General features: G+C 44.2%; 8 protein-coding genes across 17 annotated transcripts; 4 read left to right on the top strand and 4 right to left on the bottom strand.

Annotated features, from left to right (window-relative positions):
• Window positions 1-47,931: 47,931 nt before the first annotated feature.
• Window positions 47,932-67,428, bottom strand: LOC100114468 (slowmo). 3 transcript variants are annotated; one of them, XM_032600587.1, is made up of 6 exons: window positions 67,336-67,428; window positions 66,983-67,281; window positions 66,651-66,816; window positions 63,348-63,434; window positions 50,080-50,253; window positions 47,932-49,812 (listed from the first exon to the last, which is right to left on the bottom strand). In XM_032600587.1, the coding sequence occupies exons 2-6, from the start codon at window positions 67,012-67,014 to the stop codon at window positions 49,576-49,578; spliced, it is 696 nt and encodes a 231-aa protein (XP_032456478.1). In that variant the 5' UTR covers window positions 67,015-67,281; window positions 67,336-67,428; the 3' UTR covers window positions 47,932-49,575. The 3 variants fall into 3 exon arrangements, with proteins under 3 accessions (XP_032456478.1, XP_032456479.1, XP_016841865.1); XM_032600588.1 differs by having other exon boundaries at window positions 66,983-67,251; window positions 67,336-67,355; XM_016986376.3 differs by having other exon boundaries at window positions 66,983-67,358.
• An 830-nt stretch (window positions 67,429-68,258) lies between these two features.
• LOC100114542 (ATPase WRNIP1) lies at window positions 68,259-71,208 on the bottom strand. Of its 4 annotated transcripts, none has more exons than XM_031932950.2 (5): window positions 70,874-71,208; window positions 70,172-70,539; window positions 69,267-70,071; window positions 68,770-68,997; window positions 68,259-68,521 (listed from the first exon to the last, which is right to left on the bottom strand). In XM_031932950.2, the coding sequence occupies exons 2-5, from the start codon at window positions 70,517-70,519 to the stop codon at window positions 68,427-68,429; spliced, it is 1,476 nt and encodes a 491-aa protein (XP_031788810.1). In that variant the 5' UTR covers window positions 70,520-70,539; window positions 70,874-71,208; the 3' UTR covers window positions 68,259-68,426. The 4 variants fall into 4 exon arrangements, with proteins under 4 accessions (XP_031788810.1, XP_031788811.1, XP_031788812.1 ...); XM_031932951.2 differs by having other exon boundaries at window positions 71,012-71,208; XM_031932952.1 differs by lacking the exon at window positions 70,874-71,208 and adding an exon at window positions 70,731-70,839.
• LOC100114838 (cytochrome P450 4C1) lies at window positions 68,376-257,865 on the top strand. 2 transcript variants are annotated; one of them, XM_031932947.1, is made up of 14 exons: window positions 68,376-68,467; window positions 176,250-176,325; window positions 255,454-255,538; window positions 255,602-255,711; window positions 255,793-255,883; window positions 255,962-256,147; window positions 256,226-256,322; window positions 256,403-256,505; window positions 256,602-256,704; window positions 256,786-256,892; window positions 256,959-257,027; window positions 257,102-257,270; window positions 257,357-257,536; window positions 257,619-257,865. In XM_031932947.1, the coding sequence occupies exons 3-14, from the start codon at window positions 255,520-255,522 to the stop codon at window positions 257,786-257,788; spliced, it is 1,404 nt and encodes a 467-aa protein (XP_031788807.1). In that variant the 5' UTR covers window positions 68,376-68,467; window positions 176,250-176,325; window positions 255,454-255,519; the 3' UTR covers window positions 257,789-257,865. The 2 variants fall into 2 exon arrangements, with proteins under 2 accessions (XP_031788807.1, XP_001599734.2); XM_001599684.5 differs by lacking the exons at window positions 68,376-68,467; window positions 176,250-176,325 and having other exon boundaries at window positions 250,425-255,538.
• LOC100114576 (uncharacterized protein At4g17910) lies at window positions 70,934-73,275 on the top strand. The gene is made up of 2 exons (XM_031932949.2): window positions 70,934-71,058; window positions 71,148-73,275. Exon 2 carries the CDS (start codon window positions 71,179-71,181, stop codon window positions 72,706-72,708), a length of 1,530 nt encoding a protein of 509 aa, XP_031788809.1. The 5' UTR covers window positions 70,934-71,058; window positions 71,148-71,178; the 3' UTR covers window positions 72,709-73,275.
• Window positions 72,813-76,016, bottom strand: LOC100114611 (EGF domain-specific O-linked N-acetylglucosamine transferase). The gene is made up of 11 exons (XM_001599518.5): window positions 75,873-76,016; window positions 75,280-75,473; window positions 74,862-75,068; window positions 74,637-74,785; window positions 74,402-74,565; window positions 74,204-74,324; window positions 73,976-74,129; window positions 73,695-73,895; window positions 73,502-73,635; window positions 73,307-73,409; window positions 72,813-73,222 (listed from the first exon to the last, which is right to left on the bottom strand). Exons 1-11 carry the CDS (start codon window positions 75,874-75,876, stop codon window positions 73,040-73,042), a joined length of 1,614 nt encoding a protein of 537 aa, XP_001599568.2. The 5' UTR covers window positions 75,877-76,016; the 3' UTR covers window positions 72,813-73,039.
• LOC103315924 (carbonic anhydrase 1) lies at window positions 110,987-112,860 on the top strand. Its single transcript, XM_008207051.3, has 6 exons — window positions 110,987-111,050; window positions 111,127-111,318; window positions 111,389-111,533; window positions 111,629-111,740; window positions 111,805-112,029; window positions 112,113-112,860. The coding sequence occupies exons 1-6, from the start codon at window positions 110,987-110,989 to the stop codon at window positions 112,215-112,217; spliced, it is 843 nt and encodes a 280-aa protein (XP_008205273.1). The 3' UTR covers window positions 112,218-112,860.
• On the top strand, window positions 192,009-192,982 carry LOC100114502. Its single transcript, XM_016986377.3, has 5 exons — window positions 192,009-192,155; window positions 192,240-192,284; window positions 192,373-192,405; window positions 192,480-192,572; window positions 192,656-192,982. The coding sequence occupies exons 1-5, from the start codon at window positions 192,102-192,104 to the stop codon at window positions 192,848-192,850; spliced, it is 420 nt and encodes a 139-aa protein (XP_016841866.1). The 5' UTR covers window positions 192,009-192,101; the 3' UTR covers window positions 192,851-192,982.
• LOC100679699 lies at window positions 229,820-231,712 on the bottom strand. 4 transcript variants are annotated; one of them, XM_031932956.1, is made up of 4 exons: window positions 231,113-231,712; window positions 230,791-231,025; window positions 230,578-230,709; window positions 229,820-230,503 (listed from the first exon to the last, which is right to left on the bottom strand). In XM_031932956.1, exons 2-4 carry the CDS (start codon window positions 230,999-231,001, stop codon window positions 230,235-230,237), a joined length of 612 nt encoding a protein of 203 aa, XP_031788816.1. In that variant the 5' UTR covers window positions 231,002-231,025; window positions 231,113-231,712; the 3' UTR covers window positions 229,820-230,234. The 4 variants fall into 4 exon arrangements, 3 of the variants coding, with proteins under 3 accessions (XP_031788816.1, XP_031788814.1, XP_031788817.1); XM_031932954.1 differs by having other exon boundaries at window positions 230,791-231,015; XM_031932957.2 differs by having other exon boundaries at window positions 229,820-230,479; window positions 230,791-231,013; window positions 231,113-231,711.
• Window positions 257,866-288,358: the final 30,493 nt, after the last annotated feature.

Genomic DNA, 288,358 nt, shown 5'->3' with positions numbered 1-288,358 from the left:
CAATTACTCTATTTTCAGTGATCGAATATTCTAATATAAAGTGTGATTTAAATAGATACTCGCGAACCAAGCGTTTCCGTCCGTCAATATACTTTGTTCATCTAATATCAAATTACAACGTAATGACTCCTGCAGCAAGCCCTATAAAAAGTTTGCCACCTGGTGAAATAACGTTATAGTGTTGGCAAGGCCACCGTGTTCCAAGCATCCACAAAGGTTTTTTCGAATGTATTTCAACCCCCTGAATCCGAATCCGCAAGGTGTTCTGCGCTAAAGTGGTTAAATTACGAAAATCATCCGTGTGACTATCGTTGAGGAAGGGTGTTGGAATTCAACGATATCCACGCAGTATCTGCTATGTGCAGTATTGGCTATACGCCCCCACCACCGTCATCTACCCTCAAGAAGGATAAACTGACCTGGGGAAATTGTATTTTTATAAATTAGAATTTTGTATTCATACAAGCGATTTGATTTAATTTAAAAAAGCAATATGTAATTCAAGTAGACAATTATTAAAATAATGCATAAAACCTTGATATATTGGATTTTGAAAGATATTTACTTAAACGTATCTTGTAATGCGCAATAAAAATGAATGTTTGCTGGTATAAATAATATAAATTCTGTGGAAATATTTGTATTTGAATCTAGGAAATTTTATTTCGGTAACACACGTATTCGTATTCGAAATCGCAGACGTAGAATCTTAAGCTGGTTCAAAATATTCTAAGTACTATTGTATCTCGAAATTTATGACAAAGGTGTATCCAAACTATTGTTCAAGTAGACTCAGCGCGTCTAGACTTATGTCGGGGAAAGCCTAAATTTGTGTCCGTCGCGACTTTATTGTAGTACTTTCTCAGAAGCGTCGCCAGCTTTAGGAGAAAAACCCTTTGTTATACGGTCGTAACCGTTCACTGAAGGTCAAACCACTCCGCCCACAGCCATTAGCATCTCTTATGCAGGTATGCTGATCCCAGGTGTGTGTATACCGTTATGATTTTAGAACAACGCGACTGATCGTAATTTTATTTAACATGCATATAGGTTTTCTGATTCTCACAGAAAAGTTTTTTTGCATTCTCCTCGAGGAAGCTTTGTAATAGTAAAATGTTGAGATTCGTCAAAACTTCTAGGAAATACATTTTAGTGCGTTAGAAGTTAAAATCAAGTGTCTTTAGAAAATGTCCGTATGGATGCATGTGTGTGTGTGTGTATACCGTAATATTTCTGGAACTACGTCCTCAATATCAATAAAATTTGACATGCATATATATTTTTGGATTCTACATTCGGGAAAAACAGTTATTTTTTATTCTCTCAACTATTTTTTTTATGGCCATTTTTTGATTTTTGACAAACACTATTTTGCGTTTTTTCAATGATCCTATTGTTACAAACAATTCAGCTATGAAATATTTGAAAGAAAATAAAATGATCTATTTTTCCTCGTTTGGTACTCGGGATCGACTGCTTTGTTGGCAGATAAAATGAAAAAGGTGATTTTTTTTTAATTCATTTCTCTGAAACTAAACATCATAACCTTGCGAAAAAATTAGGTTGATGAGTCCCGTGTCAAACTATATTCCTTTAAAATTTTAAGTGATCAGCTACTTATTTTTTCAGTAATAAATCGAAACTAAAAAAATGAGTTTTTTTGTGCCCTGATTATGGGCGCAAAAAGACCTTATTGTACTTGAGATTATGGAATAAGTAGATATTTCATGTGTTTTGGCCAAGTTCATTGCACAGCTTTCAAACCCCTATGGTTCGTAAAATATCAAGATTTCAATTTTTTTAACTTTCTGATTTTTTATATCTCTACAACAATGTAGTCAAATGCTTCAAATTTTCAATTAGTGATTCATCATAAAAAAGCTATCTGCTGCTAAAATTTTAAACAATTTCGTCAAGCGGTATTCAACTGAAGATCTAAAACGTAGAAATTGTTTTCTCGAGTATGGCGCGAGCGACCTATCTAATGATTAGCCTATTGTTTTGATGGTGGTTGGTTAGGAACACATGTAAACATGCGTGAATTCCTGTGAGAAAAAATTGACGACAGTGTTTGTATTCTACAATAAAAAAAAACAGAGGGGACCGCAAACTTTTGGACAATGAACCGTCTAAAACTTATATATTTAATTATGTATTAAAAACCACCTCATACATTAGCAGGCAGCTATACTGTATATTAGCACAATATTTTTATTTGTTGGACCTATAAATTGAGTTAGAGAAAGCTACGTGCCAATAAATTGGCAGCGGTTTTTATGATTCTGAACATATTACGGCCAGAAAATAGTCATTTATTGATTTTTAAATAAATATTCTTGCTTTTTTTTTAATAATATGATCTATATAATATATAGTCAACTATAGCGTACCTAGAAGAGAATTAATGTGCCTACTTTTTCCCGCAAGATTTTCCAGATTTACCGATCTGTTTAATTTTTACGATAACAAAGGTAATTTTTAAAAAAAAATTAATATTTCCAAAACTAAATCGTCAAACGTTTCGAAAAATAATATAACAATAAAAGACGATTATAGCTATTTGCTGTAATAATTTTAAACCATTTTGATAACTAGTTTTCAAGCTGAAAATCGAAAACAAAAAAATGGGTTTTCTGTGTCGTACAATTACAGGAGTAAAAAGGCATTTAATTCAGTTAAAATTTGGGAAAATGTCGATCTTTTGATCACCTCAGAATTGTCATTTTTGCTGCCTATGATATCGTATAGTTTAAAAGATTGAAGGATTTTAATTTGTTGTCTCTCACCCTATATACCCTGTATGACTGAACATTATTATTTTTGTTAATTTTTATTAACTAATAGTTAATTTGTATAACTAGTTTTCAAGCTGAAAATCGAAAACTAAAAAAAATGGGTTTTCTGTGTCGTACGATTATAGGAGTAAAATGGCATTTAATTGTTCTTTTTATAAAACCGTTGAGTTACCCGTATACCCTGTATAACTGAAAATTACTATTTCTTTTAAACTTTATGATTCGCTAAGTAAAGTAAAAAATATTTTAAGACATGTTATGATTTTATAAAGTAATGAGGACCCTATGGTATTTAAAATATTGAGGTTCAAATCTTTTTATAAAAATTATACGATTTGATATTGTGACGGGTGCTCCTTGTGTAAAATAATTGAGATTGAAAGTATTTTAAAAAATCAGTAATATACTGTATATTCGAACAATATTTTATCTATTTGAACTAAATTTTGTTGGAGGAAGCTACGTGTTTTTTTTTGTCAGGTGCACAAATTTAAATATTTTTTATTAGTTTATAAATATGTTTGTAACTAATTATTTCATCACTTTAGTGCAGATTACCTTACGGATTCGGATTCGGGGGGTCGAAATACTTTTAAAAAACTTTGGTGAATCCTTAGAGCTCGGTGGCTTACTGCAAGATTCATTACGTTGTAATTCGACGTTAAATGAACGAAATATATTGACAAACGGGAACACTCAGTTCTCGAGTATCTATTCAACGCACAATTGATATTAGAATATTTGAGCACTAATAATACACTAATTAAAATTTGAAGCAATCTTAAAAAAAACACATTTTCTGTGTTGTTTTCTTCTACTTGAGACTGGATTGCTACTTGTAAAAAAAAAAATAAAAAAATGCTAATTTCCTAAAATTTTTTTTAAAAAAATTCGATCAGACTCCTATACTGAGCATTAGAACGCCGTGTTCTATTTGCCAGTAAAGATTTAGCTAGTTCTAGTTGAGAAGATTGTATTAAACCTAAATGTTTTAAGAACTCGATTTGTTTTTGATCAAGTTCCAAAGATTGAATAATTACCTCTCACCTTGATGGTTATTATTAGTTCTTTCCTCCTCAGCTCCAGGATTTTGTCGAACTTCTTCGATCTCTTGGACGTTGGAGTTTGACGGAGTTGGACGGCGTCGTTTAGGTTGGGGCTTCTCACTTGTATTGTCTTTCTCTCTTGTTCTCTTCTGTGATGGTTTTCTCTGCTTCTGGATGTTCGAGAGCCACCCGCGTAGGGTTGACTCTCGAACATTTAAAAGTCGCGTTATCTCCACGTTTTCGCATTCCTTCAAGGCAATAGTTAACTGCTAATGCCTTGGTTTCCTGCGAATGTTGCGGTTAATTTTTCTCTCCTGCTTTTGTTGGTGAGCCATTTTCACGTCTTAGCAACAAAAGTTAATAGAGTTGTCGAAGCGGTTAATACTCGAATGTCGGTTTGGCGGCTCAAGCGCGCATTTTATACTGAAAATAGAAGGCGGGGCAACATGGTTTCCATAGTGATCAGGTATAGGAGTGGGGAGGGTGATGGTGGGGGAACGTACGGCGAACGTTCCGAAGCCCCCTGAACGAACGGCGGTGTCAGCGTCCTAACCAACCCAAGCCCGTAGCGGCGCTGGAAGGTAGGACAGCCGTCGGCCGAGATCTTGGGCCTGTAAAAGGGCATGACTGCCGCATACTCATGTGGCTTTCGTAGAGAGTGTCGAGAAGGATCAGCATTTAAAGTAACATGATTTTTCGTAGGATCGCTTCAAATTTCAATTACTCTATTTTCAGTGATCGAATATTCTAATATAAAGTGTGATTTAAATAGATACTCGCGAACCAAGCGTTTCCGTCCGTCAATATACTTTGTTCATCTAATATCAAATTACAACGTAATGACTCCTGCAGCAAGCCCTATAAAAAGTTTGCCACCTGGTGAAATAACGTTATAGTGTTGGCAAGGCCACCGTGTTCCAAGCATCCACAAAGGTTTTTTCGAATGTATTTCAACCCCCTGAATCCGAATCCGCAAGGTGTTCTGCGCTAAAGTGGTTAAATTACGAAAATCATCCGTGTGACTATCGTTGAGGAAGGGTGTTGGAATTCAACGATATCCACGCAGTATCTGCTATGTGCAGTATTGGCTATACGCCCCCACCACCGTCATCTACCCTCAAGAAGGATAAACTGACCTGGGGAAATTGTATTTTTAAATTAGAATTTTGTATTCATACAAGCGATTTGATTTAATTTAAAAAAGCAATATGTAATTCAAGTAGACAATTATTTAAAAAATGCATAAAACCTTGATATATTGGATTTTGAAAGATATTTACTTAAACGTATCTTGTAATGCGCAATAAAAATGAATGTTTGCTGGTATAAATAATATAAATTCTGTGGAAATATTTGTATTTGAATCTAGGAAATTTTATTTCGGTAACACACGTATTCGTATTCGAAATCGCAGACGTAGAATCTTAAGCTGGTTCAAAATATTCTAAGTACTATTGTATCTCGAAATTTATGACAAAGGTGTATCCAAACTATTGTTCAAGTAGACTCAGCGCGTCTAGACTTATGTCGGGGAAAGCCTAAATTTGTGTCCGTCGCGACTTTATTGTAGTACTTTCTCAGAAGCGTCGCCAGCTTTAGGAGAAAACCCTTTGTTATACGGTCGTAACCGTTCACTGAAGGTCAAACCACTCCGCCCACAGCCATTAGCATCTCTTATGCAGGTATGCTGATCCCAGGTGTGTGTATACCGTTATGATTTTAGAACAACGCGACTGATCGTAATTTTATTTAACATGCATATAGGTTTTCTGATTCTCACAGAAAAGTTTTTTTGCATTCTCCTCGAGGAAGCTTTGTAATAGTAAAATGTTGAGATTCGTCAAAACTTCTAGGAAATACATTTTAGTGCGTTAGAAGTTAAAATCAAGTGTCTTTAGAAAATGTCCGTATGGATGCATGTGTGTGTGTGTGTGTATACCGTAATATTTCTGGAACTACGTCCTCAATATCAATAAAATTTGACATGCATATATATTTTTGGATTCTACATTCGGGAAAAACAGTTATTTTTTATTCTCTCAACTATTTTTTTTATGGCCATTTTTTGATTTTTGACAAACACTATTTTGCGTTTTTTCAATGATCCTATTGTTACAAACAATTCAGCTATGAAATATTTGAAAGAAAATAAAATGATCTATTTTCCTCGTTTGGTACTCGGGATCGACTGCTTTGTTCGGCAGATAAAATGAAAAAGGTGATTTTTTTTTAAATTCATTTCTCTGAAACTAAACATCATAACCTTGCGAAAAAAATTAGGTTGATGAGTCCCGTGTCAAACATATTCCTTTAAAATTTTAAGTGATCTCAGCTACTTATTTTTTCAGTAATAAATCGAAAAACTAAAAAAATGAGTTTTTTGTGCCCTGATTATGGGCGCAAAAAGACCTTATTGTACTTGAGATTATGGGAATAAGTAGATATTCATGTGTTTTGGCCAAGTTCATTGCACAGCTTTCAAACCCCTATGGTTCGTAAAATATCAAGATTTCAATTTTTTAACTTCTGATTTTTATATCTCTACAACAATGTAGTCAAATGCTTCAAATTTTCAATTAGTGATTCATCATAAAAAAGCTATCTGCTGCTAAAATTTTAAACAATTTCGTCAAGCGGTATTCAACTGAAGATCTAAAACGTAGAAATTGTTTTCTCGAGTATGGCGGAGCGACCTATCTAATGATAGCCTATTGTTTGATGGTTAGTTGGTTAGGAACACATGTAACATGCGTGATTCCTGTGAGAAAAAATGACGACAGTTGATCACAGAGGGACCGCAAACTTTTGGACAATATTCTACAATAAATAATTAAACTAGAAACCGGCAAATTTGGACTAAATTGGTTGAGAAACCGTCTAAATTCGGTAGATCTTCGGCCAGAAAATAGTCATTTATTGATTTTTAAATAAATATTCTTGCTTTTTTTTAATAATATGATCTATATAATATATAGTCAACTATAGCGTACCTAGAAGAGAATTAATGTGCCTACTTTTTCCCGCAAGATTTTCCAGATTTACCGATCTGTTTAATTTTTACGATAACAAAGGTAATTTTTAAAAAAAAATTAATATTTCCAAAACTAAATCGTCAAACGTTTCGAAAAATAATATAACAATAAAAGACGATTATAGCTATTTGCTGTAATAATTTTAAACCATTTTGATAACTAGTTTTCAAGCTGAAAATCGAAAACAAAAAAATGGGTTTTCTGTGTCGTACAATTACAGGAGTAAAAAGCATTTAATTCAGTTAAAATTTGGGAAAATGTCGATCTTTTGATCACCTCAGAATTGTCATTTTTGCTGCCTATGATATATAGTTTAAAAGATTGAAGGATTTTAATTTGTTGTCTCTCACCCTATATACCCTGTATGACTGAACATTATTATTTTTGTTAATTTTTATTAACTAATAGTTAATTTGTATAACTAGTTTTCAAGCTGAAAATCGAAAACTAAAAAAAATGGGTTTTCTGTGTCGTACGATTATAGGAGTAAAATGGCATTTAATTGTTCTTTTTATAAAACCGTTGAGTTACCCGTATACCCTGTATAACTGAAAATTACTATTTCTTTTAAACTTTATGATTCGCTAAGTAAAGTAAAAAATATTTTAAGACATGTTATGATTTTAAAAGTAATGAGGACCCTATGGTATTTAAAATATTGAGGTTCAAATCTTTTTATAAAAATTATACGATTTGATATTGTGACGGGTGCTCCTTGTGTAAAATAATTGAGATTGAAAGTATTTTAAAAATCAGTAATATACTGTATATTCGAACAATATTTTATCTATTTGAACTAAATTTTGTTGGAGGAAGCTACGTGTCTTTTTTTGTCAGGTGCACAAATTTAAATATTTTTTATTAGTTTATAAATATGTTTGTAACTAATTATTTCATCACTTTAGTGCAGATTACCTTACGGATTCGGATTCGGGGGGTCGAAATACTTTTAAAAAACTTTGGTGAATCCTTAGACTCGGTGGCTTACTGCAAGATTCATTACGTTGTAATTCGACGTTAAATGAACGAAATATATTGACAAACGGGAACACTCAGTTCTCGAGTATCTATTCAACGCACAATTGATATTAGAATATTTGAGCACTAATAATACACTAATTAAAATTTGAAGCAATCTTTCAAAAAACACACATTTTCTCTCTGTGTTTACACGGGCTTGAGACCGTCTTGATACCTATCTTGTAGGTACAAGGCCACATTAAAAATGTGTTGCTATTTTTCAGGTTTCCGTATAGCAACAGTAACCTTATATTATGCTAATTTACTTCTACTTACCTGGATTTCTACTTGAATCAGTCGAATTTAGATTCGATCAGACTCCTATACTGAGCATTAGAACGCCGTGTTCTATTTGCCAGTAAAGATTTAGCTAGTTCTAGTTGAGAAGATTGTATTAAACCTAAATGTTTTAAGAACTCGATTTGTTTTTGATCAAGTTCCAAAGATTGAATAATTACCTCACCTTGATGGTTATTATTAGTTCTTTCCTCCTCAGCTCCAGGATTTTGTCGAACTTCTTCGATCTCTTGGACGTTGGAGTTTGACGGAGTTGGATGGCGTCGTTTAGGTTGGGGCTTCTCACTTGTATTGTCTTTCTCTCTTGTTCTCTTCTGTGATGGTTTTCTCTGCTTCTGGATGTTCGAGAGCCACCCGCGTAGGGTTGACTCTCGAACATTTAAAAGTCGCGTTATCTCCACGTTTCGCATTCCTTCAAGAAGAAATAGTTAACTGCTATGGCGCGAGCGACCTATCTAATGATTAGCCTATTTTTTTTGGTTAGGTTGGTTAGGAACACATGTAAACATGCGTGAATTCCTGTGAGAAAAAATTGACGACAGTGTTTGTATTCTACAATAAAAAAAAAAACAGAGGGGACCGCAAACTTTTGGACAATGAACCGTCTAAAACTTATATATTTAATTATGTATTAAAAACCACTTCATACATTAGCAGGCAGCTATACTGTATATTAGCACAATATTTTATTTGTTGGACCTATAAATTGAGTTAGAGAAAGCTACGTGCCAATAAATTGGCAGCGGTTTTTATGATTCTGAACATATTACGGCCAGAAAATAGTCATTTATTGATTTTTAAATAAATATTCTTGCCCTATATGATCTATATAAATATAGTCAACTATAGCGTACCTAGAAGAGAATTAATGTGCCTACTTTTTCCCGCAAGATTTTCCAGATTTACGATCTGTTTAATTTTTACGATAAAGGTAATTTTAAAAAAAAATTAATATTTAAACTAAATCGTCAAATATTTTCGTAATATTTTAAAAGACAATTATAGCTATTTGCTGTAATAATTTTTTTTTTTAAACTAGTTTTCAAATGAAAATCGCAAAAAAAATGGGTTTTCTGTGTCGTACAATACAGGAGTAAAAAGGCATTTAATTCATAAAATTTGGGAAATTGTCGATCTTTTGATCACCTGCCATGATATCGTATAGTTTAAAAGATTGAAGGATTTTAATTTGTTGTCTCTCACCCTATATACCCTGTATGACTGAACATTATTATTTTTGTTAATTTTTATTAACTAATAGTTAATTTGTATAACTAGTTTTCAAGCTGAAAATCGAAAACTAAAAAAAATGGGTTTTCTGTGTCGTACGATTATAGGAGTAAAATGGCATTTAATTGTTCTTTTTATAAAACCGTTGAGTTACCCGTATACCCTGTATAACTGAAAATTACTATTTCTTTTAAACTTTATGATTCGCTAAGTAAAGTAAAAAATATTTTAAGACATGTTATGATTTTATAAAGTAATGAGGACCCTATGGTATTTAAAATATTGAGGTTCAAATCTTTTTATAAAAATTATACGATTTGATATTGTGACGGGTGCTCCTTGTGTAAAATAATTGAGATTGAAAGTATTTTAAAAATCAGTAATATACTGTATATTCGAACAATATTTTATCTATTTGAACTAAATTTTGTTGGAGGAAGCTACGTGTTTTTTTTTGTCAGGTGCACAAATTTAAATATTTTTTATTAGTTTATAAATATGTTTGTAACTAATTATTTCATCACTTTAGTGCAGATTACCTTACGGATTCGGATTCGGGGGGTCGAAATACTTTTAAAAAACTTTGGTGAATCCTTAGAGCTCGGTGGCTTACTGCAAGATCATTACGTTGTAATTCGACGTTAAATGAACGAAATATATTGACAAACGGGAACACTCAGTTCTCGAGTATCTATTCAACGCACAATTGATATTAGAATATTTGAGCACTAATAATACACTAATTAAAATTTGAAGCAATCTTTCAAAAAACACACATTTCCTCTCTGTGTTTACACGGGCTTGAGACCGTCTTGATACCTATCTTGTAGGTACAAGGCCACATTAAAAATGTGTTGCTATTTTTCAGGTTTCCGTATAGCAACAGTAACCTTATATTATGCTAATTTACTTCTACTTACCTGGATTTCTACTTGAATCAGTCGAATTTAGATTCGATCAGACTCCTATACTGAGCATTAGAACGCCGTGTTCTATTTGCCAGTAAAGATTTAGCTAGTTCTAGTTGAGAAGATTGTATTAAACCTAAATGTTTTAAGAACTCGATTTGTTTTTGATCAAGTTCCAAAGATTGAATAATTACCTCACCTTGATGGTTATTATTAGTTCTTTCCTCCTCAGCTCCAGGATTTTGTCGAACTTCTTCGATCTCTTGGACGTTGGAGTTTGACGGAGTTGGATGGCGTCGTTTTAGGTTGGGGCTTCTCACTTGTATTGTCTTTCTCTCTTGTTCTCTTCTGTGATGGTTTTCTCTGCTTCTGGATGTTCGAGAGCCACCCGCGTAGGGTTGACTCTCGAACATTTAAAAGTCGCGTTATCTCCACGTTTCGCATTCCTTCAAGGCAATAGTTAACTGCTAATGCCTTGGTTTCCTGCGAATGTTGCGTAATTTTTCTCTCCTGCTTTTGTTGGTGAGCCATTTTCACGTCTTAGCAACAAAAGTTAATAGAGTTGTCGAAGCGGTTAATACTCGAATGTCGGTTTGGCGGCTCAAGCGCGCATTTTATACTGAAAATAGAAGGCGGGCAACATGGTTTCCATAGTGATCAGGTATAGGAGTGGGGAGGGTGATGGTGGGGGAACGTACGGCGAACGTTCCGAAGCCCCCTGAACGAACGGCGGTGTCAGCGTCCTAACCAACCCAAGCCCGTAGCGGCGCTGGAAGGTAGGACAGCCGTCGGCCGAGATCTTGGGCCTGTAAAAGGGCATGACTGCCGCATACTCATGTGGCTTTCGTAGAGAGTGTCGAGGAGGATCAACATTTAAAGTAACATGATTTTTCGTAGGATCGCTTCAAATTTCAATTACTCTATTTTCAGTGCTCGAATATTCTAATATAAAGTGTGATTTAAATAGATACTCGCGAACCAAGCGTTTCCGTCCGTCAATATACTTTGTTCATCTAATATCAAATTACAACGTAATGACTCCTGCAGCAAGCCCTATAAAAAGTTTGCCACCTGGTGAAATAACGTTATAGTGTTGGCAAGGCCACCGTGTTCCAAGCATCCACAAAGGTTTTTTCGAATGTATTTCAACCCCCTGAATCCGAATCCGCAAGGTGTTCTGCGCTAAAGTGGTTAAATTACGAAAATCATCCGTGTGACTATCGTTGAGGAAGGGTGTTGGAATTCAACGATATCCACGCAGTATCTGCTATGTGCAGTATTGGCTATACGCCCCCACCACCGTCATCTACCCTCAAGAAGGATAAACTGACCTGGGGAAATTGTATTTTTATAAATTAGAATTTTGTATTCATACAAGCGATTTGATTTAATTTAAAAAAGCAATATGTAATTCAAGTAGACAATTATTTAAATAATGCATAAAACCTTGATATATTGGATTTTGAAAGATATTTACTTAAACGTATCTTGTAATGCGCAATAAAAATGAATGTTTGCTGGTATAAATAATATAAATTCTGTGGAAATATTTGTATTTGAATCTAGGAAATTTTATTTCGGTAACACACGTATTCGTATTCGAAATCGCAGACGTAGAATCTTAAGCTGGTTCAAATATTCTAAGTACTATTGTATCTCGAAATTTATGACAAAGGTGTATCCAAACTATTGTTCAAGTAGACTCAGCGCGTCTAGACTTATGTCGGGGAAAGCCTAAATTTGTGTCCGTCGCGACTTTATTGTAGTACTTTCTCAGAAGCGTCGCCAGCTTTAGGAGAAAACCCTTTGTTATACGGTCGTAACCGTTCACTGAAGGTCAAACCACTCCGCCCACAGCCATTAGCATCTCTTATGCAGGTATGCTGATCCCAGGTGTGTGTATACCGTTATGATTTTAGAACAACGCGACTGATCGTAATTTTATTTAACATGCATATAGGTTTTCTGATTCTCACAGAAAAGTTTTTTTGCATTCTCCTCGAGGAAGCTTTGTAATAGTAAAATGTTGAGATTCGTCAAAACTTCTAGGAAATACATTTTAGTGCGTTAGAAGTTAAAATCAAGTGTCTTTAGAAAATGTCCGTATGGATGCATGTGTGTGTGTGTGTATACCGTAATATTTCTGGAACTATGTCCTCAATATCAATAAAATTTGACATGCATATATATTTTTGGATTCTACATTCGGGAAAAACAGTTATTTTTTATTCTCTCAACTATTTTTTTTATAGCCATTTTTTGATTTTTGACAAACACTATTTTGCGTTTTTTCAATGATCCTATTGTTACAAACAATTCAGCTATGAAATATTTGAAAGAAAATAAAATGATCTATTTTTCCTCGTTTGGTACTCGGGATCGACTGCTTTGTTGGCAGATAAAATGAAAAAGGTGATTTTTTTTAAATTCATTTCTCTGAAACTAAACATCATAACCTTGCGAAAAAAATTAGGTTGATGAGTCCCGTGTCAAACTATATTCCTTTAAAATTTTAAGTGATTCAGCTACTTATTTTTTCAGTAATAAATCGAAAACTAAAAAAATGAGTTTTTTTGTGCCCTGATTATGGGCGCAAAAAGACCTTATTGTACTTGAGATTATGGGAATAAGTAGATATTTCATGTGTTTTGGCCAAGTTCATTGCACAGCTTTCAAACCCCTATGGTTCGTAAAATATCAAGATTTCAATTTTTTAACTTTCTGATTTTTTATATCTCTACAACAATGTAGTCAAATGCTTCAAATTTTCAATTAGTGATTCATCATAAAAAAGCTATCTGCTGCTAAAATTTTAAACAATTTCGTCAAGCGGTATTCAACTGAAGATCTAAAACGTAGAAATTGTTTTCTCGAGTATGGCGCGAGCGACCTATCTAATGATTAGCCTATTGTTTTGATGGTTAGGTTGGTTAGGAACACATGTAAACATGCGTGAATTCCTGTGAGAAAAAATTGACGACAGTGTTTGTATTCTACAATAAAAAAAAAACAGAGGGGACCGCAAACTTTTGGACAATGAACCGTCTAAAACTTATATATTTAATTATGTATTAAAAACCACCTCATACATTAGCAGGCAGCTATACTGTATATTAGCACAATATTTTATTTGTTGGACCTATAAATTGAGTTAGAGAAAGCTACGTGCCAATAAATTGGCAGCGGTTTTTATGATTCTGAACATATTACGGCCAGAAAATAGTCATTTATTGATTTTTAAATAAATATTCTTGCTTTTTTTTAATAATATGATCTATATAATATATAGTCAACTATAGCGTACCTAGAAGAGAATTAATGTGCCTACTTTTTCCCGCAAGATTTTCCAGATTTACCGATCTGTTTAATTTTTACGATAACAAAGGTAATTTTAAAAAAAAAATTAATATTTCCAAAACTAAATCGTCAAACGTTTCGAAAAATAATATAACAATAAAAGACGATTATAGCTATTTGCTGTAATAATTTTAAACCATTTTGATAACTAGTTTTCAAGCTGAAAATCGAAAACAAAAAAAATGGGTTTTCTGTGTCGTACAATTACAGGAGTAAAAAGGCATTTAATTCAGTTAAAATTTGGGAAATTGTCGATCTTTTGATCACCTCAGAATTGTCATTTTTGCTGCCTATGATATCGTATAGTTTAAAAGATTGAAGGATTTTAATTTGTTGTCTCTCACCCTATATACCCTGTATGACTGAACATTATTATTTTTGTTAATTTTTATTAACTAATAGTTAATTTGTATAACTAGTTTTCAAGCTGAAAATCGAAAACTAAAAAAAATGGGTTTTCTGTGTCGTACGATTATAGGAGTAAAATGGCATTTAATTGTTCTTTTTATAAAACCGTTGAGTTACCCGTATACCCTGTATAACTGAAAATTACTATTTCTTTTAAACTTTATGATTCGCTAAGTAAAGTAAAAAATATTTTAAGACATGTTATGATTTTATAAAGTAATGAGGACCCTATGGTATTTAAAATATTGAGGTTCAAATCTTTTTATAAAAATTATACGATTTGATATTGTGACGGGTGCTCCTTGTGTAAAATAATTGAGATTGAAAGTATTTTAAAAATCAGTAATATACTGTATATTCGAACAATATTTTATCTATTTGAACTAAATTTTGTTGGAGGAAGCTACGTGTTTTTTTTTGTCAGGTGCACAAATTTAAATATTTTTTATTAGTTTATAAATATGTTTGTAACTAATTATTTCATCACTTTAGTGCAGATTACCTTACGGATTCGGATTCGGGGGGTCGAAATACTTTTAAAAAACTTTGGTGAATCCTTAGAGCTCGGTGGCTTACTGCAAGATTCATTACGTTGTAATTCGACGTTAAATGAACGAAATATATTGACAAACGGGAACACTCAGTTCTCGAGTATCTATTCAACGCACAATTGATATTAGAATATTTGAGCACTAATAATACACTAATTAAAATTTGAAGCAATCTTTCAAAAAACACACATTTCCTCTCTGTGTTTACACGGGCTTGAGACCGTCTTGATACCTATCTTGTAGGTACAAGGCCACATTAAAATGTGTTGCTATTTTTCAGGTTTCCGTATAGCAACAGTAACCTTATATTATGCTAATTTACTTCTACTTACCTGGATTTCTACTTGAATCAGTCGAATTTAGATTCGATCAGACTCCTATACTGAGCATTAGAACGCCGTGTTCTATTTGCCAGTAAAGATTTAGCTAGTTCTAGTTGAGAAGATTGTATTAAACCTAAATGTTTTAAGAACTCGATTTGTTTTTGATCAAGTTCCAAAGATTGAATAATTACCTCACCTTGATGGTTATTATTAGTTCTTTCCTCCTCAGCTCCAGGATTTTGTCGAACTTCTTCGATCTCTTGGACGTTGGAGTTTGACGGAGTTGGATGGCGTCGTTTAGGTTGGGGCTTCTCACTTGTATTGTCTTTCTCTCTTGTTCTCTTCTGTGATGGTTTTCTCTGCTTCTGGATGTTCGAGAGCCACCCGCGTAGGGTTGACTCTCGAACATTTAAAAGTCGCGTTATCTCCACGTTTCGCATTCCTTCAAGGCAATAGTTAACTGCTAATGCCTTGGTTTCCTGCGAATGTTGCGTAATTTTTCTCTCCTGCTTTTGTTGGTGAGCCATTTTCACGTCTTAGCAACAAAAGTTAATAGAGTTGTCGAAGCGGTTAATACTCGAATGTCGGTTTGGCGGCTCAAGCGCGCATTTTATACTGAAAATAGAAGGCGGGGCAACATGGTTTCCATAGTGATCAGGTATAGGAGTGGGGAGGGTGATGGTGGGGGAACGTACGGCGAACGTTCCGAAGCCCCCTGAACGAACGGCGGTGTCAGCGTCCTAACCAACCCAAGCCCGTAGCGGCGCTGGAAGGTAGGACAGCCGTCGGCCGAGATCTTGGGCCTGTAAAAGGGCATGACTGCCGCATACTCATGTGGCTTTCGTAGAGAGTGTCGAGAAGGATCAGCATTTAAAGTAACATGATTTTTCGTAGGATCGCTTCAAATTTCAATTACTCTATTTTCAGTGATCGAATATTCTAATATAAAGTGTGATTTAAATAGATACTCGCGAACCAAGCGTTTCCGTCCGTCAATATACTTTGTTCATCTAATATCAAATTACAACGTAATGACTCCTGCAGCAAGCCCTATAAAAAGTTTGCCACCTGGTGAAATAACGTTATAGTGTTGGCAAGGCCACCGTGTTCCAAGCATCCACAAAGGTTTTTTCGAATGTATTTCAACCCCCTGAATCCGAATCCGCAAGGTGTTCTGCGCTAAAGTGGTTAAATTACGAAAATCATCCGTGTGACTATCGTTGAGGAAGGGTGTTGGAATTCAACGATATCCACGCAGTATCTGCTATGTGCAGTATTGGCTATACGCCCCCACCACCGTCATCTACCCTCAAGAAGGATAAACTGACCTGGGGAAATTGTATTTTTATAAATTAGAATTTTGTATTCATACAAGCGATTTGATTTAATTTAAAAAAGCAATATGTAATTCAAGTAGACAATTATTTAAATAATGCATAAAACCTTGATATATTGGATTTTGAAAGATATTTACTTAAACGTATCTTGTAATGCGCAATAAAAATGAATGTTTGCTGGTATAAATAATATAAATTCTGTGGAAATATTTGTATTTGAATCTAGGAAATTTTATTTCGGTAACACACGTATTCGTATTCGAAATCGCAGACGTAGAATCTTAAGCTGGTTCAAAATATTCTAAGTACTATTGTATCTCGAAATTTATGACAAAGGTGTATCCAAACTATTGTTCAAGTAGACTCAGCGCGTCTAGACTTATGTCGGGGAAAGCCTAAATTTGTGTCCGTCGCGACTTTATTGTAGTACTTTCTCAGAAGCGTCGCCAGCTTTAGGAGAAAACCCTTTGTTATACGGTCGTAACCGTTCACTGAAGGTCAAACCACTCCGCCCACAGCCATTAGCATCTCTTATGCAGGTATGCTGATCCCAGGTGTGTGTATACCGTTATGATTTTAGAACAACGCGACTGATCGTAATTTTATTTAACATGCATATAGGTTTTCTGATTCTCACAGAAAAGTTTTTTTGCATTCTCCTCGAGGAAGCTTTGTAATAGTAAAATGTTGAGATTCGTCAAAACTTCTAGGAAATACATTTTAGTGCGTTAGAAGTTAAAATCAAGTGTCTTTAGAAAATGTCCGTATGGATGCATGTGTGTGTGTGTGTATACCGTAATATTTCTGGAACTATGTCCTCAATATCAATAAAATTTGACATGCATATATATTTTTGGATTCTACATTCGGGAAAAACAGTTATTTTTTATTCTCTCAACTATTTTTTTTATAGCCATTTTTTGATTTTTGACAAACACTATTTTGCGTTTTTTCAATGATCCTATTGTTACAAACAATTCAGCTATGAAATATTTGAAAGAAAATAAAATGATCTATTTTTCCTCGTTTGGTACTCGGGATCGACTGCTTTGTTGGCAGATAAAATGAAAAAGGTGATTTTTTTTAAATTCATTTCTCTGAAACTAAACATCATAACCTTGCGAAAAAAATTAGGTTGATGAGTCCCGTGTCAAACTATATTCCTTTAAAATTTTAAGTGATTCAGCTACTTATTTTTTCAGTAATAAATCGAAAACTAAAAAAATGAGTTTTTTTGTGCCCTGATTATGGGCGCAAAAAGACCTTATTGTACTTGAGATTATGGGAATAAGTAGATATTTCATGTGTTTTGGCCAAGTTCATTGCACAGCTTTCAAACCCCTATGGTTCGTAAAATATCAAGATTTCAATTTTTTAACTTTCTGATTTTTTATATCTCTACAACAATGTAGTCAAATGCTTCAAATTTTCAATTAGTGATTCATCATAAAAAAGCTATCTGCTGCTAAAATTTTAAACAATTTCGTCAAGCGGTATTCAACTGAAGATCTAAAACGTAGAAATTGTTTTCTCGAGTATGGCGCGAGCGACCTATCTAATGATTAGCCTATTGTTTTGATGGTTAGGTTGGTTAGGAACACATGTAAACATGCGTGAATTCCTGTGAGAAAAAATTGACGACAGTGTTTGTATTCTACAATAAAAAAAAAACAGAGGGGACCGCAAACTTTTGGACAATGAACCGTCTAAAACTTATATATTTAATTATGTATTAAAAACCACCTCATACATTAGCAGGCAGCTATACTGTATATTAGCACAATATTTTATTTGTTGGACCTATAAATTGAGTTAGAGAAAGCTACGTGCCAATAAATTGGCAGCGGTTTTTATGATTCTGAACATATTACGGCCAGAAAATAGTCATTTATTGATTTTTAAATAAATATTCTTGCTTTTTTTTAATAATATGATCTATATAATATATAGTCAACTATAGCGTACCTAGAAGAGAATTAATGTGCCTACTTTTTCCCGCAAGATTTTCCAGATTTACCGATCTGTTTAATTTTTACGATAACAAAGGTAATTTTAAAAAAAAAATTAATATTTCCAAAACTAAATCGTCAAACGTTTCGAAAAATAATATAACAATAAAAGACGATTATAGCTATTTGCTGTAATAATTTTAAACCATTTTGATAACTAGTTTTCAAGCTGAAAATCGAAAACAAAAAAAATGGGTTTTCTGTGTCGTACAATTACAGGAGTAAAAAGGCATTTAATTCAGTTAAAATTTGGGAAATTGTCGATCTTTTGATCACCTCAGAATTGTCATTTTTGCTGCCTATGATATCGTATAGTTTAAAAGATTGAAGGATTTTAATTTGTTGTCTCTCACCCTATATACCCTGTATGACTGAACATTATTATTTTTGTTAATTTTTATTAACTAATAGTTAATTTGTATAACTAGTTTTCAAGCTGAAAATCGAAAACTAAAAAAAATGGGTTTTCTGTGTCGTACGATTATAGGAGTAAAATGGCATTTAATTGTTCTTTTTATAAAACCGTTGAGTTACCCGTATACCCTGTATAACTGAAAATTACTATTTCTTTTAAACTTTATGATTCGCTAAGTAAAGTAAAAAATATTTTAAGACATGTTATGATTTTATAAAGTAATGAGGACCCTATGGTATTTAAAATATTGAGGTTCAAATCTTTTTATAAAAATTATACGATTTGATATTGTGACGGGTGCTCCTTGTGTAAAATAATTGAGATTGAAAGTATTTTAAAAATCAGTAATATACTGTATATTCGAACAATATTTTATCTATTTGAACTAAATTTTGTTGGAGGAAGCTACGTGTTTTTTTTTGTCAGGTGCACAAATTTAAATATTTTTTATTAGTTTATAAATATGTTTGTAACTAATTATTTCATCACTTTAGTGCAGATTACCTTACGGATTCGGATTCGGGGGGTCGAAATACTTTTAAAAAACTTTGGTGAATCCTTAGAGCTCGGTGGCTTACTGCAAGATTCATTACGTTGTAATTCGACGTTAAATGAACGAAATATATTGACAAACGGGAACACTCAGTTCTCGAGTATCTATTCAACGCACAATTGATATTAGAATATTTGAGCACTAATAATACACTAATTAAAATTTGAAGCAATCTTTCAAAAAACACACATTTCCTCTCTGTGTTTACACGGGCTTGAGACCGTCTTGATACCTATCTTGTAGGTACAAGGCCACATTAAAAATGTGTTGCTATTTTTCAGGTTTCCGTATAGCAACAGTAACCTTATATTATGCTAATTTACTTCTACTTACCTGGATTTCTACTTGAATCAGTCGAATTTAGATTCGATCAGACTCCTATACTGAGCATTAGAACGCCGTGTTCTATTTGCCAGTAAAGATTTAGCTAGTTCTAGTTGAGAAGATTGTATTAAACCTAAATGTTTTAAGAACTCGATTTGTTTTTGATCAAGTTCCAAAGATTGAATAATTACCTCACCTTGATGGTTATTATTAGTTCTTTCCTCCTCAGCTCCAGGATTTTGTCGAACTTCTTCGATCTCTTGGACGTTGGAGTTTGACGGAGTTGGATGGCGTCGTTTAGGTTGGGGCTTCTCACTTGTATTGTCTTTCTCTCTTGTTCTCTTCTGTGATGGTTTTCTCTGCTTCTGGATGTTCGAGAGCCACCCGCGTAGGGTTGACTCTCGAACATTTAAAAGTCGCGTTATCTCCACGTTTCGCATTCCTTCAAGGCAATAGTTAACTGCTAATGCCTTGGTTTCCTGCGAATGTTGCGTAATTTTTCTCTCCTGCTTTTGTTGGTGAGCCATTTTCACGTCTTAGCAACAAAAGTTAATAGAGTTGTCGAAGCGGTTAATACTCGAATGTCGGTTTGGCGGCTCAAGCGCGCATTTTATACTGAAAATAGAAGGCGGGGCAACATGGTTTCCATAGTGATCAGGTATAGGAGTGGGGAGGGTGATGGTGGGGGAACGTACGGCGAACGTTCCGAAGCCCCCTGAACGAACGGCGGTGTCAGCGTCCTAACCAACCCAAGCCCGTAGCGGCGCTGGAAGGTAGGACAGCCGTCGGCCGAGATCTTGGGCCTGTAAAAGGGCATGACTGCCGCATACTCATGTGGCTTTCGTAGAGAGTGTCGAGAAGGATCAGCATTTAAAGTAACATGATTTTTCGTAGGATCGCTTCAAATTTCAATTACTCTATTTTCAGTGATCGAATATTCTAATATAAAGTGTGATTTAAATAGATACTCGCGAACCAAGCGTTTCCGTCCGTCAATATACTTTGTTCATCTAATATCAAATTACAACGTAATGACTCCTGCAGCAAGCCCTATAAAAAGTTTGCCACCTGGTGAAATAACGTTATAGTGTTGGCAAGGCCACCGTGTTCCAAGCATCCACAAAGGTTTTTTCGAATGTATTTCAACCCCCTGAATCCGAATCCGCAAGGTGTTCTGCGCTAAAGTGGTTAAATTACGAAAATCATCCGTGTGACTATCGTTGAGGAAGGGTGTTGGAATTCAACGATATCCACGCAGTATCTGCTATGTGCAGTATTGGCTATACGCCCCCACCACCGTCATCTACCCTCAAGAAGGATAAACTGACCTGGGGAAATTGTATTTTTATAAATTAGAATTTTGTATTCATACAAGCGATTTGATTTAATTTAAAAAAGCAATATGTAATTCAAGTAGACAATTATTTAAATAATGCATAAAACCTTGATATATTGGATTTTGAAAGATATTTACTTAAACGTATCTTGTAATGCGCAATAAAAATGAATGTTTGCTGGTATAAATAATATAAATTCTGTGGAAATATTTGTATTTGAATCTAGGAAATTTTATTTCGGTAACACACGTATTCGTATTCGAAATCGCAGACGTAGAATCTTAAGCTGGTTCAAAATATTCTAAGTACTATTGTATCTCGAAATTTATGACAAAGGTGTATCCAAACTATTGTTCAAGTAGACTCAGCGCGTCTAGACTTATGTCGGGGAAAGCCTAAATTTGTGTCCGTCGCGACTTTATTGTAGTACTTTCTCAGAAGCGTCGCCAGCTTTAGGAGAAAACCCTTTGTTATACGGTCGTAACCGTTCACTGAAGGTCAAACCACTCCGCCCACAGCCATTAGCATCTCTTATGCAGGTATGCTGATCCCAGGTGTGTGTATACCGTTATGATTTTAGAACAACGCGACTGATCGTAATTTTATTTAACATGCATATAGGTTTTCTGATTCTCACAGAAAAGTTTTTTTGCATTCTCCTCGAGGAAGCTTTGTAATAGTAAAATGTTGAGATTCGTCAAAACTTCTAGGAAATACATTTTAGTGCGTTAGAAGTTAAAATCAAGTGTCTTTAGAAAATGTCCGTATGGATGCATGTGTGTGTGTGTGTATACCGTAATATTTCTGGAACTACGTCCTCAATATCAATAAAATTTGACATGCATATATATTTTTGGATTCTACATTCGGGAAAAACAGTTATTTTTTATTCTCTCAACTATTTTTTTTATGGCCATTTTTTGATTTTTGACAAACACTATTTTGCGTTTTTTCAATGATCCTATTGTTACAAACAATTCAGCTATGAAATATTTGAAAGAAAATAAAATGATCTATTTTTCCTCGTTTGGTACTCGGGATCGACTGCTTTGTTCGGCAGATAAAATGAAAAAGGTGATTTTTTTTTAAATTCATTTCTCTGAAACTAAACATCATAACCTTGCGAAAAAAATTAGGTTGATGAGTCCCGTGTCAAACTATATTCCTTTAAAATTTTAAGTGATTCAGCTACTTATTTTTTCAGTAATAAATCGAAAACTAAAAAAATGAGTTTTTTTGTGCCCTGATTATGGGCGCAAAAAGACCTTATTGTACTTGAGATTATGGGAATAAGTAGATATTTCATGTGTTTTGGCCAAGTTCATTGCACAGCTTTCAAACCCCTATGGTTCGTAAAATATCAAGATTTCAATTTTTTAACTTTCTGATTTTTTATATCTCTACAACAATGTAGTCAAATGCTTCAAATTTTCAATTAATGATTCATCATAAAAAAGCTATCTGCTGCTAAAATTTTAAACAATTTCGTCAAGCGGTATTCAACTGAAGATCTAAAACGTAGAAATTGTTTTCTCGAGTATGGCGCGAGCGACCTATCTAATGATTAGCCTATTGTTTTGATGGTTAGATTGGTTAGGAACACATGTAAACATGCGTGAATTCCTGTGAGAAAAAATTGACGACAGTGTTTGTATTCTACAATAAAAAAAAACAGAGGGGACCGCAAACTTTTGGACAATGAACCGTCTAAAACTTATATATTTAATTATGTATTAAAAACCACCTCATACATTAGCAGGCAGCTATACTGTATATTAGCACAATATTTTATTTGTTGGACCTATAAATTGAGTTAGAGAAAGCTACGTGCCAATAAATTGGCAGCGGTTTTTATGATTCTGAACATATTACGGCCAGAAAATAGTCATTTATTGATTTTTAAATAAATATTCTTGACTTTTTTTAATAATATGATCTATATAATATATAGTCAACTATAGCGTACCTAGAAGAGAATTAATGTGCCTACTTTTTCCCGCAAGATTTTCCAGATTTACCGATCTGTTTAATTTTTACGATAACAAAGGTAATTTTAAAAAAAAATTAATATTTCCAAAACTAAATCGTCAAACGTTTCGAAAAATAATATAACAATAAAAGACGATTATAGCTATTTGCTGTAATAATTTTAAACCATTTTGATAACTAGTTTTCAAGCTGAAAATCGAAAACAAAAAAAAATGGGTTTTCTGTGTCGTACAATTACAGGAGTAAAAAGGCATTTAATTCAGTTAAAATTTGGGAAATTGTCGATCTTTTGATCACCTCAGAATTGTCATTTTTGCTGCCTATGATATCGTATAGTTTAAAAGATTGAAGGATTTTAATTTGTTGTCTCTCACCCTATATACCCTGTATGACTGAACATTATTATTTTTGTTAATTTTTATTAACTAATAGTTAATTTGTATAACTAGTTTTCAAGCTGAAAATCGAAAACTAAAAAAAATGGGTTTTCTGTGTCGTACGATTATAGGAGTAAAATGGCATTTAATTGTTCTTTTTATAAAACCGTTGAGTTACCCGTATACCCTGTATAACTGAAAATTACTATTTCTTTTAAACTTTATGATTCGCTAAGTAAAGTAAAAAATATTTTAAGACATGTTATGATTTTATAAAGTAATGAGGACCCTATGGTATTTAAAATATTGAGGTTCAAATCTTTTTATAAAAATTATACGATTTGATATTGTGACGGGTGCTCCTTGTGTAAAATAATTGAGATTGAAAGTATTTTAAAAATCAGTAATATACTGTATATTCGAACAATATTTTATCTATTTGAACTAAATTTTGTTGGAGGAAGCTACGTGTTTTTTTTTGTCAGGTGCACAAATTTAAATATTTTTTATTAGTTTATAAATATGTTTGTAACTAATTATTTCATCACTTTAGTGCAGATTACCTTACGGATTCGGATTCGGGGGGTCGAAATACTTTTAAAAAACTTTGGTGAATCCTTAGAGCTCGGTGGCTTACTGCAAGATTCATTACGTTGTAATTCGACGTTAAATGAACGAAATATATTGACAAACGGGAACACTCAGTTCTCGAGTATCTATTCAACGCACAATTGATATTAGAATATTTGAGCACTAATAATACACTAATTAAAATTTGAAGCAATCTTTCAAAAAACACACATTTCCTCTCTGTGTTTACACGGGCTTGAGACCGTCTTGATACCTATCTTGTAGGTACAAGGCCACATTAAAAATGTGTTGCTATTTTTCAGGTTTCCGTATAGCAACAGTAACCTTATATTATGCTAATTTACTTCTACTTACCTGGATTTCTACTTGAATCAGTCGAATTTAGATTCGATCAGACTCCTATACTGAGCATTAGAACGCCGTGTTCTATTTGCCAGTAAAGATTTAGCTAGTTCTAGTTGAGAAGATTGTATTAAACCTAAATGTTTTAAGAACTCGATTTGTTTTTGATCAAGTTCCAAAGATTGAATAATTACCTCACCTTGATGGTTATTATTAGTTCTTTCCTCCTCAGCTCCAGGATTTTGTCGAACTTCTTCGATCTCTTGGACGTTGGAGTTTGACGGAGTTGGATGGCGTCGTTTAGGTTGGGGCTTCTCACTTGTATTGTCTTTCTCTCTTGTTCTCTTCTGTGATGGTTTTCTCTGCTTCTGGATGTTCGAGAGCCACCCGCGTAGGGTTGACTCTCGAACATTTAAAAGTCGCGTTATCTCCACGTTTCGCATTCCTTCAAGGCAATAGTTAACTGCTAATGCCTTGGTTTCCTGCGAATGTTGCGTAATTTTTCTCTCCTGCTTTTGTTGGTGAGCCATTTTCACGTCTTAGCAACAAAAGTTAATAGAGTTGTCGAAGCGGTTAATACTCGAATGTCGGTTTGGCGGCTCAAGCGCGCATTTTATACTGAAAATAGAAGGCGGGGCAACATGGTTTCCATAGTGATCAGGTATAGGAGTGGGGAGGGTGATGGTGGGGGAACGTACGGCGAACGTTCCGAAGCCCCCTGAACGAACGGCGGTGTCAGCGTCCTAACCAACCCAAGCCCGTAGCGGCGCTGGAAGGTAGGACAGCCGTCGGCCGAGATCTTGGGCCTGTAAAAGGGCATGACTGCCGCATACTCATGTGGCTTTCGTAGAGAGTGTCGAGAAGGATCAGCATTTAAAGTAACATGATTTTTCGTAGGATCGCTTCAAATTTCAATTACTCTATTTTCAGTGATCGAATATTCTAATATAAAGTGTGATTTAAATAGATACTCGCGAACCAAGCGTTTCCGTCCGTCAATATACTTTGTTCATCTAATATCAAATTACAACGTAATGACTCCTGCAGCAAGCCCTATAAAAAGTTTGCCACCTGGTGAAATAACGTTATAGTGTTGGCAAGGCCACCGTGTTCCAAGCATCCACAAAGGTTTTTTCGAATGTATTTCAACCCCCTGAATCCGAATCCGCAAGGTGTTCTGCGCTAAAGTGGTTAAATTACGAAAATCATCCGTGTGACTATCGTTGAGGAAGGGTGTTGGAATTCAACGATATCCACGCAGTATCTGCTATGTGCAGTATTGGCTATACGCCCCCACCACCGTCATCTACCCTCAAGAAGGATAAACTGACCTGGGGAAATTGTATTTTTATAAATTAGAATTTTGTATTCATACAAGCGATTTGATTTAATTTAAAAAAGCAATATGTAATTCAAGTAGACAATTATTTAAATAATGCATAAAACCTTGATATATTGGATTTTGAAAGATATTTACTTAAACGTATCTTGTAATGCGCAATAAAAATGAATGTTTGCTGGTATAAATAATATAAATTCTGTGGAAATATTTGTATTTGAATCTAGGAAATTTTATTTCGGTAACACACGTATTCGTATTCGAAATCGCAGACGTAGAATCTTAAGCTGGTTCAAAATATTCTAAGTACTATTGTATCTCGAAATTTATGACAAAGGTGTATCCAAACTATTGTTCAAGTAGACTCAGCGCGTCTAGACTTATGTCGGGGAAAGCCTAAATTTGTGTCCGTCGCGACTTTATTGTAGTACTTTCTCAGAAGCGTCGCCAGCTTTAGGAGAAAACCCTTTGTTATACGGTCGTAACCGTTCACTGAAGGTCAAACCACTCCGCCCACAGCCATTAGCATCTCTTATGCAGGTATGCTGATCCCAGGTGTGTGTATACCGTTATGATTTTAGAACAACGCGACTGATCGTAATTTTATTTAACATGCATATAGGTTTTCTGATTCTCACAGAAAAGTTTTTTTGCATTCTCCTCGAGGAAGCTTTGTAATAGTAAAATGTTGAGATTCGTCAAAACTTCTAGGAAATACATTTTAGTGCGTTAGAAGTTAAAATCAAGTGTCTTTAGAAAATGTCCGTATGGATGCATGTGTGTGTGTGTGTATACCGTAATATTTCTGGAACTAGTCCTCAATATCAATAAAATTTGACATGCATATATATTTTTGGATTCTACATTCGGGAAAAACAGTTATTTTTTATTCTCTCAACTATTTTTTTTATGCCATTTTTTGATTTTTGACAAACACTATTTTGCGTTTTTTCAATGATCCTATTGTTACAAACAATTCAGCTATGAAATATTTGAAAGAAAATAAAATGATCTATTTTTCCTCGTTTGGTACTCGGGATCGACTGCTTTGTTGGCAGATAAAATGAAAAAGGTGATTTTTTTTAAATTCATTTCTCTGAACTAAACATCATAACCTTGCGAAAAAAATTAGGTTGATGAGTCCCGTGTCAAACTATATTCCTTTAAAATTTTAAGTGATTCAGCTACTTATTTTTTCAGTAATAAATCGAAAACTAAAAAAATGAGTTTTTTTGTGCCCTGATTATGGGCGCAAAAAGACCTTATTGTACTTGAGATTATGGGAATAAGTAGATATTTCATGTGTTTTGGCCAAGTTCATTGCACAGCTTTCAAACCCCTATGGTTCGTAAAATATCAAGATTTCAATTTTTTAACTTTCTGATTTTTTATATCTCTACAACAATGTAGTCAAATGCTTCAAATTTTCAATTATGATTCATCATAAAAAAGCTATCTGCTGCTAAAATTTTAAACAATTTCGTCAAGCGGTATTCAACTGAAGATCTAAAACGTAGAAATTGTTTTCTCGAGTATGGCGCGAGCGACCTATCTAATGATTAGCCTATTGTTTTGATGGTTAGGTTGGTTAGGAACACATGTAAACATGCGTGAATTCCTGTGAGAAAAAATTGACGACAGTGTTTGTATTCTACAATAAAAAAAAAACAGAGGGGACCGCAAACTTTTGGACAATGAACCGTCTAAAACTTATATATTTAATTATGTATTAAAAACCACCTCATACATTAGCAGGCAGCTATACTGTATATTAGCACAATATTTTATTTGTTGGACCTATAAATTGAGTTAGAGAAAGCTACGTGCCAATAAATTGGCAGCGGTTTTTATGATTCTGAACATATTACGGCCAGAAAATAGTCATTTATTGATTTTTAAATAAATATTCTTGACTTTTTTTAATAATATGATCTATATAATATATAGTCAACTATAGCGTACCTAGAAGAGAATTAATGTGCCTACTTTTTCCCGCAAGATTTTCCAGATTTACCGATCTGTTTAATTTTTACGATAACAAAGGTAATTTTTAAAAAAAAATTAATATTTCCAAAACTAAAGCGTCAAACGTTTCGAAAAATAATATAACAATAAAAGACGATTATAGCTATTTGCTGTAATAATTTTAAACCATTTTGATAACTAGTTTTCAAGCTGAAAATCGAAAACAAAAAAAAATGGGTTTTCTGTGTCGTACAATTACAGGAGTAAAAAGGCATTTAATTCAGTTAAAATTTGGGAAATTGTCGATCTTTTGATCACCTCAGAATTGTCATTTTTGCTGCCTATGATATCGTATAGTTTAAAAGATTGAAGGATTTTAATTTGTTGTCTCTCACCCTATATACCCTGTATGACTGAACATTATTATTTTTGTTAATTTTTATTAACTAATAGTTAATTTGTATAACTAGTTTTCAAGCTGAAAATCGAAAACTAAAAAAAATGGGTTTTCTGTGTCGTACGATTATAGGAGTAAAATGGCATTTAATTGTTCTTTTTATAAAACCGTTGAGTTACCCGTATACCCTGTATAACTGAAAATTACTATTTCTTTTAAACTTTATGATTCGCTAAGTAAAGTAAAAAATATTTTAAGACATGTTATGATTTTATAAAGTAATGAGGACCCTATGGTATTTAAAATATTGAGGTTCAAATCTTTTTATAAAAATTATACGATTTGATATTGTGACGGGTGCTCCTTGTGTAAAATAATTGAGATTGAAAGTATTTTAAAAATCAGTAATATACTGTATATTCGAACAATATTTTATCTATTTGAACTAAATTTTGTTGGAGGAAGCTACGTGTTTTTTTTTGTCAGGTGCACAAATTTAAATATTTTTTATTAGTTTATAAATATGTTTGTAACTAATTATTTCATCACTTTAGTGCAGATTACCTTACGGATTCGGATTCGGGGGGTCGAAATACTTTTAAAAAACTTTGGTGAATCCTTAGAGCTCGGTGGCTTACTGCAAGATTCATTACGTTGTAATTCGACGTTAAATGAACGAAATATATTGACAAACGGGAACACTCAGTTCTCGAGTATCTATTCAACGCACAATTGATATTAGAATATTTGAGCACTAATAATACACTAATTAAAATTTGAAGCAATCTTTCAAAAAACACACATTTCCTCTCTGTGTTTACACGGGCTTGAGACCGTCTTGATACCTATCTTGTAGGTACAAGGCCACATTAAAAATGTGTTGCTATTTTTCAGGTTTCCGTATAGCAACAGTAACCTTATATTATGCTAATTTACTTCTACTTACCTGGATTTCTACTTGAATCAGTCGAATTTAGATTCGATCAGACTCCTATACTGAGCATTAGAACGCCGTGTTCTATTTGCCAGTAAAGATTTAGCTAGTTCTAGTTGAGAAGATTGTATTAAACCTAAATGTTTTAAGAACTCGATTTGTTTTTGATCAAGTTCCAAAGATTGAATAATTACCTCACCTTGATGGTTATTATTAGTTCTTTCCTCCTCAGCTCCAGGATTTTGTCGAACTTCTTCGATCTCTTGGACGTTGGAGTTTGACGGAGTTGGATGGCGTCGTTTAGGTTGGGGCTTCTCACTTGTATTGTCTTTCTCTCTTGTTCTCTTCTGTGATGGTTTTCTCTGCTTCTGGATGTTCGAGAGCCACCCGCGTAGGGTTGACTCTCGAACATTTAAAAGTCGCGTTATCTCCACGTTTCGCATTCCTTCAAGGCAATAGTTAACTGCTAATGCCTTGGTTTCCTGCGAATGTTGCGTAATTTTTCTCTCCTGCTTTTGTTGGTGAGCCATTTTCACGTCTTAGCAACAAAAGTTAATAGAGTTGTCGAAGCGGTTAATACTCGAATGTCGGTTTGGCGGCTCAAGCGCGCATTTTATACTGAAAATAGAAGGCGGGGCAACATGGTTTCCATAGTGATCAGGTATAGGAGTGGGGAGGGTGATGGTGGGGGAACGTACGGCGAACGTTCCGAAGCCCCCTGAACGAACGGCGGTGTCAGCGTCCTAACCAACCCAAGCCCGTAGCGGCGCTGGAAGGTAGGACAGCCGTCGGCCGAGATCTTGGGCCTGTAAAAGGGCATGACTGCCGCATACTCATGTGGCTTTCGTAGAGAGTGTCGAGAAGGATCAGCATTTAAAGTAACATGATTTTTCGTAGGATCGCTTCAAATTTCAATTACTCTATTTTCAGTGATCGAATATTCTAATATAAAGTGTGATTTAAATAGATACTCGCGAACCAAGCGTTTCCGTCCGTCAATATACTTTGTTCATCTAATATCAAATTACAACGTAATGACTCCTGCAGCAAGCCCTATAAAAAGTTTGCCACCTGGTGAAATAACGTTATAGTGTTGGCAAGGCCACCGTGTTCCAAGCATCCACAAAGGTTTTTTCGAATGTATTTCAACCCCCTGAATCCGAATCCGCAAGGTGTTCTGCGCTAAAGTGGTTAAATTACGAAAATCATCCGTGTGACTATCGTTGAGGAAGGGTGTTGGAATTCAACGATATCCACGCAGTATCTGCTATGTGCAGTATTGGCTATACGCCCCCACCACCGTCATCTACCCTCAAGAAGGATAAACTGACCTGGGGAAATTGTATTTTTATAAATTAGAATTTTGTATTCATACAAGCGATTTGATTTAATTTAAAAAAGCAATATGTAATTCAAGTAGACAATTATTTAAATAATGCATAAAACCTTGATATATTGGATTTTGAAAGATATTTACTTAAACGTATCTTGTAATGCGCAATAAAAATGAATGTTTGCTGGTATAAATAATATAAATTCTGTGGAAATATTTGTATTTGAATCTAGGAAATTTTATTTCGGTAACACACGTATTCGTATTCGAAATCGCAGACGTAGAATCTTAAGCTGGTTCAAAATATTCTAAGTACTATTGTATCTCGAAATTTATGACAAAGGTGTATCCAAACTATTGTTCAAGTAGACTCAGCGCGTCTAGACTTATGTCGGGGAAAGCCTAAATTTGTGTCCGTCGCGACTTTATTGTAGTACTTTCTCAGAAGCGTCGCCAGCTTTAGGAGAAAACCCTTTGTTATACGGTCGTAACCGTTCACTGAAGGTCAAACCACTCCGCCCACAGCCATTAGCATCTCTTATGCAGGTATGCTGATCCCAGGTGTGTGTATACCGTTATGATTTTAGAACAACGCGACTGATCGTAATTTTATTTAACATGCATATAGGTTTTCTGATTCTCACAGAAAAGTTTTTTTGCATTCTCCTCGAGGAAGCTTTGTAATAGTAAAATGTTGAGATTCGTCAAAACTTCTAGGAAATACATTTTAGTGCGTTAGAAGTTAAAATCAAGTGTCTTTAGAAAATGTCCGTATGGATGCATGTGTGTGTGTGTGTATACCGTAATATTTCTGGAACTACGTCCTCAATATCAATAAAATTTGACATGCATATATATTTTTGGATTCTACATTCGGGAAAAACAGTTATTTTTTATTCTCTCAACTATTTTTTTTATGGCCATTTTTTGATTTTTGACAAACACTATTTTGCGTTTTTTCAATGATCCTATTGTTACAAACAATTCAGCTATGAAATATTTGAAAGAAAATAAAATGATCTATTTTTCCTCGTTTGGTACTCGGGATCGACTGCTTTGTTCGGCAGATAAAATGAAAAAGGTGATTTTTTTTTAAATTCATTTCTCTGAATCTAAACATCATAACCTTGCGAAAAAAATTAGGTTGATGAGTCCCGTGTCAAACTATATTCCTTTAAAATTTTAAGTGATTCAGCTACTTATTTTTTCAGTAATAAATCGAAAACTAAAAAAATGAGTTTTTTTGTGCCCTGATTATGGGCGCAAAAAGACCTTATTGTACTTGAGATTATGGGAATAAGTAGATATTTCATGTGTTTTGGCCAAGTTCATTGCACAGCTTTCAAACCCCTATGGTTCGTAAAATATCAAGATTTCAATTTTTTAACTTTCTGATTTTTTATATCTCTACAACAATGTAGTCAAATGCTTCAAATTTTCAATTAATGATTCATCATAAAAAAGCTATCTGCTGCTAAAATTTTAAACAATTTCGTCAAGCGGTATTCAACTGAAGATCTAAAACGTAGAAATTGTTTTCTCGAGTATGGCGCGAGCGACCTATCTAATGATTAGCCTATTGTTTTGATGGTTAGATTGGTTAGGAACACATGTAAACATGCGTGAATTCCTGTGAGAAAAAATTGACGACAGTGTTTGTATTCTACAATAAAAAAAAACAGAGGGGACCGCAAACTTTTGGACAATGAACCGTCTAAAACTTATATATTTAATTATGTATTAAAAACCACCTCATACATTAGCAGGCAGCTATACTGTATATTAGCACAATATTTTATTTGTTGGACCTATAAATTGAGTTAGAGAAAGCTACGTGCCAATAAATTGGCAGCGGTTTTTATGATTCTGAACATATTACGGCCAGAAAATAGTCATTTATTGATTTTTAAATAAATATTCTTGACTTTTTTTAATAATATGATCTATATAATATATAGTCAACTATAGCGTACCTAGAAGAGAATTAATGTGCCTACTTTTTCCCGCAAGATTTTCCAGATTTACCGATCTGTTTAATTTTTACGATAACAAAGGTAATTTTTTAAAAAAAAATTAATATTTCCAAAACTAAAGCGTCAAACGTTTCGAAAAATAATATAACAATAAAAGACGATTATAGCTAGTTGCTGTAATAATTTTAAACCATTTTGATAACTAGTTTTCAAGCTGAAAATCGAAAACAAAAAAATGGGTTTTCTGTGTCGTACAATTACAGGAGTAAAAAGGCATTTAATTCAGTTAAAATTTGGGAAAATGTCGATCTTTTGATCACCTCAGAATTGTCATTTTTGCTGCCTATGATATCGTATAGTTTAAAAGATTGAAGGATTTTAATTTGTTGTCTCTCACCCTATATACACTGTATGACTAACATTATTATTTTTGTTAATTTTTATTAACTAATAGTTAATTTGTATAACTAGTTTTCAAGCTGAAAATCGAAAACTAAAAAAAATGGGTTATCTGTATCGTACGATTATAGGAGTAAAATGGCATTTAATTGTTCTTTTTATAAAACCGTTGAGTTACCCGTATACCCTGTATAACTGAAAATTACTATTTCTTTTAAACTTTATGATTCGCTAAGTAAAGTAAAAAATATTTTAAGACATGTTATGATTTTATAAAGTAATGAGGACCCTATGGTATTTAAAATAGTGAGGTTCAAATCTTTTTATAAAAATTATACGATTTGATATTGTGACGGGTGCTCCTTGTGTAAAATAATTGAGATTGAAAGTATTTTAAAAATCAGTAATATACTGTATATTCGAACAATATTTTATCTATTTGTACTAAATTTTGTTGGAGGAAGCTACGTCTTTTTTTGTCAGGTGCACAAATTAAATATTTTTTATTAGTTTATAAATATGTTTGTAACTAATTATTTCATCACTTTAGTGCAGATTACCTTACGGATTCGGATTCGGGGGGTCGAAATACTTTTAAAAAACTTTGGTGAATCCTTAGACTCGGTGGCTTACTGCAAGATTCATTACGTTGTAATTCGACGTTAAATGAACGAAATATATTGACAAACGGGAACACTCAGTTCTCGAGTATCTATTCAACGCACAATTGATATTAGAATATTTGAGCACTAATAATACACTAATTAAAATTTGAAGCAATCTTACAAAAAACACACATTTCTCTCTGTGTTTACACGGGCTTGAGACCGTCTTGATACCTATCTTGTAGGTACAAGGCCACATTAAAAATGTGTTGCTATTTTTCAGGTTTCCGTATAGCAACAGTAACCTTATATTATGCTAATTTACTTCTACTTACCTGGATTTCTACTTGAATCAGTCGAATTTAGATTCGATCAGACTCCTATACTGAGCATTAGAACGCCGTGTTCTATTTGCCAGTAAAGATTTAGCTAGTTCTAGTTGAGAAGATTGTATTAAACCTAAATGTTTTAAGAACTCGATTTGTTTTTGATCAAGTTCCAAAGATTGAATAATTACCTCACCTTGATGGTTATTATTAGTTCTTTCCTCCTCAGCTCCAGGATTTTGTCGAACTTCTTCGATCTCTTGGACGTTGGAGTTTGACGGAGTTGGACGGCGTCGTTTAGGTTGGGGCTTCTCACTTGTATTGTCTTTCTCTCTTGTTCTCTTCTGTGATGGTTTTCTCTGCTTCTGGATGTTCGAGAGCCACCCGCGTAGGGTTGACTCTCGAACATTTAAAAGTCGCGTTATCTCCACGTTTCGCATTCCTTCAAGGCAATAGTTAACTGCTAATGCCTTGGTTTCCTGCGAATGTTGCGTAATTTTTCTCTCCTGCTTTTGTTGGTGAGCCATTTTCACGTCTTAGCAACAAAAGTTAATAGAGTTGTCGAAGCGGTTAATACTCGAATGTCGGTTTGGCGGCTCAAGCGCGCATTTTATACTGAAAATAGAAGGCGGGGCAACATGGTTTCCATAGTGATCAGGTATAGGAGTGGGGAGGGTGATGGTGGGGGAACGTACGGCGAACGTTCCGAAGCCCCCTGAACGAACGGCGGTGTCAGCGTCCTAACCAACCCAAGCCCGTAGCGGCGCTGGAAGGTAGGACAGCCGTCGGCCGAGATCTTGGGCCTGTAAAAGGGCATGACTGCCGCATACTCATATGGCTTTCGTAGAGAGTGTCGAGGAGGATCAGCATTTAAAGTAACATGATTTTTCGTAGGATCGCTTCAAATTTCAATTACTCTATTTTCAGTGATCGAATATTCTAATATAAAGTGTGATTTAAATAGATACTCGCGAACCAAGCGTTTCCGTCCGTCAATATACTTTGTTCATCTAATATCAAATTACAACGTAATGACTCCTGCAGCAAGCCCTATAAAAAGTTTGCCACCTGGTGAAATAACGTTATAGTGTTGGCAAGGCCACCGTGTTCCAAGCATCCACAAAGGTTTTTTCGAATGTATTTCAACCCCCTGAATCCGAATCCGCAAGGTGTTCTGCGCTAAAGTGGTTAAATTACGAAAATCATCCGTGTGACTATCGTTGAGGAAGGGTGTTGGAATTCAACGATATCCACGCAGTATCTGCTATGTGCAGTATTGGCTATACGCCCCCACCACCGTCATCTACCCTCAAGAAGGATAAACTGACCTGGGGAAATTGTATTTTTATAAATTAGAATTTTGTATTCATACAAGCGATTTGATTTAATTTAAAAAAGCAATATGTAATTCAAGTAGACAATTATTTAAATAATGCATAAAACCTTGATATATTGGATTTTGAAAGATATTTACTTAAACGTATCTTGTAATGCGCAATAAAAATGAATGTTTGCTGGTATAAATAATATAAATTCTGTGGAAATATTTGTATTTGAATCTAGGAAATTTTATTTCGGTAACACACGTATTCGTATTCGAAATCGCAGACGTAGAATCTTAAGCTGGTTCAAAATATTCTAAGTACTATTGTATCTCGAAATTTATGACAAAGGTGTATCCAAACTATTGTTCAAGTAGACTCAGCGCGTCTAGACTTATGTCGGGGAAAGCCTAAATTTGTGTCCGTCGCGACTTTATTGTAGTACTTTCTCAGAAGCGTCGCCAGCTTGAGGAGAAAACCCTTTGTTATACGGTCGTAACCGTTCACTGAAGGTCAAACCACTCCGCCCACAGCCATTAGCATCTCTTATGCAGGTATGCTGATCCCAGGTGTGTGTATACCGTTATGATTTTAGAACAACGCGACTGATCGTAATTTTATTTAACATGCATATAGGTTTTCTGATTCTCACAGAAAAGTTTTTTTGCATTCTCCTCGAGGAAGCTTTGTAATAGTAAAATGTTGAGATTCGTCAAAACTTCTAGGAAATACATTTTAGTGCGTTAGAAGTTAAAATCAAGTGTCTTTAGAAAATGTCCGTATGGATGCATGTGTGTGTGTGTGTGTATACCGTAATATTTCTGGAACTACGTCCTCAATATCAATAAAATTTGACATGCATATATATTTTTGGATTCTACATTCGGGAAAAACAGTTATTTTTTATTCTCTCAACTATTTTTTTTATGGCCATTTTTTGATTTTTGACAAAAACTATTTTGCGTTTTTTCAATGATCCTATTGTTACAAACAATTCAGCTATGAAATATTTGAAAGAAAATAAAATGATCTATTTTTCCTCGTTTGGTACTCGGGATCGACTGCTTTGTTCGGCAGATAAAATGAAAAAGGTGATTTTTTTTTAAATTCATTTCTCTGAATCTAAACATCATAACCTTGCGAAAAAAATTAGGTTGATGAGTCCCGTGTCAAACTATATTCCTTTAAAATTTTAAGTGATTCAGCTACTTATTTTTTCAGTAATAAATCGAAAACTAAAAAAATGAGTTTTTTTGTGCCCTGATTATGGGCGCAAAAAGACCTTATTGTACTTGAGATTATGGGAATAAGTAGATATTTCATGTGTTTTGGCCAAGTTCATTGCACAGCTTTCAAACCCCTATGGTTCGTAAAATATCAAGATTTCAATTTTTTAACTTTCTGATTTTTTATATCTCTACAACAATGTAGTCAAATGCTTCAAATTTTCAATTAATGATTCATCATAAAAAAGCTATCTGCTGCTAAAATTTTAAACAATTTCGTCAAGCGGTATTCAACTGAAGATCTAAAACGTAGAAATTGTTTTCTCGAGTATGGCGCGAGCGACCTATCTAATGATTAGCCTATTGTTTTGATGGTTAGATTGGTTAGGAACACATGTAAACATGCGTGAATTCCTGTGAGAAAAAATTGACGACAGTGTTTGTATTCTACAATAAAAAAAAAACAGAGGGGACCGCAAACTTTTGGACAATGAACCGTCTAAAACTTATATATTTAATTATGTATTAAAAACCACCTCATACATTAGCAGGCAGCTATACTGTATATTAGCACAATATTTTATTTGTTGGACCTATAAATTGAGTTAGAGAAAGCTACGTGCCAATAAATTGGCAGCGGTTTTTATGATTCTGAACATATTACGGCAGAAAATAGTCATTTATTGATTTTTAAATAAATATTCTTGCTTTTTTTTAATAATATGATCTATATAATATATAGTCAACTATAGCGTACCTAGAAGAGAATTAATGTGCCTACTTTTTCCCGCAAGATTTTCCAGATTTACCGATCTGTTTAATTTTTACGATAACAAAGGTAATTTTTAAAAAAAAATTAATATTTCCAAAACTAAATCGTCAAACGTTTCGAAAAATAATATAACAATAAAAGACGATTATAGCTATTTGCTGTAATAATTTTAAACCATTTTGATAACTAGTTTTCAAGCTGAAAATCGAAAACAAAAAAATGGGTTTTCTGTGTCGTACAATTACAGGAGTAAAAAGGCATTTAATTCAGTTAAAATTTGGGAAAATGTCGATCTTTTGATCACCTCAGAATTGTCATTTTTGCTGCCTATGATATCGTATAGTTTAAAAGATTGAAGGATTTTAATTTGTTGTCTCTCACCCTATATACACTGTATGACTAAACATTATTATTTTTGTTAATTTTTATTAACTAATAGTTAATTTGTATAACTAGTTTTCAAGCTGAAAATCGAAAACTAAAAAAAATGGGTTATCTGTATCGTACGATTATAGGAGTAAAATGGCATTTAATTGTTCTTTTTATAAAACCGTTGAGTTACCCGTATACCCTGTATAACTGAAAATTACTATTTCTTTTAAACTTTATGATTCGCTAAGTAAAGTAAAAAATATTTTAAGACATGTTATGATTTTATAAAGTAATGAGGACCCTATGGTATTTAAAATATTGAGGTTCAAATCTTTTTATAAAAATTATACGATTTGATATTGTGACGGGTGCTCCTTGTGTAAAATAATTGAGATTGAAAGTATTTTAAAAATCAGTAATATACTGTATATTCGAACAATATTTTATCTATTTGTACTAAATTTTGTTGGAGGAAGCTACGTCTTTTTTTGTCAGGTGCACAAATTAAATATTTTTTATTAGTTTATAAATATGTTTGTAACTAATTATTTCATCACTTTAGTGCAGATTACCTTACGGATTCGGATTCGGGGGGTCGAAATACTTTTAAAAAACTTTGGTGAATCCTTAGACCTCGGTGGCTTACTGCAAGATTCATTACGTTGTAATTCGACGTTAAATGAACGAAATATATTGACAAACGGGAACACTCAGTTCTCGAGTATCTATTCAACGCACAATTGATATTAGAATATTTGAGCACTAATAATACACTAATTAAAATTTGAAGCAATCTTACAAAAAACACACATTTTCTCTCTGTGTTTACACGGGCTTGAGACCGTCTTGATACCTATCTTGTAGGTACAAGGCCACATTAAAAATGTGTTGCTATTTTTCAGGTTTCCGTATAGCAACAGTAACCTTATATTATGCTAATTTACTTCTACTTACCTGGATTTCTACTTGAATCAGTCGAATTTAGATTCGATCAGACTCCTATACTGAGCATTAGAACGCCGTGTTCTATTTGCCAGTAAAGATTTAGCTAGTTCTAGTTGAGAAGATTGTATTAAACCTAAATGTTTTAAGAACTCGATTTGTTTTTGATCAAGTTCCAAAGATTGAATAATTACCTCACCTTGATGGTTATTATTAGTTCTTTCCTCCTCAGCTCCAGGATTTTGTCGAACTTCTTCGATCTCTTGGACGTTGGAGTTTGACGGAGTTGGACGGCGTCGTTTAGGTTGGGGCTTCTCACTTGTATTGTCTTTCTCTCTTGTTCTCTTCTGTGATGGTTTTCTCTGCTTCTGGATGTTCGAGAGCCACCCGCGTAGGGTTGACTCTCGAACATTTAAAAGTCGTGAAATAACGTTATAGTGTTGGCAAGGCCACCGTGTTCCAAGCATCCACAAAGGTTTTTTCGAATGTATTTCAACCCCCTGAATCCCGCAAGGTGTTCTGCGCTAAAGTGGTTAAATTACGAAAATCATCCGTGTGACTATCGTTGAGGAAGGGTGTTGGAATTCAACGATATCCACGCAGTATCTGCTATGTGCAGTATTGGCTATACGCCCCCACCACCGTCATCTACCCTCAAGAAGGATAAACTGACCTGGGGAAATTGTATTTTTATAAATTAGAATTTTGTATTCATACAAGCGATTTGATTTAATTTAAAAAAGCAATATGTAATTCAAGTAGACAATTATTTAAATAATGCATAAAACCTTGATATATTGGATTTTGAAAGATATTTACTTAAACGTATCTTGTAATGCGCAATAAAAATGAATGTTTGCTGGTATAAATAATATAAATTCTGTGGAAATATTTGTATTTGAATCTAGGAAATTTTATTTCGGTAACACACGTATTCGTATTCGAAATCGCAGACGTAGAATCTTAAGCTGGTTCAAAATATTCTAAGTACTATTGTATCTCGAAATTTATGACAAAGGTGTATCCAAACTATTGTTCAAGTAGACTCAGCGCGTCTAGACTTATGTCGGGGAAAGCCTAAATTTGTGTCCGTCGCGACTTTATTGTAGTACTTTCTCAGAAGCGTCGCCAGCTTGAGGAGAAAACCCTTTGTTATACGGTCGTAACCGTTCACTGAAGGTCAAACCACTCCGCCCACAGCCATTAGCATCTCTTATGCAGGTATGCTGATCCCAGGTGTGTGTATACCGTTATGATTTTAGAACAACGCGACTGATCGTAATTTTATTTAACATGCATATAGGTTTTCTGATTCTCACAGAAAAGTTTTTTTGCATTCTCCTCGAGGAAGCTTTGTAATAGTAAAATGTTGAGATTCGTCAAAACTTCTAGGAAATACATTTTAGTGCGTTAGAAGTTAAAATCAAGTGTCTTTAGAAAATGTCCGTATGGATGCATGTGTGTGTGTGTGTGTATACCGTAATATTTCTGGAACTACGTCCTCAATATCAATAAAATTTGACATGCATATATATTTTTGGATTCTACATTCGGAAAAACAGTTATTTTTTATTCTCTCAACTATTTTTTTTTATGGCCATTTTTTGATTTTTGACAAAAACTATTTTCGTTTTTCTCAAATGATCTCTATTGTTACAAAAATTACTTATGAAATATTTAAAAGTATAAAAAAATGATTTTTTTCCTCGTTTGGTACTCAATAGATGCATTTAATTCGGCAATAAAATGAAAAAGGTGATTTTATTTTAAATTCATTTTTCTGAATCTAAATATCATTACATTGCGAAAAAAATTAGGTTGTCGTCCCGTGTCAAACGATTCCTTTAAAATTTTAAGTGATCGCTCTTATTTTTTCAGTAATAAACGCGTCCTAAAAATGAGGTTTTTTGAGCCCTGAAATTGCAAAAAGAAATTGACAGAGATAGGAATAGTAGATAGGCATGTGTTTTGGCCACATTCATCGAACACATTTCAAAACCCTACGCAAGCACCGCAACAAAAAAACACTTCACATTATCTCTTATATCTTAATCTATCTCTTTCATCACACATTACAAAAATAAGCAAAAATCCTGCGGCCGAGGAGGATGCGGGAGCGATGACAACTGCCCCGGAAGGGGATGTGTAGAATGATTCGTCACCTGGTCTTACGCGGTAACGATGCCAGCGAAGGCGCGCTGCCTTGCAGAGGGGCGTTAGGATGCGAGAGTGAAACCGTAGTGTGTCTGACGACGAGTTGACACTCTCCTCGTCAAAGTCGGAAAGCTCTCATACTTAGTTCTAGAGATCTATGGGGGTTATCACCTCTAGAACGGTGGACTCACCTGCGATCGGAAAAGGATCCAAAGCGCGCGGGTTTAACATACTATCATGGCTCAAAAAAATCAAAACCAAACCAAAAGGGACTTAAGGGTCGAAACCTGGAATGTTCGCAGTCTATACAGAGCAAGCACGTTTAAAGAACTCATAAAGGAAGCTGATAGGTACAATCTAGATTTGGTAGCAATACAGGAATCGCGGTGGCCAGATGGCGGAGTACTGGCATCGGGTAACTTCACGTACCTGTATGGGGCAGGGAGCGGGGGATCCCTAGGCACCGGATTTCTCGTAAGCAAAAGCATCAGACATTTGGTTAAAATTTTGAAATCCGTCAATAATAGGCTCTTGTACATCATCATCGAAGGTCAATGGTATAGATATGTATTTTTTAATGTACACTGTCCTACGGAGGACAAAGAAGAAGAAGCTTAGGATCTCTATTACGAAACTTTAGAGCAGGTAATTGATCAGTTCGCGTCTTACGACACAAGAATAATATTAGGCGATTTCAATGCTAAAATAGGTAGGAAAATGTTTAGGCCTACTATAGGGAAGGAAAGCTTGTACGAAGCCAGCAACGATAACGGTATTAGAGTCATACATTTCGCGGCAACAAAAGATCTTATAATCAAAACTACGTGTTTTAAGCACAAGGACATACACAAAGCAACGTGGACATCGCCGGATGGGGCCACACAGAACCAAATTGATCATTTTCTCATTGAAAAAAGACGTCATACTAACGTTCTTGACGTAAGGGCTCATAGAGGGGCAGATAGCGACTCGGACCACTTCCTAGTAGTAGCCAAATTAAGAGCTAGATTAGGAGCGAATCAAAATAGTAAGCGAACAAACAAGGTAGAAAGCTTCAATATTGAAAAGCCGTGCTACGAGATAGAACAGAGAAAATTAGGTACCTGATAGAAATTAATAACAGGTTACACAATAGAAGCGATAGGACCGTAGAAGAGTATTCTAACGTAAGGAAACAGGCGGGTGCGATCTACAGAAATAAGAAGTGGGAGTATCAAAAGAATCTTATTAGGAGAATAGAAACAAATAGTAAGGAAAATAACCCCCGCGAAATGTACAGAGGGATTAACGCCATCAGAAAGGGTTTTAGGAATAGAGCGCAATTGATGAAGGACGAAAACAGAGACCTCGTAACAAATGACAACGAATTATTGGCGCTGTGGAAAAACTATTTCGATAAATTATTAAACTTGCAAGAAAATAGCGAAGAATTAGGGGCCGAAATTCACACTGCTGAACTCCACGTGGAGGAACCGAGCTACCAAGAAGTAAAGGCCGTGTTTAAAAAACTAAAAAACAACAAAGCAGCGGGAAATGACTTTATAACAGCTGAGTTACTCAAATATGGAGATGGCGTGCTTACTTTTAAAATCTATAAACTAGTATGTGCCATCTGGAAAAATGAAACAATACCCGAAAATTGGAAGGAATCTATCATTATACCGATTTTTAAAAAGGGGGATAAGACAGACTGCAATAACTATAGGGGTATCTCACTTTTAGCAACGTGCTATAAAGTTCTGTCAAACGTAATATAAGCTAGACTCACTCCATTCGCGGAAGATATAGTAAGAGATTATCAGTGCGGATTTCGGCGCAACAGATCGACGAGCAATCAAATGTTTACCATAAGACAGTTTTTAGAGAAAAAGTGGGAATTTTGCGAAACCATACACCAACTATTTATAGATTTTAAAAAAGCGTACGATTCTATGAAGCGAAGCAAAATGTATCAAATTCTAGTACTTCTCGGTGTACCAAAAAAACTCGTGAGATTGATTCAAATATGTCTGAACGGAAGCACGGGAAAGGTCCGAGTAGGCGGTAATGTATCAGAACCCTTCACGATACGGCGCGATGGTTTAAAACAAGGGGATGGGCTCTCTACGGTTCTGTTCAACTTAACGTTAGAGTATGTCGTTAGAAAAATGCAGGTAGCAAGAAACGCGGAAATCCTCATAAAAGCGGCAGAGTATACAGGGTTAGAAGTGAGTGAATTAAAAACAAAGTACATGATTGTGGATAAACTAGGCATCTGCAGAAGGGAGGGAGATCTCAGAGTTGGGAATTTCACTTTTGAAAAGGTTAGCGAATTCAGGTATCTGGGTACGACCATAAATGATATAAACGAGATTAATGTCGAAATAAACAAGAGACTCCATTCGGGTAATGCTTGCTTCTACGCCGTGAATAATTTAATTAAGTCGAGGCTGTTGTCTAAAAACGTTAAAATAAGAATATACAGGACAATAATACTGCCGGTGGTTCTGTACGGGTGCGAAACGTGGGCTCTCACTAAGCAGGCGGACAACCGTTTTAGGGTATTTAAAAATAAAGTCTTGCGAAAAATATACGGGCCGAAGAAAGATGAAAAAACTGGCGAATAAAGGAAACTACACAATGATGAGTTACACAATCTGTACTCGTAACCAAATATTAACAGAATAATAAAATCACGCAGATTGGGATGGGCAGGGCCCGCACGAGCGAGAATGGGAGACGACCGTACGGCAGCGCGTGTCATGAAGGGCAGGCCGATGGTAACGCGACCTCTAGGTAGACCTAGACGCAGATGGGAGGACAACGTAAAAGTGGATCTAGTAGAAATAGGACGGGTGGGTGTCTATCGGAGAGGTGCATCTTGGGTGGGATTGACACAAGACAGGGCAGCGTGGAAGGCTTGCGTAGATGAGGCGATGAACTTTCGAGTTCCAAATGCCACTTAAAAAAAAAATCGAACCTTATTTCCTGATATAGGGGGCGGAAAATGTGCTTCAACGCACGCGGAGCGTGCGTAATAGTGCATTTTACACACACTATATCGTAATATATTTTAAATACTGTCTTATTTAATAATTTAGATAAGTATTAAATAAAATAATAACAAAATGAATGTATCTTTATATGAGGACATAAAATATGATTCTATATAAAATTACATAATTTTCCATTCTTATATTGATCCTTAGTGGAACAAAAATTCTGCACATAACAGTTTCCATCTGAAGGTTTCAGACTAAAACAGAAGATAACTGAACAAAACAGAAATGTTTAGCAAAAGAATGTCGGAATTGAGACAAAGTCAACAGTTATTTACAGGTATTATTAGTTTTTTTTCAGTTTTTTTTTTAGTTTACTGCGGATGGTACCAGATTTAAACAGTTTCGTTAATTAGATTCTCTTATCAAGTAGCGCGGTAGCGCCACGAAGGCAAGTTTGAGAAGCAGACGATGCCGCGGTGGCCGCGCTACTATTCACTTCTATGTTGAGGTTCGCATTTTGCATTACAAAGAAATAAATGCATTTGTTTCTTGTCTTTTATATGTTTTGACTTATATCATGTTTTATTATGCCTAACTACCTTTGATATAATACACGAGTGTGTCATTCACAAAATGCTCAAATCAAATCAAATAATGTTAGGACCGTTAAGTTAGCTGCAACAAGTGTTAGGACCGCGAAGTTGGCCGCACAGCTATACACAGATGGATATTGCTTTCTCATCGGTTTTCTGCATGCTCGCTCACATGTAGTTTTTAGTGTCTAGGTGTAGAAATCATTCGAAGACGGTGTCTAGGTGTACCGGGTGGCCGATGACGAGGTCTAGGTGGTGCGTTCGTGATTTTTTATGTCTAGATAAATACATCATACGAAAACGGTGTCTAGGTGTACAGGGCGGCTGATGGCGAGGTCTAGGTGGTGCGCTCCGTGGTATTTGGTGTCTAGGTAAATAAATCATACGGGAACGGCGTCTACGTGTACAGGGTAGCCGATGACAAAGTCAAGGTGGTGCGCTCCGTGGTTTTTTTATTTCTAGGTACATACATCATACGAGGGCGGCGTCTATGTGTACTGGGTGGCCGATGACGTGATCTAGGTAGTTCGCACTTGGGTTTGGTGTCTAGGTGTAGAAATCATTCGAGGGTATAAGTGTATCAGAACGATCAGTGATTTCATGTTAGTGATAAAAATGTTACAAAAAACCATGGTCAAAAGGTGCTAAAGATGCTTATATTTTATTTTTAGGAGAAATATGAAATACTTAAAAAAAAATTACTAAAAATGACTGAAGTCTCAAAAAATTAACTTTTAAAAAAGTAAAAGGTTAGGCGAGTTTGATATGTTCCGCAACGAAATAACAGATAAAAAAGAACTGAGATCAATCAACCAAAGTCCAGTTTATTATATAATCATGATAAAGCAACAACATATTTTTATCAATAAAGGGCTTACTTAACTTAAAGTTAATTTATATACTGATCAATTAGAAAAACTCTCAAGATACTTACTACGTAACTTACCATGACCGTTTCATTTCGTTTATTGGTGAACAACTAAAATTTTCTATTTTTATATTAGAACGTCATAAAAACACCATAAGTACAATCAGTAAGCCCTTTATTGACCAAAAAAAATTTCGTTGCTTCATTATGATTAAATATAATAAACTTGACTTTGGTTGATTGATCTCAGTTCTTTTTAGGCACGACTGCGACACGGAAGTGCCTTATAGTTTTGTCATCGAAAAATGTGTGAGATGCGATATCTCACGCAATTTTCGACCGATCGGGCTGAAATTTTGGGAGGAGTCTCCTCTTGCACAAACCTAAAAACTAATTTTTTTGTTATCCCGATCGTCTACGTTTTTTTAAAATGCGGGCACAATTTGTTCAATTTTTGCGTGTTTTTTGAATAAAAATGTTGGTGTTACACGATTATCTCTAAGAGACTTTTATAAATCGGGCTAAAAATTTGTGTGCGATTAAAAATAAAGAAGCTAACTAGCAAGATAAAAGAAAAATTGGATGAAAATTATTCTCCCCTGATCGATATCAGAGATAAGGATCGTGTAATAATAACCGGCGAAGAAAGCGGTTTTGAGAAAAGTGCGGACAACCCCTCGAGTCGAAATAGCCGAGGCGTATAAGGAGAACGAGCGAGAGAGACGAATCGAGAGGATGGCTTTCACGGGGTCGAGAGAGCGCCGGGGATATTCTTGACCAGTGGTCTCGTTCCCTCTCTTTCTCTCGAGAGTCGAGGAGAAGCCCGCAGAGAGAGAGAGAGAGAGAGAGAGAGAGAGAGAGAGAGAGAGAGAGAGAGCAAGAGGGAGAGAGAGAGAGAGAGAGAGAGAGAGAGAGAGAGAGAGCAAGAGGGAGAGAGAGAGAGAGAGAGAGAGAGCAAGAGGGAGAGAGAGAGAGAGAGAGAGAGCAAGAGGGAGAGAGAGAGAGAGAGAGAGTAAGGATCAGCATCGGTGCTTTTATACGGGGTGACGAACACCGTCGCGATGTGTAAACCATGAGCCATCGAACGTGACTCTGAAAGTCCAAAGAGGGGTGAGCGCTCTTTTACGAGCTCGCCCCAAGATAGCGAGAGTCTCGCCTTTGTGTGCAGCCGAATCGGAAATTCGAGTAGCGCTGGCCCGGCGCTCTGATTTTCACTCTTATGCACATGCCGAGCACTAAGTTTCGCGCCTGATTTCACCTGCCCCAACTGAATTTAATTCCGTGACGACGACGCGCGGCGACTGACGTGTACGGATCGCGGGAATAGGAGCTTTTTAAAATTCTCCCCCTCGCAAGGATTTCAGTTATCGAGTAAACGTCTCGGGCAACGGTCGCTCGAGTAGCCCAATAAACACTTTGCATTCATGAGCCATCTTACCTCGGGAGGGAGTAGCTAGTGCCTCGGTCTACGTAGCCTCGTGATGCAAAACCCCTCGGGTTTATTAACAAGAGCGCGCGTAAATACAGGCGCGCAAGGGACGAGAATTGACGACGTCGAGAGCTATATGCCCAGTCTCTCTCTCTCTCACTCTCTCTCTCTCTCTCTCTCTCTCTCTCCTTTCGATCCGAAGACGTCAGACGGACAGTGACCGCGGTGTCAGGAAGCCTAATTCGATTTGCCTCGACGGCCAGTAGGTCAATCAGCGAGCGGCGCAGATTCGAGCTTCCGAGGGATAATCCAATTTCCCCTTGAAACTTGTTACAAGCGTCCGCTCGTCGCGTCAGCGCGCGGCAAGATCGGAAGGAGGCAAAAGTGCCGGGCGAAGATGCGCCCCTGTATGCGCGCAGTTATATGTATATAGTTGCATTCTGCGAGCGACAAACTCTCTCGAAACAAGCGGCCGAGTTAAGCTGCCAGACCGGGAGAGAGACTGGACGGCGCTAATAGCCTCGTGGCTTATCAATATCCCGAGGATTTCGATAGAGCTGCGGTGAAATATTTACTCCTCTCTCGCGCCCGAGCTGCGCATTATCGGCTGTCGAGGTCTAATTGCGCTGCGATATTCGACTTATATATACCTAATTCCCTTTCTCTCTGCGTATAATAATATAATACCCGAGAGTCGATTTAACCGACTTTCGCCGAGACTATGCTAACGGCGAGCTTAATTGCCTCTACCGCGCACACAGCAGAAAAACACGATGAATAAAACAGAGGCAATTCCATTGATTCAAGCCTCACGCGACGTATAATCGTCCCGGCAGTTATTCTGCCTCGCTTTGCACGACGAAAGCCGGCAGAGTTTCCAATTGAGCCGCCGCCAACAACACGGCCCGGCGTGCAACGAGCGCGACGTTCGAAAAGTGCCTAAGAACCATTCACGTGCAGCCTGGGCGCAGTTGCAGCGGATTGGCACAAAGACCGGCCTCTGTGATCACAATCAAGACTGCGCGTCAATATTTGACCGAGACCGCGCGATGAACCTGGGCCACTCGCATCAATTATCTCTAGCCGACGGGGCTACGACTCCTCCTCATAACGCGTCGTTGACATTTATACCTGCGTACTATTCTGCTGCTGCTGCCGCCGCAGCGAAATCGTCTCTCGAGCGAACTGCTATTCGGTAATGACCAGACGTTCGGCGGAGCGCACTTGGAAACTGCAGGCAAGTGTGTACGCAATTGCGCGGCCGGAATTTCGAGAGATCGATTCACCGCTGCACGCGTGGATGCACACTTGAGGGCCAAGTGCGGTCCGCACTCAAGTTGAGTGCCGGCTGTGTTTCGGCGATAGAGCGAAATGCACGCAGTCGTTGGAAATAGAGGGAGAGAGAGAGAGAGAGAGAGAGAGAGAGAGAGAGAGAGAGAGAGTGAGAGAGAGAGAGTGAGAGAGAGAGAGTGAGAGAGAGAGAGAGAGCGTTGCAGCAGTCTGGAAATGCGTTGACAACGAGTGCTTTCGCCACTGTTTGCTTGCGAGCAGAGGCTTTTTACCGTGCGCGAGCTTGCCGCGATAGTATTGCTTTTCCTATAATATCTGAGTCGCTTATTTTACGGAGAATTTGCTAACGGGTATTTCAACGCGAATCTTTTGCGGGGCTTTGAAACGATCGATAGAGCGAAAGCAGATTCTGAACAATTATTCACGCTTTTGGTTGTGTTAAAATCAATATGACGAACACCGCTTTATTCATTTTCGAATAGCGTATAGTTTATTCTAACAAATATTAACAGACACATTTGTATTATAATCAAATATTGTTTCAGCTACTTTTTAGAAATAAATACGCGCATATATCATTTCCATAAAATCAACATAATATATTGTACAATCGTTTGTATGTACAGAACTGCATTTACAGCGCATACGTTTGATGATCGCATTTCGAAGAACAAATTAATATTTGAACATCGGTGTTTATCAAGTTTATTTCAGTTTTGCACACCTTCTTTATCGCCGGATATATAGTCAAGTTAATATCGCAGCTTCAAATGCATTTGCGTGTGTGTCTCAGTGCAATTCGACATTCATGAACATAATCATGCTTATGTTGAAATACAGCGTACTTTTGTCTACTGTTAAAATAGGAAATTTATGCCATTTACAAAGTCGTGTATATACTTTCTATAAACTAGAATTAGGGATAAATAGATTTAGGGATATCGACGTAACAGTGTGGGTCTTGAAAAAAAATCAAGCCTTTTTTTATATACTCGTTATAAAGAGTTTTAATGTTTACATTTGTTCTTTACTATTGAGTTACTCTCATAGCTCAATTATTCGCTAAGTAAAAGTCTACAGTTCAAGAGAGATTTAAAAATCTTCCTTGCCTTGAAATTATCTATGAAGAAGGCACCTAAAACAGTAGCATCTCATTTATCTTCTCCTATTTCAGGAGATCATTACAACTTTCGCTTTAAACATAAAAATACTACTCTCTTTAGGGTCGGATTTATCAAAAATTAAGATAATACAAGTTATATACAAATTTGGCTTGAGAAAACTACGATTCCCTATTACAATTCGTTTGCTTAATATTTTGATTGATGAGAATTCCCAGCTCATCGTTCATTGCATTGTAAAATAATCGCTCAGTAGCTCAGTCGTCAAAAATGACTCGTTCATAGCATGTATATTTTTCAATTTTTCTGTTTTTTTTTTCTTTTTTCCACTTAAGGTTCACATTTTACGAATCGACGTTGACAATATTTCATCAATTTAATGCAAAATTTGCTCGGTAGAAAACAGCTTTTACATTATAAAAATTCCAAGATATACAACGAAGATTAACACTTAATAACTCTCTTGTTCATGTTACTTGCCTTGTATGTTCTAGAAAAAAGAGGACCGATTTCGCGCTTATGAAGAGTCGTCGAATCGGTTACACATTCCAGATATACCTGTAGGCAATCGCCCTTTCCACGACGGAAAACAATGTACAATAAGAGCAGCGACAACAACAACGAGCGGTGAAAAAGGTCGATGGATTTTTCAAGAACAAAAAGGAAACGGCAGAGCGGGTAGCCCCGCTTGGAATCTCGAATTTCGACTATATACGTATACGTGCGCGCACTGACACGAGAAAGACGTTCGCTCGCGGCAGACAGCCGTGAAAGCGGATTCGGTCACCAAAATTGACGTTTGCCATTAAGCTCGCGCGCCCGCTCGGCCTCTCGGCTCGGGAGAAAATTGCGTCGCAGAGAGTAATTCTCCGGAATTCCCCGAGCCAATCGGAAAAATGGGCGGGAGCGCGAGTTCTTCTTTCTCTTTCTCTCTTTCTCCCGGCGCGCACGCGAGGATTAATTGAAAAGATTGAAGCTAGTGCGGAACCTCAGCTATAATTTCGGCATCGAGGAGTGGGACGGGGGCGTCGTGAGATTGTGCACCTCCTCGAATGACTTCTTGGCCGCGCTCTGGATCTCGTCCATGCTGCGCTTGGTAATGTTGGTAAGGTCGTCGATCTGCCGGCGCGTTGTGTTCAGCAGCTCGTCGGTCGTCTTGGCGGCGCTGTTGGCCAGGTCCTTAACTTCCGCGTCGATTTTGTCGATCACCCACTCGATCGCTTGACGGCCCTGAGGAGTAAATTTTGCGCATCGTCAGTCGTTTATTTTTACATAAATACGCTTTAGTTAGTTTCGAACGTATAAATCAATATTATCGCAGATGCTCTCTCTATCTATGTTATTGTTACCGAGCCAATGGCATAGCTCGATCGCGATAATCAAGGCATATTGATTATGCGAGATAATCAATTAGTAACGATAATCGCGCGCTCTTGGTTTATCCAGATATTAAAGCTCGCAATGAATGGAGCCATCGAAAGAAAAGAGTGTACCCACCTTGCCGGCATTGAAGGAGATCTTGGACGTGAGGAGATCCTCCATGTAATGAGTGAGCGGGACGCCGTGTACTTTAACGACGGCCTCCTGCGTCAGAAGCGTCTTGCTGGTATCCTGGGGATGGGGCGTGTACGTGACAGTTTCGTCGACCGTGATGTAATTGTAGAAAGTCAGCTGCAACAGAGAAACAATAAAAGGCTCGTTAAATTAAATCTTCCGCAGTCGTTAATTTTTTAATGGCTCGCGCGGAGCTCGGCGATCGCGCAGATTGACTTTATGCTGGAACTTTTATCAAATCTCCGCGGGTATGGGGAGAGAAAGAAGAGGACAGCGATAAAAGGAACGAGGCTTTTTATACGCCGCGCTAGCCCTCTCTCTGTACTCCATTCAGGCCGTCTCTCCATCTCTATCCTCGCGAAGTGAAGAGACAGGAAGACGGCCTTAAAAATGTAATATTAATGAACAATCGTCGCGCAACGAACGCAATAAGGCCCGAAGCTTAACGGCGCGTCAGTCTTCGGTGGAATTGATTTTTAAACTTTTATTCAGCGTGCGCTGTCTCCCTCTCCGCGCTCTTCTCTCACTCTCTCCAGGTGCGAGCTTGCAAGGAAAACGACTGCTGTAGACTGCGGGTAATGCATATTCAATGAACATGAAATTTGAATTAAGAAAAGTGTGTTTTGATTAATGCCCACTCCTCCCACCCTCGCGAAACTCGATAAAACTCTCTCCGTGCGAATACATTAATAACAAGTCCCGCGGATCGGCTGCTGCACGGAAATCACGAATTAATTACGAGAGCTCGCTGCGCTGAGGTATGTGTTTTACTCTTTCGTATAGAACACGCACAAGCTGGCAACATTTCATTAGTCGGGATCGATCCGACAAAATACCCCTGCAAACGATCTCCCTTTGGCTCTCACGCGTAAGAGCCTGCATATACCAGTCGTCGAGAAATCGAGACCAGCTGCAAAGCTCGCGTACGCGTTAGTTATAAAGCCATATGTATAGGGGGGGGGGGGGGGAGCTTTTACACGCCACTTTTGTGCGGTCCGGAATCGAACGCCGAGTACAGTAGGAATCGTAATGCGGCGGGGGCCGATTCTGCATTCTATTGTATACTCGAGGAGAATTTCGTCAAACATTTTTCGCGGGAAAAAATACATTCGCTTCGTTTATATCGGTGAGTTTTATACAGCCCGGTGACAAAGAAAAGGCGGTACAGGCTCGAGCTCGCCCGAGCAGTAAAAAAAGATCATTACAAAAAAAAAAAGATTTTCAATAAAACACGGAATCAGCGGAAAGCTCCGGAGCTTTTCGATTAAGGTCCCAACCCCCGCAGGTACACCTCAGGAGCGCCGGCTGAATCCGTAGCCAGAAAAATGGGGAACGTGCTGTTATATACCGTACAGTACAAGTGCGGCTGGTCCCTCTACCTCTCTCCCTCTAACAAGTGTGGAATATAAGGGAACGACGTACGAGCTAGGCGGCAGCGGCATTATTATGAGGCCCGCGCACGCGTCGGGGGAAAATATAACTCCCACACACACACAGCCATATACACATACACAGGCAGAGACACAGAGCGCGCGCGCGCGAGAGAGAGAGAGAGGGAGAGAGAGAGAGAGAGAGGGAGAGAGAGAGAGAGAGAGAGGGAGAGAGAGAGAGAGAGAGAGAACAATTGAATCGCGAGGGTGCAATACGTTTCGTGGGGAAATTAACGCCCGCGGCGGCATTGTGGATCGCGAGGATTGCTGCGCCAGCCTATACGTTACTCTCCCCCCCCCCCACCCCGAGCCTGTTTTCCAAGCTCGCGCGCCATATTGGCAATCAAGGAAGCCGCGCTGTGTTGCTAACCCCTCGGCGTCTACTCCACTCTTCTCACTCTCAGCTGCAGCCCCGGTATCAGCAGCGTCTTTTCCGATCGCGCCGGGAGAGGGACGATAACTGCACCGCTAATTGCCTGCACGAGCAGCATTGTCGCGCGAGCGCCCGTGGATATTGCCGCTCTCTCTCTCTCTCTCTCTCTCTCTCTCTCTCTCTCTCTCTCTCTCTCTCTCTCTCTCTCTCTCTCTCTCTCTCTCTCTCTCTCTCTCTCTCTCTCTCTCTCTCTCTCTCTCTCTCTCTCTCTCTCTCTCTCTCTCTCTCTCTCTGAAGATGTAACGCTGCACGCTGCCGGCGCTGTTTGCGCTGCGGGGCCGTCGCTAATGCATGATAATGAGTTTTTAGTTTGATGACGCTGCGATGAGCTGCTGCGCAGGAGAAAATTAATCCGGACTGTGCCTCGCCACCGAGAGACGACGAGCTTCTTTTTTCCCCTCTCCAGCACAGCGTCGTTCGACGACTCTCTTGCTATTATTATTATTGGCTCTCGCGGGCTCGACGGACTATCGGCGGGCGATATCGATTCCGGCGTCATTATCTTTTCATTTACGCGCTCTCCGAGAGCGGCTGATTGAATGCCGGCGCGAGCGAATGCGGTTTGTATCGACGCGGTGCATAAGCCGAGCGAAAAATTGTATAGGGCGAAAATACACAACGAAATTCCCGGGGCGCATTGTGCGTGGCTGAAAACAGCCCGGAAAGGAGCAAGTCGTTCCGCTTTCAGCCCGGGTCTGTAATCCAAAAGCGCATAAAATATTATTATTCGTACGGCGGCGTCATTGTTGTATACACGCGGTGCGGGAGACAACGCACTCTCTCGTATACGCGGGACGAAGGATGCGGTTTAATTAAGGACGTGCTAGCGCGGCTTTTCGATCCGCGCCAAGTTTTGCGGAAAAACCAAGGAGGCTCGCGCGAGAGGCAGAGCTAGATTTTTTCCGGCGCGTCGCTCTCGCTATACTTTTGTTCTAATTCAGCTATAATTCTCCCTTTTCTCCGCGACCAAGAGCCGGGGAATATTACACTTTACCGCGGAAAATGACTTGCGCTCGCACAAGGCCAAACTAATTTAAACTTTAATTTTCATCTCGTTTGTCATCCAATGTTCCACCGTGCGCCGGCTCTCGCGAGTTTCCGCTCTTCTCCGCGCGGCAGAGCGGAGCTTCTGCAGAATCGGGCGCGCTGAAAAATTCATGTAAGTGGCAGAAAACAGTAGCGCCCGCAAGCGGGAGAGCTGAAACTTTGAGTCTTAATTGGCTTAATTAGCTCGTCCCATTGTCAGCTCTCCGCCTAACGAGGGAACGTGCGAGAGCGCAGCCGGCGCCATTGCTATAGGCAAGAATAAAGCAGTTCTTGCTTTTTACTTCTCGCGCTGAGTGCGAAAACATTTCTCCTCCCTTTTTTTCGACCACCCCCCCCCCTCCCTCTACTTCCGCTCCGAGGAGTCGCGGCAACTGCTCGCGAGCGCACAATCGAGAGTCAAAGCGAAGTTTACGCTATAAGGGACGCGGCGGAGGAACTTAGGCGACAAAAAAAGCGCCGCTGCTGCTTTTTTTCAACACTTCTCGCAGACAAATAATGTACACGGCGCGAATCGCGAACTACTCCCTTGTTTACGGCTGCGAAATAAGCACCGCCGCTTGGAATCGATCGAAAACTACTCGACGCGAGGCAAAGTGCATAAGTAGTTGTTGTATCGAGCGGCCAAAGTCTCGCATCGAGGCGTTCAAAGACCTTTGTTCATCGAGCAACGCTGCGCGGCTATTGAAACAGCCCAATCGCGATCAGTCGATGTTTCGCTGTCTCCCGGTGATTCGCCGACGCAACATAATGTCTGACAGGTACGTGCGTGTGTCACGAGACTCGGGCTGGCTACATGCAGCGGCTTATGCGGCTCGGGGATCGATGTCGAGGCCGCGTTTAACAGCAGCTCACGCGCGCGTTATGCGCAATTTACTCGCGAGATGCACGCCGCCGCAGAGCCCCGGGCGGGTAATGGCCGCGGCAGTGATTAATTCGACGTTTTTCCGCACACGCGGCCGTCGTTCGGCAACGCGCTGCGCGTGACGTCGTCGTTGCGTACTTCACTTCCAGCCGTGTAATAATTTTTTACGCCGAGTTTTACGCGCCGATCGAAAACAATTATTTCGGCGTATTTTTCCGACGAGCCGAGCGCGGCAATATGAAAAATCAACAGAGGCGCGCGCATGATAAAAAACGAGGAAAAATTCGGTAGTAGTTGGCGCACGATTGGGGGCTGCAACGCGTGTAAACGCATCGCGAAAAGGTTAATTGAAAAATTTTGCCGAAACGAATGTTTGCCGATCGCTCGTGTCGTCTCGATCGGGAGCAGTTTGCTTTTCATTTAGTGTACGATAAGCCTTCTCTGCGAAGCTCGCCGGAGAGAGATTCCCAGTCTACGCGCGAGATGCACTAGAGTCCGGCCGCAAAACGCAATAAACATGGACGCAGGCGATGATGGTTTTTTTTCTGTGTGGTGTGTATGATTTAGATGCTTTTTAGGCTAGAAACGTAATGTAGATAGTGTTACAAGATTAACATGTGATACTGAGATTCACTAACGTAACTTTGCCGGTAGTTGCTGTATATAGTGTTTTCGAAATCGGTTAAGACGATAATATCGTTTATTGGTAAGAAAAGATGTGAAAACTTATTCGGGATGGTACAACAGTCGATAAGAACAACTTTTTTTCTCCACACCTGCACCGAAAGTACCACATTCCCTCCCGGGCGCCTGGAGAGGCATGTGCATTTCTGGTGCTGGTGTTAAGAAAAATATAGTATACGCACCACGGGAGGAAAATTGAACTGCTCATGGCTCGGGTGACAATTTACACGAGATATGGACTGTCCAATTTTTTTCCTCCCACGTAATATACTATTTTTATAAAATCATCACTTATTCAGGTAGAAAATTGCTGAGATCAGTATTGCTTTCACTGACATTTCGTATACATGCTATTTTGCTACAGTTAAAATACAAACCTTATTGAGAGAAAATTTTCATTTGTGAAGACAAGTCGGTCAATCACACAGGTCAATTAGGAGTCGAAGATTATATTAATTGTCTCATATTTTACAGGTATATATCTGTTCGATATTTGCAAACGACGTGATAACAACATAACAGACTAAGAAACTTTGTTCAAACGAACGATAAGACGACCTGGTTTGGTGACCGCGTTGGGTAAACATTTTTAACGATAAATTTTTTATCAAGATTGTACGAACAACTGAAAAAGACATTTCCAAAAATTGTCCCTTTTTGAGCCGGCTTTCATGGGATTTATTTATGCAGACACAGAATTTAACTTGCTGTTTACCAATATAGAAATTAACCGACCAGAAACTCGGACAGCTTCGACTTCTACAAGCCACTGGAAGATCGATATTGGAGTATCCTGATGGGCAGCAGCGAGTTCGGCGAACATTGAACCAGTTTCCCGCATTGTTTCGGAAAACAAACACCGCACTATTTATAAACTCGCAATCTCGCAAGCGTACATGCACGGCTCTGGCCAGTGAAATAACAACGCAATCACGTTATAAAATGGCAATCGCTTTTTCATTCCGACGTCCAACCTTGAAGTCCATTCAGCCGCCGGCAGCGCTGCGCACGCAGAGGAATATCGGAAGAATGAAGCACTAATTACTAATTATTCGAGTCCAATAATTTTTCGATTACACGTACGACCAGCTGCAGGCAGCGGCAACCGAGTTTATTTTATTAAGTCGCAGTGTGCGGCGGCGGCGTAAAAAACAACAGAGCGTGCAAATCGCGAACAAGGCGAAGAGGGAGAGGGAGAAAGGGAAAACAGTCGAAAAAAAGCGCGGAGCGATTCGCGGTCCAGGCTCGCATTGTCAAGTTCTAATGGCGCTCCAATTAGCAATAATAAGGAAAAGAACAATGGGTCGAGGGCGAGAGTTTCGGCGCTAGAGAGCATAGACTCGGATAGAGGTGGAAAAGCCGGCAGCCGCTCTCATGAAGAGCTTTCGATTGTGAGTAATTAGCATCGCCGCATAATTGAGGCCTTTGCGGATTGCGCCCAGGCCCTGCGTTCGGGGACCGCATTGTTGGTCGGCCGGCCAGTATTTTCAGCTACTGCTGCTCTGCCCAGCCGTTCAGTCAATCTAACTTGCCCCCCCGCGTTCGGTTACCAGCGCTCCCGCACTCCTACTCTCATAGGCGCATTATTCGAGCTCGCATTCCTGCACCAAGTGTGCGCCGGCGAAACTCGGGACGCTCACGGCGTGTGCGCGCGCGAGCACTGGGAAACGGATGAAACTTTAATCGCGGCCCGCTTAAATTTTCCCTTTGGCCGGGATTAGTTGTCGGGGGAGAGCCGACGCGATTCTCGGCCGGATATAGAAAAGCTTCTGCCAGTGAATTTAGCTCCGCGCCGAGATTTCGGCATATGCGGGCAGTGCAAACTGGGAACTGATATTTCACAGGGTTGCGTATTCTAAATCTTGGAGAGTGGAAATTCGGTATCTCGGAGTAAATGAAAATGAGTCAGCACTTAGCTATTATTGGAAAGGTACAGTCAAAAGAGGTTCATTTTGGAAAAGTATTTGGTTCAAGTATACAGGGAATGAGCTAAAATTTATTCACAAGCGTCAACACTGAAAATCTGCAATTCAACCGAAAGTTGTAAAAAAAGGGAAGATTTCATTCCGTAAAACTTAGCGCGCAGCGCGTAGAAAGATTAATTATTTGCTTAGCCGAGCAACGGATGTTTAATCCACGAGGTGAAAGTGCCTAACGTACAAGAGGTGGAAAGTTGCAACTGCGGAATTGAAGGTATGTAAACACGACTGAGGTCGGTTTTCTCGCCGGGATCTCAGGCAATAACAAGTTTCTGACGCTCGGGCTCGATGTTTGCGCGCATCAGCACCGGCAGGTGTGGGAAATTACACTGAACTTGCGGGAAAATAAAACAAACGGAATTTCAATTGATTACAGAACTCTGCAGGCTTCGAACAAACGAATGCCGATAAATTTTAATATTCATGCCGCGCAAGGTGATGGAATATCGAGCAATTTTTCAGAAGCGCGCATATCCGTCAAATTTATCGATGGACGTTTTTATTAAATAATTCTCCGGCTTCTGCTAGATTTCGAATCGCTCGACTAATTACACCTCCGGGTTCGGAATACAAACGAACTGTTTTTTTTCCTTCCTCTCTTGCCAATGAATAAATTTCCTTGTTTGCATCGAATGCGAGCAATGTTTTACAAAGCGTAGTTGCAATCGAACGCACGATGGAATTCAAAAAGCATTCTACGACAGTAGTAACACACGTGCTTGGTCAGACAGGAGAGGAGAAAAATTCGATTATGATTTTTTAATTGAAAAAAATAGATACCAGTTTCAATCGCGATGAATAATTACAGCGACCGGGCAGCTCCGTTACAAGCGATCGACAGGGAATTTCATCGTCGTCCACGCCCGAGGCGCGTGACTCTTCTGCACCGTAGAAGTATGAGCAGCAGCAGCAGCAGCGCGAGAGGGGGTGATGTCAGGCTGCAAGCCTCTCGCTTACAGCACAGCCGCTGCGTGTTACCATTTTTCATTAAGCCTGGCGCCTCTCCACTCCATATTTCAATCGGTTCAAAAACTCCTGGCACCGCTGCCTGCTCCCGCCCCCCTTTTTCGCGCGCGCACGCGCGAGCGAAGAGTATAAGCTCTAGCTTGCTCCCCTTCTCTTTCGAGCGCAATTTGTTGTTTTTATGATTTAGGGCTCGGCCGGCACAATAATTCAGTCAGGCTTCCGTGTAGATACACAGGGCCTTCCGCCGCGCCGTGGTTGTTGCTAAAGTCCGTGGGGAGTCGATGTGCACTGCACATACACCCGCATACGCCGGCGTTCAATGCGTTCCCCTGTGCGTGTGCACTTCACCTGGCGCTGCTGTCTACGGTCGCCATGGAAATTCAATTGGAGGAACGAAATTCCTCTCGCCGCGGCCCAAAGCTGCTCTTCCAGCTGCGTTACACATTGACCCGGCGGCGGTGACGCTAGAACACTCGAAATCCGATTACGCAAATGCAGTCTGCGTTTTTTCTCTCGCGGAAATTTCAGACCGAGCGCGCGTGTATATGCATTAGACTCAAGGCCGATTTTCTCGACGACTGACTTTGTAGCGTCGCGACCTCTCGTCGTCTCCTCTCTCCCCCTCGTTCGGAGATTGGTTAATGATTCCGTAAACGAGGTCGTCGTTTCCGACGGCTTCCTCCTCCTTTCTTACTTCGTTTTTTTATCTCGCTCCCGTTTTCTTTCCATATGCCGCGCGCAGAAGAGATTGGCCCGAGAGGAAATGGCCTGTTGCAGTAGGCTCCTTTGCATAATCTATTACGCGATTTCGCCAAATTGCCTTACGGCGTCGCTGATGGCAGTGTCTTTACTCTCCCTAAATTACACTCGACGAAATTCGCTCCGACAACCATCGGTTTTACAATCAGTACAACGATTTCACAGCGTAATACCGTAAATTTTCCTCCCCGAGTTTACGCGGCGCTGGCATTAGCGAAGCGTATAACGTGAAGGCTCAACGCGCACCAACTCGCCGTACGGCGCTTAATATTTAGCAAGCTATTATCGGCGCACAACGTGCGGATGGAGAATCCGAACGCATGGCTGCTAATGCGCGGCTACCCATCCAAGCACACATAATCGCGTACGCGCGAAACTCCGCGGCGCGTTTCCGAGCAAAAATAAGCTTCGGTTTTTCACGCGCTCAAAGTTTCATACTCCTCGTGCCCCGGCGAGAAGTAATGCACCCTGAGAGTGAAAATTTCGCAAAAAACCTCTCTCGACCGTACAATATGAACTCGTGTTGCCCCGCGAGAACGAATTCGCCGGCGGCGCTCGAAAGTTCGTCGAGCTCTCAAAAGTTGGCGGGAGTGACCGTAAGGGATAAAAGAAAAAAGCTGCAGCGTACGCGCGGCGCAAGAAAGAAGAAAGAGCGAGCGCGCGTGTACGTTTCTCAAGCGCACCTGTTGCGTCAGCGTAGTATCGCGTTTTGCATAGATCGCCGGGCCTCTCGCGCTCGCGCGTAACGTATGCAGCGGCTCCGGCAAATTGCTAAAAGATATTTCCCCCAGGGGAAAAAGTCGGCTCTCCTTCCCCGGCCGGACTCGGAATACATACGCGCTCTCCCGTCGTCCTTCTTCTACCTCCTTGCGGAGCTGCTGGGTATACACGCGTACGCCGCTCGCGTGCACGCCGGGGAATTGTTCAATTTTAGCTTAAGCTAGCGGAAACGCGGACTCGCGCAGCGGTATAAAGAATAACCTGCGCCGCTCTCATCTATCCGTCGACATAGCTCGTCGTCTTCTTCGTTCTTCTACGCTGCTGATGCGGGATACACACGACGGTATCGCGTACGTGCGTTCGAGATTCTCCTCCTGTCTGCCTTTGCATACCGGGCTCTCATCCCTGGCTCGACCTCCCCGGAGACTCTGCGAGCGGCGTAAGTACAGAGCAGAGTTACTCGCGGAATTGAAAAATGATGGCGAATGTTTACATCGGAGAATCCTGCGATTCCTGCGAGGAGGAAAAAAGGACGTTAACCTTATGGTTCCCTCTGCACTTGGCTTCGTCTTTTTCGCATCGAGCAGTCTGCACTTGCCGGTCGTTCATCATGCGCTCTCCGTCTCGGTAATGCTGCATCGCTCCTCGCGCGGGCCTCCAGATTTTTCTCCCGCTCCTCCTTTTTCCATAGGGGTATAAACTGCTGCTGCTGCTGCTGCTGCTGATCCTTGACGCGCCGGGCTGTATTGCGAGGCGTAATGCGAGCATCGATAACCGATCGTTTATGTAGCAGCTTTGCTCGCGCGTCGCTCTTGAGCGCTGCGCCGCGAGGAGGTCGAACTTTTTCCGGGCCGCTTTTTGCCAAGCCAGGGGATGATCCAACGCTGCGCGGCGCTGACTCTTGAGGGGAAAACACATTAGCGCGGTGTAACGATTTGGAAGTGCGGCTTATGCCCGCGAGGGATTTCTTATAATCGATTTTCTTGCGCCTTCGATAGTTCCGCTACTCTGGGCTTGACTTTCCCCCGTTGATCTGCCTTGATCGATGCTCTCTACATTTTGATGTCTGCCCTTTCAGGACGACTCTTGAAGAAAGTATAAGCTATTTAGAATGCGATACTGCATTCGAGGCAAAATCGATCGATATTCATACCTATACGATACTATTATATCTTCGCAACGATAGAACGCGAAATACGAGCCTGATGCACAACAAGAATACCTTTTTGTCCGCACGCACAAAGGACCGTCTTTGTGTGCTCGATTCCGACATTCTGTATTCGAATCTCCTCGACTTTCTCGAAATACTAAAAATCAATACTTCGAAATCTGGGTCTTTTTCGATTCGAATTTCCGACATAGCCTGAATTCAAAATTATACAATCAGCTGCGCAAAGTTTGCCTTGCCAACCACCTAACTTCAACGTCGATCGGACAAGGTATATACATGACCGGCGGGACGGAATCATAGCCGAATATTGGCCGCGTTGTCGTGGCCGGCGGCGTCGGCGGGAAACTAGCGGAGCTTATACGCGCGCAAACAGCGCACGCAGTCGGATAATCCATCAAAACTATTCCATCGGAGCTAGAGTCGGTCGAACTTTCGCGCTCATAGATAGGAGAGCCGTCACTATCAGTGAAGAGCCCGGCCGAGGAGCACACAGTAGCGAGTCAGTGTTGATTCGCGTCACTCGATTCGGTAAAACCATTCGGGAGCCGAGGATCGACGGAGCGAGAGCGCGAGAGGCAGCGAGAAATCGTAGGTATATTTCCCTCTCGGTCTCACTCCACTTTTCCGAGCCCGCTCGGTTCGACGAATCGACGTTCACCGGGCCCGAGTGATACTCGAGAGGTAGGAAGAACGACTCGATATTCGTCGGGAACTTAACCGGGGAAAAGCGTCTTCTTGTTCTGCTCTGATTGGACTAGCGGATTGCGCGGCGGCCGAAGGGAAGAGCAGAGGAAATGACTCAGCGAATATTGGATGAGACGCGGGAGGAAAGAGACAAGTGATACTTCACCGCGCTCCACCGGCCTCTGCGACTGACTGTATATACATCCCGCGCGCCGGGGAGGACAATCGTTCTCTCGATGTGCATGGATCGAATCTCGTTATCCCTCTCATTCTTTATCCGGCTGAGACAAAAAAATCCGCTACATAATTGTCGCGAGATTATTCGCCGCGGATGGAGGAGGATAGCGCAAATGAGACTGTAATGAGACGTCGATCGGTTTTCCCGGCCAAACAATGCCGAGACGAGAGACTGCGCCGCGCGATACCCGAGCCTCGTTCTAAAATGCGCCGCACGACTACTGCCGGTCTCGGAATCTCTCGCGAATGAAACAATAATCGTCATTGCCGAGATCACGCACAGCTGCAGTAAGCTATTACGGTCCGCAGCTTCGAATCGGCGTATCACCCGGCGTTTTTCGTCGAATCATCGAAATCCGCTGCTCCGAAGCGAAATAAAAAGGGGCCGAGGCTGCGGAAGGAAGCTCGAGTCCCCGGATAAATCCCGCGATCCGGAAGGAATATACGTGTACGCCATGCGAAACACAATATCTCGTGATTTTTCCCAGGAGTCGCTCTCTCCTCTACGTTCCATACATCTTCCTTTTTTCTCCTCTCCTTCGAGGTACGAGCAATCAGATTCGAAAAAATCGATGCGGAATCGGGTTTTCGGAGCGTAAAGGCGCCGGCATTAAGACTGGAAATAAGGTCGAACGGTCTAACTGGAAATCGCTGATTCGAGACTCATTCAAATTCATGTTTCTCAAGCGCGAGTGGCTGTATACGTATACGCGTGTGCATATATAGATACACTCGAACGAAAGCGGAATTCCTTTCTTGGGAAATAATAAATGGAAAGCGGCGCGCAGCTCTCTCTCTCTCTCTCTCTCTCTCTCTCTCTCTCTCTCTTTCTCTCTCTTTCTCTCTCGAAAAAAAAAATCTCATTTCGAAAACAGATTCCGTCTCCGGAGAATCATACTTGCCAAAAGCTGGTTTCGCCCTGCGACGACGCGGATACCCTCCTTTTTTTCCACTCGCATACATGCGCTCTCAGTCGTGGAAACGTATACTCGCGCGGACGAGCGAGTGGAGGTTGGCATTACCTCAAAGGGCGAATAACCGTAAACTATGAAAAGTCCTATCCGGGGATACATGCGCGCATACGTGCATGTGTCTCCGTGTTCTTTACGATGATGGAAAAATTCTCCGTTTGTGTGAGACGACTGGTGAAATTTTATAGACAGCTGGAAGCCGCCGCTCGAGGGAAAACAGTAAAAACGAGCTCGGCTTGCTTCGGCTTCGCCTACACATTCCTTCTCCGCTGCGTGCGCGCGCGCGATACGAAAATTTAAAATTATTGAGCTCCGCAAGAGTTTACGAGGAAAACACATTTCGTTCGTTTCGCTCGCTCGCGTATACGTGAACGCAAGGACAAGCATTTTTCGCGCGAGAACGCTCTCGAGGCTCCATTCATCTTCTCTCCTCGGGAGCCGAAGTAAATAAATATCCAGTCCATTGCTCGACGGCAGGTAGTCGAGCGTACGAGACGACAAAGGACCGTAGCGGCAGTAACGGCGTTCCGCCGGCTAAATTAGGACGTGACAGATTCGCCGCTGCGCCCCTGTCTATCTGTCCATCCACGGCCCAGTGGAGAATTGCTGCAGCGCCGTTCGCCGAGAGATACGTTATCAATCTCGGGAAAAATTGCCGCACAGCGACACATCGCTCTCTCCCTCTCTATATATGGCTAGCTGCCTCCGCGATTGACGTTTAATTTAATTCCTCCAGGCGCGCGGATCTCTTGCAGGAGCTGCGCGCAAGCCTTCGTACGTGCGATATTTTTCGATTGCGAGCCAATCAAGTCGACGTTTTTTACGGCTGAAGATTCGATCGCTCTTGCGGACTGGCTAAATCCGTACGTGCGCTAGAACAGCAGCGACGTTCCTCACTATATGTAAGTGCTCTTATGTACTTTGACACTTAACGTCAGAGCTATGTACACGCACGCAATGCTTGTGTAATACTGCTTTGCTGCGATCGATAAACTGACACTTCTAGAAACGACGTACACCTAAAAAGTGTAAAATGCTTTACTTTGTAGATACAGCGGATAGTCAATGGATTTAACCTATCAAAGTCGTTCAACTTTTCATGAATCGGTATAGCCTTGCAAGCTCATTGGGAGAATTATACTACCTGACGTAACGCGACTCACGAGGTGTGTTATGACGCTTGAACTTCACACGAAGCAGCCACGAAAGTGTTGGCCGGTGTTTAACATTTCTGTAACATGGATATGTGCTAAGAAGTTGACACTTACGTTTCTGGTCCTCAATACCATTAGCCTGTTGCCCGGATCGACTTCGCTGTTTTCGCTGGCGTAACAGATGTTGGCGTCGCCGATCAGCTGTAAGAAAAAAAGAAATTAACAACTTATATTGAAACTGCAAAGTGTCGTAGTACGTTTTACGAGAAAATTATGAAATGTTATGGTAGTATTGTGTGTGAAAGAAATTACGAGGGGTTTTCTAGTAGACGTGAAAATCCAACGGGAAGCGGGAGGATGAATCTCCCATTATAAATCCACGTCTAAAAAGGGCCAGCCAGCCAACGCGCGGAACGCGCGACGATGAGAAATTACATGTATATATACACGAGGGTGAATAACTTGAAATTGATAGGGCAATTAGCAGGAGTAATTATAACAAAAACAGAGCAATTAGAAGACCATTAGATCAACCAAGTTGCTCACTAGTAATTTCGCATTGGCGAGCTTGTCACTCTCTGCGTAAAGAGAAATTATCCATTGTTCTGTAAACGTTCGTTCCTTCCAATGTTACGAGTGAGAATGAATTTAGAAAGAGAGAGAAAAAAATCACCAAGAAATCTGAGTGTCGATTTAATCAATTGAATAATCAAACGGTGCGGCGACAAAAAGGAAAGAAATGACAGATGGATAGAATACTCTTATTGGTGAGAATTACTATAACGGGACAGCGATCGTAAATTTTAAATAAGCAATTTAAAGTTGATAGTCTATCACACAGATAAATTGATGTAAAATTATGTATTTTACTGGAATACAGATTCAGGTCAACCGAGTACTGGTCGTCAAGCAAAACGCTTTTATAGCAGAAATCAAGGTTTTATTGCACAGAAGTACTGAAGTCCAAGGGCTCAGGTAGCTCCCTGCAATAAAACATTTATTTTCAGAGATACTTCTTAGTGTCATCAAACATCCAATTCCAGAGATAAATTTATTACGGCAGCTCCATGGTTCTTAAATACGCGAATGGTCTTATAAAATTGAAATAAAAAGTCAGAAATCCCTGGTAAAGTTCTGGATATCATGGTGAAATAATGTAGTTTTTATCTTCTCATGCTCGGGTACTTTAAACCTAAGTAACCAGTTGAATATTCCTAACATAAAACTAGACGATTTTCTGCAGTACATAAATTTTACAGTAGTAATACATTTCATTATATTCGTGAATTCTAAATTTAAATTTACTTAAGCTTTCGTACGTTCGACAAAATGTGGACTATCAACATATTAAATGCTGTATCAGTAGAGAACAATGTTGAAACAGTTAAATAAAAAACAAAAAATGCAAAATCACACCCAGTGGAAGAGGACGCTCAGTCAGTCGCATTTTCTCCCTTGCAGGAAATGCCAGGGGGTTGAGCATAGGTGCACAATCGTCGAATGCACCACTAGGAAAAGGAGGCGAGAAATTCAGCAGCCTCGCTCGAGATTAAGAGAGGGCGAGAGGCTCTGGCAGAAGGGCATCCCTGGAATACGGCCAACTGACGTAACATTGAGCACGCTCATTATGAAAGTTGATACGACGACGACGACGACGTTGTTTTGCAATTCCCCGGCGTTTCCCAACGATCTTCTTGCGCGCATAGTTTGGTAGCCGCGCGTGAGTTTCGAATTTCCGGGTGCAGGCCACGGCTGCGCTTCAGCCAACACCAGCGAATTGCTCGGCACGAGGATAATGCCCTCCCTTTTTACGGGCCGGATTACGCGCGCGTTAGACGCGATTTGAATTTAAGCACCCGAGACAATGAATTTGCGTTAGTGCATTCGAATAGAAGAGTACACGTTCAGGTGTATGTGTCACTTTTTTAAGAGCTGCACTGGCCATGGTATTTACAAGAACGCCAGACGAAAAAGAACCGTATCCTTGATCAGCGGGATTGTTCTCGGCATCTGAATTGAGTAGCAATCGACGTAACGGTAGTGTTAGATTTTTAAATAACTTGAGGCCAATTCGCATACATAGAAATATAAAATCAATTGATGAAGTATATGAAAAAACTTATGACAAAGCGTTAAATGATATATCGACTGTACAACCGACGCCAAAAAGTCCAACGCGTATAAAGTATACCTATATATACATCAGACAACTTTCACCGCGTCGAACGCGCATCTTACGAAACTGTCAGGATGCTTGAAAAAAGATTACAAAAACGTGCGTGAGATTACAAATGCCTCAACGTGTACAACAGCTGATTGGCGAACTATTGTTAATCATTTTCCTGACATTATGCGAGACGCCGTACGCATTCGCCAATGAAATCAACTTTCTCAGCAAGTATACCACAGATTATTGAACGGCCTTGACATTGTACTGTACGCTGCCAACCACGTGAATCGCATGCGTATATGCGTGAAAGTACGACTTTTCATTTGGTGCTTGATTCTATTTATAAGGAAAAATTCGTTGCCTCATGAAATTTTTCTTTAATATTTCATTGCGCCAAAATTACGCAAGTTGATTGAATGAAGAACTTCTCTTTGACCAATGAATGAATGGGGATGACTAAAAAAAATGTCATAATTAATATATTATCTATAGTTAATAAAATGAGAATCTAATAACTCTATGATATATAACAATTCCAGATGAAACTAAAAATAATTATTACAAACCTTAACAGATTTTAAGATTTATGAATAATAAATTATCACTGATTTGAAAGATAAAAATTCTAGACATTTCTTTCGTTACCTACGATGATAACCATTCTCATATACAATAGCGCATTAAGATAAGAAATTCAACACTGATACAGTGTATCTAAATTTTATTCAATATGATTAATGCATTTTTTATGCACCTTTGTCTTTGTCTTTGTCACTAAGTGATTCACACTATTATGCTGTTTATGCTACATAGTTGAGTCATTTTTGTTTTCAAGACAAAGTTTTTAAAATCATGTAGTATAAAGCAATTTGCAACTGTTTTATGTAGTTGATTAGACATTATCAATTAAAGTAAAAAATGAGACAACTGTTAATTAATGACCATGTCATTTAATTAATGATCATTGAACCTACTTAAAAGAAGCTTATCAATGAAAATATCAGAAGATTATGTAAAAAACATTAATTCAAGATGTATCATAATGCATGAAAATTGCATCATATTAGTAGTTAAATTGAATCGAAATAATGTATCTTTTTATTTGTTTATAGAATCTAATAGATAAATACATTGAGAAAATGAGATCTAGTCTATATTCAATAAAAAATGCACGTAGAAATTGCAGGTTATAGACCATTGAACATTAATGTGTCGATATAATTAAGTATACAAGATCCAGAACTTACTGGTTTTGTCCATCGTGGAAATCCCCACTGACTAGAAACGAGTCTATGCGTATGCAAGACTCCATTAACGACCCTCCTGTCAATGACATCAGTACCCAGCACTGATGGAGTTATGGGATTTGGGTACTTCCTCCACGCAGCGGATGCTACAGTCTCCCATGGATGACTAGAAAACAGAATGACACACTTCAGTATACAAGTGTTACATGGATTTGAGTGTAAAGAAAGTATAGAATTGCAGTAAATATTGATCCTACAATGCCAGAAGTTTCCAAGGACGAATCAATAGAGGCACTTATTAGGTTATGAGAGAAAAGGGATAGGGTACTCACTTGAAAGTGTGCTCGGACATCCAGACCTTCATCTCGGTGTGTTGTATTGGCAATCAGCACTAGTCAAATTTATGTAGGCCAAAAGAAACTCGATGAATAACTCGCATAGGTTAAGTGCACGGTGGAATTGCTGCTGCTGATGTCAGCGCGACATCAGAAGCCTGATGTGAGCCGCGAGGAAAAGAGCCGCCAAGAGCAGTCGTCGCACTTCGCAGCTGATTTTTTTTTTCTACCTCCCACCAAGTTAGTCGTTGTCGATTTTCACTCCCCTGACCCCTCGAGAAAAGTTATTCGATCACCTATAAGTATATCGTGAGTGCACTCAGTAGTCAGTCTATACTCTATATACGTACCAGTTGACGTCAAGCAACGAATTAAAGGTCGACCTTGGGGAATATCCGTCACCGTCGTCATAGCGGCTTCGTGTAATCGTGTTATAAGTATCAAGTATGTGCTCGTCACAGACACGACGCGAGCGTGCGGCTGCGCACAACAATGGCGCCATCCGCTTCGACGAATTGAATTCTCCAAGAAATCAGTTGTGCTGAGAGGCTAGAATTTTTCCTCTTATTTTAGTCCATTTTTAAAGAATTTTGTAATCAATGTACTAGATTTTGATATTCAAAATATCAAGAACGTTCCCTTTTGGACATTAGAAAATTCACAATTGACTTCCGGTCTGAGGAAAACGCAATTCGAGCATAACTGTGTGGCTGACCGTTGACCGTAATATAATTATCTACATGAACAATATGAATAAGAGTTGTTTTATAAGTTTTTGGAAGTCGACATTTATTCTTCGAAACACGCGAAATTCACAGACCGGTCAGACCTGAGTCGACAAAAAACGTATTTTGGCTAAGATTGAGCTCCTACAGCTACTGCGAAATTCGTTAGTCCAATAACGTACTTTTTGTTAGTTTTACAGATTTGATTGCAAAAAAGTGGTTTACGGTCACAAAAGTTAGCATGCTTTACTTTAATGTAAAAAACCTAAAATTCGTTTCCGGTTCAAATTGCAGCAGTTAAAACAGTGAAGAATCGGAAAAAGTCATAGTTTCGTGAGCTCGCGATCAGTGCGGTTCGGTGAAAATGTTTTGCGAGTCGTGTCGAAGTTTTTTTCATAAATAGTGGACAATAAATGCTTAAAGGTTTCATTTATTTTTTGTTGTAGAGCTGTGAGACTGGTTTTTGAGAGTACTTGAGTATTTATTAGTGCATAGCCAAAAGAGAGGTTGGGATAATAGTTTGACGCGATTAGTCAAGATGCGAGATATGTTGCTTCGCAGTTTTTTATTCGAGTTTTTATACAAAAAGTATTTCGCTGATCACAAATAAAAGTATGAAAGTAAAAAGGAATGTATATACAATGGAATCGCTAACGGAACGGCACGTTTTTTATTTACAAAAAGATAACCTGCCAGTTCAAGTTCAATCCAAAGCTTTATTCATCGTTAAAGAAATTCATGTTCTCCAAACCTTGAGGTAAGTGATTTTTGTTTAAATTTTCTTCACGTACAATATTTTTAAAATTTGGCCCTGTAAATATAAAATGCATATGGTTATTGAAAATGGTTTTGCGTATATATGAAGTAAAAATAGTTCTAATTGTGCTGTTTTAACACACACACACATATATATATATATATATAAATTTTAATGTGTAAACAGTCAAATAGAATTCCACAAAAATAATAATCGTTAATGGTATTAAATTTTAATAAATAATTAAGTTGCTGTTTAATAACATAAGTAAAATACGAAAAATACATAATGTTTTTATATACCAAGTGTAGCTTTGAGCTTTTTCTGTGCCGACGTATCTTTTATGAATAAGGGAACTTTCGGCTGTGGTCCCTTGTGGTTTTCTATGATGTCTTTTGATTTTTTTAAAGCATTAGATGCTTCTTTTGATTTTTCTGCTCTCGTTAAATAAACAACACATTGTGCTAATACTACATCACATTCTGGCATTCCTATCATTTGGCATGCATTCATGGTATGAACAGCAGTATCTACAATGTTTTTATATATTTTTAAACTAAGTCAATTAAATAAATTAGGTAGATAACTAATTAATTCTATTATTATATATGCTTTTTTATTTTGAAAGTTTTAGTATACTGATAATTAAAATTAATGATATATATTTATGTATCATTTTGAATGTTTTACAGTTTTTATCCAAAGTAAATTAATGAATCTTCAGCCCACCAAACTCATGTTCTATAATGGATCCTTATTAGACTTTGAGTTTAGAAATGAATGTTTGTTTAAAACTTACCCAATGCATAATCGTCTGCAAGACCAATGTCTTCACTTGCTATTCTGACTAGTTTTCTTGCAATATAAACAGGATCTTCACCAGTATCCATTATCCTTGCCAACCAGTATAATGCAGCATTATCTTCATCTGCTACAATAGAATGATGAAGTGCAGAATACAACTGACTAATATTATCACTTTTTTTGCCAGTTAAAGATTGAGCCTTTTCCAAACTGTGTTTGACATCGTTCAAATTTAATTTTATAGGCTTTGAGCTTATGTTGGCATTGGATACTCTCGCTTGAACAGTCATTTCTAATCCACCTAATGCAACTCTTGCATCACCATCACAAGCTTCTGCTAACCATTCTAAAATCTTTTGTTCAACAAAAAATTTAGTATCGGAATCAACTTTGCTTATTATTTCACTCTCTGTTACTACTTCTCCATCCATCATTTTAATGGCTTTCATAAGAATGGAAACTAAATTCTCTTTCTGTAATTTTTTCAAGACAAATACACGGCATCTGCTTAACAATGCAGAATTTAAGCCCGAGGATGGATTCTCAGTTGTAGCTCCAATCAAAATGAATGTGCCTGCTTCTACATGAGGTAGGAAGATATCTTGTTGCAGTTTATTAAACCTGTGAATCTCATCCATAAAAACTACAGTGCGCCGTCCTTGCTTAGCTTGATTCTCTGCTTCTGTAACTGCTTTTCTTACATCATTGATACTAGAAGTAGTAGCTGATAGTTTTATAAATTTCACAGGTATATCAGACAATTTTTTGCTTTCTTGCATTATCACGTTGACCAAAGAAGTCTATAAACAGTTAAGAACATGAATTGTTAGAATTATTTTGCCACTTATCAAATACAAGTTTTAAATATCAAGAATTATTAAAACTAGTTTAGAGACATGCCTTTCCACATCCAGGTGGTCCCCACAATATCATACTTGGAATCTCACCATTTCTCAATAGATCATGTAACAATGTTTTTGGTCCTATAAGATGCGATTGCCCTACATAGTCGCTTAATTCATTAGGCCTCATTTTTTCAGCCAAAGGTGCATGGCTTTTTTTGTTACCAAATGTTTGTTTTGTTTGATCTTTTGGCTTATTTGGCGAAGTAACTTCATCATCGCTGTTTGCATCAGAATTTTCCAATTTATTTTCTTGATTTGGTGCAAATATACTCCTAGTTTTTTTCTGTGGTGGCGTTTGGGTTTTGCCACCAAAGGGAAATGTTCTTTTAGGATTTGATGCCATTGTTTCTGGCTACATTACATCTGAAATCAAAATTTTGTCGTTGTTACTGGTAGCAAATTGAAAAATTTACAGATGTAAATGCAACTTGATAGTTCTGTTGGATATCAATTAAAACAGATGAATTTAAATTTATGCATAGTGCATGAAATTTTCAATGCCAGAAATATTTAATAAATTGACAATGTGGAACAATTTTAAAATGTAGACAGACATTTTTTGTTCATCAATCAAGCAAGTCAAGGTCTTTTTTAGCCAAAAGAAAAAAGATTCTCAGCTTTTTCTACCATCGAAATTCTGATCTTTTTTTAAAAATTTATTTTTAACGAATACGAATTCGTGACAGTATATATTTACACAGAGATGAGACATCAGTGCGTTACTCCGTTGGTACGTGTGAATGGTACAGGCGACAGATGGAGGTAGTATAGTAAAAGCATTCCAGCCGCACAGTATGAGCTTGAGCTGCTGCTCGGCGTATCGGCGAATTCTTACCTCATCCCCGCGATAAACCTCGACCGCCACCTTCTCGAATGTGTAAGGTAAACCGCTCTAGTCCTCTGAATAATTGAATCAAGACCGCAGGTGACAATTGTGTACTGAATAAGTTTGTTGTGTTTTCTGCACGCAGAGTAAATAACCCGCACCCCTTGTCAGCCAAGATGGAGGACGACTACCAGCGCTACCGTCGGCAGCAGGAGGAGGCAGTTTCAAATAATGCCGGGACTTCGGCCAGCGACGTGCTCTTCGCGATTCTCCCCAACATTTGCAGCATTCTGCTGGCTCTCACGTTGATCACGCTAGCCGGGCCGCAGATCAACAAGCAGACTCGTATTTTAATCGAATTTTGCATCACCATCGTACCATGTGTCCTGTGTTGTACAGTGTTATCCGAGAAAGTGATAGCCGTTTCCCAGATCTTCCTGATCGTCTCCGCCGCGAACATCATGCTGACTCTCGCGTGCAAACCCCGAGACTCTTTCAAGGCCTTTCCTGCTAGTCAAAACGCCAGTAAGCTAGGTTTTATCACGAACTTCCGCGCGTTGACCAACATTATGACTGCCGTCTGCATCCTAGCGGTCGACTTCACCTGCTTCCCCAGGAAATTCGTGAAGACCGAGACCTACGGCTACAGTTTGATGGACACGGGCGTTGGATTTTATATAATCGCCAACGCTATCGTGTCCCCGGAAGCCAGAAGCGTCGAGGCGATTCAGAAGACTCCCTTTTTCGAGGGACTCAAGAAGACCTTGAAGGGCTGCGTACCCTTGATAGCTTTGGGTTTAATCAGATTCGTCTCCGTGGAATTGCTCGGATACCAACGACACGTCAGCGAATACGGCGTACACTGGAATTTCTTCCTGACTCTGGCTTGCGTCAAGCTTTTCACGGGAGTGCTTTCCAAAAATTTAAGCTCCAAGTACGCCCTGCCGACGGGACTATGGATCTTGGCGATGCACGAGTACGCGCTGAGTACGAAAGGCTTGAAGGAATGGGTCTTGAGTGACGAGCCGAGGAAAGATCTGTTGTCTGCCAACCGGGAAGGCTGGGTCTCGATCCCTGGCTACGTGGGACTTTACTTGCTGGGAATAGCCTTGGGAAAACTGATACACTCGTCGTATCAGAAAAATACCGACAATCAATTGATTTTCAACATCAAGTTCTCTGGTTACCAGTTTCACATCGAATACACTCGTTCCATGTTTCTTACGATAAAGTTGTACGCTCTCGCCAGTGTGGCATTTTATGCGACTTATTATTGCGAACAGTATTTCCGCATATCGCGAAGATTGGCCAACTCGGGTTACTGTGCGTGGATACTCACTTTGAGTACTTTAGTACTTACCTTTTTATTGATGATAGATGTGATAATGGAATGCATTACTGGCTGTTTGAGAGACAAGAGTCGTCGAAAAATTTCCAAACAATTGCGACGCGATGATTTAAATGCCAAAGAGAGTATTAATATTGTAAAAACTCTCGAGATATTCGAGGCAATCAACGACAACGGTTTGCTATTTTTCCTCTTTGCAAATCTATTGACGGGCACAATCAATATGGCCATGAAAACTTTGCATGCCGATGAACTCCGTTCTTTGACCGTAATCATAACCTATATGGTCGTTAACGTAACTTTTGTTTTGTTGCGCTATAGGGCAAGGTATATTCTCAGTGCCAAAAAGATCAATTAATTCTCACAATAAACTTTTTGATTTCGGTGTAATCTACCTAATACATAAAATACGAATTGATAAGTGAACGTGTATAAAGAAAGTATTAATGCATGCAATTTTTTGTATTTCTTTATAAAATTTGTATATTTATAAAAATTAACAATATGTGTAGAAGATTACTTCACAAACCAAAGCCGTTTTTAACAAATATATTTTGATAGATGCACATTTTTAACAATTGCGTCATAGTACAAACATATAATTTATGCTGTCAACAGTTAACATTGTGATATTTTTTATTGTTAAATACTTAAGCATTATTATAACCTCCTGTCCATTCAAGTGAATGTCATAATTCATCTTGTATTAGTCTTTTGTTAGTCTCTTCGGGTTTGCGTTTTTTTATAAACGCATTGAACGAAGCATGGTTTCCGACGTGTTTCTCTGCTACGGAAACAATTCTTACGAACTCTTCGATATCGAAGCTGTAATTTGTAAATTTAGCATGTGCACCACCGTGAGGATGAGTACCCTATGAAAATGTAAAGAAAATTTTCACTTTAATAAATATGAATCACTAAACAATTGACTATTTTTCGTTTCATAAATATCTTACAGGATCGTGTTCGATTAATTTTTCTCCATCTTCCCATGTCAGATATTTGATACCCTTGAGCCGAGCTAAATCTTTATAACAGCTGGCATCTTCACAGTTATACCTATAAATTGAGATAGATAGTTCGTTAAATTTTTAATATCAATTCGAATCTTTGTAGGATATGAACAATTAGTGATTTCTGCTTGAACTTACAGTTCGAATCCGACGGCCCATTCGGGAAGAAACATGAAATGAGTTAAACCAGCCCCGTGAATGCCGATAAAAATGTCTGAATTCCTCGTGATTTCAAGCTGTTTTTTAAATGGCATATGTTTATTGTAAACGACCTAAAATGATATTTACTTTAAAAATCAGCCACAAACCATTTTCATCCATTACAAATTACCTTTTTTACTTCGTAACGAGGATTCTTTTCAAGAGCCTTTACCAATTCATCCTCGTTTAAAATTCTTCGATACTGTGTATCCCTGCTTAAAAGAGTTACGCGAATTTTTGTATTTTTTCTCACGTGCAACGGTATGCGCAGCCTATGCAAAACGTGATCTGAAAATGCTGTGAAAAGTCCACTCTTTTCACAGCCATATATCTACAAAAGATTTAAAATTTTATTTAATAAGCTCATTGTTACAAACAAGATTATTGTTTTAAACAATCATTCAAACTTACGAGTGGTGTATTATAGAATAATCCGAAAATCATTCTTGGTAATAGTGGAAATACAACGTTTTTAAAGCAGACAGTTTCCCCTCTAAATGTCTTCAGATCCCAGAGAGGGTTTTTTGTAAATACTTCAAAAGTATCTTGAAATGCAGATCGGTAACTACAAAATCAGTAAATTTTTAACATTCATATTTTTAAACCAAGTTTTTTATTTTTAGCAAAAGCCTAAAATACCTGTAGCTTTCCCAAATCATGATGTGATTGTCGGTATTAAATACAGTTGGATGTGAAAGATTCACATGCAATGAAGCGTACAAATTGAAAAAATCACAGAAATGATGATACATATTTACAGCTATAGAGAAATGGTAAAATTACTATAGACGTTATTTCATATATAATTATATGTTCTCAAAGCTTAAATGTATATACCTGCATCAATTTTTAGAATATAAGTAGGTTTCTCAATAATAACATCACAGTTACCTTCCACTATGGGTTTACGAGGTAGTTTCTTGAAATTTCTTATTTCTGGGCCCCATGATTGCAGAGGACTAATGTGGTCAGCATTATATTTCAGTCTTTGTTCATGTAACCTACATAAAAATATTGCCTATGTGAAAATTCATACAAAGAACAAAATAAATTTCATTTAAATTAGACTCACGTGCAATAACCTCCAACCTGTCCCTCTTTCAAGACGTCCATTTTATACCTTATCGGCTCTTTTCTATTAACAAGATCAGTAAAATTAAGCAATATATTTCGTCCGCGACAAAATCTCATGTGCTCAGAACATTCTAACGATGAGTCATCCTGAAATGTACATGTATAATAAATTACAATTAAATCAATTTTATTGATTTAGAAAATTTAAAAAAGCAATACTAACTATGAATAGCGGCTCGCATAATACCATCATTTCTTTTCGCTGATCTCTTATGTATCCAAAATCACCTTGTGTATAAAATGTGTCCAACTGAGCTTTTTTAGTAGCGACCCAGCCTTTATGGTCTCCAGGACAGCGAGGAGAAGAAAATGCATTTTCTAGTGTACATCCTAGTTCATATCCCCAACACGCTTTTTTGTCTAAATAATCCTATCAAAACAATTTTTTTTTAAATTAAATTTTTAAAAACGTTTAACTAAACAAAAAAAAAATAATGTGTGTTCTTGTTCTCAACATTTGAAGTTAAAATGCATTAATTTCATATCCTTATAAAATTTAATAACAATATTTTTATGATATTATATATTTATAATTATATTGATCAATTTATTATATGTATCGAGCATACTTTTTTTCTTACTTTATATGGACATTCTGAATCCTTCCGGCATTCGTCGGCCAGCGCAGGAAACGAATTAAAATAGTACTTCAGATGACTCTCCGGCAAGTCAATATTTGAATAATTACCGGCTTCGGCATTTCTTAAAATAATAAAGAGATTCAACATCCAAAAAATCTTGAAAAAATGAATCCACGCCATTTTCGTACCCGAGGCTGAAACATACAAAATTTATGTGATGAATATAATTTTTCCGGTATACAAAAACGGTAAGATGATATAAACTGTGTAGGCCACCTGCCTCTGACTAGGAGGTGCACGACCTCTATATTAATGTATGAATATACTCGGCCACCCACATCTTGTCTACAGTTTCATGTATACGTGGTTAAAGTACGGATAAAATAATAATTTATGAACTTGAGTTAACATTAATAATAAGCTTTTTAAGACTTGAAATATATTTGACAGTAGGGAGTGTGAGTAAATGTCAAAATTATGTTTATTTTCACATATCTTGTAAATACACGTGTGTCGAATGTACCGCCGATAATGCAGGACAAAATACACTGCAAGATCCATCAATTTTAGAAACCACGATAAATATTACTTACTCATTTATTCGATCCCTTGATTATTTTGTAAATTTTTAAATATGCGCCCCACTCGGGAGCACTAAATTGAGGCCCAAAAGTGTTCATTAGCATTTGGTTTACGAAGACGCTAACGTCTAACTGTTTTCACTTATTTGACTGTGTATAGGTACTGTGTTTATTCAATATGGCTGTCAAAAAGTGTAAAGCGCCATCTGTTATGAACTTTGAAAACTTTGACTCTGCTAATAACTTCGGATAAGAATGCAATAAAATGAATATAATTTTTCAGAAATGATTATAAAAAATATATACTATACAGCGTTTGTTTTTCTTTATTTGGATTTTTTTTTATTTATCAATTTACCAAATGACGATAAATTATCTTTAAGTGGTAACTAATGCATACCTGCGTAGTTAATGTTCTACATTATCGATAATGTTACACACATTTCCTACTATGAACGTTAATTTTCAAATCAACGATACATTTACAGAACTATCAATATAATTAAAAAATTTTCAAAATTATTAATTTAACACGTCGATCAAGTGTATGTTTGGGAGAGGGGCGTAGAAGCCATACGGATAATTTATTTCAAAATATGTATATTGTATGCTGGTCTTCACAAACTTTGGCTTTAGAAGGTGCTAGTATGTTTACATTATTAATCAACAACAAGGACAAAGCACTGTGTCATTTACAATTGTTACTTTCATACCCCACTTCTTTGACACACACACGCACGCACGCACGCACACACGCATACACATCCAGACAGAAGACACATTTATTTTCCAAAGATACTATATCTTTATTTTATTCATTTATTGTTTACCAGAGTACAATACAAGTAAGTCATCAAGATCAAAATCGACTACAAAACAGCTCAGAACACATTTCTAATATATTTTTATGGCACTCCTAAATTTATTATCGCAGTGATTCCTTAATACTATTTATTTATAAAGAATTTATTGAATTGAAGAATTATTTTATTAATATAAATACACCTTTTTCCATTAATAGTACCAAAATTCCCAGTATCCATGCCCCCCCCCCCCCAGTAGCATATAAAAAGGAAAATTAAACTTCTCTATTTTAGAATGGTCACTTGAATGTTTCGTGGCCAATCTTCTGGAAATATATAACCAAGTCATAGTCATAGTCATATTGGGCGAAGGTGAACTACACCGGAGTGTCCCGGTACCCACACCAGTCTCATCGCGTTGTGTTCTGCCAGTGATTCCAGCGCCTGTCTGCACCTTAGCTTAGTACCTCTTTTGAGGAGATACTGATACTGTCCAGGGCCATGAGAGCTGCCCTGCTATCCGAGCAGAAGCTTACAGTTTTTTGTTCTGTGCCTCTCTCCAACAGCCATTTAGCAGCTTCTGTAATGGCTCTGATTTCTGCCTGGAACACCGTAGCATAGTGGTCGATCGAGCACACAATTTCTTACGTGTCTCCCTTTTCCCAGGCACCTGCTCCTACACCGTTCTCATTTTTTGAGCCATTTGTATACCACACCACACTGTTTTTGAGGAGTGCATGTGAACCTATCTTCCATTCTTCCCTTTCTGGGATTATGATCGAGAACGGCTTAGAGAAATAAATTCTTTCCGCCATTCTGTCATAACCTCTTTCTTCCATTAGCGGCATTACTTGTTTCAGAAGTGCCGCATCCTTGAAATCCGAACAGTTCGTTGATTCCGCTATTCTGCAAAACGTCCTGCACGCATTTGCCCTTATTACCTTGCCTAGTGGAGGGAGTTCCAACAGTCTTTCCATAGCGACGGTAGGTGTCGTTCGCATGGATCCTGTGATTTCTCCCATGACCAATCTTTGCACCCTGTCTAGTGCCCTTGAGTGAGTTATCAACTCACACTTGTGGCCCCATGGGTGAGTCTTGGTTTTATGATTGCGTCATATAGCCATCTCACTTTATCCGGTTCTAGATCCCAGGTATTGCTAAAAGCCCTCCTGTAGGCCCAGAAAGTGCCTATCGCTTTCTCACATTTATCTTTGATATGTTTCCCCCAGTTGAGTCTGGCGTCGAGTGTGACTCCCAGGTATTTGACTTCCTTTATCTATTTCAGGGGAACTCCATGGAGTTGGAGCTCTTCCATCGGCTTGGTTTTATACCTGTTCGTACACAGCATGAAAATAAATTTGTTAGGGTTAATCCCCAGTTTTACTTTATTACACCATTTCTCCACCAGACCCAGTGCGAACTGCATTAGGCCTGCTAGCACGTCCTCGTCGTCGTCCCTAATCAGGATGACGATGTTGTCTGCATATGCCTGTACGTTTATACCAGCCTCGTTCAGGATGCAGAGCAAGCTGTCCATCACCAGGCACCATAGTGTCGGTAACAGTACCCCTTCTTGTGGGCATCCCTTCACCACTCCTTTGCAAGAGTATGCTCCCCAGGCAGCCACTATCGTCCTGGTCCTCAGCATAACGCTGATCCACCTGGCGACAGTTGCTGGTATTACGTGCTCCTCCATACCTGCTGAAATTGCCTCGCCGGTCGTGTAATTGAAAGCCCCTTTGATGTCTAGGAAAGCCACCAATACCAAACCCCTGTTTTTCATGCCCTTATGAATGAAGCTGACCGCGTCCACCAACGCTGTGTCCACTGACTTTCCTGCCTGGTAGGCATGCTGTTTGCTGTGCAGCGGCGCTTCTACTAGTGATGACTCCTTAATATATCTGTCAATCAGCCTTTCCAGGGTTTTGAGTAAAAACGAGGTCATTGTGTCAAGTCCTTTGCGACCGCGTTATGTATCTTACCTGGTTTCGGCAGGAAAGCCACCCTCGCCTGCCCCCAATACTGATTAAAATTAAAGAGCTGAACACAAACTCTACAACATATAGTAAAATACAAATAGTAAAATTTACTTTGAAATACTGCAGAGATTTTGTTTTATTTTCTGTTAGATTCTTGTCTTTGTCCGTAATTCTGTCCTGTAGTCTGGGGCCGGAATCTGGAGTGAACTATTTCTTGCTAAAACTGCTAGTCCTTAAACGATTGTAAACCTTAATAATAAAAAGTGTAATAGTGGGCTTTTTAACGCTATTATCTTAAGACTGACCCGGAAAAGGTCTAATTGAGGTTAGGCCAGCCGTTAATGCATAAAGTCAGCCATACAGTCCGTAAGCATCAAATTGCGATGGATCGAAGAAACGATTTACATCGATTACGATCACATCACTGCATCAGTAAAGGCAGAGGCCAGTTATGCGATCCGTCGCGGCCCTTACTGAGCAGCATTGTTTGACTGCAACGGTATCGCATACTGCTACTGATCTTCTTATTTATAGGACTGATAAACTCAGTTATTGGATATGACTGAGTCGTATCTTAAACGACTTAGCAATGTCTTACAGCTGTTACAATTATTAAGTTGCCACATTTTTTTTTTGTAAAACTAGCTAAATCCAGCATAATTTACTTCATTTTTAGCTATACCGGAAATGGATTCCAAAAATTTTTGCTGCATTTATTTCCTAAGGATCATGTACTCTACTTGTAAGTTATATTTAGTTATCAAAGATGAAGTTTATATTAAGAAAATTGTAAAAAAAGTAGAGTTTAAAGTGAGTAGCAATGCGTTCGACTCGAATGCACGTAGAGCAGGATAAACGACTGCTTTTAACAATAACAAGACTTTTCGTATATCCTGAAAAATTTGTAGCTGTTTATTATGAGTTTACTTGTCATACTATACAGTTAAAGGGGGAAAGTGAGAGAAACAGAGATCCTGGCGCATATAGCTCATTGTCAACGTGATGTCGGGGCAAAATACGCAACGGTTTAAATTGCCCGACACGGTGGCGCCCGGTGTCACTGTATCAACGTCCTACGCGAAAATCTATGACGTTTATAGTACGAATGGTGGTGAAACGGTTTTCTTTCTTAAAAAAAAGTTTTATCACCGCGGGACTAAAAGCTAGATAGTCTCTTGTACTTGGCACAATGGAATATACTTTAATTATGAAATTCATGAACATTACCTTTATGTTAATTGCCCTTGTTTGTGACACAATGATTCTTTGTTCTTTTGAGCTAGATAGATAAATCGTATACTCGCAGATAAATTCTTATTATTACCTGTGATATAAATGTTTAACTAAAAGCAAAATTTTATTTAATATTTAAAAATCGATTATATAATTTACTGGATCAAAATAACGGTAAGTGTTTTCAGTATTAACACTTTTTGCATACGATATCATAAATATATTTTATCTTATAATATAACAACATGTACTTATATATTGTGTTTCAATACGCAAACCGATCACGGCAGAGTTTTGCCAAAATATACTCTCTTGATATATCATTAAACGAAATTTTACAACAAAAATGGCAATCGCTGGAACTTGATTTAAAATTTTCTCTCTTCTCAACCTGTCGCTTCTTTCAAGAAGCGAGGATTATTCTAGAGATAAAAATCTTCTTCTTAATAAATTCGTCTCATAAATTTCAGAATACTTAAAAGTCGCTGGCATATAAAGTGAATTCATGCTTGATCAGCCACTATGCGTGTGTGGGCCGTTGCGGCGCCATACACAAGCTGCTGTGCTACCGCTACACTCGTCATCTTTTTTTGCCTCTTTTATTATAGCTCCCGCTGCGTTGCGCATCGAACGGAAGCCGATCTCAGGTGTTAAAAATGCGATTGCATCGTTTCGGGAAAATAAAATATTTTTTGAACTGCATAGCAATAAGAAGCGAAATGCGCTGTTATTTTCAGCATTTACGTTTACAACATTATTTTTATTCAAAGAAGTAGCCGGTTCGATTATTTTTCTTTCGTATGAAAATCTATGCGAGAACGTGTGCGCGGAATGATGAAAATGAAAAATTAATTGAAATCGAAAGTGATGGCGCACGTCTCCACCGGGTAATATCGCTGGCGCGCTTAGTTTGACATACGAGAGAAGAGCGATAGCTTGTCCCGCGGCGTGTTCACGATCCGACCCCCGCTTATGACCCCGTAGTCATAAATTTTCCTTCACTGCTGTTGTCACCGACTTCGGCTTCTTTTTACGAGCGCTCGTACACTCATATTCCATTTGTATGATCCTTATGAACGTTTCGTTACGACGATGAGGTGCTCGCTGAAGCTTTTAGGACTCGATTTTGCCACTCGTTGATTGGTATAGTAGCTTCGAAAGTTCCTCCGAATTAGTTCGCACTTTCGTTTACTTTTTAGCCTGTAGCCTGCGCGGCTAACGATCATCGGTTAATAAATTACAAGCCAAGAAGTGACAAGCTACGCACTTCTGTTTTCACAATACGACCCCATGTTTCTTTGAAATATTCAAGCGAGTAAATATTTTCGGTTTACAGGATGTGCGAAATTTTTAGTGACGTGCCTGTAGCGTACGTGGCTCAATCTGCCCGTGACAAGCTCAATGTACCGTTTGCGACAACAATGGCCCCCCTTTTTCCATCCCACATAAAGATCGCGAGTACACGCTCGTTCTTGTGCGCTGATAATTGTTAACTGCATGAGGCTTATCTTTAACACGCCTGGTTTCAAGGACGTAAAACTCTAACAGCGAAGGCAAAAGCATTGTTCAGAAAAAAAACAAAACGAAGACAGCGCATCGATCCCGCTGTTCTCTCCTCGCTGTAAAAATCCTTCGGCCAATGATAATAACGCGCCCGACGGGAGGGCCACCGTCGATATTCTTTTAACATCTCTATAATATAATCTATTAAGTCCGCCTCGTAAAAGAGGAGTCCGCGCGTCCAGAGAAGGATCCGACTCGCGAACTTTTACGAGAGCTATACGCGACGCCCACGTTATTGCGTACATTACCTGCAGAAGACTATACTTGGCCATGTCGGTATTCTGTTTAAGTGGTTTTGCTGTACATGTCATTGCGTAGGTCTACTCTGAACTGAGCTGAGAAATTCGAAAAATGAAAATTTCCTTCGATGTGGTATATGAAACGCTCCTCTCCACGCGTAACCCGGATTGTTTGAGCGCAGGGATAAGTTGCCTGTGCACAGGGGCCTTAGACGTTACGTACGTGGGGAACGACTTTCATAAAAATAAGTTTGGATGAAAACTCCCGCAGAAAAATGCGATATTTCTCAATACCATCACTTATTGTGAAAGCGAAAAGTTAAAGCTTCTCGGTCGTCTAATCAAAATGCAGAACTAGTTTAAATCCTAATTCCTGATCTAGCTGAACAACAGCATTGTAGAACACACATAGGAAAACACTCGCTTGCACGGCTCTTGCCTTATAACGCGTGCTAATATATTCCTTGGAAAGTAAAGTTAGTCATTTAAGGAAGCGATTGTCTCGCTCACCAGCCCGCGCTATCACTTGCTACGCAAATGACGGCATCAACGTCATGCACTCATATATAAATATTGTCCTCAGGTGCCTGCGTTCGCCGATCCTGATTCAGTTCGAGCGCGATTTGCATGGGGATATGCATTTGCACTGGCGAAGAAATGGCGCGCAGGTGTTCAAAAGTGCTTTTCTCTTGCATCTCTTTCTCTCATTGTGCAATGCGCTGGGGCTCGCGATCTTTGCGATCGTTCGCCTTTCTTTTCCGCGATCAAGTGCGCGCTGCGCAACAGTGCGAAGGGGCGATTCGCACAGTTCTCGCCTTTCCATAAACAGTTGAAGAAAGTTCTATATGAATTTTCGTACTTTTCACCCGAATTGAAAAGCTGCGATTAATTGTAATTGTAATAGAAGTGCGACTGTATAGGGATTATTTTATGAACATGTGTGTCAAGACATTTTTACATCATTAATCGTTACTAAATTTATATTATTCGTTATAAATTGAATTCAAAGTCTAGTAATACTGGATTATGGGTTTTATTGTTTCGAATCATTAAATTTAGCATCAGTTATGGTGAGAATTGTAGCATTTTGGGCATGACTTTTTATTATTTTAATACGTTCCTCAGATCATTTTTTATTAGTAAAAAAAAATTGCAAAATCAGATCCAACTATTTAAAAAGTGATCTGATGCGTAAATGGAAAACTTTCGTTTTACGATTTTGCAAAAGTTGCTCTCAGTATTCGTTATTGCGTTCATTTTGTTACTCAAATAAAGCTAAATGTATTGTACATAAAATGAAAAAACTTTCAAATAAAGAATTCGTCCTTGAAATATAGTAAAAAATCAATAAGGCCATGCGAAATTGTAGTGTCTCTAATTTCCCCTGATCAATATTAAAATATCAATACCCGATTCGAATTAACGACGTACTTTTTTGCTGCACGTTCTGTTGAGACTGGGACTTTTTTTCCTGTTATCCCTCGCGAAAATATCTTTGGATGAGGCTGTGGAGGAAGTCAACTGCGTGAAAGATATTCGGCGTATTTCGCGTCTGGTCACCCATATAAATAGCACACGATTCTCCTGCATCCTCGAGAGAGAGAGAGAGAGAGAGAGAGAGAGAGAGTCTGCGGCAACATCGAAAACTGCTCGATCTGCAAAATTTGCGGATGGCGTATAGCTCACTTATCGGCCGGGATCAGGCTGAACAAGAGCTCGCTCGCGTACGGCCATAATCGTGGATCACCCATACGACTACCACGCGACGACGAAATGCGACTCCGGGCAAACTTATGGCGCGCGAGCTCATCCGCAACACCTCCGAAGGGGGAAAGAATCGCGTGTGTGTATACACGGCTCTCGAATGTGGATCATGACACCGTAGCGAGTATCGAGCCGTTTTTTTATCTCTTCCTTTAACGGCCCTCGCTGGTGTAAATTTTCAAACTGCTTGATTAAGACTTTTTATGACTTTTCGATTTTCTCCTCTGCGCGAGCGTAGTCCGCCATGTCCCAATAAAGTACGGCTAATTGCGCGCTATTTCCGATTTTTCGGTGCATACTTAATAAATTGAGCTTGTTAACAATGCTTAGCACTCGGGTGATTGCAAAAATGGCTCGCGCAGTTCAGCGCGGCGGCATAAGTGAAAGTTGGCATCTAATTTAGTGCAGCGCTGGCTCTATCTTATAGGTACAACATCTGGTACGCAGTTATGTTCGACTTTTCGAATTGTTTAGGGAGAGAGCGCAAAAAGGCAAAAAAATATCGTTTAATTAGTTGCAGTCTTGTGCTTGTCGTTTACGGAAATGGTCGCATGCGTCCAGCCAACACGTGTTCCTTATCGACCGCGTAGAAGAATTTCGCACAACTGCTACCAGCACCTGCAACCGAGCCATTTCTCCATGCTGCAAATGAACGTTTCTAAATTTTTTCACATACCTTATAAGTATACCTGTAGGGTATAATATGATATTTCTGGGTGTTCTCAATTCATCGTCGAGATATAGGCGCATAAATTGTCGCGATCGGAACACGCATCAGGATCGAAACTACCGAGAGGCTCGATGCAGCGAGCGAACATTAATTTGTTATCCGTCGAATCTAATCGTGCTACAGGGGAGTCGAAGCGAGTGTGGCGGCCTGTCGTTTTGTAGTTAGTCGCGCGCTGACGCCCGGGACCACCCCGATTCGCTCGGCGCTTGCACTATATGCTCTGTCCGCGTGTGCACCGGTGGGGCCCATGTAACAGGTCTTATGGGAGAGCCTTTCTCGTGTTCCTATTCGTGGACTCTCTCTCGTTCTCTCGGCGCGCGTTTCTTCCAGCTGGCCGAGCGCCGTGCCAACTCGCGGCTTTTTTCCGCTCCGCTCGGGTGTCTGTATGATTGTTCGATCGGCCGAGTCGCAAAAAACCGTACGGCGCTTTTCGATTTTTTCACTTTAGACCTCGCGCGCCCCGAGTACAGTCTCAAACGAAATGAAAAAGTTATTTTGAGATGATTTTTCCAGCATCTTGAGAGGCGTTATCGCGATCTTCGCTAGATATAAAAGCGGCTTTTTTCGGGACGCCTGCGCCGAGTGCGTCCGTTATGCGCACTGCGCGGTAATTACGATCGCGCGGCAGCGTATGAGTATAGAGTGCTTTTCTCGGTGATGATCGGATAAAAGCACGCGCAGAGGCACAGAGGTCAGGCCGGAGACACAATCTATAATTAAATCGGCGGACACGCGCGTTCATAAGGATCCGGGCACCATTTGCAAGAGAGCACATATCGCGCAGAAGCAGACACACGCGTTGCAGACATCGCAACGTTAAGGAGCTCGTGTTTTACGATTTCATTCCGTGCAGGACGATCTCGCGATCGAGAGCTGTATATGTGCAAATCCAGAAAAAACCGGACACTTCAGGGGGTCTGAGTGAACAAATTTGAAATTTGAGGGCACACCTACCAGACCAGCTTTTTTGGGTTCTAAGGAGCCACCCAGAACCCTTGGGTTCCAAAGATTAAAAAATACCAATTTCTTGATTTTTTACAAAAATCAGCGATTTTTCTTTATTTTAAAATCCTTTTGATCCCAGCGGTCAATTTCGACCACCCGGGGCTCAAATTGTAACTCTTATCTTCTGCTTTCGCTTTCAAAATTTAGATTAAACATTTTACTGGTTTATCAGCTATATATATATATATATATATATATATATATATATATATCAATGAAAAAGATCAAAAAACAGCCATAATTGATGGGCATATATATAGCTGATCGTAAAATAAAAATGTTAATCTGATTTTTGAAAGCGAAAGCAGAAGAAAAGAGTTACAATTTGAGCCCCGGATGGTTGAAATTGACCGTTCAGATCAAAAGTTATAAGGATTAAAGAAAAAAGGAAAATCGAAAATCAACCATTTTTAACTCACCAGTCCTCAAATTGAAGCTCTCTTCTGATACTTCGATCCTAGTAATACACATTTTTTGATTGCACCTTCATACACTGCGTGGGTAAAGTTGGATCGTGGCTTTTTTTCGATAATTTTCCCCGTGTTAAATTCCCATAATTTCAACTGCTCCGCAAAAAATAGGTATTTTTTAATCTTGGGAACCCAAGGTTTTTCGGGTTCTGGGTGGCCTAAGGAACCTAAAAAAGTTGGTCTGGTAGGTGTGCCCTCAAATTTCAAATTTGTTTACTCAGACCCCCTGAAGTGTCCGGTTTTTTCTGGATTTGCACATATATGTGTTAGCGGGTGTTTGATTAACGGCGCCGAGCGATGAGTTTTTCGAGGCTCACATTATGTCACAGACAGGCAGCGACACACTCGCGCGCGCGGTTTATTAGCGCACGAGCTCTCGTGATTTAGCTTTAGACTTTTGAGAAATCTTGTTTATTAAGTCATATCGTGCGCGGCGCGGGCCGGCGGCTTATGCGAAAAAAGAATTTATGGGAAAGTTGTGCACTTTCCCATTAACGTAGTAGTTCTCGGATGCATAATGCATCACGCGCGTATATTTCATTCCCCCTCTCTCTCTCTCTCTCATATGGAGAAAACGAAACATCACTACTATACACCACACGTCCGAGTTCGTGAAGATCGTGTAGCTTTTACATATACCTGTGGTGTAGTCGCGTGTATGTCGCTATGCGACGACGATTCTCCTCTCGAGTTGTCTTCGCGTCTGACTGTCTTGGAGCGCGGAGCTCGTGTGCTCCTCTGTTTCTGTCTCGGGCGAGAGAGTCAACATTCGCAGGCGGCTTCTCAAAAGGACGCTTCTACCTACGTCGTTTAGATAAGAAGGGAGAAAGAGAGAGAGAGAGAGAGAGAGAGAGAGAGAGAGAGAGAGAGAGAGAGAGAGAAGGGCGCGTGATGCTTCAAGTGCATAATGTGCATGTTGGCCCATATTGGGATGAGTCGCTGCTGGTGTACCCGTGTCGGTGCACTTATGGCAGACGAAAAAGGAAAAAAAACACGCAGGATTCTTTCATCTCTTTGCCGCTTTTACAAGGCTGTAATTATTTTATTAAGCCGTAAGAGACTGCACCCAACGTGTTCGTGTACCACGGACGTTGGAATAATGATGCAATGATGTTATTTTGTTATCATCGTGATCAAATTCTGACGCTTATGATTGGTTCGAACATTGTCCATCAAATTAATAAACAAACTATTTTACGAAAGGACGAATTTTCTTCTTTAACAATGTTCAATGCAATGCTCAGATGCTACAATTTTAACTTGAACGGCTTATAATCAAATGAATTCTATTCCAATGAACTATTTGATATAAGTTGATATGATCAGAGTCTGGTATTACAATAGAAAGTTCTTCTATCAATAGTCTGAGTCCTTCATTTAGAGTTATAATTTTAACTTATAAGGTCGTCCATTTGTACTTTCTCAGCAATACTGTAATTTGTATAATGTCAATCAAATGAGAAAGTAAAATATTTACTTCTATAGATTTGTCTTTAGATAACAAGAATTCGAATTGTACTTTTTGGATTGAAGGAGATTTTAACACATATATCTACAGTGCTAAGACCTGAATTAAAAACAAATCTTTTAATAAAGCCATTTCCATATATTAAAATATCGAAGGTTGGTAGTGCAAGTGGTTAGTAAACAAATTAGCGAGCTAGATATATTTTTAATAATAAACATGACTTCTTCTTCATGAAAGCTGAAACAAATCATACCGTACAATTACTGCGGTGTAAAATTCACAATTTCATGTTCGGTTCTTTTGCTATGCTTGATACAAAAAAATGTGAAAATTTTATTTTCTGGTTTTAAATAAAAACGGCTGGCTACCTGTACAGTTGCTTTTAGAAAAAACCGTTCAACAAGTGGTCTTCGATTTTCGATTAAATGTTTCAAGGCTCGTCGTACGTTGTTTTTTTGAGGTTTGTAGTAATTAATAACCAATATATGAAAAGTATGATTATATATCGATAGAAGAAAATGTATAGATGAAATATTTTTAAAATTTACTATAGTTGCATCTACTATTGTTTCTGATTGGACATAGTCGTATACAAGGGTCATAAGGATAAGTGACACGGCAGTCTTAATCTTTGGATCGATCCTCGAACGATACTTTGAGTCACTGATGTGCTGATGTGTATACTTGTTTTGGTTGGGTATGTGGTTTACTGCTCTTTTTATAGTAGAGTATCTTAGAGATTCACGAAATAAATCACTGCAGCTAGGTGTTGCCTATATTAGCTTTTTATACGTGCTAACTCGAGATTCATAATAAGAAAGTCATATAATTTTCTCGAAGATTATATCAATACATCGGTTACAAAAATATAAATAAAAATTCTCGAAAAGGAAATATCGATAAACTAAGCGGCATTAGCTATTGTGTCTATTATACTGAACGATTGGTATATTTCAGTACGTTAGAGACTATATTTGCTCATATTCAGCAAAATTAAATTTATTCATATAAAAAATTATTTTCAAAATAAAAATGAAGAAATTTTGAGCTGTGAAGAAATTATACAGATTTTTACAAGAGTGAGCAAATTTATCTTATTTTTCGCAAATGAAAATGGCTACATAAATAACAATAAGACATATTTCATATTAATTTTAATTGATTTTATTTGTATTACAATCCAGGCGTAGCAATGCCTCAATCAGAAAATTCTGATCACAATAAGAAATATAACGTGAATATAACTTCCACTACAAATTTTGGGTCAGAGTTTGTGTAACTTTTACTCATATGTATGAATACGAAATTTCAATTAACAAAGACTGGTCGTAATATATAGCTTTACATAAAATACGTTGAAAGTCAAAAAGTATTACTACTTACTTTCTACTCTTCCAAATACAGATAATACACTCAGCCAAAAATGTAATCAGCGATGTAAATACAATCATTATAACAATGATCATTATATCCAATACTGAAGTAGGACTTTTCTCTTTTTTCCACATCAGCTTCGTCATCGAACAATTTTATGAAAGATTTCTTATGTTTATTTGAATATTCGACCATTCTTGCTGAATCTATTCGCAAAATCATTTTCTTGAAATTTCTTGCAAATAAAAAAGATTGATTTGTTACATAAAAATATCTATCAGACAAGAATACCGGTTGATCTATTTTGAATGATTTTATATTATGGTATATTACTTCTGCATGTAGTCTATTCATTAAGCAAATACAATTTCTTTCACGTTTTTGTTTCTTAATGCAATATGTAAAATCCTTTAAAATTTGAATTTTTTCCTTTAGTTTAATGTGCATAGAATCATTCTTATATGAAAAGAGTTTTTTACCATAATGTTTACCGACGTATACATTAAATGGCGATTCAATTATTTCTTTGATGGTTCTAAAAGTTATTTCGTGACGTTCTAATTTAATGTTCAAAAATTGTGAATAAAAATCAATAGTGTATGCTATTGACAAAATCATAATACTCAAGATAATGAATCTATCGGATGTGTACTGCAAACTTTTTTTTATGGCAATGCCAAAAAGGTATTGTAAAATCTCAAACATGTTATAATTATTCCTAGTAATTATCAATATCTTTTTTATATAAATAGCAATTAGAGTAATCATTGGAATCAAAAATATGTATGCATAAATCATTTCAGGCACGCTTAAAACTGTTACTAACATGCGTGGTACAACGGCAATCAATTAAATATGGCGTGATGGAATATTTATATGCAAAACCTTGTCATTTAAAAGAGCTAATGATGTGGGAACAATAATAATATCAATTTTTCCATTTATTAATTTTTTAATGCATTCATCAAAAAACGTCCTAATAAACGATCCATTAGATATTTCAACAAATTCAACAGAAATGTTCATCTTTTTTATGATAGTTTTTAAGTATACTAGGTAGGATGCATCAAGATTTTCAATGCTATAATTATCTGATGTTTTTTTTATACTAATAACAGGTGGATTATCAAAAATAGGCAATTTCAATTTTATATCCCTCAACGTTCATCGTTTTCTCTGGGAAATTTCCACTCCTGCATGAAAAAATTTTTTTACGACATTATCTGCAGTGATGTTTTCCTGTGATAAAGTTAGTGGTTGCAAGTAATAAATGGTTGGAATAAAATACTGCTTCTTGTCACTATTTTTCACTACTTGCATCATAGAGAAGTCTATGATTCTTTTCGACCAAGAATCATTTAGTAACTTTATGAAAAAAGTGTCACGAATACGAGTCCCGCAAACCGTTAATAGTAAAGTTTCTACTCGTGCTAGTCTCGGGGATAACATGCTAATGTAATCTGTGTAAACTTTCAAACGATCAAAATAAAAATCCTCATTGTTATTGATTTCGAAATAAATGACTAAATGTGTTGCAATTATTTTGCGATATTCTAATCTTGGGGTTTTTACATATTGATCAAAATCACTTAACTGTAGATTATCAGGTGTTGACTTTTTCACTGCTGTTTACAAAAATAGCAACTTCCTGATGATAAATATTTCGTTGGTAATAATATATTAATTGTTTCAGTCATCTATATTTTGCTCCATTTGAGTAATAAATTTGATGCCCACAGATGATAAAGAGAATCACAAAAATTTGTATCGGCTTCATTGCTTTAAAAACCAAACTTCGGTGAACTAAAAAGCGCAAATGAATAATGATTTTTAACGATCTTTCTCTGTTATTCATTATCGTGAAAAATTTGTTCAACTAAAATAGCTCCTGATATTGGCTCAAGTAGATGAGAAGTGTAATATAATTATGCAGTCGTGTAGTTTTCGTGTCAAAGAGTCATAAAATGTGAAAAATTATTTAAAAAAAAAGAATGATTAGCCCACTGAAAAAACGGTGTAGTAAAAGTTATTAACTTTAATAATTAACGTAAAAAGGGTAAAATTGGCAAAAACAATTAAATCTTTTAAAATATTCCGTCTGCGCTGTCATGAAAATTACTATGTTATATAGTAAAATTTAATAAAAATCAAGTATGTCCCACCGATACTATATAACATAGTGATTGTTCCTGAACTAATAGTAAATTTCATTTAACCATTTCTCTGAGCGCCCTTGAAATATTAAAAAAAAATCGATGCACACGCTTTTGTAATATTGAAATGTCCTTTTTACGTTAGGTTATTAAAAAGAAAGTATTATGCATCTGATCTGTTATGCATAACATTGTGCAACATAATTCTACAATACAGACCAAAAAATTCAAAATTGAAATTCCTCCATTTCGCGAAATAATGGGCATTGGCCTATAACTTAACGCAGAAAAGCATACAAAGAACAAATGGCAGCGCGGATTAAAAAAGTACCGAAAACTCGCGGCGAGAATCCGAGACTGTGCGGCGCGAGAGAAAGGCCGCAACGAAGACGGCGGCGGCACGTGGAAGAAAGAGATAAAGAAGAGCGGAACGCGGAGAAAAAGGCGCCGACAGCGCGAGGCGAAGATCGCTGCGGATCGGCCTGTTATTTGGCTGTCAGTAATTCAGTAGCCCGGACCTCTTAAGGTCCTCTCTTGCTCACTGCTTTGCTGTATAAAAGCGCATCAGCGGCTCGATCGACGCGACTCTCTTTCTACGCTCCTTTCCCGCGCGCAAGAGGCCGTTCGGCCCGCAGTTTGCATACGCGCGCGCTATCGCGGCTATGCGGAACGCAAGCGATTTGTCAAGATCACGGCCGACAGATATTCGAGCGAAAGAATCGCCGGCTGAAAATTGAATCGCGGACCGCCGGCTTTGATAAAGTGTTGTCTCTTTTTTCCTCCGCGTCCACGGCGAGCACGTATGCATGGCGGTCGCCTTGTAATCGCGCGATTCTTCTTCCACGGATAAAAGCGCTTTTTACAACTTTATTACGCAAAAAGTCCCCGCCGGCGACTCTCGCATCCAGAGACGAAAAAGGCGAGCAGACGCGCTGGAATCCTAGGAGAAACAATAAAACATCGGGGCAGCAGCCGCGCGCGAATGTAGTTCCCGCGAGGAATTCGGAATCCCCCGGCCTATCGGCTGCTTGGCGATTTCATTCGAGTCAGGTGCAAATTCTTCAAACATTATCATCCACTTGTGCCTCTCCTCGCTGTTTCCCTGTTTCCCTCTGTTTCTCTCTCTCTCTCTCTCTCTCTCTCTCTCTCTCTCTCTCTCTCTCTCTTTCTCTCTCTCTCTCTCTCTGGTCCGTGTTCGATCGCGTGTAAATGTGGGTGGGTGGAGAAGTCGACGGCGCCACCGAGGCGGCCGTCCTGTAGCTCTCTCGTCGGCGCGTTGCAGCGAGATAGAGAGAGAGAGAGAGAGAGAGAGAGAGAGAGAGAGAGAGAGAGAGAGAGAAGGATCGGACGGAGAGAGATCATGAACTCACGTGGCGCGCGCAGCGAGCCTACGTATTATATACACACCGCGAATAAAATTATCTAATGCATACGCAATCTCGCGCTCGGCTCTTTATTGCTCTCTCGCGTGATCGTTGGACAACTGAAAACGTTACAATCGACGCGATATTGTTTTGTGTATTATATCTCTTATTTGTAAAATTACCGAATCCATTTTCGGAGCGAGTCGAGGCCGAGATAATCTTCAAAGGTCGTGTACGAGTATTAATTTCGGATCGCCTGTATGATAGGCGGTATTATCAGCCTTAAAGAGCCGATGGGAGATTGATATAGTACAACGATTTGGCAGTACATGTATTTTAAAGCGTGAACACGGAACCTTAATTTTCAGGCATTACTCAAGCGACTCATCGGCCGGGCGGCACCTTTGCGCCAGCGCTAATGAATAATACCGACGAGCCCCCGACTCATTTTGCGCCTGATGTTCATTTTCACGCGGCGATTTTATTTTTATTCTTATCCCTTACGAGCCAGAGCCGAGCTCCCTCGTTTCTCACTCGGTCGACGTATAAATTAAGACAATCTCTCTCGCATCTCGACTAATCGCTCGCCGAACACTCCAAATTTCGGGAACACCGATTGTCAAGCGCGATTACTTTGCGAGAGAGAGAGAGAGAGAGAGAGAGAGAGAGAGAGAGAGAGAGAGAGAGAGAGAGAGCAAACAGAAGAGGCGAGTTTATTGCGGCAATCATCGGGCGGACGGCGAACAAGGTTATTCCGTTAGCGAAAAAAAGGCCGTATACGCGACACTCGGACATTCTCGTCAGCGTTCGATGACTCTCTGCGCGGACCAGTTTCCCGCTCGTTCCCCAGAGCGTTTGTCACCCGGCTACTTTAGGAGGCACGTCGTCGTCACTTAGCCTTAAACGCCCCAATCTCGCCGGGCCTTGTTTATGCGCGCGGCGCAGAAAGAGAATCGGGGTGCGATCCCGCGTACATCTTTCTCTCTCTTTCTCTCTTCTCTCGTTCGGCCTCCGTGAAATAAATCATGTAACCCAATTCAATAAAGCACCGGCTCGCAGGTACACACATACACACAGGAAATGTCGAATGTTTCAATAACTCAACGACTGCTGCTGCTTCTTTTTTTCCGCGCTCGCACTCTCGTTGCTTCCAGATTCGCTCTCGCCGCGCGGTATGTATTTATGAAACTCGCCTCTGACAAATGTCACTTCGTCGAAGTTTTCGTTGGAATCGAGAGAATATCCGGCGATAAAGTCGGAGCCAAGTGTCCTAATGATTTAGCGGCGGGCGGTATACGGCCTATACGCGGAGCCGGACTTGTTCCAATCTAATTCCGAACTGTCCATAAACTCGCGAGCCGTCGTCCCTCTTTCTCTCTTTGCTCGCGAATACGGATACACGCGCGGACGCGGAACCAGTTTACGGGCGCGTGCGGCGCTGCTGCCTACGTATATAATATGATATACCTTTATCCGCGCGTATATAATAAAGCTCGAGACCGTGTGTCGGTGTGTACGCGTGGTTTAGTGCGCACCGCGAGGCTACTGTCAGATTTGTAGAACAATATTATCGAGCAAGCAGCGGGTGCCTGCCCCGCGCGATTCCACCTTCTTTATTTCATCGCGCGGCATTAGACTCTCTCTTCTTCTTCGTATATCTGCGTGGACGGCGACAAGCTGCACTCGCCGATCGTCTGTGTACGTCGAGAGAGAGAAAGCGATGTATATGTATACTCGGAAGATGGCAGCAGCGGGAAGCTCTCCGCTGCTGGTCAGAGCGCCGCGTCTTTATGTTAGTCCTCTTACAAGACAGGTCTTATCGACGATTTGCGATTGTTTCCTTTTGGAATAACGCGGACGGCTCCCCTCTCTTATCAAGCTTCTTTCTCCTCTGCGTCGCCGCGTTCGGGGAGAAATTATTCGCGAAAAAATACAATGCACACTCTCGATCCCTTGTCGGGATATCGCCGTCGCGCGGCGTTTCGTTTTTATGCCCCATTGAAATAATTTTCGTCCGTCTTAAATTTTGACCCTCGTCGCGTCGATCGTCAAATTGTTTGGCGCGATTTTTTTTTTCAACTGAGATAAACCGTTATACGTCGCAATGTGGGGTAAAATACCTGCGCTAAATTTATACCGTGTAGACTACGAGAGATCTCTTTCGAAATTTTGTTTCTCATGCCAGTTTCCATATGCAAAATCTAACCGGCGCCAGACAGAGATTGCTCGAGTTAATAAATCGACGGCACACAACAATCGATGGCCGTTGTTTAAGCTGATTAACACATTGTACTCGCGCTTTGTTTGCCCAACATCGGCAGCAGTCGCTCCCTCGCGTTGAAGCCCTCTCGACGCGCGGCTAAAGTATACTCACGCCGCGAGAACCATCGATCCGCAGTCTGCTTTTCTTACGTATATGGAGAAATTAGTTGCCCGATTAATTTGTCGTGCGACGAGGCTCGGCTGCGGTATTGTTTTATAATCGTCAATTGACTTGTCGAAAAATACGCGATTTATCGTGTATACAAGTTTTTGCGCGCGCTCGCGAGGAAGGGAAAATTGCCTCTCCGATAAGACGTGTTTTATAGCTTTCAATTATTTCACAAGAAACTCTCCTTCGCCGCGCCGGCGAAGTTAATAAACTTGTCGCGCGTGTGAGCGACTCGATGAGTTATGTAAGAGATACGAAATAAACGCTAAAAAGTTTGCACGCCAACTGGAAGCTCTCTCGCAGCTAAAAAGTAAAGCGTCATGAATAGCCGCGCGCAGAAATAAGAGTCGAGAGAGAGAGAGAGAGAGAGAGCAAGCGCGCGAGTTTGCGAGATTCGGCCCATCGAATAAATCTATAATTGGTCCGCATCTCTCGTTTCCCTCAAAGGCAGCAAACTCCCGGTCGCGATCCTCGACTGGATAGCCGGTTGCGCACGTGAGAACCGCCTTCCTGTCCTCGCCGATGCTACCGCTGTTGCATAGGCTGCTGTTCTCTGCCGCGTGCGCGCGCGCGCAGTAAATTGGTTCCGTACGCGAGATTCGATGCACCTGGTTGCGCCGATAAACGGCCGCGGGATGAGATGCGCTAAAATTAAATTCGAGAGGCCGCGCGCTCGAGTGTATTTTCTGGGAAAACTTCGGCTTATTAGTCGCGGGTCGTAAATCGCGATTTTGACGCGAGCGAAAAATCGTCGTGGCGAAATAGTGAGGTGCAATAATAACGTGTGCGCCGTGAGCGTGAGGTAGCTGCCGCGAGACTCGCGCAAGTAGCCGGGGACCAGATCACGATCGGCGCCAATAAATAAACAGGGGAGAGGCGGGCAATTAAGAAAGACATCAGCCGACTAATGAGGTTACGCCACTGCGACGGCTATCCCTTCCCGTATATGATACTTATATACGTATAGCGGGCGGAGATACGAGTCGAAAATTTCCGGAAGACTCCACCGCGCTGCCTACACAACGTTTATGCTAAACGCGTCCGTTTGTACGATTCGCTTCGCGCGGTTTATCATTCGGAGCGGGAGGAAAAATCGAATATATATTAGTAAATGAAAAAGCCGGCGAGCGAGTCGCGACAAGAGGCAATTTATGCCCGCGATACCATTCTAGAATTTTATCGAGCTCTCTCGTCGCCGCGAGAGCATAAATTACACGATCGACTGAATGTATAATACGCTTACACAGGCTCATTTGATCGGTCAATCATTATGCACGCAGGTTAGCGTCGCGAATCGTCGCCGGTGCGCGTCGCGTCCAGCTAATAAATTTCCGAAGCGCAATTTCTCGCGGAAACGCACGAGACACAATGCCGTCATAAATCAAGCTCGCCCAGGATATATCCCCCCGCGCTCGCCCTCGAGTCGATGCACTCGGATAAGTCGCGCGAGCGGGCGCGTTATACACGCTAATTATCCCCCCCGTGTGATCCGCCGAGGAAGGAAGTCGTTGGTATATCTAGAATACACACGTGAGGAAGAGGCGTGTGTCCCGAAGGAGTGGCGCTTCGATCCGATCGAGAAAGGGAGGCCGACGAAAGACTCGTAGGTATATCGCGTGATTTTTCTTTCTCTGGACACTGGAGAATCGGCATATTTCAGCTGGAACGAGAGAAGGAGATCGGCGAAACGGTAACGGAAAATGAGCGAGGCACATGGCCGAGGGAACGAGGCGAAAGAGTCGCCCCGAGCCTCTGGCTGCAGTCGATGGAAACTATTTCCGGGTAGAATGATCCGCTCGCGCGCGCACGATGCACACGATGCCCCAAAGCCAGTTGACCTCGACTGCGCCGCCGTCGCCCCTTTCTCTCCCCAGAGCAGCAGCGGCAGCACCTCGGCTTTTTCCTTCTCTCGTTACCGACGCTGAAACTTCTCTCTCTCTCTCTCTCTCTCTCTCTCTCTCTCTCTCTCTCTCTCTCTCTCTCTCTCTCGCGAGAATGCGACGAGTCAGCACAAGCGCGGGGGTGCCGTGTATACTGTATATAGTATATAAGAAAGGGTGGAGGCACGAGAGAGCAGGATGGAGGACTCATCTAGATCTATCTCGGCGCCTTGTCTTTGGCCGGAGAAAAATATCCACGGCCAGAGGCCTTGGTTTCCGGGTCACGCGTCTCTCGCGCGCATATACGAGACGGGACAGTCGCTCGCTGGTTAGGTGCCACGCCGGATCAGGTGTCATTACAGTCCGCGGAGAGCGACACCGTTGTTAGCCGCCGCCGCTGCTGCTGTTCGCCGTTAGAATAACGCAGATATTTTCCGGGGGTGCGATCCCACGAGTATTTATGAGCGGGAGAGACACGCTCTGGAAATGCAATATTCCTCGTTTCTTCCCATGAATAAATTCGTCGCATCGTCGTCGCGTAGAGCTCGTGAATTAAAAAGAGAGGCGAAACTACAACAACGTCCGACGTTTTTACAAGCAATTTGTTCGAGCGAAGCGAGCGGCCCGTTCTCAGCGCGGTGAATTATCGTCGCATAGTTCAAAACGAAGCCGATATCGTTTCGCAATCACGTGCGTAACTTAAATAGGCCAGTGCAGCGCAGTGTGTATAGCTGTATACAGCTCGAATCGGCGTAAACCGGTGAAACGGGAGATAAGACGCCGCGCGCGACTTCCGTCTTACGAAAAAGCGAAAATATTTATTATCGACGCGCGGATCCAGGTCGTATTCGAGCTCACCGAATAATCCACTTGCGGCGACGCGCGTGCATACACGTACATAAAAACCGCAGGACGTGTCACTCTCTACTCTCCACTCGCTCTGTTTTATCATTGTGTCTCTGCTCTGCAGCTGCGGGAGAGAGAGAGAGAGAGGGCCGTTAGGATTTTACGAGGAGAGTCGGGGAGGAGGGCAGAGCGCAGAAACGAGAGAGCCGATAAATCAAATAACTGGCGGGTAATTGGTCGATCGAGCTCGCTCGCGCGAATATAAACATGACTCGTTAAACAATGTCAGTGTGCTGCTCTCTCTCTCTCTCCCTCTCTCTCTCTCGCGCGCGGGGAAAAAACGCCTCGGTCTGCCTGGGAAATTTTTCACCTTTAATTCATTGCGCCGCGACGCTTTTTTACGCCGGCCCTTAAATAACCCCGCAGCAGCAGCACGAGAATTTAGAGCTTCCGTGATTTTCGGCATGAAAATTAGTATCCCGAACCGGGCGAATAAATCCCTCTCGGGCGTGGGTGAAGGTGTGCGTCCGCAACGGCGGCTTAGGAGCAGGTTACGTTTTTTGCTTGCACGGCGTGCGCGCGAGCACAAAGCCGGTTCGCGATCCTCCCCTGTCACTCCGATTGACTGATTAACGTCATTAGAGGAGATACGAGCGGCCGTGTCAGTCGCCGCTGCCGCTTCGCGGAATCGGCATCTCGCTAATGAACTACCGTTACGAACTGCGCGTCTCTCTCTCTCTCTCTTTCTCTCTCTCTCTCTCTCTCTCTCTCTCTCTCTCTCTCTCTCTCTCTCTCTCTCGCTCACTCGCCGAGGGGAAACGAGAATCAGCTCCTTAAAATGTTAATGGGGATCGCGAAGAGAGGGCCGCGGCCGATGGCTTGTATCTGTAATTCGGTAGCTTTTTCCATAAATCTAATAACGTGCGTGAGGCGCATTGCACACACGTATACACTCGCCGGTTCGCTTTATATTTACGTCGTGAGTCGCCAAGCGCTTGTACGAGTTTTCAGCGCCGAGCTTGTCGGACAAAATTATTATCGCTCGCTCGACACTTTTCAGGCGACGCGCTGCGCCGAGGATGCGCACGCGCGCGAGCGCTCTGATTTATCGCGAGGCTTTTTATCCGATGGGATTGAGTCCTTGTCGCGATTTTGTTGACTCTCTCGCGCGAGCGGCGGACTATCGGTTTACACTCGGAACTGTATATCTGCTGCGCGAGATGGAGCGAAGAAGTCGCCTCTTTTTTCTCGTTCGGAGAATCTAGCGACGGATAGTCTCGTTGAGAGCATCAATGTATGAGTTTCTGTGTAACGAATTTTATAACCCGTAGTTGAAAAGGGAGCACGTTTTGATAGGCGGATCGTCGTAAAAATATCAAAACACAGAACTGAACGAAACTTGTATACTTTGTATTTCTGATGCACTATTGGCCATTGACCCACGAACGCGTTAAACACTTTTTTAATGCCCTCGGAAGAAAACAAGATTTATCTTTCCTCGCACTGGGAACGGGGCAAACGAGAGGACGTTTCAATCGGAGCTGCATGTGTGTGGTGGGTTCACACGCGAACCTATGGGTAAACGCGCTCAGGCCCTGGAAAAGAGACGACAATGATGAAAAAAAAAACAGTGAAGCAAAGGAAATTCGGAAAATTCAATCCAGTAACTTCGGTTCGCGTGACGCTCATTCATCGCGGGCTCGTAAAAGGTCACTTTATAAGTCCCACCCACTTTATAAAGCAGCTTTGTGCCCGGGGAGATTTAGCCGGTGCGCTCGGATGCGCAGACACGAAAACAAGACGGATCTCGAGAATCGGTCACACACGAGGATCATCGCGCCATTGTCAGCCACTTCTCCTTCGCCTTCTCTCGATTCTCTCTCCTCTCGTTTCTTTCACTCCCACTACACGGGCTTTTTTTAAACGGGGTACTACCTGTCTCGGGCGCTTTATCGCCCGGAGACGACTTCATTCATGGCTATCGCACTGGATCTCTCTTTCTCGCTCTCGTGCGTGCGACGATTCCTTCGAGGGTGTATAATGTGTAACTCCTCATATTGTCAGCGGCACCTTTTTCCTTACATACGTCCAATCAGATTTTTCATTCATTCAACGACGATTTCGAGGACATTTGACGCGCTCTTTTTACTCTCATGCGGCTCCTCGTTGCCTCGAATAATTTTTGAATTCATCTAGTGCTCGTTTCGATCACACGTACCATTGAGCGGCCTTTTAAATGAAATTCGAGCGATAACAATATTTTCTCGCACCAAATGTAAACAGCGCATGCCGATGCAAATGCGAAGAAAATACTTTACTTTACTTTTTCACCCGAGGCACCGTTCCATTCTTCTTCGTCAGCAATAGCAGGAATATGAAAATAAATTTTCCGCCCCAAAAAAAGACGTTCTGTCAGTCTGGTATGCGCGATCAATGGTGAAAAAATGTCAGCTCGGAAAAGAGAGAGAGAGAGAGAGAGACGGCCCGCGGTGAAAAGAAAGCGTTTAGGCAACGTTGTCGCACTCAAGGAACTCCATAAGGTAATCCGACTTGAGAGAGTGTAGCGGTCCTGTCTCACGGAGTATATACACAGCCTAGGCATCAGGCCCGCAGGCGTAAGAAGCAAATAATGGTCTTATTCGGCCGATGAGCAACGAAGGCCCGGCAAGGCTCCTCCGCCAGCGACAACCGACCTTTATAATGGCATTGTCCTCATTACAATACGTACTTGAGAGAAGCTGCATTCCAGCCTTCTGTAATCTCCGAGAGTATTCTTTCGCCTGTACGTAAATACGGCGTTGGTTGCATTTATTAAACTCGGGCGCATAGATTTTCCGTGATTGCGGCGTCGACGATCTGTTATTCGAAGCCCTCGCGACAGCTCGCACTGTAAATATTCCTCGAGAGCAAGGTGCTGCGTATTCGAATTTTGATCTTGATTCGTCACTGCGCGCACGAGGAACACAATGAATTCTCGAATGTCGATGAAAAAAGCTTGCAGTATTATTATACAGACGATCTTCGCCTAATTTCCGCGGCAAAAAAGCATCGTCATACAAATAATGACTCTAATTATCCTCCAGGGCTGCCTCTTGGCTTTTTGCGCTGGAGTCAGTCTGGAGAGGGATACGCTATAAATCAAGCCGAATTCCCGACATTCCGCAGTGCGCAGAATACACTGGTACACTTGTTCCCCGGCCGAGAAGCTTTCGCTCTCCTCCTCTCTCTCGCTCTTTCTTTCATTCGGTTCATTCATGCGCCTCGGCGACAATGACTGCACCTTACGTTTTCTATGGCTCGTCTCCGAAAATTTTTCCCATTCACGAAACGGCGCGTACGGGCAGTGCGTGGCCCTGTGAAACTGGCGAAAGAAGAAAGGAAGTCCCCGATACCTGAATGGGCCGGTGTCGTCATGGTGTATCGGTAATCTTCCTCGAACCTGCATCGGCCCGTATACGCTGCACGTATTCGCATCTTTGTTTCTGTGAACTTATTGATTTTATCTCGGGAGTTTTCATTCAGGAAAACAGTTTTTTCTCCCCGTCGGCACACATCCTCTTCATTCTTCGCGGCCGTCCCTTAACCCGTATTATTATTTTTTTCCCTTCGGTAAATTTTTGAAAATAACAGCTCCTAATGCACCCATTTCCCTGTTATTCTAAACGCTAATGGAATGTTATTGTGATTCGATTTACGTCACGGGGGAAAGTATTATCGATCAGATACCTTGCGATTTTCGAAGAATCAGCTCACTCAGTGGGAAATCGTGTGTCTCCGTTAACTTTATTAGGTCAAAGTCTTGTAAGGCAATACGTGCCTCACGGAAGCGAAGCCCGAAAAAATGCCCAAAAAAGTGCATTGGACGTGGCGCTCTCACGAGCACAAAAATCTCCGTACAATCCCAAGGAGCATCAGATTGCGAAATTCCGAGGGCATCATCTGCAGCGGAGAATAAGGGCGCAAAATGTTTCCGCGTCCGTGCATAAAAAATTGTCGGCCGCGTCACGTCTAAGAATGAGAATTCCCTCGATCTTTCCACTTGTCCCTTGTAGTTGCGTATAAGCGCGGCGAAACTTCAGAGGCCGGAGCCGCTTGTCTATCACGAGTGGCTGGCGCGCGCGCGCACGAGTTCGCCTCTCTTTTACGCGGATTCGAGCCTTTTGTCGCCGACGCTGGTGGTGACACATCGCGCGGCCACCGCGACACCTATATACCGAGCGCCGACGGCTCAAAGGAACCGCGCCGGGCATCAGAGCACACACAGATACACACACCTGATTTTTCGGGCCTCTTTATGCCTTGCGGAATTTCAAATTGCGCGCGCCCGCTCTCTCAAAGTGCCGCGTTTTAGAAAACAGAATATTGTGAATGTGTGCTCTCCTTTTTTTCACGGCTCTCCTCTTCATCGCTTTGTTGCAGCCGAGGGAGATTTGTGCGTCTCGTTTTTCGTTTATGAGGTACCTGTTGCACCGTTGGCCCTGAAAAGAGTCAGCATTCAGAGATGGATATATTATTTTCGTATCATATTGTGTGCTCACTGAGAAAGTTTTGCGGTAAAAATTACCTCAAATGCATCGTAATTTTACGACACAAACATAAAATGAATTTTACCGTGTTGATATGAAGATAAAATATACCATGTACTGCATTATCGTTTTTTGATTATAATTTTAATCATACATAATTTTAGCCGTAAAAATGACACGAAAAGAAAATTTAGAGATAGTTTCTCTGCTTTTCGTATAACCATTTGTATAAAATATTTAACAAAAATTGTATTTAGTCACTATTTTGTATAGTGCTCCGAGCATGGCCATATACATTTTTTTGTATACGCTTTATCATTTCTCCTTACATTTTTAGGAAAAATTCATGCATAACTCAATGATGTGGCCATGTCTACCTCTTATTAATATGAAATAGTTTGGTTAAAATTTGATAAAAATGCACGATATTCTGAGTTCATAATTTTAATTCAATTTCCACAACTCGAAGTATCCCTGATTGTTAAATTTACCCTACCGAACAGCAACAAAAATTGTCCATGAATATTAAGATTATGTGTACTATCCGATTCTCTCAATCCACGCATGAAAGAAATTATTTTCATTTAGTTGGTCTAACTGACTGAGAATCAAACTTCTCGAGTTACCTGTGAGAAAATCAAATCGACGTGAGAAAGGTCAGAAAAATTAGAGAAGAAATTTGCTCAAAAAACGAGTGAAAGCAGGAAGAACGATGAATGAGAAAAAGAAGAAAACTCCGTGCGCACACACACACACGGTGTCCCCGGAGGCTTTCCCATTGTCGCGGCATAAAGGACCTCGCTATGAAATTCACTCTTTTGCCCCCAATCCTTTCGCTTCGTTACCTCCACCCCCGCATTGAACCCGATGTGATGAGTCTCTCTCTCTCTCTCTCTCTCTCTCTCTCTCTCTCTCTCTCTCTCTCTCTCTCATGGAGTGTCATCGACGCCACTCGGTCTGCCGCGTGCGAGTACAGCCCGGGAGAGGATGTCGTGTCCTTGAGATTCTTTGTGCGGCCCGCAGGACCACAATATAATAGCGGTAACGCGGTGCTGCTGCTGCCGCTGCTGCTGCGCAGAGAGACCCGGTCCCTCAGTCCTTTCCCACTGAGGAGAGAGACGGAGCGAGTCTCTCTCTCTCCGGCCAGCGTATAGCGCCGAAACCTGGAAACCCATTCTATTATTAGTGCTGCGGCCGCGTTTTTTCGGACCTTTTTCCCTCAAAATACGTAGAAGCCCTTTGCCGGTATGGGAAAAGCCCAAATACGCCGCGGCCACGGAAAAGCCTGGAAACGCACTTCCCACTCGAGAGCTACTTGCTGCTGCCGCCACCGCTGATTCCACCTATACCTTTCTTTGACACTTGTGAGAGAAGCTTCTTACGTGGCTGCGTCGTTTTGTGCAGCCGCAATCTTTCGCAATCCTTTCAAACATCTCTCGAGCCCGGAGAGATTCCCTTTCTCACACGATCACCTTGTATCTACCTGTCGCTACGAGGCTCTCTCTTTCTTTCTCTCCTCTACGTACGTATACACTTTTTTCATTTCCTGAGAATTGAGAGAGTTTTTCGTAATCTCGCGGCCGCTGGTGGAATTGTCTGCGCGAGTACCTATACGTGTGTATATACCGAAAATCTCGGGGGAATCAATGCTCATAATCGCATCATCTTCTCACGTTCGTCCTGCCGAGCGAGGAGTGTTTTGATAGAAAAACATCAGCCTCGGGCGCTTATCGACGAACATCATGGGAAAACGCTGCGAGAGAGTAAAAAAAAGCAGCCGCGTGAGCAGCTCGTAATTTTTTAGTCACCGCGCGGCTTGTTTGCGCCGTATAAAATTGAGCCTCGTAAATTGACAAGAAGAGATTTCTATTTCACTCGTAATTCCACCGACAAGCCCATTGTCTGCGGAGCGAAGCGCTGCACTTTCAATCTCGAATTAGCCATCCGCCGTCATCTATCAAGCTCACTTAGCCGTTGCGGAGAACTCTGCCAGGGGCTGCAATAATTTTCGGAAGACTCGCTCGAATCGTTGTCTAACTCGCGGCGAGGCGTACGGCAAAGGAAGAGGATCCCGGCCAGGGAAGAAAGAGAGCACACAGTAGAGAGAAAAAGTCCCCGGACCGAGACTTGACCGGCGGCTCGCGCGCGCGCGATTAGAGTTAACGGTCTTTATGCCGCTGCAACAACGGTGTCTCGAGATCCTTTGATGCTTTGCCTGTTGCTGCTGCTGCCGTGGCCGGCGGCGCTTTTGACGAGGGCCGGCTTTTGATTTAACGCGGCTGTGCAAAAATTTTAAAAAGTCACCGAGAGAGCTTAGGCCGTCGCTCTATAAGTTATACACGTGCGCGCGCGCGACCATAGTCACGGAGGATCTTTCGGGGACAGGTATTATGCCGCGTTGCACTTGTGCACAGTGCGCGCAGAGTGTCTCGAGTGGCCCCGACTGTTTCTCTTTCTCGGAGAAACAAAGAGGCTCGAGTGGAGAGGCGAGAGCGACTCGCTTTGTGCAGCCGCGAGGAGAGTAGAGAGAACGATTTTGCGACAGGTGGGTGTGGTCGGACGCGTACGTACCTGGCCACTTGAAACCGTGTAATTTTCGAGGGGACAATTGAGCGAGGTGAAAAATGTCTTGGATTCGTTCTGTGATTCCCTGGACGTCGAACACCGGTTTCTCGGTTTCGTCTTCAATATTGCGACGCTTTTAAATGAATTGGCGACTCACCCCGCAGAGTTCTCTTTCTATATTTTTCGTAATGCCGTTGTACCCAGCTGAAAAAATGCGCTTCGACCTTTTTTTCGCCAATGCTATTGAATTTGTAAGAAAAATATTGTTTTTGAAATGAAAAAATTCCAGTTTTTCAACGACAAGTAACAGCACAGCCATAGCGACGGTTGCAGCTTATCCAAAAGATCACTACACGGAAAAACAACGTCCCAAGTGCGCTCGCATCCATCAATGGATACCAGAAGCAAAGTGCACCAGTCCGGGGGAAAAAGAACATCCGCCCACGCTATCATCGAGAAACGGCAAGGCAAGCTCGCACCGGCGCGGCGGCGGCGGCAGGTCCTCAAACGCGCCGACCTTCGAGAGGGATGTTAAGTTTTCTCCACTATTCTCCTCTTTCTCTCTCCCATCGGCTGGACCATATGGTGTGTCGGAGGGCGCGTGGCACAAAGAAACTCGGCTCATTCCATTTCTCCCACTTTTTTTTTAATTACACCATGTGGCGTCTCGTGCGTAACTGACGAGTGATGTATACGCGCGGCTCATTTGTAGCCGCAACTGTCGAGCGTGTACGGGATCCCCCCGGCCGACACACATCCCCTGCGCGCATTTAGACACACCGGCTGCGTGTTTTTGTTTGATTTATATCTCGCTTTCTCTGTTTGCGCTCTCGCGACGATGCCTAATCGAGATACGCGCGATGCAGGTGAGGCTGCTGCTGCTGCTGCTCGACGACGATGATGGGGCTCGCTCGAAATGACACTGCACGATTCCGTACGTCGAGTATTGAATTAAGTTTGCTAAATTGGATTCGTCGTATTCGTACTGTCACGTGAAATATAGCCGTGCATTACGAGATCGGCGCGTTACTCGCCGTCGTGTCCCGGTGTCGCGATTGTCGATGACGCGCGAAGATACGCCTTCGATACGACTGACTCGCTCGTCCCATTGAATGAGGCCAGAAACGGCGCGCATGTAAATAACACCGTTCATTAGTTGCCCTCTGTTTCCCCCAAATCGCCATCACGGTGATAATTCATCAGCCGAACGGCCGGTACCCGCATATGGCGTGTGCTGGGGATCGGGCGCCAGTGTGGGCCCCCTCACCTCTCCGGCCGATAATAAATCGATCCCTCCGGCACGCGCGATAACCGAACGGTCGCCGCTGCCGCGCAGAGGAGCAAAATGTGAACCGCACCCCCGCCACGTGCAGCGACCATTATACGCTGCATCTCGGCCGACCACCTTGCCTCGGACGAGCATCAAGGATGATGATGAATCTTGCGCGCCTGGTCACTGGCCTCCTCGCGCTCCACCTGTCGTGGCTGCGGGGGATGAGCCGGGCTGTCCTCGGGGAGCGTGTTTCGGAAACGCTTCGGCCTAATGGCCATTTAACGTCGGCTCCCTTGGTCCGCTCGGCGGAACAACGTCTCTATTTTTTCTTCCTCTCCCGTTCGCTCGAGACCTTTCCTCTCGATAAACCGGCCACGTGCCGCGTATTAGAGTGCAAGTGTGCGGGGGAGAGGAACACGCGTTGCTCAACAAACACACGACTGCAGCGGAGCCGACGAGAGAGCGCATATATTTTCCCTTTTATCTGATTCAGACTTTCACTTTGACAGCTCTGTCGCGCTAATTCCCCCCGGAGAGTAGCAGCAGCCGAACGGCACTTTTCCCTCCGACGCTGCGCCGCGGCGGCCCGGGATCAGATAAGCCGCGAAATTGGCACCTGACTTTAAAAAGCTAACGGGATTCAATCTGGCGATGTCGATAAGTCGAGCGAGGGCTGCTGTTGCTGCTGCTGCCGTGAAAATCCTACTCTACTTCACGTGCTTTTACGGCTCTCGAAAAATTGGGTGTCAACAGCGCGCCGCAGTAAATCTGCGCCGACGCGATTTGGAGATTACATCCGTGCGGCTGTCTTTTCACCCGCGGAGCAAATAATGATTATAATTGGGAAGTTGATACTCGACCGAACGACATTCCAGGGTATTATACAAATCTATCGCCGATCCGGAAGAAAAGGAACTGTACATAAGACTTACAGCTCCGTTACGTAAGACACAATGGAAAATTAGAAGCAGGTTGTTACGCGAACGAGGAGGCAAAAATGCCGAGGAAATTTAGGGCCTCGCATTAAGGAAACGCTGCTTAATGCCGGACCACACCTCGGCTCTTCCTCTTCATTTTCGTGTACAAGCGCGTAGTACACAGCGCCGGTAGGGATCCCGGATCGTAATGGACGCGTGGGATTGCATGAACGATGAATTTCGTACGGCGAACATTTCCTGCAGCGAGAGTTTATAAGACCGCACACGCAGAATCGCTTGTCGCGCGCGCTTTGAAAACCGAGCGTTGTGTCTGTGTGAAACGGCAGTGGAAAGTGGTACAGCGAGTAGTGTACGATACGACAATGCCGCTGTGAGATGGCTTCATTTTTGAGAGAGTTAATTATCGATTCTCCGGAGAAAAACATCTTTAGTACGAGCTCCTCACAAAGCGCGCAACCCCTTTGCTCGAGGCTACACGGCTTATTACTCCCACGCACGCCAGAGCCGAGTTAAATAATGAAAAGGGAGGTGGATCTCTAATGTTTTGGCGGAGCGGCGTTTTTCATACAGCACAACGAGAGAGAGAGAGAGAGAGAGAGAGAGAGAGAGAGAGAGAGAGAGAGAGAGAGAGAACCGCGTGCGCACAGAGGGAAGAGAGTTAATCTTTGCCCCGCGCGCGTGCGGAACAACGACACAATGGCGCAGGTTGACGCGGCCGCGCGCACTCGAGAGAGCTGAATGCGAATTAATGACCTGCATTCATGAAAATCGCCCATTGAGCTCCCGTCCCGTGTTTTGTAGATCCTCCCGGCCGACCGACCAACGACCCTCTATCGCGTAGTCTTGTCTATTTTGCCTCGTGATTAAGCGTCTCTCGGGGTGTGGGTGCGCGCGGTGTTATTCATTCAGACAATTTCACGTCGTCCTTATACCGAGAAGGAGCTCTATTTTGACCGACTCCCGAGGAGGATTTTTATTATTGAGTCGCGCTGAATGATGCTGTGACGCAAGATAGATTGATGAAATTCTCCTAGGCTTTGTGCAGAGGTATAAAGCTCGTGTTTTCGATGAATCCATCAAAATAGAATCGATCAACTTCCGTTCAACAAAACGGCCCCCGGATTAATCGTTTAGCCATCTCTCGCGTAGACGTTTTTTACCCGTATTCATGGATCTCGTCATTCGTTCTCCCGTATAATATGCAGCAGGTGAAAAAATAGCCTACTGAAACCTACGGGTTATAAATGAGTCACTCGTAGAGTCCATTTCCATACACAAGAAACACATTCCGCGGACGTTAAAAAAAGGGAGTGAGAGCCCATTTCAGCAATCTCGGCAAAGCGCAGGATAATTTTCAACAAAGTCCTCTCATTAGCATACTCTCTCGGTACAGCAGCTCCGGCAGAAGCGGCCGGTAATTATCATCTACCCGTGCATATGGCTTCCCGATCAATTAGCAATTTAATAGGCCAATTAAAATTAAACGTGTCCATAAAATCGAGACAATATGTTTCCCGACGCCAGCTCGCTTTCGCTCGCGATTAGTATCCCGCCGCCGTAAACAATGCCGCCTGCAGACGTAGAAACGAGAGACTCGCGAGTACAACTGCCGCGAACTCGTCGTTTCCGTGCGCGGCATTAGAGTGAGGTGCCGCCGCCGCCGTGGTAGCCGCGCGTTTCGTTTCGTTAATTAACATTAAAGCTCGCGCTCACTCCGGGGGAGACTTCCTCTCATGTTAATTGCGGAGTCGCCGTCGCCGCGGCAGGTTGTCGGGGTAGGCGTGTCTCCCGCGTGACGTCGCTCTCAGATTCTCCTTTTGCTCTGCTTCTTCTTCTTTTTCATTCTGTCCGCGCCGTCTCCGGAGTCTATCATTTCGAGCCGAGGACAATGCTCAATGAATTTATGAATTTTGATGAATCGCACTCGTTTGTTCTGGAGGATTGCTAATGATCGTCAATTTTTTCGCTATAGGCGCGACGCTCGAATAATAAGTCGTTGTTTATATGAATGGACTGGCCGTGTTGCAGACTATAAAGTACTCCGAGTGGTAGCATTATCTCTGTGTAATTTCGCATATTCATTAGCGTTTCGTGTATCGAACCCAGAGGATAAAACGCTAATAAAGGAAATTGTACCTGTTTGGAATTAATTGCAGGTGCGCGCGTAAATTTCAACCCCGTATTACGCTATTATACATTTGTCCGAGCAATCAACGTGACTAATAAACGGCCTCGAACCAGTAGATCCAAAATACGCAGACCAGTTGGCGAAATCGAAGCTAAGACAATATATTGCGCAATTAAAATGGTAAAAGTGAAATCCGAGCACGCATCCAGTTAAATCGCCGCCGAGCGCGAGGAACCGATGCGCCAGTCGCAAACAAACTGGTTTCCTGGCGTGTGAATAAAAACAGTCGTCCTAAAAATAGCCGTCCGTTAATACAAGCACACATACGTACTTTAGCGCTATATACTGTACGGGATCGACGGTGCAGCAGCAGCAGCAGCGACAAGGTGCTTTGTTCGCGAGGTCAATGTGTCTCGATCGCGAAAAATCGTCGCTCGGTTCCTCTGCAGCAGCAGCAGCAGCAGCAGCAGCAGCAGCAGTAGCGGCGAAGAGTTGATCGGCTATCTGGCGCTAATTAACACGAGCCGGTAATGAAGCCCACGTATGAAGCAGCGCAGCGGCAGCGCACACGCACCTTTGCTTTTCGTTTTTTGCGCCGCGGCTACCGGGACCGCGCTGCTGGACACACTGCTCTCGGGGCGCCTGCGGAGCCATTTACAATCGGACCGTAGCATCGAGAGGCCGATATACCATCGGCACATTTCGCGCGCGCGTCGCCTAATTAGTCCTCCTTCGTCCCTCGCCTCGTTTTTTCGGCGGCTTTTTCACTTCGCTCTCTCTTTTGCTCTCTGGCACTTAAACGAGGCACTGCGCACTTTGCAACTTTCGATTAAATTAGAAAAGCCGTCGGATCCGCTGCGTGTACAATGCTCGAAACGACTCTTCTGCACGCGCACGGGAGAAACCAGCTCTCGCCGGAGTGAATCCTCATCTGGGGGCATCTCAATCTCTCAAAGCAGGTATATGGAAGCGGCAGAAAGCGCGGAGCAGGCGGAAATGACAGAAGTAGCTTGTTAGACCTGCAGTATCATCCAGGATCAACATCCAGGCGCTATGGATATGGGAATTAGTCGCGCGCTCGCGCATGTGTGCGTTTATACCCTCTACGGACCTGCCGCTGCCGCCGACACCGCTATGCACGGCTTAATCCAATTCTCGCTTTCATACATGGTCGGACCACTTCCTGTCCATTCGCCGGCTCGCGCGAACGGCCTCTTCTCTCTCGCGCATAGGCATGTTCCATCAGCTGGATTACGACGCATCCGGCTCTCTCGAAAAGGGCAGGCCATTCAGAGGCTCTCGAGGGCCTCTCGTCACCTTCCTCTTATTCCATTTTGAAGCTTCGCTACCGTTTTAACTCGTCGACTACGAGCGTGCTCGTCTCTCTCTCTCTCTCTCTCTCTCTCTCTCTCTCTCTCTCTCTCTCTCTCTCTCTCTCTCTCTCTCTCTTAGCTGGGCCTTCCGTGTTCCGATGCGACGATGCAGGGTTGGTTTTTTGATGCGATTTACGTATTTACGGGAAAAATCCGTATTGTGCTCGCTCTTTGTATGTCACTTCCTGTCATTTTTTTACAGAATTGTTTTATTGTGTGATAATCCGAGACCTTGCGATACCTTTCGTTATTCGTTTTCTTGTAGCATCGCGCAACTCGCGAGTACTCTACATTCACTATGGTAAAAAATTGAACGTCAACAAGGTAGTTCGCAGGCCATCATTTCAAAACTGCGTGATAAGTATGCCAGTTTATGGACGTGACAAGAACTTAGTAAATAGCGCAAACGCAGACAACTACGGATTTGGAATGTTTTAATTGATCTTCTCTATGAATTATGAGTGATTTATCGTTGGATTATCTTCTATTGACCCACTTGAATCTGAAATATTCGACATGTGTGTTATTTTCAGATGCAGATAAGATTAGATAATATAGATTTTTAAGACCATTGTTTAATCACTGGATGTTCACATGTACCATACAAAGGCACTATAGTGTGTGCGAGTTTAATGAGATAACTATAAGATAAACAGTTACAAATTAATTCTAAATCTTTCCAGTATTAACTTTCACGAACAGCTGGTTTTGTGAATTTATTCAATCTTTCTCGTTTGTTTACCTCATCAATAACGGGGCGTAAAAATTCCATCTCCTCGCGCTGTAATTTTACAAAAAAAAGTTTGCTAGGCAGTTAAGTGTTTTTCCGAGCAAAGCCGTCATCTACACCTTCGCCCTCATACACGCGACGTTCATTATCGCAGCGAACGTCTTGTCGCCCGCGCACAGTATCAGTTTTCTACAACCAAGTAAAGCAAAACGTGAATCTGTCGGGATAAATAATCCTCACAATTCTTTGTTGAGCAAGATTTATAATTAATGACAAGTGATTTATGTAACCATGATGGGTTTTAACGTGAAGAAATTGTGTGCTATTTTTCTTCTATGGAATTGCTTCTACCAAGGTAATTTATTATTTGTTAATTACCGACCAAACATGCAGTTGAAGACAATTAAATGCATATTTTTATTAATAAATAGGAACTGCTTGGGATTATCAAGATTTAAATGCGTGGGGAGCCGTTGCGCCAATTTGTAACACCGGATCGAATCAATCTCCGATAGATCTACGACCTGATGTTCTGGGTCAAAATAGTGGCAATCGAGCTCTGCAGTTTTTAAATTACACTGCACGACCTCGACAATTTAGTGTCAATAACGAAGGACACACGAGTAAGGATTAGATCTAAAAAATAATGTACTTTAAAAGTAATGTTTAATTAGCTTTATCGTATAATTACAGTTCAATTAACTGGCGCGTGGCAGGCTAACGCACCTAGTATCACAGGATCCGTTTTCTCCGATGAAGTTTACACATTCAGCAACGCTCATGTACACTGGGGTACTCAGGATACTAACGGAACTGAGCACAGTATCAACGGTCAAAAGTAAATCTTTGAACACATCTGATGAAAAATTCAACGATTTATTATCCGAATTTCTAAAACAACTCATTCAACGGTATTGTTGTTAAAAATTTCAGGTTCGCTTGCGAGCTTCATTTGGTGCACATCAACCGTAAATACCGAAATTTGACCGAAGCAACAAACCGATCTGACGGAATAGCGGTCATAGGCGTACTTTTCCAAGTCAATGTGAGTACAAATTATTTTCATCACGGAAGTAGTGCATTTTTTATATTTCATTTTTCTATAACAGGACAACTTTGCACCTAATCCCGGAATGGAGATTTTTTCATCTCAGACGCAAACCGTTCTGAATACTGGAAGTACTAACGCCGTCGGCAGATTTGATTTGTCGCTGTTCTTGCCGAAACCAATAAAATCGTTCTTCTCCTACAGCGGATCTCTTACGACCCCACCTTGCGCGGAGAGCGTTCGTTGGATTGTTGTAGCAGACCCCCAGCCGATAACCTCCGAAATTGTAATGTTGACAATGATTTTCTTTGAGACATTTTTCTAAAAAATGTTCGCGTATTTGACTAATTAAATTTCCATCTCTCTCAGATAACTAGATTAAGAAGCATATCCCTAGAAAACAACGATCCAAGTAATATACGGACTCTGCAACAGATAAACAATCGGCTCGTCGAATTCTACGAACAAAAATAGCAGTGTAAATAACTCCAAAGAAGAACCCATACAAGTATTAACGCGAAGGAGATTAAGGCGACGTTTATGTAAATAAAGCATGTAAATATTTTATCCTTTATAAAGCACGCGTCTCACTTGGATCGACAGGCGAGCAAAGCAGACTCGTGTTCCTGAAACATAGTTCGAACGGGCAGCCTCTTACTCCCGAAGTGAGCAAAGCCTCAAGACGAAAAGCAAGTCGACCGAGGGGATACAAGTCGCTTATAAGCCGCGTCGAGGCATCAAATCGACGTATATATAGCCGACGAGACACACACTTGTCCCCCGTGCAGAGGGGGACAAACGTAATCTCGGATCTGGCTGGTATGAGACGCAGTCATTGGAGGGGAATCCATCACTGACGTGCGTCCCGATACGCAGGAATTTTAAGTAGCCGAGATTCGCCGGTCCCTGACGACGCTTTTTGCCGATCGAGGCCTAATTTCGCGCGCTGGGTGGCGAGTGTCGGTGGTTTGTCAAAGGACGAGGCAAAGAAGAGGAGCCGCACACGTGCGCTCTCTCGAGACAGGTGCGGATCATCATCGGAATCCTTTCGGGGATTCGAAAAACGCGATTCTTTCTTTCTTCGTGTACAGGCTTTTTTAATGTGGCAATTTAATTGAATAAAGCGTATGTATGAGAAACACTCACTTTCGCTGGTTATAAACTCGCGACCGATGTTATTCCATAACCGATCACCATTTACGGCTAATTATTTCTCGCCGCAGCAAGATTCCAGCGGACGGTGCGTATAAGCGCGCACTTCCCCATACTGGATTCCAATGGATCCACGCGGCATTGACGATGCCCAAATAAAACAGCGCGCGCGCAGCTAAGCCGGGGAATCTTGGGAATTCCGTTATTTGCTCAAAATATAGCCGCGCCGCGGCTGGAATGCACCTTATACACTTTCGCTCTCGAATCGGCCGCAGCGCGGGGTTATTCAACTTTTTCCCTTCTTCGCTCGTCTTGTTTCTGCTTTTGTGCTCCCTCTCGGTTTTTTTCTCGCGGCCGTACGGAGGAGGCAACACACATAATGCCGCAGATTCGTAGGAGATAAGTTGGCACGGTAGCGAGCACGAGTATTATGCGGGGAAGCACGTGCGTCTCTCGGGAGATACCCATCGTCGGTAACTCGATATTGTTTCACTCAAACAAATTAGGGGAATTCTCTCCGTGACTAGCCAGCAGCCGCTCACTCTCCACGAGAAATTTTTCAGGGTACGGAGAGGGTTCAAGTCCACTTGCTCCTCTGGCTTCCTGGAAAGTCAGCGGCTTCCTCAGCGCCGGCATTCCTGCATGCATGGAGAATTCTGTAGTAGTGTATAAAAGAGCCTTAAATATGAGTTGGCGTTACGGCGGGAATAAAATAACGGAGGCGCGTCGTTCGATTAATTACGCCGAGGCGTGATTTCAATCGTAAATTGAGACGCGCGCGGATGGAAACGGCGAAGTACACTGCAGTGCGCACGGAATAAAGCGACAGAAGTTTGCGGTGTAACGAGGGGCATAACTCATTGTCTTAAGTGTCGTTGTTATTCGCATTTGTTTTGCTCGGGCAACTATAAAGCAGCCTACATATTCGCGTTCGTAACTCACTGAGCGGCCGATACATCTTTCATCCTTCGAAATCATATGGATTATTAAATAAACGTAAACGCGCGGAGCCGGGATGAGCCTTTTACGGGCAAATTTATTGTCAACGGGCGTTAAGCGAGATATACAACTTTCGTAAATCACATGAGCGCGTGCGCTGGCAAATGATTCGTCAGCGTATTTTTCTCGACTCCTCGGAAGAAGACAAGAGGGAGATAGTGGGGCGTAAATTTTTACCCTTAAACGTCAGCGCGTGCGCGATGACAATGATAAAGACTCGCTTGGCCGCGAGAGACCGTAAAAGAGAGAGAGAGAGAGAGAGAGAGAGAGAGAGAGAGAGAGAGAGAGAGAGAGAACGGGCTCGTTTCGTAAATCACGGTTACGCGAGAATTGTTGGCATTAATGAAAGCGTTACATCGTCAGCCCTTATGCGCCTTGTGTTTCGCCAACGGAAGACAGTCTCTTGGATGCGAGCATTCGAACTTGCGAGTCGTTAACTTATAATTGATCCGTGCGTAATAAACGAACGATTATCAATTACAACCGAGCATAAGGTTGTTGCTATTACGCGATCAAACGGCTTATTTACGACGCGACGACTCACTCGAACGTTGCTCTCTCTCTCTCTCTCTCTCTCTCTCTCTTTCTCTCTCTTTCTCTCTCTCTCTCTCTCTCTCTCTCTATCTCTCTTTCTCTCTCCGCGCATAAACTCATCTCATCTCCCGCGCGGAAAAACGACGAGGCTGGCGGTAAAAAGACGAATTTTTTCGCCTCGTAGGCCGCGCGGCGTATCGCGTTTCTCGCTGTCGTCGCCATCGGGCGCGTTCCCTTCTTCCTGATTAGCGACGGCTCATTACCGGCACACCGAGCGCTGAAAATCACGGTCTAAGAGCCAACCGGCTAACTCAGCGCGGCACATAACTCGTATGCAAACGTGTCAAGTTCACGGATCGCTGCTCACCGTCCTCGCGATCTGGGTGGCATGCACCGAGTGTCCGCGTGTCTGTGTGTGTGTGCGCAGCATAAGCTGAGGCTTACCATCCGCGTATTGCAGCGCACGTGCCAATAAACCCGATCATACGGAATACGCCGAGACACTGACACGAGTGTCTAGGGTGGATATATAGGATATAGAGAGAGCTGCGCGCAGCAGATGCATCTGATCGATGCGCCCTCGATCGCGTCCGCGGGCTTTCTCTGCATTGCGCGATCGTCTCTTTGGTTCGCCCTCGATTTGCTCGGGCAGATTAATAATAATCACATCGCGATACCTACTCGTAGCTCGATTAATCGTGGAATAAATAAAAATTTTGAAGTGGGGGAGATAATGACGCAAGGTTCGTCTCGGCACTTGCACCGATGCCCTCCAACTGTTCATTGTCTCCGCGCGATCGTGATCTCACTTCCTCCGCGGCGCGCAACAAGTCCGGTCCAATGGAGCATGTCACCGAAGACGCAGCCCAAAGTCTCGTATCGAGAGGAAGCTCATCATTAAATTGAGCCAAGGCGATCGGCGCAATCAGACACGCCTCATATCTCGTCAATGGCACCGATCGCGTCGTCGTCGTCGTCAGCGGATAAAGGCGAGGTGTACTCGCATCCTGGCAAAATCGGACAAACACAGGCGTCGTGCATACGGCAAGTGTTCGCGGCGGCGGCGTCTTCATTATACGCACGAATGTATAGCCGTGAGAGCGTTTAGATGATATCTCCGAGCGGCAATTACCGATGTTAATATTGGTTTTGCTTATTACCGTATACCTCCGGCCACCGAGGGCTTCCTCTCGGGCCCTGCGTGCGAGCGCATGAGTTATTCGCACTTGGTTGATGGAACTGCCGGTTATTACTCAGCGATTGAATAATCCTGCTGTAGCATCGATTTATTACACACCGGTAAACTGATCCTCGTCGGCGAAGAGCTCGCGTGAGTAGATGAGGGGGAACAAAGACTTAAGTACGAATTCTCTCAAAATCAAAGAGCGATTTTGATTTTCCAGAAAACTTCCAGCGCGTAAATACCGAAGTAACTAACGAGATAATTTAATCAGCTTACCATCCCGATCGCATAATCCAAAATTACATCACACAAACTTTCCGCTCGGCCTCGCGCGAAACCCGCGACAAAGCGCGCGCGTATCTCGCCGACTATGTACGTATAATAAACTCGGAAGTCGGTAAATCCCTTTAATTGCTATCGAATCTCAATTACCAGAGATTAGCGCCTCATACCTTCGGTCGTGCGCGGATCAAAGCAGCTCAACTCGTGCGGCGCTGCAGCAGTATAGAAGCAGTGGACGCAGCACGCGCTGCGCGGAGATAAGGTGCGCAGTGTACACACAAGTACCGCCGCCGCCTTCAATTTATCGGGACGCGTAAGATATGCGGGAGACCGAGGCGTATATGTGCGGGAATATTATTGCGTGGCGGCAGCGGTGGCTACTTAAGGCGTCGTCTCTTCCGCCTCCGTTGTACGAAGGACGGGTGTATATAAGTGCCGCACGTGGCGGAAGGGACTGCGTATCTCTGCCGCTGGTCCATAACTCATGCGACATTAGAGGAATTAGCATAGCAATCTCGCGAGGCAGAAGCTGCTCGCGCGCGCACACACAGTACATGGTAAAGAGAGTCGCTGCAGGAGAATATAGCAGTATGCGCTAATGTTGTTGTGCGCGAGGCTCGTGTTTTGTTTGAGCTCGAGGATTCGTATAATTGTTCTCTCTGCAACGACTGCGTGCGATTGAGACGGTGTTTTATTGCTGGAAATTAAGTTGCTTGCTTTTTCATTCGCGACTGCATATTATGCGGTTATGTAGCAGCGAACGTCGGACACGCGGACGCGAGGACTTTTATCAGCCGCTCGCAAACTCCATTCAGAACCGCGACTCCTGCGCGCGCTCGCGAGAGACAGTCTCCGCATAAATCACACGGCAGTGCACTTTCCTAAAACGATTTTTCTCAGCGCCGGCACAAATGCTTCGTTAAACTTCTCGAAGGGTAAGAAAAAACTGAAGCTGCAGCAGCAGCAGCAGTGGCGTCAAAGCCTTAATGAATATGCAACTGCGACGATGTGGTTTTCAGATAAACTGGCATCCACACGCCGATTCGGCCGAAAGAATGAGGCTGTTTGCCCCCGGAGGCCATAACTCACGGGACATTAAGGCGGAATTAGCATAGCAATCGCGCGCGGACTCGAAAAGGACAGCGAGAGAGCTACTTGCAAAAGGACAAAGCTGACACTCCGAGTCAAAGCTGCGCGTCACGTATAGGTGACACGCGAGCGACTCCCGCGCAGATTCGCACTTAATCGCACTTGCATATCTGCTCGCCGGTCCTTTATTATCGAGCGGTACGCGTCACACTGCGTCGAGTGTCGTTTTATACTGTAAAATGATGAACGACATTCCTGCGGCGACGAGTATGACCTCCTCCTTTTTCTTTGCGTTGGCTCGTTGCTCTGCTGCAGCTTCTCCCTAGCGCCTCTTATAATGCCTCTCTGTTTGTCCTCTTACACTGCGCGCGCACCTCTATCGCATTAAACGTCGATATATATTCAATCAGATCGAAGCGGAAAGGTAGAGAGAAAGAGGAAGAGTCGATTTGCAGAACAGACGCGCGCGTGTATAAATAACGCTAAATGGCATTGATACGTGTGTAATCTGAATTATAACAGGTGAGTAGCTGCTGCAGCGCAGGATGTATTTTTCAGCGACGTTGACTCGATGGTAATGGACGGATTGTGGAACAATCTGAAAAGGCAGAATTTTTCATCCTTAAGAGCTTACACGCACGCAACGAGAGGAAGAGAGCTGCAAAACAGTTATTTCCAATAACGGGCCTGGAAATTCACGGCACTAAATAAAGCCCCCGCTTTCGCGCGAGAATTCGCTCGCGCTTAAGCGCATTAAAAGGATCTCCCTCCGCTTGTGGCTCGCGCCTGGTGAAAAGAGAGAAAATCGGAGAAGAAGAAAGAAAGAGAGAAACTAGTCTCGCGGCGGCGGCTGCGGCGGTGCAGTGATTAGAGCTCGGCGCAGTGATTTGTGGCCGGCAGAGACTGTTAATTGTCACCGGGACGCCCGCTGCTCTATGCTTTATTCGCGCGTATGCGTGTGCAGCGCGAGGAGACCTGACGGGGACCACCGGCTTGCATCTGCTGAGCACCGTAACGCACCGGCGCAAGTGTGCGGACCTGCGCGAGCTGAAGCCATATTCGGAGAGCAAGCTCTTTCTCTGCTGTGTGAGCTGTGTACCCTGGGCTGCAAATGGAACGAGGCTCTGCACTCGCTCGATGTCGTTTGCTTATACGCTTGAGTTTTTTCTGATGTCGTTTTGGTCGAGCCAAAAGTAATTAATAATAATCTTTATATAATATTAGTGGCATCGCATGATGTCCAAAAAGTTGTTAATTAATTCTCCAGACTGTACGTTAGAATAGGCTGGAGATCACAAAATTCCCCTCGGGAAATATTAATTTTACGGTGAGCTAAAAGTTTTCGTTTGATCCCTGATAAAACAATTGTGGCTATGTTACCTAGAATTCTGGAAAATTTGCTGGTAGGTTTGCAGAATCTGCGACAGAATCTTGCCAGTAGGCTTGAAAGTGTGGCAACGGTTATTGGGCAGAATTTCGGCGAAAATTCTGCCAGATATTGATTACTTACACTCGATGAATAAATTTATTCATTATTTCTGCTGATAAATCAGTTCTATTTGATTGATATTCTTATTCTAATTTGCTTCATTAAAAACAACCCTACTATATCGTCGGTCCCTGCGAATAGTAGTACGGTTCAGATTTCCACGAAGACTATAGTACGGTTCAGATCTGCCGCGAAGACTAGTACATTTCAGATCATTCCCGCGTGAAAAAATCCAATTGTTCTGCAGAAAAACAATTAGTTATTTTGGTTAAAACTAATAAGATTGCAATATTTTCAAAGTTGCCAAACATTTTTTTTAATTTCAAAATTTAAAGAATTTTTATTAAAAGCTTTAATTAGAAAAAAAAATTAATAATAAATCTCATATAACAACGTTTTGAATTTTGAAATTTTTAAAAAAATTTTTTGGCAACTTTGAAAATATTGCAAATTTATTAGTTTTAACCAAAATAACTAAACCGTACTACTATTCGTAGGGACCGACGATATAATCTCCAAAAAAATTATGTAAAACGCGTACACTACTTACTCTTCATTCCACTTAACCGAACCAAGTCATCAACTTTTATTTCATTATCTCATGCTGATTAAATAAATTAATAGATATTGTTTGTATTAGCATGGCAATAGTGCAAAATGTCTTGACCAAAATTAAACTCAAGACATATATCGATTAGAACATTCGCTAAGACTTGATGTGTTCATATGTTGAAAATTCCGAGCTTCGTTTCACGTCGATCTTTTTGGTCAAAATCTTAAATCAGACAAATAAAATAATAATACAATAATTTTTATTGAAACTCATGTATCAGCTTATGGAATTTCCTAAGAGAAAAGAATCTTCGTCGCAAAGGATTTTCGACTTAAACGCAGCTTATTTTTTATGTATTTGTCACCAAAAAATTCTTTTACGGTAAGAGAAGCCTCCCTCTACCTTAGCTAGAAGTTCGCCGGAATTCCGCCCACTATCTGTCGTCAAAAATTTCTAGGTACCAATCATTGAAGCGGACAGAAAATTTGGCGAATTTCCTACAACGAATTATAGCTGTCATAAAAAACGATAAAATCGATATTTTATAATCTACTGGAAACGTTTCTCTAAAACCCTGCATTGGCATACGACTGTACTATAATTATATCCTAATATAACCTAAAATTAAAACATCCTGGAAAGGTGGGAAGGGCTCGACCTATGAAGAGATTCACTTTCGACGATCCTCTAGAGCAGTGTTGCGAAAATAAATAATTATTCATTTTATAATTGATAGTCAAAAGATTTAAATATCAATTATATGGCCTATAATTAAAAATTAAAACATTCAATCATTAATTATGTTGCCTATAATTATTAATTAAATCTTTTACTTATCAACTACATAGTCAATAATCAATAATTACATTTTTTAATTATCAATTATATGCCCGAATATAAGGTTGTGCTGCCGTAGTCAATGAATTTGCCTTAATGAAACTCGGCTATGTGTCGACGCTCTTTGCGGTGAACGCATTATTTACTCTTTAAAGTGAAATTTTTAATTTCGAGCGTTTAATACCGAGCTGCAAATGTATTGCTAAAAAGTTTGGTGCCTGTTATAAAATTTGTAGCGATGCTTCTATTAAATTATCAAGTGGCGCGGGAGCGCCACGAAGGCGAGTTTGAGAAGCAGACGACGCCTCGGCGCCCGTGACACTATTTACTTCTATATTGGTCTCTCGAATTTTCAATTAAGGAAATAAATTATTTATCATTCATGTAACCAGCTAATTTTGATAAATGTTTATACTGGTATGCCAAACTATGATTTTAAACCAAAATATCAGCAATAAACCAGCTTTAACATAATAAACAAGTATGCAGGTGAACAAAAATGCTGAAATCACTTGCTTAATTTTTCTTCAGCCCAAAAAGTGGTAAGACCGTTAAGTTAGCTGCGTGCAGTTTGACCGAGTGGTTAGACTGTGAAGTTGGCCGCACAAGCTATTGAGCCTACATTGTCTGCTCCTCTGCTTGAATTATAAATGTGTGCTCCGTAGTATTCGGTGTTTTGGTGTAAAAATCTTTCAAGGAAGGTGTCTAGATAAATAGGGTAGCTGATGACGACGTCTAGGTGGTGCGCTCCGTGATTTTTGGTGTTTAGATAAATAAATCATACGAGGACGGCATCTAGGTGTACAGGGCGGCCGATGGCGAGGTCTAGGTAGTTCGCACCGTGGTTTTTGGTGTCTAGGTGTTGAAATAATTCGAGGGCGGTACCTAGGTGTACAGGGTGGCCGATGACGAGGTCTAGGTAGTTCGCTCCGTGGTTTTTGGTGTCTAGGTGTAAAAATCATTTGAACGCGGTGTCCAGGTGTACAGGGTGGCCGATGACGAGGTCTAGGTCGTGCGCTCCGTGGCTTTTGGTGTTGAAATAATTCGAGGGCGGTGTCTAGGTGTACAGGGTGGCCGATGACGAGGTCTAGGTAGTTTGCTCCGTGGTTTTTGGTGTCTAGGTGTAAAAATCACTTGAACGCGGTGTCCAGGTGTACAGGGTGGCCGATGACGAGGTCTAGGTCGTGCGCTTCGTGGTTTTTGGTGTCTAGGTAAATAAATCATACGATGACGGCGTCTAGGTGTACAGGGTGTCCGATAACGAGGTCTGGATAGTTCGCGCCGTGGGTTTTGGTGTCTTGGCGTAGAAATAATTCAAGGGTGGTGTATATCAACAATCAGTGATCTCATGTTAGTGATAAAAATGTTACAAAAAAGCTTTGATCTAAAGGTGCTAAATATGCTTATATTTTATTTCTACGACGTCGAATATGAAATACTCAAAAAAATTTACTAAAAAGGATTGAAATCTCTAAAAAAAATAACTTTTAAAAAAGTAAAAAGTTAGGCAAGTTTAATATATTTCGCAACAAAATTACAGATTGAAAAGTACTAAGATCAATCAAACAAAGTCAAGTTTATTATATTTAATCGTGATGAAGCAAGGAACAACTCTCAAGATAATTACTACGTAACTTGCCATGCCCGTTTCATTGTACTTATGGTGTTTGTATGACGTTCTAATACATAAAAGGAAATTTTAGTTGTTCACCAATAAACAAAATTAAACGGGCATGGCAAGTTACGTAGTAATTATCTTGAGAGTTGTTCCTTGCTTCATCACGATTAAATATAATAAACTTGACTTTGTTTGATTGATCTTAGTACTTTTCAATCTGTAATTTTGTTGCGAAATATATTAAACTTGCCTAACTTTTTACTTTTTTAAAAGTTATTTTTTTTAGAGATACAAAAGCACTGCAAATTAACTGATGTGAAATAACTTCCTCCAGACTGTTCGATCTTTTCTATATTGTCTCCACTTTCTATGATGTCTCCGAAATCAGCATCAAGGACAATCTCTTTCAGAGCAGTGTCGAAAGACAGTCGCAAACTTAGCTTCGAATTGACCAAGATGCGCAAACGGACACCGGCTCTTACTGCGACAGAAGAACTTCAGACACTTACGAAAACAACAAGATGCCGTCTTTTGTCAAGCAATTTGTCAAACTTGGTAGATCTACAGCAGCAGCCACTCAAGGACACGGAGAAAGTTCTGGAACCCAAGCCAACGTCAGATTCCAAAATTGAGGGCGCGAAGGATCGTATGGCCCAACGCTTCTTCCTAAAAAGAACCAAACGCATCTCCGGATTCCAGGGTTCTCAACTCCAGCGTCCGGTCAACGACGCATTTTCGTTGCCGAACGTAAAAAATTCAGTGAGGAGCACGATTTCATACACCTTGCCCACGACGCTCACCAAGATGACGAGTAAGATGGTAAATACACAGTCGGGAAGTCTTGGCCCATTCCTGGAAAGCAACAGCGAAGGCGGCGTCAAGCGTAAGAGATACTACGTCAGAGACGGAATGATGGCCAGTATAAGGAGCTTGAGTCTCACCAGACCGGAGGCCGCGGGAAAGGACTGCGAGGCAAATTCCAAAGCTTCCGAATTCGCCAAGCCTAGGATGTACGACTGCGAATACTGCGTTGATGGGAGGTTCTTCCACCACACTATGTACTTTAAGCACCTGAGACGCCATCAACTCAAGGATATCGTACGATGCCGAGGTTGCAACGTTAAATTTAATCTGAGAATTCATAATATAAACGAGATGAGACGACATGAGCTAAGGTGCTCTCCCCGAGTTCCTATTGAGTAAGCTGACACCCTGTGAGCTTTTTGTAGTTTAAAATTTGATCTTAAGACTGTAATATCTATTCTGCATACGCTTTTTAGAGTTAGATTTGATTCATCTAGAATATTGGATGAATTGAAAGAAATCCAAGTTTCTGGTCGTCTCAGGTGCTTAAAGTACGGAGTATAGTAACGTCATTAAGGTACTATAAATTTAAGTGACAAAGATTGTATAAAATCTCAAAATGGTTTAGAAATATAAGTGTAAATATTGTAAATAGTTCTATAGACATATAAGAATATCACGATTCTTTTAATTAAAAACATATTTTTTTATTGCACAATAGTTTTTTATTTTTTGGAAAATCCGTGTTAGTAATAAGCTCTTTAAATATCGTTTAGTTATAAGCTTGATATGAATATTGTAAATAATTTTAAAAATAGTCAACGAATTGAAAAAACTGATTTAGGGGGTTCTATAGTCAATTTATATCTAAATTTTGCGCCACTATATAGCAGGCGACACAAGAAACTAATTTGCTTATGAAAATTGACTAAAACCAAATTTACAATGAATACAATTAGTAAAAACACCACGGTAGTGCAAAATTATAAAATAGTTTTTATTGTCCTCTGATATTTTGTGGCGCCAAATCTAGATTTGAACTGACTATGGGACCCTTAAGTTCCAATCAAGAAACATTTATTTCAAATAGTTTTTAATTTTCTTGACAGTAGACGTATAGTATAAGTATGTATAGTAACACAGAACTTTGTTGTTAAGAGTCAGCGCTCTATTTCTGTAATCCTTGATGGTCAATAAAAAATCACTATCATATCATATTTTTGCATTTGCGTACTGAAATCATACCATTCTATTTATTTGAATAATGTATGGAATATAGAAAAGATCGAACAGTCTGGAGGAAGTTATTTCACATCAGTTAATTTGCAGTGCTTTTGTATAATTTAATAGAAGCATCGCTACAAATTTTATAACAGGCACCAAACTTTTTAGAAATACATTTGCAGCTCGGTATTAAACGCTCGAAATTAAAAATTTCACTTTAAAGAGTAAATAATGCGTTCACCGCAAAGAGCGTCGACACATAGCCGAGTTTCATTAAGGCAAATTCATTGACTACGACAGCACAACCTTATATTCGGGCATATAATTGATAATTAAAAAATGTAATTATTGATTATTGACTATGTAGTTGATAAGTAAAAGATTTAATTAATAATTATAGGCAACATAATTAATGAATAAATGTTCTCTTAACAGTTAGAAAATTGGGCATTCATCGTTAACACAGCGTGAAGAAGACTGACTTACACTGCAAACTAACAGAAGTCCATGCATGAAGTTTCGACGTCGATCGCTCTCTGTAACTTCAGAGCCGAACAATAGGAGCAGAAAAAAGCAAGTATACCGCGGGGCATTGAAACATCAGTGGACGAGCCAATCAATTAGCTTTTGCGGTAGATTCGCGAACAAATGAACCGGAGAAAATAAAAGCATGCGTGCGTGTCTCCTCCCTCGGGAGAGAGTTTCGTAAGTTTGATTACAAACGTGCTCGGCTAAGTCTCCGCGGCCTTAAATGGAGTCCGATTGACTCGCGTGCGACATGGATTAACCAGCCGACCGGAGAAAAGACGACGTCGCCGACGTTTACGTATGTGAAACTCGCGGGCAGCGTCGAGGAGTGAAGTGAGCTTTTAAAGCTGCGCACAATGGCCGCGTCCATCAGGGGCCTATCCTCTTAATTAACTCGAGTCCGTGTCGCTCTCGCGCAACGACGGGAAATACCTCCTCGGCGCGTCCCCTTTGTCGGGATGAGTTGTGTCGCTGCGCGTCGTTTATTGTATCACTTTCATTATGTGCGATTACGCGCGCGACGATCGGAGCGAATAGCCCGAGGTGCTGCCGCGCGCGTTCCAAAGGGCGGGAGAGAGAGAGAGAGAGAGAGAGAGAGAGAGAGAGAGAGAGAGAGAGAGAGAGAGAGAGAGAGAGAGAGACAAAAACCCTCGGAATTCCTGCGCGCGATCACAAAGCCGACTCCGCTTTTTTCCCGCCGCAACTCCAATCGTACACGCAGCGACGCCGAAATTCGACGCAGTTGTCGCTTCGCATCTCAATACGCGTAACTGTTTCTTGCGCAGCAGCGTTGGCCTACAATGTGAACAATGAGCGCGCGTTTCCGGAATTTGGGCTGCGCACTTAATAACCGATAATTTATCGTAATGCTCGAGCGCAGCCCGCGAGCGCTAACCCGGTGCGCGAGTAAATCAAAACGTCCTTGTTTTACGGCTTGCATTCATTACGGGGCAGGTTGCATTCGCTCGTATATCCTCGAGACGCGCGGAGAAAGCCGCATTAAAAGCCCGAAACGACGGCCATCTCTCGATCTTCCTCTTTGCTCCGCCACCCCCTGAGGGTTCAGCTCTGTTTTTTGCTCCCGACTTCTTCTTTTTCGCAAGTGACTCCCCCTTTCTCTTTATCTCTCGCTGCACCTACTCTCCTCCTCTGTGCGATGTCCACATTGTTAGCTTTACGAGAGCGTTATGCGTCGCGCGTTTACGATGCGACACGTGTGCGGGTATACGGCCTCGTACGGGTCACGCAGGGCGAGCCTTGTAAATTACGCGCGTTTTTCCAAGAGTTACGGCGTCGCTCATTCTTCTTCGAAGTATATCAAAAAGCGATCTGGACGATCGTTAAAGTATTGGCTACCGCGTTGAATAAATTTTTCCGATTTTTACGCTCGGCTGAAATATTGCTCTGCCTGGGCAAGTGCAGCGAGTCGAAATACTCGGCTAAAGGGTTTGCCAGGTCGCGGTCTATCTCGTTATAAACGCGACGGCCCGACTTGACGAAAATCCTCTCATCGAGAGCTTTCACTCTCGCGGAAGTGCATCTCTCTTGGACGAGCTTATACGTATCGGCGAGATAACGCGTGCGTGTATACATATAGGCGCGCATATCGGTTGGCTCGCGCGCCAGCGGCAAGATGAATGGGTGGCAGCCGCGCGAGCTTGGGAGAAAGGAGATTACAGCGTTCGGCTAGCTGGTACACAGCAACAGGTAGCCTTCGCGCTCGCTCTCACTCGGGGAGTAATTATTTTCGCCGATATGTACGCGCCGGCGTAATCGATCTCGCTGATTCGCATGGGAAAGCTTAAAAAACGAGAATAATATCTAATGGTTGCGCGAGGATATTTATCGCCGAGCGCTGGCCGCATTGTAATTACGCCCGGCGCGCGTACATGAGATCTGCGTGTGCTACTTATGGACTCTGGCGTGTGTATGATATCCGACGGGCGAATATGTGTGCGTGTGTGCTTTAAAATTAATGCTATTTACGAGCTGCCCTCGTTTGTTTCACGACCGCGCGGTGAATGTTTCTTATTGATTTCGAATTACTGTAAACGTTAGCGCCATTGTGCGCTAGCGTGATTAATTTATATCGGCTTTCCTATAAACGATGTTCATTAGAAGCGAGGGAGCATGATTGATTCCGAGTTTTTCCCGCGAACAGCCGCTTCTCACAAATATAATAACGGAGAAAATTGATCCCCTCTCGCGTGCTTCGAGAGCAGCGTACCACCACAAATCGTTAAAAACGTACAAGCGTAGAGCAGCGTGCACAATGGCTTTACGAGCTGACTCGAAAGGTCCTGTGTGTTCGGTAATCCCCGAACTGGTAGCCACTCGACAATAATACACGGAAAAGCAGGTAAACGAGTGCGCATATAAATGGTGCAGAGCAGCAGCAGCAGCACTGCACGCGAGAGATAGAGAGTCCGAGGGAGGACCACCAAGACCGTCGGTGCGCAGTGTCGGGCGCGTGTGTAATACGACAGACTCGTAACTCATATCAGGATGGGGGGCGCCCACGCCCTTAAGGTAGCGGCGGCGACAGCGTCTCGGACAACATCGGACACCCAGAGCGAGGACACTCAATTAGGGGGATTCGTCTGTCCGTGCATGTGTGCATGTGTGCGTTGTATACCGGGAACCAGAATAGCGCGCGGAGAGTCGGAGCAGGTTAAGAAAAGAAGCGCGCACTCGAAGAAACGAAAGGGAGAGGAATAAAAAGGGGACGTGCCGAGCCGGGGAGCGGCGGCCGAGAGCGGAGGAGAGAATGAAAGGGAACTCTCGATAAAGAGACAAAAAGAACGAGTGATAAACAGCGGGGGTTGATAATAAATTGTAAATACTTTGAAGGAGACGCTCCTCGCACTCATTGTTCGAATTATTTATTGATTTATAATGCATCTACTCTCGGCCTCCGCTCTGGTTATTCTCCCTCCGCAGCTCGGCCGACTTTTGCCGTGTTTACGCGTAATTTATTTCTAAACGGTGAACATACCTGCGCGCACGAGAAAGAGAGATTGAACTCTGCAATATTATATATTTGCGTTCGTTAATGCTAATCCTCCTCCCAGCTAGCGCACACACACACACACTCAACAATCGCATCATCACTGCGCGCGAGCTCTTCAAAGAAATCAATAACGACGATAAGAATGCCGCTCTCTCTGCATTGAAATAAACCCGAGGGGCGCGCCGACTGCAAAAAGAACTACTCCGAAAAAGAGTCGCCGCACACCTTACACGCGCTCTTTCGGCCTTTATCCCGAACTCCATCTCTTCCTTTTTTCCTCTATACCTCCTCTCTCGCGCTCGTTTAATAGCGTCTGCATCGTGATTGGAGCCGCAGGTAGGTCCCGCGGGCGCACCTGTGTGCATTTGCATACGTCTCAAGCCGTATACACATCTACATACCCACACGTATGCGTATGTGCACTGCTGCAGCGCGGAGCGAGCTGGTCCAGCGGTAGCGAATCTCTGCGCGCGCGCTGGCGTGGGCGAGGGGTAATCACCGGCTGTGATCGGTCTTATGGGAGCTTCCCGAGTTTTTTGCCCCGAGTCTGTGCTGCAGCGACGACTGTGGGCGTGTGTTGCACACGCGCTTCTAATTAACTGTTTGCGCGATGGGTGGCGTGCGAGACGCGATATTCTTATGATCCTTCGCGGAATGGAAGTTTTTAAAGACCTGTGTGCGCGCGCGCGTAAAACAAACGACGTTCGAAGCGAACCGTTACGTGATAGCGAGAGCTTTATTTTTGTAACTTATATAAAGCCTGTATCAGCCATCGGCGATTATCACACGTCCTCGTTCAAAAACTTTCCACTAGAGTATAGGGTCTGTATCTCCTCATCCGAGCCCACATGATCAATAAATCACCTCTCGGTGTATCGATCGACGATAGAAGATCTTCGATAAGCTCGGTGCGGGAGTAACAGTTCTAAGTAAAAAAAAAGCGAAAGACATCGCTCCACATACACTCGGCGTCTAATTGTTTCACGACATAATTTCGAGTGCACAATCCGGGGAATCCCCGGGCTCACAACCGCGATCCGTTATCTCTTCTTTCTCCCGACTGATCGAATCTGCCTCAGCTGTATTCACCAGAACACAGTCGATTAATCCCCGCGTCTGTGCCTCGTCAAATATTCCAGTTGCATCATCCGAAAAATTTCGCAAAAAGGGGGCCTTTGTTAGAACTCGGACTGTATCAAATTCGTGCAACTTCCCAAGGAATTTTTCCTCGAGGTTGACCCTTTCGTAAGCCGGAGATGATGCTAGAGAGAAAGAGCCCGAGTGTGGACGGGATAACCGCTCGGAACGCGTGAGTTATTAATCACTCGGACTCGACGTGGATCATAATTGGCGCGTGATCGAGAATCATAAATCCTGCGCGTGAATAGAAGAGGCCACACTCGTCGGCATCGTCGAAACGATCAATTAGAGATGTTTAATGGTCAATTTGGTGCGTTTTACTTCTCTCGTCTCCGCGGGAAAAAGTATTGCGACAAATTTTGATTTATATCGCGGCTAATCGAATTTCGCCCGCAATAAAGCTAGTCGCTTCGCCCGTCGCTCGGCGTCATAAGCGCCTATAGTCGTTCGGAATAATTTCATTCTTGCGAAACCTATCCGTACACACAGCTCTTCCTTCGCGATTCCGCGACTAATACGTGAAACTGCCAGAGGCGGCACCAATCGTGCCCCTCGTAGCACTAGGTGCGTTCCTCTCTCGTAAATAACACGCCGGGCAATACACGCTCTATCCGTAATTGTATTAGATGAGGGCCTGTCACAACTCTCGGCGCGTTAGCCGAGGAAAAAAAATCGCGCGGAGAGTCATGCGTGTATATGGTGAGCGGTGGAGCGAAGGGTTACGAGGGAGAAGAGGTCAGGTCGAGGATAAATCATCGGCGCGGGGCAGAAGCATTAGCGAGGGAGGTGACAATCGGCGAAAAAGAGCCGCTCACGTCTCGAAAGGGGCTAAATCACTCGGTGATTGCGGCGTTCGACTCGCCCACACGCTCGATTTGATATACACACTCACTTTGCCGCTCGTCTCGTCGTTTAAACTTTCGAGTAGGTAAATGTATGCCACGTCCGCAGCATTTATTACAATTAGAAGCAAAATTAATAACCCCGGCCGTTTCCACACTGCGCATATAATTGAAAATTAATGGCGGCGCCTAGAGTCGAGCGTCCTAATGAAGAGAGATCACTCCTGGCTTCTAGAGTGCGCGACGGCACATTGTGCCTCATGCTCCTGGAATACAAAATCACGCGAGTTTATATACCTGTATGCAGGTATACGTATGCACTCTACGCGCGGCGAGGCATCAGCGATAAGTCGCACGTATTCCTGGCGCTGCAATTACCGGGATGAATAAGACGCCGATGCTGATTCTTCTATATAACGACTCACGATCCTTTATAAGGAAGCGATCGAGGCGTGCGGTGGTGGTTCTAACCGTTTGACGATCGCTGCTGCTGCTGCTACTGAGCAAGAGGAAATTTCTCCTCCGCGCACGCAGAGGGGCACTTGAAAATGACACCGCTCGTTTATCAGGCGTTCGTTCGTTATGCGCATTTGCGTTGCAAAAGTTTCCCCCACTCATGCAGATGCTCGGACTCGACGGGAGAAACTCGTCGCTGTATTGCGTCGGACACACACACACACGCACGCTTGAGTTTGAAAAAGATCTCGGCCGATTTTTCCTTTTGCGCCTAATGACCGACGATGAGAGATCTCTCTCAACTGGTGTATAAAAATCGCGTTTTAATAGCCGACGACTGTGTGCGCTCGCCGGCGAATTCATTAATCAAGGGTTGACACGCACTCGGCTACCGCTAGTGCATCGCGGTGCGGCTGACAGGTAGAGCGAGACTCGGCGCCATTCTCCTTATAATTCTGCGCGCCGTGCGCGCTCGGTTAATCGCTCGGCGCCAAGGGAAGGAGACCATATCGACTGATCTTCTCTCTTTCTTATATACTTGGAGGAGAGAGAGAGAGAGAGAGAGAGAGAGAAAAAAGTGCAATGAGGAATTGCACTTTGGCGAATCGGTACGTGTGCGGTCGGGAAGAAAAATTTTCCGCTTTTTACACGATGTCGTGTTTTTCTCTCAGGTGGGTGGTGGTGATGAGAGCTTCTCGCTTGGATGTAAATCGTAATTAACCGATTTTTGTCCAGCTGAACGCACGTGCAATCACTTCGAATGCTGAGATTGCGAAAACGCGAATTATAAAACAATTTTTCTTTAATAATGTGGGGGAATCGTGATTAAAGCTGATTGAATAACATGAGCAGTGTACTTAAATTTACATTAACCTGTACGGAGGTTTAGCTGGATGCTGCTTTTCATGGGAATCAATGAAATTCATAGTTTTAATTATCTCCTCTTCTCTTCTTTACGGTATTTATCAAAATAATTTGCTTGATCTTTTGCAGAATGCCATTCCTCTCATCTATCAACGGCATACAAATATCCTGTGGCAGTTTCACTTCTAGTTATAAGTACACGGAAAAAAATGGTTAGTTACGATTACTAAAAAAAAAAATAGTCAAGTTCTATAATCTATTCTAGGTCGATAAATAGGACGTCAAGATTTCGCACGATTCTCTACTCGTGTAGACAGGGTGGGTCAGGGTTTTAGGTTATAGCCGGCGGCTGTAGTGGCACCACTGCGCGGCATCCATTTCTAAAAGGGAGATTGCGATAGTAGCCTTCGTTCCGAAATACATAAGGTTGCGTGTGTCTGAGAGAGAAAAAAAACAGGGGCGCCCAAGTTTCTGAGCACGCTGAGAGAGTTCAACAGCAACAAAATTAACGCGCGCTAAGCCAACTTCTAGTCTCAGTAAATATTCCATCCGACCGTTAAAAGGCCAACAAAACCTTAACAATCCCAGTTTGCACAATTTGTGAAATAAAATTTAATCTTATAAGTAGACTGGAGAATCACATGATTCTGAAATATAATGTATCTGCACGGAAAAAAATGGTTAGTTGTGATAACCAAGTACTTGGTTGGGATAACCAAATTGCTTGAGAAAATACGCACCAACTATTTTGTTGGTATCATTAACCAAATGGACTTGGTTAAGAAAAATTCGTAACTATAACCAACTATATGGTTGTAGTTTGTGTAGTCGCGAGGTGACAAATACTATTTAATCTTGGTTATCTTAATCAATATATTGGTTTGTAATACAAACAAAATATATCGAAAATGATAATTAATTTGTCAGTACAACCAAGATAATTGTTGGTTCAAGAAATAATTTAGTTCTGATTACTAAAAAAATAGTCAAGTTTGTTTCCAGAACGATGAAGAAAAAAAATTTTCTGATTTTTTTACTTTTTCTATATATTATTTATTGTTTATTTATTTATTATTAATTATTATTATTTATTTACACATGCAGATTTATTTTATAGACCCGTTTACAAGTGTGCTATTATTTTTTACATTTAATTTACATGTTTACAATGTTATAATACAATTAATATATCTGAAAAAAAATTTCTCCCTCACTGGGGATCGAACTCGGGTCCTTCAAGTCCAAAGGCGGAGACTCAGTTGTCGCGCAAGCGATGCAGTTGGTAAATAAGAAAATTTTTTCTCGGATTTCAACTAATATCTTGGTAATTACAACAAAAATGTTGATTGACCCACTATGAAAACAGTGATGTACCAGAAAAATTGTTGTCCTTACCAAGTAAATTGGTTAGCAACCTATAAATTCGACTTTTTTACAAAGAAAAAGTCGGCTTTATAGGTTTTTTTTTCTTTTTTCTTACATGGCATTTGGAACTCGAAAGTTCATCGCCTCATCTACGCAAGCCTTCCACTCTGCCCTATCTTGTGTCAACCCCACCCAAGATGCACCTCTCCGATCAACACCCACCCGTCCTATTTCGACTAGATCCGCTTTTACGTTGTCCTCCCATCTACGTCTAGGTCTACCTAGAGGTCGCGTTACCATCGGCCTGCCCTTCATGACACGCGCTGCCGTACGGTCGTCTCCCATTCTCGCTACGTTCCCTGCCCATCCCAATCTGCGCGATTTTATTATTCTGTTAATATTTGGTGACGCGTACAGATTGTGTAACTCATCATTGTGTAGTCTCCCCCATTCCCCGGTTTCCTCATCTTTCTTCGGCCCGTATATTTTTCGCAAGACTTTATTTTCAAATACCCTAAAACGGTTGTCCGCCTGCTTAGTGAGAGCCCACGTTTCGCACCCGTACAGAACCACCGGCAGTATTATTGTCCTGTATATTCTTATTTTAACGTTTTTAGATAACAGCCACGACTTAAGTAAATTACTCACGGCGTAGAAGCAAGCATTACCCGAATGGAGTCTCTTATTTATTTCGACATTAATCTCGTTTCTATCATTTATGGTCATACCCAGATACCTGAATTCGCTAACCTTTTCAAAAGTAAAATTCCCAACTCTGAGATCTTCCTCCCCTCTGCAGATGCCTAGCTTATCTACAATCATGTACTTTGTTTTTGATTCACTCACTTCTAACCCTGTATACTCCACCGCTTTTATGAGGATTTTCGCGTTTCTTGCTACCGTTTCCCTACAATCCCCCAGTATATCCAAATCATCTGCGTAGCCTAGTATCTGCGTTGTTCCGTTAGCGTTGCGCCCAGCTGGCTAACCTGCATTTTTCTAACGGCATACTCTAACGTTAAGTTGAACAGCACCGTAGAGAGCCCATCCCCTTGTTTTAAACCATCGCGTATCATGAAGGGTTCTGATACATTACCGCCTACTCGGACCTTTCCCGTGCTTCCGTTCAGACATATTTGAATTAATCTCACGAGTTTTTTCGGTACACCGAGAAGTACTAGAATTTGATACATTTTGCTTCGCTTAATAGAGTCGTACGCTTTTTTAAAATCTATAAATAGTGGTGTATGGTTTCGCAAAATTCCCACTTTTTCTCTAACAACTGTCTTATGGTAAACATTTGATCGCTCGTCGATCTGTTGCGCCGAAATCCGCACTGATAATCTCCTACTATATCTTCTGCGAATGAAGTGAGTCTAGCTTGTATTACGTTTGACAGAACTTTGTAGCACGTTGCTTATCCCCCTTTTTAAAAATCGGTATAATGATAGATTCCTTCCAATTTTCGGGTATTGTTTCATTTTTCCAGATGGCACATACTAGTTTATAGATTTTGAAAGTGAGCTCGACGCCCCCATATTTGAGTAACTCAGCTGGTATAGAGTCATTTCCCTCGGCTTTGTTGTTTGTTAGTTTTTTAATCGCGGCCTCTACTTCTTGGTAGCTCGGTTCCTCCACGTGGGGTTCAGCAGTGTGAATTTCGTCCCCTAATTCTTCGCTATTTTCGTGCACGTTTAATAATTTATCGAAATAATTTTTCCACAGCGACAGTAATTCGTTGTCATTTGTTACGAGGTCCCCGTTTTCGTCCTTCATCAATTGCGCTTTACTCCTAAAACCCTTTCTGATGGCGTTAATCCCTCTGTACATTTCGCGGGGGTTATTTTCCTTACTGTTAGTTTCTATTCTCCTAATAAGATTCTTTTGATACTCCCGCTTCTTATTTCTGTAGATCGCGCTCATCTGTTTCCTTACGTTAGAATACTCTTCTACGGTCCTATCGGTTCTATTTTGTAAGCTATCTAATTTAGCCTTTTTGCGCCTTTCAAACCAGAGTTCGCACTCTTCGTCAAACCATGTTTTGTTCTTTGGCTTTTTCTTTTTACCTAGTACTTTGTTCGCGGCCTCTTTTACCGTTTTTTCGATGTCCCCCCATAAGCTATTCGGTTCGTCATTCCCCTCCGGCGATGTGTTTGCTTCTTCAAGTGCCTGAAACCTGTTATTAATTTCTATCTGGTACCTAATTCGCTCTGTTCTATCTCGTAGCTTCTCAATATCGAAGCTTTCTACCTTGTTTGCTCGCTTACTATTTTGATTCGCTACTAGTCTAGCTCTTAATTTGGCTACTACTAGGAAGTGGTCCGAGTCGCTATCTGCCCCTCTGTAAGCCCTTACGTCAAGAACATTAGTATGACGTCTTTTTTCAATGAGGAAATGATCAATTTGGTTCTGTGTGGCCCCGTTCGGCGATGTCCACGTTGCCTTGTGTATGTTCTTGTGCTTAAAACACGTAGTTTTGATTATAAGATCTTTTGCCGCCGCGAAATTTATGACCCTAATACCGTTATCATTGATGGCTTCGTGCAGGCTTTCCTTACCTATAGTAGGCCTAAACATTTCCTCCCTACCTATTTTAGCATTGAAATCGCCTAATACTATTCTTGTGTCGTAAGACGCGAACTGGTCGATTACCTGCTCTAAAGTTTCGTAATAGAGATCCTTAGCTTCTTCTTCTTTGTCCTCCGTAAGACAGTGTACATTAATAAATACATATCTATACCATTCACCTTCGATAATAATGTACGAGAGCCTATCATTGACGGATTTGAAACTTTTAACCGAATGTATGATGCTTTTGCTTACGAGAAATCCGGTGCCTAGAGATCCCCCACTCCCGGCCCCATACAGGTACGTGAAGTTACCCGATGCTAGTACTCCGCCATCTGGCCACCGCGATTCCTGTATTGCTACCAAATCTAGATTGTACCTATCAGCTTCCTTTACGGGTTCTTTAAACGCACCTGCTCTGTATAGACTGCGAACATTCCAAGTTCCGACCCTTAAGTCCCTTTTGGTTCGGATTTGATTTTTTTGAGCCATGATGTCATGTTAAACCCGCGCGCTTCGGATCCTGTTCCGATCGCAGGTGAGTCCACCGTTCTAGAGGTGATAACCCCCATACCTCTCTAGAACTAAGTATGAGAGCTTTCCGACTTTGACGAGGACAGTGTCAATTCGTCGTCAGACACACTACGGTTTCATTCTCGCATCCTAACGCCCCCCTGCAAGGCAGCGCGCCTTCGCTGGCATCGTTACCGCGTAAGACCAGGTGACGAATCATTCTACACATCCCCTTTCGGGGCAGTTGTCATCGCTCCCGCATCCTCCTCGGCAGCAGGATTTTTGCCCAGTTTGTAATGTGTGATGAAAGAGATAGATTGAGAGATAAGAGTTAATGTGAAGTGTTGTTGTTGTGGTGGTGCTTGCGTAGTGTTTCTAGATGAATGCGTTCGATATTGTGGGCTCATCACACCCACGCCTGTTCCTATCGGCTGTCCGCGGCTGCTTATTCAATTTATTCGCAGCTAACCTCTTTCTCAGGGGCTGTTCCTCTATCCGCAACCTAAGGACGCACTGTGTAGTGGTGATAGGCACCCACCCGTCCGATCTGGACGACAACGCCCAAGACCCGCTTAGGGTAGCGGCATTGTAACAGCGGCTTTATAGGTTACTTGGTTAAATTAACCAAGCACTTAGTTCTTATAACCAATTTTTGATTAACCAATTATTACTTAGCTACCACAACTAACCATTTTTTTCCGTGTGAGATACAAAATTTTCCATGCAAAGTTTTTTTTTTACAGCCAGCTCTATGGATCTGATGTTCCACGTTGTTTTGTACAAAATGTTTTTGAGTACACGCAAGACTTAACTAATAATATTTTATCTTGCATAGAAAGCCATGTTACTTTAGTATTAGAAAAATCAAATACACCACTTGAGGTTACTCAAGATGTACTTTCAATATTACCTCAAGTTACTGAAGCTTTCTCTTCTCATAAAACAGAATACTTGCGTCTCAAACAATAAAAAATACGGAGCTTGATAGAACCAGTAACCTATATTGTTGGCGATTGTGATAAGGTTATTCAAGTAAATGAATCAGTTGAAATTGAACGAACTATTGTTTCTGCACAAATAATTCCAATGAGAAAAGTACTATACCAATTATTCTCATTACTTGGCGTTTTAAATACTGTAATTGATTATATGGCAAAATTATAATCTGAACATAATGTTCTGTGCAATTTTGTACAAGGCGAGCTATGGAAAGTTAAAAAAGAAACATACTATAAGGATAAAATAGCAATACCTTTCAATATATATCACGATGACTTTCAAGTAAACAATGTTGTTGGATCTCATACAAGTACTCAAAAGTACGGAGTCACATACTTCCCTTTACCATCTCTACCGCCTGAATTCAGATCTTGGAAAATATTTTCTTAGTAGGTATATGCAATGCAATGGATCGCAATGAATTTGGAAACAATTCTATATTCCGTATTGTAATAGATGAAATCCATTTTTTACAAGAAAGAAGGCTTGGATTTTTGTTACAGGGGAGAAACTAAAAGTGTATTTTGTGTTAGGATTGCTGTTATCAGATAATCTAGGCTTAAATATAATTCTTGGATTTAATAATATATTGTGCAACTAGCGGGGAAAATTGGCTTTTTCTAACCTATGGCGCCCTCGACTCCCACTTGTGCTCAAAACATCACCCGAGTCTGAAAAAGCCACTCCCCCCTTGTTGCACACCGTACTTTTTATGATAAGTGCACGAGTAGGCCACTTATCATGCATATGAAATTTTGTAAATTTTGTAAATTTCGAAAATTTCGAAAATTTTGAAAAATTCGAAAATTTTCAAAATTTTGAAAATACTTATATAGGCACACACATCCATAGGATAGCCTGCAGAGTGAGGAAAAAACTACTTCCTTGGGAGTATTTTTTTCCTGCTGCTAAGAAAAACTCGATTTTCAATTCATGTTATATGCATGGAAAGTGGCCTTGTTCGTGCACGTATGATGAAAAAGAAGTATTAATATCAATTTTTATTGTAAAATGTGCAAAGGATTAAAACATGTTTTACAAAAGGATAACGTTTTACGTCTAAATACAGAAAGAGTGGTAGAAGATTATGAAGATGATTGTATGGAAGGTATAGGTATTAATGAATACTGCATTTGGAATGATGTCATGTATTTTCACGTTTATGAAAACTATACTATGTAGATGTGATGCATGATTGGGCAGGTTTTCTACGGTACGAAATGTATGACATTGTCAGTTATTACATTGAACAGAAAAAGTACGCTGTTAACAATATAAAAAACATACTTCCAGCTATAAATGAACGTGATTTAAAAAATAAAAAATTATCTATGACAGCCAGTGAAATGTTCAATTTTACTATATTATTTACATTTTTTGTTGGCGATTTGATTTTAAGAGATTTAGTGTGTCAGTTATACATTATGATACGACAAATAAGTGACATTATTTATGCTAAGAAACTGCAAATTGGTACTATAGATTTACTTGAAAATTTAATTTCAGAACATCATGAACGTTATCAAAAATTATTTAATGCAACGCTTAAGCCCAAACATCACATCATGCTTCATTATCAATCTGTGATTAGAAAATCTGGTCCACTTGCTAATTTGAGCACTATTAGATGCGAAGCAAAACATCAGCCACTGAAGAGAAGTGCTGCAGTTACGAACAGCAGAAAAAATCTAGAATATACCATGTCTTTAAAAGAGCAATTGGTTTAAAGAAGAAAGTAATTATTGGACCAGGATATATTCATCTAAATCAAGATTATAACAGCATAGAACCAAGCATAATACCTCCCGAGTTTCTTATAGACACTGTATGCGTATCATATGTTGAATGTAATGGTCGAAAATATAGAGCTGTTTACATATTGTGTATAAGTCTCACTGATATATTGCCTAATTTTGGAGTTGTACATTCAATTCTAAGAATGGCACCCTGGTAGAAATCTGAATATTTAAAATGGGCTGAAAACTATGAAATGGCTATGAGAAATAGCCTAGTCATAACTTGTGATGAAACGCTTTTTCTCCCATTTCTTGAGCATTTGTTGAAATGAACATAACCTTAAATCTTTCGTATTGATATTAGTCCTTCATTCTGTCGTACACTAATTTCAAAGAGACTTACGGATTTTAATCGATTTCCAATGGTTTACGCAATTAACAGTCAATTAAAGTTATACAAGAACGACATACGAAGATATTCGTGATTTTCTTATTTTTTCACTTTTTTGACCCGACTTATTTTGCGTAGTACTTTCGTAGCCATCAACTAGCTATCACCTGTGCTTTGCTTTAGACAATGAAATCTATTTTAACAAGCTTTGAAAATTCTTTGTAATACGGTATGACTCTATTCTTAACCCAATAAATGTATAAAAAATGTCCGAAAAAGCGTTTTATCGCTGGTCGAAAAATGGACCTATTTTTTGCCCATCTCTAGTAATACGTGGTATGTTGTAGCTTTAAACTGATATCCATTTCTACCAGGGCATAGATTTAGATATCGTTTATAATATTCTAGATTCAATAACATTTGACGATAAGTTACACGCGTTTGAAGTAGAACCTTCTGATCAAAAAGAATTTATATGTTTGAGTAACATTAATTATTTTGCTCCATGTATTGTTCATAAAATGTCAAATATGAAATACTATGTCACCAGTAAATACTCATTATAAAATTTATAGAAAAATATATTTAGTATTACAATAAACTAATTTTTTACATTTTATTATGACATTTTAGATTTTTTTATTTTATTGATGAACTTGTTTGCAGCTGACGCTCCTCTTGAACGTTTTAGAGCGAACTCCGGAACCATTTGGTTCACCGGACTTTGAGAAGGCGTTTCACGCACTTCGTTTCCTTTCTCTCGCTCCATTTCCTGCATGCTAAATTTGCCCATTCTCGGCCTGTGTATCTTGATTGCTGATCGGTCCTGAAAGTAGAAACATGATGTTAAGACATTGTTTGCTATCTATTACGATATTTTTATTTTTGATACCTCTTATCAATTAGATTAGTAATTTCTTGGCTTCCTTTTCAAAACTACTTAATATTAGCGAAACTTCGGGTAGTGATTTATCCCATTCTGTATTCATACCGTACATCTATTTCTGAAGTACCAGCCATACTGCTTCGCTTTGACAAGGATAGATCTACAGCTCGTCTTGGATCAGGTATACGATAATAATATTGATTTATAAGTACATATGAATGTACATCTTCATTGTTTTCTCCAACAAGTACTACCAATGGCTGTAGAGTTCTACCAATTTTAGCATACTGTTTCCTTAGACGACCACTTCTCTATCATCAATAACCTGGAATAAAAAAAAAATCAATGTGCAAAAATAAATAAGAAACTATTTCATATCAAAATCATAGCTTACATTAACATGAATAATGAATCCTTGTAGAACCTCTCCAGTTCCAATCTAAACGTTAATGTAAGTTTTATATATAAATCAAAGTAAATATATAAGTTTGTTTTATAAAATAAATATAAATCAAAAATATTAAATACATTACCTTCTTCTTTTTCAACATTTTGGTTCTCCGTCAAGCTTACAACAATCTTCACAAATTTAGGCCAATTTCTCACCAATAGCATTTGTTTGTCTGGATATAATGCGTGGAAATCTTCTAGCTAACAGAAAATAATGTTTCTATTATATAAATATAATCAAAAATTAACATAAGATGGTCAATCGCTTACTAGAGAATATCCTTCTGGCTGTCTCAATACTTTGTACATTTTAAAATAATTGTCAATAGACACTCCATCTTTCATAGGAAAAATTAACTTCGCATTTTTGTTTTACAAAGTTGGCAACTTATTAGTTCTAAGTTAAATGTATGCGACTCATAATAGTTAGCTTTTACTTGGGATATAATAGAAGAAGAAGACATTTATGATAGCGTTATTACGAACTTCGTTTTTCTATTAAATGGATGTAATTATATTTCAAAAAATTGGTTATGAGTTAATAAATTGTATGTTTCAAATATGTCATGGCATTTTTCAATTATCTTTGTACAATAATATAATACCGTCTATTTCATTTAATAAATATGTCCTTCCTTAGTTAGTTCCAACATATACATAGATAGAGCTTTGCGGCAAAGCCGCAAGCGGTAAGATTCTTGGCTGATCGATATATAAGAAATTTTTTACCATGGCAATGCATGTAAAATGCGTGCGAGCGCACAAGGTTAGGTTAGGGTTAGGTTTAATATAAGTAAGTAGGATGCGATATTTAAAAATGTTAAATGCGAATTCTAAAATAATTCGTCTGCAGCAAATTCCAAGCGGAATCAGGTACCAACACCAAAAAAAGCTACTCCGGAAATTTATTAAATATGAGACAAAAACTACAAATCTGGGTACTCAAATCCCTGGTAGAAATTGGCCAATTTAAAATGGTGAAAAAGCTAAGAACTTGGTAGTTTTCTTTGTCAGTTCTTGTTACAAGATGTAACGCTTCTTATCCTAGTTCTTTGACAGTTCTTAGATCGAGCTGTTTTTGAAAAGTAATGCCCAAGATAGTTGGTCAAATGACAACGTTTACTTGGCTGCGTTGGCTAAGGCGCGCGGCTCTCCTTGTGCAGGGCTCGGGTTCGAGTCCCAGGTCACTCGAAATTTTTCGGATGATTTTTCGCATACAAATCATTATTCTATATACTTTCATTAAAAAAATCTCCAATACAAGCCTGCTAGTAATGATTTTCTAATTCTAACCTCGCAGTCGCTATTTACCACGTGCACCTGTGTCGTGTTATTTCACCAACTATCTTCGGAAGAAAATAATTAAGAATACTCAATCTAAAAACTGTCAAAGAACTAGGATAAAAAGCATTACATCTTGTAACAAAAACTGACAAAGAAAACTACCAAGTTATGAGATTGACAGAACTTTCAAATAATTTGGATTCCGTTTCTACCAGGGATTTTTTCTGTTTCTTTCAATTTAAACTTCATTTTATTACAAATTTCTAAAATAAAAATTGTTATACAATATCATAAAAATTGTTATAGAACATAACAAATTTTATCCAACTTAAATGTTAATATGTCATATAGTAATTTTTATAACAGTGCAAGTATCTCCCGCTATTACTCAATATTTTTATTTAAGTTATTTTAATTTTTATTGGATCATTTTTCTCAGTGTGTGCGCGAAATTCAGAGTTTCGCGCACTGGTGTAAAAATCCGACATTTCGCACACGCTAAGCAGCTAGGAGAAATCGAATTTCGCACACAGTGTTAAAAATAGTATTTTTGGGAAATGGCCGTACGGATGTATGTGTGTGTGTTCGTTCGTATACAACTATATCTCAGCTTATATATATATATATATATATATATATATATATATATATATATAACTTTGCAGTAAACTTTTTTTTTAGTAATCGGATTTCAGGAGTGTGTTTTACGAAAATTTTCCTATGAAAATAAGTAATAAAAAATAGACTTTTTCCAAGTTTAAAAGTATGCCCTCTGGAGCGTCTTTCTTGGCAATATATCGATTAGAAATCATAGTTACGCATACAAAATATGATTATACGCCAAAAAATTTAGATTCAATGATGTAATCATTTGTAATTTATAATTGAAAATTTGACAACCCAATATAGAAGTAAATAGTGTCACGGTCGCCGCAAGTCATCTGCTTCTGAAACTCGCCTTCGCGGCGCTATCGCGCTAGTTGATTTTTAAATATTTTAAAACCTTTCCGAGGTGTGCCGCTGTATTGATACGAATGAGATGCGTTAATCGATAGTTAAATTACCTCTTCTATTTTTTTTTCTTATTGGATGATATAATATCGAAATTCCAGCAAACTATTAGTCCACCTCATACCACCCTCTCGGTTGTAGGTTTCCCAATCCGCATTCCCCAAAGGACATTTTTCCCAAAATACAAAAATCACCAAAATAAAAATTTGAACTAATTTTCAAATCATGGAATATTTATTTGAAATTGCGACAAATCTCAAACAATTTCAACTGTTTTATTTTGTTATTTGATGTTTTTTATATCACCGTGTAACCTAACCGCACTTAGGTCAAGCCTATCCGTGACCTAAGTAGTCCTTTTTTGCTCGCTACGCTTGTGCGCTCACCTCATGATGCAAAACAGGACTGATTATGACACGAATAGGCGTAAAAGCGGGCTTGTGCTATAAAATTTTATACGATACTTGTGACCTAAGTAGCGCTTCTGCGCGAGATAATTAGGATCCTCGCTATGCTCGGGCCCTAACCTCACGTCGTCCAAAAGAGTGCTACTTAGATCACATGTATTGTAACGTACTATTTCTTTGTTTATTTAATGTTCGATACTCTTAGCAACAACGTTGTTTGTTGATATACTTATAATATACATCTATTATCAAGAAAAGTATTCAAAATAGATTTTTTATGATTAGAACTTAATCGGTTTTATTTTTTTCAATTAATTGGCTATTTTTAAAATTATTTACAATATTCATATTGAGCTTATTACTAACACGAATTGTCCAGAAAATAAAAAAACTATCTTACAGTAAAAAAGTATGTTTTTAATTAGTAGAATCATAATATTTGTATTGTCCTTACTATTTACAATATTTACACTTATCTTCTTAAACCATTGTGAGACTTTGTACAATCTGTGTCACTTAAATTTAGAGTACCTTAATTACGCTACAAGTTGGATTTTCTCTAATCAATACAATATTCTGGCTAAATCAGAGTGCACATAAAATGCTTATGCAAAATAAATATTAAAGTCTTAAGGATACGTAATGAACAAAATCTAAACTATAAAAAGCTCACAGGGCGTCAGCTTACTTAATAGGAACTCGGGATGAACATCTTAGCTCATGTCGTCTCATGTCATTGATATTATGCATTCTCAGATTAAATTTGACGTTGTAACCTCGGCATCGTACGATATCCTTAAGTTGATGGCGTCTCAGGTGTTTAAAGTACGGAGTGTGATGGAAGAACTTTCTATCAACGCAGTATTCGTAGTAGTTGTTACAAACGGAGAGGAGACAGAGTCGAAAGCGAAAAAGTAGACGACGGGACTCGAACTCGCGGACCCGAGAGCCAGAGGCCTGTGCTCTAACCACTGAGCTAACGTCTACGATCGGCGGACTCTTATCGCTGACTCGTCTTCGCTGCTCGCGTTGCAGACGTGTGCATCTATGACATCGTACATCTTCGGTTTGGCGAATTCGGAAGCTTTTGAATTTGCCTCGCAGTCCTTTTTTCCCGCGGCCTCCGGTCTGGTGAGGCTCAAGCTCCTTATACTGGCCGTCATTCCGTCTCTGACGTAGTCTCTCTTACGCTTGGCGCCGCCTTCGCCGTTGCTTTTCGGGGATAAGCCAAGACTTCCCGACAGTGTATTTACCATCTTACTCGTCATCTTGGTGAGCGTCTTAAGCAATGTGTGTGAAATAGTGCTCTTCACTGAATTTTTCACGTTCAGCGACGAAAAGGCGTCGTTGACCGGACGCTGCAGTTGGAAACCCTGAAATCCGTAGATGCGTTTGGTTCTTTTTAGGAAGAAGGGTTGGGCCATACGATCCTTCGCGCTCTCAATTTTGGAATCTGGCGTTGGCTTGTGTTCCAGAACTTTCTCCGTGTCCTTGAGTGGCTGTTGCTGTAGATCTACCAAGTTTGACAAATTGCTTGGTAAAAGACGGCAGCTTGTTGTCTTCGTAAGTGATTGAAGTTCCTGTGTCACAGTAAGAGCTGGTGTCCGTTTGCGCATCTTGGGCAATTCGAAGCTAAGTTTGCGACTGTCTTTCGATACTGCTCTGAAAGAGCTTGTCTTTGATGTTGATTTCGGAGACATGATAAAATAAGGTCGGTACAGAGATAGCCTCGGGTAGAACTCTGTTAGAAGTCGCACGTGCTGTCCTTAGTGAGTGCAGTAAAGTGCTGATTGATGGAGTGGCGCCTTTCTGTAAGGAAGTAAAATTATTATTTATCAAAATTGAAAATTAAACGGATCTTATGAGTTAAGTGAAGTTACAAATTAATCAATAAAGCTTTTATAAATCGCGATACTTATAGAGAAAAAGGTGCCGATACAATATTGGCAATTACGTGTCTCGATTAAGACTTAAAGGGCCTTAGTGGTCTTGTTCGGTCAGTTAGTTCTGATCGTGTCGACGCTTACTCGAGTTTTGCACAATACACACTTCATTTAGTCTATTTATTAGTATTACAGCAGTGCTGCCATCTGTGGCCCGTTCATGATCTTCTTTGTAACGTGGATCCTGATTAGCTAGAGGGTAGCGTCTTACCTTTGCCTTAGGTTAGGTCCGTAGCGGTAAAGGGGCTAATGGGCCTTTTATGGTGTGTAGGACTCCTGCGCAAAAGGCTTGGTTTTTGTACCTGGATCTTAATTACCTTCAGGTAGATTGAGGTGCAATTAGGACGGTATGTCATAATGCGTCGCAGACATACAATAAAATTGCACCAGACGGCGGTGGGTACGTCTAAAGATTTTATTAGTAGAACAAAACACAATTTCGATACAATATAGTATGGTCGTAACCCAGTGTCAGAGTATTCACTGTATGATAACCTCAAAAAGTTATGTATATTCAAAGCGCTCTGTAGTATATGAGCAAAGGGGCCAGTTTTGCCCAGTTTTCATCGCGAAAAATACGCGAAGGGAAATGGCCATCGCGTAGCGACCAGGCCAGCCGGACGGGTGAACATTTTACGAGGGATTTAATTCAATAAATATAGCATGGATCACCCAAATTTTTTTTTAATTATTTATGCTTTAGTGGAAACACGATTAAAAAATTTGAAAACCTTTAGGTGAAAAAATAGTACAAAGAATTGATTTAAAAGTTTTGAATGAGCGTCGTTACATACTCCATTGACTGATATCTGCTTATTGCGCTACGTACTTTACCGCCATGTTAACCCAAGAGGGAATAAGCTCTCCAAGAGTGTTAAAAGCGAACGCAAACGATGATATTGTATCGTTTTTCGGCCTATCAGTCATGATTAAAGTTTATCCATTTTAGGCCCGTGTTGAACCTCTCGTGTTATATATGAATTCGACTTTAAATTAGCTATGTTATAAGAGCAATTATTATTTACAAGTGATAAATAAACTCTGCCAAACAGATTGTCGAAAGCATGCAGAAGCAAGTATAGAAAAAATCGCCCGCTATACAGTTGAAATCTTAGGTAACACTTCAATATTCAAAACAACTCTAAGGAAAAATTCCTCAGCTCCCTGGCTCTCATTCTCTCTCTCTCTCTCTCTCTCTCTCTCTCTCTCTCTCTCTCTCTCTTTCGCCTCTGCTGCATACGTAGAAACACTCGGAACCTGCTTAATCGGCAGCAGCAGCAGTACCCAAGTATCTTCCTCTCTGCTCGAGGCTGCACACGAGCCCGGGGAGCTGAGTATAAGTAACCGCTGCTTCTCTCTCTCTCTCTCTCTCACTCGGTGCATAATCGCTCCCTCTCTTTCACTCTGCAGCAAGCGGGCAACGTCCAGTTAATGCTATGCCTTCTCACTCGTGCGCTTCGGGGGCACTACTCCCTCGCACACGACTCCCAGCCCAGAGAGAAAGAGAGTTTCGCGATTTTGCAGATGCACTTGTGCCCGCTTCGAGACTCTCTCCTGGCAGAGAGTAGAAAACGGCTCATTGCTGTAAATTATAGGAGCCCGGAGGCTCCATAATGCTCGGAAAATCCTTGCAAATCGCTTTCTCTCCTTCTCTCTCACTGCTGCCGGTGCGCGATCGAAAACACGTGTAGCTCGCTGCTGAGAAATTATACGTATTGCAGCGTCGAGAGTGGAAAAAAGGCCGAGGGAGGGAAAGGCTCCGGCTCGAGAGAGTACTGCAGCAGGTGCATTATCGGTATTGGCCGCAGCCGCAGGCGCTCAAGGATGCGAAAAATCCTAGAGCGCGGATTTAAAATGCGTTCGCGCTTTAGCCGTTTAGAGGAAGGGCGTGAACTAATTTCCCAGCCATTTCTCATGCCCCGGGGCTGCACGCGCGTCAGCCTCGTTTTTTCCTCGATTCTTTCTCTCTCTCTCTCTCGTGCGACTCGCCACATTTACATATTAAATTATTGATCCGCGGCAATGGAGAGAGAGAGAGAGAGAGAGAGAGAGAGAGAGAGAGAGAGGAAATTATCTGCCGAGAGCACGCCAACCCGCGCGCGCATACCTCTCCTTTTCTCAATTAGGGGATACGCTGTATGGTACGTTTTTTCTGCGCGATTCTCACCGCGACTTGTCTCAATTTAATGGGCTTCCCTAAATCTCGCTCGATCGCGTTACTCAGAGATCCTTGCGATGCTTCTTTTGCCGAGAAGCGCCGCGTTTAGCTATACATACACACAAGAGCGCGCTGCGCGTAAGTGTGTATTTACACGAACGGGTTCGCAGTTACGTTGAATTAATTGACTCTAGGGTGCCACGCGCTCGCGCGCACTCTGAATCTTAAGTAGACACGCGGACGAGTGGACCGAGCGCTTAAAAGGATGCGCTGCCGGCTGTGGTCATACAATCCTCTCGCTCTCGCAGTGCCTTTGTGTATAAATATCGATAATTAGCTGGGTAAATTAACTCTCGCACTGATTCTGTTTTTCTTTTCTTTCCATATAAATTACCGTCGAAATCGCTTCATCTCGTTCGAAAACAGATCGACGACCCACGACGTTCGAAAGCTTCGCACTGTAAAAAGAGTAGAAAAAAAGAACGCGCGTCATGCGAAGCTCTCGTCCTCTTCTTCCCTCCGAGGCTCTCACTTTCTTTCGCGTCGGCCGGATGCTACTGCGAGCGAGAGTGCGATGATGTGGTGCTTGTTTGAATTTGGATGCCTAACTGCGCCGCACGCTGTTTCATTAGGCGATGAGTGGCTGCGCTGCTGCTGCCGAGCCAAGTGGATCCACTGCAGCACGTACCGAATTGATTGCCTCGCTAATCAGACACGTTCCTGCTGGCAAGCCTGAACGAGCGCTTCTCACCTGCGCGACTATTGTCTTTTGCCTCGGCGCGCTGCTTTTTTCTTCGCCTTCGAGATTGAGTGGTCTTGTTGTTGAAATTGGAAGCCGACGAAAAAATCGGCTACAGGTTCGGCTCTCTGATTGATTTTTTTCCTTCACTATACACTATAACAAGGAAGTAGTAGATGAAAACTCGGAGGATTTCCATGTACGTACACGCAGGAGCGCGAGGAGAGCAACGGAACACTTTTTTTGTTATAAGATCATAAATAATTCACGAGCTATAGCCTCGCTAATGGGCATCGGCTAATACATATAAGAAGAAGACGAGGGTTATAGGTTAGCTACCGCTTGCGTATACAGTCGGACAGCCGCGCATTTATACGTCCGCGCTGCGCTGCGTATATCTACAGTATACTTGCTGGCGACCTTCGCGAGAGTATTGCCCCCCTCTAAGTGTGATTCGTTGTACCGGCCACCAGCTCCAGCAGAACTTTATGTATCGCGTCAATTGCGTACTGGTAGCGCCGATGCTCTTCGAGCAGTCTGCCGGTGAAATCGGAAGAGCATTAAGATGCGCGTGCGCGAGAAAAGTTTACCGTTAAATATATCCTCGGACTTGGAGTTTTTGCACTTAGAGTTTTTTTCAATACTCGCGCACGTGCTTGTATTTGGACTGGAGCTCGCCTTAATTACGTAAACGTTGATAAAGTAACGCTTTCGTAGCGTATCGCTAAAGCTATACTTTATGCATTATACAATTTGGATAATGGGAAAAATTCGAAGAATTTCTAATTTCAAAGGCATAAGTCTTTCTTCGCAAGCGCCGCGGCATCAGCTGTGCGCACTGTTTTCGCCTGCGGAATCCACTTAACCTAGGAATGCGAGCATCGTGTTTGCTCTATATGCGCTGTTCTCTCTCGGCTTAACTTCTTTTGTGTGGGAGCACATCCTTTAGCTCCCTGGCGATTTTTCCGCCGCACAACAACCCTCTTCGATAAATAAACTTTAAGACCTGATATACGCGATTTAAATGTGTGGCGGCGGTTTCACTGGTGATGGTCTACCCTCGGAAAATCATCCTCCGAGTCGAAGCAATTCACTCGTTCGCACCTTGCGCTGTGTTGTGTCTCTAGCGACATTCCACGGCCTCGTACACAACTTCGCGCCTCGAAATCCGCGTAATCCTCGCTCGACGAGATAGCGAGAAAAAAATAATCGTCGGCGAGAGCAGAGCGAGGGAGACAATGTCGCGTGTGTCGCATTGTATGTATATATAAACTCCGGTGCGCTGTTTCCGCGAACGCGCGAAAAAAATTCGCCATACGCGCCGCTCGCGCGAACAATGGCGATGCTTATTTCGCCGCGCGCTGAATGTCTGTATCGGCTCGAGGCATCGATGCGCCTTATTTAACGCGTTTGCTCCGCGGTTCGTTATGCCGTATTCGCGAGAAGTCCTCGACTAATAATCGTAAAACCAGCGAGTGTCCCTTAAAAACAGGTTAATATTCCTCGGCGCGCGTGAGGCGATCGTATCTGCGTGCGACACTACAGGACTTTTTTTCCGCCGCGGGTGTATTGTGTCCGCGGCGCTGCTTGCGTTCTCGCGCGCGACGCGTAAATCTCAGGTCGATCGCTTGCGTTGCGCGGCACTTTCGCTGAGTGGCGACAAAAAAGGCCGAGAGCGGAGGTGTGCGTAATCGGCATCCTTGAAAGCACATGTCAACAATAGTAGAATGTGTCTGTCTCCGCGCTTTCTCTGCGGTGCGAGCTCGATGTCGGAGTGAGAAATCGGAGCGATGAGGTGTTTGCACGTAACAGCTTAATAACGGGGAACATAATGGGCAACACGACGATGATGAAGAACAAACGAAATATCGATCGACGCGAAGTCGTTCGCTATTGTCCGCTCGGCTGCGGGAATTCCGAGTTTCGGATTGTCTCCGCGTCGGAAAGTCCGCATCACTTTTAGTCGTGATCAGGCGCTACGAGCGATATGTCGCTGTAAGTAGACCGCAATGGTCTTTCCATGAAGATTTACGAGCCACAATTTGCGACGCGATTACAAACGTTTTATTATGTATAATGTATTTGAAATTCAAATGAAAGCGTCGTTAAGCGCTAGAAGCATACTGCGGCGCGCGTACAACACCGATAACTATTAAGCTGTAAACAAATCAAAGATAGCCATTAACGCTAACGCCGCGCGCGCGTGCGAATCTCGCATTGTTTTTCCCGTATGCGGCGTTTGACAGGCGGAAAAGAGACAGCGTGAAATATACGCGTAGGCGTCGATGCAGGTGCCGAAGTATTATAAGAAAAGCCGGATAACATCGCTTAATCACACGTGACTCGCCGCGCGCACACTCCACCCACATTTCGTTCGCTGTATCTCCGCTGGATTATCTATTCAAAAACAAATAAAGCGCACCTTGCCGCTGGCCCCGTTAATTCGATCGTCAGGGGAGCATAAAGAAAAGTCCCTATAAGACCCGTACGCGCTGTGGAGTCGATTGACTATATGGCGCGGGTGACAGTCAGATCTCGTTCTAGCGAATTTGCATCGGTTGCAGCAGTGGAGAAAAAGAAGGACTGAATTTTCATCCGCGCGCTCGCGCGCTATTGTGTTCTCTAACGACGCGCGAGGTAATTTAAATGTCTATCGACTTGATGAATGCGCTCGCTGATTAGTCATTTGCAAACTCGTTTGCGGGACAACGTAACACACGGAGGTTCTCGTGTAAACCGAGCCCCGGATTTCGAATTCTGACGATTTATTTATCCTTGCCAATGGTTGATGGAGTAAAGGAGCCATTAGCCTCGGTGAAGGTGCGAAAACGCATTCGGTCTCACCTGCGAACTTGTCTGACTTTGCTATATTCCTTAGATGGAATACTCTCGTGTTGCGGGATACAGTCTTAAATTAACCAGTGGTGTACCTTTGCGCTTGACCTGTTTGTTTTAATAGTTGAATGATTGCCTGCAGTTTAAACAAAAAAGAGCTGATCAATTATTCCCCCATTTTCAAACTACGACTCATCCATCAGCCTGCGAAAAGTGTAAAATAGCGATAAGGTCTGTACAGCGGACGCTGGTAGGAGTGACAGCCCAATGGGGTTTTACTTTACGCTCTCGCGACTGCGAGAGGACGCCAGTGAACCTACACTCCATACCTTGTGTCGCCAACTCCATAAGCTCGCGATTGTGCGCTCTTTGTTGCATGTATACAGCCGAGCTCCGAGGGAGCGCACTAAAACGCTTTGAAATTTATATTCTCGTAACTTATTGTTCTATTGGGCTCCGATTTAATGATCTTCCGAACGGGCTGCTGAATCGTTTCGAACGCATAGTACTGATGGCTGATTAAAAAGTGAAAGCCATTTTCGTAACGATCGCCCGCGCGGTGACAAGTGTACAGTTCTCGTGATTTATCGCCGAAAATTCCTCTGTGAAAATTAAAAGTCCCTCGTCATTTTCTCGCGTGTATACACAGACTCGGACATCGTCGAGCAGAAGTACACGTCGAGAGAGCTAATGGAACCGAGCGCGGCTTTTCCCCGATAGCGTCGCTCCTTATCAATTACTCCCGCGCGAGCTCGGAGAGATTCTCGGTTCCCCTCGGAGTGTGTTCGCTGTTCATGCAGCCTGGAGTGAGAGAGAGAGGTACCCTTTTCCAGTTTATATTCGCTCGGAATCTCCCGGGTGGACGAGACGCCGCCACATCTATCTCGTTGACCTGTTGCAGCGGCTCGCGGTGACATCGATAAATCAGCTTCTATCTCTACCCATCAGCATTAATCACTCTAATGATCCCCCTCTGTTCGGCTCCGCCAGGTCGGAGCCACTCGCGGACATGCACACGGCCTCTATCCTCGTGACCTTGACTAGCCGCTCGCGGCCTCCTTATCGGGCCTCGTTATCTGCCCACACGCGAGAGTTCCTGTGCGATGCGCGTGAAATATCGTCGCGCTGAATTGAGTCGCTCGATTTTCGTCGTTAATTACGGAAAATGCAGCCGCAGACGTGCCGATGCTGTACTCTATGAATATTCGGTTGTTCCTATCTCCATACGCGCAATGCGACACTCGCCGTTAAAAGCGATTTTTAGCGGTTGCGCAAGTGTGCGCGACAACCGGAGGAATAAGCAGTCTCGCACTGCAGTGCGACAAGCCTCTCTCTCTCTCGCTCTCCGTCTCTTTCCTAATCTACGTTCGCTTGCTCTTTTTCTCGCGACTAGAGCGAAAGAGAGAGAGCGAGAGAGAGAGAGAGAGAGAGAGAGAGAGAGAGAGAGAGAGAGAGAGAGAGAGCGGACAAGTCGACGAGCGCCGGCAATCTGTCTCCCGGCGCGTGATAAATCAATCTCCCGCGCAGTGGACGTGCGAGACACGAGCGCGAGCGAGTATACGAGCTGCGGCTCTTGAGTTATTTCGCGAAAATCGTCGCATTAACGCGTGTACCGTAGAGAGCGGACTTTTTATCGGTATTTCCGACGCTCGACTCGCGCCGAGGTAATTAAGTTAGCGTTGCTCATACTTTCGGAAGCTGCGGACGGGAAAAAATTACGTTTTATAGCGGGCATTTAATTCAATTTCCCTACGTCTTAACGATTTCTGCGCTGAAAAGAATCGGGCTCCAGATTTACGGCCTCAATAAAAGCGCCGGGATATTTACGATCGCAATCGCGATAGTCCCCGCGCATAAGATCGGGAAAAGACAGTTTTACTTAGCATGCGCGAGTACAGTTTACGATTTTTCTATATACGAGCAACGATAAAAAGCGTCAGCTACTTTATACCTCGCGCGGAAAAACGAGATTCAACGAGACGTTTACGACTCCGTGCGCCCGCGCGGACTGCCATTTTTCTCTCCCCCGCGTCCATCAGCCGACATTATCGTCAAGCATCGCGGCCTATTACATTATGTAACCAGAACGACACAATGGAGGGCCGGATGGGTTGAGTAATTAAAATTTCGTTGGGATCGATCTCACTCGTGACACCGGCGGAATATGGTACACATCGATCGCGGCTCTGCAATCCTAGAAAGCAGCACAATACACTTTCTTAACCGATGCTTTAATGGGCTTCTCCACTCTATTGTCGCACTCGGCGATCTCGACCGATCGCGAATCTCCGCCGGCCGATCTGCGATTTCGCGAGGCAATCGAAAGCCAATCGGAGAAAGGCTTGCGCGTGGATCGATATTCCGGGGAACATGCAGACGTTGATCGAGTGTCTACTGCTCACGACGACTCATTTGGCGAAATTCCCCGGCGATTATTTCGCATTACCGCCGCGTGATCTGATGAGGATTTATGCTTGCAGGAAGTGACCGAGCGCGGATGATAAGTTGAAACAAATGCGCGGCTTTATCCGCTCTCATCAGCGACAGAGAGCGCGTGCGGCACGTCGATCTATCAATCGAGCCGCGCCGCTGTGTGTATGAAGAAACGTCGCGGGCCGCCGCAGCCCTGAGCTCTAGGTTACGAGATTCGAGCTGCGAGATTGGAAAATGCATCGTATTGCGCGCGCTCGAAAAGCCGAGTTTTTATGCCTTTCGCACAAAACGCCTCGGAGCGATGCGTACTCGATACGCGCCTGCGCCGTACAGGGAAGGCAGCGAGGCTCATGAATATTCAGCGAACAAGTTGTCCGCTTGCTGCTGCCACGTGACGTACACCCTTGTTGATCATAAGTGGGTTTGTTTCGCTGATTGTTGTCGCGCATCGCGCATCGCGAGGGGGAACCGACTTGGGCCCAGGGGGTCCGTTGAATATGCATCGAGTTCCTATAATGCTCGGACTTGCGTGAGCATTGATATGAACTTCTATGATTTGCACCGAAGCAGTTGATAACGCTCCTGTACTCTACCCGTATGCCGAAAGGGGAAAAGGTTATGGTGCATTTCTAGCATCTCTGATATGTGCAAATCTACAGAAAACCGAACACTTAAGGGGGTCTGAGTGAACAAATAGTACATTACGATACGAGTGTCTTAAATGGTTCTTTTTTACATGGCGCAGTTAGCACCCGAGCGTAGCGAGTGTGATAAACACGGTGCAAAAAAGGACTACTTTAGTCACAGATAGGCGTGACTTAACAGCGGATTTTAGCCACACCGTGCTATAAATTGAAATTTGAAGGCACACCTACTAGACGAAATTTTTTGGGTTCCTTAGGGTTAGTTACCTGGGTAAAAAGTTGTCTATGCTTGAAAATAGTAAAAAATGGTGAAAATTTCGATTTTTGACAAAATTCAGCAATTTTTGCCATTTTTAAAATCCATATAACTTTTGATCCGAGCAGCCAATTTTAACCATCCTGCCTTCAAATTAAAGTTTTTTTTTTCTACTTTCGCTTTTAAAATTTAGATTAATATTTACTGGTTTTTATAGCTATATAGTCTAGGCGCTGAGCACTTTTCTTCGGACTTGAATGGCCAGTAGATCACCAAGGTTTTTTCTATGTAGTTTTGCCTCCTGAACACGAATTTCGAGGGTGGAATGTCCAAAAGTGGTCAGGTGGTTTGTTATTAACAAATTAATTGTTAATACTCAACAAAATTATGTTATTTACCAAAAACTTCAACCCAAAAACAGATTTTTTAGATTCTTTATATGATTCTAAATCGAAAATGTTCTTATAAGATTTTCTGAAAAAGGCATTGTTTTCGAGTACAAGAGTACTAAAATCCGATCGAAATCGCGATTTTTTTCTCAATTTTATCAAATTTGATCAATTTTTACTGAAAAACAAAGCTTTTTTCGAAAAAACTTGTAAGAATATTTTCGATTTAGAATCATAAAGAATCTAAAAAAATGTTTCCTGATTCGGAATAATCTAATTTTGTTAAATATTAACAATTAATTTGTTAATAACAAATTACTTGATCACTTTTGGGCATTCCATCCTCGATATTCGTTTTCAGTAGAAAAAAATACGTAAGAATGAAAAAGGCTTTCTTTTCGAGTAAAAGAGTACTAAAATCCGGTCAAGATCGCGATTTTTTTCTTAATTTTATCAAACTTGGTCAATTTTTTACTCAAAAATAAAGCTTTTTTCAGAAAATCTTATAAGAACATTTTCGATGTAGAATCACGTAAAGAGTCAAAAAAATGTTTTCTGGGTTGAAATAACATAATTTTGTTGAATATTAGCAATTAATTTGTTAATAACAAATTACCTGACCACTTTTGGGCATTCCATCCTCAAAATTCGTGTTCAGGAGGCAAAAGTACATAGAAATAACCTTGGTGATCTACTGGCCATTTAAGTCTGACGAAAAGTGCTCAGCGCCTAGACTAATATATATGCCAATGAAAAAGATAAAAAAAAACAGCCATGATTGTGGGCATATATATAGCTGATCGAACAATTAAAACGTTTATCTAAATTTCAAAGCAAAAGTAGAAGAAAAGAGCTTTAATTTGAGCCCTAGATGATCAAAAGTTATAAGGATTTTAAAACTGGGAAAAATCGCTGATTTTCGTAAAAAATCGAAATTTTCACGATTTTTTGCTATTTGAAGCCTAGACAACTTTTTACCCAGGCAACTATTTTCAACTCAGCGGCCCTCAAATTAAAGCTCTCTTTTAATACTTTAATCGTATTAAGACGTATTTTTGGATTGTGCATTCAGATACTAAATGGGTAAAGTTGAACCATGGCTAATTTTCGTTTATTTTCCCCATGGAACCCAAGGTTTTTCGTGTTCTTGGTGACCTAAAGAACCCAAAAAAGTTGGTCTGGAAGGTGTGCCCTCAAATTCAATTTTCTTCACTCAGACCCCCTGAAGTGTCCTTTTTTTTGCGGATTTGCAGATATCAGTGGTGTACGGTGGTGTACATCGGGCCCCTTGGGGATCGGGTGCAGGTTGCGTGCGACTATTCGCAAGAGTCACACATAATGCGCTCATCGACAGTTTCAAAGCGAAAGCGCGGAGCTAATTTGCGACTGTCGTACAACGGCTCAGTATCTCCGAGTCGTTCGCACACGATTACGCTCGAGCGTCGGCGCATGCCAGCTGCGAGTTGTGCGCGCTACGCACGAAAATAAATGTTATTTATGCTATACGACTTTATTTCTCGCTCCTCCTCAAGTGCATTCCAGCATCGCTTTTTCCATAAATAAGCCTCTTACTTTTAAAGCGCGCACGTACGCACGAAGCTCGGACTCTTCTTTTTTTTTTTCGCTCTCGGATACGTATGCACCTCGCCGGAGGAAAAATGCGGTAACATAGGTAGCGAGAAGTTATCGCCGGCGATTTATTCGCAGGTGCGGACGAGGTCTTAGTTACGGCGCGGCTCCTCGGTTACTCATCGGGACTTCTTTATTCAGTAAGCGCATTTTTTAATCGGGACAATAAATACCAGCAGCTAATATATTGAAAAAAGCACGCGATCAGGGACGGAATTCATGCGTGGTTGCACGAAATCGAGAAAGCGTTTGCGCGAAACTGCGTGAGGGGGAGACGTGTTATCGCGACCAATATACGACTTGACCGATGAGGTGTACGAATCCCGTAGTGTGGCACAGAGAGAAGAGTTGGAGAGTACAGCCGCGGACCGGTTAATGAGGCTCGGAGATTCGCGAACTCGGAAGCCGATACAATCCTGTTTGCGTAATCGGTAACTAGTAGCCGCTGCTCTCGGAAAAAAGTTCACTTCTTTCTCTCTGTTCACCTCCTCCCCGTCGCGACTAATCGGCGTCTCTCTGCGGCTTTACGGAACAAGCTTGATTTATGCCGGGGAGCTCCGTAATGGACGTTCTTATGCGGCGCAGCGCTGCGCTGCGATAATAGTTTCGCCGTTTTATTTAAAATGTCGATTTTTTGTCTCTTGATTACTATGCGTGATATTCTTCGTTTATGCATGGATTCCTAAGGAGATGGATACACGTATATTTGAAAAGTGAAAAATATAATTGGTGTATGATGTCTGCAATAACGAAGCGTATATTGACTCATTAAAACGAATCGACGCTCGAACACGAAAATCAACAGAGTCATTCGCGATACAGCCCATATTCTTAAATGAAAATTAGTCGAGTAAGCGATAGAACGATATTGAAATCGCGTCGAGCATAAATTGAACGCATTTAAAACGCAGAGTCCGAATATCTTCGAGTACGTAAGCTTTTACACCGTATCGTGGAAAGCTCTATAACAACCCCGATTCGCCGGATCGTAGAAAAATCGAGCAGCACGACGACACCTCTCCTCCCTGAGTGTACGAAGCCTAGGTGCGGCTGAGTACGTACATAAAATGCTAAATATACTAGCAACCTGCGCCTCCGATATGCAGTTTCGCGGGCATTTAAAGCAGAGAAGAGAAAGAGAAAACAGTATTCGCTGCTGCCAGTCATATTTTTCCCGGGAACCGCAGGCTCCCGATGCTAATTGCTGCCCGGGATTTCCAGTTTCGCCGAGCGGAGAATAAAACTCGCCGTGTGTGTGCAGCTTCTCTCGCGAGCTCTTTTACGGCTGGAAAATTGCGTCGTTTTAATAACGCGCTCCCCGAGGGCTCGTAAAGTTCCGTAATGCCGGGCTTTCGCTAATTAGTTCTCGTAGTTTTGCGCGTAATACGCGCGCGTCCTCGGGAAAAAAGCTGCTTGCGGTTTTCTCCACTCTCCAAGAGGCAAGAGTCGAGACACAACGCGCACACGGGGGGATGATCGCAATGCGCGCTTATTGAGCATTCGGATCACGAGCGCTAATGTTTATGTGCGCACGAGGAGGCGGCTGTATTTAGAATCGTCGACAGTCACGCTAGGCTATCGCTTATTTCGCTTAGTTGTATACACACGTAGGTTGTTATCGGTCACGTTAACAGCGCGGGGGGGGTCTATCGAATTATTAGACGCGCGGCACGTATTTTTATATTCATTAAGATACAAAGAAAATGCTGCACTGATTGACTTTATTTTCGAGGAGGTTGTTGAATTCTCTCTAAATTTTGAAAATGTTTTTTCCTAAGTCTCTCGCTCTCAATATTCACATAAATATTTATATAGTTGCATTATTATATACTTATTTTACAATAATGACCTTTGTAGAAAATTAAGTGCCCAGAATCTGTCAAATTATTTTGGTCATTGAGCAGAATATGTCCTAAATTCTGCGCAGAAACTCCTCCTACGAGTGACGATACTCGGGAAGAATCCGCTGAAAATTCTGGTAAAGGAAGCGTGGCGCTATTATGTGAGGTTATAAGAGGCTGGCATAATTGCTGGCTAATATTCCGGCTGGATTTAATTAATACTTCAATTTATTGCACTTGATTTTACTTAGGCGAACCGCAAGTCATCAACTTTTAATTTAAATCACGCTATCAGAGTCTACAAATTATTAGATATTATTTATATTAGCAGTACTATAGTGCAAAATGTCTAATAAAATAAAACTCAAAATGTACTTATTGGAACATACATTTTGGCTTGTCGAATGTATTAGATAAAAATTTCACATTTTGCTCGGCATTAGTGTTTAGGGCCAAAATCTGAAATCAGCCAGTTCAAATAATTACTTAATGAATATTATTTTAACTTATTTATTAGCTCTTGGCATTTCCAAAAAGAGTACGCATCAAATTTTGATTCATAATGCAGAACCTATTAGAAAATTCTTATCTTCTAAAATTGAAAACCAGGACCAAATGCTTAAAATTTTTTTAAATTTTGTGGACAACTTTTGAACAATAAATAAAAAATTATTAATATGTACCCTTTTTGGAAAAGCCTAAAAGCTAAATAAGTTTCAATAAAAACTATTATATTATTATTATTATTATTATTATATTTGGCTGATTTGAGATTCTGTTTACTCAGATTAATATTACTCAAGCATTATTTTTTTAATAAAATGTCAGTGTCTTACATTACTATCTAAAGCAGTATTTTCTATAATTTGTTGGCATATATTGCCTATATCACTGTTAAGCATTATCGTTAATAATTTGTCAGCAAAAATGTGATGGTTCTTAAACTGAAGGTTTAATTTTCGGTGCACGTTTCGAGGAGCTAAAGTTTCGGGTTGTTCGATTGCGCGTTTCGAGCCTTTCTTAACAGCACTTGCCTGGCAAAATGAGTCTAATTCTTCCTGGTCTATATTTTGTTGCTGTTGCTGAAAGGTGAAGACAGTTTGATTTCTGACATTTGACTGCATATTAGGTTCAGGCGCCTTTTTATTTTTCTGCGATTTTATGTAGTGGACGGTGCTTTTATATTTATATTATTTTTAAAATTTGTTGCCAAACTTAAAACTCAGATGATGTGAAATTCAGATGTTTTGTAAAAATAACATTTGATTATGTTTACGTAGACAAGAGTTACTAAATATATGAACGAGCCACGGCTACTGACGAAGTCGTTAACAAAGTATTTCAAGACTAAGTAAGCAACGTGAGTAGAGCATGAAATTAGTATGAGGAAGACGTTTCTTGAGACAATATGAAGGGACGATCGATCGAAGTCGCATCGATCGCTGCACCGGCTGCAGTCTTTGAGCCTCGAAGCAGCGGCAGCGGCGTTTCGTGCACCGGCTATACACTGGCCGGCAACACCGGGGATATATCCGTGACTAATCTTGCGGCGAGCTCTGCTCGGTATATCGTCAAGTTGTTGAATTATTGCCCTGTTATCTCGCAGGGCCGTGGGAGGGTGGGCTCCGGATCCATCGGGGAGAGATCCAGTTTCATGAAAGGCACCGCGACCAGCGCGTTCTGTTCTCCTTTCCTCTCCTCCTCTTCTTCTCATTCTTCTTGCTTCTTGGCCTGCTTCTTCGGCTCCTACCTCGTCTCTTTTTCTCCGGAGCTGCTCTCGAGATCGGCGAAAGGGCCGTTACGGGCTCAAAAGAAAGAGGAATAAGAATTCGGGATAATAGCTATCCGGAATGCCGGGAATCTGACTATAAACGATTTTTCTCCTCCTCGTGTACATCATAGCTCTTGATATTAATGCGACGCCACGATCACGTGCTGCTCTCCGAGCCATCCGTCATTTCGCGGTGAGTGTGCGAAATCGCAGAAGAAACAGAGATCGGGTCCATACATTACGTACACGCGATTTCTAGTTCTAATCTGTCGGCCATTTGTCAGTGCGCGGTTATGATGGCCAGCGGAGAGAGCGAGCGAGCAAGTCGCAGGACCGGCTCGGCGGTCTCGCATGTGCAGCGCGTCGGTGTCACTACGCGGCTAAGAGCCTCGGGACCACCCCGAAGACGCAGCAAGAGATAGATATAGACGCGCCAGAGGGACCTCAAGAGAGATGATTGCGTTTCGTTGTGTATAGGCGGCCTTGGCCCGCTCTCTCTCTCTCTCTCTCTCTCTCTCTCTCTCTCTCTCTCTCTCTCCTCTCTCTCTCTCTCTCTCTCTCTCTCTCTCTCTCTCTCTCTCTCTCTCTCTCTCTCTCTCTCTCTCTCTCTCGAGCGGGCGGCTTCTTCGGTGCGCTCGCTGTTATTACAAGCCTGGCCGCGTTATTGATGTTATTACGGTCAATTATTTATGATAATGAGCCGTCCGCGCTGCTGTTTCAAATAGACGTATTAACTAGTCGCGCGCTTAACTCCCTCGCGGCCGCGGATTAAACGGCGCTAGATTCAGACGCAATTACGGGCCCGACGTAATTTCCACCCAGAAATTATTCGATATGGAGAGCGCAGAGCAACAGCCACAGGCGGCGGCGTTGAAACGCTCGGTAGCGGGCTCTTACTTAAACCGTGGCGCGTGACCTGGCAGCTGGCGACACTTATCGTGCATGGAGGAGTGCGGCTCGCTGAATATGTATAGGAGGAGGCGGACATCCTCCTAAGGTGTGCCAGCAGCTCCGCGGGGATCAGGCACGACGGAGCGAGCGAGTAGCGCACCGGCTAGTTAGCCGCAAGAGAGAGCGCGCTCTAGGTGCAGCGCACACCTCGCTCCTCACTGTGAGTGTGTGATGTGTGTTGTACTGCCTCTGCTGCCACGCCGCCGCCGCCGCCGGCGACGATCTCTCTTGCGGCTGAGCTTGATATTCATTTGACCCCGCGCTGACGCTCCGTCGCTTCCTGTTAAGTGGCTTTTTTCTTTTGCCACGGCCACGGGCGCTTCCATTGTCTTCCTCCTCGCGACTCCATAATTGTTGTTCGCAAGTTTGGCACTGCGGCTTTTCCACTTCGAACGACGAAATTTGTTTGATTTTGTGTATCAAATATAACAGCCTGCACGTCTCCGCGGCTCGTCAAGTAGAACGACATCAGCCGAAGGATAATTCCCGAGCGGGCGATGCCAACGAGCGGCGACCGCGCGCAAAAGGTTAATCGAGGAAGAGATACTGGGTGTGTGTGTGTGTGTGTCCGCGCTCTCTCTCTCTCTCTCTCTCTCTCTCTCTCTCTCTCTCTCTCTCTCTCTCTCTCTCTCTCTCTCTCTCTCTCTCTCGTATACGTGTACGACAGCCCCGGGGTGCAGCGTCCCGTGACAGACTCGCGAGCGCGATTGTCTTTCCTATTAAAAGAGCTGAGCGAGACGGGGGCCACGCGCGGCTCTGCCCTCGTTTCCTGCACGATTATGCGCTCATCGCAGCCCGATTTATAATTCGTGACCGGCGCTACCGCCTCGTTTCCGCGAGCTCGCGGGACCGTGAAAGTATGTCGCGCGCAAGTTTGTAGGCATTTGTAGTCCCCGAGAGATCGCTCGGCTTTTTCATATTCTTTGTTATTTTTACGTACAAGAAAATACACATCGGCTCTCGATTCTCGGATTCCGCAATTTCCTGTTTACCCCTCTGCGCTGCGATTTTTCTTGGACACCTCTTCAACGGGTAATTTACACGCGTTTCGATTACCTGCTCGATCCTCTCTCGCTCTCTCTCTCTCTCTCTCTCTCTCTCTCGCTCTCTCTCTCTCTCTCTCTCTCTCGAGGAAAAAACGAGCAAAAATGAGCCCCGGCCATTCTCTGGCTCCTCGCTCGCTCGCTTGCACCGTGTACGTATTTTTCACCCCTGCGAGATAATGCTTGTGCACAGACAAGTGTATACGCACATCCCGGCGTATTATCCTTTCCGTTTTTCATCCTGTCCGCTTAAATATGCCGCGAAGCTGCAACATTATCCGGAAACGAGCGGCGGCGGCGGCGGCGTGACTTTTAACTCGCCGTGTAAGCGGAGCCATCGTAACCTGCATCTCGCCAGCCGGGAGAGAAACGCCTACGCACGACAACAAAGAGACGCGCTTCTCGCGCCCACGCTCCAAAGTGCCCTTTCCCTCTCTCTCTTTTGCAGGTGGCGAGTTCGCTATACACCTATCTTTCCGGCGGATCTCGCGAAATTCAGCGGCAGTTTCGTAATTGCCGCGCGTATAAATCGATTAATCTTGCCGGCACATCGCGGCGCTACTTCGATTGTGCTGGGAGCTGTTTTTGGGATTTTTACGTGCGTGTATCGGCTTACGCGACCGCGAGCGCAGTTGGACTACCGCTGCTTGTTTCTCTCGCGAGTGCGGGATAGATCGAAGGAGAACCGCCGCGACGACCCACACGCGCAATAAGTGCACGCGCCCCATAAATCCAACCGAGGGGACTTCCTGTATTCGCTATCTCAATTGCATGAGCGCGCGCGTTTATGCATTATTTTTCGCTGTTTCGAGTTCCAGAGACGAAGAATGCGACTCGGGGCTGCGAGGCGAGGAAAAAAAGCAGGGAAAGTGCGACGAGGATAACTCAGCGTAAGAGATGGGTGCGGCGCGAGCAGAACCGCGGGGTTACGACTCCGCGGGGTAATCCGAGGCATATCGTTAACAGCGCCGGTACAACGCGTAACTCCACGGAGCGCAGGTGCCGCGCAGTTACGCCTACAATCCCGGGGCCATCTCTCCCCCCTATTAATTGTGGCTTTTATCTAGTGTAAAACGAACTCCGGAGTGGGATAATAAATATGATTACATCTTGAGCGCGATCTCCGTAATCAGCGGTTTCGACGTTTTTATACCTATACCCGCCTCTTTGCGCGAGCTCACTTTATATCATCCTCGCAGCTCTCTTTGTCCTCTCGAGATTCGTGCGCACGCTCTGTGGTATGCACGTGCGGTATATAAGTGCAAAGCCCCGAAAATGTGACGTACGTGTGCAACAGATCTACTGGTACTGGTCTGACCTTCGCTCGATGCACCAGAGAGATAAGCCCTGTAGACACAGACCAGCGACGAAAACATAACGTCGTACCCCGTCGAGCGAGCCTCTGTTATAGTACGTTCGCGAGAAAACGAGCGCACTCGTCAGAGATGTTGTCTCTCGCCTCGCGCCCCCTCAGCGCTGGCTAACTGCATTTTCGTAGTTAACCCGAGCGCGACACGATCTGTGACCGTTTCATCCACACACACCTATATAGATGTCGCTGTGTGTGTGCAGCATTATTATTTTATATTGAACCACTTTTTCCCGGGAGAGGAAGAGAGAGAGAGAGAGAGAGAGAGAGAGAGAGAGAGATAGAGAGAGAGAGAAGACCTGCAGCTCGGCGTTTCCCCGGCCGGGCTTATCTGCCGCGCGCCACTTTGTAGTCGAACGGCTGCGAGGAAGAAGAGAGGAGGAGGACGACTAGGAGGAGTGCATCGCGTGACCGAGGCTGCAACGGCTCCGCAAGAGAGCGCCGATAGCGATTTAATTTAAACGTCAAAGGTGCAGGCGGAAAAGTAAACCGAACGTGCTGGAGACTCTGGCTTATTATTTGGAGATCGAGGAAAAGAAGCTCGGCCGATTTATTCGCCGAGATCGGCCGCACCGCCACGTGCGCGGTATGGTTAATTTTCACGGAATTCCGAGCGGTTCTCTCTCTCTCTCTCTCTCTCTCTCTCTCTCTCGCCCTGACAATACGAGGAATACAGGTGGTGAGAAGAGAGAGAGAGAGAGAGAGGGAGAGAGAGAGAGAGAAAGAGAGAGAGAGAGAGAGAGAGAGAGAGGGAGATGGCTGATATAGAGAGCATAGTAGTAGGCTCACGAGAGCGGGCAGTCGTGCGCGCGACACGACTCCCAAGAACAAACGAGAGCAGCTTAACTGGCTCGCTGCTGCCTTTCGGACTTGCATTTATATTTATGCAGATATGCCCCTGGCACTTAATATTCAGCACTTCTTCTCCGACTCGCGGCTCTCGGCTCGAGCTCTTTCCTATGCTCGATTTGAAGTTTCAATTAACATCGGCGGCGGCGTTGTATGCATCGGTAAACACGCCGATTTTTCCATCCTCGCGTACAAATTAACGACGAAAACACCGTACGCAATCTCGCTCCCGAGAAACACGTGCTCCTCTTTCGCCGACCAATTCTCTCTCTCTCTCTCTCTCTCTCTCTCTTTGCCTCTCGTGTATACGTTGGCGGCCAGGTCGATCGTGGCATACGAGACAAGTCGTTTCTAGCGGACGGAGAGAAAGAATCGGACGCGGAGAGAGAGGATTGTCGGGAAGCCGGAGCGGCTATTCACTTCTTGGAATGGCATCGAGTCGTCGTTCTCGCTCGTGCAGTACACGGAGAATAATTTGTGGATTGGCACGAAGAGAGAAAACAACGACAAGTAGTATATCCCCGCTCGAGCTGCCTCGCAGCGGAACAGCGATTATTTCGGCCATTCGTAATTCACGCACAGCTGTATATACGGTTCACCGTAAGTTTCGCGCACGAAGTAGGAATAAATCAACGCCGCGCGCATCAGGGTCGCGAGTCAAAACGGTGTTATTAATGCGGCCGGTGCATTGGCAGCCGATAGATTTCCGCGACTCGCGGCGCAGCGTTTATCCCGGAGCGATTTATCGTCGCCAACGCGATCAACAACTTGTCTCTCAGCCCCGGCGCCGGCCCACGGGATCATAATTCCGAGAGTCGAAAGAGAGCACACTTGCGCGCCCATTCGCGGAAAGATCAAGGCGCGCGTACGTCACTCTCAATTACCTCGCGCCAGAGCGAGATACGACAAAAGACTCAGCGCGACTTTTCGCGCGCGCTCTGTCAATGCTAGTTAGCGCCGAGTTGCGAAAAGCGTGTCCAAACGCGCGTCGAGTTTCCTCGTTAATTCGGAATTTCTTTGCCACACGATACTGCTATGCAAAACAGATTCAATTACGCCCTGTACAACGACGTCAGAGCGCGAGTCACGCTCCCCAGCAAATTGTCAGCAGCAGCTAGCAGCTCTATATAACGGAACCGGGCGAAAGCACGTATTTCCATTCTTTTCGCGCAGCTAACATCGTCGCCCCACCGGCATTTCAACGACAAGCGCTCGACCCTTGCCTCTCTCTCTCTCTCTCTCTCTCTCTCTCTCTCTCTCTCTCTCTCTCTCTCTCTCTCTCTATGTATTCCGTCACATGTGGTCTTTTTATTTTAATTCCTCGACGCGGCACGTGCCGCGAGGGTAGATAGGCATCGGGAGTCATCTGCGATGCGGCGGGGGGCGCTCATCATTAAAACGTCGCTCCGATGCGCCCGGCCTGTCCCTACTGCCGCTACTGCCGCCGCCGCTGCTGCTGATTCACCTATATGCTCGCCGTGAATTAATTGGACGACGCTCGCGCGTAATTCATGCCGTTACAGAGCTGCACACTTTTTCGGGGGTATTTTATGGATGCACGAGGCTCCGCTCGCGTGTGGGCGTAGCTCGGAAATTGGTGGTTCGCTGCCGCGCGGGATGGATGGCCTCTCGCCGTAATTGGGATTTTCGGGTATTGATATTCCTGCAATGTGTACAGGATTTCATGTAAAGAAAAGACTCGTCTTCTGTATAGTAGACACGACGAGGATCTGTTGTGACTTGTCGTTAAATCCCGCGCCTTCTGATAACGTCGACACCTCGACGACAACGAGTCTCAAGCACGTATACCTGCATCGGATTATGCTGGCTGCTCGACGCGATCGCGGAAGATCTCGGGCGACCGATAAGGGCTACAACACCCCCTCGAAGTGCGGATGATCCTTCACTCTCATTAGTGAGTCATCGGGGGACGAGCAAGTGACACCGCGACGCGATAACTCGCGGTTATACGCGCACCTTGTATAGCTATATGCAACGTGTATAAGCGATGGCTGCGGCGGCGCGTCAAGCGGCGCGCGAGTAATGAAAGTCAGCTCCGCGCGCAGATAACACGCGACGATAAGAGATTCCTGTCGCGCTAAAGGGCTCGGCGGTCGGGCTTTTTTGCCTCTCGATGCCGCCTTTAATTACTTTGTATTATATGAATATACACGAGCGCGACGGCGAGAGTGTAATTTCAAGGCGGACACTGCTGCCAATAATCGCGCGGCGTAACTGTATTTTTGAAATTGCCGATTTAATTACGCGTCGATTATTATTGAGCTGCTTATTACCGCGACGGTGATTTCGGGGTTTTGGCAATTTTAAACGTCTTCATTAACCGCAGCTTTGTCTTTTGCGCTCTTTTGCCTTTCTCGATTACACCCGGCTTGCCATAATACATCAAAAATCGTATCTGCGGCTCAATTTTCACGCGGTAATACGCTGATTGCATAATTAATAATTCCGGACGAGCTGGAAATTGCCTACACCTCTCTGGGGCAAAGAAAAATACAAGAGAGTCGCACACTGCGCAAGAACTTCTCACATCCTCCTCTCGTTCCGTGAAATCGAAGTCAGAGAAAAAGGCAGGCATCAATGGGAAAATAACGTCGCTCACATACTCAGCCGGACAATCAAAACCCGGAGGTCCTACCTGTACCTTCCGGTGCATTCTCCGACCAAGTTGGAAACGAATGAGCTGCGCGTATGCGAGTTTCGAAAAAACGGACACAGAGAGAAAAAGAAGAAGAAACAGCGCATAGGTGGGGGTGAAGCCATGACGAGAAAGGAACGAGCGTCCCGCAGGTTTGCCAGGACAGATTCATCTTCTCTCCGTCATTGTAGGCCTCGACGCCTACAATAATCTCGTTACGATTCGAATCGGGCTCGACGGGAAAAGCGCTCGCCTACGCCGGCTTTGACAGCAACACAAAGCAAGGTGCTTTGTCGAGTTCCTCCAGTTCCTGTGGCGAGAAAGAGCGAGAGAGAGAGAGAGAGAGAGAGAGAGAGAGAGAGAGAGAGAGAGAGAGAGAGAGAGAGAGAGAGAGAGAGAGAGAGAGGCTCCACTTTTTCCCGTACACGCATAGCTGTGGGATTTTCCTGCGGAGCGCGAATACATGTGTTGGCCCGAGGGCCTTGTTTGAAAGTGTTTTGACTCGTTAGGAAAATACATGAAGATGTTTCCGTCGTTCTTCTCCCTCGATCGTAAAATTCTCTCACACCGTCCTTTTCGCATGATGCACCGCGTTCGGTGAATGAACGTAGCTATATGGTGTCTTCACTACGACCCGGAGTGTATTTCTTATTTACACGATCTATCGGTCGTGTAGACTGCGTGTCGCCTTCTTATACGATCGGCGATTCCGCGGAAATTTATGGAGCGCCCGAGGAAAATATATAAGCCGCTGCGGTGGTGGTCTGCTTTTCTTCATTAATGCGCTTGTATACACGAGCTCCATCGGTTCTCTATTTGTAGAACACCGTGTCTATGAACTCCACTTGAGTTTGGTTGCGCGCAGCTCGCCGGAAGGGACGAGGGACGTAAATTCGATTTCGAACAACGCCGTGAAAGTAAATCTTTCAATTTTCTCCCCAAAAAATCCGAATGTCTCATCCGAATAATCGATGATTGACCATGCAGTACTAATTCGATAGATCACCGGCCCTCAGCCTATTAGGCTAACGATACGGGCACGTTCAGGGGATGCCGACTCATCCCTTTGATACGATATAATACACGCGCCATACGTCGCATTGCAGGTACCGGTCGCTTTCGTAGCGGCAACGTGCATGGTGTCGTCGCGTGAAACGCAACATTGCTTGTGCGTTGCGTGTCGCCGCCAACTGACTCTCGAAAAAGGCCGATGCGATCACGGTTAACGCGGTAATTGCAGCGCGATTAATTTATGCGCTTCGCGGGCTGAGGGACGAGCTCAAAAAAGTCGGATAATTAGGCGGTCGATTGGATTTTTACGAGTTGCCGCTCACGTCGTAAAAGCTTCGGTTCGTTCATCAAAATTGATATAGCATGGCTTATAAATAACTCAAAAATATTGAAAATAATCACTGCGCGTACGATCATATTAAATGGGAAAAAATTATTATTTTATGTAAAGCGTGCTCGATTTTTGTAGACTTTTTGACCTTGTATACTTGCAGTACTTATAACTATAGCTTGAACTAGCTCGGCTTTGACTTTTATTGCGAATTTCGCTATTGGATCTAAAAAACTATTTATTAAGTCTGATTAGAATGAGACCGCGAAGGATGCGGATGCAGTGGAGATGAAATAAATCGTCACAGTAGGTGAATTCCACGGTTCACAAATACGAATATATTAAAGAAAAAATACCAAAGAAGTACAAAATGTTAGTGAACAAGATATGGCTTCTGCATGTATTTTAATGAATATACACGGCGTCTGTATACACATATGTTTAAGTGTATGAATTTTGGAGAATATAATCTGTCGTGAACTACGACCAAAGTCCGATTCTCTTCAAAAGGGCTTATTCAAAATACACGCCTGTATCGTGAAACCGAAACAGACAATTTACAATTTCCCATGCTTTTGTTTCAATACGTGTGGAAACGTTACTGATGGTTTTATTAAATCAAGATAATATAGAGAAAGTTTTCAAATATGCATCGTCGATAATGGCTGCGGCTTACAAGATTAAGTAATATCGGACGTTTAAATCGGAAATTCGAGATTTGCGTACAAGTCTCGACGCTTTTTAAGAGAATAAATCGTAACAGTTCTAATGACAACAAAATCCGCCCGTATTTTTCGCACTAAAACTTTGCCCAAAGTATAAAAATTGCCCTAAGTCTTCTTGTTACGTATACTTGTTTTACACCAGTGCGTGTGATGGCCTTTTGACTACTTTTAATCATTTTCTCCTGCATCGGTAAATGAATAGCTTGATTTTCACTTTAGAGCATGGAAGTGTTGCATTGCGTTAGCGTTAAAATCAGTAATTCAAAGCAGAAAACAATTATTCCTAATAACCAACTTGCAGCTAAAATATGGAATGATGTGCTAAAGTAGATTAAATCTGAGATACTAAATGAATTTTCCTCAACGACATATTTATCTTCCTCATGATAAAATACCTGATAGAGCATTAAAATGTAATTCATGAAACCGGCTTCGTTCTTTTTTACCAACATAGAATTATATTTTCGAAGAAAAGGTGAATCCTCTGAAAATATACGTGTAGCTGATTTTTCAAAAAAATTTCAAAATCAACACATGAATCCATTCACTTTTTGGTAAATAGTAACCTATGTATCTTTTTGTTTGTATACAAACTACTTGTTCGCCTTTTCGAAGGCGGTCAAAGCAATCGCGAATGTCGAGGACAGTGTTGATTCGTTTCATATTAGTTTGAAGTACATATTAGTTTGAAGCCCATTCCGTCATAGTGATCATACCCTGATTTTGATTTGTTGTAACGATCGACGTGATCACTGAATAATATAAAAACCACTTTCAAGTTGTATCCATTAAAACTTTTCATTTTATCAAAAAATAAGTCACTTGGTGTAATTGTATTACCTATTAAAAAGGCCAATTAAAATTAAAATTACGTATATTATAGGCAAACTGTATCTTTTTATTTGTTACTCACCATTGATTTTCGAATATTGACTGATTTCATTCAATGAAATCTTTAACAGTGTCCATTGTTTATTTAAAGATTGGTCTTGAACTTTGTTCCAAGATATAGGGGCCGAGTCGGCAAATGGATTGAAAGTATACAGCATGAAAGTACCATTCGAACTTGTACAAAAGTACAAAACATACCTCATGTTGTATGTCGAGGTAATGGTTAAAAAACTACGGACCATCTGACAACTATCGACTCCATCGCTGTTAACAATGATGAAATTTCTTTCGTGATTGCACCAGATCAAATCTTTCAGATCTTTTAATATTTTTTCAAGACGATTAGCACGTGATACTGCGACAATGTCAGTACTGACCAGATAGACCACTTCACGAACGTTAACATCATCTAAGACGTAAACGTCGCGTAAACGTTTGTGATTTTTTAAAACATCAGTTCCAAACAAGCGCACACTGAGAGAAAGATATCATTGCCGTAAACATGTACACACGTTAGGAACAATGATTGCTAATTTATTCGTGTACATCTTTCAAATATTCTATACGAAACAAAAACAGACATCTATAGTATACATACAAAATATTGCAGGAAATATCTGTATGTTAATAGTTAACATATGAATTTCATGGCTATCGTGCGTAGTGTTGCGTGCAGATGGCGTTTCTCTTGTACCGCCTAACCTCCATATTCGTCACCCTCTTTCATACAAAAAATATTCTTGAGGGTTTATTTATCATAAATAATCAATAAATCATTAATAATAGAACGAAAACAACTGAATATACCTAAGGAAGCATGCAAGTGCGTTTGTAATGATATAATGTCCAAATTCTAAATTTTGCCTTTTGAGTTTAAAAACCAGATCTGGTGGTTCTAGAGATAAAATAATGAGTGTGATTCCAACTGATTCAGCAGCCTCTGGCATTTCTAAAAAGGTATATATCAACTAGTTTATCACTATTAGTTCAAAAGTTACTGGAAAAATTCAGTAGTGTGTTAAACTTCATATCGTAATCATTAATTTTTCAGATTTGAATTTTTTCAATAACTTTTGAACTAGCTAATAGTGATAAACTAGTTGATATATACCTTTTTGGAAATGACAGAGGCTGCTAAATCAGTTGGAATCACACTCATTATTTTCTAGAACCACCAGATCTGGTTTTTAGACCCAAAAGGCCGATGAAAGACAAAATTTTGAATTTTGACATTATATCACTGTAAAGATACTCAGCATTAATAAAATTCATACAAGTGTGTTTTCTAATAATTTTTATCTGATTACTTCATAAAGTCTATGAAAAATCGTAAAGGGCAGCCATATGGTAACTATTAACATACGTATTATTGGCTCAAATCAAACATGCCTATGTTAACAGTTAACAAATATGTTTGCTGCAATGTTTCTTTTCTCTCAGTGCAGTAGAGACAAACTTAATGTTCACGGAAGCGAAAGAACAAAGTTCGCACATTTTGAAAAATTCAGCTTTTGTACAGAAAAGTCATGTTCAAACTATGTAAAAGTATTGATCGCAGTTAAACAACTCGTTCCACTTAGACTATCGATTATCGGAGCGACGTCGCTAAAAAGCGGTAAAAATCGCTCGATACTATACTAATGCCTAATACTCGAACAAACACTGCACCATCGACCCATCTATAATTAGAAAAACCATTACCAATTCTTTTGCACGTAGTTTATTTCGATCTAATGTATTGCTTTGATTATCAAAAGTTTTCTTACGCACATGATTAATTATATAAACATTATGTTCTAGCTATAAAAATACATCAAAACACACTTCCAACATGCTTCTATACCAACTCTTAAAATACTTTTACAAAACTTTCCTTTGGAGAATAATAAAATCCATGAATCTAAACCGAAAGGACATGAGCCTAACGGAACATTCTTACAGTTCTATATTATAAATAACAACTAAACATTTTTAATGGACTAAAAATATGCCTATGAGCTTGATTCAAATCAAGTCAGCATATGAATATATATAAAATTTACAAGATATTAGAGTGAGTACTTTGTACACATTAAATCGTTGTCGGCGATCGCAGAGCTCCATATTGTAAACAGAGTTTACTTATGTACTTGCTGGCGTTTGTGTGCGGTAGGTTCGAACTGATCGTATCAAAATTATAATCGAGTGCAGTGCAAACAGACGCGATCATACAACCGACAAAAAGCCAGCCGTCAATCATCTTTCCATATCACGTCAAAGAGAGCCAGTTCGCTCGAGCAGCAGCAAAAAGCGCAGCACTCACAGCTCGGTTTTAATGGTAAAACAAATAAATCTTATCGCTCTCGGTCGCGGCGTAATTACGCCCCGGAAAGTGTCGACAAAAGGTGTCCCTGACAACTGTCGCGGCTCTCCTTTTTTTCTCTTCATCGAATCGAAATCGAGCGCTGGATCTCCGATACAGGTATACGTGAAATCCTTTTTTCCCGGCAATTGCGTTTCGCGAAACGAGAGCCGCGATATTCTCCTCGCTGAGCGCGCCTAACAAACACCTCACGTCCGTCACGTCTCATCGAGCCATTATTGCGGGACAAACAAGGTATTCCCATGGCGCGGCGCTAGTAGCCTTGCGACTCCTCGATAACCCGATAAAACCGTCAATTGCCGCACAGAGCTAGGAGAGAAATTCCCCGGTGGGACCACTCGCGACTGCGCAGTCTAGCGGTACATGCGCGCGACGACCCCCGTTCATGGAGCCGCGCGCGCGCGTACGCTCAGCTATACCTATATACACACGTATACGACAGTATGGAAGTGCGAATTCCCGCGCGAGTTAATATCTGGCCTCGCGATTGCAGCCAATTGATGGCACCCCCTCATGCACCACCACCGGCGCTGCTGCCGCTGCCGTGCATGTGCTTATCAGATCTTGGGCGCGTGCCCATATGCCGTAGCTCGCGAGCGTTCACCACGTGCTGCCGCTTGATTGTCGGAGGAGTTTAGCGCGTCTGTGGCTGTGTGTTTATGATCGATTTTGATTACGACTGCGAAGGGCTGTTCCACTCCCGCGTTCTTTTCCGCCGTGCGCGGAGAGTTGTAACTTGCTTTTGTGCAACGGGCAAATCAATTTATTGGCATAAAGCGGACAGCGGAGAGGTAAAAACGTGATCTTGTTTCGAATGATTAATGGCCGCGAGTCGTTTACCGCAAAAAGTTACACACATGAAACTCCGGTTTCTTATAACCTCGAAAAATGCAGTCTAACTCCTACACTTGTTACCGCTCCCCCTGCGCAGTATATGCAGGGAAAGTAGATTAATCCGACGCATGAATTTTTGCGTAATTGCCCAGACACGCTACTCGCGTTATGTACCGGCTGATTTGTGAACTCGCATCAAACAGCCGTTTACAAGCCGCACGACCGCTCAAATAAATAACCAGCAGTAGCCAGTCCAGAAAACAAACGATCGTTAAGAAACAAACAACGTTCTCTGCTCAGCGGCGAAAAATGCGTGAATTTCCGCTTGAAACGCGCTTTTATCTCTCTCTCTCTCCGAAAATCTCGCAACGCAATTTTCTATGTTTATACATAGTATAAATAAAGCTCCCACAAATCAGCGGGCCCGCGTGATTAGCACCGAGCGCGCGCGGCTACGAATTATAAATTCCAATTGATTTATAAACGACGCGCGCGTAGGTACGAAGCGGCAACAAAAGCGCGGCAAGTCCATTAGCGCTACCGTTCCTCGGAAAATCATGCGCATTATTATCTGCGTTCCGATCTGCGCGAGCGTGCATTATGCGAGCGCGTATACGTTTCTATTTATGCGCCGCGCTCGTGCCTGACGAGGCTCACCCCTATATACACACACCTTAATATACCTGCGCGCGCGTGTAATGCCCGCGTATAATGCACACACACACGACGCGTCTCCTCACGCGCGCGATATGCCCCGATGCAGTGTGTGCATACCTCGAGTTCGCGCGGTAGCATATGTTGCTCGACGGCGATAACTGCTATGCAAATTCCGCTTTTTCACCTGGACGGATGGCTCATTTGCATTGTTTTCGTTACGGTTCATCCCCGCAGACTTTCTTGCGCGTATTCTTCGATAATTCGCTTAATGGCTTTGAATTATGCGCTGCTTCCAAGACGCGTTTGAATAGATAAATGTAAGAGTTCAGGCTTGAAATAGCATTACCCGCGAAAGAAAGAGAGAATGAAATCTCTGCCGGCAGTAGACGACGGGCATAAATTCGCGAAGCGCGTAAACGGCGTTTACGCGAGAGCTGCGCGCTTCCGAAAAGTGAAAATTTACGCGAAGCGATTGCGCGGAGGCTATGGAAAAGAAAAGCCCGTATGCGTGTACGCACACACGGCTCGCGGAATCCCGCGATAGCAGCTACGTCGCGCGCGATGCCATCGGATAACGTACGGCTTTACGCACCTACAGCAGCAGTGCTGGCTCGCGAAGACAAGATCGCATCTATCAGCAGCAGCAGCGGCAGCAGCGCATTTGCGTAAGAAGAGGATGTATCGGAGAGGCATCGACACCTATGGTCCCCGCGAACTTATAGCCGCGAAACTACTGGATACGTACGTATAACACAGCAGCGGAAGGAAGAGACGAGACGCGCGAAGGTAGACAGCAGTGGGATTCCGGCTGCAAGACAGTACACGCTCTCCCACATGCGGAGCTATCAAATGTCTGACGAATGCACAGGAATGCCGTGCTATCAAAGCGATCTCGGCGAACATCTCGGCCCTTTCTCGCCGGAAAAGTGATTCGCTGCCGCTGCAGTTTACCTTTAACTCCCGGCGGCGTGGCGCGGAGGGAGCGAAGCGGCCGAGAGAAAAGGGCAGCGGAGAAAGAAGAAGGAGGATGTCTCAAGACAGGTAGCGGGCACAAAGGGAACCGGACACTCTCCGGCTGCCTACGCAGCTCGGCTATTTTATTTCCCGTCCACTCCCCCGGCAGCTCCTTTTCTTACCCTCGCGAGGATTCATCCCCCCACCGCGCTGCATGTGTTCATTTCTCTCCATACAAACGCACACAGGTGCAGCGCGAGAATGACCGGTAAGTATCCTTTAATTACACGCGCCGCGCGGATCCTCTCGCGCTATTATGCGAGCGCAATCTCGCGTATCCGCTCGAGCCAGTGTGTACAAGAGCCGCGGAGGAATGTCCCGCCTCGCGTGTATTTATATTTCTACACTCGCAGGTTTCGACCTCTGACACGCGTTAAAGCCGCGTCAGTGTACAATAATCGCAGTCAGGTCGCAGCCGCGGCGGCGTCAGGTATGGGACTTTACGCGCGAGATAGCGGCCACCCACGGCGCCACCTTATCCGTGATCTCTTCGCGGCGAGATGCGCGCGCGCGCGCGTCTTGTTATGAGTCGCTGCTCATCTCTTTCTCTCGCTCGCTCGCTCGCTTGCTCGTCTTTGGCTTCGTAAACTGACATGGTCCTCCAGCGTTTCTAACGACCGGTGCTTCTCAGGTTCCGTGTCCGGTTCGGAATATAACGCGCTGCATTGTTTTCTTTCGAGACCTTGGTCGTCTCATTGTATGCTTGGGTTATTACGACTGCATCAGTGCGCCGTGTTATAGCCTAATTATCCGTCGCGAGGTTGGATGCTTCTCTGCGCTTAAGGATCGAAAAAAACCGATTCGCATTTTCGGCACGTACGCGCGAATGGCAGTAGCCTCTCCGGCGCGTATCTCTCCCCGGACGTCCAGGTTTATAACTCAAAAACCGGTTGTCTTAAAACGCGCAGCAGCCGACTCCTATCGCGTAATTCAGTAGTTACTCAGCCTATAAGCGACTGTAAATCGTCCCGCAGCAGCGGCAGCATCGCGTATGCGCGCGTACAGGGCTCACAGCGGTAAACAGTTGGGAGAGAGCCTATCCGCTCAATAGCCGGGTATACACCGGGGGATTACTCTCGAACGTGCGCGGCGATGATAATGCCGATAACTCGCAATTTCCGCGGGAGAGAGCCCGCACACTCGCGCAGTATACACTTGAGAGAGAGAGAGAGAGAGAGAGAGAGAGAGAGAGAGAGAGAGAGAGAGAGAGAGAGAGAGAGAGAGAGCGAACGAAGGATGGCAGCAGGTAAGAAAAAAGGAAGCTGAATTACACGTCGGCGCACCGGCTACCGGACTACGCACGGCAACTGCAGTTCCAGCCGTCTCTCTCTCTTTCTCTCCCTCTTCGAGCGGCGCAATTAATAAGCCCCGCGCTTTATTGATAACGCGCCGATTCTCGGAATGGCGCAAATGAGAGCGTGGAGCATACTTTGCGCAACGTTACTCTCCCCTTCGCGCGTTATTGTTGTTCTCGTTGTTAATCGGCCGCGAGATTTATGTGAGAATCGGCAAAAAGTATTTTCCACTGTATAATGCGCGCGCTGAATTTACGATGTCGAAAAAAAGTTCAAGGGCGTACTGCACTGGCTCATCCGGAAATTGCTACCGCTCGACCCGAGAGTGGCTTAAAATATTTCGACGTCTCTCGCGCGAGGGCAGGTTATATCTCGGGAGCCGCGCGCGGTAGTCCATCTTCGAGATCTCTATCGCACCTGCGCGCGGCCCGCGCATGAGCTGTGCGTCTCGTAAAAATCAATAATTACGAGAGAAGCCTTCGGAGCTTCTCCTCCCATTTCTCCGCGCCCTTTACTCCGCTCGATCGCTCTACTGCAGGGCTTTGTACGTATGGACGCGAGATTTGTTCTTCGGAACGAAAATTCGGGTCGATTAATACGTCGAGGCGTTTATTACGGCACGATATGTTATGATAATTGATACACGGAGATATCGCCGTCGTCGATTACGAGACTTTATTTATGTCCGGCACTGGAATCGATCTGTTATTACGTAATTTACCAAATTACATCGAATTTATCGCGCACATCAGCATTGGAGGAAACATTTATTTCTCGCGTACCAGGAATTCCATACGATTGGGGAGGAAAAAGCTCACGGTATATCGGGTCAAAAACGCAGCTCACGCCTTGTAGCTAACCGGCGTCGAGAGCAACAGGACAACGTGCGTCCTCGCGCGTTTAACGACTCGTCACGACGCAGAGAGATCGCGCGGAGAGGAGAATCGCTATAAACTATATCCGACACAATCAAGTTGTAGCTCGGGCTTGTTTTTCGCGCGATATCGTCCCCGGCACACACACATACACGAACAGCTCAGGAATTTCGCTCGACGAGTTTATCGCGGCCGGTTCAGGAAATTCCTCGCGCTTGGTGTTTCTCGCGTTCTGTACTATAAACCGTAGACAGCGGTGGACCTTGAATCGATTTGCCCAGCTTGGAATCCGTAACGATACGGATTCTTCTCTCTTTCTTGCGCCAAAGCGGCTTCGAAAGAACCGCGCGCGAGAGAGAGAAGTCTTGACGGCTCGGTAAGTGAATGGCGTGGCGCTATTAATGCTGCCCGCGCGAGTGCAGTCTATATAACCTGGCTTTTGCAATGAAAGTGATTTTGTACTTTTTCGACGGCGACTCATCGACGCATGCGATCGATAATCGATTAGAGAGAGAGTGAGAGAAAACGAAATGGCTCGCGGCCTCCGAAGAGCAAACATTTATGCTTCGCCGAATAGGCGCGAGCTTGTTAGACAAAAACATTAACGAGCTGTACTTGTGTTTTTATGGCTTTGTGTTGTTTATTGGTTTTAAAGATAAGGCGTATCTGTAATTAATTTTATGTTTATTATATGTGCTGTGTAAATAAATCAGCAGAAATAAACAAAATAGCAGTAACTCGATTCTTTAACAATGGATTTTAGTAACAATTTTATTTTTAATATGTTTCAGATCTATTAAAAATCGTGTAAAAGCGTAGATGCAAGCGAACGCGCAGAAATAGCAAACGTTCATCAAGTGCCACGAGGTAAGCCCTTCTCTGTCACTTATCTAAAAATCAGCGAATAATGTGCAACATGTTCCCCGAAAATTCGAATACGCCCGCATATCTCGCGGCAACCGACTCCACACCGCCCCGAAAACAACACCCGCACACATCGCACCGGTGCCCGATGCATCAGCTAATACTCGAGAGAGCATCAGCAGAAATACGAATACTGTAGTGCGCACAAGCCATGTGGCTTCTTGACTCGCGCACGCGCCTGCTATCCACTATCCACACCCACACGCCGCCGCAGTTGGTGCATTGGGGGCCCTCCCGAATTTATGACTAATTTTTTCGGCACAAGCCGTGAAAAAAAGCAGCGGCGCACGCGCGACAGACGGTCCACGCGCGCCCGCCTCCGAGCAGAACTAATGGATTAGCGGTGTGCAGCGATGATGAATCGGATCGGCTGTGTGTTGTAGAAGAGGTTTCGTATTCGAACTTTTCCGAGTGTCGGCAGCGGCGGCTGCTTTGTCTTAGACGGATTAGTCTCGCCCAACTTTTGCTAACAGGTGGCTGGAATGTTCCGAGACTTCAATGTGTTGGGCCGAGTTATGAAAGTAAAAATGCGAAAGTCGACGATTTACTCGCATAAAATCGAAATCCCCGGATCTCCGTTTGCACTGCCCTGATCCTATATTTGCACTTGCGCCCCGAGAGTTTCTCGCACGGCATCAAAGCCACACCGCCGCCGGGGAATCGATGCGAGTATCCGAGAAATTTCGGAAGCCCCGATTCTCATCTCCAACGCACATCCGAGCGGGAATTCCGCAAAGAAAGCATCGCGAAAAAAGGCGTCGGAACTGCGGCGGCAAACAGTAGCCGTGAGCGAGGGAGAGAAAACAGTGAATCAGGTAGCAGTCCCAAGGTCCACTCCACCCACGGCTTCCCTTTTCCCTTCCCGTTTCCTTCCGTCCTAAAGAGCCTCGAATATAGTACACAGCCTCGCCTCATTTACACTTACAGCCGGACGATATTTGCGCTACAAAGATTTCACGCGCTCGCGCGAAAAGTAGACAAAGCGTGTAAAGTCTCGTCGTCGACCTGCGCGCAGCGTGTCATCGACGCCCGCCCACAAAATGGAACAATACTCAATGGCGCATCCGGTTCTACAGGTGTGTGTGGGTATTATACCGACTGCCGCTCGCTTCCTCCGCAGAGGCTTTTTCGGATTTTTAAAAAGCCGGACGAGGAGGATCCGCTCGATTTTCGTCCCCGCGCTCGCCTTTTCAGGAGGGACGGCCACGGAATGCGCTTTATTTTCGTTAACGACGAGAGGCTGCTGCGAGGTATCGAGCGAATTCGACGTTGCACGAGTGTTCTCTGCACCGGGAGAGTTATATATTTCGAGCGAAATTTTTTTCCGCAAACCTACGGAGATGCAGATAGAGGAGAGTTTTTGCATACGGGATTCGGCGAGTTCCTACTTTCTAAATCTCGTATCATTACAATCGGGCCCCGGCATCTCATTTACGAGCGCACAATAAATGTTTCGTACTTAACTTTATTGATTATCGTTCGTGATGAAATGCCCGCGCGGTAATTCCAACGGCTGCGCGCACAGCAGTGAAAGTATCCGCGTTCTCGTCACGCGCGTCTACAACATTCTGTGCGGTGCGTTTTTCAAACACCTCTTTCTCACAGCTGGCGCACTGCACGCGCATTGAATCACGCCAGAACCTGCCGAATAATTGCTCGGCGTATGCATAAAATCGCGGGATTCTTCGGAGAGAGAAAAGCAGAGGCCCCCGAGGGTCGGAGCCTCGAAAAGCTCGGCAGCAGCGAAGGCGTGTCCGCGTAAAAAAGCGCGCCTTCGGATTAGACGCTAGCGCGCTGCATGCGGCTGCTGAAACTTTAGTGGCATCGTAAACCGGTATCTTTAATACTCGCGCGTACGCCCACTCGCTCTCTTTTTCGCGCTCGCTCGGCTCGCGCTATCCTAGAGGCGATCTGCCTATCGGCCAGCACGGAAAAGCCAGTTTAAAGGCTGCGCGCGCCAGCACGAGAGAGCCCGGGTTTCAGCCCCCGAGGCGACGAGCAGAGCTCTCCGCTCGTCCACGAGATCACGCCGCTCATGACATCTTTATCTCGGCGCTGCTCTGCACTACGAGAGCGAGAGAGAGAGAGAGAGAGAGAGAGAGAGAGAGAGAGAGAGAGAGAGAGAGAGAATGAAAGTGTCGAGGCGACTGCATATAGCGGCGGAGAGGAGTCTCGCCCGCCCGCGGGGAAAAGCGGAGCAAAAACGCACCCGGTTAACGTTCTCTGCGTGAGCTTTGACCTCTCTCGCGGGTTGGTCCGTGGGACTGGAGGACTTTCTTCGAGCGGTGATTGTTAAATCTCGGATATACAGCTGCTGCTGCTGCCGAGCGCCAGTGAATCGATGAATTATTTTTCGGAAATACTTGCGCGCAGAAGTGCGCCTTTATTGTACACGGCTCTCGCGCGATGCCGTTACTACGATAATGCTCTCTCTCTCTCTCTCTCTCTCTCTCTCTCTCTCTCTCTCTCTCTCTCTCTCTCTCTCTCTCTCTCTCTCTCTCTCTCATCCTCGCAAAATGTGCACAGAAAACGAGCGAAAAAAGCGCTGGCAAGCGTACAAAACGGGAGATGGTAACATCTCGAACGAATATACTTTCACTCGGGAGATCGATAAAATTGAAAGAGGTCAAGCAGCACTCGCGCGCGTGTATTCTCGCGCCTCCGCGAATAAAAAGCGAGCATCTCCTCGGCGCACGTAAAAGTAACCGGTCACACCTTGTACTCGCGGATTCCATCAAATAGCCGAGTTTAAAGGCTGCAGAACGGCTCTTTTTGCACGTGCGTACAACACTTCTCTTTCTCTTTCCGTATGTAAGTAGTGCCGAGTCAGCGAGCGTACCGTCCTAACCTCGAGCGGCCGAGTCATACCTTACTAAAGATAACTCTATCGGAATAAAGAGCGTCCCTGTGCTCGCTGCCGCTGCTGACCGGGTACCGAGAGAGGAGCGGACGGGGCAAAAAAGGAGAAGGAGGAAGAGAAGCGACGATCCGATAGGCTGCGTCTTCACTCTCGAGTGCCGTGTATGTATGTACTCCCCGGGCCGTTGCTTCTGTTGTATATGTACACCGGGAATGTGGATTTGAATTTAATTTTAAAGCGGATAAAGACGCGCGCAAGCTCGAGGAAAGGTGTGCGAGTTTATTGGTGCGTTTTTACACGCGAGCGCGGCATAAAAGCGTTTAACGCGCCCACAATTTCATTATCACGCGTCGCTCTCGCTTATCGCGGGAATTGTGTGTTTCGAGCCCGAGTGCGCACTTTTATTGATTGAGCTATAATTTTAATTTTATCCTCCGACGAAAAGTCCGAGCCATCTCCGGACTCGCGTTTTATTAACCCACAACTGTATAATTCGCGACAGCTCTATCAGATCGGCCGCGTAGCGAAACTTAATTTACTCACCGAGCGCGCATAATAGCCGATAAATCAGATCGACGCGTCTCTCATTTTCCAGAGTCGAGAAAAAGTAAACTCTCACAGACGCGTAATAATCGACGAGTGAAAAGCGGACTATGCGGGCGCGCGAATCACCTACTGAAGAAGGCCTCGCATAACTGCAGATAAGGTGCTGAATAGACGAGCGCGCGCGCGGCCCTGGAATGCCGTTTTACCGGGCGACCACCGCCGTGGCGCTTCATTGAATTACCCCGGCTGGAAGAGCGAGAAAGAGAGAGAGAGAGAGAGAGAGAGAGAGAGAGAGAGAGAGAGAGAGAGAGAGAGAGAGAGAGAGAGTAAATTATGCGCGAGGCATATTTGTTTTGTAAACTTTTCGCGATCCCGGGGCGCCATTATTGCCCCTGGTTATCGATTCAATGGCACTCGTTAAGGTGGTCCTCGACGCGCTGCCAAGTCCATTACCTTTTTCGCCTCTTTCTCCTCGCTCATCCGGCCGTTCCGTAAAGTCGTGTAGACGCTCGCTTTACATTCGTTAATCGACTCGAGGTTATAGTGTCAAGTGCGATGATGCCCGTAAACTCGAGTTCTCCCGATACACGACGACCAATGGCGTATAATAACAGTACAGTTTCGTCGTACGGCACAGATAAGTTATGAACTTTCCTGTGTGGCGCGCAGTAGTCTCCCAATACAGCAAAGGACGCGATATTCATGAAAAGCAATGATCAGGGCAAGGAACTTTCTTTGTTTCTCAGGAGGCTCGCGAGACGTTGCGCTTTCTGTGGGATTTTCCATTTTAGATGAAGTTGAGTATTATACACACACGCGCGCGCGCACGTTATGCGGCAGCCGCCGATCCGTAATCGTCCGCGCGATCTAAACCGGCTAAATCTCTGGAAATCACGATAACGGCCGCGGTAGCCGATCCCTCTTAATTGCGCGGCATTATAATTACAAATCTTTTTCTGTGTACCTTTCTGTGTCGTACAAATAGTGGCAAGTTTATAGAGCGATTCAACCGCGGCCACGTACACATGTGAGTTTTATAACGAGCAAGGTGCTCTCTCACTGCGCAGTACAGTGCCGTTTTTAGTCGCGCGAGCGCGTATTATGGATAATCTAACGATGCCTGTACGACTTCGTGTTCGATGTAAATCTTCCTGCGAGTTTTCTGATCGACAAGCGAATCGGTAATTATTTTCTCATTTTCGTGGTGCTCTACGTGGTATATGTATACAATATAATCGTTGCTGGCGCAATTAGTCCGATATGATTTCAGAAGGTTTCTTCGTTGCTTCGAGCTAAACAGGCTATAGGTGTAGGCAAGTGAATCTCGCCGGTTATTTCACGGAGAAAAAGGCGTTTTACGACTCGACAAAAGTTTTCCAATCCGCGCATTCGGCTAAAATTCGCTTCACATACTCATATGCGCTCTTGCTATCGCACTCGTATCGCCGTGAATTATTGGGAAATAATGACTGGCGGTGAAAGCAAATTTGATATAATATGCAGATTGGTTTGTGGAAATATCGCGCAACAGTCCGCAAAGCTCGAAAGGCTCGCCTCTATTATTATTCCATCGTCGACTCTATTCTGAATTTTGTAATCGAGCGAGTCTGGGGAAAAAAGGCGTAACAAGTGTTTCCGTCGGCTCAAACGCGCATTTTTTTGCTATACAGCCCTCGTGCGGATTCCTATACCGAGAAGCAGGTTATATATTTCTTTCGTAGAGTCTAGTCGCGCGACAAAACGCGCGCACTTTCGACGAACCGCCGTTCGAGCGACGCAACATCTTGTAAGGACACGTGTCCCATCAAAAAGCGGATGCTCCCGGGCGAGGATGGAGGGCTCGTAATATATATTCCATAACGATGTTAATGCGAGCGGCGCGTGCCGCACTGGCGTCAGCTTCGAAATTCCGGGGCTTTTTCTCCTGCTTCTTCCTTTCGTACAATTTACGAGACTTTCGATCTCTTTACGATAGCAGCGAGAGAGGCAGATACTCTTGCAGCGCTTGTTAGCCGCGGGCGAGTCGTTTTTTTCAATCAAGCGCGAGCAGAAAAGGAGCGGGCGTTATCTGCAGGCGCGCAGAGGAGCCCCTTTCCGATAAAGCAATCGATTTTTCGACTTCTCCCCGCAAAAATCCTCGGCGTACCGTACGATTCTCGGGAAAATCCATAAAAGATACGGCTGATTTACATACCGGCTTCGCCACTGCTCTCGCGCTCCTTATGTTCTTATAGAGTGCGGGGGAGAGAAGAGAGGAGAGGAACCGAGAGCGAGGAGAGCGAGAGAGAGAGAGAGAGAGAGAGAGAGAGAGAGAGAGAGAGAGATCCAGCGTGTGTTGATGTACACGTTCGGCGGTGATCCCTAACTCACTTGCGTATGCGTACCCGGAAGAGTATATATGCCTCTCTCGCACTGATGCAGTCTTCGTCTCTCTTTCGCTGTCCGTGTGCATGTGTGTGCTGTGGGTTCGCGCCGCGAGCGTGAGGTGTCGCTCGGAGGAACTCGATTCGACGCATCACCGCGCGTATGTCCCGAAAAATGGAGTAACGCACCCTCCCGAAATCCTCTCTCGTCTTATCTATTTCAAACTGTGCTTCTCGTCGAGACACCTTTGCTCGCAGCCACGAAACCGTCGTCGTATCGACAGCTGCGTGCAGCGGGAGCCCGTCTCTCTATTTTCCGATGGATTTAGCCTCCGATGCAGCGAACAAAGGAGACTCTGCTGTCGTCTCCTAGACGCACACACACACAGCGAGTCTTCGGTCGAGGATATTTATACATTCAAAATCAGGCCGCGCGGCGTACAGATGCGCGCGTGATGATTTACGGCCGCGTATGAATCATTTCGCGCGAGGAACCGAGAGATTCGCTGTGATGCGCGTGTCGATGGCCCCGAGATTATCCAGATTCGCGCTCGATACACGTACGCGCACGTGATGTGCATAGTCGAGCGCGTGGGTGCGATGAAAAGCCTCGGGAAATGTCTTACCAACCGGTTTTTTCTCGGCCAAAACGATCATCATCCCGTGTACTCGCAGCTGGAGAAAGTGCACGCGAACACATAATCGAGAGAGAGTCTGCCGTTTCAGCTTCTCTATGTTGATTTTCAAAAGCACATGAACGCGCAGTAGTCTCGCTGTTTTCGCAGCCTCAAGACAGATCGCCGTTATAGTTAGCTAAACTCGCATAAGTGATAAACGTAGCTCGCGGTGATGATGCCAGTCATAGTCTGCAGCAGCAGCTCGGTTTACCCACGCCGTCGAGTGATACACAGCGGCGCGTCGGAGAGTTCTCAAAGAGCGCATGCATACACTCATTAAACTCCGAAAAAGACGTTCCGGCGCGTGTCATCTCGCGCGCGCGGCTCGTCTAAACTCTCTGCATCGTGACCAGATAACTCGCGAGAGAGGGAGACATTTCACTCGGAAGCCCGGCCGGGAAAGTACTGTCCGGCACCGCGAAGTCGGCTCGTAAATTATGACAATAATTGTTCGCCTCGCGACGTAACCGTGCGCGGCTGTGTGTTTGCACACGCGGAGTGGTCCCCCGCGTGCTCCAGATATTTGCGGGGGAGGGACATCGCTGCGATAATAACAGGCTCGCTCTCGCGGGAGCCGACTCTCGCTTGCACACCTAAGCGTCGATCACGGTGTGCTGAACCTTCCATCACGGGCTCGCCTCGAATTCAGACGCGTTTCGACATCGCGCGGCTGCCGTGTGCATTCTCGACTCTTCCCGGATCAGCGTGGCTTTTCGTGGTCCGAAGTCGTTAATTACGGCTCGGGCGCGATTATCGTCTGTCAACCGATTATTAATTTCGGCTTTTTTCATCAGGTACAGCGAAGGCCACGATCGCATTGGCGCAACTCGGATTTCCACGGCGATTTCACGTAATCGCTAATTGCCGATTTACCGCATCGCGGCGGTCGTATACGATACGCTTCCACGATGTTTGATCAGATGTGCGATTTTTCAATATCTCCGTGGCTTGTTACGGGGGCGAGGAAAAGCAGGCTGCAATTTCAGTTTGGCGAAGGCATGTCATTGCAGCTGTACACTCGCCGCTGCGAATAATCGCGGCTGTGTACGCCGCAACTCGCCGATTCTCACGCAAAGCGCAGATTTCTGTTCTGCTGCTGCTGCTCCCCATTGGCACAGGCCGATTCCACATCGCCTCGTAATTATGCTGGTATACCCGTGTTGGATCGCTCCATGACTAATTTTCTCGTACGTATATAGTGAACTTTTTTAGTCAGAACATTCCGCGGTATCGAGTAACTCAGAAACGTGTTCGAGAATCCCAGAGCCGCAGATCGATCGGGTCTGACGCGAATACTTCACAAGCTATATCTTATCAAGGCAAGCGCCATTGTGACAAACAAAGGATGGTCGCTCCGCGAATAGTTGAAAAATCCCCGCCGCTCGACCAGGTTACCACGGGGCGCATCGGCTCTTATTGCTAATGCTGTCGAACGAGATGCTGCCGCCGCGGCTCAATAGTACCGAAGTCACGATCATCCACGAGCCGGCTGGCCGTAGCCACGGTCACGATTATATTCTTTCCGTATCCGGATCTGCGGTCACGAAAAATCTAAATCGTACGTAATTATATGTGCGGGGGTACCAATCGTTTTAAGGTACTTATGAATGCCCGCGCGCGCGCTTATCGCCGCGGAGGGATTGAGAGACCGACTCAAGCTTGCTAAACAGCTGCATCTTGCATGCTGCACAACATATTTATATACATACATCGCGCAGGCATTTTGCGAATTTGTCACGATTAGAGCCGGCTGCACTTTTGCCGTTTCTCAATTCGCCGCAGCGGAGGGAAATCATGAGGGGAGATTACGGCGATGGCTTTCGCAACTAAAAATCCGCTGTGTTTTTGTATCGTCGATTTTTTTCTCTCCTCTCCTTGGAGATTGAATGTTCATGAACCGCGCGTATGCCGCACGCGGAGCAGGTAATTATAATTGCGTCTCTCTGTGGAAACCGCGTGGCTTTTCCACGTTGAGGAGTACAAATAGTAGAGAAATCGCGAGCTTCGATCCAGTCACTATAATTTTTCAAGATTTCCAGATCACCGGGCAAAAATCCGACGTTCTCAGCGCAAGAGCCAACCTGCGCGCGGACGAAATTTGGCTAGGCACCGAATGGAGAAATGATCTATATTGTCATGTTTGTTTATCGTGATTAATCGAGCTGGCACATTGTTCTCCGCGGCGGCAGCGGCTTATATAATATTCGGTCTTGTCTCTCGAAGATTAAGATGTAATCGCTCGATTGTCTGCTCCGCTTCTCGGCTCGCGCGCGGACACATTCTCTAATCGAGCGACTGTCCGCCGCCGGTGTGCTCTTGAACCGTCGCTGTAGAAATTAGAACGTTTCGTAACACTGTCATCGCTCCTTCGCGTGGTCCTGTGGGCGATCGATGACCCGCAACCTTTGAATCGCGCGACCGTTAACAATGTGATGATCGGTAACTCGCGAGTGACGCAACCGATTTTTGACTGTTTTTTATCCGTACACATTGTTCGAGAGCGACTGAGCGGATGGACAGGAAAAGGTTCGTGGATTATGCAAGAAGGGAAAACGAGAGAGTGGTGTAGGTTCGGTAACAGGCGTTTAAAACGTAATTAAGCCATTAGCGTGTTGTTCACAGAACGGCGCTCTCGCCTATTCTTTTCTCGAGTAGAACCAACCCGTCGCATCGCTGTCCTTCTCGAATCACCGACAGCTGGCGGCAAAGTATCTCGGGTAGATCTTCGCACTGATTCGCCTTATCTCCGATCGATCGCGTACGCTTGAACCCAAATATAAACCAGCAGGACCATCTCTCGTGCCGGTGATGAATATTAAAACAGTAGGTTTAGGACTAAATGCTGCGTACCTCTACTGTCTCCGTATACTAAAAGTGTACGAAGAACAGGTTCGACAAGTCCAACATCAGCGCGAGAGTCAGCGAGCGGGGCACATTATAATCCCATCAGCGGATCCATCCCTCTCGGCTTCTGCCTCGCTTCTTTTTCTCCTCTCCGTCCGAGCGGACGTTATAGGTCGGATTCGTCGCTTTTACGCTTGTAAACACGTATATTTCTCGATTTGTTTTGATTCCGAGTCGCGACCGTATCTCACTCTCGTAACGACGTTGTCGAGTCTAATTCACCACAAGTTCAAACAAACTCGAATAGACCATCAAGCCGCGGCAGTGAAAAAAAGACATTTCAAATCCAACAATGGAACACTATTGTGCCTTATTAGCTTATTAGCCACACTCGCGTCGAGTACAACGAGCCTCGTCTTCAAACTCTGATTAACCGTTATAGCCTCGCGTCCATTCAAGCGTCCGAGCAATGAAGCCCGAGAAGAGCCGCGACACACATCATCGTCGCGTGGAAGCCCAGCCGATCCACGCGCGCTTCTGCACGCGAATATGCCGTTTGGCTGCAGTAGAAACGTACATCCAAGGATGATATTTGTTATTGCCGGCACGTGCAATAAGTGTCTGCGCTGTCCACACATTCATAGATCTCGAGGAGCAGCCCGTTGTACGTATCCTACAGACAGCCTACGGCGGCACGACGTTCGATTCTTTGATCATTCGCGCGCGTGTATACCTACCGCTGCGAATCGTCGAGGACGAGTCGAGCTCGCTCTTGGGAAATCGAGGATTTTTCCGTGATGAGTATTTTTGAAAAATCAATCAGCGCGACAAGTGATAACTTTCAGGCAAGCGCTCGTCCGACGCAAATTGAAGGAATGAGAAACGACGTTTGACAATGAGCTCCGACAGCCAATTCTCGGGGATGCGTCAACCGTCGGCTACTTTTCTATAACAGTGGCAGCGGTAGCAGCCGATAATCCATTTGGCCGCGGGCATTTTTCAATATCCGTTTTACGAGTAAATAAATTTCGCATTTAGCACGTCTGCGAATGCAATAAAAAAGGCTCATCTTCGAGGAGCTCCCGAGAGACTCGCGTGTGTGTGTATGCAGTCTGCAGACTGCAGCGAGGCGAAACACAGACGTAGCGAAATTCCGGTTAAAGTTCCACGCTCACTTAGCAATAATTCAGTCTGGCCGGGTTACTCTTCTCTCTCTCGGAGCCTTCTTTCTTTCGCCCGTCGCCTATAACCCCGGAGAGCCTCTCGTCCTCTCTTTCTCCGTCTTCCTCGCACCGACGGCTGCACCTTCTTCCCCCTTTCCAGCTCCTCTTCTACTTCATCTTCCTCTGCAGCAGCGGGAGCAGTAGCGTCGTTGTCGTTTTCACCTTCTCCCCCTCGCAGTACGTTTGTAACGTGCCAATATCGATAATTCAGGAGCCCGCGCGCAAAAAGCCGAACGATCGGTTTTGCACCAATGTGTCCGTTGCGCGCTTTATCCTTTTTCTCCTACTGCTTCGCTCCTCACTCGTTTCTCTTGTGCTTCAGCAGCAGCAGCAGCCGCTACTCCCATTGAGATCGTGCTATCTGCTGCGCGTATACCGGCAACTTGCTCCCGCGGCAATATTGTAAACAACGAGATACGATAGAGCCAATGAACTACACGAGGCTTAAAAAGTACCACCGCAGACCGGCTTAAAAAGGGATTGGATGTCTATGCTGTTTTTGCAATAAACATCCTAGTTCAGAAGTCTGCTCCTCTCTCCTCTCTTCGCCGAGTTATTATTTATGTTTTAATCGTGAGAATGCCTTCGCTCCGCCAGCGCATTACACACATTGTACACTGAAGAGAAACGAGATTTTCGCAAGAACGAAATTTCAACTCGAGTCTGCACATATAATGGATAGTGCGTGCAGCGGAACCTGCGACCCAAAAGAGTTGGGGGGAAAAAGGGTAAGAGGACTCGCGCGCCGGGCAATAATATCTATGCTAAACCGCCTACGCTCTCGCTCTCGTCTTTACGGCGATTGAGGTACGGTCGGGTTGTAAGTCGTGTCGAGGGCGCATAAACCAATCGCTCTCTCTCTCTCTCTCTCTCTCGCTCTACCCGAACGAGCCGCGGATCGGAGAGGAAGAGCAGAGTGGTATCCATTTCACGAGCGATGGAGACATCGTGTGCTTCTTCGATTCCACGGGCCCCGAATGCTAATTCTTCGCGAGCGGGAGATACACAAGTGCGCGACGCGTGCGCTCGAGATAAACGTTATGTGTACAGCTTCGATTTTCCCGGCGTTTGTTTTCGTTTTCGAAAGTCCTTTTTTCTCTCCCTCGAAAAACTCAGATGTCTATCTCCTGATTGACTCGATTCTAAACTCTCGCGCAGCTTGCGAGCATCGTTTTTCCACCTGCAGCGGGAGCAACGGACTGGCAGGTTTGTTTTATACTCGCCGGCGCCCGCATGATTCTCGCGCTCGCATCGCATTACACTTTTACAAGGAATGCCTTCGCGGCCGTAGTGGCGGTTACTTCATCCAGCTATGAAATTTATCTACTCTGGCTCTCTCGGACGTTTTTTTCCTCTTCGACTCTCCCTCCCCGCGCACAACATGCTTTTGCAAAATAAGGCGCAATTACACGCGTGCCTGAGTGACACGAGCCGAAAAGTACACTCGGGCCGGCTAATGATTACAAATGACCGCCGGGAGAACGGTAATCGACGTTTTTGTGCCACGCGTCCGAAGGGAGTTGAATGCTGCGATGTGTGCTTAATGAGAATATTATATGTATTTTCGCGTCTTTCTTCTCCGCGCGCGCGCGCGCGCGGCCCGAAAGTGAAAGTGTTGCCCTGCAGTTATGTGTGCGCGCGCGCGCATTATAACGAGTGTACAATGCCGCCCGGTATGTTTTATACATTTTATTACTTAACGGAGACTGAGAGGCCTTTTTTTATAATATATAGTTTCACACTCGCGCGCGCCGGTATAACTGACACGCAAATGTATTGTATCGACCGCCGCCGCCGCCGCGTGGATTTTTCAGCCTCGTTCGGCCGCGCATTGCGTCACTCGCATATCGTCTAAATAAACACGCGCGGATAGTTTCGCGCATTGTGCTCGCGCTTGGGGGCTTATCTGGCCGTGGATATCAAAAAGTTTCTCCTCCGATTCGGGAATGAAAGTCTGCGTATAGGCACAGAGGCTGCATTATTAATTGCGCGTAATTCATACCGCGCTAATAACGCTTTGTTGCGCGGAAAATGGAAACAGCGAGCTACTCGTTATCGCGTTTATCGCGAGTTATATCCCTCTCAGTTACAGCAGCGGCAGAAATTAAATGTAAAAGCCCCGAAGCATCAATCCGGTCTTGCATTCGACAATGAGCGGGCAGCGCCGGGATATTCCGTTACACACTGGGCTGGTCCGAATTCAGCGGCACGCCATCAATATCTCCGGCTCCAGCGCGCCGCAGCAGCGAAATTATTCCGTCGCTCGCAGAACAAACAAACGCGCATCTCGATATCTCCTCCCCGCGGTATATCGGGAGCCCGATAATAATATACAATTTGCAAAAAGAAAAGCGGCGACCAGGGCCGGCAATCGTGTCATCGTAAAGTGATCCCTCGGCGATTTTCGGCAGCCTCTCGCGCTCTCTCATGCGCGCGCTCGATACACATCGGAGTGGTATACGCTGCGCTTGCGCGCGCGAGAGATGCTAATTTATGGCGGCGTGCGTGTGTACGTGGGTCGTACGCGCGCAGATTGTGGCCGCGATAAGGAGGACTCGCTGCGCGCGCATGAGTTATTGCGAGTTTGGCATGTGCGCTCGCGTTAAATTCAATAAAGTTATTTTTGTCGGCTGCGGGAGAGAGAGAAAGAAAGATGCGGTCGTCGTTTCTCTTGCTTGCAATCGTCCTCTCTCACTCTCTCTGTCTATATATCCGCCTCCTCCCGAACGCGCGCCCCACCTTTCTCTCGTATGCACGCATGCACGACCGGCTCCTCTCTTGCAATGTCTCTCGAATCGCTGCGCGCAAATGCGGCGGTGGCGGCACCCCATTGAATTATCGGCGTTAAATTTCACATTTTACGCAAGCTTGTCAGCGCGGCTCCGTCGATGGAGACATTATAAATGTTAATTGCTCGGATTGCACAGTTATCTCGACCGCCGCCTTCATTCATCCCCCTTCTTCTCCCTTCCGCTTCTCTCTTTCTGCGACGACTTTCTTTGCGCGCATTTGCATCTCAATCTCCCCGTCGTCGAGCGACGCGTGATTTAACAGTCGTCCTGCCGAACCGCGTCGTGTTCTTTATTTCGAGGGGGAGCCAAGCAGCCGCGAGGATATGGAAGGAAAGTCACCTTCCCTCGCGCGCGTATTTTTAGATTAGCGCGTGCCGAGGCGCCGTTTTTAAGAGAGAGAGAGAAGCGAGGACGTACGACCGGCTTAAATTTTCGGATACCGCTGCTACGGCTTTTTGTCACGAAATTTCGAAAAAGCTCTCGCGGTGCGCACCGACTATCTCCGCGAGAGTTACTTCGTCCTCGCGGTTATACGGGGCCGGTGGATAATGACGATTTACGCCCGCCTCGGCTCAACTTTATTATCCGCGGCTCGGCGCCTGTGTGTGTAAAGAAGCGCGGACTCGAAGGCACTTTTTCCAAACACGAGCAACGACGCGTCTGTGTAACGAAGCAAATTAACCCAGTTATACGAGCGGTCGATTTATTCTCTCCGCACATCGGCCCCTTCCTCTTACACGCATCGGCGAGTGCGCGCTCGACACCTACGACTACCGTGCTCCCGAAAAGCGAGCGTTCGCTGTGTCCTTTACACAATGCGCGCAGGACATAATTATGCAGGTAGGCCTGCTTGTAACGTCGTCGCGCCCCGCAGGAAATGGCTTCTGGCGCGCAGCCGGAAGTTGTCGTCGTCGAGTCTCCGGCAGCGCGTGCCGGCCACGCGACCGAGTCGCCGCGTGCGTATGTTTAAGCGCTCTAATGGGATGATTGCGCGACGCCAACGGCCGCGGGAAAAGCACGCTTTTGTTTGCGCCGCCGCACTCGTTTCGATTATAGGAGCATGTTTGCGCGCACCGGCACTCGATGCCCGTTTTCCGCCAATTATCATCGACACGCGTTCGATTGAGTGGCACTTTCGACTGTCCGCAGGAGAGGATATTCGGACAGGTAATATGCGCTGGACTGTGTCCTTCTCACGAGAGCTGTGCAGTGAGCTTGGATTTTCGTGTGAAAATTCGGAATGACGGGGCTATCAACGATGATGACGATTTTTCCCAACTTTGATTTGCACTCGATGCGGCTTAAGTGGAAGCTTTTCTTTGCTTTGAATTTTGCTTCCTTTTTCGAAAAAGCTTCGTAATAGTAAACATCGAATTTTTCTTGGAATGCTAGCATCGGAAACCTCTTTTAAAGTTTGCGGAAGCAAAAAACATTTGTTTTTAAATATACTAATATTCAGTTATTATTATTTTACTCTTGTATCATATTATTTTGACAAAAACGATTATACGTAATTGTTCAAATGAAAATAATTCAATGCACTACACTTACTCCCCGGTAGAAAATTAGCTGGATGATCTGGCCGCGAAACTATCTTTTGGGCAGTTCTAAAAACATTTTCTGCGCAGATTCTTCGAAAATTTCTGCGCAGAGTTTGGTAGCATCGGCCAGAATCTGGCCGGGAAGTTAATTTTAAAAAGAGCCCCTAACCTTAAATTATAAAAGTGTACATCCTACCTGTAAATAAGAACTTCGTAAATAAATCTCTAGGAGACGACGTTGATACTGGCCAGGTACCTCGGGGAGCGTTGCCGTCACGATATTCGTGTTCTGCGACCTCAAAAACCCCCGAGTAACGAATTTCAACTAATTATGTTTTAAATTCTATCGAAACTCCAGGAGAAAACTCGTTTTCATTAATGTATAACCTCAAAATCCTTACTATTATTTTGCTTTCCACCAGATTCTGGCCGAGTACCGTCGCCACTGGGAGTAGATTTTGCCCAGATTCTCCAAGATATTCTGGCCACCCAGCATAAAATTCGCCAGATTCTGCGCAGATATGGGGAAAATTTTCTACCAGGGCTTCAAGTGATATAACTATATTTTTGCGTTTGTATAAATTTGTTTGAATACATTTTGTTAACTAGGACGCAGATACTGTGTGCGTAAGAAGTCGTAACAATAGACCTATGCGCAAATATTTTCGAGCAACTCATAGAGAGGTAGAATAGCCGAAGGTTGTCTAGTCGGTGCCTTTGTTGTCACAGATGTAACTTTGTTTTTCTCCAGTTGCATTTTTTAAGTATAAATAAGGGGCCCGGTAATGAGTTTGCATCAGTCGATCGAGTTCTCTCATCGAACTAACTTGTTGCCAAGTATTAAAAAATTATTAAATATACTATACTTCCATCATGTCTGCTCTGAAGACTGTGTTCGTTCTTTTGGTCTGCGCTACATTCGCCTTGGTAAGTGATTTAAGTTTGTTTTTTATTGTTATGTATTATATAGTGAATCGTAAGATCGTGGTGTAACATACGCTGTGTTTTTAGGGTTTCCATCTTGACTCCAGAGTTAAGCGAGCTACAAGCGACTCGGTACTGGACATGATTACAGTTTTAAAATTTAAGATAATAATTATTTTATATAGTATAAAAGAGTAAAATTCTAATTTCAATTATTTAGGCGATTTCTTCTACCAGTGATTCTGCTGACACGGTAAAAAACAGAAAATTAAGAATTAAAAATGTAAAAATAATGTTTTTTCTAACTAACTTATCAAAATATTTTAGACAAACTCGGACAGCATCTCCTCATCTTTGAACACTGGAAACACCGCAAGTGCAATGCAAAATGCAGCTGGCACGATCGGAAGTGACATAAAGGTAAAACCATTGAAATTTAAAAATAGTATTTGAATAAATATTGTTTTAAAAATTATGTTTGTAAATTAACTCTCTTTAAAAAGGGCGCCGCATCGAGGGTGCAAAACGCTTTCAACTCGACCTACCAGGAGGAGAAAGACTCCGTCTCGGACAGCTGGAATAACGTCAAGGGATTAATCCACCAGAACATCGAAACCGGAGCCAACCTTACTAAGACGGCCTTTGACCTCGGCACCATCTTTCCGAAATTTGGCAAGAATTTGATCATTGGAAACTAGGCGTCTACCACATCATCGGCGATGACAACGATCTGTGGATTTTTTCTATCAAACATTATAATGATTTAGATGTATCGACAAAAAAAAATGTTTTTGCGTGAATAAAAAATATTGATTTTTATAATAATTTAATTGATCTGTTTTAGTCTTTCATTTCACGAAGAGTAATTTTTACTACTAATTTTTTCATTCTTATGTAGAACTAGATATAAACATTTTGCGGCGTTCGTTTAAATACTTCGGTCGGTCATGAGTCAAGTTGAAAAACGCAAAGTATTTTGTTAAAACTGTCCGGCACACCTTTTGAAATAAAGATAGAACATTTTGAAAGATATGAGGTTTCAAATTAGTTTTGTATAGTTGCTACAGTTATAGTTTACAGTCAGAGCTCCAGTTCGATAATCGGTAATACTCATCTGGAACTGCAAAATTGATACGTCGCGTTATTAAGCCTCAGCTGACTTAACCTTGTCACAAACTATATCATACGCTCTCAATTATCAGTTCATAGTCAGGACGTGACACAACAATGCATTTCATTTTTCGAAGTGAAAAATAACAAAAATTTTCTAATTTATTTTTTTAACCGATTTAAATAAAGATTGAAAGACAAATTTTGCCAAAAGTAAAAAAGCAACCGTCAAGTTCCAGTCATAAACTACCAGCCCAGCAGCAGTCCTGAGCAGCAACAAAGCGTCGTCCTTGCATGCATCGTGTCCGCATAAAAATGCATATTAGCCTAGACCTCAAATAATTACGCATGTCAACTGCGGCGCGACTATCTCTTGAAATCGTGCGGGTAGTCGGCCGCGACGCGCAGCTTTTCGACTCGGTAATGCATCAACACAGCACGAGGACGAGGAGGAGGAGGCACCTGCGCGCGTGCCGCCACACATGCACACGCAACGCGACGCACCGACTGTGACCAACCCCTTACGGCAGCAGTGTGTATTTATGTATTTCAAGCGCAGGAGGTCATCACTGTCTGCCTGAAGATGTAGGGCTGAAGTTTTGTTTTTGGCACTGGTCGCTATGGAGCTGAAGTTTTCCTTTCAAACCGTCATTCTGAAATTGAAATTGCGTCGATGTGCCTGCATGTTGTCATCGTAAGAGTTAGAATTCACAACGTATTTTAGGGCCAAATTCTATGCTTCTACCTCATCGAGTTTAGTTGAGTCATGAATTCCTGCAATTGATAACATTATTTTAATTTTATTTATTTATTAATAGACAATTATTACGCAAAAATTTATATTTCATAATGATTGCTTAAAATATTTTCCTTTCTTTACCAGATTAATTTGTAATAAGAAATTTATTCAAATTGAATATTATAGCGTATAGCGCGGCCTAAGCAGCAGGCCTAACAAGGCTGTTTTGGCATAGGTAACGCACTTTCTAGATTCAGCGCACAAATCGTGCTAAGGGAAATAGAAAAGTGCCTATAAGCCACCTATCTTCGCTCACCAGAGACAAAATGACGGTAATAAGATAATTAAAGCAAGTCTTTTTTTCTCCCCTTTCCAAAAACACGTCATTCTTACGATACAAAATTTTTCTGAAGCTAAAAGAAAAAATACTGATGTGCAAAAACTCTCATAATTAGAATAAAAGTCAAAAGATGTTTTTTTTCTTTGTACATTCGAGCGCGTATTTTAAATAAGAGACCAATTATTAACCATCAAAAATGTATTCTCAAAGCATATTTTTGAAAACAAGGTATTCTAAAAATCTCTAAAAAAAATTAACTCTTAAAAAAGTAAAAGGTTAGGCGAGTTTGATATATTCCGCAACAAAATTACAGATAAAAAATAACTGAAATCAATCAAACAACGTCAAGTTTATTATATTTAATCGTAATGAAGCAAAGAACAACTCTCAAGATAATTACTACGTCACTTTCCATGCCCGTTTCATTTTGTTTATTGGTGAACAACTAAATTTTCTTTTTATATATATTAGAACGTCATACAAACACTATAAGTACAATGACTAACCTTTTACTTTTTTAAGAGATAATTTTTTTTAGAGATTTTAATCCTTTTTTTGTAACATTTTTATTACTAAGATGAAATCACTGATTGTTCTAATATACATCGCCTTCGAATGATTTTTACACCTAGACACAAAAAACCACGGAGCGTGCCACCTAGACCTTGTCATCGGCTACCCTGGCATGCTAGTTACTGTTACAGCTCCAGAACGCAGAGTATGCACTGGCAACCTCTTGATTCAAAATATCGTAATATATTATTATATTTTCTTGAGAAAGCAATTCTCATCTGTATATAGCCTTGCGGCTAACTTCACGGTCCTAACACTTCTTGCGGCTAACTTAACGGTCCTTTCACATTTCGGGCTGAAGAAGAAAAACGTAATTTTAGCATGCGTGGATTATACACTCACATATTATAAAAATAAGCAGCCTTTTCATTAATATTTTTGTTGGAAATCATAGTTTAGCTCAGAAAACATACTAATAAGCTAAAAAATCTTACGAACAGTAACAATAAGCATTTTTTTCTGTATCATAAAAAATCCGAACACCAATATAGAAGTAAATAGTGTCACGGGCGCCGCGGCTACTTCGTCTGCTTCTCAAACTCGCCTTCGTAGCGCTACCGCGCCACTTGATGGTCTATTTTCAAAAATTATTTGACTTACGCAGTCCGTATTGATAATTAGGATAATTTCCCAGGACGATTGTGAGATCCAATAAAGTGCTCAAAGCAAACACATCTATGGGTAGACAGACAATGCAGCGCAGGGTAATCGTTTACCTTCGGCAAACAGCTCTCTTCCTGAGCCATAAAACACAGAGTCGCGCTCGCGCGCGCGGCTTCTATACCGAAAAATTACGACCGGAAAGCAAGGAAGCGTCGTTCCAAATTAAATTAATCGTGCAGAGCGCGAGCCCGCGCGAGTTTAACAGCCTTTTGTGTGCATATCCCACGAGTCGCGCTGCAACAAACAGCGCAGCAGCATTATACAGCGCGTGGCGAGCGTGTGCTAGCACTTTCCATCTAAAGTTAGTTGCTCGTTACACAATGCAATATGATAGAAGCGCGCTTACCCGCTCCTGACGTTAATTGTCTATAACATAATCGTAACTCCTTCTCCGGTCCCTTCCAATACGTCGTTGCACTCCTTTCCTCTTCGTTACGCGACGTATAATATCCGAGATGTTTACGATTACGACGCCACACCGGCACCGGCGGCTTTGTATTCCAGAAACGCAGAAACTATAGCACCCAACGCATGCAGATGGCCCACATCGGTTGAAGTGTGAGTCGTATACGCATGCTTTATAGCTCCTCCAGAGAGTAACTCGATCACGACCATAACCGCCCCGGCGAGTCGAAATAAATTCCAAGGAACCTGCTGCTACTCAGACGATCGAGATCCTCGGGGGTTTACAAGAAGGTGCGCGCGCGCCACTTGCGACCACCAAGATGTACCTGCGGGGTGGCGATATACGCGGCCAGCGATGCATGATTCCGAGCCGACCATATGGCCCCGGCGAGTTGACGCGTGCCCCGCTGCTATACAGATATACGCGCCGACAACAGCAACCCTCCGAGCGGGCCCCTCGCGGCCCGAAATCCGACGGACGATCGCTCTAAGCTGGATACTGCCCTCTTGGCCGTTTCGTGTTTTCGTCGTAAATTTTCCGTTGCTGTGCGCGCCCAGTGTTTTATGGAAAATCGGGACGGGCGTGAATTCCCTCTTACAAATTGAGATGTCTCCCATTGTGCCCGCTTCTTTGAACCGTCCTCCCGTTCTTTATTCCTTCGCGTATATCAAACTGGGAGAAATAGCGGCGATCGTCGCAACGATTTTCAACAATTCGGAAAATAAAATAGCGCCATAAGAGTTGGAAAAAAAACGACCGGCAATTAGTCAGCCCGAGAGCTAATTAAAAATTCGAAAGCGAGGAAACCGCTGGCTGAAAACGAGTTGGCCCTCGAATTTCCACTCGATTTCCATATGCACAGAGACCACCAGCCCACCGGTGTAATGAGCTCGGCGCGCACCTTAGCAGGTGGTGTCGGGCCCGCCACCCGTGGCCCGGCCAGTAATCACGCAAGCATGAATCCGCCACTTTAAGAAGCAACAGAAGCGGCATGCTATACGTGAGCTCACCCTCTCGGACCTCCTCCGGCGCACCTGCACCCCCAAGAAAGCCGGACGAGCCAGGGGTTGCACCTTCCTCGCTTCCTCTTCCTCTCTATATCTATCGCTTTCTCTGCTCAGCCAGGCGTGCATCCGCGACTGGAGGTGCAAGTGCCGCGCGATTTTCCGGTCACCTTGGGGCCTATACCATAGCTGTAACCACCCTCCAAGAGGGCAAGTGCGCCGTGGTCTCGTGAGCGTGACAGACAGGTGACACGCGCGCCGGCACGCGCGCCACTTACTTTTTTCGAGCGACTGGTTCTTGTATATAAATAAATTGCCAACTCCCCCTCGACGTCTTGGGCTCGCCTCGTCCTTTTCCTTGCTCGACTTCTTGAGGGGTTCCTTCTAACGGTCGCAGCGAGGATTGCGGGCCGTTGGCGGGTTGCGGTTACCCTATGGGGTCTGCCGGCCGCACTTACTTCTCCTCGCGTGACGAGTACGACTGTTGCACGAATCGAGAGTTGCATCTTTTTTTCAGCCGCTTAACATTTTTCGCTTCGGAAGCATATTCAATGAGATGTACTCCCGTTCGCATTGTTCACCGTATTGTACAATTTGCGCCTCGTGTATAATGACCTGGCATCTCGTACACGCCCAGCCCGTCCTCCTGGCGTACACCCGCCGCGACTGTATACATATCTCATGCAAATTTTAAACGTGCGTGCGGACACTATACACGTATATATTGTGCATGCATCGATCGCGACTGCTCTGCTCTCTCGCTCAAAGCACAAGGGTAAGGGGGTACGAAAATAAATAGGGATTAAGCACGATAAGATCCCGGTTTACATCGGTCTTTGATAGCCCAGACTCGGCGCTCGCGCTCGGCTGGTTTATCCGGATCGCAGATAATCTCTCCGTCTCACTCTCCCTCCCCGCGTACACCTCTCTCTCTCTCTCTCTCTATCTCTCTCTCTCTCTCTCTCTCTCTCTCTCTCTCTCTCTCTCTCTCTCTCTCTCTTTCTCTCGCTTCCGAAGCTGCAGCTTCGTAGCCCAACCAGTCGGACAGGTGACTTATTGCATCGATTCGAGATGACCAAACTGTGCCGAGCAAATATAAATAACGGCATCGATCCGATCTCTCTCTATCTCCCTCTCTTCCCCTGGCGATCGAAACCGCTGCACCGAGAGGATATTGTCTCGCCGCAAAAATCTAATTATTTATCCATAGGAAATATACACGACGATTTAATCTTGGCCGGGCTCGCGCTCGCGCGCGAGGGATCTCTGTTTCTCGTGGCGCGACAACATCAATTCGTAATACGATCGCTTTGTTGCGCGCGTCTCTTTCTCTTACCTCTCGCACGCGCGGGGATAGTCGAGAGCGTTTTCCAAAGCGAGCGACATTTTTATCGATTGGCGTCTCGAGCCGAAGCTTGTAAGGAGGAACTTTTATTCCTCCTTTTTTCGCGCGCGCCGACTCGAGTTCGCTCTCGGTATGCCGGCTTTATGTATCAATTTGACGATTCGTTTTGTTCCTCGTCGCGACTTCACTGTAAAGCTTGTCTGCGCCCCCGCAAATTTCATGCGAAACGGTAGATTTGTATTGATCTCCCAGATAAATGATTGTGTTGTTTTTTCGTCGGACGATTTTCCAGCGCATGGCGACACGCGCCAAACGCGAAAAATCACACCAGCAAACAATGAATGCTTCAAACGGGTGATTTGTTGCTGCGATTTCATTACCGTATTCCAAACACGTGTCGACCGCGCGGATTTCGCTCGCGCGCGCGCGACTGTTTTGGATCGGCGCAAACGAGTCGATTAACTCGCGCCGCGGCCGCGAGAGGCTGGTTGCAGTGCCAGAGTGACAGACTATTCATAAATCTATTTGATGGTAGAAAGTGTAGTCGCGCTATTATTCTATAACCGAGAAACGCGTCTGTGCACGTAATCCCCTACTCGACGAGTTATGTACACGTGCTGTCCTGCGCCGTGGCTGATAGGATAGAGACGTATAGCGAGCGCGGGATTGATTCATTAGCGCGTATTTTTGCGGCTATCTTGTCCCACGAGAGGGATGGGAATAGCGCGCAGCGGCGAAAAAATTCTAAACATGACTGGGAGATTAAACGCGGTGCTGGCCGTGATCGCGAGAGAGTATCGCGTGACGATAAAAAGTCTGAGGAAAGCCCCGTAGCACGCGCAGACACTGCCTCGAAAACGTCGTCGTCCTGTGTGGCGATGCACCTCTCGCTCTCCCCCCTGCCAACATAAAATCAAGCCGTTTATGGGTTTGGAACCTTCGTAATTCACATCATTGTCCATCCGCAATATTTACTGCAGCCTTCGTTATAGCCCCTGGCTCTCTTTCGCTCTGCTCTCTCTGCTCTCTCTCTCTCTCTCTCTCTCTCTCTCTCTCTCTCTCTCTCTCTCTCTCTCTCTTTCTCTCTTTCTACGTGCTGTGTACCTATATACTTGTATATAGCCGGTGCAGTGAGTGCATCCGAGCCAAGGTAGGCAGTTCTTGCCTTCTTCCTGATAATTTTTAGCCCGACGAGTGCGACGCGCTCATTTTTTTACGCGGCGAGTATTTAAATTGTGATTTAGTCGAGCGGGGCGTAACTTATGCTCGCTCTCGAGAGGCCCGAGCTCTCTCGCGGTAAAAATAATTGGATTAAATAAATATCGCAATAAAGTTAAGAAATGGCCGGCTGCTGTAGCGCGACTAATGTCGGGGCTCCGAGGAGCGAGATTTTTCAAGAATTCGGTGACGCAGATACAAAGTAACAGTAACAAATTTCGCGCGTGCACTTTACGCGCCGAAAAGGTTATCGTTTAATTTACGGCGCGAACCGCACCAAGCTCGTGTAAATTTAATTATAATTTATGTCAACAATTTGCGTGGTTCACTCGTTTCCAAAAAAGTAGTCGCGATCGTTTAATGTACACTCGTCGGATCTTGCTTTTTCGACACAGTTCTCGTTAGAGTTCCAAGTGAGTAAAAAATATAATAAACCCGATGGGGAATGATTAGCAGTCCCTTTTGAATTCGAACACTATTTCGCGCAAAGCGCATTACCGTTTACTGCTGTTCAAAAGTTCGAATGTTGAAGCGAGGTTTTATGAGATGACGTTTTGTTTTTACGGTCGGCAACTATTAAACTTTTACTGCGCACGTGTCTTGACAAAAAACAAGGAAAAAGAAGAAGAAGCAGAATACTTTCCGAGCTTCTTCGCTGTCGAAACCTTTCACAACGAGGCGAAAATTCAAATTGTTCCCACCGAGGAAACAGCCAAAAGTGCGGCTTTCTCAATCTATTTACCACACAATGACTAATACACCCGCGAGCTCGTGTCCTACACGTAAAAAGTCGAATTTTGCAGAAGGCAAAACACGAGCTCGCTAACGCACGAACGAAGAAAGTATCCGTCTGCGCAGGCAGTTTCGCAGCACAAGCTATCTCGATATAATTTGTCGGCCGGTGTGCGTTGGAGTTGGTCGGCGGCGCTTTGTCGCTTATATTATGTTTCACGAACTCGCGCGCTCGCGCGAGCGTTTATTGCACGCATTTCTCCCGTGTGCCGATATTGCGCTCACTTCCACCGCGCGCGCGGGCTATTTACGTCGAGCCACGTAACGAGCGACGGCTCCTTTTTTCCTCCGGACTCTTTTACGGGGTTCGCGCGCTGCACATACGTATATGCTGGACGAAACGAGCGGTACTTCTTTCGGGGTTAATATCGTCTCCTGTTACGAGAGATGGAGTGAGGGAGAGCGAGAGAAGCCCACGCGACAATGGCGGCGAGTTGCTGTCATTGTCTTGGAAGCGGCGTACGCAGTTACGCACATGACAGCGTGTCGCTACATTTCGACTTTTTGGCTCGGCGCTGAGTTTTTGCATTCAAGGCATTTTTATGAGACCAGTTCCTTTTTCGTTCTTAAGTTTTTTTCGCGTCTGAGCGAGTTTAGATTTTGCATAGACCGCTTTTTTAGATTCGGAATTCGAGTGCATGAAGTTTTCTTATAAAAATTAGCCGAATAAAATTGCGTACGAAAATTCTAGAAGCCTGTATATTAATAGAGACATTAATATAAACGAAATAATGTTATTCCATTTCGCTGTATGTTTTGCCATTGTTCAGAAAAACGTACGGTGCTTGCTTTAGAAACTTGTTTATTTTATTGTGAAATTTTTATTGTGAGTCAGAAGTTTGATATTGGACCTTTTTTGGTTACGTTGAAGCGCTAGTGTGATCGATTGCGCAAGACCACCGTATTTAAAGACGATTGTTCGCTCGTCTACTACAGTGTTCTTTTTAATCTTGAACTGTGCGATTGATACAACATAAAATGTTCGCTAGGCTATCAAAACTACTTTTTGCTCTTGCTTTAGTTTGCTTGCTTTTCGCTGCAGATTATACGTTGGCTCAAGATGGTAAGGCATTACAAAGTTTTATTATAGTTCGGAAAACGATTTTTCTTTTAACTAACTGAATTTCTCTATTCCAAGCAGCTTATAAATCAGAATGCCTCTCCAAATGCCAAGGTAAGGAATATAAGATTTCCATTATTATATGTCTGCAATATAAGTATACGAATAATCATGTTTTTTGTTGTCTTTTACTTTAGATTCTTTCGATGAATACGAGTGCCTGAGCAAGTGCGAAGGTAGTGATTAAAAAAAAAATTAATTTCACAAAATATATAATGCATAAATAGTTAAATAATCGCATTGTGCATCACTTTGTTTTAGCTGAAGATCGTCCACGATGATCATGTACCAACAATTGAAGACAAATTATGTTATTTGTTGATATTAGTATAGACTTTCTCTACTTAAAATAATGTAAAACCTAAGAAATACGTATGTACTATGACAATAAAATCTCTTATCTCTTAAAAAGAATCATTCAAGCTATTCTTTGGCAATTCTAGTGCGATTCTATGAATACGAGGTTTCGGGTCACACAGTGTAGTAATAGGGCAGCTACTTCATCGTCTGTGCCACGTTCAATCATCTTCAACTCCCCTGCTACGATCTATTGACTTGACACACCACGAGGTTCTCAAAAGAAGAATTTCTTTATTTGATTTCCGGTTTCAAAAAAAAAGTACCTTCGACCTTTGTCGTCGAATGACAAAAACATGGACGTTAAATATTTTAGCAGTAATTTTTCTCAATTGTATCATATTATTGACAGACGGATTGATGTGTAAACTTGATAATTGAGCGGTACACCAGCGAGGAAGTAAAAACTAGTTAAAAAGGAAATATGCGATCGACTGGTACAGAAAAAATCTGACTGAAAAAATCAAAATTAATTAATAAAATTTTCAATCAATTTCCAAGCAAATCACTCGATTTCCCTCAACAAAAATAAACTTGCTCTATAAGCAGAAATCTCTCTCCAACCGTATCGCGAGCGAGCGGCAGCAGCAGTATCGAAAATCGGGCATCACGGGTGCTCGCGATAATAATTATGCAAGCGGCAGCGGCATCGCGAACGAGCCCATCGCGAAGCACGTGTTTGGAGCTCTCGCGCAGGATCCGCAGCTGAAAACACGTGTATTCCGTTAAGTGATTTAACGTCTCCACGTAGACGCTACTCACCGATAGCCGCGCTCGCGCACGTAGCGGCAGCTATCTCTCTATAATACGTTACGAAAGCGGCAAGTGGTACACACACTGACACACACACGTTTATATTTCGCTCTGGTAGTTAAGAGTTTGCCGAGTACCTGTGGTGGTTCGGGCCCGCAGTCAGGTGTGACGAAGTGCATACTAACGGAGGGCATAGGCTAACGACTACTGCCTCTTGTAATTGTTGCGAGCGGATCGAACGAATCGCGAAACACGTTGCTCTTTCTCTCTCTCTCTCTCTCTTTGCCTCTCGGCAAATTAAAATAATCAACGGGGATCCTCTCGTGAGAGCTGGCGAGCGCAGGTTAGTGGGATATATATATACAGGGTGACCCAATTTAAACGGGCACCGCTCATAACTCGTCAGGGACAGCCACAATCGAAAAAATGGTAGAGACCAAAGTTGTAGGATATCGAAGGGGCAACCCGATGGTGACCTTGGATTTGACTTTGAACGCGTTTTTTAAGGTCATTTGAAGGTCAACTTTGGTTTTTTAAATAGGAACCCCATTCTTTTATTGCGGGAATGGAAAGAGCGGTAAATTTTACGTTCAGAATGGTATGTTCGGTTGCGGCACTGAAGGTCATCTCAATGTCCTGCAGCCAGAATGAAACCCCGCCTACGTAATTCCTCTAGCAACGCCAAATTAAAAAAAAGTGGTAGAGACCAAAGTTGTTGTATAGGGGGGGGGGGGGAGAATTGTGACCTCGAATTTGAGCCAGTCCTACAAGGTCATTTCAAGGTCAAATTATTTTTTTTCAAACTTTACTTTTACTTTGTATCCGAGATGAAACCCCTTCTTAGATGTTCTCTGTCCAGCGGCCAAGACGCAAATGAGCCCTCGCTAGCGTCCAAACATAAGTCTCGCTATTCCCCGAATGATCCCTTCCGACGGTTAACTTGCGAATGACTCCTCTAGGTGGTCGCCACCTACCTACCCGAACTCCTGATGTGCGAAAAATAAAAATGGCTCCCGAAATAAGCCTTTTAAAATAAGTCCCGCGCTCAGTCTTGCCACCGCGACTCCGTCGAACCTTCCCCTACGACGCTTAACTCACGAATGATTTTCAAGCAGGCGCCCCGGCCCCGCGCCGTACCTGCCGCCCGAACTTTCGATTTGCAAAAATAAAAATAGCCTCCGAAAATTGTCGAAAGAGTCTCACACTCGGCCTTCCGCCAAAAATATTAACGAAAATTTTTATTAAAAAGCCAATCATCGATACAGAAAAAGATTAAGTAAAACATCGAAGTATTGTAGAAAAACGTCAAAGTTTGATAAAAACCTAAAAAAAATATTAAATGTTTTATTTTTAAAATATCATAAATTGATAAACCGTAATGCCAAAATATGAATAGAATTTTACAATAAAAAGCCATCGATACAGAAAAAGAAAAAGTAAAACATCGAAGTATAAAGTAAAAAAGTTTTTATATTTATTTTACACACATTTATTATTTGAATCAGAAATAAATTGCATTATGTTTTTTTAAATAACGTTGTTGTTTTTCCATTTAATTTATTCATAAATTATTATTGTTTTAAGTATACATAGATATACATACATACGTATGTTTGTATACATACGCTATACACACATACATGTAAATACGCATGTTGAAAATACATATGTATAAGCAGAATTATAAAGTTTGTAATACATACCATGTCGTCAGACAGATTATACATACAATTACTGGCAACAGTTAATATAATTATTTAGTGACAATTCCACTGTATAAATATTTTAATTCTATTAGAAATATTTTTGCAGCAGAAATTGGTAGGTACTTAAATTTTTTGCACTTTTCTATTAGATAAGTAATAATAAACAACCAACAACACTAAAAAATGTATGTTCATTATTTAAACTTGTACAATATGTAATCTGTAAAATATTGTATTTAACACGATAATAATTAATTAATAACATACATATTAATATAAAATATTGCATCTAAAGTTATGTTAATGTAAAAAAATTGTTATCTAACGTAACAGAATATTTATTATTGTTAACAAATGAAGATTGTACTTTTTACATCATTTCATTTAATATTAAAAATAATACGAATATACATTTTCTATTAAAATTTTTGTATTAATGTCTTGTATAAAAAAAGTTCTGCAATACGTAATGAAGGTATTTCTTGAAGAATCAATTTACTTAAAATTAAAAAATGTTTGATATAATTTCAAGTCATAGCGATTATTCTAGAAAATATTGTTTAAGAGCTAAATATTCCGATTAATTACCCATATTTTAAATGTATGTATAAGTTTGATTTCACTTCATAAAATTTAATAAGTTAAAATAAATCTTGTACTAAAATACAATTTTAACTATTTTATAAGTTATCTATTAAAATTTACTTTTCACACTTTTGGAATTACAAAATATTTATTTATTATCTATTTCATAAAAGCTTCCTAATCAATAAATTATTTTATAATAAAAAATTAATAATTACTATTTGCAATTAAATAATTGTTTAAGTAGTTTTTTATTTATTATTTTTTGCAGAAAACAGTCTAAGTTCTAGTAATGCAGTAGAATTTTTAAATTTATTTAGATATTTATCGACTTCAAATACTAATTTAATAATTGAAAATATGTGATTTGAGTCATTTTTTTTATTTTTGTAATATTTATAATCTAAGTAAATATGCCGGACTATAGTCGAAGCGAAATTGTTGATATTTTATTGATTTTGGGAGAGTGTCGAAGAAATTATAATGCAGCAGCACAATTATATCGGAGGCGTTTCCCAAACAGAAATCATCATCCATCTCGAAGTACGATCCAGAGAATTGAACAGCGAGAGAGGCGAGGACCTCAAAGATCACGACAACGTCATAGAGTAATGACTATCGAGCGAAATGATCCACGAGTATTGGTGGTGCTTGCCAAAATAATTTGACCTTGAAATGACCTTGTAGGACTGGCTCAAATTCGAGGTCACAATTCTCCCCCCCCCCCCCCTATACAACTACTTTGGTCTCTACCACTTTTTTTTAATTTGGCGTTGCTAGAGGAATTACGTAGGCGGGGTTTCATTCTGGCTGCAGGACATTGAGATGACCTTCAGTGCCGCAACCGAACATACCATTCTGAACGTAAAATTTACCGCTCTTTCCATTCCCGCAATAAAAGAATGGGGTTCCTATTTAAAAATCCAAAGTTGACCTACAAATGACCTTGAAAAACGCGTTCAAGGTCAAATCCAAGGTCACCATCGGGTTGTCCCCTCGATATCCTACAACTTTAATCTCTACCAATTTTTTTAATTTGGCGTTGCTAGAGGAATTACGTAGGCGGGGTTTCATTCTGGCTGCATGACCTTGCGATGACCTTCAGTGCCGCAACCGAACATACCATTCTGAACGTAAAATTTACCGCTCTTTCCATTCCCGCAATAAAAGAATGGGGTTCCTATTTAAAAATCCAAAGTTGACCTTCAAATGACCTTGAAAAACGCGTTCAAGGTCAAATCCAAGGTCACCATCGGGTTGACCCTTCGATATCCTACAACTTTGGTCTCTACCATTTTTTCGATTGTGGCTGTCCCTGACGAGTTATGAGCGGTGCCCGTTTAAATTGGGTCACCCTGTATATATATATATATATATATATATATATATATATATATATATATATATATATATATATATATATATATATATATATATATATATATATATATATATATATTGTTGACGCGTGCGACTCGTTGAAACCGAGACAGATAGATAGAGATATACCTTTGTATAAACTGGTTCGTTGTACACGCTGTTCGCGATGATTCGGCGTAAGTTCAAAGGTTTTTTGTGTGGTTTTGTTTTCCATTACCAAATTGAGAAATTAGCGGGACAAATAAACGAAGCCTATCATTAGCCTGGACTTCTGCATTATAAGCTTGACAGCCATGGCTCTAGATTCCCTTTTTCCATCCGCCTGGAACACCGGCAGCCCGGTCGTCTTGCATTCTGAAGTTTTAAACACGGGCTTTCCATTACCAGCTCTCTAGCACAGCAGATGGGATAAGGTGCCTATATAGACTTGCTCGCGTATGTGAGCTGAGTAAAAGCGAAGGAGCCGCTGCGTACAGTCGTTACTTATGGTCGAACAGTCTTTTACAAAAGTTTGTCCATACTATAAATAGCTGTGATTTTTGTTGGTTGCTCATGTGATGTATGATTTGCAGACTATTTCTGACGAAATGATAATGAAACTTACGATCGAGTAGGTAAATGTTGGCCTTAGATAATCTTCTTCCTTTTTAATAAAACAAACGAATTTTTTCTTTGCATACACTCACTTGCGCATATCAGCATCTGGTCTGTATCAATGGATTTACTCGAATTTATACACGTATTTCTGATAAGACTAAGTTCTTGCTGTAATTTTTCGTTTTTCTACAAATTCTCATCGCATATTATTATTTATACTGTCGAGCATTGTAAAAATGTTGTAATTGCTCTTCTTGCATTTTCTAATGTAATATAATATTATTAAAAAAGAATTATATCATGGCTCTACTGTGCGACGTGTTTGTAGTCGATTTCATTGTGGGTGGTAAGTAAAAGGAATACTTTTTTAAATACATAATTTTTGCACTCTGATTGGGCCAACGTTTTTATTCGCGTACGTGTCAATGTATGTATCTGTGAGTGTGTGAACGCAAGTGATTCCACATGAAGCAACATTACTATACTAGTATCTTATTTTTAATGTACTAAAATCAATTTTACATTTGCATAATAAGCGCTAATCGGAATGCTGAAAATGTTGAGGAAATCTCCCCGAATAGAGCACATGAGTGCCAACGAAAATTCGACCGTGTAGATTGCCCCTTACCGAGAGTTGAGACGCACCTTCTTTCTTCACAGTCCAAGACTCCCGTGATGCACGCCAAGGAACAGCAGCTCATTTACTACGGGTCACGAATCTCACTCCGCTCCTTTAACGCCGTGTAAACTGCCCGGAAAAGCTTAACCTTTTCTTCCGACATTTTTTCAATAATTCACCGTGACGAGCCGTAATTTGATATCCAAAGTAATTATCGTCGAGCCGTTTTTTTTCGGCTACAACTACTTTTTGTGTCAGGCAGCGTAAGAAGTTCCTCGGCAATAGAGCGGATTCTGACGGTCTTGTAATTACGATGTTTGGGTAACGGCTTTAATTGGGCTGATCGTCTGGCATGAAAATGGAGAGTTATTAAACGTTTTCACTAATGAAGTAATCGAGGAGATTTTTTTAAAAGTGGTTTCTTTGTACCTTCGTTCAAGATGAATCAAGTGTATTCTTCGTTGCTGATATTCTTATTAGAATAAGGACATTTGAGTATTTATTAATATCTAGTGACAAATACATTTAGTAACATTATATCTTATCTGGAAATATAAAACCGCTGTCAATTCATTGGACGTAGGTCCTTCTATTTAATTTATGACCCACGTGGAAAAGATTTATCCCATCTGTATACAGTCTGCATACAGGCTATATAAAATTGAGCAAAAACAAGAAAAATTTTCCTTGGTTGCCATGGTAATGATTGTCGTTGATAAGTCGTTGCAAGGGGAATCGCACATCCGAATTTTTTTTCTATCCAGTCTGTATATAGATTGTATATAGACTGTATATAGAGTGTATATAGTTTATATACAATCACTTTTGTGTACAGTCGATTGTATATAGCCTCTATCTAACCTGTATACAGACTGGATAAATCTTTTCCACTTGGGGATTGCATTTTTCGTTTTCAAAATAGAATGCTCCTGATGTCGCACTTTATTTTTTCAACGGGATCCAACAACGTTCAGATTATTTTCAATGAAAACCAATATTTAATTCAGTTATAGTTGCAAGCCTTGATAAGGCAAAACAGTTTTGGATTGGCCTTTCCCATATTGCTTAAACTTTCTAGTTCTCTAATCTCTGGCTAGCAACGATAGGTGGCGCACAGTCACTTCTCCATAACCTTAATCAAAATTTTCGTGCCAAGTTTTGATATAGCGGCGTGCAAAGCTGCCTTTCTAAATGCTTGCTATTTGTGCCGCTCATGCTATACTAATAGGCATTCAAAGTCCTATACTTTTTTCTTGTTTACTTTTTGCTTTCATCCCTTATTCCTTTTGAAACACGCACTGTAAATATCAAATCCTTGTAGCCACAAATTGTTTCAAATGTGCCTGCGTAGCTCCTTTTTCACAAGCCAATATTATTGTGAAAATCAATCGTAAGTTCAATTATAAATCACACAGCATTCCCCACCGTTCATTGATTAAATATTCCCGGTATGGATGCGGCATTTGCACAACAAAGGAGTCGTGGATGTTTACTTCCTTCGTCCTCGACGGGAGCTGTCAATTCCCAAAAAAAGGAAGAATAAAAAATCCTCGTTTTCTCCGAACGATCTCGCTATCGCGACACGTCTCACCTATCCTCCCTTTCTCCTCCGCGCACCTTCCTCTCTTCCTCTTTCTCCCGTGCGCGCGCTGTGTATACCGTGGACCGAAAAACTCGCTGCACACAACACTCACACACAAAACTGATCCCACGCTCCCTTTTAGAAAGGGCCGCATCCTTTATTAGGAACAGATTTGATTCAGTATCACGCTTCGCTTCTCTCCTTTTTCACTCGGCGCGACGGCGTTTTAACATATGAAAACGGTGCGTCTATGGGATAGTCGAAAACTGAATGGTCCGAGCTTTTGTCGCTCTCGGATCAGCTTCTTCTTTTGCTCCGGACACGACAGGTTCGCGCTATCACACGGAGCTGAAGCGATCACGTTCCCAGTCTGAGACCGCTCGAGATCCTTGCCCTTTGACCTTCGAGAAACCTACAGTCCAAGCCAGCGCGTTTCGACGTTTAGTTCGGTAAAATAACATTTTCGTCACACGATGCTTAGACTAATGCAGCTATTACGTTTGATTTCCTAATTGAATACGATTAGGTGTTGTAATATCGGGTCATTTCTCATCGGAAGCCCATGATTGATCCCCCGCGACGGGAGACTTCGTTTACAAAGTGCGCATTAAGTGCAAATATATAAATTTCACTTGATTGCGACTCGATTGTCTTGACGAAATCGAGCGCAAGCCCCGCACGTACACGACAGCGAGCGGTGCAGCTAACGGTGTGGGACTCGCGCGTGGGCTTTAAAATAAACCGCCTCGCATTAAAGATCGAAATCTCATAATTAGATACTCTTTCTTTGGCGAGATGGAATTATAATGCGCGGCATAATAGCAATTTCCTAGTGGTAAAAAAGGAACACACACCGGGACACAGCTAGGCGTTCACTTCGGGGGGAAAAAGTGCGTCTGTTACAAAACGGGAAATGACCAAAAGGACAACGAGCGCGCATTATGGAAGTCTCTGCGCGCAAACGAAACTTCATCGCGACGGAGAGAAAAGTGGAGTTTGTTTAATAGCTTAATACGCGGAAGAATAGCCGCGAGGCATACGCTCGTCGGGGCTCAGCTGTCTCACCTGCGTTGGTGGGAGAGAGAGGGAGAGTATTTTCCAGACGAGCCGCGGCGCCCTGTGGCTCTAGCGAGGTTAATCGTCCATCTCGGCGCTAGAATGATGACGACTATTAAGTGAGTACCGTAGTGGCCTGCAGCCAAAACTGCGCGCGCTCGCGAGTACACTTACACATACTACAGTCGAGAGACGCGCAAACTAGGAGAAAGCCAGCGCAAAAACCTGGCTGGAAATAGATTTTCTGATGGAGATGGAAATTATCGTCGAGGCTGCTATGGCTGCATGCTTTTAGTTGAGAGGATCTTCTGAATTGTGTGGAAAATTTCATTATATGCGGATTGATTTCTCGCGAGGTGCAGTTAATCCTAGATTGATTACGATGTTTATTAAAGACGTATATTCATATTGCAAACGATTATTGCCAGAATCAAACCGTCAGCGATAAACATTTCCAAATCCCTTTTTAGCGCAAACGTCCGATTATCATTTTAGTATCGCTCATAATCCTGATGGCCCGTGCAGTGCAGGCAAATTATGAACAGAACGCGCTTCGACGACACGCTGACGTTATTATTGGGTATTAGAAAAATCTTTACGACTTTGTTTTATGGGCAGTCAATTAGGCGCTGTGCATTACTCGATGTATTTTAATACGGCGAGAGATTTTCGTTTTCAGAATTTCTCGCAAGAACCTCACCTGCGCTAAGTCGAAACGCTCAATCCCACGAGCCTCGCCTACACTTGGAGCTAAGAAAAACAAGGGAAATATTTTGATACTCCATAAATTCCGCGCTTGTAAAAGCCGCATTAAACTCGCGGCTGCATCCCGCGCTCCCTTCATTAATTACGCTCGGATTCCCCACGAACGGCAGCAGCAGCAGCAGCAGTAGATGCAGCAGCGCGAGGTAACTTAACCCACTTGGCCACAAAGCACACACGCTACACGGCTGCGGCTGACCTCGGGGCTCGGAAAATTCGGTCTGCAATCCTAAACCTCAAAGCGGCGAGCGGAGTTTTTCGCCTAATTTAACGCGCTGCAGCTACGAGCTCGACGGCGGCAGTGCGGCTCCTTCAAAGGATCTCTGCTCCTTATAAGACGGGGCAGGAAGACAATGCGCGGCCTGAAACGGATACCAGATATACGCAGCGGCTCTCTGATACGACGGCGACAACGACGAGAAGGACTGCTTAAAGGCTCTGCACTTCTTTTCCGGGCGCCTCGTTTCATTCATTACATTGTGTCTTAACTCGCGCCGAGGAGCTTTTCATCGGCGACTCCGCGCTTTGTGCGCTTAACCGGCCGTGAAATTTTTTCTCCGACTCTTTTTCTCTTTTGTGTGTCAGCTCGTGGCCTCGGGTTTTCGGCGGGAAAATTGTCCTTTGCTCCTTCGCTCGGTTCGACGAAAGAAAACATCATCTCTCTTGGCGCTTGGGATGTTTTTTCCTCTGCATATTTTGTTTTCCACGAATTCTTGGCTGTTCGCGCGTGAATAGCTCGCATCGGACAACGTGATCCCGACGGGAGTTTAGCGTTAACGAATTCATCAACGAAGAACATTCTGTTTTCTTAGCGAGCGCATAAAACTGTTAACGCGCTGTCGAATGCACGTCGATCGGGCAGAAAACAGCGGGTGAATTATCGGTGACGTAAGCGGAAAAACGAGTTACTTCAGGCGAAAAGCCCGCAGAGCCGACACACACGCGCGCGCGCTGTAATTAATACAAACAATCTATCAGGTATAAATTTCACGCGAAACAATTTATCAGACAGCGCGGCGGCGAGGGCTTATCGGGCCTCGATCTAAATTAATTGTTCCAAAAAAGGTAGCCTCCGCCGACTGGTGCAGTCCTGCACACGGGTTCCGCAAAAAGCTGCCAACCCTAGCGGCTGACGTACGACTCGCGCTCGCGCGAATGGTCCCTCTTGGCGAAGATAGTATTTCTAGATTAACGGCCATTTATGTAAGTACTCGCGCAGGAGACTCGACTCTTATTCGCTCGCTCGCTCTTCGTCTGCGCGCGCATGTGTACCTCCAACCTTACGAGCTACATTGTCCGTAAATCTTGACGATATATAAACCGAGGGAGAGATCGCACTGCGCATGGGCAAGGGAAGAGAGGAACGTCTGCCGCGCGCGGATATCGCGTTTTGATTGCTCGACTGCTCTCCGATTAACCTGTTCTCGCAAACAAATTGCTTCTAAATAAATTCGTTTCGGCCTTTTTTCAGCGCGCACCTCTTCTCTCGCTGCAGCTCTCGTTCGCGAGAGTGAGCGAGCCATGCTCGCGCGCGCTACGGGCCATAAATATGGAATGAGCTGTAGGTATATTTATGTGGTTGTTGGAGCTCGCCAGCTAAAAATCCCTGACTTTGAAGCTGATTTGCGTTAAGATTGATGCTCGTTAAAGAAGCTTTCTGCCGGGCCCGGCAAGTTTTCGCTCGAAAATTGAATTTGCTCGATTATATATCGATCGCGCGTCCCTCTGATAAATTGCGTCGCTTTTAATTCGACGAAGCTTTGCATAATCAAAGACATTGACAAAGGCTCATCCCGCTTAAGCCCTCGGTGTGCTGCACATTCGGATAAAAAGTGTAGCGTCAAGCTATGCATGACAGCCAACAACGCGTATAACGCGAGCACAATTTATACGTAATACAAAAAAAGAGAGGAAGGATGCCACCTCCCGGAAATCATTAAACGGAGGCCAAGCCTTTAGCCGGTCTTAACCCCGATCTCCTTACACTCGTGACTATCGCTTGTGTACGGGGTATACGAGTATAAAGAGGAGTAGCAGGTCGAAATCTCGCGATAAGCTAATCCGAAAAATTAATTCTCCCCGAGCGATGCCAGGTGTCGAATGGACCTCCAGGTCAGAGATGCATCGCGTCCGTATGCCTACATCTCGAGAAGAAAAAATCGAGACTCATACGTCCGCGTCATAATTAAAACAAGCGTGACGAGGCCTAAACACTTCCGCCGCTGGTATAGGTAGCCCCGGAAGCGTCAAGAGCGAGGAAAAAAGGCGGATATCTGGGGTCGCGGACCGCTCTAGTGTGGCCTTTTTTTCTCTGACTCTCTATTGGCCGTGTGAGCATCATCTCCACTCGAAGCTTGTTTACGAGCTCGGATGTTATTCCCCGGGCGAGCGTCGAGTGCTTTTTTACCTGTTCATCGTCGGCCGAGAGGAGCGAATTAATTTTTGTTGTGAGTGAAAACAAGCGGCAGGTAATATAACTCGAAAATTCGACAGTTCCGGTGTATCCCATTCGACGTTCCCGGCCGGGTAAACATATCCGAGCTCTCGAATTCCGCGTCGTATTATTGCAACACGCGTCAGCGATTTCGCGATCGGAGAGCACATCAAAGAATCGAGAGCACGCGGGGGGATATCGCTGAATGTTATTATTGTGCGAAGTCGAAGAAGAAGAAATCTATTATTTCAGTCGGGACTGTGTTATAAGGAAGACGTAGACTGCTCGCTGAGCGAGAGACGCTCGTGACCGAGGCGGTCTGGCTCTCTCTATCTCATGTCGAAACGTTAATAAATTCTGAATACGCGCTCGCGGGGGCCCGGCTTGATTGCTCCTGACGTGAAGACAATTCGCGAGTGATTGCCGGCGCTCGCACTCGCCTATCTCTCGACGTGTATTGTGAGCCACACGCGCAGTTTTCCCTTTGAGCAGTGTGTACACTCTGTATTATATTTCGTAGTCATTTGCGTTGCTGGAAAAATCTTTAATCGCATTATTCGGCTTCTTCGAAGACATTCTCCGCTGCGTCACTGTTTGCATTATACCTACGCTGCGCGAATAATAGCGCGAGCGGATTTTACGAACGTTTCGAAATTAACAATCGTAGTTTTCTACGGAGTCGCCATAAATCTCGGGCATCCAAAGAAACTCGCATGAGAACGAGGACCGCCGTTGTAACGTACTATGCGGATTGCCATTCTCTCAAGTCGTAAAAATAAACAGCTTTTCCAAAGTAAGTAGCGTGTCCGAAAGATATCCCCGTCCGAGATCGATAGCTCGCCACAATGAGAGTCGCCGGATTTGTTCCACGCATATATCCTTTCCGGCATCAGCTGCAGGGGCACATAACGGAAAAATCAGTCGGTTGACATCGCGGAAGAAAAAGAAGAATCGAAAGAGATCACTCGGAGTTTCCTACTACATGCCCCTCCAGATCGGCGAACAATAATCGTCAACGGTGTTTTCTGGACGCACAACTCACGCATCCCCTGCGTCGCCGGCTCTCTTCGGAGAAATAATCTGCACCCCTGGATCGCCGCGGCAAGTTTCCGCTTCCGTGGGAAGTGACTGCAGGTTGCACTTACATGCGAGAATCGACAGGGGGGCGATGACGAGAGAGGTCCTCTAATGCGCCCGCGGCGGCACAGGTTAGATGTGTTCCCCCCCGAAAAAGATTTCGTCTACGTTACACACATCACAGCTTCTCTCTTTCTCTCTCTGTGTACACACATACACACACACACACGCACGCGCGCGCAGAGCGGGTACAAGAAACCCGCAATTGTCTAAGAGCCGCTCTCTCGAGTCGCGCGCACAGGTGACCGAGAGAATTCTCTCCCTCTCCGCGCGATCGTGCGAAAGTTACTTTGTCCTACACCACAAAGCGGCGCATGTGTGCATGCATGTGTACGGCTATACTTATAACGTCGTCGCGAGAGATCTCGTCGGGAAGTTTAAAGTTGCGAAATTGTGAAAGCACCGCCGGCACGCAGGGGTGGGCCCATTACGTCAAACGAGCGTATATGACTCTCGACATCAGTGTATAGTCGAAGGCACATAATGTGTCTGTGTGATACCCAGGTATACAGGTCTCCACTCGGGAGAGAGAGCGAGCGATATCATACGCTTTATTAACCCGCTCGAGCGCACGTTTCGGTTGTTAAACGTCGTTGGGATAATTTCGTGGACGACCTACTGTATTGCTTTACGGGGTAGATTCTTCGATTAGCGCGACACCCTGGCGCGGGTATTTAGTGCGCCAGCACTTCGTTTGTTATGATCCGAGACGACAATGAGCTTGGCTGTAACGGCTCGACGATTTAGATTCGACTGCCAGATATTCTATTATTCTCAGCAGCGGGCGTCCTTCTGCCGTTTCTCCGGCTCTTAAATTCCCGATTGAAAAAAGCCCGGAGTGCGCCAGGAGGCGAGGAATTTTCATCTCCTCTTAATGTTCGCGCTCATACGGGCGGCGAGTTATATGGCAGGAGCGTGATTACGCGCGAGCAAAAAGTTAACAAGATAATGCAACCACAACATCAGCGCGGCACTTTTTGCCGAGCGCAGTTTGTCTTCTTGAAATACTCCTCATTCGCGAGAATCCTATTCAGTCTATCATAATAGGCCGCGAGAGAGTTCAGTCGAACGTGCGCAGCCTACTGGTCAAACTCCAATTATTTACGGCTCACTCGGACGAGCCCGCGGGTGCGCGCATTGAAAGGGCAACAGACACAACACACGGAGAGACATTGTGCAATGTCCTTCTGAGAACGGCTGCAAAAAATTGCGATACACAGCCTCGTTATCCTCGCTTTAAAAGCCAACTCTCGAAACTCGACGCCGCATATAAAGCCTGCTATGCGGAGCGCTTTAAAACGTATTTACAAACGGCTCCTCGAGGATCCTCACAGTTTTCTGCAACCGTCGGCACTCGAGACTCTCAATGGGCCATACACACAGCGAAGGAGGGAGAAAAAAGCTACCCCGCGCTCCCCATTCACTCCCCTCGACTCAGTCTGTGTTCGCAGGCCCGGGCGACATTGACTTTGCCAGCAGGACACATTCTCGAACTAATTGTCTGCTTATGAGAACGCTTCCTCTCTAACTCTCCGTCTCTGATGGTCTAGTCGTCCTCTACGTAAAAATCGAGAGAAAGGGAGGCATAGGAAAAACCTCCGGCGCATGGGAAGCTGGCGAAGCAACAGTTTTCATCAGTGCCCGCGCGCTAGGGAAAAATCACGCGGGAAAGCGTATGCGCGCGTGGGGTTGGATTTCCCATGGAATGACCGCAAGCCCCTCTCTCGCTCGCTCGCTCACTCAAAATTCTCTCACCCTCTCGCTCGCGCGCGCGACTACTGCACCATGCGCAGCGAGAGAGTGAGAGAGTGTCGAGACTCCCATGAAGCTGTGGGGGTCCGCAGCACCTGCCCCTGCGACTGTGCCGTTGGATGCTGCGCCGAAAACGTTTAGTTCGTCGTTCCTTCCGAGTCGAGGATGTGGCCACTTTCGAGAGGAGTGAGCGAGAGAGAGAGAGAGAGAGAGAGAGAGAGAGAGAGAGAGAAAGAGAGAGAGAGAGAAAGAGAGAGGGAAAAGGGTAACTCGAGACTGCAGCGAGTGTATAATGCGGAGATCGTATAAGCGTGACTAATCAATTCCTCTTTCTCACATAAGACCCTGCCCGATCTGAGACGGATCGGTGCTAAGCGACCGGCCACTGGTTCTTCTCACCTTTTTTTTCTCGAGAACCCCGTATATTTTTTTTTCGCCAACCCCTAAAAAATATCGTTACGTTTTTTTGCTTCCACCATAAATTTACATAATCTTTTCTCATTGACGTGCTCAACTTTGTAACGACGTCAGTCGATCGTTGAATCAATCGGGTACTCGAAAGATAATTAGATCAGGTTATCTCGAACGGCATCGTGTTTATTTTCCCACATGAGTGCCTGGCGCATATAATATCAAGCCACTCACCTCATGAACCAAAAGCAAACATCAACCGCATCCTCTCTCGAATGAATAGCTTAAACGGTGATCCGACCATCTCCTCACACACGACGGCTTCCAACACAATTTTGACGTTTCCCACGCGCGCCTCATCGGAGGCCCAGATCGCTTGCCACTAATTATACACGCGAATCCGCGAATCTCTTATGGTGTCTCACGTGTGCAGGAAATATTCCAAAGTAAAAATTTGACATCGAGCCTGTGCGTTAATACCTCTGCACTGTCTGCGGCTCTGAAAGAAGCAGCAGCAGCAAAAAAAGAGCGACGCCGATCATAAATTCTCTGGAAGAAAAGCTTAATCGAATTACAGCGTGCGCTCCGGTGAAACCGGCTCATTGCGCTTAACGATTCCGCGATTCGATCCACGCGCGGAGTTTATGACGGATTCTGCTACAGGGACAATCGCCGCTCGATTGTGACGTATTGCCAATCTCTTTCGCAGTTTTACTCGGCTCTTTGTTCGATCGGAACCCGAAAATAACATCCCAGTAGCTCGCACAACACACTCCGGCGGATATATCCGAGTGTGATCGGTAAAAATCGGTCGCCCTCGCCGATCGAGAGTGCGAATCTCTGCGCGGCTGTTTTATCCGAATCGCATCGTCGTCGACTCATACACGCGAGCTGTACAACAAGCGGTACACACATGCACGGGGGCACGCTCCACTTTCGATTTTAGACCACCTACGACGATAATTATCGGAGTGTGGCTGCGAGAGGCGAGGGGATAGGCGATATCTCGCGCGCGCGGCGCATCTTATCCCTTGCAATCGGCTTATACACAGCGGCAGAATCGCCGATACGTATTGCTCGTATATAACAAGCGAGTCGCTCTTTCTCTCTCTCTCTCTCTCTCTCTCTCTCTCTCTCTCTCTCTCTCTCTCTCTCCCGTGCGCGCGCGCGATGTGTCTCTCGAGTTCTCACGCGGGGCTTACACGAGAAAGCGATCCCTTCGTCGCTCTTTCTCTTTCGAGCGCGCATGCGACTTTTACCCGCGCGCGACGCGCTCACAGAGACAGAGAGACTCTATTTTTGCCTCTCTCTTTTCACCGAGCTTTTCTTTTCCCCCGCTTTCTCCCTCTGCGGTTTACTTTTTCTCCGTCTCTCTGTCTCACTCTAAGGCTCGAAAAATTCACGAGGGCCATAAACGCGCTGCAAACGTTCATTTACAATTTCGCGAATCAATCAAGCGGATAGGAGAGATGCCGCGCGCGAGAGCTCTTGTAGAGATCCTAATCTTGATCGACAGCGAGTCCGCTCGCACGGACAGGTCGTTCGACGGCGTCCTCTCACCCACAACTCGTCCGTCTTTATCGCGCTCGCGAGCTCTTCCTGCAGCGCATCGCGCGTGAAATCGCGATAAATTCGCACTTTTTTCCCGACTTGGGCCACGATAAATTACGCCGGACGCGGCTCATCCCGTAAAATAAAGCCGTACGCCGGAGCGCGTACACACGGCCCGCCTTGTTTCGTGCGACTCTACACGGCTCTCGCGCGCCGGGCCTATTGAAAAAGGCCTGCTCCGCCGCGCCAGGAAAATCGTTTACGAACATCGCTCGGCCCGCGCACACGTCGTTGTCCGCGGAAATCACAGCGCTTGTCGAGTCTCTCTAGCTCTTTTTTCCCCAACTCCCAGCTCGGCCTATCTTTTTGCGAATTGCCGGGCGTTCGTGTTAGACGAGGGATTTCCTTTCCTTTTTTTCTCCTTGGTACCGCAAAGGCAGTCGCGGACGAAAATTTGATAAACGGTCCCCGTGTGAACGCTGAGCACACCCTCCGATCGGTCTCGAGTAATTTACCCGTATAAAGCGAGGCGAACGGTATCTCGAACGCGATGTATTCCCCCGAGGCCAGCATCCTCTACACATACTCATTGTCTTGCGCGCAGCGCGTCTACCTGACGCACAGTCAACAGTCACTTCCTCGACACTTCCAGAAATAAACCGTTAACGTCGCCTCAACGGTCCCGCGGATAATACCCGATCTCGACCCAATAAAAAATCATACAAAGATTACACACAATATTCCGCTGCATCGCGCGACCCTCAACGGAAAAAAGCTACGCGCGAGAAAAAAACCCGAGTCCTTCCGTTGGATTTCCATTAGCCCTCGAAAAAGTGTACCTATGCGCGGAGGGTACGTGTGCACGGGCGCAAAAAGTTCACTGCTTTCCGTGCAGGCGCCAGCGAGCGCAGCCTCTGAAAAGCGAGCTAAGCCCGCTTGTCCTCTCTCTCTCTCTCTCTCTCTCTCTCTCTCTCTCTCTCTCTCTCTCTCTCTCTCTCTCTCTATTCGCGAGAGCTCGAAAATCTTCCCATAAGGAGCAACAGGTAGGTATCCAGTTTCCATTGAGCGACAGGTAGCTCTCTCGGCTTGTTCGCGCGAGCGCGCGCAAGCACAAGCGATGCACCGCCGCGCCGTCAATGCACGAGAGGGAGAGAGAGAGAGATGGACCTTTTCTCCCAAAGGAAATGCGCGTCAAAAGGAAGAGCGCGTGGTGGGGAGACTGTGGATGCACGGCGTCGCGGTCCGCCCATGTATAAGTAGATTAATGTATGCAAAAATCCTCGGCTCTGAATTTTTCCCACACCGGAACAAGTGAGAGGGAGCGAGACCCCTGTGTGTGTGTGTTGCTGCTTCTCGTATTTCACCTGTGCGCGCGAGCGCGGTGTATCCTCCCTTTCTCATCGATCCATCCCCGTATACGTATACGCTCGCTGTGTGTGTAGTGTATACCCACCACCGATTAGTGTGTCTTTTAAAGTGCAACGCTGCTTAGTGAAAGAGATGCTGCTTTCCCTGGTGCATGGTCTATCTATGTGTCTACCGTCGCGGCACTTTTTCCCAGGGATGCACAGGAAGAGATGAGTTTTTTTCCGTGGCCATACTGTTTCTCCCGCTCGCATGTGTGATGATGTGAGGAAGGAGGCTGAATTAGAATTTAAATGCTCGTTCGAGATGGTATACTGCTCCCCCCTATGCGATTAAAGAGTTATGACATCGGATTGACCCGACGGATGCAAATCGACGGGATCGCGATTGCGAATTTAAATTCGTTCGTTATCTTTTTGAAATTGTCGCTTCTCGTTTTATTTCGCTTTATAAATGGATGTTTCATTGAGTATTTATTTTACCCAACAATATAAATTATTTTTTCTGTAAAATTGTACTTTTTCCAAAAGTTTTTGAAATTAAGAACTGGTCAGGCGTATACTTGCCAAAAAATGTTATCTTCGATCGTTCGCCGCGAATGTTGCAACTAATAGCTTCCGAGCACCCACAATCCCAAACACGTGTAAATTCATCCCCACTTCCAGCTAGAGCAAGCCGAGAGAACGCATTACGTGAAAAATTAAGCTTTCCGAGATTTTACATAATAATCCTCGCATACCGACACCTGTATAGCGTCCGGCGATCGTTTACGGCAGAGGACTATACTCGGCTCAGAAGGAGAGCCTCTGCCGATCGTATCTGCGGCCGAGAGCCTCAACCGCAGATTATGAACTGCTTGGGTTTTACGTTAATTCTCGGAATCGAGCGTGCCAAGTCTCTCGACAAGTGTATACTGTATATGCTCGGGCGAGAGAGAGAGAGAGAGAGAGAGAGAGAGGGGGGAAAATCCGAGAACAGCCGACGATTATCATTGTCTCGTATTAATTATCATTATTATTATTATTCTCGTATTAATTTATCATTACTGCGCGCGCATGCGAGTCTGCGGTTGAATAAAGTACGTAAGTAATGATTTTTTCGTTCTGGGTAAATAAAAATTATACGCGTGCGGCTGATCATCGAGATGAAATAACGCGATTTGCGCTAACGGTGCATCAGGCGCGAGGAGAAATAATTAATTTGTAGTTTTCGGTCGAATGGAAAAATTGGGGAATTTAAATACACGCATTTCTTTCCAACTATCCGCGCGGAATTTTTTCCCAACATATTTGGAATACCCGAGGAACGAGCAGATAATGAGGATTCAGAAAAACACACAGGCGCGAGGGTTTAGGCTTCTTTTTGCGGCCTCTTAAAATGTTTGCACGTAGTTCGGCAAATTGGCCGATTCTTTTTCGCTCTGAAGCACCACCTCTAAGCAGTTCATTATTCGCATGTACCGCTTCCATAGCATCGCTAAATCGTACCGCACGATTCGAAAGTAGTTCACGTGCACACATCCCGCTCGAACTACTCTGAAATCGTGTAATTTTCTCGGACGCAAGCAAACACACGTAAGTTCGGGCAAAAGTTTTCCGCGTGTTTGAAATGCTCGGCCTTCTTCATTATTTATTCACGCCTCCGAATCACGAGAGCTGGCATTAAATGCCCCGCGGATTTTCATTTACGCGCGCTACTTTAAACCGCCGTGACCATAAAACCGCGCGCGCGCATGACCCGTTAGCGTGGCAAGGCAGTCGGCAAATGAGTCGATCAAGCGTCGAGTGCGCTCTCTGTTTAGACGTATCTTTCTCCCTCGCCTCGTTTACAAAATTGCACATACTTGGGACTACGGAGACCGCAGGATTTTTTCGTCCCTGCTCGACTGCGGGAGAGAGAGAGAGAGAGAGAGAGAGAGAGCTCACGATGATGAACCTCTTTAAAACGGTTCTCTATACCATATACAGTCTCTCTCAAAAGTTTCGGCTAGAACAAATGGCAATCGGAAATTAAAAGCGCCCGCCGCCGAGAAACTGCTGCAATTTGCGTCCCGAAGTAGCTCAGCGCATGCGCACAGGTTAGAGGTAGCTTAGCTCGTCGCCGTTTCGTAAATTGCTCGTCGGGGGCAAGAGAGAGAGAGAGAGAGAGAGAGAGAGAGAGAGAGAGAGAGAGAGAGAGAGAGAGAGACGACCTATAAAGTCTCCACAACTCGTCGCCAATGCGTTGGCCGGGACTAAATAGTAGGCGGTTTCCCACAAGCTTAAACTTGAGCGCCGTACGTGCAGTATACAGGTATACGCCGCGTGTGCCTGTTCCCGCGCGCGAGCTTGACTCCCGCTTGGGGAGCTGCTTTATTTTATGGTTTTTCGAGACAATGTTCTTACGGCGCGCGCAAAACGCCATACGCCTGCATATGGGCTGCCGCTGCCATTGTCTCTCTCTCGCCCGCGCTAGCACCGACCCCATCTCGACCCGGACTCGCTACTTTATTTCCCGCATTAAAAGCGAGCAGCGGCAGAAATCTCTCTCGCTTGATGCTGCCTCCCGAATTCATTCCGGCCTTAAGTAGCTAATAATTTCCGACCAGGCTACGGTGGAGATTCGTTCCTTTGTTTTTTCCTCCTCTCGCATAGCCGGCCACTTCTCGGGAATACGCTAGTCCGTCTTTTACTGTTCTCTCGAGAAGTGGGTATAACGTTTAAAATCGACTCATTGTCTTGCTGTCCGCGCGATGCCGATAGAATTGCCGCGAGGACTCCCTTATTGGACTTTTACATGCGTTAGTCGCTCGCTAATGCCGTGTATTATATTGATCATCCCATTAAAGCGGAGAAAACTCAAGCGCGTCTCAATCCTATATGCGCATGATCGGTAGCACTACACCCCGTACGCTCGCTCGCGTACACGCGTATAAATCCGACTGAATTACTCCGCGCGTAAGTTATAAGCAAAGCGCGAACTTTGAAAATTATGTGCGCGCGTGCAGCGCGGTCCTTTCTCTCTCTCTCTCTCTCTCTCTCTCTCTCTCTCTCTCTCTCTCTCTCTCTCTTGTGAACGGGGGTAGGTTAACGTGTGTGCATAAGAGAAAGAGAAACGCGCGTGATAAAATCTAGCGCTACTTTATGAACTGCGGGCGATTCTTTACGAGGCGCTGAGAGAGCGAGTCTCTCGTGTATTTAAAACTTTTCGACGATGCGATTTTTTCCGAACCGCGTCGAGAGAAGGAGAGGGAGAAATCGATACGCGGGGAAACGAATTTCGCTGTACTCTCGAGTATCAACGTCAGTGCGCGTCAGAGAGCGTCGTGGAATTGCTTTATAGCCGCTGCCAAATTTCGGATGTAAATGGACGGCTTTGCGATTATTATCTCTTAAGAGCTGCTGGCTCGTTTATTAACGCGTCGCGAGCGCGTAATGCGAGTCCCGCCGCGCCCCCTTTCGAATATCGAAGATTACTCGGCTTTTCGCAGCTGCAGCTACTCTCCTTCGCATACAGCGTGTCACGAGTTTGTCCCGCTTGTCACAGCGCTTTCTCTCTCGCGCGCGCACAGTATTGGCGGTATGTACGACATTCTTTCGTTTACACGAAGAATATAATATACACAGGAACGTCCTGCGCCGCTTGCTTATGTGCCGCGCGCGGTGATCGCGAAACGAGGCGACGGATAATCGAGCGGCGCGCGAGCACCGGCTTCTTCAACTCGAGGAAGTGTCGCGCGAAAAAACAAGCAAGCTGACGCGCGACAATATCCAGCTGTATTATAAGCAGTTTATTTCAATCAGAGGCCCACAAATCTCCCGGCAAGCGCATAAGCGCGCTTCGTCACGCCGCCGCGCGCGGCTCGCGCTATTTATTGAAACAAGTGCTAAAAGTGCACTAATAAAGATAAATCGTCGTTTCGAAAACGTGGGCCCGCGCATGTACAGCAGTGGGCTATAAATACAAACTCGTCGCGTTGTTTTTGTCGACGGATTCCTCCACGCGTGCGGGAAATATCGCGAAGTTCCGTTCGCCGAGTTACGCACAGCCGAGGTCGTATATCCCCAACGGTGGTCCCCCTTATCGTTGTCATTACAACTCGCCGCGGCTTTTTCTACAGACTCGCAAATCCCGATATATAATACACCGGTGGCGGGGGTTTGCATAATAAATCAGCACCGCGCAGGTACAAGTCCGAAAATAAGAGCAGTAGTGATCGTCGCGCCGATGCACACACAGGTTTAATAAACCGGTGAGAATTAGCCGGCGCCGGCGAGCGGGAAACCGCTGCCGCGGCTAATACGCGAATTAAAGTTCCTCCGCAGCGGATCGAGGTATAGCTTCTTGTTCCGCGTCGCCCGCGAGGGGGGAAAAAGTCGCGAGGCAGCGTCGGCGCGCGGGGAGAACTTGTTCCGACTTAACGAACGGACGGAGATAGAAGAGTCTGTATACGCCGGGCGGCTACCGCACACCCGCGGCGATCGCTAATTGCATCTATTAACGCTTTATAACTCGCCGCCGGTGTGGGTATAGCCATGCGGCCTCTGTACACACACACACACACACACACACACAGCTACACATCAAAGCTTCAGGCGGAAATACGCGCGTGTGCGCGCCTGCTACTCGTGTTTACCTCTCTGGGAAAATCGAGAGCGGGGCTATTTTTAATCGACGCGCATCCCTCTGATTTACGATGAGAACCTGCGCGCGCGGCCATTTGCGCTGTACCGCTAGGCGTTCGACTCTCATCTTTTTGGACGGATTATGGTCGGACGACCAGCTATTAGTTTATCGGGAACTGGATAAAGTGATTACGCGCTCGCGTTTTCGTGGTAATTGAAGATTCGCGTATATCGGATTGCAAGTGCCTCTCTCTCACTCTCTTCACTGTGTATAAAGTGGTCGATTACGATACACCGGCGTGCACGGCGTTTTTCTCGCCTCTGAATTATGCGTCGGCTTATATTTCCGCGAAACTCGTTTATCCGAGCTTTATTGCACAATTAAGTGATTGCAAGTGAGAAGTAATTCAGCCTGTCAAAGTATAATCTCGTCCGCGCATCGCATATCGTGGACAGCGAGAGCGAGAGCGAGAGAGAGAGAGAGAGAGAGAGCGCTGCACAGTTACACAATACTAGAGCTAAACCGCACGAGCGCCGAAACGCCGAGCTTGGCCGAAAATATTTGAGATTCCGAGCGTCGATAACGGGTCCACGCAGCGAGCGATTCCCGGAAGGAAAAGAAACGGCGCTGGCGAGGTGTGAGAAACCGGCCGGCCGCAGCAGGGAGGGCTTAGGATACATTGTTCTCCTCTCGCTCGGCGCTCTGCGATGTCGGAGAGGTGTCGAAAAAGGGCTATGGTAACTAAATTACGCCGGGCTTTTTTCGCTCTTACTTTCTCCTCTGGGACTGTCCGAGGCCACAAAGAAAGCTCGACAGGAAAACAATGCCAGATAGCGAGGCGTGACTTAATCGATTGATTCGTCCGGCTCGTCTCTCTCCCGAAAATACGATGTGTACCGCGATTGCAGCCGCGCCGAGGGAGCCCATGACGAATCTCGAGAGGCCCACTTTCATGGAAGACGGACGGGCTTCGGTGTTTTACAAGTTCGGTCCGATCGCTGCTGCTGTGAAGCATCGTTTCGAACTTTTTCGGGATTTAACCGGGCGCGCCGCGGAGAGAGCGGGGAAGAAAAAAGTTTCGTGAAACCTTATCCGCGCGCGCGCGTATGAAAACAATTATCTCGGCGTTCGTTACAGCGAATACAGCACGGCGCGGACGAAACGAAAAGTGGAAAAATTCGAGCCGAGTCGGTTAATCTTGGCGACGAGAGCCGCGCGCGACTCGCCAATTAAAATCTCCTTTGAAATATTGTCCTTATGGTGTGCGCGCGGGAGTTTATCGTCGAGTGGCTATCTTTTTACCGTTAAAGTCGTGTCCCTCCCGCGCGACTTGTAATTATTCCCCGGCCGTGTCGATATTACCGGGCCGCGCACGAGAGAGCCGAGTGCAGGTGCAGTTTGTTTTCCGAAAATCCGTCGCGTAGAGCCGACTAAACACCGCCGCCGCTAGCGATTAAGAGGTTATCTCCGAGTGCACACCTCGGTCATTCCTATACGTACACCACCTCGCGCGGCTCTCTAACAGCCGTCTCACGACTTGGCGCCTCGCGCGCTCGATAATTGCCCTTTCTGGATCAGAGCTGGACAATCCTCGCACGGGCGGACATAAACTGTGTAGAGCGCAGTGCGGGGGCCTTCTTAAATAATCTCGGCTGCCGATCGCGGGTCGTTATGCGCGCGCGCGCGCGAGCTATAGCCGCAGAGATACCGCGCACTGCACTCGAGGTGTGTGGCATTCGAGGGAGTCCATATACTGCCCGGGAGTAGTAAGAGTGTCAACGTCATTAAAAGCCCCAGCGCGTACATGCAGAGGAGCTGCACTCGCGGAGAGATAGCGACAGGTTGCAGGGCCTCCCTGTAGCTATATAGTTTATACGAGCGGGCAAGCTCCGCTGACTTATTAAAGCCATGCACTCGAACCGATTTACCGGAAGGTGCGTTATCGGAAAATTGCATAGCCAGCCTTTTTCCAGCCTCCCCGCAGTTGTAATTAGCCGCGGTGCACGCCAAGTGTTCGCCGGGATAAATCATCCGCGTAATCTATCCCGTTTATCGCTCGCGCATCTATACCGATCTATTTATCTAACTATATCCACGAGCTAGTGTAGCTATGTAGGATCGTGCTAGCGCGCAGCGAAAACGTGTCACTGCGCGAGTCACGGCGAATGCTTTTCTCGCGCGCAGCTCTTGCGGGATACACGTAGAAACGCACGCGATTACTTTGTTTTGACACGTGCAATTTTAAAGGCCGCCTCGTAATTAAGTGCCTTCGATTTGTCAGATCAGTCCTCGCTCATCTGAGTCTATAAATCAAGCAAGAAGCCGCCGCGCGGCCGTGATATCTCTATTTTGAATTCGCTAGCTCGAGTGGCCTAGCTGCTAGCGATTACGCGAGCGCATTTCTCGCTGCTCACGCGGCCTTTATAATTCGCGCGGCGTGAATTGTGGGGATAGATCGGGAGCGAGATTCTCCGCAAAGATTCGGCGTATCTCCTCGGCGCATAAGTGCACACGCGGACTCTTTACACTCTACATCATTTTCACGCTTATTCTTCATTCGCCCAAGAGCAGAGTATAGATTAAAGCAGTCGGGCACGTGTTCAGAGTGACACGTTTCCGCGTGTCCCCATAAAACGCGAGCGATATCACCCTCGCTGGCGCGGGAGCTATTAGTCGAAAAATAGCCGAGCTCGGGGCATACATCAGCAGCGACAATGTCGCGCGGCGCTACCCGGTGTATCTGCAGCAATGGCGGAGAACGAATGTTCCAACGATAGTGCGGCGGAGACCTGTGCGGTGCTCTCGAGAGCCGCACGCCGCAGATAAAGACGGTATCTGCCGCGTTCATCCCCGGGAGAACGCGTGTGTCGTGCTCTAAATCGGCTCGTCGTTGCGCTCGCGCTTGTATACTCTCCTCGGGTATAACGGAGTCGAGAGGTGTACACGCTCGGTTTTCTGGAATTTTCCAAAGAACACACGGCTCTCGTTCGCTTATCTGCGAGTATACAACCGGCGAATTGATTAATCCTCCGTGTGCGGCTATTTCGTCGGGATCGTTTCTCGCGAATAAGTGGAACACGAAAAGGAGAGGAGAGAAACGGCGACGCGTCTAAAATTACGCTTTTTTGCACGGCTACTCCGACTGACATACCTACGAAATTTCGTGAGAATCGCTCGTCCTTTCCCATCGGCGCGATCTTCGCAGCTAATACGCCGAAGCGTGTACGCATGCGAGTATAGGATAGGAGCGCGCGCAAGGGGTTACGAAACTACGAATTATATCCCGAGAGATGCGTGAGCTGTATTGCGGATTCCAGAGGCGGCCTTTGCTACCGTTTTCGATGGAATGCCCTCTGCAGTTGAAGCAATTTTTAGCAAAAGTATAGTGATCACGAGATGCGCGAGTGGAGCAAGACTAACGGCTGACCCAGAAACTCCCGCCGCGAATTAATATCCCGGCTATTTTTCAGGCAATCCGCTTTTCTCCGATTTGCAAGCGTAATTTTACACCTGCGCTCCGCGAGCAGCTCTATTTTGCATTTATAAATAATCAAAGCGATTACACGCGTGTACGCGTGCAGCTTACAATTTGCGTGTATCGATCCGTCTCTCTCTCTCCCGTGAGCTGCGAGTGACTGAGCCTCGGATTCACGCCCAGAGACGATTAACATTCCTCGTCGCCTTAGGGAGCTTCAAAATCGTCAGGGGGGAGGTATTAAAGCTTCACCGTTACGTTAAGCCGGGAACTGGAACACGCAGCAACGACGAGATCGAGCAGCTTATTGACAAAGCACGACACCGGCAATTAACGCGGCCAATTAACAGTCGTCGGAGGGGCGGGCATGATTTTTTATTGCGCGGTGCACTCCTCGCGAGGAAAAAATATGTAATTCTTTGTTCTGGCGCATTGCGTGTATATGAATCGCTGCGCGAGGAGGGACGGCTCGTCGATTCGGCGGGAATGTCGAGGCCTCGATATTTCGACGGAGTGAAAACGAGCAGCAGCCCGTCGATGTTAGTTCCCAAAGAGGTGAGCTCGCTTCCTCCTCCTCCTCCTTCAGCTCCTTCGACGCTCGTTAAATCCCACTCCTCTCACGCGCGAGAGAGCCTGCCACGTATATGTACTCTCGGCGAATGCTAAAACTCTCTGGCCCAATTAGCATATACGCCGCCGCCGTCGCGGAATACACCTGCTGCTGCTCTCTGCCGCTGGCAGGTGCTGCACCTGTTTTACCGCGATGGGGTGTTGTGCCGCGGCCTTCTCTCTCTCTCTCTCTCGCGGCTGTGCGTGTGTGCACGTATACGCGTCGTCGATGATGCGATACGTCTGACTTCCGCCGCTTTCTATATGTATAGAGAGCGAGAGAGAGAGAGAGAGAGAGAGAGAGAGAGAGAGACGACTATACGCCGGGATATGTGGGAATCGGGAGAGGAAAGTGAGCGAGTGGGTTTACGTCCTTCGCAACCTCGGCTGGACAAGTGCTGTTGCCTCTGCTGCCGCTGCTGCACAGGTGCACCTGTGTTCCGCCGCCGAGAGCTATATGTATAATGAATACCTACTTGTGATTTCACCGAGTTTTCAAATCTTTTTCCTCGGATCGAATTTCGCGGACAAAAGTGTCACGGTGCGCGCGAGCATCGGAAAAGAAAAGAAGAGCAAAGCTTTAACTGCAGGATCCTTTATCGAGAAAGATCCGCGCGTGCGCGCTGCGTATAATTATACAGCTTTGGTACGCGCGATACACGCAGAGTTAGTGTACACACGAGGAGGTATGTCTCTCTGCTTTCGCGAGAGAGGCGACTTTTGGCCCGCCTCGGATGTACTCGGCCTGCGCATATAGAATATATACATACGGACGAGGACGTACATGCGGCCGATTTGTATCGTCCGAAGGAAATAAATCTCGCGCAATTAATTGGTAGCTCTTGTATACACTCCGGCGATGCGAAATCACGTAAGATGGCCCCAGCTCTCCTCGCGGCTTAAAACTCGAAACTTTGACTATACGTGTATGTACATGAGCGCGCGCTACGAATTCGCGCTGCAGACCGAGTTTCTCTTTTCGCTTATTCGGACAGGCTGCTGGCGCCATGTGCATACAAGCCGGCGCTGCGGATTTAATGCGTATACGGGCGTTTCTACGAGGAATATGCAATGACTCTGTTCAAAATTATCCTGCTCTACAAGAGAGTTATGGTTTGGCACGAGATTCTTGAGAAAACACATTTAAAAACGATCGATGGGCACTTGCGAAGACGCTAATAAAAAATAAAAAGTTAGGAATGTATTGTATGATGCAAACGTTAAACGAAAGCAGAACAAATAGTATATTACGCTACAAGGGCAGGAAGGCTAGCATTCCTGCATTGCGCGATATGATGCCCGAGGCGAAGCCGAAGGCATCATTTGCGCAGTTCAGAGCTTCTAGCCTTCCTACCCATGTAGCGTATACTATTTTTCTTTATAGCCGGTCGAAAGTACGTTTATAATTATTCATAAGAACCTCAGCACATTCGATTCCGCAGCCACGTTTATTTTTGCTCCTCGCTTTAGCGCCTCTATCGGCCAGTCAAGAAACTAACCTACGATGTCTGCCCCCGACATTTGCCGGTCGGGGGGGGGGGGGGGCAGACATCGAAAATATATGAAAAATCAAATGTTATAAAAACTTTATTATTATTAGGCTATAAATAAAATAATATAATTTCTTACAAAGTTTCTTTATTAACTATACATGATTATCCTTTCGTTTATTTTTTTAAATTTGTACATGAACAATAATAATTATTGATAATGTTCCCATGAAATACGCAATTTTCATACTTAATCCTATCATCAGAACTTACATTATTCTGTATTTCTTGATCTACGATGTTCACATCACTATTATTGCGTACACTTTGATCTGATAAATATTGTAAAACTTGTCCACGTGCACAAGATTTACTTTCTGTGTGCTTTACTTTTTTTAACGGTCGTTCATTTTCTGATCTTTTGAAACAAACTTTAACAGGTGATCTTGAACTAAAATGTTTTGGTGGCGTTGATTCCTTGCTGCTTGGTACATCTATTTTTGTGTTCCTTGCAGTTGTAAAATCAGCTGTCGATGATTTAAGTACTTATTTTTTTTTTTTACTTATTTGATCAATCGCAATTAAATCTTGCTCACTTATTTCAATGTCATCAAAAACATCATCATCCACTGCTTCTGATAATGCAGACCCATTCGCAATGATTTTACTTGAACTGTTCTTACTGGTCGATGGTTGACATTGTAGTAAAACTGAATGAGTATTAGGTACAGATGCATGGATTATGCTTTCATAAATCTTCTCTCTGTTTTTCATAGAGTTTTCTACGTAATCTGTAGAGAATATAACCAATATAACTTAATTTGAATATATATTTAAATTATTTATAAATAACAGGCATTATCTATAATTTCATTAAATAAATAAGTACCTTGTGCTATATTAGTTGATTTCCATCTTCCTAGCTGCTTGAGCATTGTGATATTTGCACTCGAGTCAGACAAAAGTGTTGCTCCAGTCCTACGGAAGCAATGTCCAGTATATCTGTTTGCGTCTTGTAAGTCTAAATATTTTTTTTTTATTTATTTAAGTAAGTCTAAATATGAAGCGATTGCTTGAGGTGTTTCTCCTATTTTATTCCTACCGATGACTTGATGAACGCACTTTCCTTTCTGATATTGGATAAAAAACATGTCACTTGATAGATCACTTGGTCTCAACGAGATGTATTTCTTGACTTTATCATAAAAATGTTCTCCAATTATGAATTGACGACGTTTATCATTTTTTGTTTCATTGATTGAAACTGTTGCCCAAATCTTCAATATCTTGCACTTTAAGATTTGTGAGTTCATTGCACCTCAGAGCTCCACAAATGCCAAATATAAGAATAATTTGAAATTGTTATAAATATAAGAATCAAAATTGATAGAGTAATTATTAACAGTAAAAATGTAAATACAAACCTTTAAAGCTAAATGTATATAGTCTGATGCAGTGTCTAAAAACTTTACTATATCAGTCCATTTTAATACTAATGATTTTTTTGGTTTATAGCCTTTAGAATTTTTTTCATCATACTTTTTAAATTATGAAATTTACTAATATCAACATTGTCTCTAGTATTTAATGTTTTCTTTAACATTGACCAGATGCTCCACAAAGTTGGCGGTTTCAACTTTGAGGTTAGTTCTTTAAAATACACTATTAAGTTACTTTCTTGAGAGTCTGACAGAGAACTTTTATGATCATTCTGCCGCTTTTTGTAAGTATCATAAACTAACATATATCTATTCGCAGATTTCTTTGGTAACGTTTCCGTTTGAATGATTAGCTGCGCTTCTGCATCGAAATCACGAAAAACTTCCTCTTCATCTCCAGATTCATCAGATGAGCACGATTCAGTCATTTTTCAGCTGACTCTGTATAGACTCTGTACCGCGAAGAAGAGCCTCACCGTCGGCGTGGAAACGTGGTCGAGAAGTTTCGACTGTAGGAGTTCGACGAGCACGTTTTGCAACTACACCATCAGACAATCCGATCATTCCACACAAGCGCACTCGTGACTCAGCGCAAAAATTTTTCATTCGCTCTCGTACATATAGAGGGCGCGCGTATCCCCATCAGTGCACAAATTTCGGACTTTCTGCATTGAAATAGATGCGGGACGTACGTACTTTCGACCGAGGTATAAAGAGAAATTATTTAATGCAGACCCAGGTTTATTAAAAATACTGTCCAATTGAAAGGTTATAAGGATTTTTCGTTGTTTAAAGATTTTTTTAAATTAGATCTCTCGAATAAATTAGCTGGTACCCCATTTCGCCCATATTGACAACGCTATAAAAAACGAAGAAAAAACCTACAGAGGGTTTCTGTGCATTTCTCGTAGAAGTGCTCATGTAGACAGACGACAGTCGCGTTATGAGATTGTTTGTTAGTTTGCTTATTTATGGCTCCGCCTTGGATCCGGGATGCAACGCCTTGCAACGTCGATATTGTTATTTATGGGTCTGACATCTGTTAATTCGCGAAATCGAGTCTGGCATTGAAATTCGTTATTTTAGTGTAAATAATCTCGCCGAACCGTTACCAAGGCTCAGCACAGCTTTCTCACAGTCCTGCGCAGCGCGAGTCATTCATTAACCTAATAGGCAAGCTCCGCGACGCAGTTGACGCTCACAATACGGCGTATATAGCACAATTAGCATCGAGCCGAAGCTATCGCTCGCAATCGCCAGCAGCAGCAGCAGTAGCAGCGGCCCGTTACGCATCTGTGCGGTAAGTACGGAGCCACCTTATAAAAGCTCCCGTGAGAGAGATCAAGCCGAACCGAATGCTAATACGGGCGGAAGAAGTAGGCGCGGACACGCAGCCGCCTCGAGCCGCGCGCAGATATTTATGACGCGAGCAGCCGGGAAAGAGTTGAGCGGCAGGAGGCGTTCGAATAAGCAACATTTTGCAATTTTCGAAGCGTCTATTTTCCGTTCTTGCTTTTTCGCAACGAAACACTCTGGATTTCCAGTCAATCGCGCTGCAGAGTCATAACCGAGCGCCCGAAAAAGCCCACTGGCAAAAAGGAAGAGCGTGACACGAGCGAAGCAAAGAGCGAGAGAGAGAGAGAGAGAGAGAGAGAGAGAGAGAGAGAGAGAGAGAGAGAGAGGATAAAAGAAGAGGAAGAATAAGGTGGAGAGGACCGGTGTTAGCGCGCGAGAGAGAGCCGCACGTGGCGGTGTGGGTGAGCGCACGGAGCTTAGGGTCAAGCGAGTTCAATCCGGCGAACCTGCAGAAGAAGCAGCAGAAGCGGCAGCGAGTGCAGACTCGGCTGCTCACCGCCAAAGTCATTCCTCGTATTTGGCCGTGAAAACGATCGGTCTCCCCAACACCCGTGTATATGTGTTCGAGGCGCGAGACGACGACGCCTCTTTTCGCGGATTCCATCGGTTATCTCCTTACACGACGCGCGAGCGAACGAACAGCCGAATAAAAATGAAAAGAAGGACTGGCGCTGCTTCGATTTCTCGCTCTCTCATTCCTCGTCCTTTTTTGAATACCTCGTGCAGTGTACAAGCCGCGAGGAGCGCATTGTTTTTTATTTGCTATTTCGACTATAGGCTTACTTAGTATTCATCGATTTATATGATATCGAGAGCGGACCGTTAAGCGACACACATAAAATTATGTTAATGCAACAAAACGCTGACACTCGTTTGCATTAACCGAGTCATGATGCGTCGCCGTCGTCGTCGTGGTCCTCGTCGTTGGTTGACCGGGACCACTCCCGCGCGCGCGAGTAGGAGAAGAGAGAACACGAGACAGCGACGTGTGCAGCTCTTCGTTTGCTCCTTTTGATTCGATCTGGCCCACCCGTTCTACAGGTGTATATCAGCCGCGCCTGTACAAGAGGTGAGCCTATACCCAAGACCGAGAGAGAGAGAGAGAGAGAGAGAGAGAGAGAGAGAGAGAGAGAGAAGCCGGAGAACCAGACTGCTCACAAAGGACCTAATAATGAATCATAATGAACGAAGCTGCTCATAATATAATGCGTGTATACGCTCGCGGATTTCACACGCATGCGCAGAAGACGTAAGAGAGAGAGAGAGTGAGTATGAGAGAGAAAGAGAGAGAGACAAGGAGGCAGGACAGGTTACTTTCATATGCAAAAGCGCGAGCTTTGACGCAGGGTTATTGTTGCTCTTCTCTCGGCTGCTGCCTTTTTTCTTCCCCCTCCGCAGCCGGAATTTGCATCTTGAGAGATCTCGCGCAGTTATTTGACTACTGGAAGACCGTGCTGATCTACATTATTTATGACACTGCGTGCAGTGCACATCGAGGGTACGACATAAAATGCTCGGTACGCGCCGTGTACGCTTTAAATGCAGATATTTAAGCGCGTCTATAGTAGAGGGGTGTAGGCTTATACAGTGACAAAACGCCGGATCGCGCCGACTGGTTGTAAGTATAAATGACGATCGATGACGGCCGGCCGAGGATACGCCTCGCGCAGATTTACTCTCGGCGCAGCCGTCGTGTTCGTCCTTTACCAAGAGAGACCAACAACAATCTCTCACTCTCTCTCGGACTCACTCATTGTACGCATTTCTCATTCAGTCGTCATCATTTTTTACCCGCGCTCCGAACATCGCCCGTCCGTCGTTGCTGCTGCACCTATACATATAAGCGTCAGCGAAAAATACAAATCTCGACGCGAAAAGGGGTCAGGACGAATCGATTTTTTCCGCGGTTTCCTGCGCTTATACAATGTATGGTACACTCAAGGATTTCAATATACGCGCATTCCTCCGGAGCGCGGTCGGCGCATAAACAAAAGAAATAATCGGAAGCGCCTCTCGTTGCTGCGCGCCCGGCCTGAATGATTCGCGCAGCGACGGATCATAACGATAATTCGATAATAGCCGGGCAGACCATGTACGCAGGCTCTCTCGCGCGAGGCGCTGAGGCCGATTCGACGCGCGCGCGCTCGCGTAAACTGCGATGCCGCCGAAGATAAGGCCCGAAAATCTGCCGAGAGGCGAGATCTTCGGGAATCGATCCGCGATAATAATGTATATAATTAAATTATTAACAATTTCAAAGACGCGCTCGCGAGTGTGTGAAAAATACGCGCGGCTGAATTGAGATGGTTGCGTTGTAGTGGTTGTTGCTGTACAAGAGATTACGCTTCATATAACGCGTTGGCGAGGAGAGATGAAATTGCAGCGTCTTAGAGTCGCTGTGTTTTAACACTGGAAGAAAATCGCTCCGAGACGCGGCACCTGCTCGCCCCTATCGTCGAGCGACTCTCGATCAAGATAGTAAATAAGGTACGACGAATCAACATCGCGGACGACTACGGAATAATGTAACGCGACGGCAAAACAGGTGGAACGGAGAGATGAAAATTCCGGCTTGATTTGAAATTCTTAACGACCTCTCGTAAAGATGAGTCGCAGATTACTGCATAGCCTCGCTCGCTTCATCCGTCTGTTTTCGGTAGAAAATTTAGGTGCGCGCAGCCGAATTATTGTGTACTTAAAAATTGAAGTCGCTTATCTCAGACGACAAGTCAAACAAGCCCATTACGAGTAATAATCGTTAATAATGCAAATGAATATTTTGGAAAAGTGCACGTAACGATAAAAAATTGACTCGAGCGAGATAGCTCTCTCTCTCTCTCTCTCTCTCTCTTTCATTCTCTCTCTCTCTCTTTCTCTCTCTCTCTCTCCCTCTCTCTCTGTCGCGTGGTGCTCGGCTTATACACGTAAACTTTTAATGAGCGCGATATGATTTCATACAAGTTTATTAACGAGCCCCCAAGACCATAAACTTAGGCTCGGCTTTCTAAAATCCGCCGCCGATATCGCGGGAGAGCGCAGAAAAAAAATTACAAGTAGTCGAGTTTACTCCTATAAATAACCTTTCACGTTCCCCGATTACATCGACTGAGAATTCGGCGAAGTCCGAAGATTCGAAATATCCGCCCCTCGAAATTCGTAATTAAAGCACGCGTCCTCGTCGCCCTGCGCGCATATGAAGCTCAACACAATTATTTACGCAGATAGGAATATAATGCGAGTCGGAGGGATTTATTAAGGAAGAGGAAGAGAACCGTGTAGAGAAGAGTGTAACATAGTGACATCAGCCCGAAAAAATGCGCGGAGAAAGGCTGCAGACGCGTGGGATGAGGGACTGTATCGCGCGCGTCTCTCGCTGAACATGTCCGTAATGAACACGTTAATGCGCGAGTGTCGAACGCGAGCCGATGGAAACGCGATACTCGAAGAAAAAAATGAACGCGTTTCGAGTCTATACAGATACGAGCGCGCATGTGACCAAAACGCCAGCATTTGTCACTTCCGCACTGGGTCCAGGTAATTGGAAGCTGCCCGGTTTGCTCGCATGTCCGACAGCGCTGCAAACGCTCGACATCCTTTTTCGTTTTTCACGATGATTTCGAGATAGATCTCTCATAGCAGTATCTCTTTCAGATTTACAACCCGTGGCCGCGGATCGTCGCAACTGTATATTTGGATACACGCGTGTGTCTGTTGATACAAGAGTAAGTCTATACCCCGGGCCACACTTAACACCTCGTCCACTTATCCGCTTCTCACGACCCTCTCCCGCTCGGCGAGAGTAGCCCTCGCGTCTGGTTTCGCGAGGATTTTCGCCCGGGGCGACGTGACACTGTCAAGCTCACCACTCAGAGATAAAACGACTGCAGCAACTGCATGCGGGGAGAAAGACCGGCGAAAATCCTCGGAATTAATTTTCTGCCCACTTACCCGCAAGGGGCGCGCTCGGCGCTGCTTTTTTGCATTCGTTTCTCTCATTTAATCGGCCTTGTCTTGTTATCCTTTCCTCATTTTTCGGGCGCCGTGTGCAAGAGCAAGAGAGAGAGAGAGAGAGAGAGAGAGAGACTCGTTTCGAGAAATGCAGCCTACTCTCGCCTGTCCATTGCCCGTCAGCGGCGATTAAAACTTTCGAGATTAATGTTTATAAGTAAATTAATTTCCTGGACGCGCAAGCGCGCGCGAGGCAAATAATTGTTTTCTTTACTCCTCGCCTCGCTCGGAGAATTTCTTTCTTTTTTTGTTTCATCTCTTGTCCGCTTGTAATATCTCTGCTTACTTATCTTTAGTTACGGTTTTTATTCAATTTATTCGTTTTCGTTCGGCTGCGATGGTGGAAAGAACTCGGAGAAGTGAGTGTTTTTTTTAGAAATTGCGCTTATACAAAGAATTCATTTTCTAATTTTTGGGGCTTAACCCATCTGAAAAATCTTACTCTTAAATGAGAAAATAGAGATTCTGGAAAAGTGTGACGAACTTTATACGCACTGAGAGAAAGATATCATTGCCGTAAACATGTACACACGTTAGGAGCAATGATTGCTAATATATTCTTGTACATCTTACAAATATTCTATACGAAACAAAAACAGTTTGTATGTATACTATAGATTTCTAAAGTATACATACAAAATATTGCGGGAAATATCTGTACGTTAATAGTTAACATATGAATTTCATCATCTATCTATCATGCGTAATGTTGTGTGCAGATGGCGTTTCTCTCGTACTGCCTAACCTCAAAATCCGTCATCCTCTTTCATACAAAAAATATTCTTGAGGGTTTATTTATCATGAATAATCAATAAATCATTAATAATAGAACAAAAGCAATTGAATATACCTAAGGCATGCAAAGTGCCTCTGGAATGATATAATGTCAAAATTCAAAATTTTGCCTTTTGGGTCTAAAAACCAGATCTGATGGTTCTAGAGATAAAATAATGAGAGTGATTCCAACTGATTCAGCAGCATATGAACTAGTTTATCACTATTATTTCGAAAGTTACTGGAAAAATTCAGTAGTGTGTTAAACATCATATCGTAATCATTAATTTTTCAGATTTGAATTTTTTCAATAACTTTTGAATTAGCTAATAGTGATAAACTAGTTGATATATACGTTTTTGGAAATGCCAGAGGCTGTTGAATTAGTTGGAATCACACTTATTATTTTCTAGAACCACCAGATCTGGTTTTTAGACCCAAAAGGCCGATGAAAAACAAAATTCATACAAGTGTGTTTTCTAATAATTTTTATCTGATTACTTCATAAAGTCTATGAAAAATCGTAAAGGGCAGCCATATGGTAACTATTAACATACAGCTATTTGATATATAACATAGCTACGTTAACTATTAACATACGTATTATTGGCTCAAATCGAACATACCTATGTTAACAGTTAACATATATGTTTGCTGCAATGTTTCTTTTCTTTCAGTGCGCGACCCCGAGATTAGTAGATTAAAACTTACGCGATCGTCGGGGCGGATGCGCTTTTAATTATAAAAATGACTGAATGCAAATTGTGAGCGAGACGAGCTGATACTTTTTTAATTGAAGCGTGCATTGCTTGAATGCAAATTATTTTTGACACTCGGAGCTGGGGCCGGCTTACAAAAAATCACCGTTATAGGCGCGCGCATAATACCTGCGCGCGAGTCTCGAGAATCCATTACGGGCTCTCGCGCATTCGCTCGAATAAATTTCCATAATATTTGGCAGGTTGACACGCCTCGTCGCGAAGAATGGAACCCCCCCCCCCCGACTCCGTCGCCATCTTTCGCGCGCGGATTCATTTTCTCTCTCTCTCTCTCTCTCTCTCTCTCTCTCTTCAGCTGCCGCTGCTGGCAGTCGTCGTTCGCTCGACAGCCATTACGAGCTTCTTAATTAAATATTTACATTCAATAACTCGCTCGTCTTCGCTGATTCGTGTGAGCAATTAATCGCCGAGCGGTACGAGGGATTTCTCGTGTCTCTCCTTATATAGAGAACTGAATAACTTTAAGGATCCAGTACTGATTCGATCGTAAGGCGTTCGTTTTTTTTGTAATTTTAGGGATATAACACTTGATTACTAGTTATGGAGGACGATAGGGTCGGTTTTAGTGTGGATGAGGATCGAGTGAGCTCGCTTTTACCATCATCCGAGTCTGGATTTTCATGCATGTTGTTTTCTGCTAATGAAGCATTAGAAATAGAGTTTCACTAACACGATGCTTCCTCTGTAGGAGAAAGCAACATACAGTTTTATTATTCTTTCCTTATACATGCGTATAGTCTTAATTATCTTGCAGTGCTTTAGCTATTACCAGGCCATAATAATAAGATCTAAACTATATTATGTTATTATGTTTAAGGAAGCTTCATATTTTCTTTTTTGTGCCATCAACCCTGGTTTGTTATATTTTAGTGCTACTGTACAAAGTTTATAATATGATATACATGCGCTGCACTTTATTCGCTTGATCCAAGCACCAAGTAATCTACTTTTACTTCATAATGTCATGCTATCTGATTAAACATATTAGCAGGTGTTATTTGTATCATGATAACAGTGTCAAATGACAAATTATTCAACAGCATATGATTTAAAATGTAAAACTATTGAATTGAAAACTACGACTCAATGGTTCAAATTCTTTTATGAATAACTTGCAAAAATGTTGAAAAAACAAATATTGCTCAACTAGATTAATTAATTCTTGACTATTACCTGCTAAGATCGTGGTTCTTTTCGCAAAATGACAAAACACTAAATAAAAATTAAAGAGCATATTGTATTCTTAGCCAAAATTATTTCTTATGTAAGAATTTTCTTTTTAATTATTTGTTAGTGTATATACGTGTTGCATTATTATTTAAAGCGTTATTTTTTATAATTTGTCAGTCACTACTTAGCATTAGCATTAGTAGGACATTAAACTAGAAGTTTATTTTTCGGCGTACATTTCGAATAGGAGGAGCAAGAGTTTCGGGTTGCTCAAGTGCGCGTTTTGAGCCTTTTTTAACAGTTGTGGCTTGGCAAAAGGAGTCTAGTGTGTCTTTGTCAATATTTTGCTGCTGCGGAGGTGGTGACAGCTTGATTTTTGATATTTGGTCGCAAATTTGATTTAGGCGTCTTTTAATTTTTCTATGTTTTTGTGTAGGTGAAGGTGATTTTATATGCATATTTTTCTTAAAATTTTTTGCCAAGTTTGAAACTGGGCTAGTCGAAGTTGATGGAATGTTGGTTTTGGAACTCATTTTGAAGGATCCGTTGTTGGTCATGCTCCAACAAGAAGCAAAGCTTAACTGATTAAAGTTGTGTCAAACAGCCCATTTATACTCATCAGATGACGAGTGGGGTGTCATTGCGGTGGATGGGGTGTCATTTTTAACCGGTGGGGTGACATTTTGATTCATAGTTCAGATAATTATAATCTTATAGAATTCAAAACTACAACCTAATGGTTAAAATTCTTTTGATATTTTTAAAAAGACCATAATTTGTTAGATAATTTAATCATCTATTTCTGCGAAATCCATTCCTTTATCTTCTTTCATTTTTTTAACAATATATTTGAATTATCATAACTAAATTTGCTTACTTCGCCATTGGAGATAAAAAAGTAGGCCTTCCATCAGATTTCGTTTATTACAACAAATCTATATGTATGTCAGTGCAGCGCAGTTCCGAAATCAGCCTCGAAGCAGACGTAATGCTCGCTCGATCACAACTCAACAAGTCCTTCGTCTATCTCCATTATCCAGTCTACATCGCGCAGGCTCTCGATCAGGCTGCACACACACAGGCCAGCTCTTATATACATACAGAGAACCGCTGACTTTCTTTCGTTTAATAGACAAAACGATTTTTCCTACGGCGCCCGAGAGCTACATTTGTTCGGCATTTACTCGCTCTCATGCACTGCACTTGCGTCTCTCTGCTGCCGCCCATTATTTTTAGCGCGCCGGTATATACAGCACACACGAACTGCCCGAGGACACGCATGTCACAATAACCCCGACACACAACACGCGGCACAGTCTTCTCGCTCGCGCGCCGACAAATCTCGATTTGGTCCAACTAGCGAAGAGAGAGACAGACAAGAGCTTTTTCCGCGAGCGATCGTAAAGTGAATTTCGTTGCCGGATTTTTTCAGCGACGCTAACAAGACGCGCTGTATCTGTCTGTCTCTCGTGTATGCAACACCACACACACACACACACTGGGCCTTTCTTTTTCTGAAAGAGATCTAACAAACTGCTAGTCCCGCAGACATCACGAGGCGCGCGCGCGCGGTTATTATTCCGCATCGCGTTTCTTTCGCCTCGATTAATTTCGCACTCGCGCGCGTTCGCGGGGCGTTGTGCGCGCGCAGCCTCATCAATTAACGTCCTTACACGCCGGCAATCGGCTGATTAATTTTTTTCGAATCCCGCACGCGCGCGAGCGCTTTCTAAGCCATAAATAGCTGCAAACGTTATTAATTCAGCGTATTTATTTCGCGTGAACGACGAGCATTCAGCGCGCGTCAAAATAGCCCGGAAAAATATCGGCAGATAAATCGCGCCTCTTTCTCTCAGGCGCATTGTTTTTTCCCGGCGGGCCCGACCTCTGCATGAAAGCTAGCGTATATAAATCGTTAATTGCCGGCTAAATTCGCGTGGGCCGCTAATGGGCCGGAGGTTAAGCTTATCATTCGTCAGAGAGAGAGAGAGAGAGAGAGAGAGAGAGAGAGAGAGAGAGAGAGAGAGAGAGAGAAAGAGAGAGCGTTGCGTCACTCTCGCCGCGATGCCGGACTCTCAATGGCGTGTTACAGAAGAGAGTCGCGCAGCTCTCTGATGCCGCTCGCATTTCTCATTTCCTCGCTTCGGCCTTCCTTCTTTTGTTCTCGCGGAACTACTCCGCTCGTATTAATCTCCGGAGCTCACCGCGGAAAAACGTCTTTTGACTCTGCGGTGATGCGCTGCAGCGCGGGAGTCGGCAGCAGGATTGATCGGCCCTTTAAGTCATTTTTTCGGAATTGAGTCTTTTGCCCCGCCGCGCGAAAATAATCGCGGGAGTAACATCTGTGAGCGTGTAATTTACGAGGAAAGGAGTCGGGTTTTACGCCCTCGCCTCACGATTCGGCCATTTTTCGTCAAGTGTGAGCGCGCTGGGCCAGGTGCATGAAGTAATTGCACGACGGAGCGAGGGAATTCGAAACCTGCGTTTTAGTTATTATACGGCCGGCAGCGTGTGGGTATCGATTTTTCGCCCGGCGACTAATTACGTAAGTGATTCATGGCGCGCGCGCTGAAAATCTGCAGGCTGATTTCTTCAAAATTGCTTTCTAATGGGCTAGACTGCGACGGCGAGTGGCCGAAATTATGAACGGCCAATTGTTATAAGGCGCGGGTCCTTGCGCAAGACTTTCTCCCGAACCGCGGCGGATTGTCAATAAACGATCGCGTGTAAATTGAATACAACATTGCAGAGCATCGGGGTTTAATAATGTGACGAAGTAAAAGGGAAGAAAACAAGAAAACGTCAGTTTCCAATATAACTCCCCGGCCCGATTTTTCACGCTGCCGTTGTCAGACAAGGTCATCGCGCTCGCACTCTCGCTCGGGATCCCTTAAGCTCCGTCCGCGAGAGTCGGAAAAAAAGCCAGCGGCGAACGAGCTGCCGCGAATCGATATCCATCCGTAACAAATCAGCGCGACAAGGTATAAGCCTGCGAGGATATAGCGGCCAGTGGGAGCGAGAGCCCGTGTAGTGGAAATCAGCGCCTAGAGACATACCCCGACGACCAAGTGTTTCTCTCTGCGCTTATAATATCCTCGCGCATTACTCCGCGTCTGGATTTATGCACTGGAGAGACCGAGCGATGAATCGCGCGCGCATAGCCGCGCGCATAAGCAGCGAGGAAATGCGAGAGAGGCGGAGTATTGATTGATTGATATTTTAATAATTAATCGCCGGATTTCGTTTACACGGCGGTGGCTGCTAGTGACAAATCGCCGAGTCGATCGCGTAGAAAAGTTATGTGCTCCCCGCGATTTGACGGAACGCTATCCACCTCCGAGCTCTTGTATTGTATTTGTCAAACTTTGCGAGGACTCGCGGGCGTTTAATTATGATTCACGCAGCACATGGAGAATACTGCCGAAGAGACGACGCGCGGAATATCGACTCGTCCACCTCCGCAAAAATCCCCTATCTCTCGTCCCGAATCGCACGGCTCCTTCTCTTGAAAAAGGATAACGAAGAAACGCGAGACACAGCGCGCGAACAATGGAACACGCAGGCCGAAGGAGCGAGAGAGAGAGAGAGAGAGAGAAAGAGAGAGAGAGAGAGAGAGAGAGAGAGAGAGAGAGAGAGAGATGAGAAACGTGCGTCGGCGCAGGTGCGCCGGTAGCTGCCCTCGGAATCCCTTATACACACACATGGAAGAGTACAGCCGAGAATCTCGGGCGCATGCATACACGTGTTATCGGTCCGCGAAATTTCTCTCGCGTTATAGAGCGAGAGCTGGAAAAGTCGGCCTAACAAGGATACGCCGTCCCCCGATTTGCTTATCTCCGGCGCGCGCGGGTGGGGGAACTCGACGGGTCTGCCTTTAATTTGCTCTCTCTCTGCCTGTCTTCGCGCGCGGGACATTAAGAATTTTTCGGCTGCGGCCTCTGCAGAAATCTACCTAATCTCAGATGAAAATCGCGAGCGCGCAGAGAGAGAAAGAGAGGACGCTCGCGACCTTTTGACTCCGTTTCTGCTGCTGTTCTAACCGTTAAGCTATTGTATTTAATACACTTTTGAGCTCGTGCGCTTATCGACCGCTGCGATCGTCGCTTTCGACGGATTTATTTTTGTTCGCGGTTTACATACGATTTTATCGATCTCCGTGTGGTATGTGTGCACGGTTCCGAGAGTTTAACGAACCGAAATAAAACATCGCGAGAGTTTATGCCGTTTCCTTTTTTCTTCTCTCGATTCCCTCGAATAAAAAAGCCTAATGTGTCTCCCGGCTTATGCAGCGCTCGCGAGGGAGGGAGGGAGAGCAGTATGGAGCGTCATCCGTGGAATGCATAATCAAGATGCCGTGGGGACGCGGACCCGGAGAGAACGAGGGAAGAGAAAGAGCAGATCAAGCGCGCGACGCACACACTTGTTGCGCGGAGCTGCCTGTTTTGTCTCCTTGTCTCGCTGCGGCCCGGCCGATGATTTTAAATTACAGCCGCGGTATCGCGAACGATCTCGAGGTATCGCGAACGAGCTGGACTAGAACACACACTTTTGAGAGAGAGAGAGAGAGAGAGAGAGAGAGAGAGAGAGAGAGAGAGTTTTCTAGGGCGGCCCCTTCATGCTCGCTCTCGCTGTCGAGTTCGAGTGGCTCAAGTGTTTTTTCAAGTTCGCGTTCGGACTGACTAATTCCCTCGTCCTCTTTTTTCGATAAAAGGCGAGCAGAAACTAACGAAAGCAGCGCTTTTAACGAAGGAAATCCGAGACGATAGCACGGCAGAAGGCGCGAAACAGGTTCGGCGCCGCGCGGAAAAGAAAAGTCTCCGCGCGATGAAATCGTACGTCCCTGAGAGCAGTCCCGGAGAGCGAAACACGTATATATAAGCAAGCTGGAACCTGTAGTGGGAGGCGGGGGAGTAGTAGAGCGAGCTTCAGCGAACGAGTTAGGTATGTCGTTGAAATAAGAGCAGCGCGAGCGCGAGCCAAGGGCGAAAGTTGTTACCGGCGAAAAATAAATGCACGCGCGCGCGCGGGAGAGAAAGGGAGAGAGAGAGAGAGAGAGAGAGAGAGAGAGAGAGAGAGAGAGAGAGAGAGAGAGAGAGAGAGAGAGAGAGAGGAACCAGCGAAACAAGTGGAACGGCCGTTTCGGCGCCGTCCTTCTTCTTCTCCTGCTGCTTCTTCTTCTCTCTCGTCAGTGTTTTTCTCGTCTCTCGTCTCGCGGATGAAAAATGCGGCTGTCTATGCCCGTTGACGCGAGTCTCCAGCTCTCGACGTACGCGTTTATTTTTATGAATTGCCGCCCGCGCCGACACGGGTATTTCTGGCGTATCGCTCCCTCTCATCGAGTTGCGCAATAAAAGTCGAAAAATCCGGAGAATTATTTATCGCAAGTTTTGTATCGGCTGAAAATTCCTCGCATGCCTCATTGCGCTCGTACTCTTGCGATTCGATTAATAACCCGATCCAACCTCTCGCGCTCGTCAATCTAACGATTTAATCAGGCGCCTTAATACATCACGCCGTTAAAATACACTGTATTGGTACGTGTGTATACACAGCGCGCTCCGCGGCGGTAATGAGCGTTCATAAAAGTGCTCGAGCTGCAACGGCAACACTTGCTCCGCTCCAGTTTGTATCTCCTATAAATCGGTTCTCGTGACTTAACCCAGATGCATAAATCAAAACCGATCTTTTGGCGGCGGCGCTCATGACTGTGGTCCGCAATTTTCCATCATCCGACTCTCTCTCTCTCTCTCTCTCTCTCTCTCTCTCTCTCTCTCTCTCTCTATACTCGTACTAGACCCTCTTATCTCCGCGTGGCGCATCCTCTCTCGTTTATTCTCCGATTGGCTTCTCTCGCGCTCTCGTGTATCCATATACCCCTCTGTGTATAGTCGCGTTCATGCGCATTGCATACCAGTGCTCGCTTGCGAGCCTTTGTCGTTTTCAGTCCACCGCGTTCTCTCTCCCGCGCTTTGTATAATACACCCAGTTTTGCCGATCTTATTCGAGCCTCGAGTTGTACGTACACGCGCTTATGATATCCAAGGGACCATTGTTTCGTGAGCTCTCTCGCGCTGCTCGTCTCGTTATAAGTCCGCTTGTGTTTTCCTACGGCCGTACGCAGAGAGAAAGAGAATATAACACGGAAAAAAGACGACTGCAGCGATGGGAAAAATGTGATGCCTATTCTGCGCTTTGACACCGCCGCTCACGGTCCCTTTTACTTTCGACTGTGGCGCTCTCGGAATATTATATTGCGCAATAGTTATGCGCGAGATGAAACAACTTTTAGGCTTTTGTTCTTCCACCTTTGTTCGCCGTCGCGCGCTGTTTACACTGTCGCAATTTTTTCAGTCCCGGAACACCACGAGGCCCCGGCGATATAAATCACCGATTGCTTACAGCCGAGCGCACAGTCGAAAATCAGAGCAAACCTCAAAACACACCCCTATTTACGCGGGCGCGAACTCGCCATTCCTCTTCTTCTTTTTTCGGTGAACCACCGAGAGAGAGGCGTCAAGCGGCATCGGGTCCACAGAGCTAATGGCAAGGACCGACTACAAATAGGCCGATCGCCCGAGCGAGATTGCCGGGCGTGCCTACGCACATGCGAGAACTGAGCGTGGCTCGAGGCACCTTCCGCACACCTAGTACCTTGCTGCGCGGAACTCCTCTCTTGGGCATTACATCATCTATCAAGCCGACCGAATCTCCGCGGCGAGCCTCGCCTATTTTTCAGGCCTCGTTGGCTCTTCAAGCGAGCCGCCGACTCGGAAAACCTCGATTGATGATTTTCCACGCACCGGCCTGGGCCTTTGTTGTGCGCCCGCGCTACCGGCAAAATATTGACGAGTCGCGTTGATTGTTCGCTCCAGATACACGCTGAGAAGTGAATTTTCGGGCAAGGGTTCGCTCGCACCCCGAATCCGCTGACGAACCAAGAACCCAAGTCCGATCGATCGACGACACAGCAAGAACTTGTACGCGAGAGAAAAAATGATACTCCAGTCCTTAATTCCTGGGCCTCGCCTCTCCTCCTCCTCCTCTTCTCATCTCCGGACTCGTCCGCCTTCTTCTCGCAACTCATCTCTCGCCAAAAAGCGGCGCATATCGCGTATACGTATAACACGGGGGCGTAGAGCCGAGCGCCATTAAACGCAATTTCGCTGGCAGGCCAGAGGCGCTCCTCCTTCCGGATCGTTAGCGCGAGCTCTGAATTGTGATCTTTCTCGAAAATAAAAACGAAGAGGCAGCGAAGTCGGGGAAAAAGAAAAGAAACCGCCGCCGCCGCGGCCGAGAGATGCACTGCACCACACACAGGAGTGATGGATGCTCCGAAGGGACACCTGAAATTTATGCGAGCATTCCGCCTTAGCGCCTCATACAAATGGCCTTATTAACACTTTTTTCACGCGCTCTCCTACTGTTTTCGGGCCTCGTTCCAGGGTGTGTCCTCCCCGCGCGCGTTGATTAATGCCTGTTGATACTCGGCGAAATAATTGCGGTGCACGAAGAGTCGTAAACCGTTACAAGTTTTTCCGAGTCAGGAAGCTCGGCGTGACATTAGCGCGGCACTGCTCGAGGTCGTGCCTCCTTATCATCGATAAATCGAAAATAGCTCATTGGAGAGGCGAGCGTGTCGGAGCGCGGAATATGCCCCTATAAGCGCTCTCGGAAGCCCCCCTATATTTGGCCATTTTCACATGAGAGCCGGGCCGAACAAAAGCCCGTGCGCGCGGAAAATAAAATCGAGAAACAACGCGCTGCAGATGCCGCTCTTGCTCGGCCGGTAATGAGGGTCAAGGTTGAAGCGTGCATAGGCGAGTTCTCACGTGCGCGCACGCCTTTCCGAGCTGACTGTACGCGCTTCTCCCTTAGCTAACGATATGCGATTGTCGCCCGAGCGACTATACCACTACTACACTGCATAGGCCTCCCATTAGACGCTGCTGCGGTGGTGCCGCTATGCGCTCGCGCGGCTCTTGTGGGTGTGAGAGATGAAGCTTGCGGTGCATGAGTTTCCAGGGAAGTCGCGCTACCGCTCACCATTACAGTGTAATCGTTTCCCGGGGAGTTCACAAACTCGAAGTTTACAAACTACCGACAAGGCGATCGTCGAAAATCACTGCGAGGTTCGTTACCTCTGCACGAAAATTCGGAAAAACAATTAGTGCGCGTGGCAACAACTAGGTGACATAGCGTGTAAATCGCTCCACCACACCACCGCAGCACACACGGCATGCGACTAGGAAGATCGAAGAGCGAGACTGCAGCGCAGTGCTCGCTTTTGTCCCATGTATGGTCTATCTCTTTCTCTCTCGGAGAGTATGTGCTGCAGCCGCGCGGGCCGCTCTCTGGAAAAATGTCGCATTATTCTCCTATATGGTGATGCAGCAGTGTGTGCACCGCTCACTCGGAACGTTTTATCCACTGCTGCTACACACACGAGGAGGAGGAGGAGGACGACGAGCCCTAAGATCGTGTTTAGCGCTAGGAGCTGCGCGAAGCACGCCCCATTGCGTGCGTCCAGTTGCAAGTGCCGCGGAGATTGCGGAACTCTTTGTATTATATAGAAGAGACTCGCCGTCTCGCCGCGCGTTCCGGGTGTTTCTCGATCGGCTTTTTCACAGGCTACGGCTTTTCTCGAAGAAAGGACGGTTCGGCCCTGGCTAAAACCGCCCTTACGTAAACAAATTAAGCACTTGCCGAAGCTTTCGTTCTCACCGCTCGTGCGAGAAAGCCGGTGGCAGACTCGGAGAAAAAAGTCACAGCCTCTCCGCGCGGATAAACGTAACCCGAACTGCGCGTTAGGTAAGGTGCAGCGCTGCAGGTTTCGCTCGAAAATTCAAATGAGCGGGTGGCCCAGAGAGGCTGCACAGCACAAAGAGCAAGCAGCAGATTTTAAATTAATTAGCCGCGCTTTTCTCATGTGTCGCGCCGCGGCTTACGTATTCGCTCTGTATAAGCCCCGTGGCCGACACCCTGTCTAACGCGCGAGTTTGTAATTCAGATCGACACCTTCGATATTGCAGCCGACGAGAGTATGGCTGCACGTACGGTATACTATGTACACGCCGTCTCTTCCGAGAGCCGTTCGCACGACTCAGCTGCCGCGCTATAATTACCGGCTGCCGCAGATTTTCCAGAGACAATGCTCTCACCGTACGCGCGCGCGCATTGTGCTTATCATTAATTCGAAAAGCAGCGGAGAAAGTATGCGGCGACGACGTGAACCGCCTCGTAGTTTGTTGCTCCTTATAAATGCGCCGATGCCGAGATCGTCGAGTATATGCTTGTGGGAGTTGCAAGTTCACGGGTACACGGGCATGTGTCGCGATGACCTACGAGAAAGCAGCGGCGAAGGCGTGATAAAACGAAGAGCTACGACTACTAGGTCACAAGGGAGTGACAGATATCGCATCTAAGAGCTGCTTGTGTATGTATTTTCTTCTCCGCATATGCCCGACCGAGAGAGCTATAGCTCGCGCTACGGAGCTTATGTACATCTCATTACAGACATCTGCCGGATCGTTTGTCCTTGATTTCTTTTCTTCTACGTTTTTTCTTCGTTCGGTATCTCGTCGTCGCCTGTCGATCGGCCTGACTTATGCGGACCGAAGTCTGTTTCGTTCTTTACGGCATATTGTTGCGCTGCGAACGAAATCACAATTTACCTGTTTGCTTGGGAAACGCAACTGCTATTATACATTCAAATGTAACTGATTATGTACCAATTTTCCCAGACTGCGTAACACAATGCGCTCATTCTTTCCATCAAGCGCGCGCGCGTCGATAAACTACGCTTTGCCGAACACTTTTAATTCAGGAACAAACCAGCGCTGTAAGCCTTTTCTCTCGATAACAGCGCACTCGTCGCTCGGTAAAAAGCGCCGAAAAAATGTAGCGAGATCGTGTCAACCGATTCCCCGGCGAGAAAATCAGCGGCTGGCTGTGCCCCCTCGACACCCGTACACTAGCTCGAGAGAGCGGGGCACCTCAGGGACATGCCACTTGCGCAACTGCATCGCAGCTCTCGGCTCTCTTCTTCCCGACGCACGAGGGTCATCGAGATCTCCGCCGCGCGATCCGTCCGTCCATTCGTCTCCGGTGCAGCCGCGGCTCGGAGCAGAGAGATAGTACAATCGACCGATCGATCGGCAGCCGATAGTCCGCGAGCAGCAGACGACGTCGATCTATCGCCTGACGCCTCGGTGTCTGTCCTTTTTAATTACCTGTCGCTCCGCTGAGACACCGGCGACACGTCGCTCGGCGGCTCCCGCGCGTGTCGTATTATAAACTGAAGAACCGACGAAATGCCGGGCAACGCGATCGATCGCCGAATCTATATATATACTAGATATTGCAGCGATAAACGTCGATGGAGATTAGCCGCGCGCCGATAAAATCATATTCCCTCGGCGCTGCGGCATTGTAGCAGCGCGGTAGAATTAGACTCGCGAGTGCGCGCGCACTGCCGATTTATCACGCATTGAGATATTGCCCTCGCGTGTATGAGAGGGAGAGAGAGTACGAGCGCACCCGTGGAAGTGGGTGAGGAACTGCGCTGATAGTGCCCGCACAATGGACTCGCCGCGCTCGCGAGAAAAAAGGCCGCTTTCCAAGGATTTAATAGCGCGAGTGATCGGCGCGTATCGTTTTGACCGATTCGCCGGCTTTTTTCCTCACCGGAGGGCAGTGAGCTCACGCTGAAAGCATACGCTCGACGCGCTCGAAAAAGAAGTTCGTTGATCGATGCGCAAGGTTGCCGGCTTATCTGATCGGGTAATGCTTGAAAATTACGCTCGGCGGTGTCAAAACTAGTGATTAATCGGGCTGTTGGAAATTTCAACGCGCGCGAATAATCGAGAGGCTCCGCGGCTGTCGGCTCGCTGAAACAAAGCCGCGAACGGCGGAGCGTTATTGACGTGTAAATAGCCGGCTTTTTCTCCATTCCGCAGCGTGTGATTAGTTTGTACTACATCGAGCCGCGGAGCAGAGAGGAAACCTTTGAAAATGCAATTTTTCCCAGTCAATCGCCGGTAGATGAATCCATCTCCGCAGCCGCCGCGCGGCAGCAGCACGTATACTAGCCCTTCAGAGTCGATATCTCTATAGGGAGAGAGAGAGAGAGAGAGAGAGAGAGAGAGAGAGAGAGAGAGAGAGAGAGAGAGAGAGAGAGAGAGAGAGAGAGAGAGAGAGAGAGAGAGAGAGAGTAGACGAGGGCCTCGATATAAGGAAGCAGCTCTCCCGCGCGGTAACGTGATGCCAGGCACGCGCGATCCATCGTCGTCTCCGGCGCTGCACCGCAGAATTTATCTGGCCGAGCTGTAACGAGAAGCTGCAGCAGCTCTTCCTCTATGTGCGGCCAGGCGAATATTTCCAGGACGCGTCTCTGCTTTTCCGCGATATCGAGGCTGCGCGCGGCACAGCGCAGCACGGCACGCGAAACGAGACCGCCGCTGAAGGAGAGTCGTCGCATCGTATTATGCTAAATATACTCGGGGAGGCTGTGTGTGCCACATGCATCTCTCTATTGACTCTTCTGCATCCGCAGAGATATTTCATGAATTTTCTCCCCCTGCGCGCATAGTGCGGATTCGCGTTGGGAATTCTCAGCCGCGCGCAATTATTGAAAAAGCATAGACGATCGTTGCAAAACGCGCGTATAGCAGTGTGTAATTCCGCCGAGAGACTCCTCCACCCATGACCGCAACAATTCGCATTAGGAGAGTCCTATTTTTCCAGCATCAATCTCGCGCGCGGCACATACTAGTCATTAGAAACGCTGCTATATGTTGCTGCGAGTATGATCGAATGTGCGTCGCCGCTTCTAAAATCGCTCGGCGTAAGTAAAATCGCCAGCTCTCGCGCGCGCTCTTTTATAATAGCCGCGCGCAATTTCAAGGTAAACGAGAGAGCCGCCGCCGGTGCACAAAACCCCGAGAGACCTGCTCCTTCGCCGCCGCGAATAGATTTCTCCGTATTGCATGCGCGCGGCTCTATCGGCATGTATGTGTACGCAGATATGCACGCGGCGGAGATAGCTGCTAGCTGAGAGAAACAACCGCGCGTTATCATCGCCATTATGCGAGTGCGTCCGCACCGAGTTGGCAAAATAAACCAGTCGCGCCGGCCGGGGAGTATGGACACTGCGCAGGCACAAGTACCTTGATAATATGCCTCGCTACGCGACGACGATTCTAGGCCTCTTAATTATCTATTTTTCATTGTCGGCGCTCTCGCGAGGAGGAAAACCACCGAGCGAGCAACCGGGGCGAAAAATGCCCTAACGGAGCTGATTTTCGCTACGAAGCCTCCGACGGCGGCGATCATCTATATTCGAAGTGGCGGCTCCGAGAGTGCGCGGCTATAGCTATATCCATAAGCGATGTTCTGGTAGCCGCTGACAGCGAGAGTAACGGGTCGAGCGCCGCAGCGGCCGAGAGAAAAAGATTACGGTAACCGACCATCCTTAAAAGCACCCACACGGCATTACGTTATGGCCTATTACCAGCCAGGATTCGTCCGGCGAGTTTGCGAGAGACTGGCTTGTTTATATTGAGCGCGCTCGGGATCGATCGGATGCGTACGAGCTACATTCCGCGCGTCAAGTGCTCGCTTATGTAACCTCGCTGCAGCGACGTCGATGGGTTCACACTGTGCGCCTCAGGAGAAAAAATCGCCTCGGGGAGATATTGGACTAGATGACTCGGAGCTAACGCTATCTCTCACGGCGGACGGAGCCGGGGCTCTTATTAGCCGCGCGGTGAAAGGTCGGCTTGATAAGGCTCTCATCGAACTCTCGAGAGGCCCGAGCCGCCTCAAGGATGTATCCCCGCAGTACATATTTTAGATAGCCGCGAGGCAATTCAATCCGCTGAGCCTCTTTCGGATGCACTTGTCTCTCGTTATTGTCTATAAATATGCTCAGCTCTCGGGGGCATCGCGCTTGCGCACTTTACAGCAATAACCCGAATTTTTCGCGCCTCGCAAACTCTGCGCTCGCGTAATGATCCATTTGCGATTTTTTTCGGCCGCGCGCGAGCGCACTTGTCCCGCGCTCCGCGGCGGCTATAAACATGCGAGCTTTTACCCGCGCGCGAGTTTTTATTACGGTAACGAGCCTTTTTACTCGCGGCTAAATGAGTCTGTAATGGTCGATGCTCTCCAACTTGCCGTGAATTTATTCCCACACGCCGATGCGCGCATCGGTACAAAAAAGATCGATCCCGAGTAAATAGAGACGCAACGCTGGCAAAATTCAAGGAGCACAGAAGGGGCGCGTTGTTTCGCGTACGGCAACATAAGTAATCTCCGCGCGCGCGGGCATGTATACACGCGCCGCATTACCCGATTGAATATCATAGCTACGAGCTACGGCGAGCGGTAGCACACGCGGTATACACCGGCTGAATTATCGGGATAGAGAGAAGACGCTCAGCGCTTGCTTTCATCTCGCGCTGCATATATGCCATTACCGTTAATGCGATTCGCCTTGATTGCACCCGCGCACGCGCTCGCTCTTTCTCGTACCTGTTGCTCGGCGAACACGTACTACACGAGGGATGAACGCGAAGCGTTAGCGATGCGCGCACACGCGGCGCTAGTTACAGAAATCATAACCTTGTTACAACGCTCTCTCTCTCTCTATCTCTCTCTCTCTCTCTCTCTCTCTCTCTCTCTCTCTCTCTATCCCGCCAATAAGAATGCCATTACAGCATTCCGCGCGATGTGCCGCGCGTGTGCAGTAGGTACACGTGTAGGACGAGGAGCTGCCACTTAGCGTCTGTTTGTTCAAGCTGAATTCCTCTCTCTCTCTCTCTCTCTCTCTCTCTCTCTCTCTCTCAGCTGAGTTTCTCGGTTTGCTCTTTTAGCGAAAAGTCTCCAGCCCTAGCGCTGCATAACGAGGATATCGGGTGGAAACAGAGTATCGGCGATATTTCACGGCTTTTGAGTTTTCAACGGGCCCGGCTGATTGCGTGGAATCGCCGGCTCTGGCCGTGGGCTAAACTCAATTAAGCATCATTGGGGCCCAAACGAGCGACATCTATCACGCGGCAATGAATCGTAATGGGCTAGAGAACAGCGGGGGGTGCGGCTGTACGCGGGCGCGCGCGCTGGGGATGAGAGAGAACAAGATGACAGCTATTCGTCATCTCGCAGTCGTTCAACCTGAAATCCAGCTCTCGCGAGAGAGGATGATGAATAAGGATTAATTTACTCTCTCTCTCTCTCTCTCTCTCTCTCTCTCTCTTTCTCGTCTCCCTCTCTCTTTCTATATCTACTTTTTTGGTGCGCGTGTTTGGACGCTGCAAGTGCACGGCGTCTCGTCCGTTGATGCATCGTAACAATTTACCCGAAATCAGTCAGCGCATTGTGCAACGAAAATACCTGCGCAGATTAAGTGTTGCGAAATTTCCGTATTACGACTTTCCATATCTCTCGCTTATGGCGCGAAAGGTATCGCGCGGCAGGATAAATGCGTTATAAATAAACATAAGTACCGCGTCAATCTGAATAAAGTATCAACTGCGCGCCACCCACGCACCAAATCCCATATCCTCGGATGATACGGCTCGCTCGAGGATCCGCTCGAAGGAAAGCCATACATAATCTAGCTTATGCCCTCGACTCGCGGTGATGGAATCACCTGTGCCTGCGGAGCATATCAACGCCGCGTGTACCTGCTGCAGCGAGAGTCTAAGAGAGAGCGTGAGGGAGTCGGGGAGGGGGAAGGAATTCATCAATCCAATGGTGCACTTATAGCTCGACTCCGCTGACTGATGTCCGACGCTTATCGGCTCTTGGCGCGTCACACGAAAAAAATGCTTTCCGTTGTGTTGCTCAGCGGCAGCAACAGGTCGTTGAGCCGCGCGCATATATGAGTTACGCCTCGAATTCCTAACTCCGCTCGTGATACCGACGCATCTCTCTCTCTCTCTCTCTCTCTCTCTCTCTCTCTCTCTCTCTCTCTCTTTCTCTCTCCCTAGAACGTTACGAGTTCAGCGTCCCAGCATGCGGTCCAACAAGGTGCTCTCGCGCGACGTCGTAGTCATTATCGCGAGTTAGTGGCTTTCGGGGAAGAGCGAATTCATATGGGCTGCGGCCAAGATGGCTATGCCGAGACCGAGTGTCATAACGTGCTCATCACGAAAATTTATAAAATTCCTCCGCAGTCGCATGAAAGAGAAGAGAAGAGAGAGGCAGGTCGCGGGTATTAATGACGAGCGATAATTCTTGCAGCGCGAGGGCGGCTACGAGTGCGTGTATGTGTGACGACTATTTTACGGTCATGCCGCGCGCTATAACGCGTATAAAGCCTAGGCGCGAGAGGAAAGCCATTTCTCTCTCTCTCTCTCTCTCTCTCTCTCTCTCTCTCTCGTTCCGAGCGCGTTGTTATGATGTGAGAGCAGGCGAGAGAAGGAACGCTGCAGCTCATATTTTTGTACATCGTAAAATGTAAAGTAGAAATTAAGAAATTTCCAGGGCTCTAGTTGAGTGAGTGCGCGCGGAGAGAGCTTATTACGTCGCTGATGGAAAAGAGTTAACGGGTTCGAGCCTCGCTCTGTGCTATAGGGCTTTGTCGTACATAAAAATCTGGGTCGACAGAGCCGAGACACACTCGTTTTTATTTTTCGACTTTACACCGATACACTTTGACGAGTAATTATATTGGTCATTTGACCCCGTTATACGCCGCCAAGACATTTTTCCCAGGTGATTCGGTCCCCTCGAAAAATGCGTGAGTCGAGTCGATATGCGTTGGAAAAATTAAACTTGTTGTCGTCGTCGTCGTTTCTGTTGCGTTAAAAAACAATCGATGGTTTAAATTGATGATCCAATAGATCCCTAGCTCTTATCTTAGGATGGCAATGCACTCGCATGCGGAATGAGGTTTTCTGCGGTCATTTGCACCAACAATCCTCAGCTCAAATGCGTCAATTTATCTCACAGCTTTATCGATTGTCTCTACAATGATAAGGGGACTATTTTAAAAGCGAATAAATTTAGTGAGACAGCGGGTGCATCCTCAGTGCAATTTCGCTACCGATACAATGTGGTATCGTGTTTTTGTTTGCGATTGCCGAGTATAAAAGCGTTGCGTAGGTGCATTCTGAGCACACTTTTCAAATTTTGTTTGCGAAGTGTTTTTATTTCATTAAGAGCAGCGGAATTATGATCATTTACTTTTTGCTCATTTTGTTGGGCCTGTGGGTCTTTAAAGTGTATTTTCAAAATAAGAGGTCGAAAGAGTTGCTTGACAAAATTCCTGGACCACCGACAGTTCCGATCCTTGGAAATCTTTTGATGTTCAACGTTCCCATAGGTAGTAAAAGTTTTTATTAACAGTTTATTCTCTAAGTACACAAACTAAAAGATATTTTTATAGAAAAAACTTGGAACGTCATAAGAGACCTGAACAAGAACTACTATCCGATCGCTAAATTTTGGTTGGGACCCTACCCATATGTGAGCATTCATCATCCAGACGACTTGGAGGTAATTATTCTTTAATTTTGTTGATTTTATTTTAAATAAAATTAATGAAAACGTGTTTAATTATATTTCGATAAATATTAGATTTTGCTATCGAGTACTAAACACCTTGAGAAAGGAAGCGCCTATACTGTTCTGCACCCATGGCTAAGAACGGGTCTACTGACAAGCAGTGGTAAATAAATATTGAAACTTCAATTTTTATATGAATTTACAAACGAAAATTTTCTACATAATTACGTAATCGTCACAGGATCAAAGTGGCAACAGAGACGAAAGATTTTAACGCCAGCGTTCCACTTTAAAATTTTGAGGAAATACATGGACATTACTAACGAACATGGAAAGAAGTTCATAGAAGCTCTTAGAACTGAAAACAGCGAGACTGTTCAGAGTCTTATGCCGTTCTGTTCCAACTACACCTTACACATTATTTGTGGTAAGTTTTTTCTGTATAAAACCTAAAATTGTAATTTTAGTTTTGTATGTTTAAGTTTATTGTTACTTTCAATTGTAGAAACAGCAATGGGAATAGCGTTGGATAAGATCGATACGAAGATCTCGAAGGAGTATAAGAATGCTGTTGCTGATATTGCTAACCTCATAATGTACAGGTATGGTAAAATCTCGGAATCTCGCAACGACTTTATATTTTCAGCTTCAAAATATTTAATCATTTCTCATACAACTACAGAGTTATGAGGCCGTACTTGAAGGAGTGGATGATGCTCCCTGTATGGACCTTTGGCCGTTTACAAACGCAAACTCTTCGAACTCTTCACAAATTTACAAAAACAGTAAGCAAATAAATAAAAATTGAAAGAGTAAACACACTTCAAACGTTCCGCTATGTGTAAATAAATATTCATGTTATCTGATTACATTAAATCTAGGTGTTGACAGAGCGCAGAGAATATCATAAAAGATCTGATAACAAATACTTAAAAGGCTTTCACGACGATACTTATGATGTTAACAAAGATGATGTTGCGATAGGTAATTATAAATAAACATTGATGACACATATTTCGTTCAAAGGTTCTTCATTAAGTTTGTAAATACTATAATTGACTTTAGGTGGCAAAAAGAAGTTGGCGATGCTCGATCTCTTGCTGTCTGCTGCACAAGATGGTTTGACAGACGACGAAGGTATCAAAGAAGAAGTCGATACTTTTATGTTCGCTGTGAGTATTAATTTATCCGTTCTAAATTGAATTAAAAAATATTAAATGATTTTAACGTTTTTAAAGGGTCACGACACTACTGGAATTGCCTTGGTTTATGCTATCATGCTGTTAGCGGAACATAAAGAAATTCAAGTACGTCATCGTTCAATTATTCTTTAAATCTCAAGCCAAACATTCGAAAATAAACCCAACAACATTTTTCACAGGAAAAAGCTAGAGCCGAAGTTATTGAAGTTCTCACTGAAAGTAACGGTGAAATCGGTACTTTGGAAATTCAGAAATTGCATTACCTCGAGCGGTGCATCAAAGAGTCTCTACGAATATTCCCACCGGTTTCAGCTCTTTCGCGTACTGTCAAAGAAGATATCCAATTGAGTAAGTGGCCGTTGAATTTTTAAATAATTTTCTTCGTGAAATTCATCTTCATAAAAACCATCTACGTCGCGCTTCATAATTTTTAGAAAATTACGTGGTACCTGCTGGAACCGAAATAGGATGTCACATATTTGATCTCCATCGAGATCCGAACTTTTGGCCAGAGCCGGAAAAGTACGATCCCGACAGATTTCTGCCGGAAAATATTCAAGGACGACATCCCTACGCTTATATACCGTTCAGCGCAGGCTCTCGCAACTGCATCGGTAACTTTCACGGAGTGTTTAACGATTTTACCAATTTTTTCGAATGCGAAATACAGTCGATATTTTTATATTCATGCTACAGGTCAAAAGTTCGCCATGATGGAACTGAAGTCTTTGACGGCCCGTATTTTATACAACTTCGAGTTGGAGCCCGTCAGTCAGACAAAGGACATGAAACTAACCCTAGATTTAGTGACCAGACCTTTGGAACCGGTCTACACGAAATTCATAAGGATCGATAACAACAATTGATCTGTATCAATCTGGAATCTCGAAAACCCTGTAACATAATAAATTCATGCCATCCTCTTATATTCTCCACGTCTCAATAACATCATTTTATTCAATTTATTATACGCCCTCTATCATCGTCAATAATTCCAGCGGAATATATTTTCTCCGCCTCGTGTGTCCGTTTCTCCGACGTGATTAATTCGCAAGCATCAGAGTCTCGAGACGGTCTTTTATTGTAATGCTCGGGGCAGGACATCGTAATTAAAAAATGCCAAATACCTTTGTGCGCGGGCGTCTCGTTCAGCCGCTGACAAATAAGCCGCAATAAAATTAATCTACTTTTGCGGTCGTTATAAAGTAATTACACACGCCGGAAACGAGAAAGCGGAGAGATTATGCACATGTGTGTGCACGTACGAACGTATAATACCGTCGACTCGACAAAGGGAGACTGTCCCGGAGGCGAGCAAAAAATTCCACGTCGTCCGGCGTAATAACAACAATGACGCGTTCTGCCCCCCCCCCCCTCTGCGAAGGGGACGATCGATCTCGGCTACTGTTTCGCGAGTAATGAATAACAATTTGATATTCCAGAGCCGGTAGCCGTAACTGCCTTAGAGGATCACGTCGGTGCAATATTTTCGTTTCAGGACCGCTGCGCGCGCACTGTTGCACTGCTACCGAGAGATTGAGAGGCGTGACTGCGGCGCGTCGGTTCATTTGTATCGGCGCGAAGCTCTCGCGTCCCGGAAAAAGACGCGAGCGCGCGGCTCACCCGCCGAGTTGTATTTTATTCCAGAGAGGCTTCGTCGTTCTGCTCATTTTTGTTCTCTCTTTTTGGAAGCGAGTCATCTCGTTATCCGTTTTACGACTGCTTATGGTAATTGAGGTTACTTATGATTTTTCGCCGGTCTCTCTGCCTCTCGAACTTTTGGCGAAAAATAATTTAGTGCTAGTAAAGTTTAAGTAGTTGTTAAAAAATTTTAAAGCGCGCCGAATAATTTACAACGAGAGAGGATTGATGACATTAAGCGAACACTGCAGTTGATTAAATCTCTTTGATATATTCATACGGCGTTGTCGTAAACAAGCTGAAAGTTCTCTCGTCGTCGAGTTTCTCTTTCGTACTGTTTCAAACTGACGATTCATACAGTGCGCGCATGTATTACAGTGCATCACTACACGTAGGCTAGTTAGACCTAATAACGTTTTAATTGCACGAGACACAGAGACGAGTCGGGTTGTACACGTCTGTTGATTCACACCTCGGAAAGGAAAAAATGCCCCGGAAAAATGATGGCTCGTAATTTTGAAAGCCTCCTACCACTGCAACGACCTGGCACAATCTCCGCGGCTTTCTCTTCTGCATCAATAACAAGACAAAAAGGGCCGAGCTGATTGTGTCAGTGCGTTCGAGAAGGAGAGAGAGAGAGAGAGACTTTTGTTGAGCGCGTAAAAGTGACGAAACTGTCATTACTCTCGGGCTCGTTTGTATATGACTTGCGCCTTCGAGTCGGAATTGCGCATAAAGCCTGCGAGCGCCAGCCGAGAGAGGCGCATAAAACGATACTATTTTAAATCTAATCAAATCGCTGTAAATTACGACTCGCCCGTCATTGTGTGCCTATACATGCTGCATCTGTCCGCCTTCTTGCGTAAAAATCTACGGTGCGATAATTCATTATTCCGTAAACTGCACGCACATCTATCATTCCGATCTTACCTAATAATTTGATCATCTTTCTCGGATCAATCATCGCCAAAATGCACATTATGTGTTCCGATCGAATCGCGCACGTCATTATTATACGTGTACCGTACAAATTTCATCGAATCCTGTTTCCCTCCGTGTACAGATACTACGCGATCGTTACCGTCGCCAGGCCATCTCCTTTCTCTTTCTCGGATTCGTTTGGCCTGCCGTGGATTTTCCCGATACCCTATGTCGCGTTCCTCGTTAGTCCAAGATTTAGCCGATTAAGGGGGAGCTCTTTTCCTCCCGGCGTATACCGTGAGTCTTTTACTTTGGAGCTGATTAGCACTTGACCTCGCCCATCCTTCGCGAGAGAGAGAGAGAGAGAGAGAGAGAGAGAGAGAGAGAGAGAGAAAGAGAGAAAAAGCGGAGCAACCCTTTTCCCGTCTTAATTATCCGAGCCGATCGTGCAGCCTGGCTTTTCTCTGTTAGTGTGCACAGTCGCGATCCCGGCCGCGGAGTAGCGTTTTGTCACTTCGAGATAAACAATGTCCGGGCACGACACATGCCGTTCCGCACATGCGCTTTTGCTCCATCTTGGGATTCTTCCTGAAAAGATAGACCTACTGGTGCACGGAACCGACGCTAATGATCTTGTTAATCCCCGGCCGAACTTGAACTTTCCTTAAATTCAGCTCCAAGATCAAAACCGTTGTAAGGATGGAGAAAAGAACGCAAGTTATTAATTACACCGATGGTATTAGTGTTATACGCAAGAAAAGGCGTCGTTACTTCGCACACCGGATTTTTCCGCTCCCTCTCGTGCGTAGCGAGAATCGACAAAGGGCTCGCGCATAGTTGCAATGTCGTGACCAGAACTATACGCGTAGAATCTGATGTCTACATGTGTTCACTCGCGGCGCGCAGCGCGGATTGAACTCACGCGATCCTCTTCTTTATGGCTCTGCAACTCGCCGGCCTTCGTCGAGGCCTACGCCACCTGCGCCTTCGCGATAGGCCAGTCGGATTGTTTTTCGCTGGAAATCATTTAATGCTCGCTTCTTTGCTCGGCCTATTCTGTTTGGCTCGTTTTGCAAAAAATATCACACGCAGAGAGCGAGCTATAAAATTTCCAGACAATTTCCGCGTTGATTGGCTCGGCTCGGTATGTGCAAGAGCCGGAAGCAGAGGTCGCTGACCGTTTAGGACGCAAATCATTCGGGTTCGCCGGTTTCAAGCTCCGCTCGCTTACAGCGCTAGGAGAAAGATTGCACTGGAGACGGGGATGGGCCGCAGTCACGTGTGTGTATGTGCGATGCAGGCGACGTAGACTCGCGTTATCGCGATGTATACGTGCAGCTTCGCTTCCAGTTTCTTCTGGAAGACTTGAGGAGGATGTATAGAGGCGAGAGACAATCTGGTCGAGAAAAATCGCGCTCGTGCGGACGGGAAAGAGCAAACATCGTAACGCGTTTGCGTTACTCAGGCTCTTATCGACGACGTTCGATTTTCTATTTTGAAACGCGAGCGTCGCCACGATCCAAGTCGAGAGAGTCACAACATTTAGCCCTGATCGAGGAAAAAGCGAGAGGGATCCCCTTTTCCACGTCAGCGTGTAAACTGAATATGCGCATAATATAGCATTATGTGCGCCGGCCGGTCCAGTCCCCTTTGAAAAGCGCGCCGGGCTCCGGCAACAATCACTCGCGGGCGCATCGTGTTCATCAGTCAGTTCATAATTCATATTGATTGATCGAAATAAGAGACACTCCTTGCGTAAAATGCCTCGCGTGTATTATACACGTACAGGCGCACACATCGGGGCCGAGGGGACTCCCTCTCTCTCTCTCTCTCTCTCTCTCTCTCTCTCTCTCTCTCTCTCCAGCGAGAAGCATTCCGGAGTCGAGTTAATTTTTTTGCCGAAAACCTGCTGCCGCTGCTGTCGTTGTAACGACGGCTCTTCCATCTCGCCACCCGCACACAGCCGCGAGAGAGCATTTAGCTCCGAGCTTTTTCTTCCTCGTGTCCTCTCGGTTTCGCCGGTATACATGCAACCGCGAAGCCGAAAAGCGGGCAGCGCATAAATCCTCCCGATGCCGAATCCGCCGCGGCGATATACCATAGCTTGTAGACACCGCGCGCGAGCTTTCGCCCGAAATCATGAATCACGCCCACGCGTCGCAGTGCCGGCCGGCAGCGGCCCCGATAATTAATGCTCACTTAATTCGGCGTTTATCATACGCATACATACTGCACTGCGGCGCTGGAAATGTTTACCAAAGTCGCGCAGCGAAGGCAACGGTGCTTGTAACGGGCGTCGTTGCGGAGAACCGGCCCTTGCTGCATCGAGTGCAAAAACGAACCTCGCGGGCGAATCGCCATTCATTTTCATTGTCACCGCGACGCCGATGCCGAGGGAAGGTAGAGAAGGATGATCAATGCCGTGGCTTAATGGCCGGTCCATCGACAGCGACAACAATGATACGCTCTCGCAGCTCGCGAGCCTCTCCTTTATTTCTTTCTTCCCTTTCATTGCGCGGACCTCTGTGCGCACTATAGTGCAGCGCAGCGCGCGATCAGCGCAGGCTTGTGATCCGGCAGCGATCGATTGCCGATCCTTCAAAGCTCGCGCGCCCGAGTCCGAATTTATCTTGCTTGTAGTCGTCCTCTCTCTCTCTTTCTCTGTCGCCCGTGTCTGCCGAAAATATCGATTTTTTATTGTCGGACCTGAAGGCCATTCATTTCTCGGGACGAGAGCGAGGCTTCGCTTTCGAAAGGACGTTGCTGTTTGGGCGGCTTATTGTGTTCCGACGAACGCGAATTTCGTGAGGCTCCGGAAGAGCCGGGTCAGCCGCGGGTTTTCGCACTAATTAAGGTTAAAGAGCCGGGAAGCAGCGATTTCGCGAGTTCCCTCTGGACTCGGTAAATAATATATTCAATTTCGTAATTGATAGCGCAGATATTTTACGCGTCCTGGGCGAAAGAACGCTATGCTTGATATTCGGCGCGATAAATCACCGGGGCGCAGAGGTGGCGCGCGGGCTAATTGAGTTTACGTCGGGTAATGAAGTATTTTACTTAACACTTGGTTTCTAATTTCAATTTAAATGAGCGTTCGGCCACCCACGTTCTGCTGTGGAGGGCTTTGCGACTGCGCTATTGTTTTTGACGAAAAAAAATTGACTTTGCACTTTGATTATTCGGTTTGGTTTACGACGGGATTGACCATTTAATTGTTTTCATAAATCACGGGCTTCAAGTCGCTGCATATTCAGATATTCAAAAATCCCGTGGATGCAGTCAGCACATTATAGGATGTAGTTGGTCTGTTATCTAGATTCCGTACGTATACCTATTCATGAACCCTTCTCGGAACTGTTGACTCCATATATTGTAATAAAACGCTTTTTTTTTCGTGAAAACACTCAGAGCATTGTGGAACTGCGGCAACTTGTAGAATTTGTAATTCTTCTTGCAATCGACGCTAGCTTTGACCATCTACTCCGCTCGATTTTTCAACAAAGCGACGCATTGATACACACGTCGGTCAAAATCCAACCAAAGCACTCGTCCATAGAGGTGTGCAGCGCGAAGTCTTTCGAAATAAGTCTGGTCAAAATAACGCGCGCGGATATGCGCAGAGGCTTGCGACCGGGGGGATTTCTCCTGGAGAAAGAGAGACACGCATATTAAAGCGCTCGCTCGGGCTCAGGAGCATTCATCATTCGCGTCTCTTTTCTTCTCCCGCGCGAGAGAAGCGCCTGCGCCGAAAACTCCGCCTTCCTTCCGCCGCGCGCGCGGACTTTTCTGCGCTGGATCTCCGAAAATCCCGAGTAAATTACACTCGCGCTCGCTCGCGAGGGCGGGACGCGCGCGCGAGCCTTGAAACTGAAAATATTGCCGGATTCCTCGTGCGCGCGGTTATGCACGTCGAAGGCTGCGCGCGCGAGCGTTAAATTTTTCAGAGAGCCGACTGCAGCGAGCGACAGCTATAATAAGCCTCGAATTCACCTTTACCTCGTCCCGGGGACTGCACTTTACACTATGACCTATACCCGCCCGGCGAAATAAAGATTCTTCCGACATGTTTATTTGCGCGCGAGGTACACATTGAATGATAAGTCGAGCCGCGTCGCCGCTGTTAATGTAAATAACGTAATTCTTTCTATGCTAAATAAATGAGTGCGGCATTAATAATGCAAATGCAGACCCTGAAAATCCGGATAAAGTGAATCTTAACGTTATAAACGCATGCATTTATTCGATCAGCAGCAGCAGCGACGCAGCACGTACGGCAAACACGCTCGCCCAAGACGATCGAGCGATCAATACAGATTTCGAATACGATTCTTTGTCAGCGGCCGCGATGCATTTCGATCTCGGCCCGCTGATATGTATATGCGCCCGACGAGCGATCGCGTGTGTGACATACGTCGTTTTCCTCGAGGAGAGGCGCCGCGACGATCGAAAGTCGAAGAGTCCCGATATATCGCGCTGCGCCGTTTCTCTCTCCCGATTCTTTCTCACGCGCATTTGAATGGGACCCAAGAAGAGAGAGAGAGAGAGAGAGAGAGAGAGAGAGAGAGAGAGAGAGAGAGACTGATGATGATTTTTACCGGGCCCGAGCGGAGAGTTTAAATAAAACTAGCATTGAATTATTTAAGCGGCTGCAGCGGCGGCGCATCGGTAATTTATGATAATTATCGCACTGCAGTTCAAAAAAGAAAAGCCCGTGTGTATAACAATAATTACAATACGTCGAGCGAGTGTAGTCGAGACAGAGAGCGCATGAGAACAAGAGCCTCGTGATTTTTCGCCCCCCACGATTGTCCTTATTTATTGTAAACACACAATGGCACTGGCAGATGCATTCAATCGGTGCCTACGCGCTGCGATTGTTGCACGCCCGTCTAACGGAATGTGCAAAAATCGAATTTCGGTATAGGTTCGCGGTAAAAGTGAAATCCAGACGCGAAATTAGACACTTCTCTCCTCGGGCATCAACGGATTACATCAACCCGCGATCGAGAGCAAAACGTCGAATTGGGTCGCGACCTCTGGCCCGGTGCAAAGTGTGCACTTATGTCATTACACGGGCTCTCTCTCTCTCTCTCTCTCTCTCTCTCTCTCTCACTCTCCAGTTCCGATAGCTACACGGCGCTTATTACAGGGCCGTGTAGAAAGTACACGAGAGTCGCTCTAGTCTGTTTAGACAGTCGTACACACGTACGCAGGAGGCGCGACTTGGTTAGAACTCCGGTTGACACGAGCCCTTTCCTCGAAGAGTTTATGCGCGCAGTATTATGCGCGCAGCTCTTATACTCCGCGAGTAATAACCGCCTTACGAAATTCACGGCTCTATTGTGCCATCACGATCCTCCTCGAATTTTTTCGACGGGGTATTAATCGACGGGGCTCGCATGGGATGCACCTTTCGAATTTTCGGGTATGAGCCGTACTTTTCACGTGGGAACGCGCGATTTTTACCCTTTTTCGGCTGCAGCTTACGTAACCTGCGCGCGCGAGACAGACAGATATTATAGGCCGACGGATACACCGCGCTCTCGTGCCTGCGTATAACTATGCGGGAGTATTTGTATATAGATATACACTTATATGAGCAGTAGGACAGGTCCCGAGATCGCATCTGTCGCCGCTAGCGCGCGAGACGACGGAAACGGCTGTGCGCGACTTCCGTTCCTGGGTCTCGTGTTACGCGCGTCCCTTTTTCCTTTCCCTCCGCACCTTCTCCGCGCGCGCGCGGTCCCCGGGGTTAATACCTCCGAGAGGGTCACTACTTTTTGAGTGGCCAAACAGCGTCCTTGAGACTAGACGCGCCGCGGTTCTCTTTTTCTCTGGTTTTTTCTCCCGAATGTATCGGCAGCAAGTGTATACATCTACGCGAGGACTTCCTGCCGAGCGCCGCTGCACCGTCTGCCGACGTCCAAACGTTAAGGCAGTGCGCTAGAGATATTTACGAAGCGATTCCACGATCCATACCTGCACTCTCGTTTTCGCGAGGACAATATTTTTCCAAGTCCAGCACACACGAGCCGGCGAGAGTTGCACAAATATTGTGCCTTTGTATTAAGGCAAAAGCGGACGTGTCACCGATCGATAAGAAGTACACGCTTGACCCGCCGGGGCGGCGGGCCGATTTGTATGCGTTGGTCCGAGTTTTCGCTTTATCACGGGCGTTAAAAATATTAATACAACAGATCGTCAAAAAAGAAGCCCGAAGAATTAATTTTCGCGAAAGCACCGGCCCATATATCAAGCCGGGCTCGAGCGCAACGGCAACAGCAGCCGAAAAAAGAGCCGTGTATTAAGAAAAAAAGAGAGAAGCGAAAACGAGAAAAAGCCCGGCTCTCGCCAACACAAATGATATATCGGTACGGAATTATATTGAAAATTAAATTAAAGCCCTTTTTTCTTCGTTACCGCGAGAGCCGTTCCCCGCGCGCGAGCGCAACGACGCTTACAATAAGAGAGAAAAATAAGACGAGCATAAATATTCGTCTCTCGGGCCCTCTCTTGCGCGCGCGCGAGTATACTTTCACAAAAGAGACACGCGGCTCTGCTGCTGCGGCCACGGCGATACGTGTGGCGCTGCATCATCGAAGAAATTATTCAAAGCTTGCGCTCGTGATTCGACACCTGTATAGGAATTAATTTTCCATATCGCGCCTCTCCGCGCGGGCTCGCGAGGCTTATTCCTGCGCATAACTCGATCGTTACTTTCCCTCAAGGCGTAATATTCCGCCCACGCTCTATATCCTCACTGGCTCTGTGTGCGTGTGTGTGTGTGTGCACGTGCAATGTGTGCTCGCGTACTCGCGGTTGAAGGTCGAATAATGAGGGGGAGAGGCTCGCACTCGCCGGTACTGCAGCGGGAGAGAGAGCCGAAACCAATTACGAACCTGCCGACCTCGCGCCGAGCCGTAGGTAACACACTCGCGATTCTCTCTCACTTCGATCTTACGCGCTCGGCGTCCTCTTTTTGCCCGCTACCCCTTCGCGCGTGTGCGAGCCTAGCGCCGCGTGTTTATGCTGCAGTAAAATCCCCGAGCGAGCGGCCCCTGCGCGAAAATTCAATTTTCCTTCGCGAGTTCATTACGCTTTTTGCGTACCTATAGATAATACGGTCGCTCGAATTCTTCCCCATAGCAGAAAGGTGGGCTGTACACCGCAGCGTGGTAAAAATCGGCTCTCGATCGTTCGCACGACTGTCGTCGGGCACTCGAGCGAAGCGCCACTCGCTAGTCAAACACAAATATCGGCTTCTCTCAAGTGTGCGTGTGTGTCCCCATAACGAGGTTTATTTACGAGTGTTTGCCGAGAGAGGGAGGTTAGGGCCACGCTGCTACTCTCCGCCATGGAGAATCGAAGGCGCGAGATGCTGAGCGGCAGATCGGTTCCCACACATCTTTGTCGTGTGAAAAAGCCCGCCGCGGGAAAACGCGCGCGCGCGACAAGTGCATCGGAAGTGCACCGATCGATCGATCCATCGGGGCGATCGCACCGGGGACGAAAAAGAGAAGAGCGCAGCTTGGAATATCGTTAGTCATGTAGTCATCAGCCGGCGAGGTAATGAATATTGCGCCCGTAATGACGGCAAATAACCGTAGGGAAATTATTATGTAACGCTCGCGGCAGCCTCTATGGGTGTAGTCGTCTGATGAACGAGTTGCTCGTTTTTGTCCGCGCGATGGACATCGAGGTAGGCTTCGATGAAGATATTCCCTGGCTTTTTAGCTGGCTAATTGACGCGTCCGACGAGTCTTTTTTGCGCTGGAGAGTTGAATAACAATAACCCGTTCTTTATCGCCAACAATGTTCAGCCGACGCCGTAATTAGCGATTGGCTCGGTTCAATAAATAACCTCCTCGACAAACAATGATCGACAGTCGAATTATGAAAATCCGATCCGCGGCGTCCTGGGCTGGCGTCATTGAAAAACGCACATAATGATGGCAGCCAACGCATTACACGTGGGAAATCCATCGAGCCGTCGCCGCCGCACAACGGCTTAAAGCTCTTATTGCAAAAGCGGATGTTCGGAGCAAAGTGATCTATGCTCGCGCAGCAGAGCAAATTTTCTGTGGGAAAGTCAATTTCTGAATTGACGCCCCTGCGCAGCGGTTCCCTAATCATTTCTGATTATTGGATGGAAAATTTGCGTCGGTGCGCCGCAACTCTCGACTCGCAACACACGCGAGTTCTTTTTACGAGCGTCGCGAAAGTCGTGTGTTCCTTTTTGATCCCCCGCACCAAAAAGGAAGAAATCAAAGAGACGTAAAAAGAGAATTTGTAATCCTTGCATATTTCAAGCGAAACAATACAAGTTTTATGGGCCGTAATAATGGAATTTGAAAACTGTGTAAGGGCCGAAGCACGGTACACACATAGAAGGATAAAAAGAGGCGGTGGCGAAGAAGAAGGAGCAGATGAGGAAGAAGAGGCATAGAAGGAGGAGGAGACACGCGCGCGAAAGACAAGCAGAAAATAAATAAGGAATAATAGAAGCGACAAGAAGAGGATGATTTTTCGGGCGAGTTCGAGCGAGAGAGAAGCTGAGTATCCAGAAGGAGGAAAAAAAGAAGTCAGCGCGTGGCTAGTAAGAATCGGCGCGTCGCTAAAATGCAAAGCCGAACATAAAACCGCAGATAACAGCCACCGGTGTCTGCGTTCTTCGCCTGGCCTTTGCGAACGAGCGAGCGAGTGAGAGAGAAGTGCGGCGGAGCAAGAGACGGAGCCGGAGGAGGACAAAAAAGGTATAGCCGATGCAGCTGAATTACGATCGGGCGTCGGGCATTAGCATTTTTGCCGAACGTGCTACAAATTAAAGCAATCTGGTCCGTATCTCCCCGCGTCCTCGTCGCAGTCTCTCTCTCTCTCTCTCTCTCTCTCTCTCTCTCTCTCTCTCTCTCTTTCTCTCTCTCTGCTCAGCTCTTCCTCTGCGTATAGACCGACCCCGCGAGCGCGCACGTGTGCATTTTCCTTGTATTTCTTGCGCGAAGATTATAAAGTAAGCACCTTAATAAGACGTAAGAGCTCTTGAAGGATATTTATGCGATCGAGTCCCCAGCTCTTTTGATCGACTTCCAAAACTCTGATCTTTGATTTTCCGCGCCAGAGTCTTGCATTATACACTCGAGCGTATTATATAGCAGCTTTTCTCGGAAGCGCGTCGCGTATACGAGATTCGAGAAAAGAAAGAGCAAGCCTCGTCGCTTTTCGATTCTCCGTAGCAAGAGAGCAAGCAGCTCCGGAATCTCATTCAAAATACAGTAGAAGAGCTGCAGGTACGCTCATCATCCTATTGTTCTCTAATGAATCCCTAGATGCTGACGGAAGCACGCGAGCTGCTCGGGGACAGGTTGCGTTTGTTTTGAGCCTCCTCCTTCTTCATCTTGCTCCCGCGAGCCGAGCCTGCCAATCCCTCTTCCTATCAGTTCTCGCTCCTTTCTTCCTCCTTTTCTCTTCTCTCCACACACACGCGCTCCTTTCGCGTCATCATCTCCCAGCGTTTTCTCCATAATGCGCGATTTACTCGCGCGTTTTCTCGGAAAACATACCGGCCGCTCGGCTGTATTTAGATTAAATTTAGATGAGACGAGCCTTAATACCAGTCATCGCGCTTTATCTAACTTCCGTTCGCTTGGGATTACAGCGTTCTATCCTCAAATCGTTTCTTATGCTCACCGCTTGCCTAAAATTCGGCCGATGCGAACCGGAACGATTCGTATCTCGATCGCGCACGAAATCGATAAAAATCAGCCGCTCATAACGTCCTCAAATGTCCTTACAAAACAATGCATCCTTATCTCGGTTGAAAAAAGTCACGTACGCGGTAGCAGGATTTAGGCACAGCTCGCGTCGTCGTCGTGACCAGCCCAGTTTCGCGCCCCCGCGCGGGTCCACGGGCCACCTCCTGACCTTTCCGCTGCACATATATTACACGCGTGTGGCACGTACTCCTCCTAATAGGCTACTGCAGCGCAGAACCACGCGTCAACGCTCCGCAGGAATATGCGAACGGGGTCAGAGGTGAATTTCACACGGACGCGCTGTAGTAGGTACCATTTTCGAGAGGTAGCAACACACGGCAGCGGCTACAGCTTCCATTATTTACTCTGGCGTGTATCTTGATCGCGCTTGCCCCGGGCGGGGTTAAAAGAAGAAGCAGAGGAAGAAGAAGAAGGAGCCGACGACGAGCGAGAGTTAGCGGAAAAAAGGCAGAAGAATAAAGCTCGCACACACACGTACGCGCGAGAGGGCACTAATACATAAATGTATATCTTGGCGATCGCTTATGGAAATTCGTTTGCGGCCGAGCGAGAACGTTCGATATATACACAATGATCGGTGGCCGCCGATACGATCGGCTATAAGCACCTGTGCCCCCATACGTGTCGCGCATGCGCTCTTCTCTCTCTCTCCTCTCTCTCTCTCTCTCTCTCTCTCTCTCTCTCTCTGCGGCTGTTCTCCTCTCTTGTGCAGGGCCCGAAGTGAGGAAATAGAAAAAGAGAGAAGAGATAGAGAGAGAGAGAGAGAGAGAGAGAGAGAGAGAGAGAGAGAGAGAGAGAGAGAGAGAAAAGAAGACAAAGAGCGGGTCACTGGCCGTGCAGTCGGGGCAGCTCTTTTAAATATGGAAGAATTGGAAGATCTCGATAAGAGCGCGAGCCGCGCAGAGGGGAAAGGGTCACACAGTGAGGCGGGTTACGACGATGCCGCGCGCTGCGCCGGATTTTCGTTGTCATGTAAATGACCCTCCTCGTCTCTTTTCTTGAGTCGCGGAAGCTCGCGCGTGTTTGCACTTTGCAGATTCCACTGTCTCCTCCACGCATACTCGTCGAACGTTTTCCGTTCGAATATCGTGCTCTAGCGCTGTGCGAGACACCTGTTCGACGGAAAAGCAGTGCGGGATGAAGCCTTTTAAAGCGCGCGCTCCTAGGTGGGCCCCAAAGCGATAAATTCAAGCCGTACGCCCGTCGCCGAAAAACTATCCGTATATGACGCTATCTCAAAGAACCGGCAATTTATGCGTTTACACGAGTCGCGCGCGCGGCTTTACGACCGGCGCTGCTGCAGCGGCCAAGTTACTTAATCACTCGCGCCGCGCGTCTACGGAAGACCGGAGGACTCGTGTCATCTCCGCGCGTAATTAATTCCTCTCTCTTTTTCTCCACGCTTGAGGTAAATTACACGGCGGCGTGAGTCGTGGCGTTAAATCACTTAATAAGGAGAATATTTTCGGCGGAGCCGCGCACCGAGGGATGTAGGTGCTATTGCTAGCGCGATTGACGTCATTCGGCACTTTGTTAATTTATCCGCGGGAGCGTACGAAAATTTGTCAAAGGAAAGAGAGGCTCGGATCGCTGGAATTTCGGGAATGCGTTTTCGAGAGTTGAGTTAATTGTGTTTTCGGTATGCGAGGGAAAATATGATGTAACCTGTCCATCACAATATTTTAATACCTGTCCGCGGGGTGCATGCGCCCGCACCACTCCCCTCGACGATTCTTAAATATCGAAAATGACGCGTTAAAAAGCGACGTAGGCGATTTCGCTGATTCACCGCAATGACTCACGACCGATCGCTCGATCTATTCACGATTAGCACCTGTTCGTAGAACCCACGTACATCCACAGGCTGCAGCGGAGAGGAGACTCAAATTTTTCACCGGCGGGTATATGCGAGAAACAATAACGCATCCCAGCTGCAAAATACAAAAAGCACACAAGCCAAGACGCTCCTATACTCGTCCCATAAAATAAAAGGGGCATTACTCCGCGGCTCTCTCGCGTGAAAGCAAAGTCGCGCAACTCGGAACAAACGAACCGCTGCGGAGAGTACGTCACGCGCGTCGCGCATACCGGAGACCTCATGCCAGCCCTCGCGCGCGCCCATACGAGCATCAGGCAGCTCCTAGTCGTCGTCTGCGGCCGCACCTGTAGACCGTTCCGGCGGCGGCGGCGGCGTCGAGTGCGTGGGCGTCGGAGACTGCATCCAGACGCGAGCGCGCGTGTATTATAAGACCGGACGATCGTCCCCACCCGCTTTTGTTTTTCGTCTCGCTGCGATTCTATCGGGCTCGCGAGATAAGGGTGTGCGCACACGTATCTTGCGCGCGCGCTCGCTTTAAGTGGCTCGGGGGGCTTTTGGTCGTTCGTTTTTTCGCCGGCGGGCATTGTGTATATTATACGCGGAGGAAGCGACGAGGACGAGGACGCTCTGTTCGGCTGTAATTGATGGATAATTACGCGGGATTTATGGCGTTTCGCGAATTTTCGGAGCCCCGGGGATTTATGAGCTTCGGGACGAGGGAGTGGTGCGTGTTCCGTTTTCGAAATAAAATAATAGCGCGAGTTTTATCTCTGCGGCGCGGTCGGAAATTTATTTCGTCGTCGGATGATTGTATTGTAAAACCTATGGATACCAGATAAGAGCAGCTTGTTCGCGGCCGTGTCTCTCTCGCGAGCTTTTTCGTTTTGGAAGCGCATTCTAGAGCTCGGTTGTACATTTTGTTGCACCTGCGAAGTCGTATAGACTCTCGCTGCGCTATTCCGTTTTATCAATATCGCACGGGAATGGAGTAATCTCGCGACGCGCCAAGCATTAATTTACACCCTTTCCCGCAGTATACGCGCACAAGGTCTCTCTCTCTCTCTCTCTCTCTCTCTCTCTCTCTCTCTCTCGAAAAAGGCTCTCTCGTTTTACAACTCATCTAAAAGAATTTTGCATACGCCATCCGTGGAACACAATGAGCCCACTTAAATCAAACCAGAACAGTCTGTTGCAGCGCGTTCGAAAATAAAAGGACCCTCCTTAAAAGCCGTCTGAAAAAACTTTTTTCCCCGCAAAAGAAAAAACAACCTCTCCCGTAAATTTCGCAACGACGACCCGGACGAGACAGAGAGAGTGAGGGAGAGAGAAAGAGACGAACTTCTCTTCCGAGAGCCGTACGTGTCATCGATTTGGGCGCAGCAGTTCTCTCTCTCTCTCTCTCTCTCTCTCTCTCTCTCTCTCTCGAAACGATCGGCGCACCGACTGCACCGACTAGCAATAAATAAATCAGACGCGCGAGGCTGCAGCGCGGCGCACAATACGAGGGCAAAAAAGCATCAACCGACTCTTAGTGCAAGAGCGAGAGAGACCTATTTTTAACTTGCAAATTACCTCGTGTCGCGCGAGCGCTCTCTCAACCTTTGGCAAAATTGCGTGCGCGCAGTGGACTCTTTCGTGTTCTGATGAGCGGCATGAGGTCAGCGGGTCTCTGGCTTTCTTTCTCTCGTTTTCTTTCCCTCTCCCTCTCCGCGCGAGCACGAGTGAGAGACGCATCCCTCCCGCGTGTAGTACGGGCTCTCTCTCGCTCGCGAGTGCCCCGAGCGGCGGCGTAATGATCTATCTCGAGTAAATTACCCCTTGAATAGCATTGTCCGTGAGCGAGAGCTGCCACGTTAGTCGTTGAAGAGTCGACGACGAGAGAGAGAGATAACCAAGTGCCTCGTGCTCGCGTTTCACGCACTTGCATCGCGTCTCGTGACGCCTTTATTAATGCCGGCGTTTCTCGCGTCGGATTCGAAGAGAGAGAGAGAGAGAGAGAGAGAGAGAGAGAGAGAGAGAGAGAGAGAGAGAGAGAGAGAGAGGAATTTCGATTGGAGATCCGGCGAGGTCGAACAAAATCTGGCAAAATATGCGTGCGCTACCGTTCCTCTCACGAATCACACAGAATCTCGGAGTGACTTACAAGGGGCGCAAATCCGCTGGCGAGAAACCAGTTTTCAGCAGGTTCAGGTTCAAACTCGCCCACGCCTCGCCATTGTGCTGCTGAGTCTTCGCGCGTATTATTCACGCACACGCTCAACTCATCGCGTGTGCGTGCGGCGGAGACGCTTTATTGTTTCCCGAGAGGATGCGAGCAGAGAGGACACGCCTGTTAACCCAATTTTAAAAATCCTATATGGGCCAGAGCAATTAAGATTTTTCATTGCCCTATAGATGTTAAAGAGCCACAAAGCGGGAGAGAGCCAATGGCGAACCTTTTCCTGCATTGCATCACGAGCAAGGGGCCGACCTTGCGAAACGCCGGCAGCTCGCGCGAGAGAGATTCATTCCGTAGGAGTAGGTGAAAAACGAGCGGGGCTCGATCGGTCTGACAGGTGGAAAGTTAAAGTTATTCAATTTTCGATTTCCTCGAATGCCCGCGCGCGCATCAGCTACTCGAGCGCGGCGTCTTCGAGAAATCAAATTCGACCGCGCTCCGCGTATAGAGCCGGGACGGAAGATTAATCGGCATTCCAATACCGAAAATCCTCGGACCGATCAATCGGCACTGCGCGCGCGCGCGACGACGCTGACGAATGGCCTCGGTTAATCTTTCCCCGTTCGCGCTCTCCCGCCTGCCTCTCGCACGCGCGATCCGTCTCCGCTGGCTCCTCTCCTATAGCTATGGCTCTGTGATGCATACTTATATATACCTACGTCGCCCTCGGTGATGCGCGCGTATTATACACGTGATGTATGCTTTACGACGGACGATAATTACGGCTCTCATTATATTTTAATTAGCCGCTGTGGCCGCGCGCGCTTCATTAATGCCCTTTTACGAGCTTTCTCCCTCTCTCTGCAGTGTCTCTCGTTAAACTTCGCGCGAGAGAGCTGCAGTATATAATGCTTCGTTACGGAGAGATGATCCCGATCTCGCGGAGAGGCCTTTGTGCGCTGAACATATACGAGAGAGAAAAGTGCGTGCATCGCGCGCGGCGTTAAGAGTTAAGAGCGCTCCGCGGCTTCGACAGGTTATATAGACGTAAAATATAATGCGTTTCGACAGTGATGCGAGAGGTGTACCGGATCGGGCAAGTGTCTGGCTGATTGGTCGTTTACGTCGTCGGCCGAGTTTCGCGCTCGGCTCTTTTTTTCCCGCAGCTCGCTCTTTCTCTCATCGGCGCTGGAGACGGAGAATATACAGGGAAAATACGTCCGTGGGCGTCTGCGGTTCCGTTGTTCTCTCTAAAAAAGCCGGCTTCACCTTTGTTCCCCCGCGTCTGCGCGCGAAGCTGCACAGTTATTTCATTATTCCGAGGATAATCAATTCCCGATCGAAGTCTTATTAACGTCTCGAGACCCGTCGCGGAGTATCGCTGAAATTTGAATAAACTACTCGCGGGGAAAGCCGAAGCCGTCCATAAAATTAATGCAAAGCACCGAGAGCAGCGGCTTTCCGATAAACGAAATTGCGCTCGCGCGAGCACACCGGTATTCCGATTTTTCAACGTCCGCGTCTTTTTCGACGAGCGTCAGCTCCTCCGGTGCATCGCTTACGAGAGAGAGGGAGTCGAATAAGGTAATCCGCATACGCCTCGCTGCTCCTCGCGCGCACATAATTACAGGATTATCATCGGCGGGCGCAAGTGTAACGGGCTCGACGTTCGTTTGTGCGTCTCCCGGGGGAAAAAAATCAAGCTTGCGCGCGGATCCATAGATCGGGCCTAGTGCCACACGTAAGCGATTATACCCTTACGTATTAGCGGATAAATTAGAGCCGGATCGAGAGAGATTTCGAGCGGGACGAAAGTTATTGGCGCTGGGATCAGGAGGTTAACGCCGGTTTAATGGGAGTAAAAAGCGAATAAAGCCGCGGAGCAGTATGTAAGCCCGTGTATTTTTCACGAATCGGACGGCTACGTGAGCGCAGTGTTCGAGAGCGTAATTCAAATGTGCTCGAATTCATCTGATAAGCCCGCGGAGCTGCGCACGGCTATTGACAAACCGGAATGGCAGGTATTACGAACTAATACTCGAATTGATAAGGACGTTTTGTAATGAAAATTAATTTTTCCTCGCTAAAGCGCCTGTATCCACTTCCCAACTTGCGCCGGAAAAATCCTATTCAGCCGCGCGCGCGGTAACCCGAGCTTATCGTCCATCTCGGGTCCCAGGCGAAAAATCAACCTGTGTCAACGTGCAATCAGCGGACGCACCGGCTCTTATAGCCGTACACGCACCCACGCCGTATAAAGCCTCGTGTTCCCGCAGGCGGAAATCGACGAGCTAGCACCGTACAGTACCTCTCGAAAAAGAACTCGCCCTCTCGCGTCGGCGTCGTATAGGCACAATATGTAAATCCGATATGAGGATCCTCATCCTCTCGGGATTTTTGCCTCGCGATCGAGTATTGTACACGCGCTGCGTAGGCAAAGCCGAGAAAACCCGCCTCCGCTCGGTACTCTGCGCGCTGCGAGAGCGAGAGGGGGAGAATTCTCCGCAGAGAGAGCGTGTGTGTGTATAATCAGCGCATATTGGCTCCGTTCACGAAACAAATGCCAGGCTCTTTTCTCGGAGAAGCTTACATTATAGGCCGAGTGTGCGCCCGCTGCGAGCCAAGCGAGCTGCAGGTGCCCCCTGAGAGCGCGTGGGTGTCGTTTTACACGCGCTTCGGGAGAAAAGCCTGCTGCCGGCCCTTCCGAGTAGAGTAGCGCGATACCCGAAGCGCTTTTTACAAATCGAATGGAAAGTCCGACAGTGTAAGACGTGTCCAGCGTGTGCACCGCGCATCCAAAGATTCTCGTGAAAAATGGAGGACTTTGTCAGGGGTGTGAGGTTACTACGGTAACTGTTTTCGGAATGGGCGCTTATGATATAATTCGGAGAGTGGACCACCGTGAAATCACGCTACACGATTAATTTCATTCCCCGAGTGTTTAGCGTTGTATTATCGCGGTATTCCGTGTGGAGACCCATTTTTCAGCACGACGCCGCCAAGAAAAATCGAGTTAATTAGTACGCGGACTAATCACGAACACGTGAGCTCGCCGGAACTCTCAAGACGGAACGTCGTGCGGTGGCAGCCAAACATTGTCTTTATTTTCGTTAAAAATGAAATATACTCCCGAGGAATTCGTCCTCCACGTCTTTGATCTAAAAATACGAGGCAGTAGAGAAATAAATCGCAGTCCGTGGCGCACGTCGAAGCCGAGTTCCGCCTTCCCCCTGTATAGACGCATCTCTTTCTCTCTCTCTCTCTCTCTCTCTCTCTCTCCCCCCCCTCGTTTTGGTGTCACACTCGAGCGACGTATCTTTCCACCCCGAGCGAGAGACTTTTTTCCGCGGCGATAAATAACGAACGCGAAAAAAAGGGACGCGACGAGGTTAGTGGCGCAGGGACCTTGCGCCGCGTGTGTACTGTGTATATAGCAGGTTCGGAGATATCCAGCTCGAGCGCGTATAGGTATGAGGCGAGAGAGCATACGGGCAACTTGCCGAGCGGATGTGGGGTCAGAGTACCTACTTCCTACTCGATGCGACCTCTCCGTAGCGCGGTGCGTCGCAGTATGTGCGTGATGGAGAGAGGGATTACACGCGCGCGTACGTGCGTTTATAATGCGAGAGAGACACCTTGGGCTATGTGGCTGTCGACTATAAGCACCACCTGCTAGAACGACGGCACGTAGGCTCGAATTTTCGAAGGAAGAAAAAAACGTAAACAACGATTATTTTTCTCCGCTGTTCTCGAGTGCTCGCGTCATTAGCGCATAACCTGCAGATGTAAACACGAGACATAATTAAAAGAAAACGACTTTGCTCGTGCGCGAGGTAGACAGACAGTCCACTATGGGTCTTCAAGGTCTCGCTCTCATTGAAAAGACGGGCAACTCTCTCGCGCTCCGTTGTGTGTACGCGGACGTTTTTTCCTCGCGCTCTAGTCCATTCATACGCAGCACGCACAGAATGAGTGAGAGAGAGAGAGAGAGAGAGAGAGAGAGAGAGAGAGAGAGAGAAGCATAGTGAGGGCACACACGTGCTTCTTACGCGCAGTGCACTTTGTATGGCGCTCTCGCGCGAGGCGTACGCACACACACACACACGTGTTCACGACTGCATGAGCAAAGCGGCTGCCGTTTACACGTGTTGCTGCCGCGCTACGCGGCTTCCTCTTCCGGTCGAGAGCTGCTGAGGCTGATTTTCGAGACCCACATTCGTGACGCAAAGCGAGCCACTTCCAATCAGAGCCGCATTCAATCAAAGGGATACGACAAGTGCGCGGCGGGGAGATACAGAGAGAGGGGTATCATCAGCGCTAACGATATTCATAATCCTACTCACGACTCGGACGCGTGCGCGCAACGGCAGCCGCAGACGCTGCACACAGTGTACAAAGGCCTTCCTCGCGTACTTATCTCGACGGAGAGTAGCCGCAGTAACGAGCGTGTGTACGCGCGGCGGCAAGGTGCAAGTTCAAATCGATTACGGCGCCTGCCGCGCGCGGATCGTTACAGCTCCGCCGCGGTTCATTTTTGTCCCGACACCTTCTCCCTCTCGAGAGGGAGAGGGCATCAGCCGCAGATGGATACCCAGCGCCATCGCCGCTCAAAGTACTTCCTAGTGTGCCGAGCTCGACTCGCCGCGTAATACTTCACTCTTCGCTCGACTGTGTACTGTTATGCAAGACATAATAGGGTAATAATGGCGCAGCGTAAGCCTCGGTCGGTAACGCAGGGTGGAGTCAGTCACGATCCTTCTCTCTCTACGCTTCGGCCTCTCTCTGACGTAAGCATCTCTCGTTATGTGCCCTGGCTATCTCTCTATGCGCTCCTCTGATTTTCTCCGGCCGAGTGCATTATGTGCCGCTCTCGTTTCGTTATTGTTTTTAAATTGGAGCAGGCCTCCATTTGAAGGGTGTCGGCGGGCGAAAAATGCTTAATCGCTGCACCGCACAGCCGTGGTGCACAGTTGCGTCAAAAGACTCGAAAGTTTTGGCACGTTTTCCGCTGCACATGGCGAAATTTTAGCGACCAATTATCGGGCCAATTACCCACGCGGAAAGTTCACGAGCTTTCATAACTGCTAAACGCTGTACAGTATATGCGGATGGAGGAATTTAAAAAATCTTCCCAAACCGCTTCAGAATCCGATCTAACGGTTTCGACATTAGTCAAAGATTCAACAGTCAAATTGCATTTCGCTCGCAAGTGCATCTCCCCTCATGATCCTCCGCGTGATTATCCACTCTCTATGGGTGTGTACCTTATATGCGCGGCGCTGCGGTCTCTACAGCATCATCTCCCGACTTGCCCGCGCATCAAAATCGCTCCACGGTGACTTATCGGACGTTTATGCTTCGGCGAAACTAACGGCTGTCAATCCCTCTCTCGCGCACAAATCACCGCAATATTGACCGTCAATGTATGAAAATCCGATGAGATACGCTTCTCGGCTATCCGGCGCGCAATTTGCGGTTACGCGCCCACATAGTCGTGCGGCTGCTCTATAAAGCTGTATGTATTGCAAAAAAGAGCTCGTTTTTCAGTTATTTCAGACCTTGAGCGTGCATTTTACATTTTTTGATCTAAAATAAATAAGCCCGACATTCAGGATTCACGAATTCCAGGCAGTCATCGGAAAGTTCACGGTCGTTCGATTTATTTTTCTATCTCCGAGCGTATGTTTTTTACTCGCGTTTCGAATATTTTTTCCACACCTCGGCGGACGTTTCGCTTGACACTGGAAATCCTTGAATAGCAAAATATATACTTTTCTCAAATCCTTCGAAAGCCGAGTCAGTCGTCGATTACACCCTTGTCCCCTCGACTGTCGATTCTATTATCCCAAAGGTGCGATAAAACCGCAGCGTTATCCAGGCCAAGTGGCGCGCGCGTGTCGCAACGCGGCGTAACCAGCCGCGAAAATAAAAACCGTGGACCGCCTACCTAATTGGCGCTTCTTCGCAATTTTGATGCTCGTATAACACTGCGCGGGCTCGGTTGCTCCGACTGAGAGCCAGTATAATGGTTAAACGATGCGGTTGTCGGTTCGGCAATTCCGGGTGGAGTCGGAGTCACGAACTCGATCGCCTGCATTTTTCGCCGGCTTTTTGCCAGAATTGCGAGAAAAGTGCTCTTCGCCAAAAATCCGAGCTAGTCATCGTTAGCGGCCATTCGACGCGCTCCGCGCTCTCTGTGTCTTGGGAAAAAATTCTTCGCCGCCGCGGTGAATGCTTCTCTCCGAGTGAATTTATTCAAAGGCGATCAGCTCTCGAATTAATATTACAAAAAGCCCAGCCTAATCGAGAAACGAAACGAGATGAAAAAAAGGCACATCAATCTTCGTGTACAGGCTAAATATTTGGCCGCCGCATTGTGAGCACCCACGGATAATAAGATTATTATACAGGCAGGCGGCGTCGATTAAGCTACTTGATTTGGGAAATAGGCAAGCGCGAGGCAACAACCTGTCCGAGACCACTTCTCTCTCTCTCTCTCTCTCTCTCTCTCTCTCTCTCTCTCTGTCTGTCTTTCTCGCGGGCTCATATACATATCCGTAGCTGCTTGTGTGTTATCTCGCACGCGCGTATAATGCGTTTCTGGTAATGTCATTATTGCCTCTCGGCGCAATCATCGCCGAGAGGAATCCCGACGTGGGTGGCTGAAGCATGATTTCGTAGTTTCTGCCGCGCGCGCCGAGACACAACGAGAGAGAGAGATCGACTCGAGAGTTCGGCTCATCTCTCTCCTCTGTGGTGTCGCGTGTATTATAATATACGTGTGTTGTATAGAGCCACTCGCGGCTCTCTCGAGGCCTTGAACTAGCACCCACGTCGCTCATCCCCGCTCCCGCTGCACCTGTGACTCGATTCCGGTTAAGCAGGTGTATTAAATTTTGTGTTTCTCGCTCCGCGTCGCTTTTTATAACTCACTCGCCTCGGAGAGCGAGAGAGGAATCCCACACGGACGTTTCGAGAGAGAGAAAGGGAGAGAGAGAGAGAGAGAGAGAGAGCTGTGTGCGTACAGTGTCTAATCTAGCGGCGTATTGCTCTTTTAGCGCTCGGGGCGTTAACTGCAGCATAAATCCGGCACCAATCCCCCTTTATGGACCTGCTCGATGTTTTATATTTATACTCGCGCAGCCTCGAGATTGACTTCTTAACTTTATTTGGGAAGATTTAAAGAGGATCGGACCGCACCTGAACAACACGCGCACGAGCTGGCGGACGCTGGAATCCATATACGCGCGCCACGCATCGCGGAGAATAAAGAAAGGAGTCAAGAAGGAGAGAAAGACAAGAGGAAGAGCAGTTGAGGAATGTCGCCGAACCGCGTGGGCTTTTATATCGCGCGAACGAGAGAGTGAGAGAGAGAGAGAGAGAGAGAGAGGGAGAGAGAGAGAGAGAGAGAGCTGATGCACATCACGACGAGCCACACGCGCGTGAAAACGGTTCTCTCTCTCTTCGATTCGACGCTCGCGAGAGATGACCTTGAGTGACCCTTGTCTCTTTGCGGAGATTGGCTCTTTATTATCCCGGCTGTACGTCTCTTTCTCTGCCCCTTCGTTCCTTCCTGGTTTTATCGAAGGACTCGCGGCGGTGCGAGGAGCGATGAGGCGTGGTCAATCATATACGTACGGTAGCTGAGATCGCTGAGGCTCAATCGGAACCGCGCGACGTGACCCCCGGGCGCTCTTCCATATACAGGATACATCTACCTTCAGCCGATGAAGCTGTGCTCGCCGAGAATATCGTGTACTGTTATCTGTGATTTTTTGCGCGGCGGGCCAGTCGCGTCGCGTAACACTTATTTTTCCAAATTACAGCAATTCGCCTCGACGCGTGCGTGGCGGGAATCGCATTAGAAAATCAATGAACACGCACTCGTAATTGCGAATCAATTATAGCCGTTTGATAAATTCGGCCGGCAATTACTGAATAACGCGCCGAGAAATTACGACTATCTCGCGTTATTAATTCGGCTGCTCGTTTATTTTGCAATAGCGCGTGAGCACACGTGTCGGCATAATCGGAGGAACGCGTAACCGGCAGCAGCGCGTCTAGAGGGATGTGTACGTCTTTATCTCGCGAGCGTAGTCTGCTGATAATTTCAGGCTAATGAGCCGGCAGCCAGCGCGGGGCAATTTCGCATAGCGCGAATATTATCCCCGCCACTCGTTCTCGCGCACGCTTTTACCAGATCGTTCAATCTCGCGCTGCGGCTGATATTATTGCATAGACCTACGCGTGATGCTATGCGCGAGTGTTATTTTTTGCTTTGATTCCGATGATGCTAGCGCAGGGATAGATTTCTCAAGCCTCGCTATCGCGAATTGTTAAGATAAGTCCGTTTCGATATTATACTCAGAGTGGACGCGGCACACGCGGCGGAGCGCTATTACTCGCTGACGTAACGAAATATGAAAGCCGTAATTGCGGAGACAAGATGCAATCAAGCTCTCCCCGGAATCACGAGGAGCCTCGCGCTCGCGCTAATTAAAACAGCGCACTCGTTAGAATCCGTCGACCGCGCGCGCGGGTGAGTCGACACGAGAAAAAAGAATCGACTATGGCGCGCGCGGAAGACAATAGAGGGTCCAGCATCCATCGGCGGCGCGTCTCCTGTCGCTCGATTTTCTTGCCAGCCAGTCTCGTTTCGCGTCAGAGTCTTATAGAGGCTTTGTTATATACGGCTACACGTCGCCCATACGACCTTTTCCGCTCTTTCACTTTCGTCTGCCCATTACCGTGCATCATTACCTAGTTGCTCGTTAACTCGCGCATTCCGCGAGTTTTAGCTGGAAATCTGCGCCGATGCCGTCGCCGGTGACCCGCGGGCTACTAGAGATTTATTGCCGCCGTTATTACTGCCAGTGCTGCACCGGCTCTGCGGCGCTGGCATTATCATCGGATTTCTTTTGTGATCCAAAAATTATTCCAGAACTGCAAAAAAAGAGGAATGAGATAAGCGCGGTAATCGATCCCCCATTTTCAACGAAAACAAGCGGGAGAACCGCAAAAAGGCACGAATGACTTGCGAGAGGAATCTCCTCGGCATACCTATATACACTTTCAGGCTCATCCTCACGGAGTCGAGGCACGCGCGGCGCATTCACGCACGTCCTCTCTCCTCTCCCGCTCTCGGCCCTCCACAGTACACACACACACACGAAGAGAGCACGCGCCTATATACACTCGCGCGTCGAGCTGCCTCTCGTGTACACTACTCGTACGCGAGATTATATCATAAATGTCGTTACTGTATTACGCCTCCTTGCGCCTCCGGCGTTCGCCGCTCTCGCATCTCCGCTCTCTCTCTCTCTCTCTCTCTCTCTCTCTCTCTCTCTCTCTCTCTCTCTCTCTATCTCTCTCTCTCGCGCGCGCGCGCTGATGCCCACGGGCGGAATTAGCTCTACGAGCCTCGTTACTGAATCGCGCGCGCGCGCCAGCCCCTTTGTCGCGCGCACTTGTTCCCGATCATTGTGCCGCTGTCCGGCCGCGGCGCGTGAGATATATTACGCCTTTAGCAGCGGAGCCGGGGAGTTTTTCGACTATCAATTCACGTCGCTTTCGGCGCGCGCACTCGATTATTGCGTCCATTAATCAATTTCGGATATTGAATTTTCCCCTCGGTCGCGAGATGTTTGTAATAGAAATCGGTACAATTTCACCGTTGCGCAAGGGGCCGCTATTGCGTCTCGGAAGTCTCACCTCGAGACAATTTTTTTCTTCCCCAGCTTCAAAGCCCGTCAAACTTATAACCGCCCGAACAGCGCCTCTCAATCCGAGTCAGCGCGCGGAGATAGCGTGCTTATCTAATCGCAGCGAGAGAGAGAGAGAGCCTCCATCGGTATTCTCTCTCTCTCTCTCTCTCTCTCTCTCTCTCTCTCTCTCTCTCTCGCGATATCGTGTGACCATCTCGGCGCTTTTCGTGTTGCTCGCGCGCGCGCACGGCAGGTGATGCCTTGACCTTCTGCGGTGAAAGTATTCGTACACCGAGACACGCCGAGCTTGTGTATGCCTATATACACACACACGTACGTACGTACGTATCCGCGGCGCGCTTTCCTCGCTCGCTCGCTTGCGCCGCGCTGCACTTAATCCACAAATCGGCAGCGGGTGTGTTCCGCTGCCTGCTGCGCGCTCGCGAGAGCTGAGCCCGGGAAAGAGAAAGCAGTCGATTTTTTCCATCTCTCGTTTTCTTTCTCTCCGGCGCGCGCCTTACAGCCGCCCGCGCTTTTTTCGCCGACATGTCGGCGGAGAGCTCCCTCTCGCGAAGAAAGAAAGAGTACACCGCGCGCCGCGAGAGACAGATAGCGATCGGCAAGAGCCGAGAGATATCGGTAAAAGACAATTGTCATGCAGCCCCGGGGATTTCGATCGAAAGTCCATGCGAAAATACTCTCTCGGCCGCTTTGTGTTGTGCGCACGCTCGACTCGACGATGCCGTGTGACGCAAAGCTTTTATGCTAATGCATTTTTTTGTTGTTCGCCAGCGCCAGGCAAGAAGGATATATGTTGTACTTTTGCGGCTGCCCAGCCGCTATTGCCAAATAGTCCGAGATAGCGGATCGAATCGGCCTCGCGGGAATGTCGGACGGCCCCGCGGAGAGCAGCCACTGATAAGTGGAGCAGCACTCGGTTTTCAGCTCGTGTGCGATTATCGAGCGGCAGCCTTGGGCCGCCGAAAACGCGGATCGCCAAAAATCTCTCGAGCATCCGCGATGATTCACGGCAGGTAACTTTCCTATCCCTCTTCGGAGAGCTCTCTGTCCAAAATCGTTGCTCACGCGAGCGCAAGAATGTTTTAAGGCGCCGCGCATATAACCATACTTTCGATCATCGTTAAATAGCCGCGAGAAAAAGAAGGACGTTAATGCACTTGACGCGCCGCTGGCCGATGGCCTGGCGCTAATGAAGCGATTGGGAGCATTATCCGCGTGCGAGATTTCGTGCACGCGAGCGCGAAGAATGGGCGTTGCGCGCTACGTCAACCGGTAATGATCTCTTTCGCCGCGGCCAAGAGCGTCCGGGAGAAAGAATCGGCCGAGAGAAGGTCGCGCCGAAAACGAGTGTCCAGTCCGATGTTGACAAGAGCGCTTTATTTTTATCCCCGGCGAGCTGTTGAATCTCGAGCGGAGAGAAAGCGATAGAATTTTTGAGGAATCAAAGCCGAATCGCGCTCAGCCCCCTTTTTGAAATTTCGACATCCGCAGTACGGAGCGAGCGCGAGGAAAGAATCCCACAGCTACTCGGGGCAGGAAGAAACCCGAGCGCGCAAAAATAAAAGTGAAAAAAAACTAGGTCCACGAAACCCAAGCCGGCCGATTATAGCAGCAGCCCATGCCTGTGCCGCTGGCGTGTCGACGCCTGCGATTCGCACGCGGCAGGTGCATGGCCCACATATAGCCGGCAAAAACTGGTAGCAGCGATGCAACAACGCGGGAAGCACATGTGTGTATACTGTATAGGTATATCAGTCTTCGAAGGGCCCGTCCACAACGTCGCTCGCGAGACGGACAAGGACGAGGTGGCGAGCGAACCGCTGTGGAGGTAGCCGAAATCCAGAGCCTATTATACGTGTACGCGCGCGGAGGATCCGGCGATCGCAGTCGTTAACCCAGGAGCTGCACACGTACGAGAAGCTTCTCGCGTTTCTCGAGAAGGGACACGCACGTGCGACCCGTAAATACCTGTTTGTCCGAAAACGCGCGCGATGATTCGATTTAAAGAGCGCAGAGGGCCTTATTTACGCGCAGGGCAATTTGCATTTTTCCTTTTTAATTACTCTCCTTATAGGCCGCGACGAATGAACTTGTTTCTCACGATTTCTTCTTTCCGTCCCTCCGCGCGGCGAATAATTGCTCGCGACGTTTTTGCCGCGCGGGATGACGTTCGATTCGTGGTTTACATTGAGAAACGCCTCGTCCGAAAAGGCAATAGTGACTCTGATTAGAGCCCGACGAATCAATCAGACGAGGAGAAAAAAAAGACACGAGTCGCCTCTCGAACCGCAAGCGTGAAATCCACACTCGCATCTTGTCGAGCATTAGCATAAATCGGGCGTTAAGAGCGAAGAGAAGAGGGACCTTCTTCTCGGATCCTGGTATTTCCTGGCTCGCGCGCGCGCGCGGGAGACCTGACACTCGACTTGCGCGGACTTTCTTCTTCTATACGCGTGCGCACACGTTGCGGGCGAGCTCTGGCGCCAGGCGTGGGCGCCAAGTAGCGTATCGCTCGCGTAACACAACGCGCGAGAGCAGAGAGGAGATCGCCTCGAGCGCTCGCGTATGCGTGAATCGTCAGGGCCGTCGCCGATATAAAGAGAGAGGGACAATATTTTTATTACGAAGCAGGACCGCTACTCGGCCGGGATCTTTCAAAACCGAAAATCGAGAGATGCTGCTTCTCCGCCGCCGCGTACGTGCGCGGGAGAGATATCGCGACGCTGTATGTGTACGCTCTGGAGGACCTATTGTCGAAGGTGGAATAATATTTATCGAGCCTTGCGAGGAAGAACCGAAGGAGAGAGAAAGAGAGAGAGAGAGAGTGAGAGAGAGAGAGAGAGAGAGAGAGAGAGAGAGAGAGAGCGAAAGAAAGACTGTTAATAGGGTGTACCGGTAGTGAATAACGTGTATACGGGACATGTTATTCACGATTGTCTTCTGAATCGTGCATTCTGATATCTGTTTTGCTTTCTTTTTTCCGATGACTTGTTCGACTAAAAATAACATTGTACGAGTGATACGACAAAAATAATTTTTTTTACAGTACAGCTGCGTTTCATGTTATACTGTAATTATATTCGTTCAAGTTTGCTTAAAAACTGAATGTCATCAACTTTTTAGAAAGTAGGTTATTTTGAAAATGTCAATAAAATACACATACTCCTTTTTTAATTGTTCGAATCTCCTTTCAATAAATGAAAGAAATGTTATCCAACTTTAATGAGGGAAGGAAATTGGAGTTTCCAATATGAAGAGACCCAAGCTTGGGCGAACTAGCACCAGGTGGCGCATTGATAGCTCATGCAGAATAAAATTCACCAAATAGAAATTTATTTCGAAATTCGAATTTTAACGATTAAACACTGTAATTTTAGATTCGACAAGTTAAAAAGCAGAAGCTTGATATTTAGAGCATTCGAATGAAACGTTTTCTATATTATGGAACAAGTTTTAAAAAAGAAGCGTAAGTATTCTAAGCTTGCTATTTTGCCTGAAATTATTTTTCTTAATCTCTTAATTAATAAATTCCAGGCAAGATTTCTTACAATCTACACTGATCTCTAAAGTAATATGACCTGTTATATGGTTTGCAATACGATGTCGAGGATAATATTTGCTAGCTACTAACGCCTAGCTTGACTCTAGCCTAACTTGTTATCTATAAAGTACCAGAGCACGTAATGAAGTACTAAATAGTGCACGGAAAATATTATGGGTATGTATAAGCAGTTCCAATGCTGCAGTAAAATGTATACATTTGTATGTTTATTCACCTTTTTATTTTGTCCTCGTTTCTTGACAAGTACTAAAGCTGACGATAAAGTTACTTACGTGGAGGTATAAGCATTGAAACTTATAAAAAATCAAATAAGATAATTTAAAAAATATAAAGCCATCATTATTATTTATTAAACAAATGTTACAGCAGCGGTCGAAATAATGTTAGATAGCAAGTTCTCGAGTTAGTTTTACTACAATCAATAAAAGAGAGTTTAATGATTATATGTGTTAATATTTCAATTATTTCTGCACGACCCTCTACTCATTCCGAATAGATACTGTCATTATTTATTGTACAGATATTACAATATTTATAATGCATTTCGTTTTATAACACTAATATTTTTAGTTATATATCTAAGTTATACTCGCGGCCATAAGAATACTTGTATATATTTATAGTTTTCTATATTAAACGTACAAATATTTTGTATCTAGATAAAAAATATTTATATAATGACTCACGCCAAAGAATGGACACAGAGATGGACTGAATATATAATAAATCGACGATCAAGGTACATAATAAATGTTTCTCTTCACATTGTGCGATTCATTTTCAAGTAAGAACACAATATTTATTTTCTTCTGTTGTAAAAGTTACCACAGTTAATAATTTGATAATTTTGAAAGATCAGAATTAAAAATTAGATTTCAATAATCATATTTAAAATATGAATAAGCTGAAAAAAAGTTTAGTATCAATTTTGTTCATTTTTGTGCTTAATCATATATCTTTTATGCATCATCAACAATAGTAATCATACTAACTACGATCGTTTTCTATTCAATGTCTTGAAAAAAGGTAAAAATTCTCAGCGTATATCTCGCGCGCAGAATAAACACAACAGTATTATAACAAGAGTTTATGGCCAAGTCATTTTTTACTCAGCAAAAAGTGCGGGGATCAATTTCACGAGGTCAGCAACGGCAGCAGCAGCAGCAGCAGGCGCGAAACACAAAACTTACGCGCGCATTTTTGCAACAGCGTATATAATGTGTACCGTTAATTCAAATGCACCGAATCAAAATATCTCAGCGCGCAGCGCCCACTGAAAAAAGAGAAGCCTCCGTGCGGGTCCCATATATTTTTCTCTCGCGTCCAAGAGAGCGCAATCAAGTCGGCGCGGACCCGACGCTCGGAAGATATATTTATATACTCAGCCGATCTTTCTCGTGAAATCGGCGCCACGCGCGAATCTGCGGTTCCTCTGCGCGCGGACCACCTTCGCGATGGCTGAGTCGTCCACTCGGAATCGTCCTAATGCTCGCACAGTCCTTTGTTCGCGTTTTTCCAGTTACTGGTAGTAGCGCGAGAACGTTTCCAAATTGCGTGTAATTAAGCGCAAGCTCGCAGTGCGCACGCCAAAAAACATTACCATAATTCATTCACGAGAGGTATTAACGAAAAACCCGCGGTATATTTCTCGCGCGCACAGCCGTAATTAAATTTCATTTAGCTTACCGGGCGGGTCGGCTCTCCGCGGGAAGGCGCGAGATCGATGGACGCTCGGCTTCTTCTCCGTTTCACACTCCCGCGGCAACGGTAACTCGCGTAACTCACTTGCTCGTAATGCCGCGACTTTCGCGGAATGACGTTTCTCGCGCCCCTTCCACTT

Source organism: Nasonia vitripennis, chromosome 5, assembly GCF_009193385.2.
Source record: "Nasonia vitripennis strain AsymCx chromosome 5, Nvit_psr_1.1, whole genome shotgun sequence".
Lineage (NCBI taxonomy): Eukaryota > Metazoa > Arthropoda > Insecta > Hymenoptera > Pteromalidae > Nasonia > Nasonia vitripennis.
This window is presented reverse-complemented; position numbering and strand designations above follow the sequence as displayed.

What these genes read in the sequence shown, in the direction of transcription:
- LOC103315924 (XM_008207051.3), top strand. Translation starts at nt 110,987, where the DNA reads ATGATGGGTTTTAACGTGAAGAAATTGTGTGCTATTTTTCTTCTATGG. An exon ending in ATGGAATTGCTTCTACCAAG is followed by an intron (nt 111,051 to 111,126) that starts GTAATTTATTAT and finishes ATTAATAAATAG; the next exon opens with GAACTGCTTGGGATTATCAA. An exon ending in CAATAACGAAGGACACACGA is followed by an intron (nt 111,319 to 111,388) that starts GTAAGGATTAGA and finishes GTATAATTACAG; the next exon opens with TTCAATTAACTGGCGCGTGG.
- LOC100114611 (XM_001599518.5), bottom strand. An exon ending in TATTCTAAAAATTGATGCAG is followed by an intron (nt 74,325 to 74,401) that starts GTATATACATTT and finishes ATTTCTCTATAG; the next exon opens with CTGTAAATATGTATCATCAT. An exon ending in CTCGTTACGAAGTAAAAAAG is followed by an intron (nt 73,636 to 73,694) that starts GTAATTTGTAAT and finishes ATATCATTTTAG; the next exon opens with GTCGTTTACAATAAACATAT.
- LOC100114468 (XM_032600587.1), bottom strand. Translation starts at nt 67,014, where the DNA reads ATGAAGGTCTGGATGTCCGAGCACACTTTCAA. An exon ending in ATGTCCGAGCACACTTTCAA is followed by an intron (nt 66,817 to 66,982) that starts GTGAGTACCCTA and finishes TCTGTTTTCTAG; the next exon opens with TCATCCATGGGAGACTGTAG. An exon ending in TTCCACGATGGACAAAACCA is followed by an intron (nt 63,435 to 66,650) that starts GTAAGTTCTGGA and finishes TTTTTCTTACAG; the next exon opens with CTGATCGGCGACGCCAACAT.
- LOC100679699 (XM_031932956.1), bottom strand. Translation starts at nt 231,001, where the DNA reads ATGAACTCACAAATCTTAAAGTGCAAGATATTGAAGATTTGGGCAACA. An exon ending in GTGCGTTCATCAAGTCATCG is followed by an intron (nt 230,710 to 230,790) that starts GTAGGAATAAAA and finishes AAAAATATTTAG; the next exon opens with ACTTACAAGACGCAAACAGA. An exon ending in ATCAACTAATATAGCACAAG is followed by an intron (nt 230,504 to 230,577) that starts GTACTTATTTAT and finishes ATTCAAATTAAG; the next exon opens with TTATATTGGTTATATTCTCT.
- LOC100114576 (XM_031932949.2), top strand. Translation starts at nt 71,179, where the DNA reads ATGGAGGACGACTACCAGCGCTACCGTCGGCAGCAGGAGGAGGCAGTT.
- LOC100114542 (XM_031932950.2), bottom strand. Translation starts at nt 70,519, where the DNA reads ATGGCATCAAATCCTAAAAGAACATTTCCCTTTGGTGGCAAAACCCAA. An exon ending in GACCACCTGGATGTGGAAAG is followed by an intron (nt 70,072 to 70,171) that starts GCATGTCTCTAA and finishes AACTGTTTATAG; the next exon opens with ACTTCTTTGGTCAACGTGAT. An exon ending in TGCAGACGATTATGCATTGG is followed by an intron (nt 68,998 to 69,266) that starts GTAAGTTTTAAA and finishes AAAACATTGTAG; the next exon opens with ATACTGCTGTTCATACCATG.
- LOC100114838 (XM_001599684.5), top strand. Translation starts at nt 255,388, where the DNA reads ATGATCATTTACTTTTTGCTCATTTTGTTGGGCCTGTGGGTCTTTAAA. An exon ending in CGGAACATAAAGAAATTCAA is followed by an intron (nt 257,028 to 257,101) that starts GTACGTCATCGT and finishes CATTTTTCACAG; the next exon opens with GAAAAAGCTAGAGCCGAAGT. An exon ending in AGGCTCTCGCAACTGCATCG is followed by an intron (nt 257,537 to 257,618) that starts GTAACTTTCACG and finishes TTCATGCTACAG; the next exon opens with GTCAAAAGTTCGCCATGATG.
- LOC100114502 (XM_016986377.3), top strand. Translation starts at nt 192,102, where the DNA reads ATGTCTGCTCTGAAGACTGTGTTCGTTCTTTTGGTCTGCGCTACATTC. An exon ending in CCAGTGATTCTGCTGACACG is followed by an intron (nt 192,406 to 192,479) that starts GTAAAAAACAGA and finishes AAAATATTTTAG; the next exon opens with ACAAACTCGGACAGCATCTC. An exon ending in CGATCGGAAGTGACATAAAG is followed by an intron (nt 192,573 to 192,655) that starts GTAAAACCATTG and finishes CTCTTTAAAAAG; the next exon opens with GGCGCCGCATCGAGGGTGCA.